This window comes from Amblyomma mixtum, chromosome 3, assembly GCF_055824585.1.
Source record: "Amblyomma mixtum isolate Tamu chromosome 3, ASM5582458v1, whole genome shotgun sequence".
NCBI classification, from domain to species: Eukaryota; Metazoa; Arthropoda; class Arachnida; order Ixodida; family Ixodidae; genus Amblyomma; species Amblyomma mixtum.
This window is the reverse complement of record NC_143014.1, coordinates 374,209,126-374,497,483: the sequence shown is the minus strand read 5'-3', so window position 1 is coordinate 374,497,483 and position 288,358 is coordinate 374,209,126. Positions and strand designations below refer to the sequence as shown.

The 288,358-nt window shown below is 47.4% G+C and overlaps 1 protein-coding gene, 1 long non-coding RNA gene and 1 pseudogene across 2 annotated transcripts; all 3 read right to left on the bottom strand.

The window, feature by feature from the left end:
• Window positions 1-19,764: 19,764 nt before the first annotated feature.
• On the bottom strand, window positions 19,765-21,459 carry LOC149356805 (uncharacterized). The gene is made up of 3 exons (XR_016289840.1): window positions 21,275-21,459; window positions 20,779-20,833; window positions 19,765-19,821 (listed from the first exon to the last, which is right to left on the bottom strand). It is a non-coding gene; the product is annotated as an uncharacterized LOC149356805 (long non-coding RNA).
• A 34,650-nt stretch (window positions 21,460-56,109) lies between these two features.
• LOC149356804 (uncharacterized) lies at window positions 56,110-116,357 on the bottom strand (annotated as a pseudogene).
• Window positions 116,358-136,479: 20,122 nt separating this feature from the next.
• On the bottom strand, window positions 136,480-264,626 carry LOC149356803 (nose resistant to fluoxetine protein 6-like). Its single transcript, XM_089584334.1, has 15 exons — window positions 264,347-264,626; window positions 210,754-211,129; window positions 190,531-190,787; window positions 172,172-172,283; window positions 164,602-164,728; window positions 159,409-159,533; window positions 152,738-152,917; window positions 152,348-152,441; window positions 151,710-151,829; window positions 151,389-151,557; window positions 147,496-147,575; window positions 145,109-145,231; window positions 144,140-144,260; window positions 139,578-139,916; window positions 136,480-136,791 (listed from the first exon to the last, which is right to left on the bottom strand). The coding sequence occupies exons 2-15, from the start codon at window positions 210,989-210,991 to the stop codon at window positions 136,600-136,602; spliced, it is 2,277 nt and encodes a 758-aa protein (XP_089440460.1). The 5' UTR covers window positions 210,992-211,129; window positions 264,347-264,626; the 3' UTR covers window positions 136,480-136,599.
• Between the last annotated feature and the right edge of the window lie 23,732 nt (window positions 264,627-288,358).

Below are 288,358 nucleotides of genomic sequence, written 5' to 3'. Positions count from 1 at the left end.
AAGAAGCTGATAGGCTTGCTGCGTCAGCTGCTGAACTGGGTCTATTAATGTTAACCAACTTCCATACCAGGACCTTAGGCCACATATTAGAAGACTACACTCCGCAATGAGTGACAGCAGGACTGGATTGAACCGAGAACAAACTGCACACAATAAAACCAAGGATTGCAAGGTATGCCACGGAAAAACAAAATAGATTCAAAGCAGTTGCTCTCTGCACACTGAGGATAAGACATACATACATCACGCACTTGCATCTTTTAGAGGACACCGGCACCACAGTGGGCGAGATGTGGAGCCCACATCTCAGTTGTCCGTGCATCAATCATGTGCCCGAGATTAGAAACAAAGACGGCAGCACTTCCCAGAGCTATACACATATAAAATACCATTGCACCCTTCTTTATGTTTAGGTGATGACTGCATGCTTTCATTGGACAGGGTTTCCAAAATTTTAACACATGTAGGCTTTCTACAAGCGATCTCATACTCCAAGCAACCTCAGCCCCTCCTTGTTGCTAAGGAGAAGGCTGAGCTTAGCCGTAGCTGCTAGATGCCTCGCTCTTCTTTCCCAACCAAGGGCTGCGGTTGAGGCTACCTGGCTTCGTCTTTTATATGCAACAATTCTTAACACAATTTTTTGGCACTATACACCTCTTTAGGCCATTCTACCTGGCTTATACACCCTCCTGACACACTATGATCACGAACATACTCACTACTCTTGGGCTCTATACACCCGGTATTGATTTTAACACGTGTAGTACATATTTTAGCCTGAGCCAACCAAAAACCTTGTGTTTGGCACTCTTTGGCCTTAGATGCCCTTGAGTCAAGAAAACCCAGCATCATCATCAGTTTCCAATGTATCTCAACTTCACTGCCCATCACTGAGTGAAAAGCTTATTTGCCCACTTTATTCCATGTCAAGGTTTCATAATGAACGGAGTGAAAAGACACAGAATGAAAAGACACAAGACTAACAGTCTTTCACTTATTCTTCATCTTTTTGCGGTTTTTGTCATGATGAGCTATTTCCACTTGCCCGTTAACTGTCCATTTATCACCAAGTTTTTCACCTGCAGTAACTGGAGAAACTTATTTTCTTGGGAATGTGGCAGTTATATTTCAACTGAATCAGACCACATGTGTTGCTTTGCCACTTCTGTTCCACTGAGGCAATGGATTTTCTACAGCGTAAAAAAAAAGTTTAGCATTGCTCAACAGCAGGTGCTTGTGTGCAGACCCGCAACGAGACTCGTACGCGCACGCTGAAACCAGCGAGTTCAAATGACTCGCCATTGCGAAGGCTTGAGTGACAGCACTACAGATGGCGACACTGACGAAAACTCAACGAACTATTTTTTTTTGTCAAAAAACAAGGCACTTAAAAAAAGTTAAAATTTGGTGCTTGTGATTTTGTGCACTGTTAGTCTTTCTCTAATTAAAAGGCGTAGTTTCGGCATCAACAAAATTTCAGTAATGGCGCTGCGTGCGCTTTTCTCTTTGTCCCTCCCCTCTGTTCTTTTTTGTGTGACGTAGTGCTAGGGTCGTGGCGCGGATATGAAATGTGTTGTAAATGATGTGTGTCGTGTTATTATTGTCCTTTTTGGGCTCTGCTGCACCTGTCGTATGCTTTTGCCAGGTGCTGTAAATGCTAACGAACCATAAAGTGACATATGTTCAGGCAGGCATCCCTGCTGAGTGCAGGCGAACCTTCTCACGCAATGAGCATCATTTCGGTAAGTTCAGCAAGACAACTGGCAGTTCTGTGTAAGGAAAAGGTGGTGTGTGTTAATAATTTCTCGAATGTCAACATACTTGAGTACCATGGTGGCAAGTACCGCGCCTGCCGTTCGCATATCGTCCACAAATCGCTATGTGAAATAAGCGGGAACGATTTGCTTCGGCACGTTGAACTCCACGAAACTTAGTGGCTAAAAAATATTTTTGTGGCAGCATATGAGCTTGCCTACGCGAAACGTATACCAGAAATGTTTTCACTTGAATTGCGCACGAACAGGATGCGCGCGGCTTTCACTGGCAGTTCTAGCTAGATCATCGAAACCATGAAACATTGGGTTTACATTCGCAGCTGACATCGGACGCAACCTTTCGAGCTGATATTGCAAGTGTACTGCTCGGTTTTTATGCATGATCATCGTAAGGTTTTAGCTTGCCGACTAATTGAAAATGTGTGTTTGAAATGTGCTGGCCGCTTCTTTTCTTTGTGGAGTGTAATAGTAGTTGTCTAGGAAGGAAACGTTTGCACAAATGGGAAGCTTTGCTTAAGTGGTGCTCTGCAGAGCAAGAAAGAAAGCGTGATTATTCTTTAGCTGATGGGGTTACATACTCGTTGACCTGATTTCTGTAAGTACAGTGCACTAATGTAGGCGTACGTAAAGCTGTTGATTGGTTCCTTCCTCATGTATTCTTTTAAAACAGATTTACTGAGCATAGCCGCGCAAAAATGTGTAGTGTCTCATATTTTACAAGTTTTTAGGGAAAGCACTGAAACAGGCTAACTGAATGAGACGGCGTAGGATCTTCCTTTGTTCCTGCTCAAATCTGAAGGCAACAGATTTCATCTCATTGTCAGCTTGATTTCTGCTTAACTCACTTGCTTCAGAATATTGTGGATAGCCATTTGGCTTCTCAGTGCGTATCCCTCTGACTGTTAGGATAGCCGTTTTTGTAGACCAAGAAATGGAGGAAGCCTGTTCGTCCATCTTATCCGCTGATAGCTAGCTACCTGCCCCGTGGAAGTGGTGTGTGGTCAGCCATCGTGGGGTCTGTGATGCCATGCACGAGTCATCTCATGTTGTTGCTTTTATGCAGCCCACCTTTGTGCACTTTGATGCTATGCTCTTTCATGCTTCTCAGAAAGGGCAGTATTTATTCTTTTCTGGCATCATTTATGGAGTTCACGCTTGCACTTTTGCATTGTTCGGTTGATCGACATCTGAAAGCTGCAAAGGACCTTGAGGGTTTACCCAGTGCATTCAACTCTGGCTGCAGTATGTGCATGCAGTCAGTAAAAGTGCCATTATTTTTGTGTATACAAAGTAAAGTTCTACCTTTTGCATGTTGATTTTTATTATCCAGAAAATATTAGTTGCTGCTAAAAAAGGCTGCAGTGTAGAAGAAGCTTTTGAATGCCTTTTTGCTGTTTTATGTGCCTGGTTATTACTGTCTAGCACACTAAACTTTGCAGCCTATGTGCAAAATATGAGAACATTTTTACTTTACTTATCACTAGAAAAAAACAAGGGAAAAAATGTTTCAGTCCGCCAAAATGTCTAATTCTGTACACTGGTGTGATGCGTGTTAGTCCTCTGGTTCTTAATATAAAATCACACTAAAACAAGCAAAGGAGTCATTTTTGAATCACACTTTGCCACTGATGCTAACTGATAACCAACAATTTCGGAACATTGTTAACAAAACGAATTACTCTGCAGTTAATCTAAAAGCATCATGTGGCCAGGTAATATCACATATCCTCGTTATCCACCCTGTAATTTCTTTCTTGTGAACCCCATTGTTATGAACCTGTTGGGGTTGAAAAAATCAAGATATCACCGCCATGCGGTATGGACAACATCAACTCTAAACTTCTAAAAAAATATGAAAGTTTATAGGACTATAATTCATTTCTAAACTGTTTGAGCAATTTATGGAGTCTGGTTGGGTCCCCAATGATTGGAAGGTGGTTTTAATGCACAAGTCTGAAGACAAGCATTCTTCTATTAACTATCAACCCATGTCATTTATTAGCATCCTCTGTAAGACCATGGAACATGGCATCTACTCTCTCCTTGCAAGTTTCCTAGAGTCAAATTCCTTTCTCAGTTACTGCCAGCAAGGGTTTCATGAAACATTTTTATGCAAGACACAGCTTTTTTTGTATTACACACGATGTGCATTTCATCCTGGCCAGGGTTCTATGGCAGACTGCATGTTCCTCAATTTGTACCGTAACTACAAGCGCACCTTCTTCACAAAATCAGATGCCTCCCAACTCGCCAAACCATATACCCAGGATGAAAAGAACTGCCTCTGCAACTCGCCAAGTCGTCATTACCCCTTTCTCCATTCCATCGACCCACGGCTCAAATCAAGACTACCACTTGGGCCTCCGCGTCATCTAGAAACAGTTTATCATTGTGTTTGTCTTAGCGTTGCGTTTACGAACAGTCTACGATACTGCTTCAAGCAAGCAGACAGTCCGTATTGTGACAACTGCAGCTCAGTTGAGACTGTGCTTCATATCCTCTTCGAATGTCCAGCGCACGCCAACGGACGTGCTCGCTACGAACAATGCATGCAGTCCGTCACCCGAGTGCCACTCACAGTGGACTCTATTAGGTTATTCACAGACAGCAGCAACGTGCAATGATATTCTTATTTGCCTATTTCGACGCTATTGGTATTTTAGACAAACTCTAAATTGCCAAACACTTGATCACCCTGCTGTCCATGCACAGAACTTGACTTTGGTCTCATCCAAAGAAGCCATCATGCGGTGAGCTACTGCGTTGCAACCCTCTTCAATGACTGCACTGTTTTCTACCACCCTTCTTCCATCTTTACTTCCCTATTCCCTCCCCTACACAGATTAGCATGTCAGCGAATATCCACGCCGGCTAAAATCTGTTTTTCATTAAATAGCTCTTTCTCTCGATTTCTCGAAAGCCTTTGAAAAAGTTCAAATTCAGTAACCTCGTCTTCCCTCACTAACTAGTATTCTCAATGTGTGACTGCAGATCAACTTACCTCCTCTTCTTCTCCAGTGGGCTCAGGCATTCCCCAGGGTTCTTGGGCCCTTACTTTTTCTCGTTTGTATTAATGACTTGCCTAACAATGCTGCCTCTTCTGTCTTTAGGCTCTGAAATTAACAGCGACTCTTACGCTTCTATTCTTCAACCTGATATTAATAGAGTTTTGAAACAAACATGGTACTAGGAACTTAACATTAACAAGTGTGTGCTTCTTAATGTGGCGTTGTAACAGCCACTTTTAAACTTTGCAATACTCCCTTGGAAACTGTCTTTGTACTAATACTTCAGTGTGCATATAACTTCTCACCTCTTAGAAATTGCATTTTGAATTTACCGCTAACAATGCTAACCGTACGTTAGGGTATCTGTATCAGCATATAAATTCTACCTTTCCTCTAGCTCAGTAAAATTACTTCACTCGTTCTGTCTAAATTGGAGTATGTACCATATGTCTGTGGTAGATCACTAGCATCTGAATTTTAATCTGCACAAAACCAACCATTGCGATTCATACTTTCCAGTTATCACCATAGCTCCAGTGTTACCGCTGTGAAGGCTACCTTATCATTGCCGCTGCTCTCATGCCAAAGAAAAATTTCTTGCTTATGTCCTGTTCACAAGATATATGATACCAATCCTCTCCTTAAGAGGTGGCTGCTAACCAGGCCTACATGTTACAGGCTGCATAGATCATCTCCACAAAATAGGTGTTCCTTCATGTCACACTGAACATTTCTTTTATTAGTTTGGCCGCCGCGGTGGCTCAGTGGCTATGGTGCTCGGCTGTTGACCCGAAAGAGGCGGGTTCGATCCCGGCCGCGGCGGCTGAATTTCTTTGGAGAAGAAATTCGAGGCCCGTGTACTGTGCGATGTCAGTGCACATTTAAGAACCCCAGGTGGTCGAAATTTCCGGAGCCCTCCACTACGGCGTCTCTCATAGCCTTAGTCGCTTTGGGACGTTAAACCCCATAAACCTAAACCAAATTCATCCCCAGTACCTGTGCGAGTTGGAACGACCTTCCCAACCATGTAGTTGACATTACTAATACTTTTTTAATACTGCCATATCTAGTCTCTCTCTTCAAATTTTTGTGTTTTGTTTGAATTTGTTTGCACTGGCTTATTTCCCACAATAATTGTCTTTCTGCCGCATTTGTTCTTGCCGTTTTCTTTTCTTGCTGTACTTTATGGTATTTACTGTACGTTGTCCCACTCCCCTCTGTAATGCCTTCAGGCCCTGAGGGTAATTAATAAATAATGGTGGTACACACAGGTTGTTTTTGATGCGCATTCTTCAGCGTCATACTTGATCTCCGGTTTCAGGCGAGGTGCAATCTAATTATCGGGCTGTGCGAGTATTTTTACAAATACACGATGTCCTGTATCCACGTTTTGTAGAACTTGGCTCATGGGCAGTGGTTATGCGGTGTCCACTTTCAGCTAATGTATTCTATTTTAGCATGGCCGTGGTATTGCTGTGAATTCTGTCAAGGGTATTTTTAACAGTGCTGTTAGTGGACAGCCATATCCAGTTTTTTTTCATCATGTTGCACGAGTTGTCTGGCGTATGGCTGTTGAAAAATACCGGATGGTTACCGAAGCTTTTGCAATCACTGTGGTCAATTACGCACCTTCTAGGCCTTCTCATGAAGATGTGTGCCTGTCACCAGAAATGTTCTAAATTGTGCTTAAATAAAGTATGCCTGACAATCTCGACCCTTTATGTCCTCAAAACTGCTTCAGAATACAGCTATATTCAAATCTTTGTGGCCAATCATCCCACCAAAGAATCGCCAGTCTGCATGCTAGTGATCGATGTTGGTCTCTCTGCCTCTTCCTGCGTGATGGCACATTTGCCAGGAACACATGTATGTATTGCCAAGTTTAATTTAAGAAACCATATGCCGTATTTTTCTGGAGAAAAAAAAAGCTGCTGTGAAGCTCTCATCTTCACTGTAATCTTTTTTGCTTAATAAACACCAAAAAGGTCAGGAACCAGACGTCCTAGTGAACTAAAATTGGTTAGTGCACGTTACAGTTACTGGTTTTGAGGCCTAGGCTGCAATGGTAGGTACAGACGAGGTTAACTTGGCTGCCTTACACGATCTTAACCATTCTCGAGATATTTGTCAACACTCTTGAAATGCATTTTTTTTCTGCTACTCATGAAAGATGAGGGACAAGGAGAATGCTACGCAGTGTACGCCAGACCGGTCGCAGACTAGTGCGGTGACATGAGTTAAAGGAGTAGAGGCACCAAATTTTTCGGCGTGTGCTTTTGCCCTGGAATAAAGTACGAAACATTAGTAAACATTGATCATTGCGTGGAGTTCATCAGTACTCAATAAATAATTTGTAATTTAATTTTTTCTTTCCATTGTAGTTTCAGTTGCCATATCACTAGCAAGTACAAGGTCATGTAAGGCATACAGAAGCGACAGTATAACCACTGCTCTGTAGCTTTAAAGCATTGAAACACTAGCACTAAACTGCTCCAGAAGCCAGAATGGCAGCACGTGCACAAAGAGCTATTATAGTTCAGACTGTGTATGCCTCGATTGGATGCTTACTTGTGATGCCACAACCATCTTTCAACTGCTGAAACCAAAACTGCATCGAAGAATTAATCCAATAATAAGGTTAGGCAAAAATAAAGTACACCGAATTCAGTTTTCAAAATTTGGTTATAAGTGAAAAAGGATAGTCAGTATTCTTTAATAGACACGTTACACGCACTAGGGCAAAGAAGAAAATTAAGATTAAGTAGCGCAATCATGCGTTCTAAGGTATTACTCTGCTATTCTGCATACCTCTGCAAACTGGGACGCTTCAAGCAGTAAAATTGATGGGCTATAGTGCAGAGGGTCATAAAACAGCCAACATCCGGATCCACTAGCTCAATGTTTTCTTCAGCTATTTCCTTGGGGCTTATTGTGAGGCCCTCTCTTCCTTCTCCTACCTTGTGCCATATGAGTGGGCTTGTTTGAAAACAAACGCTGTAAACTGCAGGAACGGTGGTCTGCGAAAAGTCAAGGCCTTGGAAGGTCTTCCTTCCTACAAGGCGCAGTCGACACACAGACTCCTCAGGTTTGGAAAGATACATGAAATGTGGCACTTCAGCACCACACCGGGTGATGAGGACCACATGTTCCAGAGACTAACAGTGAAGAAGTGAGCGCAGGCAGAGTCGTGCGCTCAGACCTAGCTGCATGGTGGCTCCCATTCAGTTGCTGCTATCGTTTTGAGTGTGTGGTCTGTGCTGTAACTGTACTTAAATGGCTTCGTGGAATGCACAAGGTGCTCGTGGGCATCAGCGTGCTACAGGTAAGGTGGCTTTCTGGTGCCAAAAGGGGAGACTCGACCCTGCTTTTGGTGGAGTGACGGAGAGAGAAGGCAGGGCCAAGACAGGGTGCTGACGTCAGTCCAAAAGTGAGGAGCCACTGCGCGCTGCACTTGTTAGGTTGGTCATGCTGATGGAGTTGTGTGAGAAGGGAGCTGTGGCCCAACATTCCTGATTGTTAAATTTGCATGATAGCAACCGCCTTGGTTGATTTGTAGACAGGTTGTAAATAAACTGCTGCATGTTGTTAACTGCCATCACCCACTTAGTGCAGTTGCTTAGTTGAGTGGGCTCCTCCACTGTATGTAGGGACACTCATGCGAAGCCATACACAAGTGCCACGAAAAAGTATATTCCGGCTACCTCGATGATTAAGCAGCAGTTCCGTCGCTGTCAACATGCAGACCACGCGAGACCCAACTTCTCTCTCCATTCAGTACAGAAACCCAACATCAGCATGACAACCTAGCTTTTGCAAGTCAAATTGCACTTGTATTTTTGACTTACAGTTCCTTCCATTTCTTTTTTATAGGTGATAGCATTTCTTCCTATAAGTACAGCTGTAAATTTTTTGTGCCATTTTTGTGCTGATTACTGGTAAATCAAATCCTCTGGCTGAAAAAATTCTAGGAGACTTTTTACCGCACAAGAGTACCATATTATGTTGCCGAAAAAAATTCATTCCGAAATAAGCGCAAAAAGAAGTCAGCCAAATTTTAGAAAATAAAAACCGAAAAGCCTGACACCTGTATATAAGTTCACTACTGAGTGCAGGTGAATTTCACATGGTGATTTATGTTTGCTAATGTCTTACACATCATTGAAATGCAAAAATACACTATGAACATTTTGGTGTCCCTAAACCTTGAACAGTTGTCAGCAGTTCCTTGTTTGAAACTAGACAGTGGCACGCACACAGCACCGAAAGTGGCACCCATGTAAAGCTTGTGCAACCAGTGCTTCTGAGGTAGGGACACAGACGCTGCTTCGGATCTGCACAATGGCTTGCCTAAGCTGTCATTATTGGGACCCACAATCAGTTGTCTGTCATGAAGACTTAATGACATAAGCTGCATGCATGGACAATGACTGCCTACGGACTTAAAAGGACTAACTGAACAAAACACCCTACTAGGTTAAGTAGGAAACAAAATGACCTTGCCTCATATTGGCAGATCCAAGCATTATAATACCCGTGGAATAAGAATAATTTTTATTTACCACTGAAAATTGCATAAATCAAGCTGAAGCAACATTCCGCAGAGCAAAACTGTGCCATTATTTGTGTATCTGGCTCAGTGGTTTGGCGCTCGGCTACTGAGCCGGGGTTCCCAGGTTCAAACCCGGCCGTGGCAGTCGCACTTTGATGGAAGTGAAACGCAGACGCCCATGTGCGATGTCAGTGCATGTTAAAGATTCCTAGGTGCTCGAATTTATTCCGGAGGGAGCCCTCCACTACGGCACCTCTTCCACTCTCACCTTGATCCCTTCCCTTGCAGTGCTGTTCGGGTGCCCACCAGGATACGAGACATTTCCGTTCCTCAATGACCAAAAACAGTTCAAAACCATGTGACGACATCTCAGTAAAATGGGATGTAGTGCAGTTGATTTTTTTTAAATTTTGCACAATTTTATTTTGAAAAGCATGAGAGATACATCAATGTGGCCTGTTGAGTTGGATTGTACAGCAAGGCAGACATTATGTGCCTCATTTGAATTTATAGCATGCCATCGCGGTTCGGCCACAGAAGACGACGACAGTCCCAACACACCTGCCAAACACGCGCAGGCTAGATTTCGTGGCTGCTCAACTGGATGCCGGAGGCGCTGTCCCGTTCCCGCCTGAATGAGTGGGTCCTGCCAGATATATTTGTGGAGACCCGACAACGACTTGTGTCTGCGATTCATCTCCACAAATTTGGTGACCCGGACGTGATACATCGATAGGTCACCCTCCACCCTACGTGCCTCCACCATACCGACAAACTGTCTTTGATGCCCCCATTCTTTGGCCCATCCTGGCATCCGCGCAACACAGCGCCTTGTCACTGCTCGTTATGTCTGGCCTTGCATCAACATTGACGTTCACTGGTGCTCGCGCACATGGCTCAGCTGTCAGCAAAGCAAAGTGCATTGACACACTGCGACTTCGCTTGGCACCTTCCCGCCTCCCCGCTTCAACCACCTGCACGTTGATATTGTCGGTCCCCTTCCTCCCTGCGGGAACCACCGCTACCTGTTAACCTGCACTGACAGGTTCACGAAATGGGCTGAAGCGATGCCCCTTCTGGACATAACCGCGGAGTCGATCAGAACAGCACTCATCACACTCTGGGTAAGCAGCTACGGTGTCCCTTCCACCATTACAACTGATCGTGGCTGTCAGTGAAAATCCACATTACTTGCCAACCTAACTCGGCTCCCCGGCGTCAATCACATCAAGACGATCTCTTACCACCTAATTTCGAATGATGTCATTGAGCATTTTCACCGGAAGTTGAAGGCTTCAGTTATGGCATCCGCTTTTCCTTTGCCATGGATCAAGTGCCTACCCCTACTCCTGCTTGGTTCCCGCACCGCACTTCGCAGTGACTCTTCTACCTGTGCAGCAGAGCTAACGTTTGGCACTACTCTCCGTGTTCCTAGAGAATTCTTCTAGACCTCGCCACCCATGCCTGCTGACATCTGAGATTACGCATACCGTCTACGCAGCGCTATGAGCACTCTCGTTCCACCACATCAGTGCCAGTATTCCGTCGTGTCCATGTCCCTCCCAGACCTTCAGCAGTGCACTCACATCTTTGTTCGCCACGACGCTGTACGCCCACCCTTGCGGCCACCATACGATGGTCCGTTCAGGTGCTCCGGTGTGCTTCTAAGCACTTTCTTCAGCTCATCTACGGCCGAGAGGACACAATCTCAGTGACCGCCTTCAACCTGCTCACCTTGACACAGACGTCATCGCCAACTGTGCAGCTGCATCCTCACCCGATCGTGCCAGTCCTCGTCGCGTACGATTTGCGCCAAGAGTATCCGCTTTTCGCCATTCACCCTTTGCTCATGGCTTCATCGCTAGAGGGGGGGGCCCTGTAGCGTGCCATCTTGGTCCGGCCGCAGAAGATGGCGACAGCCCCAGCACGCCTGCCAAGCACGCGCAGACTGGATTTCAGGGCTGCTCAACTGGATGCCGGCGGGACGCTGTCCCGTTTCTGCCAGGCTGAGCGGGTCCTGCCAAATAAATTTGTGGAGACCCAACAATGACTTGTGTCTGTGATTCATCTCCACAGACTAATGATGAATCAACTAAAATCAACTAATTTTTTATAGCAAAAGGCAAGGTTATATGGAAAAATTGATGGCAGTCAGCATCTAAGGTAAGCTGCATTTTTTAAATTTTATTAATTACCAGTGTGGTTCAAAATATCGACCACCAAAAGTATGCGTTCGAAAGATAGCCGAGTTTGCATTCCTGCATAGGGTATTTATAACAAGCCTTCCGCCACACTTCTTACGTGTCAGAAACAGCAGGTGCAATTGGAGCATTTGATGATGTAGAAGTTGATTTCGGCGATGCCAGGTGCAGTGACTGCATTCTATAATTATGTGCGAAAATCAGCTCAACACGCTCTCAAATGCACGTTTTTTACGATATTTCGAATGATATCGCATATTAAGAAAATTTAAAAACAGGACTCACCTTCGGTGTTGAAGGCCAGCAATTTCGCAGTACAACTTTGCCCCCTAAAATGAAAACTTAAATAGTTCATCTACGTTAACTAATCGTCTAATTCTTGATCCATATGAGGTACCTAATATCCGCCTTACTGTACTAATATAGCTCAACAGACCACCAAAAATCTGTTTTTTTAAGAAAAAAAATCTGTAAAGGTTAAACAAAATCACCCTGTATGTGGTTAAATGGCCACAGTTAAAGTGCCACTGTGTTTTGCATCTGTCAGTCAGTGTCATTCTGTCAGTGTGCTAAAACTCATCAGCAAGACATGCATGAGTTTGTCAGTGTGCAATTGCTACGGCACTCACCATTCATTGTTTCCAACATTGGGAGTACTACAAACAACTGTAACCGCTGAACAAACCTTTACCCATAAAATGCTACGCCATTTCTAACAAAACCATTGCCAAATTGCGTGTCTTGCATACTAAAGGTTCATCATCATCAGCCTGACTATGCCCACTGCAGGGCAAAGGCCTCTCCCATGTCTCTTCATCATTAAAATCAAAGGCGCCAAACCATACACACACACACACACACACACAGGAGAAGAAAGAAAGACGAGACAGAGCGCCACTCACAACTGATTTAATGTTCAGAAAGACACGTACATATATGTCACTGTCGGCGCATGCGCAAGGAAGACATTCAGCTTCGTGAAGATAAGCAGCGATCAAAAAACGCTTTTCCAGCCTTATACAGGTTTATCGATGTTTCGCTGACGCACAAGTTGCCCCTCTTTTCGATATGGAATGCTTCTATCAGTTCTCTGGCTTTTGTCACATTACTCTTCGCCAAAATCCGCACATCAGAAAAGCATGGTTCACAAGTGCGCGACGGGCAGGTTCTGATGTGCATGGGAAAATGGGGGCCATCTTTATTTTGTTCTACATTCCTTTGGTGTTCTCTGATCCACTCATTGACACATCGCCCGGTTTGTCCGATGTAGGAACTGCCGCAGGAGAGGGGAACTTCGTACACAACCCCTACCGCACATTTCGTGAACGGTCGCCCATGCCTGGTACCGCAGCCACTTTCTTTTACTTTTTCTTTTCTTTTGGCTATTCGAGAGCAAAGGCTTCCGAGCTTTTGGGGAGCGGTAAAAACGAGTGGCACCCCATGCCTACTCGCAACCTTCTTCAGGTTGTGGGCCAACTTGTGCACATACGGCACGGCCACCGGTCTCACCTCTTCTCGAGGGACCTCCTGCCCTACTCCTACTACCTTCTTCTTCAACTTCCGTAGGAGGCTTTCGGCAACCTGTGTCACGACCGAACCAGGGAACCCGGCTGAAGCCAGCCTAACCAATTGATTATCAAAACTCTGTCGCATCTTGTGAACACATGACTTCCCTAGAGCAGACTTTTAACTAGTTAAAAGAGGAATTGCTTCACTTTGCCTTGAGTCTGCTCTAGGGAAGTCATGTGTTCACAAGATGCGACAAAGTTTTGATAATCAATTGGTTAGGCTGGCTTCAGCCGGGTTCCCTGGTTCGGTCGTGACACAGGTTGCCGAAAGCCTCCTACGGAAGTTGAAGGAGAAGGTAGTAGGAGTAGGGGAGGAGGTCCCTCGAGAAGAGGTGAGACCGGTGGCCGTGCCGTATGTGCACAAGTTGGCCCACAACCTGAAGAAGGTTGCGAGTAGGCATGGGGTGCCACTCGTTTTTACCGCTCCCCAAAAGCTCGGAAGCCTTTGCTCTCGAATAGCCAAAAGAAAAGAAAAAGTAAAAGAAAGTGGCTGCGGTACCAGGCATGGGCGACCGTTCACGAAATGTGCGGTAGGGGTTGTGTACGAAGTTCCCCTCTCCTGCGGCAGTTCCTACATCGGACAAACCGGGCGATGTGTCAATGAGCGGATCAGAGAACACCAAAGGAATGTAGAACAAAATAAAGATGGCCCCCATTTACCTATGCACATCAGAACCTGTCCGTCGCGCACTTGTGAACCATGCTTTTCTGATGTGCGGATTTTGGCAAAGAATAATGCGACAAAAGCGAGAGAACTGATAGAAGCATTCCATATCGAAAAGAGGGGCAACTTGTGCGTCAGCGAAACATCGATAAACCTGTATAAGGCTGAAAAAGCGTTTTTTGATCGCTGCTTATCTTCACGAAGCTGAATGTCTTCCTTGCGCATGCGCCGACAGTGACATATATGTACGTGTCTTTCTGCACATTAAATCAGTTGTGAGTGGCGCTCTGTCTCGTCTTTCTTCTCCTGTGTGTGTGTGTGTGTGTGTGTGTGCGTGTGCGTGTGCGTGTGCGTGTGCGTGTGCGCGTGTGTGTGTGTGTGTGTGTGTGTGTGTGTGTGTGTGTGTGTGTGTGTGTGTGTGTGGTTTGGCGCCTTTGATTTTAATGATGAATAACTACCAACTAGCCCAACAACAAGTTCCATGTCTCTTCAATGGATCCTAACCTTCGCCAGTTGCGGCCACTGTAATTACTTCAAATTACAAAATTACAGGTAATCAATTACCTGTAACACATTATGTACATCTCTGGCACTGGCTTCCTGTGTGTTTGAGGTCGTGATGCACTGTGTCAAGATGTGCAATGGTGCTGTTCAGTCCAACATTCCCGTCGTCTCAACACACCCGTGGCTTTTGCATTTCCCTCTCTCTCGGGATTCCGTGTAAAGGATACCCAATGGATGCCTACCTGTGGCATCCATGTCAATATTCTGGTGTGACCTTTGTCAATTAAAGTATAATTTGAAAAATCTATTTGGCTTACTGTTATAAACTTTTTCTGCTTTTAACTGAGAAGCCAACGTGTAACTATGCGGGACCAAGTTCTTTCTTGGAGTCCTATTCTCAAGTTCATCAACTCTATCGTAAAGCGCTAACTGCATGAGGTGATGATTTGCAGCAATGAGCTGAGGGCTGCTGAACCACTGTCACTCAGGTTCTAGGTTTGTAGGTAACTTCGCCCATCGCCCAGTCATCTTGTTCCACTCCTTAAACCGGGAAAATCACCACTCGACATTTCAGCATACCGCCCAACTGCACTCTCCAGCAGTGTCGGGAGAATCATGGAAAGAATGTTGTTAACACATGCGGAATGGTACCTGGAGCGATACCAAATCTACCCTGGATTTATGTCTGGGTTTCGACGTGGCCGCTCTTACATCGACAATGTGGCTGACCTTGTAACATCCGTCCAGCACCAAAAAAAATTTGAAAAGATTGACCGTGGCGCTGTTCTTGGACATAAAGGGCGCCTACAACAACGTAACACAGGCCATTTTGGATGCATTAGAAACTGCTGAGATTTGAGGCCTCATGTTCAGTTGGATACGCAGCTATTTGGTCGAGAGGTCGTGTTTTGTTCAGACTCAAAACGGACCAATCTCTTTGCATCTAAATTCACGCGGAGTCCCACAGGGTGGAGTGCTGAGCCCAATACTTTTCATCCTTGCTCTCATCAGCCTGGTTGACTCATTGCCACAATCTCTTCAGATCTCTATATATGCCGATGATATCTGTATTTGGGCATCAAGCGTGACCCGTCCCTAAGCTCATGCGAGACTGCAAAAGGCGGCAACGATACTGACGTTATACCTTCGTCAGCAGGGCCTAAATATTTTGACAGAGAAATGTTCCCTCGTGGCATTCACACGAAAAAAAATGACAAGTTACCCCATATATATTAATGGCAACGCCATTCCCTACGAGAGAAGTCACCGCTTTGTTGGCACTATTATCGATAGGAACCTCTCGTGGAAGCCCCATCTCCACCTCATGCGAAAGAGACTGACAGCGATTGTTCATATTCTCTCCTTCCTCGGGGGAAAGCCCTGGGGCACATCTGTGCACTCGATGCTTCTACTATACCGTTCGCTGTCCCTGGGATATATGCGGCATACCTTTCCCATTTTAAGCAATATTAGAAAGACAAACATTCAGACACTTCAAAGTGTTCAAGCGCGAGCTCTACAAATCTGCCTTGGACTACCTAAATGTGCCTCAACAGCAGGCACAATTTTTGTCGCTGGGGGGGCATCCCGTTACTTCATACATTGCTGTTGAAACCATGAGAACACACATTCGGCACGTCACACGAGTTTCGAGTCATCTTGGAGCTCTTCCAATGCTCGGACCACATACTGCATTGGCAAAAGTAATTCAAGCTCATCGTGCCTATCTTCCTTCGCAGTTCACTCATGCTTCAAGACCATGCTCACCCATATGGAGTCTATGAAACTCGGGTACACCTCTATATTCCGGGAATTACTAAGAAATCTGGTGTATCATTGCCTGCTCTCAAACAAATGACACTGCATCATCTGCATTTTAACCATAAACACCGCATACATGTCTACCCAGATGGCTCAGTGACTTCAACAGGCTCTGCTGGGTCTGTGGTGATACCGGCCAGGTCTATTTTAATGAAGGTGAGGACTACCTATCTCACCTCTTCAACTGGTGACAATGCAAGCAACATGGCTGGCAAGTACTCCGGCATGCAGGCGCAATTGAAAAAAATCAACCCTCAAGCTAATTTTATCCCTTGCGCTGCCCACTCACTAAACCTGGTCGGGGCACACGCTGTAGACCCTTGTGTGCAAGCCATTAGTTTTTTTGGGTTTGTACAGCGTGTATACGTTTTCTTTGCTGCATCTACTCATCGCTGGGCTGTGCTCAAGACCCACCTGAAACAAAACGCGACAGCGGTAATCCCAAAGCAAGTCTCAGACACGCGGTGGTCAGCTCTAGCAGATGCAACGAGGGCTCTCGTGGCCGGCTCTAAAGAAATCATAGCCCCCTTGATGCAACTATCCGAAGGTCAAGATGAGAGAGGAGGAACGAAGCAAAGGCAAAGTGCTTGCTGAAGGCAACGACAACGTTGGAAACTGCATGATGGCCGAGTTTTTGGACAGGCAACATTTCGACGCCACCAGCAAGGCACTTCAAAGCCCAACGCTCTCATTGAATGCTGCTGTCAGCCTGATGAAATCATTGTGCGAAGGAAGCATCAAACAATGCTTCATACAAGGCAAGCACCCAGAGAAAACCAAAACAGTCGACACAACACGACAGCGCTGAATGTACAAGCACACCAGAGACGCAAGATCCTTCAGCTAAATTTCACTGTGAGACTTTCTTCGTCATGATCGACAACCTCCTGCATGCGCTCACAGCTCGCTTGAGTGCTTACACCGAAGTCTGCTCGCAATTTGCTGTTATTGCGGATCGAAAGAGCTTTTCCCCAGCACAGCGGCGGCCTAAGGCAATGGGCCTCGTCACAAAGTATCCTTCTGATCTGGCCGGCAAATTTCCCGATGAGCGTGAGCAGTTTAATTCATTTGCGAGCAACGAAGGCTGTCCTTCTGCGACAGACATGCTGAAACTTTTAATTCGAGAAAAGCTCGAAGGTTCCTTTCCGGATGTTCACGTTCCTATTAGACTTTTTTTGTGCTTGATGGTTACGAACTGCACAGGCGAACGATCATTCAGCAAGCTAGAACTCATCAAGAACAGGCTTTGATCAACGATGACTGACAGCCGCCTGAGCAATTTGTCGCTGCTAAGCGTGGAGACGGAGATTCTGAGGCGGGTCAATGTTGAACATCTGATCAACAAACTCTCCCTGCAAAAGGCCCGAAAACGCTTGTAGAACTTGTAGGATGTGGGTTAACATCCGTGCCTTTCCGCCCTCTCTGTATCTATCTATTGCCCATTACCCGAAAATAATGGCTCGTCAAAGTAGCCAACAGAAAAAGGTGTCGCGGGTACAAATGTGACTAGTTTTTATCACATCTGCTTGCGCTAGCGCACGCATGTGCGCCAGTCATGGGCACCAGCAGTCGGGAGCGTGCCCCTGTCGGATGCACGATAACACATTCGCCTTCTTACGTATAGAGTGCACTAAAAATAGCCGCGTTGCATCAAGCGGCACGAGAAAGGTAGAGATGCGGAACAGGCACAGAGGCGGCCATAGCCCTGGTTTTAAAAAGGGAAGGTCCGGGGCTCTTTCGCGGGGAGAGGACTACTGACGGCGGGAGTGCTTGCCCGATTGCGTCATACATAAGTGTATGCTCGGGCGCTTATGCCCAATTTCTTTATGCCTATTCGAACGGGTTACCATTGCCTAGCCTAGGCGCTTCATTTTTCAAACTCGCACAGGCGCGGGCAGGCGTTTATGTTGTGCTTTGTTTTACGTTGCCATAATAAAGCCACCTTTTTTGTTGAACCTGCGTTGTTTGTCGGATCATTCGCCATTCCCGAACCCCTTTGGATCGAAAGGCATGGATTCCAGCATTTAATAAAGACAATAGTTCACTGTTCTCTGTAGCTGCATCCACAATTCACTTCGGCAAGCCCAGCAATGATACGTATTTTGCAAGAAGAGTGTGTTTTCAGCATGGTTTAAGCGAACATGCTGCCAACATGCATACACAATTCACTGAAAGTTTGGTAGGAGCTGTGGAAAATTGAAGGGAGTATAGGCTGCACCTCTCAATTATTACATTTTATAGCACCTCGGAAATGTAATTAGGCAGCACTGTGCAGTGTAGTAGTGCAGGTGTCTGATAACACAAGGTCACTGAAGCAGCCACAACCAAGCAACACTGCTGAACGCGCCGCTCTGCTGCCAAGTTTCGCTTCACACGATGTACTAGTGGCAGTGGCAGTGGCAACGGTAGGCAATCGCCGTTATCATTGTGCAGTACATCGCGACGAATGTCACTTCATGCGGTTACACTTCAGGTAAGATCAAATGCGCTTTTTCTGCCGACATACAACATTTTCTTTTTAATTGTTTACATGTTTTCAATGTGTTATGTGCCATTAGTGAGACTTTAGCCCAGAAATTTGCTCAAACAAGATTTTTTTGTTTTTATATCGCTTTCCCTTGTTTGATGAGAACATTATAAATAGAGGATCTCATGTTACTTAGCCCAGCCACATACCGCATTAACATTTCTTTCTTATTCGGGCCAGTGTTTGACTCGATAACACAGGTCATAAACGCAAGCAGGGCCGCAGGAAAAGAAAAAAAAAGATTGTCACTTCTGAAGGCACCCATCAGTTGTAAAAGTGCTCATACTGAACAAGGGTCATGCCTGTGGAACAAGGGTCCTCAAGTTGCTGCGGAACCCTGTGTCCCGACTTCACACCTTCCTACCTAACATGGACAAAAATACCCAAATGCTATTTGTAACAACTGGATGAACAGTGAAATATCCTGCTATCAGTAGCCATACTATTAATCAGCCCCAAAATAAAGTGGGCAAAGGGAAGAGGGCAGAGAAAGGAGTCTGATCTCGGGATCCAAAAAAGTACTCCAAGGAGCCCATTTTCAAAACCCCCGCTTTGAAAGGAATCCCCAGTCTAGCTTGTTTATATGGCACACTGTATGCTTGGTTTGGTTTATGGGGTTTAACGTCCCAAAGCGAGTACGGCTATGAGAGACGCCGTAGTGAAGAGCTCCGGAAATTTCGACCACCTGGGGTTCTTTAACGTGCACTGACATCGCACAGTACACGGGCCTGTAGAATTTCTCCTCCAAAGAAATTCTAGCCGCCGCGGCCGGGATCGAACCCGCGTCTTTCGGGTCAGCAGCCGAGCACCATAACCGCTGAGCCACCGCGGCGGCACACTGTATGCTTATGAATCCAGTGCAGATTTGCACAGGCCTAAATCTTCCATTCATTGTTAACCTGGCAAGGAACTGCACACGCACATTGGTGTTTCCCCAACTTGTCTCTCTGCAAATCATGTAGCCGAAAGTGCTCAGAATAACTTTTCAAACAACAGCGTACCGTAAAATGCAGAGGTGCCAAAATACACACTCCACAATAAAAGTTAATACATTGCGGGCATGCTTTCAAAAATTCAAACTTTTTAAAACTTAACCAGGAGCACACTCTGAACCTGTGGAAACAGCGAAAGTATGCATTACGCCATACCAGTCTCAGCTCACTGTGGTAATGAGGTCAAGGTAGAATCCAGCTGGTGGAAGGATCTGCAAATAAAATCTGCGCACGTTGCAGATCAGAGTAATGCTACAAACACGGCCAGTTTGCACAGATAAATTCAACAAACTCACTCCCAGAATTGAGTAAAGCAAGTGAGGGCTCCTGCTGCAGGAGAAAAACAATGTAACGACATTGGTAGCTGCTGGTTGATACACACACGAATTAATTGTTTCGTAAATGCACTAGATGTGCATTTCCAGAACGATTAATTACAACAAACGAAACAATGTAGTGGATTCACTGATACAGTAAGTGCTGCACATGCTGCTTGCATGGAACTGCCTGGAAAGTGGTTATAGCAGCTGCTGCCTTGTCCCTTGACAGCCACATGAAGTCCACACAGTGGCCGCTAGCTCTCCTCCAAAAGACATGCTGGCTCAGCGTCATCTTTGGTTTGTCTGAATACCCTCTCAGTGCCCTTGGCAGCGGCTTAAAGGCACGCACTGCCTGTTACTTATGACTGCATTAATTTTTTTCTGGAAATATTTCCCATAGCTTCCAATGCATTCGAGCACACAGAACAAGTGTTGGGAAACTATGGTAGGGACAGGCATCCCAAATGTTTAAACAAACGCAAAGAATTATACCAATGCAGTTATTTCGGTTGTAAAACGATAAATATTTCCATGGGCATCGACCTAGTGCTAGCTGAAGGCTAATGAAGTCACGTATTCCTTGTGGCATCCGTCGCCTTACACATGAGTTACTTGGCAGTGACGGGCCTCAGCGGATAAGCACAATGAATGCATTGCTTCAGTCTCATGCTGTACAGAAGGTTCGTGGCACTCCGAGGTACGCCAGTTTTTTTTTCACACTGACAGCGCATATTTAAACTTAGGCTCCCCGCTGGCCAGCAACCCCTTCTTTCGCTCTTCGGAAGTATCACAACGCGTGAAAAAGGAAGGAAAACATACAACTGGTCCCCACAGGTAAACGCCACCTACCTGTCGGGAATCCCGACGCTTTGATAGCGCAAGTCACGTACCCCATCTGCTGAAGCTGCGAGGAAGGCAGTAAAATCCCACAGTCCAGCGCGTTTACGCTGGCACACACAGAAATAACAGCTGCGGCCAAATTGTACAGAGGCCATGAGCGAAGGAGATGAATCTTAAAAAGACAAACCTTCGTTAGAGGCAACCGACATATCGATAGGTGCACAGTAGCAAACAAGCAACAGTCCTTTCAAGCGCGAAAAATCGACCTCATCGACGCCACTCCGCGGTCTCCTCGCGCGCCTTCACCCGCACGATGTCGCGAAATTTACATCAGAAGACGCTGCATTAATAATCGAGAACGTCGCACACTTGCGCAGTCGTGCGGCAGCTCTTTCAACAAGCCACAAGGCGGTGACAGAGCGACGACGAACACTTTTTATCTAGTTGGCGGGCAAGTACGAAACAACATCGCGCGTGCACAATGAATTATTTTGACAGCACTCACCTCAGTCTGGAAAAGGTTGAAGGTAGGACTGCCTAAACCATGAACTGAGAGCAAAATTCACCGAGCTCGCATATACCAAAACAGCAGCGGGCCGATTCACGAGAGAGAAACGAAAGCGCAGATAGCGCAACGAGGCGCTGGAGCATACACGAGTTCGCCCGTTCTCTGAAACGCGCGCCATCCTTGGCCTCGGCATAATTTTAGGCGTCTGGGTATGAGAGTTACATGCCGCAAAAACAGAAAACCGAAAAACCCTCCAGCGTCGCATCCGCCAACCGTCCTCCTTTCCACCTACTCTCTGGGCGCGCATGCGCAGTTCTGCGGAGTTTGTTCTCTCGATGTTCAGGTGTTTCCGGCTTCACAAAATGTCACGTGACGGCCTCTCCTCTAAATTTTCCTTTTACAAAGTCGGGGGCGTTGGCGTGTTTTTCGCGGATTACATTTTCTTCAAAATCCAGCTTCGTCGTCCGCTTACGGTAAGTCTACATGTTTATATTTTATTCATTTGGTCTCCTAAACCACTCTAAGCAGAGCTGTGTGTGCAGAACAGATTATGTGCGCAGTGACAAACGTCCTATCTTCGTTTCTAAGGCGGAAGCCATCGGGTTCTCGACTAATGCCGCTTATCTCTGTGCCGCTGTCGTTACTAACGCGCGGAAAGGCAGTCTGTGCGATGCCCTTGATGATAAGCCGCTCCTCGCGAGCTGTCTACTAGATTTTTCGTGTTACAAGGTAGATGCGCGGCCAGAAATGTCGTTTAGCCTGTGAATGACGGCTGAAATGGAACTGTGCGTTAGTTAGCGCCGTGTCAGCTTTGCACCTCCTAAAATGTACTTACATCATACACTCTCGTTCTGTGGTGGATTACATTTATTTTCTAATCGTTGTGTTATCGCCTGTCTGAACCATGGAGTGCTGTTCTTTTTTAGGTGTGCATTGCTTGCTATGTATGGTCGCTCGCTCGGTGCGCGTCGTGGACGCCGACGTTTCCCGGCGCGAATGGCCGGCGTGCTCAAACACCGCGAAGAACCCACGAGCTCCATCCCTTTTCCCCTTCGTTGCACACGTACGGATTCGTCCATGTCTGTCATCAGAGCCGTTGGCCGCCGCCTCTGGCCTGCGCGGGCACTTCATTTTGAAAGCTGGGTAAAGGTCGGCTCGACAAGAGGTGGCTTCCATCTCGTTCCGAGTGGTTCGTTCATGAATCGCGCTCCCGCGCGCAAAGATTTCTCGAATACCATTTGTTCGAGAGGCAAATTATGTGTTTCTGATTTCAGACTGCTACGTTACGAAAGCGCCGATGTAACTCGCCGCTTGTTTGCGCCTAAAATTAAATTAAGCTCTCGTGTTACTATAGCTGCGCCTGTTGAAGGCGCTAATTGTTTCATTGAAATACTTCCTACTTTGAGCGCGTTCAATGCTTTCGCTGATTTTTCTAGCAGCGTTGGGTTAGGCTACCTCGATGCAAGAAACACACCTCTTTACTGCGCTGTTGGGGCTGCACTTGAAGGAAAAACTAAGTAAATTTCAGACGGTATTTTATCGTGACTGTAATTTGTTGTCTAAACCTCGCGACTGCTTTTGAAACGGCGCAGCTGCAGCTTCTGTGTCCTGTATGAAATTTCTGAATAATGAGCGCGGCGTGGAAGCGCTGCAACCTGATTGTTTCTAAGAGCGCGCGCAGATGTATGAGTGTGGTCCTGGGTTCGAACCCCGGACCAGGACGAATTTTTCTTTAACTACGAAGTTTCTGAGAAAGCTGTATAGCTTTCCTTTGTAGCCGTATGGCTGCGCTCAGGTGGATGCCAATGAGTGATTACTCCCTTATTACAAATCTACTACACCTTGGGGGAATCCCCTAAACATTTGACCAACACAATTCACTCTCGTCCTACCATAAGCTTGCCGTCCTGGTTAGCTCAATTGGTAGAGCGACTGCTCCGGTGAAGCGGTGGTCCTGGGTTCGAACCCCGGACCAGGACGAATTTCTCTTTAACTACGAAGTTTCTGAGAAAGCTGTATAGCTTTCTAGCGATACAGCTGTAAAGCTGTATAGCTTTCCTTTGTAGCCGTATGGCTGCGCTCGGGTGGATGCCAATGAGTAATTACTCCCTTATTATGTATGCGTATGCTGTTCCGTCTTTGTGCTTCAAGTTATAGGCGCAAATCTGTGGTGAACTGGTTGCTTTTGCCTGCTGGTTTTGTATAGCTTGTGCCCGTTTGTGTATCGGCTTACGTACACCCGGCTAAATATTTATCTGGCTCTCGTGTTGCATCGCTAAAACCACCTTGTAAAAATGTGCCTTTTGGTTACACTGCTGGCATATTCATGTTGTAATTTGACATGTGAGATGGCATTTCATAGTTTCTTTTTGTTAATATAATGTTTGAGCGGAGTACTTGCGTGTTTAGATCAAAGTTCTCAGAAATATTCATCGTCTGCCACTACGAAGAGCCGAAACAAGCGGAATACGAAGCAATGGTTCTGGTGGCGCATTTGCACTTACTCTGGGTAAACGACTTGTCCGCCATGAAAGGGGTGGTAGTTTACCCAGAGGATGAGGCCATATGGACCAGATCCATTGCTGCGTATGCCGCTTGTTTCACCGGTTCGTAGTGGCAGACGAATATTTCTGATGACGTTGATCTAAACACGCAAGTACTGCGCTCAAGCATTATATGAACAAAAAGGAACCACGAAATAACATTTCACTGCTCAAATTACAGCATGAATATGCCAGCAGTGTAGCCGAAAGGCACCTTTTTTGCAAGGTGCATTTAGCGATGCAACACCCGAGCCAGTTAAAAATTTGGCCGCGTGAACCAGGCTTCACGCAGGGTATTTTGAAGCGCTTCTTCTATAGCGGTTATAAGAATAAATGCTGCAATATTCTGCTTTTTGGATCCCTGTGTAAGGTGCACTGAATCTGTATTTTATGGAGGTGGCATTCTTAACAGCTCCTTGCGAGTCAATGCAGATATGTGGCACAATTGTTTGAAGTCTTCTGTTACAAATAATGTAAAAGGACTGCCATAAAGAGATCAGTATTGGCTTATACAGTATTGCCATACAGAAATCAGTATCAGTACTGGATTCAGAGTAGAGTGCTCCAGGGATTATGGGTCTTTGTTACAATATTTTATGAAGACACTTATAATCTGTCGTGTATTTACTGAAATGATTTCGCCGGCATGATAGCTCAGTGGCTATCATGTTCGTCTGGCGACCTGAAAGATGCAGGTTCTATTCCGGCCTAGGCGCTCGCATTTTAATAGAGGCAAAATGCTAAAGGCCTGTGTACTCTGCATAGGTGGCCGAAATCATTCCGCAGCCTTTCACTTCAGCGTCTCGTAGCCTGTGTCGCCTTGGGTCTTTGAACCCCATAAAACCAAACCAAAAGATCAAGATTGTCTTTCTAGAATGGCATAGCCAGGATATGCCTTGCATTGTAAAGCACATGTGTAGAGATGGAATGGGAATTTTTTTTCAGTTCCTCTTATGTTATTTTTTTCCTTTGTGCTGTACAGGTGAACATGCCCGGATGATTGACTGCATACAACAGGCCGCAAAAATGGAGGAAACTATCCGGACTGTTACTTTCAACATTTATGTTACTGTGGTGCATTCTTATGGTGCATGTATTGCATATTCCCTGCCTGGATAGCTTGGAAATAAACTAAATTTGTAAGTATATTGATTGTGTCATTTGTGAACTCTGTCTGGTGACCTTTTTCAACGGTTGTAGACTGTCTATAGGCAGTTTATAGATAATGGTCTACTAATAGTTTAGTAGACAGAGGTCTATAGACTCTCTATAGACAAAGGTCTATATAGCACTCCCAGACCTCACACCTATGGAATGTCTATAGACAGTCTATAGACATATGTCTACTGGACCAGTAGACTTTTGTGTGTAGACTGTCTATAGACAGTAATCTACAGGAAGTATATGTCCGTAAGTCTATAGGTCGTCTATAGTCCGTCTATAGACGTGTCTTTAGACGGTCTATAGACAACTCTATAGGAAATGCATGAACATAAGTCTATAGATCGTCTATAGACTGTCTCTAGACTTGTGTCTGTAGACTTCCTATAGACCTATAGACTTCCAGTAGACATTTGTCTATAGACTGTCTATATACAAGTCTACTAAAAGTGTATGGCCATAGGTCTATAGACTGTATATAGACCAGTCTAAAGGATTTGTCTATATAAAGTCTATAGACTTCATAGACAAGTCTATGAAAGTCTATGGACTGCCTATAGAAATTTTTATAAGGAGGAAGTTAGGTTCGCGGGCCTCACTGCAGCAAAGCTGCACCGGGCGCTAGCCAAGATACGTTAAAAAATAAGAACGACAATTAAATCGGCAAGCGTTCACATCGTTCTCGAATTAAATGTATAACGGGACGCGTGCCCTTACTTCTCTATAACTCCAAGTAATTTGATGACAGCGCCGGCTATTTCTGGCTGCAAGATTGGTAAGTCTCTGGTACGAAATTGCGCCAATTCTGCCAAGTCCGCTGCGGGTTGATAGCACTGTAAAAAGGCGGTATACTAAGAGAGCAATCGCCTGACAATTAAAGTTCCCGTGAGAAGACCCGCGGCAGTGTCCTCCTCGCCGAAACCAGATACGGGGTCAGATAACAAGACATTGGAGGGCCGTTTCACAGTCGCTCTGTGAACACATCGATAAGGGTCGACGTGGCAACTACATGAGGGTCGATTTAAAGTTCAAGCAAAGCATCTCTGCAGGGACGGGACGTGTACCAGATGTCCTTGCTGTATTTTGCCTGAGATTATATACCGAGGCAAGACATGTGGAGGGAACTTCAACCATATGGTTGACAATTGCATCAATTACTCAAGCCATTGTTATATTCTATTTACTGAAAGATTTTTTTTGAAAAATGGCCTTTTAGATATTGCTTTTAGGTAAATATTCTGGTGCCCAAATATAAAACACGCCGAAAACCGTCTAATTCAGAAGTATTTATTTTGATGTGTGCTGTTTGTTGCGCGCGGCATGCGAAGAAATCCCTCGTGACCATTGTCTTGTTGTTTTTTCATTGTTTTTTTCCGCACTGAACGCGGTCAAGTCACAGGTGACATTCAACACTGCCGCCAGCGCTTACTTCATTGCAAATCCGAACTTCTGGTGATCCGGGGGGCTAGCAAACGCGATACCAACGCAGGAGACATTCACGTACTGGTAAATGAGACTCCGGTAGCCAGAGTTGACAAAATCAGGGTCCTATGACTTATAATACAGGACAATAGAAAGAACACAGAGACAATAAACAGGCTTAAGTCCACAATTAACATGACAACCAGGCTCATAAGGCGAATAGCTAACAAAAGACGGGGAGTCAAAGAGAAAGATCTCTGCCGAATGGTTCAGGCTTTCGTGATAAGCAGAATAGTTTACGCCGTTCCCTACCTCAAGCTGGGGCTGGCGGAACAGAACAAAATAGATGGGATCATAAGGCAGGCATATAAAGCAGCATTGGGGCTGCCCCACTGCACTCCTACGGAAAGACTTCTTAAACTGGGGATCTACAACACCACCACGGAACTATGCGAGGCACATATATTTGCGCAATTAAGGAGGCTTGCAACCTTACCCCCGGGGAGAAAGATCCTGAGCAACCTAGGATTACATGATAGAATTCCGGAAAGAAATGCGCAGGCAAAATTACAGACCAAAGTTAGAAAATCACTCACTATTAAACCACTTCCAAAAAACATGCACCCTGCTTTTCACGAAGGCAGGAGGAGAGCCAGAGCAAAGGCCCTTGAAGCCAAGCTCGAAGGCTCGGAATACACAACCTATGTAGACGCGGTCGAATACGAAGGAGGCGACTCCTTTGTGGTCGTGGCCGTGAACGACTCGGGTGAAACATTAACGGCCGGTTCGGTCAAAACAAAAAACTCAGGGACAGCGGAGGAGGCGGCTATCGCCATGGCAATGGCCAGCACAAAAGCAGTCACCATAATTAGCGACTCCAAGGTGGCTATCAAAAATTTTGCGCGGGGTATGATCTCCCAGGAGGCAGAACGAATATTAAGGCATAAAGACTGGGACCAAAGAGAGGTGGAACTAATATGGGTGCCGGCACACTCGGGGAACAGGGGAAACGAGTTGGCTCACAGTATAGCTCGAGGTTATGTCAGCCGAGCAGTGAGCCGGGTTGAGTCCCCAAATTTCACGAGAGATGCATTCATATCATTTCACGAATACACCAATCAGTTTAAACTGGAAAGGAGGATCTATCCGCCACCAGACAAAAAGCTCGACAAAAGCCAGGAGGTAACGTGGCGTCGGCTCCAGACGCGAGCCTTTTTTAGCCCGTCGAGACTAGCACACATGTATCCAACACAATACAACGCTACTTGCAAACAATGCGGCGAGATAGCCGGATATGACCACATTTTATGGAGCTGCAAAAAGGCGCCGCCACCGGCGGACCTACTACCAGTCCCTTCTCTAGAGCGGTGGGAGGCTATACTGGCCAGCTCAGACCCGTTGACGCAAGTCCGGGCCACTGAGTGGGCTCACGAGGTCGCCAAGAGCCATGGGCTCGAAGCCACCTAGTATAATGCCCACTATGGCTCAGTGCTGACAATAAACGTTTTCCAATTCAAATCAATTCATTGTTTTTCCCCCTCACTTCCGCGGCATCATCGAACGCGGCTACGTTCAGGAATTCTGCGTTTGAGAGCTCTGCTGTCGTGACACGCGAACGCATGTTCGCGGGCGTTCTTTTCACATTTCACGTACTTTATTTTAACGCAAGCTAAACTGACCTAGAGCACACAGCAAGAAAAATAAATAAGGCTTTTATTCGTATAACATACACAAAGTGAAGAATTAGACGTGTGTTTTTGGCACGCTCTATGTTTTAGCACCAGCATTCTCGACGGAAACGCTGCAGCTAAAAACTTTTCAATTTTCGATTATTCAGTTGAAGGAACTACAAAAACACTTTAGTAGCAAGATAAAATTGGCTGTAGTTGCCTCCACCTATCTTGCTTCGCGATATTTTTAACCTTTGTCTAAAAATAGGTGGCTCGCTTAGTATAGCGATGTTCACGGACGCCACCGCTCAACGATGGGTTGAACTAAAGCCCCTCAAACTTGGTAAAGTAGCGACATATCGCCTGCCCTCCTCTGCTTCCTCACCTCGTTTTGATGCAGAAACGTCTATTCATGCATCAAAAATGGCGTGCCACGCATGCCTGGGGAGGTGACGTTTAGGCACACGACGGCCGCACGCAGCGTGGGAGAGAATAGAGGACGGAAGGGGGACTGCGGGGCGCAATTATTCAAAAGTTGGCATTACTTTACGAAGTTTGAGGGGCTTCAGGTTGAACGTGTACGCAAAAGATGCACCTGGGGCCGTATTTCACAAGCTGACCATCTTAAGATGACCATTTCACGTCCGTCTGGTCCTCCGTTATTAAGGCGGAAGCCTTTAATGTCTCATCGTTGTAAGCAGCAGTTGTCGACAGAAAATGTCACGCTTTTCAATTGGTGGAAACGGTCGTGACGTCACAGTGCGCGAATTTCAAACGGGGCCAATTGTACTTTGGCTAGTAGCCATGCAACCAATTGAAGGGATCGTATAGTGATGCTCCAAGTAAGTGGGACTGAGCTTAGTTCATTGCTTAATTACCCAATTAGCCTAATTAGCCAGGCCATATAAATAAATAAAACCGATAAAGAAATTGGTCGAGCTCAGGAATCGAACCCCGGTCTTCGGCGTGAGAGACGAGCATGCTATCCACTCCGCCATGCCAGCTCGATGGTTTGGAATGAACAAAGGCGCGTCTAGTGAATACGGTGTCTTCACTCACTCTCATCCTCCTCCATTCCCTTCCGGCGAGGTTTAGGTGTCCACCGACAAATGAGAGACATACATTTCCTTTCCTCAAAAACCAATTTACCGACGAGCGAGGCGTAGAACCGAATGGGCGATGGCGTTCTATGGACTCCTTGGCAGCGTTGCAAGACGCTGTCGCGTTCCACTCTTAGGGGCGAAGCTTAACATCTTAACCACACATCAGTGACCACACTTTAGGTCAAAAAAGTGCCCCCCTGAATTTTGTGACACAGTTACTGCGTAATTTTCTTTCCTCAAATACAATTTTCATTTTCTTCATTACGGCTCCTCTTTATCTATCTTCTGTCACTCCCACTTCGTCCCTTCCTCTACGGTGCGGTTCAGGTGTCCACCGAGATGACAGAGAATCACTGCGCCATTTCCTTTCCTCAAAAAGCGTTGCGTTCAAAGGGCAAGGCATCGCGCCGAACGGGTGGTGGCGTTCCGTGGACTCCCTGGCAGCGCTACAACGCGCTGTCGCGTTCCACTCCTAAAGGCGAAGCTTAAGCGTCATTAATTATCAGTTAATTAGTATTCAGGCATTAATCAGTAATTAACTATTAATTATTGATTTGTCATCACTTAGTAATTAGTACTCAATTACATGTGACGCCACCAGTGCCACAGAAACAGCGAAGGTGGTGCGGAAAACGCTTCCGCCTCTACCCACTTTAGACAGTCAAAGTGCCCCCTAAATTTTTTTCAACTCAGATATACCAGCGGCTTTCAAGCGTCTGTGGAAAGCTACCCGGCCTTTGGGTAGAAGCGACCGGACCTCAGCGTTGACTGCACATCGCAGTCATGCCAGCGGGCAGGTACGCTCGCCTGGACACAGCTCACACAGCTAGCAGCGATGTAGCTCACCAGTGGCTGCATATAGCAGCCAATGCCAGCCAGTGGTGAGTTCCGGTTGTCAACCACCCAATGGCAGGGTCATTTTCTACAGACGCTTCAAATACGCGGGTATATCTGAGTGACCAATGACAGAGGACGAGACAGACGACAAATGGCCATTTTAGAACGTGCGGCTTATGCAATACGACCCAACCAACGCCGCCGGCTACAGCTTCCGTGAGACGACGCTTCCTAAGAAAGGTTGGCCTGCGATGGGACGTTGCAGACGACTATCGCAAGTGGACTCAAGATAATCGCTTTATCGCGAACTTTTGCCGCTTTTTAAGCGAGGCTTGTTTGCACTTCTTTTTATAACTTTCTTTCTGTTTTTCATTATGCCTAATGGCAAACAGCTCGAATAAAAAAAAAAGAAAAACTAACCAACATTGGTGGCGCCACTGTTGTCACCTGGAAAGTGACTTATTGAGTCGTGGTGGAATTTGGTGAACACAACCTAACCAAAAATTAGTTTACGGCTTTTTACCCGTTTTCCGATTGCTTCTTTGGTCTGTTTGTGTATCCGCCACGCTTGTGAAGAGGAAGCCATTAGTTGGAACAAGTCCACTCATTGAAGGAAGAAGAAGATGACCTCGGCGTTTCGAACGTGACTCTGCGAACGTTCACTGCAGGGCAGTCGTCGAGGAGCTCCCGGGCACCAGCGAAGAAGTACGAAGACGCAAGAAGTAGTACGCCTGCGCCTGTTTTGGTGAGTAAACCAACTCTGTATCGCTATTCCGAGTATAAACGTTTGAGAACGATAGCTAGAGAAGCTTCCAGATTCATTCATTTCCGTAATAGCATTGCCTAGGCAACATAGCAAGGGCAACACGTTTGTTGAAGTTCTCTGCGGTAGCATGCCTGCATATGTAGCGTTTTTTAGACGCCTGCTGTGAACAGCCTATTGCAGGTGCCGCACGATCCACTGGCGGCGTGCTGCTCTCTCAGCAGCAGGAACGTGTTCCGCCCTTCGCGGTCATGGAGGCTAAAGCCGTATTAGCTCCATTACGAGAAAAGCCGTCAGCGTGTGTTAGGTTGTGTACTCGCAGATGGTAAAGAAAATCGCAGCGACGGGAACAAAAAGGGTAACGGCATCAAGAGGCCGTAGGACGCGCACAGCAAGCCGACCGCCGCAATTTCGGACGGATGTAAATTTCATTCGCCTTAAATATCCCCCTCCTGGCCAACATCAACGTTCTGCCAGAATTTCCGACTACAAACGTATCAAAAGTTTCAGGAACCGTTCGTCCTACAGCGTTCCGGGTCATGTCATACCATTTCTTTTATGCGAAGCATATTGCTAGAGCTATGCCCCACGCCGTCACCGTGGCTGTACGCGTCCAACCACGTGACACGATGGCGTCACACCACGTGACACGATGACGTCATGACAGATGAGAAACGGGTCCCCCACCTCGCGCCGTCGCTCGGAGCTGTACGCGACCAACCACGTGACACGATGACGTCATGACAGATGAGAAACAGGTCCCCACCTGGCGACGTCGCTCGGAGCTGTACGCGACCAACCACGTGACACGATGACGTCACGACAGATCGCCGTCACGCGCTGGGAGAGGGAGAACGATGCCATCGCACAGACGCCGGAATGCCCTCGAGCGGCATTCCCGCGCATTTCGAACGCGCGTTCACACTCGGTGTAGGTGAAACGCTCGCTCCACCGGGCAGGCGGACGCGGCTTCCGTGGCAATCCAGGCGCTCACCCAACGCGCGTCTCGGGGTTATTCGGCGTTCCGCTGTAGCCATGCCGTTGTCTTGCCCCACGACGAAGGCTTCTAGTGGTTGTATTAAAATGACCAAGTATTCAACCAAGGAAAGCCATGTATTACCAAGCCTAGCCATCAATATGCTTCGCATCTGACAAGGCTTAACCTTAGCTAAGCCTCAGCCATTTTTTGCATATAGCTGACATGTTCTCGCTAAATTGGTGGCTAGCTTGCGAGAAAGATTCGAACTGACGACATATGCACATTCAGCTGTATGACTTCTTCGACTGTACGTTTTCACTGAAGGCGCGGTTGATGTATCCACAAAGATATGCGACAGTTACTGCGCCCTTCCATTTCCTCAAAAACCTATGTGGGTATTAAAAAAAATTGTGACGAGATTGTCCATCGTGCACCAGTGCGGGTAGTTTCATACAGTTTCCCGCTCCATATAGCATACGCTTCTTACTCTGGTTGGAGGCTAGCTCGCGGCAGGTATTCGAACCGTGTGTCCGAGTGTTTCACTCGGACCTTTGTGAATTCAGTGTTTGTGTGATCAATGCTCGGGCGTTCAATTTCTGATTGCGCAACCTTAGTCGACGCCGAACGCTCACGATGACACACTAATGCTTTCGCCATCACAGGGCGTAAGCAGCCTTAACTGCCCTCTGAATTTTATTGCGAAAGCAATACTACTTGCACTTTCACGCCGTTGCGTGCCGGGGCCGGTGACCACCATCGTGCCGCTGCCGGTGGCCACCATCGCACCGCGGCGGTGACCACCATTGACCTTCATTTGACCTTGATTGCATTACATTGGATTACATTGGATTAGATTAAATTGGATTGTATTCGACTGGACTGGATTTCATTGGATTAGATAGGAGTGGATTCGATTGGAATGCATTGGATTGGAGTGGAATGAATTGGATTGGAATGGATTGGATGGGATTGGATTGGAGTGAATTGGAGTGGATTGGATTGGAATGGATTGCATTGGATTGGATGGGATTGGTTTGGATTGCATTGAATTGGATTGGGTTGTATAACCGATGCATCACCACAAGTCTAACAACAAGCACCACCACCAGCTACACTGCGAGCTGTACCATGGCGTGCGTACGGATATTGCTTTCGCAATTACCGGGCTTAACCAAGCTAAGCCACAGATTTTTTTTTTGTTCCGGGGTGGTGGTGGTGAAAAAATTTATTCAGAACGGACAGGAGGTGTTTGCAACTGTAGGGCGTATGCTGCTCGGAGATCCTCAGAGAAGACAAGACGTCTGTTCTGTTCAACCGTTTATTCTCTGAGTAACGGAGCTGCGGCGGGGAGCGCGGCAGGCGCGCCCCACCGCTGCAAGAAGGAAAAGGGAGGAGGAGGAAAGAGCGCGCCAGGTGCGGGGGCGCGCGGGGTGCGGTCTGGTTCCTTTGAAGAGACGCCGCAGACTTCGACCGCAACGGCGTTGTTGTGTTTCTACCCCCCCCCCCCCCCTTAACTCTCTTTGTGTGTTCCCGTCACACCTGTGTCCACTCGGACCACGTGGGCCCGATCAGGCAGCTACCGTGAACAATCGCCAAGGTCGACAACCTCGCGACGACCATGGGAAGTGAGATGCTTGGAATGCCCCTCCGAGCTTCAGCGGATTAGTGTAGCATGAATGTCAAAGGCCATTGTCAGCAGTAAACCCAACGAAATTCCTTGAGGGGAGTGCAGCGGCGACGAAGGCAGGCGAGGCCCAGGAGCTATTGTCCGAGCAACCACTGTGAATGCGGAGGCGACCTGGCGGCGTCGTCACGCTGGCGGATAATTGAAGAATTCTGTGTCCCCGACTCGCGTTCTGGGCAATCGGCGGGGAGGCAAGTTCATTCCCCTGCTGGAGGACTTCGGGAGATTCCTTTCACACAGGGCTGGATGAGTCAGCATTCTCCCCCTCTCATCGACCCAGCGGCGTGAGAGTGGAAAAACCCGCACCTGCCCAGCCGTGGGTGGTAACAAGAACGCCCCCTTCGGTCCATCCGATTGGACAGTGCTCGTCGACCATTATTCCCCAGCCAGGGATCTGGGGAAACCGAACGATATTTAACTCGGCCGTGAGTGTGGCCGAAAGAAGCCTGCTAGCTCCAGTCGACTACGGTTGACGAAGACGTTGCCCTTCCTCTGAGAGCCATTCTCAGCCCCGCTCTATGTAAATAATGTAAATATGTGAATACAGTTTTTCCTTCACTTCCCCTACTCCCCGTCTCCGGCCCACGTTTCCTTCCTCCTTCGGCATTGCGGCGGTGCTCCTGGACCCGATGCCTGGTGGGACACGCTTCTAGCATCGACAAACATATCAACTGGTTGGCAGCGGCGGGATCTTCCACGCTTGGTCCTGGCTTCAGCAGTGGTGAGCGCTTGACTTTCTTTAAGAATCTGCCAGGCTTGATAACTCTGGAAATTTATCACTTCCTGTAGATTGTTTTCTGCACGTGCTCGCTTAAGCATTTCACGTAGCAGCTTATTGTTGAAAGTCCTCGTTCGGAAGTTGCCATGGATTTGAGCAAACTAAAGAAGCCAGATTTGATTTTGCTGTGTGAAGAGCTGGGTATTGAGGCCAGGAAGAGTCACAGAAAGCCGCAGCTGATTGAGGCTATTAAGGAATGTGGTGCTAAGGAGGAGGGTGACAAAATTTTGGAGACCTGGGAGGTCATTCAGGAGGGAATCAGGAACGCTAAGGAGGAGGCCGACAGGGTTGAAAATGAACGCAAGGAGAAGGCCGTCAGGGTTGAAAAAGAACGCCTTTACCGCAAGGAAGCCGCTAAGAAGGAGGCTGACAGGATAGAAAAAGAACGCCTTTACCGCAAGGAAGCCGCTAAGAAGGAGGCTGACAGGATAGAAAAAGAACGCCTTTACCGCAGGGAAGCCGCTAAGGAGGAGGCTGACAGGATAGAAAAAGAGCGCCTTTACCGCAAGGAAGCCGCTAAGGAGGAGGCTGACAGGATAGAAAAAGAACGCCTTCGTCTCAAGGAAGCCGATGAAAGGCAACTTGCTTTAATGCGTTTGGAGTTGCAAACTTTACTGGCGAAGCGCGCCGAGAGGAATTCGACAATAAATCAGGAGGTTTCGGCGCGAAGTGAAATTAAAATCGTGAATGAAAACTGCGTGTCTTTGCCCATTGCCCGCGTCGCAAACGAGAGCCCGCTCGGGGTGCGTCTGACCGAGGCAGCCATCTCCCAAAACCTGCCTAAGCAGCATCACTCGATTTCCTCAAATCGCTCGGATATGCTGCCCAAAGAAAAGGGCCTTTGTTTTGGAGATAACGCTGCGCAGGTCCTTACCACTTCGAAGGCTCGTGAATTCGCAGCGCCAGCAGAGCACGTAGTTGAAGAGGGCAAACCTTACAGCGACTGTGGAGCTCCAAGCCAGAGCGCGGCGTTAGCTGAAAAGCGCGATGCCGCACAGATTGTCCTTGCAACCCAGATAGGCGTAGGCGCAGCGCAAAAAGGTAGTCCTCCAGAAAGCAGTCGCGCGCTGAAAGTGACAACTGCAAGTTCTATTGTAAGCGAGGAATGCGTCTCAGCGCTTCCTCGAAACCATGATCAGTTCAACGATAACGGAACGCCAGCCGCTCGCGACCGAAAACTCGAAATTGAGTTATGCTCCAATGAAACCAGTGTGTCTTTGCCTATTGCCCGCGTCGCGATCGAGAGCCCGCTCGGGGTGCGTCTGACCGAGGCAGCCGTCTCCCAAAACCTGCCTAAGCAGCATCCCTCGATTTTCTCAAATCGCTTGGATATGCTGCCCAAAGAAAAGGGCCTTTGTTTTGGAGATAACGCTGCGCAGGTCCTTACCATTTCGAAGGCTCGTGAGATCGCAGCGCCAGCAGAGCACACAGTTGAAGAGGGCAAACCTCAACCTGTAAGCCCGAAGCCTGTAAATTCTCGCGGTGACGAGGCAGAGCAATCTCTAGTAAAGACTGACGATGAGACGAACGCCGGCGACTTAACCCGTGACCGTTCCGCGCTACCTAATGACGAGCCAACCCAGGACTTACTCACTTCTAGCACAGGGGTAAAGAGCACCGATAGTAGTGCAAGCTATAGTGAGTCTTCCGAATCAGGCACGAGTGATGAGCTGGGGCTAGGTGAGGAATTGAATACCAATCTAGCATTGCCCCACTCAGATGGCTTTCTCGAACTCCTTCGTGTGGACAGAGAAACGTTCACCGCTGAGCAAGAGAAAGACCAGACTCTACGCAACTTGAGTCACCAAAGTGACATAGGTGTGTCACGAAAGAACATACCTTTCCAACTCCGTTCTGGCCTGCTGTACCGCCAGTATAAGGATAGGAAAGGTATCCAACACGACCAACTTACTGCCCGCGTCGCGATCGAGAGCCCGCTCGAGCTGCGTCTGACCGAGGCAGCCGTCTCCCAAGACCTGCCTATGCAGCATCCCTCGATTTTCCCGAATCGCTTGGATAGGCTGCCCAAAGAAAAGGGCCTTAGTCTTGGAGATAACGCTGCACAGGTCCTCACCAGTTCGAAGGCTCCAGAATTCGCAGCGCCAGCAGAGCACGCTGGTGAAGAGGGCACACGTGGCCCTGTAAAGCTTATAAACTCTCACGGTAGTGAGCCAGAGCAGGCTGGATTACAAACTGATGATGAGGCGAACGCCAGCGACTTTACCTGTGACGGTTCAGCGTTTGCTAGTGACGCGCCACGCAAACCAACTGCGAGGGTTTCCACTGAGCGGCAGCGCACAGAGGTGGCCAAACGGGAAGAGTTAATTAAGGGGAAAGTGCGGCTCTTGTTGACTGCTCGACTGCAATCCGAGCCGCGTAGCCGCCCCAATTTGGCACCTCGGTGCTCAAGAGTTCGCACCCGCCCCGTGGGAACACAAGCCAAGAGAACGCAACGCGCGAACCCGATCCGAGAGAGACGGATACGCTGGCACGGCATTCGCACTCGTCCGTTCCCTTCTCGCGTTCTGCTTTCTGAGCGTCAGCCAAACTTCAGAACCACGAGACTTGGACGAGGAACAGTTAAGGGTCCTAAGCTGAAATTCCTAGCCTTGTGTCCTGTTGCACCTGCTAGAGCAGCTATCGGACCTCGGCCGCGCCGGGGGCGGCTGAAGAATAGGAAGCAGTAAATTCCTCTGATCGCAACGCCGTTTGCAGACGGATTCGAGGAATAATCCCGTCTTTTGTTTCTTTTTGTTCATTTAACTCTCCTGTACAGAAATGCAAGCTAGAATTCCTAGCATTATGCAATGTCTCATCTGCGAAAGCAGCTGTCGGACCGCGGCCGCGCAGGGGGCGGATATGACGCATAATCTCATATTGAGTTTAATGCTTGTTTTTTGTCTTTTGTTCTTTACACTCTCCTATGCGAAATGAGAGCGAAATTTCGGAGCTTGGCATTGCGGGACTCAGTTCACATGCGTTGCCGAAAGGTGCGAGTAATGGCAACGCTGATGGCCTCAGCCGAAGCTTTCCCGTGTAATGCCCTCTCCTGACTCCCCAGATGTTATTCCGCTATGCAAATTTGTATTTTCTTTTTTGCTTTAGCGGGAATCATTTTTTTTTCTCTGTTTTGTATGTATGTTCAGCAGCTCCACCTTCCCTTTGTGCTCTCACGGGCGGTGGCTTTCTGTGACATAAACCGTGCTACGGCACCCCCCCAAAATTTTAGAAAATTTTCCTCCCTTTTGGCTAAACAAGCTCTGTGTATTCTGGTTTGGTCAAACATGTCAACTTTCGGAGGAGGACGTAAATTTCACGCTACAGCTCATTTTCTCTAAAGAGATTTTGTTGACCGAAAACAGCTTGGCAGTTCTTGAAGTCAGTTTGGCGCTTTCTGCTTGTTGGGCTTTGGACTTTGCTGGTTGAGCTCGTTACAGCTGTCAACGAAGCAAGAAGAACCTTTGGGCCCAGCTGTGACCAAAGGCCGAACGGACACAACTCCAGGTCTCTGCGCGCAGCAGCGTTGGCTGCAACCACTACGAGACCTCTTCGGGCGGCGGACGTGCTGTTGTGTTTCTACCCCCCCCCCCCCCTTAACTCTCTTTGTGTGTTCCCGTCACACCTGTGTCCACTCGGACCACGTGGGCCCGATCAGGCAGCTACCGTGAACAATCGCCAAGGTCGACAACCTCGCGACGACCATGGGAAGTGAGATGCTTGGAATGCCCCTCCGAGCTTCAGCGGATTAGTGTAGCATGAATGTCAAAGGCCATTGTCAGCAGTAAACCCAACGAAATTCCTTGAGGGGAGTGCAGCGGCGACGAAGGCAGGCGAGGCCCAGGAGCTATTGTCCGAGCAACCACTGTGAATGCGGAGGCGACCTGGCGGCGTCGTCACGCTGGCGGATAATTGAAGAATTCTGTGTCCCCGACTCGCGTTCTGGGCAATCGGCGGGGAGGCAAGTTCATTCCCCTGCTGGAGGACTTCGGGAGATTCCTTTCACACAGGGCTGGATGAGTCAGCATTCTCCCCCTCTCATCGACCCAGCGGCGTGAGAGTGGAAAAACCCGCACCTGCCCAGCCGTGGGTGGTAACAAGAACGCCCCCTTCGGTCCATCCGATTGGACAGTGCTCGTCGACCATTATTCCCCAGCCAGGGATCTGGGGAAACCGAACGATATTTAACTCGGCCGTGAGTGTGGCCGAAAGAAGCCTGCTAGCTCCAGTCGACTACGGTTGACGAAGACGTTGCCCTTCCTCTGAGAGCCATTCTCAGCCCCGCTCTATGTAAATAATGTAAATATGTGAATACAGTTTTTCCTTCACTTCCCCTACTCCCCGTCTCCGGCCCACGTTTCCTTCCTCCTTCGGCATTGCGGCGGTGCTCCTGGACCCGATGCCTGGTGGGACACGCTTCTAGCATCGACAAATATAACAGCGTTCACCTCACGTTGCCGGAGGCGTAGGGAAGAAGCACGCGTAAGTTGTGCCGGCGAGGGCTGGCGCCATGGCTGGCGCACTACACGGCTCCCCCCCGAGAGAGGAAGCCAAGGCGACGAACGATTTACTTCTTTGGGCAGCTGGGATGCCAGTGGACGCGACGAGCCGGAGGAGCTTGCTGTCGGTCGGAAATGAATGGGGCTGTCGCAAGTGCAGGCGCCCTTCGACCGCAACGGCGTTCACCTCACGTTGCCGGAGGCATAGGGAAGAAGCACGCGTAAGTTGTGCCGGCGAGGGCTGGCGCCATGGCTGGCGCACTACAGATCAGCCCGTAAGGGACCGATCCTTACAAACACTAGGTGGATGTCCCTAGTTTGGGACCCCAGTGGCGGCAGCCGCCGCCCGGGCGCGCCCGACTAAGGCTTGTTGGGCCTGTAAGTCGTGGCAGCCGAGCAGGGTCGCCTCCCAGTCCTCCCGGGTTGGGTTGGGGATGGTGGGAATGGCCGGGTTGCAGGGGCAGGCCCACATCATGTGATAGGTGTCCGACAGCAATGACTGTCTTGAGCGCCTGCGGAGTGATTTTTTCTGATAAGCGTAGGTGTGAACACAGGGGTTCTGCATTGAGTGGGCATTTTAGAACGGTAGCTCTACAGAATGCAAAATTCGGTCACCATTCCGTGCCTGATTTGACCTTTTGTTTAACCTCGAAAATCATAGCAACAGACCGACCTTGGCCGATTCGGACCAAATTCGTTGTCCATCCTAATACACCGTGCGCGACATGATGATGACCTCCAAATTTAGCACGGGTCATTTCGAAAAATCGGCCCGGGCCAGCCCCGAAATTTGACCTTGGCCAGTTTGGACCACAAACGGTGTACAACCATAGCTGAGCACGCCCGACACGATGGCGACCTCCAAATTTGGCACGGGTCATTTCGAAAATTGGCCCGGGCCAGCACCGATATTTGACCTTGGCCAGTTTGGACCACAAACGATGTACAACCATACCTGAGCAAGCCGGACACGATGGTGACCTCCAAATTTGGCACGGGTCATTTCGAAAATTGGCCCGGGCCAGCCCCGAAATTGGACCTTGGCCAGTTTGGACCACAAACGATGTACAACCATACCTGAGCAAGCCGGACACGATGGTGACCTCCAAATTTGGCACGGGTCATTTCGAAAATTGGCCCGGGCCAGCCCCGAAATTGGACCTTGGCCAGTTTGGACCACAAACGATGTACAACTGTAGCTGAGCACGCCCGACACGATGGTGACCTCCAAATTTGGCACGGGTCATTTCGAAAAATTTACCCGGGCCAGCCCCGAAATTTGGTCTTGGCCAGTTTGGACCACAAACGATGTACAACCATAGCTGAGCACGCCCGACACGATGGTGACCTCCAAATTTGGCATGGGTCATTTCGAAAAATTGGGCCGGGCCAGCCCCGAAATTTGACCTTGGCCAGTTTGGACCACAAACTATGTACAACCATAGCTGAGCACGCCCGACACGATAGTGACCTCCAAATTTGGCACGGGTGATTTCGGAAAATTGTCCTGGGCCAGCCCCGAAACTTGACCTTGGCCAGTTTGGACCACAAACGATGTACAACCATAGCTGAGCACGCCGGACACGATGGTGACCTCCAAATTTGGCACGGGTCAATTCGAAAATTGGCCCGGGCCAGCCCCTAAATTATACCTTGCCCAGTTTGGACCACAAATGATGTACAACCATAGCTGAGCACGGCCGCCACGATGGTGACCTCCAAATTTGGCACGGGTAAATTCGGCAAATTGGCCCGGGCCAGCCCCGAAATTGAACCTTGGCCAGTTTGGACCAAAAACGATGTACAACCATAGCTGAGCACGCCCGACACGATGGTGACCTCCAAATTTGGCACGGGTCATTTCGAAAATTGGCCCGGGCCAGCCCCTAAATTATACCTTGCCCAGTTTGGACCACAAATGATGTACAACCATAGCTGAGCACGGCCGCCACGATGGTGACCTCCAAATTTGGCACGGGTAAATTCGGCAAATTGGCCCGGGCCAGCCCCGAAATTGAACCTTGGCCAGTTTGGACCACAAACGATGTACAACCATAGCTGAGCACGCCCGACACGATGGTGACCTCCAAATTTGGCATGGGTCATTTCGAAAAATTGGGCCGGGCCAGCCCCGAAATTTGACCTTGGCCAGTTTGGACCACAAACTATGTACAACCATAGCTGAGCACGCCCGACACGATAGTGACCTCCAAATTTGGCACGGGTGATTTCGGAAAATTGTCCTGGGCCAGCCCCGAAACTTGACCTTGGCCAGTTTGGACCACAAACGATGTACAACCATAGCTGAGCACGCCCGACACGATGGTGACCTCCAAATTTGGCACGGGTCATTTCGAAAATTGGCCCGGACCAGCCCCTAAATTATACCTTGCCCAGTTTGGACCACAAACTATGTACAACCATAGCTGAGCACGCCCGACACGATAGTGACCTCCAAATTTGGCACGGGTGATTTCGGAAAATTGTCCTGGGCCAGCCCCGAAACTTGACCTTGGCCAGTTTGGACCACAAACGATGTACAACCATAGCTGAGCACGCCCGACACGATGGTGACCTCCAAATTTGGCACGGGTCATTTCGAAAATTGGCCCGGGCCAGCCCCGAAATTGAACCTTGGCCAGTTTGGACCAAAAACGATGTACAACTATAGCTGAGCACGCCCGACATGATGGTGACCTCCAAATTTGGCATGGGCCATTTCGAAAAATTGTCCCGGGCAAGCCCTGAAACTTGAGCTTGGCCAGTTTGGACCACAAACGATGTGCAACCATAGCTGAGCACGCCCGACACGATGGTGAACTCCAAATTCGGCCTGGGCGATTTCCAAAATGCTATCATTTGTCCTTTGTACACATCTTGCAAAAATCACCCGGTTTCTCCACAATGAAATCCCCTGATAGGTCAATTTTTAGATGACGTCATCAGGGTCACGTGAACCTACAGAGACCAATAAGAGAGCACTGATATATTTGATCTTCTGAAGGACTCCCAAAATTGGACATTTGGCCAACATCTGAAAAACTTACCACTTGGTCCAAAACCTTATCTGGTGGCCACGATGACATTCTGGCACTTGACGCACCTCCACAACTTGCAGGTGCCAGTAGCGAAAATTTGTCTTTTGGACCACCTACAAAATATGGGACTTTGCGCGGCCCAAAATTATGCCTTCTAACCCCCCTATAAAATTTGGCAATTCGATGCGCCCAAAAATTGGCAGTTGGCCAACCCTCAAAGTTTAGCATGTCTTTCCCTCAAGATTTCTGAGTTGACCCACCTCAAAAATATTTTGCAGCTGGCCTGCCCACCAATTCTGGAAGTTTCCCCACCTCCGAATCACCACCAAATTTGGCACTTATCCCAACTACCAAAATTTAGGTATCAGCCTGCCTCTATAAAGTTGTCAGTTTGCGATGCCAAAATTTTCCGCTTGCCCCTCGCCCCCCCCCCCAAAAAAAAAATTGCCATTCAGCCCAACTGACATAGGTTGATTGGGCGAAAGGGGCGGGAGTCTGTCCCGACTCTGTTTAAGGGCTCCCGTCTCCTTTGTTCGTGTCATTCCCTGCTGTGTTCCATCTTGGCACGTAGCGTGCTTTTCGCTGCTCCTTGCAAATATGTAAATAAAATCAGTCTTCTTTCCCCGCCTCTTAACCTCATTGCAAAGCGGCACTCTTGTCCTGGTGGTGGGAACGGGCGTCGTCTTGACTGTGGTTCCGTGGAGCCACGGCCCCCAACCTTCTTCCTCAACAAGGTTATGCTCCCATAGTGGGCGGTGGTGGTGGTGAAAACATTTATTAAGAATGAACAGGAGGTATGTTTGGATCAGCCCGTAAGGGACCGATCCTTACAAACACTAGGTGTAGGTCCCTAGTATGGGACCCCAGTGGCGGTTGTCGCCGCCCGGGCGCGCCCGACTAAGGCTTGTTGGGCCAGTAAGCCGTGGCAGCCGAGCAGGGTCGCCTCCAGTCCTCCCGGGTTGGGTTGGGGATGGGGGGAATAGCGGGGTTGGAGGGGCAGGCCCACACCATGTGATAGGTGTCAGAAGACACTGCATTACAGTGTGGGCAGCTGCCGCTAAAGGAGGGGTCAAAATGTTTTAGCGCTGCCGGGCACAGCAATGTATTGATGAGAAGGTGGAGAAGGAGCCGTTCATCCGCCTCCTTCAGGCCTTTACATGGGCTAGGGTAAGGGCGATGACAATTTTGATAACATGTTGTAATATCTTTGAATGTATAGACCGGATTAAAATCGGGTTCCTGATCGGATGGGGAGGCGAAAACAGCCCGGAGAGAGAGCGCGCGGGCGGCTTCGTCTGCTGCCTGGCTTCCTGCCAACCCCTGATGAGCAGGGGCCCATTAAGGTAACGGTGTGCGGGGTCCGTATCCCGTATGCAATTTTGGTAGATTCGATAGGCTAGGAAAGGAGTGCAGCCTTGTTCGACGTTCCGACAGGCCCCTCGCGAGTCGGTGATTATGTATTTTGAACCGGAATGTGAGGCCGCGAGAGCAATCGCGACCTCTTCTGCTTGTGTTACACTGCTGGCTCGGAAGGTGAGGCCGTTAACTGTGTTGCTGTTGTGAACTACCGCGGCCGTGTACCAACCCCAGTGGTGAGGGCCGGATGCATCCACATAGAATACAACCTTTTTGTTGCCATAATGTCGGGCTAGCGCTTCCGCTCGTGCTAGGCGTCGACCAATATGGTCTTCGCGGGACATGTTTGCTGGAAGAGGCCGCACGTGGAGGGCACGTCTTCACAGTTCTGGGATGCGAAACCTGTCTTCCATTGGACGGGTGTGTTGGATATGGGGTCGAGCAAGAAGGCGGCGACCCGACTCCGTTAGCGACAAGCGCGTGTACTGGCTTGTTAGGTGCGCCTCCCGGAGCTCCCGGAAAGTATTCACCACCCCTACAGCCATAAGCCCGCTGTTTGAAGTAGTGATGGGGAGGTCAAGGGCACGCTTAATAATTTTGCGAAGGATGACCTCAAGCGCATCCTCCTCTTGTGTCCGTAGGTGGAGATAAGGTGTCGAATAGAGAATTCGACTGGTTACAAAGGCGTTTGCCAGCCGCAAGGCATCCTTACTTCGTAACCCCCGCGTTTGTTGGAAACCCGGCGGACCATGCGGCCTACCTGGTCCCCCACCTTACGGAGTTTGGCAAATGTAGTGTCTGGCCGCCTGTGTTTGTGGATGTAGAGTCCTAGCACCTCTATCTCGTCACTTTCGTGTATGGGACCACTCTCAAGAGAAAGAGAGATTTTAGTTGTGCACTTCTGCGAGGGGCGGAGGTGCACAAATTCCGATTTTTGAGGGGAACATTGAAGACCGCAGCGACGGTCGTAGCGGTCTACTATCGCCGCCGCTGTTTGCAGGCTGGTTTCAATGTCCCCTGTGCTGCCCTGCGTGGCCCACAAGGTGATGTCATCGGCGTACAGGGCGTGCTGCACGCCGGCAACACCCTCCAGCTGTGCCGGCAGGTGCATTATAGCCAGATTGAAGAGCAGCGGGGAAAGTACCGCCCCTTGGGGGGTTCCCCGCGTGCCGAGTAGGTAGGGACCGTGCTCTGTATCTTGTATTCGGATGTAGGATAGACGATAGACGGATCCATTAAAAATTGGCTTAAGTATCGGAATGTGTTGAGACCACAGTCGGTCTGGTTTAAGATCCAAGGCGAGTACTACCCGGTCATTATGGGGGCATTCGAGGGGGTCAAGGATTTCCCGATTAAGTTGCAGGAGGACATCCTGTGCGGATCTGTGGGCGGAATCCGAACATGGTGCTCGCAAAAACATGCTTGTGTTCAAGATATGCAGATAGCCTATCCCGCACCATCGTCTCCATTAGTTTGCACACACAAGAGGTGAGAGATATGGGGCGAAGGTTATCTGTGTCAATTGGTTTGCCTGCTTTAAAAATAAATGTGACCAGAGCCGTTTTCCAGTCAATTGGCAGGGGGGTGTCCCCGCGCCAAATTGCATTAAGCTCCCATAGTGGGCGGAAAAACTTTGTCTCAAGCGTATTTGGCAGAGAACGATGGTATATCTTCGGTGATGTGGAGCCGAACGTCTGTCTCCCACGAGCTGACAGCTAGGGCAGCCGCATGTCGGCCGTTCTGTGAAGTGGTTATTTGTGTTTGTATGTAAAATGGTGATGACGAAGGGTACACAATTTATTTGTTGGAACGACCTTTGAGTTACTATGTAGAAGGCAAAACAGAGCACGTAAAAACTTTCGCATTTTCTTCGTTAAACAATCGGCATTCCTATTCGGCATTCTAGATCTGGCGTCGCATGCCACATTCGTGGCTGCCTGCCATTGGGGTGATGGTGGTTACTTTGGGGAATTCTGGGGAGAGTATACTGGACGTGGGTTATGTTACTCTTAGTTGTGGGATCTCCCTTGTCGTCAAAGGGAGGGGGAAGGGAGATGTAGAGGGCGTGTGGAGGGGGAGATGCAGTCAGCATCTACGTCGTTGCTGCTGTCATGGTCCAGGTCCTAGGAGTCACAGGTCCAGGGGGCCGCAGGTCCAGGGGGGGCACAGGTCTAGGGGAGCCGCGGGCCTAGAGCAGTGCGTCCAGGCCGGTCTCCACGAGGTAGGCCAGGAGGACGCGTTGGGCGGGGAGGTGGTTTCGAGCAGAGAACAGGAGCTGGTCCCCCGTGTCGGCTGACAGTCCGACAGCCCGGTAACCTGCAAGAGACGGCGACGGTGCAGACAAAATGTTAGGCACGCACATAGCAAGTGTCCCAAAGTGCCTGCATCGACGCACGATGCGCAGGCAGCGGAGGGTGCCAGGCCGAATACGAACATGTGCTTTGGCGTCCAGGAGCAGCCGCAGCAGGAGGGTTCGTTCCCGGCGAGGGATCTCTTCCGAAAGTCGGTGAAGGGCCGGTATGCAGCGATGCGCCTGTCGGGGTGGAGTGTCCTTACCACCTGCTTGAGTAGCGGACGGGCAGAGTCGTGGGGGCTATTAAGGCGGAAGCCTTTAATGCCTCATCGTTGTAAGCAGCAGTTGTCGACAGAAATGTCACGCTTTTCAATTGGTCGAAACGGTCGTGACGTCACAGTGCGCGAATTCCAAACGGGGCCAATTGGTCTTTGGCTACTAACCATGCAACCAATTAAAGGGATCGTATAGTGATGGTCCAAGTAAGTTTGACCGAGTTTAGTTAATTACTTACTTAACTAATTGGTCTAATTAACCTTTCTAGTCAGACCCGATAAATAAATAAAACTGAGTAAGAAATTGGCCGAGCTTGGGATTCGAACCCCGGTCTCCGGAGTGCGAGTCGAGCACGCCACCACTCCGCCATGCAAGCTCGATAGTTTGGAATGAACAAAGGTGCGTCTAGTGAATACGGTGTCTTCGTTCACTCCCATCTTCCTCCCTTCCCGTTACGTCGAGGTTTAGGTGTCCACCGAGATATGAGAGACAGATACATTTCCTTCCCTCAAAAACCAATTTACCAACGAGCAAGGCGTATTTGACCGCGTTTCAGATTGGTCCAAATTGTCGTGACGTCACCGCGCGCGAATTTTGACGGGTGTCCACCGAAATATGTGAGACAGTTACTGCGCAACTTCCTTTCCTCAAATAAAATTTTCGACTAATGTCTACTGAGATATGTGAGACAGTTAATGCGTAATTTCCTTTCCTCAAATACAATTTTCGTTTTCTTCATTACGGCCCCTCTTTCCTATTTCACTCACACTTCCTCCCTTCCTGTACGGTGCGGCTCAGGTGTCCACCGAGATGACAGAGAATTACAGCCCCATTTCCTTTCCTCAAAAAGCATTGCGTTCAAAGGGCAACGCATCGCGCCGCCGAAAGGGTGGTGGCGTTCCTTGGACTCCGTGGCAGCGCAACATGCTGTCGCGTTCCATTCCTAAAGGCAAAGCTTAAGCGTCATTAATTGGCAGTTAATTAATGCACCAACAAAATGTGCAGTGAACAATCGTGTAGCAGAATGCAGCTCTCAGGCTTTCGCCTTTCACCACTTTAGCCGCTAAAGTTCCTCGTAATTTTTTCGTAGTCACTGGCGGCCCATTGTAGTGGGCTGCACTGCACAAGGGTGTCGGCCTCCTCGTAGCCCTGATAGCCGGCAAGGCCAGGTAGCCAGTGGAGAGACGTCTGGTAGCGGGCGACCTCAAGGGCGTGAAGCTGGGCACGAAGGACACTGGTCGAGGTCTGGTAGATGTGGGGATTGCCCAGGAGCTCGAGAGCTGGCCGAGAATCACACAGCACAATAACGGGGCCAGGAGGGTCGATGGTCTCAATCAAGTCAGCTGATAGGTGTAGACCCGCCAGTTCAGTTTCTGTTGAGCTGCCCTGGAAGGAGAGCCTGGAGGTCCGTGACTGCTCCGACTGGGGCAGCGCCAGAGCCACCGCCGCCTGCCCAGTGGCTGGTCGAACCGAGCCGTCGGTGTAGAGAAGGGCTGGACCTTTGCACTCACCCAGGAAGGTTGCGGTGCTATGGCGGAAGGCGGTAGCAGGGCAGCGACGTTTGGTCACTCTGTCAAGGACCAAGGTATCCTGCAGGGGAGGTCGGCTTGGGAGGGCAGGGAGGATCGGGTGCCCCAGGGAAGGGCCAAATGTCTCCACACAGGCTGTAGACAGCTTCCTAATCCTGGAGTTGGGGTTGCCATGCACACTCATGGAGGGCGCCACCATCTGGAACGTGGGAGAGCGAGTCCATGTGCGTCAGGCCTCTTTGAAGGAGCAGGAGGCTCAGCGGGTAGACGCCCGCATCTGCCAGGGTGGCCGGTGCCTGCGATCACTGTGGGCGACGAAACCATTTATTTCGTGAGAGTTCCAAGCGATTAGGGCGGGTAGGCCGGAGTGACAAGAGTCAAGACGTGCTGGATGGCTGATGTGGCCGGTGCCTGAAAACGTCCGATGGCCCAGGTGGGGGTACAGCCTTTGTCTCGCGCGAGGAGGCGTTAGGCTGCTCTGCCGACTCTTGTCTTCTCGTTCACAAAGACTACACAGCCAACCTAGTGGATCTCGACCTCCAACTAGAGTACTCTTATGTAATGGTGACCCTCCTACCAGTCCGCCGCAGGGACCCACCGTTGCATATACTCAACGTGTACTGCTCTCCCAAACAAAAGCGAGTGACTTTTGCAGACCTCTTTAGCCGCGCGCTAAGAGTAGTGGGCCGCGATCCCCTGCTGATTGTGGGCGACTTTAACGCTCCCAGTCAGCTGTGGGGGTATCGCAAGGAGGAGTCTCGCGGGCGTAAGCTGGCGGAGCTTGCGTCCACGTTGGGCCTCACCCTCCACACGGACCCTGTCCACCAAACCCGGCTACGAAATTCCGTGACACGGGACACGTGTCCGGACTTAACCTTCACTCGCAACATACGACACGCAGACTGGCTCAACACCGAAGAGACCCTCGGTAGCGACCACTGCATCCTTAACACTACAATAAGCACACGCCCCCTCAAGCGTCCCAGAACGCAAGCCGGTACCCCAGATTGAACGAAATTCAGGCACAATTTTCACTCACTTGATAACACACCCATTTCCGAGCAAGGCTACCCAGCATGGTCCCAACAGCTGCTGAAACACCTTTTCTCGCACGAAACTCACATCCAGCTTTCAGAGGCGGTCACGGACGTGGATAACCACCTTCTACACCTCTGGGAAGCCCTTCGCAGCCTCGTCCACCGTTGGCGACGCCAAAAACATAACAGAAAGCTTAAAGTTCGAATTGCCGAGCTTACCCAGAAAGCGGCAGAGTACGCGGCCCAACTCGCCGAATCCAACTGGGTGGATAGATGTAACACGGCCGCGCGACAAATGTCCAGCCGCAACACGTGGCGCCTCTTTAGAGGCCTACTCGACCCAACCCAAACACGAACCGAAACACAAAAACATTTGCAGCGAGCCATTCACGCTTTCCCTGGCAACACAACTCAACTGGCACAGAAACTTCGGGACCAGTATCTGTGTACAGCCCAAGACCACCGTGGATCTGCGTACTCTTATGCAGGCAAGGACAACACGGAGCTGGATCGACCTTTCCAGCCCCATGATCTGCGGGCGGCTCTTGCCAAAATGAAACGGGGCACTGCGCCAGGAAGGGATAAGGTCACCGTCAAGCTTTTGACGAACCTGCCCGACTTGGCATACCAGTCCCTCCTCGACTACATCAATGCAATTTGGAGCAGGGACACCCCCCTGCCAATTGACTGGAAAACGGCTCTGGTCACATTTATTCCTAAAGCAGGCAAACCAATTGACACAGATAACCTTCGCCCCATCTCTCTCACCTCTTGTGTGGGCAAGCTAATGGAGGCGATGGTGCGGGATAGGTTATCTGCATATCTTGAACACAAGCATGTTTTTGCGAGCACCATGTTCGGATTCCGCCCACACAGATCCGCACAGGATGTCCTCCTGCAACTTAATCGGGAAATCCTTGACCCCCTCGAATGCCCGACCGGGTAGTACTCGCCTTGGATCTTAAAGGGGCATTTGACAATGTAACACACGAGATCATACTCACTAACCTAAGCCAGACCGACTGTGGTCTCAACACATTCCGATACATATGCCAATTTTTAATGGATCGTCTATCCTACATCCGAATACAAGATACAGAGCACGGTCCCTACCTACTCGGCACGCGGGGCACCCCCCAAGGGGTGGTACTTTCCCCGCTGCTCTTTAATCTGGCTATGATGCACCTGCCGGCACAGCTGGAGGGTGTTGCCGGCGTGCAGCACGCCCTGTACGCCGATGACATCACCCTGTGGGCCACGCAGGGTAGCACAGGGGAGATTGAAACAAGCCTGCAAACAGCGGCGGCTATAGTAGACCTCTACGCCCGTCGCTGCGGTCTTCAATGTTCCCCTCAAAAATCGGAATTTGTGCACCTCCGCCCCTCGCAGAAGTGCACAACTAAAATCTCTCTTTCTCTTGAGAGTGGTCCCATACACGAAAGTGACGAGATACAGGTACTAGGACTCTACATCCACAAACACAGGCGGCAAGACACTACATTGGCCAAACTCCGTAAGGTGGGGGACCAGGTGGGCCGCATGGTTCGCCGGGTTTCCAACAAACGCGGGGGATTACGAAGTAAGGATGCCTTGCGGCTGGCAAACGCCTTTGTAACCAGTCAAATTCTCTTTTCGACTCCTTATCTCCACCTACGGACACAAGAGGAGGATGCGCTTTAGGTCATCCTTCGCAAAATTATTAAGCGTGCCCTTGACCTCCCCATCACTACTTCAAATAGCCGGCTTATGGCTCTAGGGGTGGTGAATACTTTCCGGGAGCTCCGGAAGGCGCAGCTTCAAACCAGTACACGCGCTTGTCGCTAACGGAGTCGGGTCGCCGCCTTCTTGCTCGACTCCATATCCAACACACCCCTCCAGTGGAAGACAGGTTTCGCATCCCAGAACTGTGGAGACGTGCCCTCCACGTGCGGCCTCTACCAGCAAACATGTCACACGAAGACCATAATGGTCGGCGCCTGGCACGAGCGGAAGCGCTTGCCCGACATTATGGCAACAAAACAGGTGCATACTACGTGGACGCATCCGGCCCTCACCACGAGGGATGGTACACGGCCGCGGTAGTTCACAACAGCAACACAGTTAACGGCCTCACCTTCCGAGCCAACAGTGTAACACAAGCAGAAGAGGTCGCGATTGCTCTCGCGGCCTCACATTCCTATTCAAAATACAAAATCACCGACTCGCGAGGGGCTTGTCGGAACGTCGAACATGGCTGCACTCCCTTCCTAGCCTATCGAATCTACCAAAATTGCATACGGGATACGGACCCCGCACACCGTTATCTTATATGGGCCCTTGCTCATCAGGGGTTGGCAGGAAACGAGGCAGCAGACGCAGCCGCCCGCGCACTCTTTCACCGGGCTGTTTTCTCCTCCCCATCCGATCTGGAACCCGATTTTAATCCGGTGTATACATTCAAAGATATTACAACATGTTATCAAAATTGTCATAGCCTTTACCCTAGCCCATGTAAAGGCCTGTAGAAGGCGGATGAGCGGCTCCTTCTCCGCCTTCTCACCAATACATTGCTGTGCCCGGCAGCACTAAAACATTTTGACCCCTCCTTTAGCGGCAGCTGCCCACACTGTAGTGCAGTGTCTTCTGACACCTATCACATGGTGTGGGCCTGCCCCTCCAACCCTGCTATTCCCCCCATCCCCAACCCAACCCAACCCGGGAGGACTGGGAAGCGACCCTGCTCGGCTGCCACGACTTACAGGCCCAACAAGCCTTAGTCGGGCACGCCCGGGCGGCGGCAAACGCCACTGGGGTCCCATGCTTGGGACCTCCACCTATTGTTTTTAAGGACGGGTCCCTTACGGGCTGATCGAAACATACCTCCTGTACATTCTTAATAAATGTTTTCACCACCACCACCACCACTCGATACATGTGGGGGAAGAGGGCCTTGCCAGCAGGGATCCAGGTGAGCCGCTGGTCGATTGTCAGGCCGAGGGACTTCACCTAGGGTTTTCAAGGGACGTTAGTCCCATTGATGTGAGGGCAGCAATTTGAGCCATGGCTCGTGCTCTCCTCGGATTGACAAACAGAGCCTCGGACTTGGTGGCTGAGATTGACAGGCCCTTGGTCGCCAGGAACGGCTGCACCCCACTGAGGGCGCGCTGGGGAGCCTGCCTGGCTGTGGTGATCTGCCTCCTCGCTGCTCGAACCCAGACAGCCCGATCGTTACCGCGCACAGAGCAGAGAACCAAGTGGCGGCGGCCCTGGTGGATGGAGCTGGGGAGGCCTGCCATGACTAGGTTGAAAAGGAAGGGGCTGTGGACCGATCCCTGGGGTACCCCGGAGGTGATGAGGTGGAGAGTGCTAGGGTGCTGTCTACCTGCACCTGCAAAGAACGATCAGAGAAAAGAGGTAATGAAGTGTCGGAGGTTTCCCGTCACCCCCAGCTCATCCAGTTCCGTCTCGATGGTGCTGTAAAGCAGGCTGTCGAATGGCGACTAGTGTCCAGGAATACTAGAGGGTGATGTCTCCATGATGCTTCGCCTCCTAGCGGGAGAACACCACGTCCGCGATGGAGCTGTGCATCGGTGCCTCCAGATCATTGTCTGGATCTCGGGGAGGAAACTAGTGACCTCTGCCATCCAGGTGAGTCTGTAGAGGGCCACCCACTCTACTGTCTTACAGGCGGCGAAGGGCAGTGAGATGGTCTGTAGCAGGAGAGCTTCCTAGATGCTAGTGGGGCTTGAGGAAGGGGGCAACATGGCTGTGGTACAACACGTCGGTAAGGTGCTACTCGTACAGATGTCGTTGAACACTACCAGGAGGCGAGCCTTTTCCGGGCATCCAGGTTTCGCAGCATCTGCAGCGTGAGTCCGTCTACCGCAGGAGGACTGTTCTTTTCGGACCGGTAGAGGGCCCTGTGGAGCTCGTGGTTGGTGATCGCCTCGTTGCACAGCGTGGCCGCACCTACAGAGTCTGCAGGCATGGTAGGGCAGCACTGTGTTGTCTAGGTATAGGGGGGGGGGGGGGCAGCGGGAGGCTGGGTCCCGGTTGTTCTGCCTTGGAGAAGTTGTCGGCCAGCTGCTCCGCTACTCCCTGATAAGACACTCCCCGGGCGATGTCTGCTACGTGCACAGGATGGTGGTTGGTGGCGACCTGGAGCAGGGACCGCAGGAGGCGCCAGGCTGTTGCCCACTGCCGGGCAGACCGGATGGAAAGGCAGACGGCAGCCCACGTTTCCCGAGCATGGTGGTTGGCTTGGCGATGGAAGACAGCGTCAGTCCGTCAGTAGGCCGTCCAATTTTCAGGCAGCGACGTTCTTTCTGCCGTCTGCTCTGTGCGCCACCTGGCAGCTCGGAGACCCAGCACTCGGAGGTCGAGGGCCGGGGCCTGCACTCGGTTAGAGCAGTATACGGTGGCTCTCTGGGCGCACCTAGTGAGGAGGGCCAGGAAGTCCCCTGCATGCGTTATATCCTTTACGGGATCCTTGAACAAGGGCCACTTTGTGGCTCTGTGCACCTTTTCCTTCCGTCACCTTCGAGAAGAAGAGTGAGAAAGTGGTCCGAGGCCAGGGAGTCCACTGCTCTTTCCCAGGAGAAATGGCAGGCGTCACACAGGAGGGTGACGTCGATGATGGACGAGCGTGCTCGTCGGATGATGGTAGTGGTCGGGGACTGCAGGTCACGCAGGCCGGCATTAGATACGGCACCCAGGAGTTTTCTGCCTCTGGCGGTCGTGGTTAGTGTGCTGCATTCCCTGCGATGAAAATGAAAATAACCACAGATTATGGCATCCGTAATCTGTGGATGCCCTGTACTATGTCAGTGCACGTTAAGGAACCCCAGGTGGACGTAATTTCCGGAGCCCTTCACTACGGCGTCACTCATAGCCTGAGTTGCTTTGGGACGTTAAACCCCAATAAACCAATCCTGATTAAGGCATCATTACCTAGGCGAGCATGGAGGGCAATGAGGCAGGATGGATCCCAAGGCACACTGGGAGGGAGGTATACCGAAGGCACTGAGGTGTCCGTGTTGCACATTCGGACTCGCCCCGTACAAATCTCCAAGTGGCCCAGGTCCGGGTCAGGCACTGCCAGGACGATGTGGCCGATGCTGTTTGTGACATAAATGGTCGTGCATGGTCTCTCCTGAGCGTTGGCATTGTCACAAAAAGGAGGCGTCGTTGTACTCGTGTAGCGAGAAGCAGGAGCGTTCCGAGTACCCCGTGTACCCAGGAAGGCGGGAGGCTTCGGCAGGAATTCGGGTCTCCTGGAGGGCGAGCACGTCGTAGTACAGGGTGCCCTGCTAGACAAGGTCTTTTAGGTCGTCAAGGCGTGCGTGCAGGGGACTTCACCTTCCCCTGCAAGACGCGTGGCCTTCCGGTGTTTTCTTTACTACTGTCCATAATGACGGTCGATAGGGTTCTCGGCATTGAGAGCAGCCTCGTACAGCTTCCGAGCCCCTGAACTGGGCGGAAGCTGGTGCACAAGGTTGTGGACGATTTGCCACAGGGCAGTGGTCACCGAGGGCTGGACAGCCTCGAACGTGGGAGGTGGCGGTTCCAGTGCAGCCAATCGCGGGGGGGGGGGGGCTATTGCTCCGTTACCTGAGAGCCTTGGTGTAGCTGGATAATCCCGTCCAGTCTGCCGAGGAGCTGGCTGCAGAAGCGGGACTCGCACGGTGCCTGGGCTGCTGTGGTGGTCGCAGCTGGGCCATGACTGTGCGTCGCGCCGCGGTGTTGGCTGTCCTGCGAAGGACCTTGGTGACCTGGCTCTGTTCCTTCCACCTGGGACAGGTGGTGTTCGAAGCCCGGTGACGCCCTCCGCAGTGGAAACACCTGGATGCAGAGGCCGAGCACTCCCTATCGTACTGTGTACAGCGCAGGGGCCTGGTGCACGAAGCTGCCACGTGGTTGTGCCACGAAGCTGCCACGCCGGACCATGTGAGGGCGCACCTGGAAACGCATGCCTGCAATAAAGACATGGTCAGGGGGAGGGGTGGTGAAGGGAACCGTGACGGCACGGCCATGGTGCCTTAGACTAATAATTTCTACACGCCTCAATAGTGGCCGCGATGTCGTTGTCGGACACTTCGCGGTCGACCCCGTCGACAGCTCCGATGCTGCCTTCAGGTCGAGAAGCCTCGAAGGCCTGGACCGGAGCGGAGAAGAAGGAGGTGAAGGTCAGCAGCTGGTCCCAGGATACATTGGTGGAGACGTCTGCTGCGATGATGTTGCGCTTCCTGTTCAACCGTACCTCCAGGATCCAGGTTGGCTGTATAGGAAGGCGCTGTAGTCCTCCATGACCATGTCCTCGAGAGGTCGGCCCATTGTAAATGGCGGAAAAGGGTCAGTAAAGATCAGGTTCTTCTTCTTCTTTGCACCAGAGGTGCCCCGCCAGAGACGGTTGGTAACTCGAAGACTGAAGCTTATTTCTTCGCACCAGGGGTGCCCCGTCAGAGACGGAGTTGTGATCAGTTGAGATGCAGGGATAACAAAGGGAATAACTGAAGATTTATATACAAATATTTACAGAATTTACAAGTTAGATACAACGGCCAAAAGACAAACAACCATAAGGCGGAACTGGCTAATACTAGGGGAGGCCCCTACTCGGCGTAGCCGAAGATGCATAGCATCTCACCTTAGCGCAGAACCCCGCTTCCAGCTCCGGGGCCCGGTTTTAAAGCCCTAAAGGCCCGGCCCGCATTTCGTAGCTTCCAATCATGTTGTGCTCTTAACATGATTGGATCTTCAAGGGCATGGCCAGCCCTCCGGCTTCAACAAGGTAAACCACCCTCTCTACCACTAAATAAACATAAAAACAAACACAAATACACATTCGTGCCAGTACGTGCGCGAATCGGTACCGCGGGGCAGGGGCCACCCGTACTTCCTGGCGCGTTCGCGAGCGGCCGCGTTCCGAGAAAGGAGACGCTTCGCTTTGAGCGCTCCCAGCCGCGTTCCGATGACCCCGCGTACACTAACGATCCCTTACAGGGTCGTTGTCAGCCTTGAACATCTGCGGGAAGCTGGACGCCTGGCCTTGCACTAGATCTTTATTCAGCCACCTGGATCGCTGCCGTCCCCTTCACCTGCGCTGGACTGCTCAGGATTAGTGGGCGAGTCGGCATGGGTACTCACTCTTGATGCAGAGTGGACTCCTGCCAATGCCTGTCCAGAGTCATTTTGGAAGGGATCTCCTGGGAGTGTCAGGTGACTGACTGGCGGCGAGTAAGTGCTGAGTAGTGGTGTGGTGGCTTGGAGCTATTGGCTGGCCATGCACAGGAGGTTGTCGAATGTACTTGACCGTGTGTCCGTTGGCTTCTCCCCTGCCATATGGTTCCCGCCTGGGTGGGACTCGGATGAGGGGCTCGGATGAGGGGCTGGCTGAAGCCGTTGGATTGTTCGTGGGCGCCGCCGTTCCCAGGGCCTTTGGGTGGGCTCAGTGACTGCCTCCTCGAGGGCACCTGAGTCGGAAATAGCGGGTGTTACGCAGCTGGCCAAAGAGTTTGTTACCATTGCTGCAGGGGATCCTGCAGATCCATGCAGCTCCATCCTCTGGCTAGGGGGGGATAGGGCAGGGCGTTTTGGATTTGAGCTCCTCTTCTTCTTGGGCTGCCGTCGGGAGCCAGGACGCGGCAAAGAGTTCGACACCAAGAACTTTTCCCTCTGTTTTGTGTGGGCGGCCGAGGGCGAGAGCTGCGGATCACTCTCGCACGAGGACTCCCTTGATACCGAGGGGGTGGCAAAGCGGATTGCCTCCTGGAAGGCGAGCTCCGTGGTACTGCTCGTTGGGAGGGCGGGGGGACCGAGAACCATGGGACATCTTCCGTCTGAAGGCGATGCCGACCCTTGTTCGCCTCCTCCAGGAGAGCGCTCACCATCAGCTCAAGGGGGCGGAGGAAAACCGGGGGTCGCACTCTACGCTACAGGCGCTGTGCCTGGCTGTCCTCTCCAGTGTGATGCGGTAACCCCGGCTGTTAGGGATGGAATCCGTGCCATCCGAGCCATCTTCCATGTTGGTTTCGGCAGGTCCGATCTGTGGAAACAGCTGCGAACAACAAACAACTATAAACGAGGACTGACGCCGCGACAGCCGCCGGTCAGAACTGCTAGCGATTGAAAAGAAAAGGACGGAGAGCGCAGAGCCGGAGTCACTGCAGTCTGAGGCACGCGACAGTTAGTGTTAGGGCGAGAATTTAACTCCCAGAAACACTGCAGCCCACGCATGTCTTCACCGTGAGTGACAATGCAGGTGAAAGGAGTTAGAGGAGGGGAAAAAGAGAGAGAGGCGCTAGCAACAGCACGGAAAAGTTGCGCAGATCACGAGGCTCTCTGAGAGAAAGCAAAAACGGAGGGGCCCGTTTCCAAACGCTAGAGATGTAGCGCGCCGATGGGCTGCCTTAAAAAAACTACAGGGGCACTGAGGACGGCTGCATAAAGACAGTGCTGAACAAAAGTGAGAAGAGAAGCAAAGAAATAACAGCGGCAGAGTAAAGCTGCGGTCAAGCGTTAGCGAAACACAAAACCAAAAAAATGGAGAGGTGCTGCTTTGGAGAGGCGCTGCCCGAAATGGAGAGGCGCTGCCCATGGGCTGGACTCGCTCGGAGAAAGAGAAAGGGTGAAATGAGTGGTGCATAAAAACGCTGCTCTAATGTTTTTTAAGCTCTAAGGAGACGAACGATGTAGGGCTGCACTTACTGTGTGAACAGAGGGTGCTATATCTGCCCTAAGGTCGTGGTAATGCGAGGAAAAAGAAAAGTAGCTCTATAGCGCAGAGAAGGCTGTGCAAGCGCGGAAAAACACGTTAAGACAGCAAACGGTTCTTGTTCTGTAACTTTAACGTGCGCAAAAGGTTAAGAATGTTCTGTACACCTTCTTTGGTTGGGGTGCAGGCTGAGGCTCCGGCAGGCGCTCCAGGGTGCGGGCGTTCTCGGGGTGATCACGCGGGCACATCAGGAAGGACCAAGAAGGTATCGCAAGAATCCCACTGATCGCGTGCGAATTTTTTGCGTGGGCATTGTCGATATTTGCTCCACTCACTCGCCATGGTAATCAATCTCTTGTGGGAAAAGATTTGGCTTAAAACAGCGCTATGATCTTACTAAAGTGATACTATTTAGCTGTGTTTTATATTGAAATTATGATGTCGGGTATACCAGTTTCATCAAGTTGCGGAAGTACGAAAAGCAGGTGGCTAAAGGGAAATTGGCCGACCTAAGCCGCGTGTAGTGTGGCTGCACCTGCATTTTTTTCTAACACCCTCGTTTGCTCAACACATCTCTGCTTTTATTTCACTGTTCTAGCCTGAGTGAGACGGCAAATGTTGTACGGAGGCTAGTTGGCGTTGAATTTCTTTGGTAAAGAAGATTTTGTGCTGCGTGGGAGTGGAGCAGTCAGTTGCTAATTTTACGACGTTGTGTGTACTTGTCCTCTCCTTTATGTAGTCCTGCGCCCCAGCAGGAAAAGTTCGCCCAGATACTGAGTGAGACAGCTACTGTTTTTTTCATTTCCGTCACAATATCGGCCCTCCACCAGAACTTCTCAACAACACCTCGAGAAGCATATTTCAACTATATCACCGTCATATGACAGAAATCACAAATGAGAGAAGGGAAGTCACAGCAACTGGCTCACACACCACTGGACACCTCACCCACAACATGGGAGAAGGAACCATGGGGGGAGTGAAAGAAGGAACAGAGAAAGATGGGCCGTAGTAGAAGGCCCCGCAATAATTTCGACCGCCTGAGATCTTCTGACGTGCGATAGCGTCTCTGAACACGCGGGCTTCTTTTGCACTTCGCCTACATTAAAACGCTACAGGATCCGATCTCGCCTCCTGAGGCCCAGGTCTCCAACGCCGCAACCACAAAAAAAACATTGACATAACGGTTACCACTGCGTGACTCGAGATTCGGTTACAGCTGTTAAGGTATTTATCGATTACGATTTGTTGACCAAGAGAATATGAGAGCGACTGAGTATCTCTATAGTTCTATAGCGCTCTATTTTGTTTTCATCATGCACTCCCTTTCCGCCTAGCTCTGTGCCCTAGTCAGCTGTTCTAGGCGCACTGCTTTACTGGGGACCCTCTCCTCGGGTGGCGCGTTTCTCACCAGCTGCCGCAAAGGAACCACGCTACACTCCGGAAAGGAGCCGTGGTGACCGCCAACCGGTTACGCACTTCTATGCTGGCTCCACACCGTCCTCCTTCCACGGTAAACCCTCCTCCTGCTCCTTCCAGTGTAACTACCCTCCGGGTCCCTCCCGTGCCAACCAGTCAACGTCTGCGACTTACTCTCTCGCCATACCTTTGTCCTACCACGTTAGCCACCCTCCGGTAAAACTTTCCTATTCTCTCCCTAAAGGCTCTTTCTTCTATGGAAACCAACCTCTGGTCGGGGATTGTTCCGCTCCTGCCACACGGTCTTATTTCATGGTTAGCACCTACCGAACGGTTACCTTTGTAACCAACCTCGAGTTAAGTATTCTTGCGGTCTCACCAAACCCTTCTTCTTCCATGTTAGCCGCCTACCGGGGGCTCCCGTGGCAACCACCCTGCGCTTGCACCTTACGCTCTCGCCTTACCTTCCTCCTTCCACAGTAACCACCCTCGAGTTAAGCTTTCCTATGCTCTCGCCATACCTTCTTTCTTCCACGGAAAGCATCCTACAGTCGGGGATTCTTCCCCACTCGCCACACCCTTCTCCATTCACGGAACGAGCTTCCGGACGGTACCACGGTAATCACCCTCTGGTGACGCCTTCTTAGGCTTTCGCCACATCTCCCTCCGCCCACAGTAACCCTCCTTGTTCCAGGGTAGCTACTCTCCTGGTGGTTCTCGTGGCAACCACCACCCGTCGTGCTTTTTTACGCTGTCTCCATATCCTCCTTCCGCGGCAACCATACTCAGATTGGGGATTCCTCCGCTCTTGCCAGAACCTCCTTTTTCCACGGTAACAACCTTCCAGACGGTTCACTTGGTAAACGCCCTCCGGTTCCATCTTCCTACGGTGCCGCATGCCCTACTTTTACGGTAACTACGATCCGGCTGGTTCCCATGGCAACAGCCTGCCGGTTGCCCCTTTTTACGCTCTCGTCCTACGCTCCTCCTTTCACAGTAACCATCGCCCGGTTTGGAATTCCTCCAGTATCGCTTTACCCACCTTCTTCCACAATAGCCACCCTCCGATATTTCCCGGTGAAAACTACCCACCGGTTACGCATTCTTACACTCATATAGTAAAGATCACACAGGTTCTTTGTCTTCCTTGCACCTGAGGTGCCCCGCCAGAGACGGTTGGTAACTCGAAGACTGAAGCTCGATCTTCGCACCAGCGGTGCCCCGTCAGAGACGGTCTCAAGATGTGTTGACACGCAGGGATAAAAAAAGGCAATAACTGAGGTTTATGTACAGATATTTACAGCGTACAGAAGTTTAGACACTCGAGACAAATTAAACGGCAAAAGGACAAACCAAACGGCAAAAGGACAAACCAAACAACAAAAAGGTGGATCTGGCTAATACTAGGGGAGGCCCCTATCTCGGCATGGCCGAAGATGCGTTGCATCTCACCTTAGCGCAGAACCCCGCTTACGGCTCCGGGGCCCAGTTTTAAAGCCCTAAAGGCCCGGCCCACATTCCGTAGCTTCCAATCATGTTGTGCTCTCAACGTGATTGGTTCTTCAAGGGCATGGCCAGCCCTCCAGCTTCCGTTAGGTAGAGCGCTCTCTCCACCACAAAATAAAACAAAAACACAAATATACATTCATGCCAGAACGTGCGCGAATCGGTTCCGCGGGGCGGGTGGACACCCGTACTTCCCGGCGCGTTCGCGAGCGGCCGCGTTCCAAGAAAGGAGACGCTCCGCTTTGAGTGCCCCCAGCCGCGTTCCGATGACCCCCGCGAACACTACCGATACCTTACACGCCCTTCCCAAGATTGTACAAAGGGCCCAAATGGCACTTTTAGAATTACAAACAAAAGGGATCGGTGTCTGACACGAAACCACCCTTCGGGTGACATACCGAAGCTACACAAGCACTGGCATCAAACAAACCAAAAGCAAAAAAATGTACACGGGCACCAACACAAAATTACGCAAATTGCACACTCAAATACATACAGTGGCATGCCTGCCGTGCGCCGTAACACAGCGTCCAAGTTGATGGGCTGTACGCAGTTCACCAGCATGCACACCCGCGTCCTGCTCGGGACACACACACCGACACTCGCAACTAGAGCGTTCAGTAGCACTGATACGGGCCACGTGAGCCTCCTTGGTCGCACCGAGCGTCCCTGTGTGCGTTCGAGCCACCACGCGTCTCAACACTAAGAACGCCTAATGGCCACTATACTCATTAGGTTGGTGGCACAGCGGGGCAAGAACTCGAAAGCCGGTGCCCTCCAGGATCAAAAGCATCCCGGTTCTCGATGGGTCTAAACCCCTGACCACACAACGCACCTAAGGGCACGCTCTCTCCGGCGCGCCAGCACGGGCCGCGCCCTGCGCAAGGAGCATATCCTCTCCTCAATCTAACCGTACCAGTGAGGCCGGTTTTACTACACTTGATCTGGCGTACTGCAGTACGGAACGAACTGTTCCACGCGCCGACTTTCAAGGTGAAAGCCACGCACCTGCCTCCTGCCACTCCACCTCGCCCGGGGCCATCTGCACCTTTACTGCACGAGCAAACTTTGAAACCGCCGCTCCGTGCCTGATCGGCGCTTGCCGGCTTCGTGGCATAGTCTGAGGCTGCATGAGCTCTCTCGCAGTCGCTTGATCCGAATTTGTTTTGTGGCAACTCGCCACGCATCTCCTTGTCCTCCAAGGACCTGGTGGGACACACGTCGAGTGCGTTCAACAAATGCGTGGCGCTCGGTCCCGTCGGCCCATCAGGCCAACCTTCGTTCTTTGCCTCGGATGGAACGCTCCTGCCACTATCAACGCTATGGGGCACTTCATACCCTATGCCCGACACAGTGTGCGGTTGCGGCGACGCCAGACTTCCTCCTTTCACTCGCTCGCCGATCTGACGTCTGTCCTCACCGACCGTTTCCTGCTGCACGAAATGCTCTTTTTCACAGCTTGCTTGGGACTGCGTTTTCGGAATTGTCAGAGTGACTTCCAACAATCCTGAACTCGCGTCCGCGTCCCTGGTCTCATTAGGGGTTGAGCTAACTTGTGCAGCTGGATCGTCGGAGTGCGCGTTCACCGCCTCGACTACCGCGACGCTGCGTTCCGTCACGATACTTTCTTCACGAGAGATTGCACTTTCGTGGAAAGCTGGCTCCCTCTTTTCTTCTGCCTGGCTGTTTTCTTGACCTGTGCTTGACAGGTATATTCCTTTGTCTTCCAGCACAGGCGGCCTCGCCTCTCGGGACTCAGAGCAGCTCTCCCTGGCTAGTTCACTAGCTTTCCTAGCCTCCTTGAGCTCAGTGAGCTCCAGCGCTAGCTGCTGGCGCTTTGCTTCTAATTCCTCCAAGACGCACTTAACATTCTGAGGTTTCTCCTCGCACAGTGGCGCCTTTCTTCCATTTACTTTCGCAAGTTCAGCCTGAAAGTACGCTAAGCGCGCCTTCGCTAATTCCACTTGGTACCTCACATCAAGTGAGGGCAGGCTTGGATAGCTCTCCATACCGCCTTCCGTACCCCTCAGATGTCCTATCGGCTCGAACACAGGGACGTGAACAATGCGACCAAGGAAACTCACGGTTTCGATGCGTCGATCCGCATTGCCAGCTCCTTGGCGTCGGGGTCCACCGCCACTTTCCCCGGACGCTGCGATGAGCTGTCGGACGCCGCTGGTCCTGTGTCCGCTGCTGTCGCCTTGCTTCGCGACGCCGGTGACTGTCGAGTTATCGACGCGCTCCTTTTCTGGACCGTATGCAGTCCCGCGTCGCTGGACTACTGCCGTGGTCCTTGCATCCTTGCCGCCGTCTCTCCGCAGGTCCTTTCTCGAACGCTGCTGTTGCCTGACCGTCGCCTTTCTCCTTGCCTTCAATTTTCTTCCTGCGCCGTCTTACGATGGCCGCAGGATCCTGTCGACTGCGCCAGTAAAGATCACACAGGTTCTTTGTCTTCCTTGCACCTGAGGTGCCCCGCCAGAGACGGTTGGTAACTCGAAGACTGAAGCTCGATCTTCGCACCAGCGGTGCCCCGTCAGAGACGGTCTCAAGATGTGTTGACACGCAGGGATAAAAAAAGGCAATAACTGAGGTTTATGTACAGATATTTACAGCGTACAGAAGTTTAGACACTCGAGACAAATTAAACGGCAAAAGGACAAACCAAACAACAAAAAGGTGGATCTGGCTAATACTAGGGGAGGCCCCTATCTCGGCATGGCCGAAGATGCGTTGCATCTCACCTTAGCGCAGAACCCCGCTTACGGCTCCGGGGCCCAGTTTTAAAGCCCTAAAGGCCCGGCCCACATTCCGTAGCTTCCAATCATGTTGTGCTCTCAACGTGATTGGTTCTTCAAGGGCATGGCCAGCCCTCCAGCTTCCGTAAGGTAGAGCGCTCTCTCCACCACAAAATAAAACAAAAACACAAATATACATTCATGCCAGAACGTGCGCGAATCGGTTCCGCGGGGCGGGTGGACAGCCGTACTTCCCGGCGCGTTCGCGAGCGGCCGCGTTCCAAGAAAGGAGACGCTCCGCTTTGAGTGCCCCCAGCCGCGTTCCGATGACCCCCGCGAACACTACCGATACCTTACACATATCATACCCTCCTTCATGAAAGAAAAACAGAGACGCCGGCCAGGAAAAGAATGATCGTTGGAGTTTCGGCTTCCAGTGCGGGGGCTCCGTCCGTAGTGAAAGCATTAACAGAAGTGAGTCGTTTTTAAATAGCCTTGAGTGCACAGTAAGAAGCGGCCATATATCGAGTTCAGATCTAATACTAATTGTTTTTTTAGATCTCCATCGTTTCAGTCGTTCCCGCCCAGTGAAGCGAGATTCCGTCACCCTATCACCTTCATCACCCTTCTTCAGGCGTATAGTCTGGAATCGATAACCCTGATCCACCGATGTGGTAACCTCGCCTGCAGTTTCATCTTATTCAATAGTTATTGGTTTCAAATGTCCCCACCCGGCCAGACGGGATTCCGTCGCACTCTCAGCTTCATTAAACTCATCCCTTCACTGTAGCCTACCTCCAGTGGTCCCCATGACAACGCACCCAATAATTATACCGACGACTAGTGCGACTTAATACCACTACCGATTCCACTACGTCTACGAGAAAGACGACGAGAAACCCAGGAGCAGCAGCAGCTCCTGGTGTAAAAATGCGGCCCCGTGTGTTCACTACCTTGTGTAGTGTACTATCAGCACCGAATGAAACGCGTACAAGAAAACTGAGGACGCAATACAGATACATTAACATATCAGTTCCTAGAGAGGAAATACAAGCGATGTCGATTAACACTTGAGTAGAAGAGTCTTCGCGCTTTCTATGCGACTTACTCTCCGCTAGTAAAGAGCTTCCCTTCCTAATAATTTGTTACTTTGTAATAAGGAGTAATTACTGGGGGGACCGCGCTGCGACCTGCACTATTCACGGGCTTCTTTTATCGTATATACCCACAGATCGGCGACAGTGAGAGAAACGTAGTACATATGACACTGCTGGGCTGCACGATCACGAGAGTAGTCATGAAATGTTGGGGCCGCACACCATGTAACTATATAGGAGCCAAAAACAATCAAAACACAGCCATGCAAGTGCGCGCATAGGCAGCGAAAGCATACACGCGTGGCGGCGACAGCACTGTTTAGCACCTCAAACTACTTATTTGGTATTTTAAAGCGAAAGCTTTACTACTCGTACTTGCACTTTCAGCCTTTGCCTTAGCGCGGCGGTGCCACCACCACCGGCGCCTAACGACTGCGCTCTCCGCTAGGAGCGCAACGGGTGCTTTGTGACGTCACGCCGAAGAGAAGGGCGACCGACTCGCGCCGTCGCCAGCCGCGGCGGTGCCACCACGGCGTGGCCTCCAGAATCGAAGCGCGCTTTTGAGAGGCTCGATTCTCCGAACGCGCGCTAGGAGAGGAGGAGTGTCGGAAAGTTCAAAGCTTTTCGCTACTTTTGTTTCATTGAGGGGCTTTAGTTACGCTGAAGAGATTTAGGCTCGACTCACGTCGCTAGAAAGCAGTAGCTGTGCCAACCACCAGCGCCTTAACATTGCTTCGCGTCGATGCCGCCTACCACTAGGGAGGCTCGTCGTAATGCGCGTAAAAGAGAGCGGCGAGCTACAGAGACAGAGGAAGAGCGTGAAACAAGACTGGCTAAGCGACGTGCCCAGTGTGCGGCTCGGCGAGAACGTGCGACCTACATACAGCAACAGTGTAACAGTGTAAAGGCAACACTGTAAAGGCAAACATAAGCAGCCTTATACACGAGTGCATAAAGTATGTCATGAGTATAACGGTGCAGTACACTGGTTACGTGAGCAATAGGGGCTGTCCTTTCATATCTCTAATCGTTACGGTGCGGATGCTCGCTGTACGCACTCACACTAAATGTTTACGGTGCAGGCACGTCGAGCGGCCTTCAGCACAAGAGCACAAGGCGAACTGTCCTCGGCTTTGTTGTGCTCAGCCGGCCACCGCACTTGAACTCCTAAGGTGGGCTTGTCACGCTCATTAAAGCCTGATAAGAGAGTTCGGACTTTCGTTTCATAGGTTCAGTCGTCTGATCATTTAGACTGAGAAAAATATAACATTGATGAAGACGCAGATAAAGCTGCCATCTGAACCGTCTGTATTGACACATAATTCATAATGCTAGCTGTGCATGCTAAGTTGGCATATCAGACGTTCGAGGCTTCAGCTTGACACCGTTTTTCTCGGGCTCAAGCACCAGCAACCCGCTGCTCGTAAAGCGAAGGAGACGTTCCACATCCGGCGTTCGGGGCCGGGTGTCGAGCACGGGAGTTTGATTTACTTCTTGTCTTTATTTTCTTTGTTGTTTGACTGCGGACACTGACAACGCTTGCAAGAAAGCTCTTGGAAGCTGGCAAAACTTATAGCCACACATCCCGCAGCAGTCACTGGTTCATTTAAGCAGTGTCGCTCTCAGGTACAGTCCTTGCCAAAAATAATCAGGCTTCATGGTATGCTTCTTACACGTTTAGTGAAGCACCTATGTCACCATTCATGCACTAAATCTGTAAGAGGTCTCTTCTCCTCACCTTACAAGACCATTTGACAAAACCAGGCATGTAATAACCGGCGCCTTTTTCCCTTCCCTTGTCTCCTCAACAGCTAACAAGGGCCTCGGTTCTGGAAGTATTGATATCATAGGCAGAATAAGAGGGCTCTCGCGCAGCAAACTGCGTCCGCCGCTATGGACGAGGGTGGCGCTGGTGAACAGTCTGAAGGCTAGGTTACACTACAGATAAATACACCCGAAAGCAGAGGATTAGGCAGGCGTCGCCGTAGCTCAGCTGGTAGAGCACAGGACGCGAAATTTGAAGGTCGTACTTTCTGATCGCACTAGCGGCATATAGTTGTCATTTTTCTAGCTTTCTAATCAATTATCTTTGACTAATAACCTTATTATACGCCCATTCATGAACCCACAAATTAAAAACAACCCCTACGCTGCGTTTTTTCAACGACTGTTGGCGTCTGTCATGTAAGTCGTAAAGAGTGCCTCTTTTCGCTCGCATGTCTTTTAGGGAAGTTGCAAGGGTTCCGCAGTAAGAGGACAGCACGCAGTTTGGTTACTTTTGCTAAAACAGTACTCCTCTCAATCTAACGCAACTGAATTGTACGTGGCTAGATATCCACATGAGTCGAAAGCCATGTTCAGTATGAGTTGGGTCGTCTTTGAGGTTGCTGTATAAAATCCATTGTAACAATTACTCTTATTAAGAGGTTCGATTAAGACACGACGAAGCATGAAAGCTTCTAACCCCACAGACAGAATAGCACTGGCAGAGCTATAAAAGGTAATCATTAAACGCAAGGTAACCGACATACGGAAGTTAAATGCGGAGACAATTGAGCATGTTCTAAAGAACGGAGACAGAATGAAAGTGGTGAAGAGGAAACTAGGCATAGGCAAAAAATCACATGTATGCTTTAAAGGGAAAAGAGGGCAGTGTCATTAGCAATATATGGATAAGTTACTTAAAGTAGCCGAAGAATCCCACACAAATGTATACAGTATCCATTACGATCAGGACGTTAATGAGAGAGCCAGTAGCGTACAGCAATGGGACAGCTATCCAGTAATGACATAGGAAGTGAATAAAGCCTTAGGAGCAATGCGAAAGGAGAAAGCACCTGCTGAGGATCAGGTAAGAGCACGTCTCTTGAAGGAAGCTGTTGAGATTGTGCTAGAAAACCAAGCCACCCTCCATGCGGAATGTCTTATCACTTCGAGAGTACCGGAAGCTTGGAAGAACGCTAACAAGTCAATCCATGAGAAGGGCGACGTCAAGAACTTGAAAAAATTACAGGCCGATCAACATGCTCTCTGTTGCCTACAAAGTATTTACTAAGGAAATGAATAATAGAGCCGGGACAACATCACACTTCATTCAACCGAACGATCAGGCAGGGTTTCGGGAAAGCTACTCGACTTGAACCATATTCACACTATCAATGAGGTTATTAAGAAATGCCCAGAATACAACCAACCCTTGCATATAGCCTTCACAGGTTATGAGAAAGGATTTGACTCAATCAAAACCTCAGCAGTCATGCAGACATATCGTAACCAAGGGGTAGAAAAGGCATGCGGAAAGGTCCTGACAAATATCGACAACTGCGACCGTAGTCTTCCATTAAGAGAGCAATAAAACTCCAATAAGGAAGGATCATATGCAGGGAGACACGATCTCGCCAGTGCTATCCACCGCCTGTTTACAGGAGGTATTCATAGGCCTAGAAAGTTGTGGATAAGACCTCATAAAGAATATATCAGTAATTTGCGATTCGCTGATCCCAATGCCTTCCGAACTCACTCATGGGATGAAATGCAAAGCACGATCAATATTTTGGATAGGCATAGCTGAACGGGCGGTCTAAAGAATAATATGTTGCAAACCAAAGTAATGCTGAACAAAATCGGAAGGGAACAACAGTTAACGATTGATAGCAAGGCGTTAGAAGTGCTTAGAGAATACGTCTACTTATGGCGGGTAGAACAGATCCGGATCATGAAAATTGATTAAGTACGATAAGAATGGGGCCGAACGGGTTTGGCAGGTTCTCTAAGATCATGAATGGCGCTTTACCAGTATCCCTCAGGGGAAAAGGATATGCCAGCTTCATCCTACCGGCAGACGAAATCCGAGCTATGTGATCACTGGTTGACTTGAATGGGGTGGCAGTATTCCCGAATACATTACCCAAAATTTTGAGCAAGCGTTCGTCATACAGCATTCCGGGTGGTATCCTTGCGTTTCTCTTTGCATATAGCTTCCATGTTTTAATGAAGCTAGAGGCTAGCTTGCGACAGGGGTTCCGAAGAATGACTTAAACACCATCAATTGCACGCTTTTTGAGACTACATCTTTTTAATGTGCGGTTGAGGTCCCCACTTAGATGTCGAGATGTGAAGTTCGATTTTAGCTTGCGACAGAGGTTCGGGCCGATGACATATGCACCTTCAGTTGCATGCTTTAAGGCACGGTTGAGGTGCTCATCGAGATGTCGCGATTTTAGAGCTACCGCGCCCTTTCCTCAAAAACCTTTCCTTTCCTAAAAACACGTGATTTCGCATTCATCCACCCAAGCAGACTTAGTGCCCTCAGAATTTTTGTGCTAACAATAACTTGCTTGTTGTTACTTTCATTTCAACAGGCGGAGATCGAGAGCACTTGAAGACTCCGAACACGCCTAGACCGGAAACCTCAAACATGAGCCATCCTGTACAATACAGGGGAGTGGCGAGTGGAAGTGCTCAGTCTTGCCATAGCCAAGACCCTGAGGCAGCAGCAGAAAGCAACCATGAGTCAATTCTTGCTATCCTAGATGAATTGGCTGAAAGGTCGACGCCCTTGCCTTCTCCTGCACCGACTCCGCAGCAGAATGTAAACAGCCCAGAAGGAGATGCACCCTGTGAGAGTTCCTTTTCTGGCCTTGACTTTGAAGACATCGCACGGCAAGACCTACTGGGGCTCGGAGGGGCCACTGGGGGGGCTCAGTCTAACGAAAGCGAGGCCACTGTGTGGGCTGTCGACAGCGAGGACGAATCACTCCTTGCTATCCTAGATGAATTTTCTGCAAGGAGGACGACTTCGTCCTGTCCAGCGCGGAGTCCAAAGCAGATTATAGACAACCCCGAAGGGGATTCATCCTGTGACCGCACTTCTTTTTATGGCGTTTACCCTGATAACAGCGCTACGCAAGATCTGGAGGGGCCCGGAGCGGCCAGTGGAACTGCTGAGTCTAGCTATAGTGACAAGCCTGAGGCGGCAGTAGAAAGTGGCGAGAAGTCATTTCTTCATACACTTGAATTTTCTGCAAGGAGCACGACTCCGCCCTCGCTTGCGCGGAGTCCGCAGCAGGTTATAAACAACCCCGAAGAGGATTCATCTTGTGACAGCAGTTCTTTTTATGGTCTTTACTTTGAAAGTAGCCCACAGCAAAACCTGCAGGAGCCCGGGTGCGTTGTTTCTCATTCCCGCAACTCGGAGGATCGCAGCGTGTTTTGGCCAGACTGTTTGGAATTCAGGAGTGGTCCAGAGAAGTACAGCCATGTGGTTGCCATTAGGATATCAGATAATTCAGCTGGACCTTCACGCGATGGAAGAAATGTGACCCCTGTAGGCAGCAGCCCGTCTCAGGAGGAGGTAAATCCGCGCCCTCACGAGGACACTGAGTGTGGAGTTCCTGGTCAGCCGAATAACGGCACTTGTGACATACAAGATGCACTCGGCGGTCAAGATTGGAGTGAGGAACCGCGAACGCCCCAGGTTGAAGATGTAGCCCCGATAATAATTGACAGCAGTGACGATGAGGACTGCTTCATTGTTGAAGACAACAGTCTCGCAACAGATGCCCAGTCTACCACTCCAGGCGTGGAGCATGCCAGCCCAGGCACTGTTAGCGGATTTCCCTGGAACGCCCTAACTTTTCCAGGCCAGCCACCGCTCAACCACATTTCCAATCCACCGGGTTTTTTTACATGTGTCTATCCTTGCGGCTGTGTGCGTCCCCTTCCTTGTCCATGTTTGTTTTGTGTGCAACATTTCCGGCCACAATGAGTGACAAACACGGCCAAAACTCAGCGATGCTGGACTACATTTTGTGTGAATCTGGTTCTTTTTCAAGTCCTTATCTTTGCGCCTGTGTGTCTCTCCGTTCATGTCCATGTTTGTTGTGAGCGCGAAATTTTTAGCCGCTATGAGCAACCAACCAGCTCCAAATGCAGCAATGATGATCGGGCTCTTTTTCATGTGTTTATCGTTGCGCCTGAGTGTGTCTTTTTTCTTGTCCCTAATTGTTGTGTGCGCAAAATTTCCAGTCACTATGAGCAACCAACTCGCTCAAAACGCAGCGATGCTGCCATCAAGTGCCACCACTCGGTCTGTTCGTCAAAATACCAAGCATAGCTTGAAGATGTCCGAACTCGGTACTTACGGTAGAGGGGCAAAACTGCGTGTGCCAAAGGAAGGCATTCCCCGCGGCCGCTCGCACGACAGTAACGAAGGTAGCCTTTGACATCAATCGGAATTATGTCACATCACACGCTAACCAGCTGCAATAAAACGTAGTAACCTCGGAGACGAGAAACCGATCACTATTTTCGGCGGATACCAACAGCTATGACAATCAATCTGTTGAAACAGAATATGAGCTTTTCTTAACCACCCTGAAAATAATTGTGGGTTTCACAAGGTTGCTTAACCTCAACTTTCTATGGAAAATGAACTCCAGCATGATGCACTCTTGAGCTCCGCGGTCCAGGATGACATGTATACGAAGACGACAATTCCCTCTGAGTCCAAGTTGTCGCTTAGCAAGAATGCGCGTGCAGTCATTGACGTCTCAGGATTCTCACACGCAAAATACTACACCGGCTGCGGTAGCTCATGACGATGAATACGAGACATTTCTGCGCGAAGGAAGATCTCCCAGACATCTGTCGCCCCCGAGTACAGGTACGAGTGCGCTTACTGAGGTCTCTAAATAGGGAATATTTTTGAAATTGAATGAATGAATAAGCACGATCGCTACCGGTTTAAGTTGCTATTTAGACACGAATGTCAAAGGGATCACGTGGTAAAGGGCTGACCGTGGTGTCTCTCTGCTGTTGGTATCTCCCTGAGTAAAATCTATACACGATTTTATTACGTTCTATGGCACTTGGCTAAAGGGCTACGCGACGCTGTCACACGTACCGAGAGCTTTCCATAAAATAGACGCCACTACGGGCCGCAGAATTCGTGAATCCTGCTTTTTCTGCTAATATTTATTCAAGCTTTGATAAATTAAGCGGAAATACGTTTTTATGCACCAGATAGACTAAAATGCGCACACATATGCGGCAGATAGCAAAGTTAATTTCCTGTTCGCCCTCCGCCTCAGCTGAACTCACAACGATAACTTGCTGATGCAACTGGCACACCACCACGCAGGCGACAACAAAGCCTTTGTAGGGGGGAGGGGGGGAGGGGGTTGTGGCCGGCCGGACGGATTAAGAGTGCATTGCAACTGGAACTGCATGCTAGCCATACACCTAGTGCTTGATACTGACCAAAAACGTTTCCTCTCCGAGGGAGCTAATTACAGTGGCGACAGCACGAGAGCGTGCTAAGCATCGGCATAATTTAACGAGAATGTCGAACTAAATATCAAGACTAACGCATCAATTTTATTCTTTTGATAACGTAAAGGCTTCCTGCAACGCAACCGCACTGTCGAAGAAAGGTAGTTGTTTTTTGAGCGCCCGAAGGTGCCACAGCCCAGCAGTCCACAAACGAGCGCCCGCACCGCGGTGCGCCAGTCGGCGGAAAATGGCCGCGCAGGAGAACGGCTCTGGACTCTAGACTGCACTCTGGACACTGTTCACTGTTAGATTTGGCGCCCGCCAGGAGGCTCCTGCATGGCAACCGAACCCTCCCCCCCCCCCCATCTGCCGTACTGAACACATTTTTCATTCTTTTTAATTTTAGATTTAATCTATGTCCCACCCCCATCCGCCATACTGTTGCGAGCTTCGAAACTAAAAGCTCCAAGAGAGGAGTGCTCGCAGGCCCAAATTGCGCTGCAGAAATGGAGTTGCCGAGGGGGCGCTCGCCAGGCTTCTGTAATGGGCGTGTCGAAAGGCGCTGACAACAGTCGCACACATATCACGCCTTGTGGCGACAGTTAGTATCGAATTTCCCGAACTCGATCGTCTGGCTCCTGTGGCCGCGACGAGAGCGCCATCTTGTTGCGCGCTATGGTTGTCCTGCATACGCGTGAAGTCTAGAACGACCGAGCGTTGTGTTCCGCAGCTCGAAAAGCTGCTCTGACCAGGAAGGCAAAAAATTACGATGAAATCATATCAGTTTAACTGCTCATGCTTGCATCCAGACATTTGTCACCAAATTTTATCGCTAGATATCGCTATAAGTTGGCAGTGGCTTAGCTCTGCTATGCCAGGATATACGCAGCTTGAGGTGTTGTTATGTTTTGGTTAAGCTTGTTGCTATTAGCTTGGTTTCTTCCCTGTTAAACCTTGAAATTCTGGTACGTGTAATTATGACTAAAAAAAGGCAAAAAATGTGCAGTATCAATTGTGAAGCGTTTATTGATATCTTATGGTTTCTCTTCGTGTTCTCCTCGTTGGTGAAGCCATAGGTCGTCGGGGTCGCTGAAGCCATAGGCCGTCGGCGTTCGTTGTGTTCATTGGCTTTGGCGCTGACAACGTTTTAAACTCCGATAAATTTGAGGACAAAACGTGCGCATAATGGCTCCCTGGGTCACTGGACTCCTGAATCGTTCGTGGGTTTATGTACTTACGTGGGTTTATGAGAGAGAGAGATGGGCTGCAGGCATTGACAAGGTTGTGCCAGAAACGCGGCGCTGAAGCCATAGGCCGTCGGCGTTCATTTTATTCATTGCTGTTGTTCATTGCTGCGCCGTGTGACACGGCGCAGTACTCCCTCCACATTTACACACGGGGATCAATCCCGTGGCGCATGCGCAGTAGCCCGCAGCGGCGAGCGCGCGTGGCGAGGTACGCCCGATGATGATGATGTTATCAACTTTATTTTCCACCAGATAAGGAGGCCCCCTACTCCCCGAGACGGGGCCGGAACCTCCGCGATTACAAGCAGGCGAAGAGGTCTTGACTCCTCGCGGCTTCTTCTGCCAGGCGGATGGCTTGTTGCTGTGGAGCAGGGGCCTTGCTCCGCAACAGGGCTGGCCAGGTTTCTCTACAATTTATGTTTTCTTTGGCCCCTGGATAGCTAGCGCATTCCCAGATTATGGTCAATATCTCATTTCAATATGCTCATATTGCATGCGCAATATGGTCGACCAAGAGAGCACGCGAAATGGCGAGACTGTGGCCAATGTAGCCCGCGCTACAATATCGCGTGTTCAGCCCGAACCACGCCCAGAACGTGTTCTAGATAAGCGCTTTGCCCTCTGTACATGGGCGAAACCAACAGGCGGGAAAATGAAGCAGCGCAAAGCGGATGCGACTCAAATGAACAGGGATCGAAGTGCAGTGGTCGAACACTGCGAGGCATGTGACCACAAGATAAGCGACATTTACGTTAGGGTGACGCTGTCGGTATAACATCTCCGCAGCTACCATATTACGTTATAACGTCAGCAATAAAATTCCAATCAGGAAGATGTGATTTGATTTGATTTATGGGGTTTTACGTCCCAAAGGGACTCAGGCTATGAGAGACGCCGTAGTGAGGGGCTCCGGAAATTTCGGCCACCTGGGGTTATTTAAAATGCACTGACATCGCACAGTACACGGGACTCTAGAATTTCGCCTCCATCGAAATTCGACCGCCACGGCCGGGATCAAAGCCGCGTCTTTCGAGTCAGCAGCCGACCGCCGTAACCACTGGGCCACCGCGGCGGCTTCAATAGGGAAGGGTGTCAAGCAGGGAGACACGATCTCGCCATTGCTAATCACCGCCTGTTTACAGGAGGTGTTTCGAGCCCTAGATTGCAAACAGTTGGGGATAAGAGTTAATGGAGAATACCTAAGTAATTAAAGATTCGCTGATGACATTCTCTTGCTAAGTCACTCAGGAGATGAGTTACAAAGCATGATCAATCAGTTATACAGGCAGATTAGTGCTGTAGGTCTTAAAATTGGCAAGCATAAAACCAACGTAATGTTCAGCAATCTCATGAAGAAACAGAGTTCCCAACTGGTAGTGATGTGGTGCAAGTGGTAACGTATTACGTGTATTTGGGGCAGGTAGTATAGCTGCTAATCCGGATCATGAGAGGAAAATAACTAGAAGAATAAGAATGGGGCGGAGTGCCAAGCTCTCTCAGATTATATATGGGAGTTTGCCAATATCCCTCAGGAGAAAGATACATTACAGCTGTAACTTACCGGTACCTACCTAGGGATAGAAATGTAGAGGCTAACGAAAAGGGTTTCAGCTTTAGTTATGGGCAACGCAGTGATTTATTGAAAGAAAAATGATAGGTCCAACGTTAAGAGACCACAAGCGAGCAGAGTGGGTGAGGGAACAAACGCGGATAATTGAGATCCTACTCGAAATCAAGAGGATGAAATGGGCTTGGGAGGCCGTGTGATGCGAAGGCAAGATAACGACTGGTCCTTAAGGGTAATGGAGTGGATTCCAAGAGGAGGCAAGCGCAGCAGGGTGCTCCAGCAAGTTAAGTGAGCGGATGAGATTAAGAAGTGTGCGAGGGTACGGTGGCTGACTGTCAAAGGACAGGGTTAATTGGAGAGAGTGGGCGTAGTCAGGCTGATGATGATGATGACGCTGTCGCTTATGGGCATAGGGGAATGGCGGGGCGCCAGCGCGCAGGTGCAGGACAATAGCCGGAAGGAGGAGCGTTATTGTACTGCGCCTGCGCAGTGGCCCCCTGCTACTCTCCTAGGGCGCTTAACCAATAGCTTCACCCTATTCTAAACGTCTCCCTCTTACATTCGCGGTCTCCGGTCAGTGACCCAGCGGCTGTCTAAACGAGGGCTGAAAAATGCAAGTTGCAACTTGCTCGCAGTCACACCTGATGAAGAAACCGAGTATGTTGTAAAGCGTCATGTTAACATTTTTTATTTGGCGTTCTTGTCTCATATTAAAATGATTCAGGTCGTATGCTTTGCCTCCACATTTTGTAACCGTAGGCACGGATCAAAGGTCGAAAATTTGTGAAGTCAAATGTCGCTCAAATATATCAAAACATTCCATTTGTTTTTTTAGGATCAAGATCCTGAATGGAACGGACTCACGCTGGCGCGGTGCTGCTGAGTTGCTGTTTCAAGCGTTCTAATCTGCCGCTTAATAGGGCGCAGTTAGCCTTTTTTCTTTTTAATGTGCGGTTTTGCAAGTTCATCATCATCCTCTTCCGTTTTTTTTTCTTTCTCTTACCGCATCAGTTATGTTCGCTGGCAGCCTCGCAGAGGAACGGCCGCACCCCACAGCGTTAGCTTTTCTTTTAACTATTTTTCAGAGACCCATCGTCCCACCCTTCTTCCCACCGCGCCCGCACGGTCCTTTCATCTTTTAGTAAGCTAGCGCTCAAGCCCACCCAGGTCACGTGACCCAGGTGGTAGGTGGACCACCTGCTTTTCCGCACACAGCGCTGATGACAGCAACGCTGACGACGTTGGATCTTGTGCAGAATGGGAGCCGTGACTGGTATGTGTGCATATAACGACTGTAATAAACATTGTCTCACATATCTACTCTGCTTAATCGATGTCATGCAAGCACACAGAATGCGCTTGAGTTTAATCGCATAAGAGCATCATGGATAACAAAGCGTTACCGTGATAAAAAATGGAAAACAAAGGCCACACAGGCCTCGCATACCTAATTCGCATTTGAACTAACTACGAAAATCGACCGTCTATTTTTTTATAGGTTTAGGTTTATTGGGGTTTGACGTCCCGAAGCAACTTAGGCTATGAGGGGCGCCGTAGCGAAGGGCTCCGGAAATTTCGACCACCTGAGGTTCTTTAACGTGCACTGACATCGCACAGCACACGGGCCTCTAGAATTTCGCCTTCATCGAAATTCAGCCGCCGCGGCCGGGATCGCGAACCCGCGTTTTTTTTTTATAGCAAATTAAACAGCGAAGTATCTTTGGACGACGGCGAGGAGCCCAGGCTTCATGAAGAGTGAGTACTGTTCTCTGAGATCACAGTTCGTCGGTGCACTGTGCGAGCGAAACCAGAGGCCCCAGCGAAGATCTGCGAGGGGGGGTGGGGGGGTAGACAGTCCACAGTGGGGTGCGACCTCCCTCCCTCCGGGTTGCGCGTTCGTCTCCTTTCAGTTACACGCTGTCATTTCGTATGTATGTGCAGCGACTATACTCGGAATTCACGCGTGGTGGTCGCGGGTAATCAACTTCCATGGTGCCGGCGTCCCAGTGATCAGGTAAATGTTTAAGGAAAACGAGTGATTCGCTCTAAGAAGCGGGTCTGAAATTGGTTGACGAAATGGTACCCAAAATTCTGTTCAGACGTACGGATATTCAAGCGGTATTTTTTTTTTTCCAGGGTGAGGGTTTGGAAGAGGGCGAAACCTTTTTTCAATGTGAGCCAGTGGTCGTGCAAGGGCGAATATTTCACGTTTGCCACTCTGGAGGAGACAGAAGAAGAGCAGAAGGAAAGAAAAGGGGGTTAACAGAAAGAATAAGCCGGTCTGCCACCCAGTTGTTTGGACCCGCGTAATGTGAATAAAGTCGTTGTAATGATCGAAGGCATAATCTATAGCCTATTCTTGGAAGGTGCCGCGGGATCACAGAGGGGTCATCGGAGTAATCCCAGAGCTTCGCCGCCTGGAAGGCAGTGGCGTTAACGGGGAAGGGTTTGACTTCTCCAATCCCAAGAACATCGACATCATCATCTTTCAAAATTGTCTGCAGGTATTTCTGTTTTTACCTTAATTTCTGTCTTTGGCTGAGGAATAATTTACAAGAATTTATAAAATTTTTGCCAACTTTTAAATTTATACCTGCATATCAGGCTTTTTCGGGTACATTAAAATAAGCCCTTATCGTCATAATCTGCATTACATCGATGGCCAGTGGCGAGTGTCGTTGCAGTATGTCATGCATGAGAACTGGTGAGTTTATTGCTAGACAATGAGAATGTCATTCATGAGGACCGGGTGGTACGCTCTCCATGTAATGCGGCATGCGCGCTTGAGCATTAGTGTGAGATCCATGTCGGTCTTCGAATGAGACCTGTGACGACGAGGAGGCTGGAGAGCAGCTGCTATCTTTGCCACTTGACCGCATCGTTGGCGAGGAAGTCTGGGAGTTCTCTTTGCCATGCCGGTGTTTCTTGCTATTGCATTCGTATTCAATGTACTATGAACAACCCGGGCTTGAAAAACAATTTGATCAACATTTGAAAACTATTCAACAACACTCACATGAAAAACTGGCTCGCCGTTCATTCACGGCTTATGCTGGGCTTATGAGAGGTTGTGTCCATATTTCAGAGTCCTACTGCTATAGATCACTTTACACGCGGCTGATCGATGTGCCAACAATGCGGCAATTGAAAAACTGCCAACGGTGTCTTACAGGTTGACCGTTTTCTGTTCAGTTACCCATCGAGTACTCAGAGTTCCGTCACTAGCCATGCGGCCCACCTGGTCCCCCACCTGCCGGAGCCTGGCGAGTGTTGTGTCGCAGCGTCTCTGGTTGTGTATGAAAAGTCCGAGGACTCTGATTTCCTTGGATTCGCGAATGGGACCGCTTTGCAACGAGAGATTGATTAGGGTAGAGCATGTGCGCGAGGGACGCAAATGCACGAATTCTGATTTCTGCGGGGAGCATTGCAGACCACAGTCTCGAGCATAGCGGTCCACTATGCTGGCGGCCGTTTGCAGGCTGGTCTCCATATCCCCCAGGCGCCCTTGCGTAGCCCAGATGGTGATGTCGTCGGCGTACAGCGCGTGCTGGACCCCTTCGACCGCACCCAGTAGGGCGGGTAGGCGCATCATGGCAATGTTGAATAGCAGAGGGGACAGCACCGCGCCTTGTGGAGTCCCCCTCGTGCCGAGCAGGAAAGGTCCGTGCTCTTCGTCCTGTATTCTGATGTAGGATAGTCTGTCCGTGAGAAATTGTTTAACGTAATTGAAGGTATTGGTGCCGCAGTGAGTTTGACTCAAATGTGTGAGTATGATCTCGTGAGTTACGTTATCGAACGCTCCTTTCAGGTCGAGCGCAAGGACTACTTTTTCGTTTTGGGGGTGTGTAATGGGGTTCAAGATTTCGCGGTCGAGTTGGAGCAGGACATCCTGTGCGGATCTATGTGGGCGAAATCCGAACATTGTGTCCGCGAAGGTGTTGTGTTGTTCGAGGTACTCGGACAGCCGATCCCGCACCATCGTCTCCATCAATTTGCCCACACACGAGGTGAGAGAGATGGGGCGGAGGTTGTCCGTGTCGATCGGTTTTCCGGCCTTCGGGATGAAGGTGACAAGGGCCGTTTTCCAGTCAATGGGGAGCGGGGTTTCCCCCGTCCATATCGCATTGATGTATTCTAGAAGGCACTGGTATGCTGAATCAGGAAGGTTCGCCAAAAGTTTGACGGTGACCTTGTCCCGGCCCGGCGTAGTGCCCCTCTTCATTTTGGCCAGACCCGCCCGCAGATCGTGAAGCTGGAAAGGCTTATCCAACTCCGAGTTTTCTCTGCCAGCGTAGGAGTAGGCCGATCTGCGGGCGTCCTGAGTTGTGCACAGGTAGCGATCCCGGAGCGCCTGTGCCAACTGCGTTGTATTTCCTTAGAATGAGTGCATGGCTTTGTGTAGTTGCTTCTGCGTTTCTGTACGGGTATGTGTTGGGTTGATGAGGGCTCGGAAGAGCCGCCACGTGTTGCGGCTCGACATCTGCCTCGCCGCCGTGTTGCAGCGGTCTACCCAGTTTGAGTCAGCGAGTTGGGCCGCGTACTCTGCTGCCTGCCGGGTGAGGTCCGCAATGCGCGCTTTGAGCTTCTTGTTGTGTTTCTGGCGCTTCCAGCGGCGCGTGAGGCCGCGGCGCGCTTCCCAGAGGTGGAGGAGATGGTTGTCCACGTCCGTGACCACCTCGATGAGCTGTATCTGCTTCTCGTGGGAGCGAAGGTGCGACATGACTTACCGGGACCAGTTTGCGTATCCCTGCTCTGTGATGTTCGTGTTGGTGTCGGACGGGGAATTTTGGCGAAAGGTGGTCCAATTGGGGATGCGTGCTAGTGTGGTAGGGCGCTTTGGGGGGCGTGTATAAACAGTGGTGTTGATGATGCAGTGGTCGCTGCCGAGGGTATCCTCGGTGTTGATCCAGTCTGCGTGTCTTATGTTGCGAGTGAAGGTGAAGTCCGGGCATGTGTCTCGGGTCACCGAGTTGCCTACGCGAGTAGGAAATGCCGGGTCGGTGTGGAGGGTGAGGCCCAGTGTGGACGCCAACTCCGCCAGCATGCGTCCGCGCACTTCCTCCTTACGATAGCCCCATAGCTCGCTAGGGGCGTTGAAGTCGCCCACAATCAGCAGGGGGTCGCGACCCGCCTCTTTAAGTGCACGGCTAAAGAGGTCCGCGAAGGTCACTCGCTTCAGTTTCGGGGAGCAGTATACATTAAGTACGTGCAGGGGAGGATCCGATCGGCGAAGGGGAAGGATCCTTACCATGGCGTACGAGTACGGTATGTTGAGATCGAGGTCGATTTCGGTGGCTGTGTACGACTTGTGTACGAGGAGACACGACGAGGGGTCTCGCTGGAACGTCACGTAGTTAAGTCAATTTCGCCGCCGCTCCTGGCTCTTGGAGGGCGACCACGGCGGGTAAAGCCTCGAAAGTTTCTAGGTAGAGGCGCAGGTTCGCGCGTTTCTGGCGAGCCTTGAAGCCTCTGCAATTCCATTGCGTTACGGTTACCAACGTGTGAGTTTTCGGAGGTGTGAGTTTTCGGGTTTCCAACAAGCGCGGTGGGTTGCGATGCAAGGGCGCCTTGCGGCTGGCGAACGCATTCGTGACCAGTCGAATCTTGCATTCGACTCCCTATCTCCACCTGCGGAAACAGGAGGAGGATGCCCTCGAGGTCATCCTCCGCAAAATCATGAAACGAGCGCTGGACCTCCCGGTCTCTACCTCTACCAGCCGCCTTTTGGCACTGGGGATGGTTAACACTTTTAGGGAGCTTCGGGAGGCCCACCTCAACAACCAATACACTCGTCTCACAAAGACAGGGTCGGGTCGCCGCCTTTTAGCCCGACTTCACATCCAGCACACTCAATTCACAGAGGAGAGATGCCGCCTTCCCGTACACTGGAGACGCGCCCTCCACGTGCGGCCTCTCCCCACCAATATGTCCAAAGAGGATCATAATGGCAGGCGCCTGGCGCGGGCGGAAGCCTTGGACCGCCATTTTCGGAGCAAACCAGGAGTCTTCTACGTGGACGCGTCCGGCCCGGACCCCAGGGGATGGTACAGGGCCGCGGTTGTCCACGAGGGTAAAACAGTAGACGCCCTTACTTTCAAGGCCCAGTCAGCAATTCACGCAGAAGAGGTTGCCATCGCTTTGGCAGCCTCTCACACCTCCTCCAAATACATAATCACCGACTCGCGAGGGGCTTGCCGTAACGTCACGCAAGGGTGGGTTACTCCCCTAGCTTATCGCATTTACCAAAATTGTAGCCGAGACTCGGATCCCGCGCACCGATCTCTCGTTTGGGCTCCAGGTCACCAAGGCGTCCACGGAAATGAGGCAGCCGACGCCGCCGCCCGCGCGCTCTCTCTCCGGGCATTTCCCACGGGACCCGACGCCGACCAGGACACTGATTCCAATCCGATTTATACTTTTAAAGAAACATGCGAGTATTACAAATCCACGCACCAAACTCTTCCCACCCCGTGCAAAGGGCTGCGGAAGGTCAACGAGCGGGTACTCCTGCGCCTGCTCACCAACACGATGTTGTGCCCGGCAACTCTGCAACATTTCGATCCTCAATTCGACGGGCGGTGCTCACACTGTGGGGAGGTGTCTGACACTTACCACATGGTGTGGGCCTGCCAGCAGAACCCATCCCTACCCCCTATCCCTAACCCCACCCGAGAGGACTGGGAGGCGACCCTGTCCGGTTGCTGCACCCTCGAGGCCCAAAGGGCCTTAACGCAGCGCGCCCGGGCTGCGGCAAACGCCAATGGGGTACCCGTCTAGGCATCCCACCTAGTGGTTGTAAGGGCGTGACCCTTCAGGTCACGACCCCCAACACCTCTCCCTATGATTTAATAAATGTTTTCACCACCACCACCACCGTCACTAGCCGTGCTTTTACCCTTTCGCAAAGCTCGCGATAGCAACCGAAACTTACTCGCCGGTGACTCGAATTTTGAGGTCCCCCGACACATACACTTGGTGTCTAGGATGTGGGGATACACATGAATCCCCTGCCCCATTGTAACGGCCGCGCGTAATTATCACGCGATGCTATGCGCGCGCCGTTCGGGAGGTTTTGCGAGGGAGGGCACTCACGCCACCTCCGCTTCCTTTCGCTCCCCGCCGCGACGCCGCCGCGGAGACTTTCCCTCTTTCCCCTCTTACAACGGAGAGACCTCCTCTCCACAGCCCGGGAGGAGACGCGTTTCTCCCGAGGCTCGCTTGTCTTCTGGCGGGAGCCGTGCACACGCATGGATCAGAGATCTGCCACGGAGACCGCTGCCCTTATCGCCCGGCCACCGTGTGTGACTTGACCGCCGCGGGCCGTGAGCGAGGAGCCACGCGAGGTGAGCGGAACCTTCTTCCCCACATTTTGCGTGCGTTCTTTCCTTTGTGCTTTTCACCCCCGTACGCGAGCGGAACACTCTCCCTCGTTACGGCGGTTGTATTGTTGCTGCTGCACTACATTGCTCGGGAGCTATAAACGCTCCTCCGAGTAGCATACTCGTGTTTGTCCCCTCTGGCCCGAACCCGCCGTGGTTGCGACTCACCGCACCGCGGGTTGGGGGTCACAGCTCTGACTGCTAGGGCTGGCACGCTGGTGCTAGAGAGCGACAACTGCTTCTAGCCCTTTGAGCGTTACTGCAAGAATAACCCCCATAAGTTCGACCGCCAGAACATCTCACCTGTGTCCGGTTGTCCATCAACATCCCGAGGTAGGAATCACAGAACGGTTAGGTACTTAATAATTTTCTAAGACGCGCGTCAGTTAAATGACACAGTAAAAAAAAGGTGCTCACTTAGACATAAAAACAACGCGCCACAGCCGGTGTACGCCAGCCGCAGCTTATGAGTTTTTGAAGGGAAAATACAGAGGACTGGAAATCGCGTTTGCAGGGTGGCAGAGTTTTCATCTGCTCTGGGCCCTCGTGCTATGCCGCGTCGAGCTAGGCATTCAAGGTATGGAGTTTATTTGCGTATGCCAAGCCGTCAGATTGGAACGTACATCGCTGACCAATTTCATTATATTCGCGAACTATTCTCAACTCTAAGAAGAATATCATGCATAGCTCCTCGCCCCAAATTTCCAGTCGATGGTGTAGAATCAGATTTTGTCAATTGCAGGTTCGCGCGTAGATGAGAGAGAGTGGAGTCCAATACGAACAGGTATACGCGAAGCAGGTGGCCGTTTATTAAAACCAGGGCGCCGACCCGGAACCGAACCTGAACCCGAAACCGGCACCGAACCCGAATTTTCACCCGGAACCAGAACAGGAACGCCCCATATTTTTTGCGTCATCTTGAACCGAACCCGAACGGGGACGATTCGAAGGAACCGTTACGAACCGGTTGGAAATTTGGTTCAGCCCCACTTTTTTCCAACGCCACAGACTTTTTCTTTTTTTTCAGACTAAATCACATAGTCTAGAACGTAGGTTTACCCACCCGGGGCTGTTTGCGCTGCAAAGTGCGGCGAAAATGGCACCCAGTATATGCGACAACGAAACTGAATGAAGTCTGGTGTCTGGGAAGAAACCTAAGTGGCCCTTCTGCAACGTACTAGCGCCAGTTCTGAAGCATTGTACGCCAGGTTTGTGTGAAATCTTGAAGTATTACCCCTCGCCTTTTACATGTTTGCGTATGGCTTTAATCAAATTGTTAGCACTGCTCTAGCTCAAAAATGACTATAGACACCAAATACTTGCTTGGGTGTTTACTTCTTTTAAACGATGCTTTCGACATTGGTATACATGCAGCGCCCCGTGGTATTCGCCTACCACCAATAAATAATTTATATCTGAATTTCTTCTTGATGCTGTTTCGTTTTAATCAACAGAACGATAGCTGTGACGTGTAGTGGAAATCAGGTTACATGAGGCACGAAAAAAACGGCAATATGACTGCTAACATGTAATTAGCTGTAATTCTCGCTTATCGAGCAGGCTGGTTTATGTGCAGTAGTTAGTGAAAACAACGCATCAGTGTTTATATCACGTTTTTTTCCGCTCCCCAAGGCACCTAAAGTTCAACTACACGTTACAGCATCGTTCGGTTGATGAAACCGAAACAGCATGAGAGAACAAATTCTTTTCTAAATTATTCAGTGGCCGTAGGCGAATACCACTCGGTGATCCAGGTATTATATTATCTAGGGAATCATTTGAAAGAAGAAAACGCACAATGAAATTAGTTGAGAATTGTACAGTAAACACCGATTGAGAATACCTTCCCTTTCTCTTGCATCATTTACCACAAAAATATGAAACATTAGCACAACGACCCAACAACACTCTTGCAGTGGTTTTTGAGGAAAGGAAATGACGCAGTAACAGTCTCACTTCTCGATGGACTCCTCAACCGTGCCGTAAGGGAAGGGAGGAAGGTGGGAGTCAAAGAAGAAAGAGAGTATGGGGTGCCGTTAGAGAGGGCTCCGGAATAATTTGGACCAACCAACTAGAGATCTTTATCGTGCACTGACACCGCACAGCACACGGGTCCCTTTTGCGTTTCACCTCCATCAAAACGCCGCCGGGTTCGAACCGGGGTACACCGAATAAGTAGCAGAGCGCCCTAAATGCCTCAGTGGGTATGTAGCTCGGCCGCTGATCCAAGGTTGCGGGTTCGATCCTGGCCTCGAGGGACGCATTTCGATGGAAGCGAAATGCAAAAACGCGCGTGCGCTGCCGCACGTTGAAAAAATCCCGACGATTACTTTAATTCCTAATGCGAAATCTGAGCGCAGCTCATCAGCTGTTTAAGCTTTTCGATAGACTGAAGCAAAGAGCGTCTCTGGTTCACGAGACGCTTGCAGAACTCTGGTGCGCCATAGTCTGGACGACTGCATCGTGCCACAGTTTTTAAGGTGGAAGCCTTTAATGCCTCATCGTTGTAAGCAGGAGTTGTCGACAGAAATGTCATTCTTTTTAATTGGCCGAAATGGTCGTGATGTCACAGTGCGCGAATATCAAACGGTGCCAATTGTACTTCACCTAGTAACCATGGAATCAATTAAGGGATGGTATAGTATACTCCAAGTGGGACTGAGTTTAGTTAATTATTTAATTAACTAATTAGCCTAATTAACCTTTCTAGTAGACCAAGTAAATAAATAAAACCGAGTAGGAAATTGGGCGAATTGGGGCATCGAACCAGGGTCTCCGGAGTGCGAGACGAGCACGCTATCACTCCGCCATGCCAGCTCGATGGTTTGGAATGCACACAGGCGCGTCTAGTGAATACGGTGTCTTCGCTCACTCACATCTTCCTCCCTTCCCTTACGGCGAGGTTGAGGTGTCCACCGAGGTATGCCAGACAGATACATTTCCTTTTCTCAAAAACCAATTTACCGACGAGCAAGGCGTAGAACCGAACGGGCGATGGCGTTCTGTGGACTCCCTGGCAGCGTTGCAAGACGCTGTCCCGTTCCACTCTTAGAGGCGAAGCTTAACATCTTAACCACACATCAATGACACAAGCAGCAACACTGCGCTTAAGGCTTTCGCCTCGCCGCACTTAGGTCAACAAAGTGCCCCCCTGAATTTTTTTCATATAATTTGAAAAAGTGTTGCGAAGGAATGCACTTTGAAAGGACAAAGCAATGCTCAACGACTCTGAAGTGTTTCTTCCATATTCTCAAATATAGGGAACAAAAATATCACATCGACTGTCATCACTGCCTAGGTGCAAATGAACTCTGCTAGGTGTTGTTTACCCCTGGGGTTAAGCAGCAAAAGAAGTTTCAAGGAAGAGGAACTCATTCAGTCAGTAAGCTAGCAGCGCAAGAAATTACTTGTACTTCATTTGCATCCACTGGTAGATATTAATAATTTCCTTTAATATTAGCTTAGTATTAAAACTAGAACAACTGGACCTCTGGATGCGCAATCATGTATATAAAAAAGGTCACTTGGATAAGAGGATAAAAGGCAGACAGCGTTAGAGACTTATGCCTTGTCACAAGTGGCACTTTATGAAAAGTTCATTTCACATAGCCTCTAAAGGACCTCAGAGAACTAATTTTAGTCGCACGTTTTTGTTTTTCAGAATAACGCCTTATACATTACGGCGTGTGGTTGACATCGTAGTATTTCCTTATGACCGCTTACTAATATATAATTGAATTTCTTCCTGATGATGTCTGGGTTTCAGTTTCACCGGCCGAATGATGGCGTTTGTGAGTCACAACTTTGAACAGCGATTGAGCGGGGATCGCCCATGCTGCTAAGACCACTGGTGGGCTCGACTGTACAATTCTACGGGAATGCTAAGATTCCACTCAGTAAACAGAGAACATGCTTTCGAATGGCCGAATGCTCCAGGTGATGCTGCAGTATACTCACTACGTGGTTACGGTGAAGCTTGCTGACAGCCTAAATGTGCCAGTAATAGTTTGGTTTATTGGTTTATTGGGGTTTAACGTCACAAAGCAACTCAGGCTATGAGAGACGCCGCAGTGAAGGGCTCCGGAAATTTCAACCATCTGGGGTTCTCGCACAGTACATCGCACAGTACACGGGCCTCTAGAATTTCGCCACCATCGAAATTCAACCGCCGCGGCCGGGATCGAACCCGCGTCTTTCGAGTCAGCAGCCGAGCGCCGTAACCCCTGAGCCACTGCGGCGGGTCAGTGCCAGTAATAGTAGGACCTGAAAAGGTTACTAGTAAAAGATCGAATTCTGTTTACTCATTCACGAGAGGCGCTTACGACGCCTTGGGAAACTTTGACGCGTTCCGCATCTTCCGATCATCCAGGCTTTAGACCGTGTCTTGACGACTGGTAGCTTTTCGAGGTCGAGAAAACACTGTGCCGCGTTTCATGGGGTAAAGGCACAAAGCGTCGAACGCATACAGATGACCGTGATGTCAAGGTTTTCTCCTGAGCTGGCGCCGGCTGATACCGGGACTGCCGCTAAAAAATCGTTTGTAATTAATTATTCACGCTGCGCACTGCTCTTATTAGTTCGTTTTAATGATTGCTAGTCCTGTAGGCCTCTTCCAATGCAGAAAAACGGACACTCAAAAAGTTTGAGATCGTACCGTTTTAAAAGGAAGGTGCACGTTTGGCAGCTTCGGAAATACGCGCTGTTTTTCGGGCACTTCGTCGTCCCACTTGTTCTTTCGAGCTGTGGGTGTGGAGGTGATACCTGTATTTCAGTTAATGTTCTTTTGCACCTTACAAGAGCTTTGTTTCCAGTACGAATGGTCTTTTTTGGTTAGTAGCTGGTGTACTACCGATACAACCTAACTTCAGTTTCTTCTCAATATTCCATTAACAGCTTGTTGCGCGTACCGAGGCATTGTGAAAAGTTGCTTTTTCACCAAAGTGTTGCTACTGCGCAGACTTCACGTCAGTCATCCTGCATTGACGATTTGGGCATTCCGCTGCAGGAGAGACGGAAGCCAGCCATAAGAACCTGGTGTACCCTACTGAAAAATCCGGTATGAATTTTAAACCGGAACCGCATACCGGGTTATTGTACAGGATTTGCGATACCGGATTACCGGAATATCCTGTATAAAACAGGACAGTCCTGTATAATAAAGGACTCTCCTGTTTTGTACAGGATACTCAGGTAATCCGGTATCGCAAATCCTGTACAATAACCCGGTATGCGGTTCCGGTTTAAAATTCATACCGGCATACAGGACAGTCCTGTATTCTACAGGCTAGGCCCGCATTATACAGGAGGGCCCTGTATCACAGGACCAAGGCAGGAATAAAATGTTTCAAATATATCCCACTTGGACTAAATCTGCCCAAAAACTGGGGCCATAAGTGTACATGCCAAATGCTGCAATATACAGAGCCTCAGAAACTGGTAATCTGCGATTATCAGCGACTCGTATTGCAGTCGATGTGCAATTGTGTTATTTGCTCCCAGCTTTTACCAAGTATTGGTAGGTTGATGAGTATTATAATGCATCAAAAACTCCAAAAGATGTTTATTTTTTTCGCATGTCTTGAACCAGCTCACTGAGGTAATAATTTAACTCTTTGCGACGATCTACTGGCGCTGGGGTCTCTACAGGGTGCTGGCCAATGAAGTAGTCAAAAGCACCTGCTGAAAAGTAAATATGATTGGTAGTACATAATGCCCCCAGCTTATCATTTAATTGGGCACTGACACACAACATAATGCATTGAGCACTGTGACATGCAACTTACGGCCATTATTACTTTATTCATTGCGCAAATGCATAGAATCGCTTCAATTACCTAAATATACTGACCATTCTTTAGCCAAAACACTACGCACACTAAATATAGTCGAAACGTTGAAGCAAGATGCAAGAATATATCTCGTTAGTGTATGTATGCTCTCTGCAAAATTCGATGATATTCATTGGCATATTTATTTAACCATGACATGAACGCCCGCCCTGAACTTGAAAATTTGTATCTTTCAATCACATAAGAACACTGCCTGGTACATAAGAGAAAAAGATATATTTACTGATACCAGCAGTCTAGGGCAAACATCGCGTCCCATGAATTTTAGAGCCGCACCTTGTCCATATTTTAGCACCGTGATAAATTATTAGACTTCAACGATTGCTTCGATGCGCAGACACAACGTACAGTACCTTAGAATCTCGCACAGTCCGTATGTCGACGTCGTTGCGGCGAACAGCACGCTCCCACGTAATCCTACGTGAGTCTTTTGGGAACGAAAACACAAGCACTTTTGGCCCGTTGTCATAGTTTCCTCTACAGTTGGGCACGCAGCAGCGACCCATTGCTTCAACAGCAGGTCACGACACGCAAAGATTTAGGTATCACGATGTAGAGCAATTTAATAGCCAGCACTCACAAACGCAACAGCAATAAAACGCAGCAGCGCACGCTGACATGTCCGGCTACACGACTACGGAAGGGTGCAGAACTGGTTGAGGGAAGAAAGGAGACGTCTCAGTGTCGGAGGAATGCGGAGGGGTCAGCGGTCAAAGTGGCTGACGTCAGAGCGGGGGGAAAGGAAAGCGGGCAGGCCTTGAGAATTCTCAGACCCAGGAAAAGCAGAGAAGGCAGTGATGAGAGAAAAAAAAAAAGCTTTAAAAAAAATTGCGAAGAGACGGGTTACTCGTGTAAGGTTTCTACAGGTGGTTTTTGTTTTTATTTTGTTCTCTCGAGCGCTGTATCTTTTAGCTAGCACGAAGCGTCGCCCTTAAGGGAACACCCAAGCTGCCGGCTCCGTTGAATTAACCTTTTCTTCGTCGATAGAAATGTTCTGGGCGATTTGTGATTTGTATGTCTTCCTGATGGAGTGAAGGGTGGGGCCGCTCGCGATGGCGCTTGGACAAGTTGCGTTATCAATGGACTATCACTTGATGAAGAAGAAGTGCAAAGAATTCCTGCACGAAAACCAAGAATTTTATTTCTTCACCGATGCGTCGCTACAGACTGCCGCTAGCGAACATTAAGAAAGCTGCTGCAATGAACGCGACAGTAACAAACCTTTTGGAGCCTCTGGCGCAGTCACCGGAGGCTCGCCATGTTTATCAGCCAGTCGTGAAGTTCTGCACTGTGAAACCCAGAGTAATCTGCGCAGGACTTACGAAGACTGCTGGCGGATGTATACTAGCCGTTTGCCCGCACACAGCAGCCCTGGCTTTGTCAGGGTGCTGCACGGGAAGCCAATATGGCGGTTGCGCGCCATTCACCTTCATGCAGCCCCCGACTTTCATACACAAACTGCATGTTTTGCCACGCTTAGCCCTTTTCTTTTCCTAACCCTTTCAACAAAACCGTGTATGTGTTGATTATCGCACTTATGCGCACGCTTACCCCCCCCCCCCCTTCCCCTTAAAAATATCTGCTGGCGTACAACAGTCAATCTGCAGACCAAGCACCAAAACCGCAGCACATATCGCTCTGAATACAGGCTGGTATGTCCGGTTTGAGCTCCGTACCGGACTGGTCTGTCCGGTTTGAGCTTCGAACCGGGAATGGACTGTCCGGTATGAGCTCCGTACCGGAGCGGTCTGTCCGGTTTGGGATCGATACCGGACCGGTATGAACCGGTATAGCGATCAAACCGGACGGGTCTCGCCGGTATGAGAGTGATACCGGACCGGTATGAAACCGATATGTTCCGGTAAAATCCGGTTTGCCGCGATACCGGATTTTTCAATAGGGTACCGTTCCAGAGTGGTCTCATGCCGGCCTGTGCCGGCCTGTGCAAGACCGGGCAACCGGGAACAGCAATTTATTTGCAGTTCGAGGTCCAGACTGGGAACAAACTCGCGCGGGTGGACCTGCGAGGTGCGGGCTCAAAGAGCCATATGAGCAAACTACAGATCTTGTTTGAACATGCACATATTTACTGTATTTTATATTTAGTACATGGTTATACGGTCTATAACCGTATAACCATGTACTGTGGTCCCAAAAGTCGAAATTGCAAATAGTTGCGGGCATACCACTTAGCTCGGTGCGCCAGTCGAATTTCTCTTTCCCTATCAAACCTCATTCTCTCTCTCTCACTGGTCGCAAAGGCTTCTCTTCAAAGTGTGCCCATTCCCCCTTCTCCGCAGCCTCTACCCCAGTGAATAACGTTTAGCACCAAGAAGAAGCAAAAATTATGAACTAGACGCACTCCCTGCGAGGCAGTAGCAGGGAACTGCGAGACGCTCCAAAGAACATTTCTTGTTTTCGAATACGAAAGTAAACCAACTGTTGAAGTTCATAAGAACGGTAAACTTGGCTAGTTGGTAGGAATTAAAGTTCAGCCAGATTTCTAATTAGCTCAATACGAATAAAACACCTTCGCGTTACGAGCAGCATTTTACTATAATGAACAGCGACGTTTCCGGAAGGTGTCTAGAAGCCGCTGCACTCTGCTCGGTAACCTACACGACGCATAGAGCATTCCGTAGTAAGCGCCAAATGAACGCGAGATTCTTGTGGCCTACTGACAACGCTTTTGAACACTGGTGGCCTCACGACTTGTTTGCGCTGGTGCACCGGGCGGCGCGCGCTAGAGACAGCACCCATCTTTGTAGATAAAAGTAAAATAAGGCTCTGGCACGACAAATCACTTAATGCAGAAAAGTAAAATTACGCTTACCTCACTTAGCGGCCTTCCGTACGTCAAAACTTAATTTGTGCCTCCGCTTTGCCGGAGATGACAAAATGGCGTTCGAAAGAAATGCGCTCTGGAGCCATCGCCACAGCCGCGCACGCAGTGGCATGGGAGTGTGGCGACACACTCTGCGCATATTTCCACGCAGCCTCCGCCTTGTTATCATCCGGCCCAGCGTAACACGACCACACGCTGGACTGCGTTACCGATAAAACAGAGCGCCACCCACTAACGCCCCTAAATAAACTACCACCCACTGTGTCACCGCGCCCTCCATGGAGGAAGGAACACTAAGGAGAGGCCCTTCGTATTCCCAATGCATTGGCAAGAATGTGGCGGAAGTGACGTCAAAATTTAGGCTTAAAAAGTCGGGCCACTAGCAACGTTGTCGTTGTTGCTAAGAAAACTCGGGCTACTAGCAACGGCGTACGACGTCGTTAGCGTCGTTGTTGCTGGGGGCCCGAGTGTTTCTCGGTGGCGGTGGACGGGCTTTCGGCACGGTGTGTTCGGCCTTGCGTGTTAAAGTCTACATGCCTGGCGTCGTGACGTTACGCACGCATCTAAGATTGCTTTTAAGGCGGAAGCCTTTAATGTCTCATCGTTGTAAGCAGCAGTTGTCGACAGAAAATGTCACGCTTTTCAATAGGTGGAAACGGTCGTGACATCACAGTGCGCGAATTTCAAACGGGGCCAATTGTACTTTGGCTAGTAACCATGCAACCAATTGAAGGGATCGTATAGTAATGCTCCAAGTGGGACTGAGCTTAGTTAATTACTTAATTACCCAATTAGCCTAATTAGCTTTACTAGGCAGGCCATATAAATAAATAAAACCGATTAAGAAATTGGTCGAGCTCAGGAATCGAACCCCGGTCTTCGGCGTGAGAGACGAGTACGCTATCCACTCCGCCATGCAAGCTCGATGGTTTGGAATGAACAAAGGCGCGTCTAGTGAATACGGTGTCTTCACTCACTCTCATCCTCCTCCATTCCCTTCCGGCGAGGTTTAGGTGTCCACCGACAAATGAGAGACAGATACATTTCATTTCCTCAAAAACCAATTTACCGACGAGCGAGGCGTAGAACCGAATGGGCGATGGCGTTCTATGGACTCCTTGGCAGCGTTGCAAGACGCTGTCGCGTTCCACTCTTAGGGGCGAAGCTTAACATCTTAACCTCACATCAGTGACCCCACTTTAGGTCAAAAAAGTGCCCCCTAAATTTTGTGAGACAGTTACTGCGTAATTTCCTTTCCTCAAATACAATTTTCATTTCCTTCATTACGGCTCCTCTTTATCTATCTTCTTTCACTCCCACTTCCTCCCTTCCTCTATGGGGCGGTTCAGGTGTCCACCGAGATGACAGAGAATTACTGCGCCATTTCCTTTCCTCAAAAAGCGTTGCGTTCAAAGGGCAAGGCATCACGCCGAACGGGTGCTGGCGTTCCGTGGACTCCCTGGCAGCGCTACAACGCGCTGTCGCGTTCCACTCCTAAAGGCGAAGCTTAAGCGTTTATTAATTAGCAGTTAATTAGTATTCAGCCATTAATCAGTAATTAACCATTAATTAGTGATTTGTCATCACTTAGTAATTAGTACTCAATTATATGTGACGCCACCAGTGCCACAGAAACAGCGAAGGTGGTGCGGAAAACGCTTCCGCCTCTACCCACTTTAGACAGTCAAAGTGCCCCCTGAATTTTTAAATGCAGCAAATAACCGCTCATTTGATATTTTGTTCGTCAAACTTGGTGTCGTTACGCGGAGCGATCGATGGATTGAAATGAATCTCGCGAAAAGGTGGCACTCCGGAACCGCGCTTCGACACGTGAAGAAGCGTTGATTGTTTTGATCAGCGAACTTTCGCACCTCACCAAGCAGCACAGAAACATGAAGCCGCTCTCGGCGATGCTGAGCTCGCGTTTCGAAGGCCACACGGCGGGTGTACGGTAGCCCGATGAGGATGGTGAGCTTCGCCTGGCGTCGGAAAAGGTTCACCGCACCTGTGCGCCGGTCTGTGTCTAGGTGCGTGTTTGCGGGGAGGGAGGTGTAGGAGTGTAGCGGCAAGCGGCGCGTTTTTTTTTTATATCTTTCTTTTACGAAGCGCTTGCGAGCCGCGCGCGTTCCCCGCCCCGTAGCTCGGTGGAGAAAGAAGATAGTGAGGAGAGCCGAACCAACTTCCGGTTGCGGGGCGGCTTCACAAAAAGTGACGTCAGGGCCTCTCCTAAGTTCTTTCCTTCCTCCATGGCGCCCTCCATTTCCGCGCCGCTCTCAGATAAAGTCCCCTAGTTTCCAGAAGTGCCACGAGATGGCTTTGGCTCGGCGCCCCGGGCCGCTGTGAGAGGCAATGCTTTTCTACGGGGAATGCGCGTTTTGTGAACTCCATTTTCTCCAAACCTTTTGCCGATGAAAAGAAGAAAACGCTTTCGCCGCTTTGTTTCTGTACCGCTTCATTGCCAACTGCAGTTTTATGAAGCAGCGGCTTCGCGCTGGTTTAGCTGAAGGCGAAGAAGGCAATGAGTTCTGGCGGGCATTTTGAACCTGCTACAAGGATAACTGCCGGCGCCTTGCTAACCCAGCATGTAACCATCGCTCGTCTTTTTACTGCGAAAGCACTTTGCGAAAGCACTTTGCGAAGCACTTGCGTCTTTTTACTGCGAAAGCAAAGTGCAAGCAATACTGCTTGCACTTTTCTGCCATCGATGGTCGTGGCGCCTCCTTACACAGCGGCGCGTCACGTGACCGAGTGACGTCACGACAGACCTAGAGACGGGGCCCCAGCTCGCGCCATCGATGGCGGAGGTACAGCATTACACGCCGGATGCGCCGCTGCCGAGAGAGGGCACTCGCTAGAGCGGGATAAAAGGGGGGGGGGGGGGGGGGGGGGCTGCAGCTGCGCTCCTCTCAGTGCGCTATGTCGGATGATGTGTAAAAGGTGAGGCTGGAACGATCTGCTGCGGCCAAACGACGGCACCGCCCGAAGAAACAGACCAAGAACGGGAAGAACGGCTAGCTAAACAACGTGCGTATGCATCAGCCTGGCGAGCACGCCGGTCAACATCGCTTGATGCGGGTGCATCTACAAGTGCAGGGCCAAGTTTAATGAGTTGTGTTTATCTTTCCTCATCTTTACACTCTCTTCTATCTGCACGTGGCAGCGGTGGTGGCTCGGCTGGAGCCAGTAGGCAGGCCCGTGCACTTTCCTTTCCATCCTTCTCTCAGTCGCAACCAACCAACCGTCGGCGCAGAGCGCCGGTAGACACGGCGGATGCGGGCTGAAGAAACGGATGAAGTTGCTTTCGCAATTTCCGGGCTTAACCAAGCTGAGCCTCTGCCAATTTTTTTGTTCTCTTGACTTTTGGCTCGTTGGTTCGTGCGTTAGATGGCCCGTTCATTCGTTCGCCTGCTGCGCGCCCTGCTCGTTCCTTCGCTAGTCAGCTCGTTGGTTTGTTCTTTTAATCATTGCAGCATTTTCTATAGCTTTCGTGCGCGCCGCTCGTTCGTGCTTCCATGCACTTCCTTATTATACCGTTCGTTCACTCAGTCGTTTGCTTGATCATGATTTGTCCGCTCATCTGGGTGTGTTTTTTTCGACTTCCTGCCGATAGCGCACTCAAGCACGCACATGTTTTACGGTATGTTTTTGGCAGTCCCCATGCCTTAATTTACACTAACTAAAAGTGCAACAACTCTGTTTCCAGAGCACCTACTGTAAAATAACTATGGCTGAATTGTCGGGTGATATTGTTACGAGGCTTGCCACCAAGATGAACGAGATGATCCGATGAATGGTTGTCCCTGGAGCTTCAGGTCCAGCTGTCGGTCGCCCACAGCCGAAGGTCAGGGGTTAAGGACTCGCCGGACAACTTGGGCGGGGGTGCCGTCTTGATTCGGGTCGTCGTCGGGTCATGCTGCGTCTGGTCCTGGTCGTCGTGTCTTGTGGTCGGGGCTGGGGACGGGGCTGGGGAAAGCGGCTGGTCGGTTCTATTCTGGTCGGGCTCGGGTTGAGCTGGCGGCGTAGTCCAGGTCCCCTCGGCCAACGACGAAGGCGAGCAGAAGGTGGCGATGCTCCAGGGACCAGGATGACGAGGAGGAACCCGCACCTACACCAAATGTTACGAGGTGCAAGCCTAGGAAAAGCACGACATGATGACAGATGATAATATGGTTTAATGGCTGTGGGCCTAGCACGAGCGCTCCGTCCCGCGCCACTGCCCTCTTCTTCTTCGTAACAATATGCTCCTCACTCCACCACATTGCACCATCAAGCGCAACATTAAACTTCTACTCACTGCGCTGTAAGGTGTAAGGAATGATTAATCTTAACAGTATTAACACGCCAATAACACATTATTCTGGTCTTCGCTTCTTTCACTGATGATAGGGTGCTCTCAAACTTTGACTGTGCCACAGTTTGCACTCAAACGAGATGAATGTAATAATTTTTATTTACTTTTTGCTGCACATGTCATTCGTACCACACTTTATTGCGCGCCACGTTTTCTTTACTGAATTTCGCTGGTCTTGCCTTTCCGACCCATGCCACTAACTCGTCGCACTGCATATAAGTACTTTTTCTTATACTGACAAAAGCAATAAAATCGCTCACATCTTACTGGATGATACTTGGGAACGGCAACACCGCAATAATTTTTTTTCGTAAACAGGAGCTATTGATAACAACGTATGCGATCAGAATAGTTACATTGTACAGTTTACCAAACGCCCCGCCGCGGTGGCTTAGTGGTTACGGCGCTCGGCTGCTGGCCCAAAAGACGCGGGTTCGATCCCGGCTGCGGCGGCTGAATTTCGATGGAGGCGAAATTCTTGAGGCCCGTGTACTGTGCGATGTCAGTGCACGTTAAAGAACCCCAGGTGGTCGAAATTTCCGGAGCCCTCCACTACTGCATCCCTCATAGCCTCAGTTGCTTTGGGACGTTAAACCCCAATAAACCAAACCAAACCAAACAGTTTACCAAACGTTTGCTCATTGTTGCTCGCTAGGTAGCGGTTTCAGTAAGTTGAAGCAAAACATGGAATTAAAACACCGTGATTGCACTGAAAGATGTTGATGCGCTGAAAGCCACTGTTGCAGTTTTCAACAAAGCACTTGCGGCCCCATTGCTGCAGTTTACCGACCACCACCGTGCCGCTGGTGATGCACTGGCGTAAAACCGCACCGCCGTGGACCGCACTCGGATTGCTTAAAGTGTCACGACGATGCTGCTGGTGACAGCGCAAGGAACAGTTCATGTCATGCGAACGGCTTTTGTGACGTAAACGAGCCATGTGATATCTGCATGGTTGCTATCGCTACAAGATGTTTCATTTATGTTTTCTTTCTTCGGGCGAAGTTTGCCCGCTTCATCGACACTGGCGCTGCGATCCGGCCACTGGCCCGGTTCGGATGACGCGGCCAGTACTTTATGTGGTCGCTTGCGGCCAGTGCGCCGCCCGCGCAGTGTCCTCACCTATACTTATCTTACATCGTGCCCGAGGCATGCGTCGCCGAGGGTGGCCACAAAAACATGCTGCCCGACTGGAAAGGGCGGCTTTTTCCTTCCGCTACCGAGACGAGCGTAGCGTTGGTATGCTCGTCCGCCGCCGCCGCTAATCGAATAAACAGTTGTGTTTTTATGTTGGGATCCATCCTTCAGCAGAAACGACAACCCACAGGCATATAAAGGCGACCCCAGGCAGCTGCTGGGTTTAAAGTGGCCATGACAGTCTATTTTCACGCAAACCCTGCTTATTTCATATAATTTCCAACACGTAAACTACAGTTTGACGAAGTTTTAGTTGATCCCGTACGGTAGATGTTTTTAAAGCAATTTTTTTTTAGTTTCTCTTGCGAGCTGCTTGCTGGTCTGGCAACCTCTCATCGCTGACATCTCAATAGTCTCAAGGGCATACCCGCCTCGCATCGTCTGCGCGCTGTTCGCTGCGTTGAGGTGCTGAATAACCATAAATAACGTTTGCTCTTGCTGCATGAAGGACAGGGAAACGACATAGCATACTCTTATCCAGTGTAAGACCCTCCAACCCTCAGTGCACGGTGGCACTGCACGAATCCACGAAGTATTATGGTTTGGGAACAGCCAATACATGCTCAATTTTGAAAAACTAAAAACAAGAGACGACTGGAGGATTCGTGTTGAAGGTCAAGAGAGTAGTTTAGAAATGGGAATTGGTAGTTAATGCGAAGGTGTTCGAGCACGCTAGGAATTAATGGCCAGGTGACACTTACCACACCGATTAAAAGGGGTGGCCGATTCATACGATGTCCAAATTGGACCTTGTCACGGGCCACCTTGAAAAAAGTTTAAGATTTGCGTCATCTCGTTGCTATGATGTTGCTTGTGGCGCCACCATTTATGCCACCGCACTTTCGCACGTCACACATTGGTTTAAACGGAGTTAAACCCACGCTAATTTTTGTTTTGCGGAAGTTTTATTCTAGGGAAAAAAAGAGGTTTTAGCTGCGAGATATTCCCATTTAAAGAAAATACGTTTCAATTGTGCGCTGGACTCAGACCATCTACTAGGGAAAACTCAAATGAACCCTCAGTCAAGTGGTGAAAGAAAATTGACAGAGCTCAATTATACAGGGTCTTATACAGGATTCACAAGATAATTATACAGGATTCACAAGATAAAGCGAGCGGTGTGACTGTGGTGTTCACTGCAGGCGCGTTAAGTTCACAAAATTGTTTTGTTGTTTAAAATTGCAACGCTTCCTCGACATAAGAAGGCGCGCTATGCGCTATGCTGTGCATAGCGGGGAGATAGCCCTGCGATATTCCTCGTCCTCAATAGCTTTGACTGGCACCATTAGAAATAAAAGCAGCGTTAAAAGAAAAGCGGTATTTCAAAGGGAACATGAGCAGGAAAAAAATGGTAGGCTTTTTAACGTAGTAAAGCCGAGTACAGACGGGCGTGCTGTCGGGCTAGTTTGCGCTGTATATTGTAAAGAAATTAGCACAAAAATAGGCACAGAGGACAAGGAAGGAGACACATATGACGATTAAGAAGCGCTACTTCTCGCTTGTTTTATTTTTTTTTTTTTTTATTACAATACCCTCAGGGCCCTAGGGCGTAAATCCTGGGATACATGCGACGTTTTTTTCGATGACATTCGCGCGGCAGAAAACATCGCTGCAGCGCGACACCCGGCTGGAGATACACGGAGCGTAGAAGAGGCGACGCGCCGCCGCGTATCCCACGACGCGAAAGCAAATGCGATCAACAAGTGGCAAACACCACTGATCAAGGAGGTCTGTGAGAGAAGTGACGACGCTGACCCTTCTGTTAAAATCACGAAAGTGCTCACTCCGACACCACTGTACGAATTTTAGCACGCGTGCATAAGTATATTTAAGAATTTGCGTGCTAGGATGCATACCGTCCCGTACCTTTCGCCGCCCGCTAAGCCACGTGCACCATCGGCTGTGGTTTTCTTCGACACATTCGCTTCAGGAAGGAAACGCAGACATTCTGATCCAAGATTCGGCCATGTACTCCAAAATAAAGCGACATTTCGTGTCTGATGATGCGTTTATTTTCACGACAATAACATTTCCATGCCAAAACCACTGCGTATCTCGTGGGCCATGGCGGCCATGTTGGCGGCGGCAGGCAGAGGCGACCAAACCGGAAGAGCGGAATTTCTGCGCTGCTATTGGCTCGCTTCAGCCGCCGCTTCCGGTCTCACCGCACACCGCGCGTCAAAATCTAGCCGGTCCAGATCGGCAGCGGCGGGCGTTTTTCTCGACGCCGGGCGTCGAGTGCGTGCCGTCCGGCGAAAATCGCCTACTTGCCGCCGTAAAAACGCTTCATGCATTCCGGCCTTTATAGAGGGGTGGGGGGAAACACGTAGTAAAAAGTACAGGCAAAAGGCAAAAATCATGATGCAGAGGCTTGTTCGATGACATACTTGGGGATAAGTGACTTGAAGGATGACGCATCTTCAATGTAGGCGATATGGGGTGCAAGGTGCTTCCACTCAGTGCTAGTCTTCGGTAAGAAACAATTAAAAAGCACATTCGTTTCCCAAGTAGGGATGACAACTTTATGCGGATGATCAACACGGCATGATACGTATGACAGGCGCTGGTATGACTGATGGTATAGAAGAAGAAAATTCCTGTTTTAGTTTCTCATTTTGAAAGAAAATGCTGTGGAAAACAGTGAGGCGTGAAATATCTCTATGAGATGCGAGATTTGTCAGACCAAGTTTAGATTTCATTAAAGATACATTCGCCGTGCGAGAATAATTGGAAAGGATGAAGCGAGCTGACCGATTCCGAATAGAATCTATAGCATTGATTATAGTGAGTTGTGCGGGGTCCCATATAGATGGTGCGTATTCTAGTTTTGGCCATTATAGTGTTGGACATAAAAGTAACTTCAAATGGGATGGAGCCTGAGAGAAGTTTCTGCGTACGTAATCAAGGGCACGGTTTGCATTGTTAATGACATATTCTATGTGCATGCGCCAGGATAAGTTGTAAGCGATGTGAAAACCCAGCTATAAGACAAAAACCTTCTCTATGAAACTCCATTAATCTTGTAATCGAACACTTTAAATAGATTAGATTGGCGTTAGATGGACATTATTTTGTATTTTGATGAATTGAGAACCACAGACCATCTCTGACCCCAAATTAAGACTTTATCAAGATCGGACTGAAGGAGGGAACTATCGTTAACGTCATGTATTGCACGAAAAAGAACACAGTCATCAGCAAAAAGCTTAAAGGAAGAATTAATGGCAATCGGAAGGTCATTAATATATATCAAAAAGAGTAAAGGACCCAGAATATTAGTAGCGCTTGTTAATCATCATATGTGTCTTCTTCCTTGTTCTGTCTTTTTGAGCTACTTTACAATATTAAATTGAGTAGATGTGCGAAAGCATGTGTTTACTCTTATTCGCTTGTGGTGTTGTTTTGCTGGGTCCTCGGCACGCCTGGCGACGATGTCATACTAATGTTAAAAGGAGCGGCCACTGACCAAAATGTGTCAGGAGTTTGTGGTGGGAATGAGAAGATCGCGCCTTATATTGTGAGAATTGAGTACTGGAGTACCGTACAAACGAAAATTTACAATTTTGATTTGGCATTGAAAATCGGCTAAAGTGTTGTCTTGGGGTGAAACATAGCCATTATTAGTGTAGTACCCACGTGACCGCATATCGGTAAAATGTCACCGATTTCTTTTAAATACAGTTTCTTCCAACAGGAGCGTTTCTCGCGTTTTATTAAAGATTATTCTGTCTCCAATGCGCTATTTCGATGAAAAGCAACGCACCGTTCACATCGCCGAATTTGTGCTTTTAGCTTTTCTCACTAGATGGCGTCACTCTTCTGCGTGGATGTCGATGCAGGCGCAGTCACTCTTTCTGAGGCCCTAGGGTTTAAAGATAACAATGGTCATGTAAATAAATCTGCAGTGAAGTTAGCAAAAAGCGATTGGAGGATTGGTGGCTGAAAAGGAGAGATGTGGCATAAGGTTACAATTTTAGGAAACCGTAGGTAAAGATAATGGCGATTCTTAATGAGAACTGCCAACACAGTAAACAAAAAAAAATAATAAAGAAAGAAAAGCTGAGCATGGTGGAAATTGCCACCACCCCATTTCAAAGGGGGCGCTCCCATCCATCCATCCATCCATCCATCCATACACCCACCCACCCACCCACCCACCCACCCATCTACCTATCCAACCATCCACCCATCCACCCATCCATCCATCCATCCATCTATCCATCCATCCATCCATCCATCCATCCATCCATCCATCCATCCATCCATCCATCCATCCATCCATCCATCCATCCATCCATCCATCCATCCATCCATCCATCCATCCATCCATCCATCCATCCATCCATCCATCCATCCATCCATCCATCCATCCATCCATCCATCCATCCATCCATCCATCCATCCATCCATCCATCCATTCTTGAATGAAGTAGAAAAGAAAGTCCACTAAAACTTTCGTCGGGAGAGGTGTACGTCCCTGTACCGTAATAGCTTTGGGTGTGAAAACTGACGCGGATGATGCTCTGTGAAACACGACTGTGTAATTACTGTCGGGGGGGGGGGGGGGGGGGGGGGGGGGGGGGGGGGGCTGAGATTTCATTCTTCTTTGGTATATCATTTCTGTTAACGAGGAATCGCCATCGCTTTCGCTGACCATAGTTTCCAGTATCTGCCTGCATAAAAACGGGTGCACACAATGATTGAAAAAATATACGTAAAAATCGTCTACACCGTTTCTAACTGAACAGGTGCGGAATCGAGCACCTGACACAACAAGCTTTCTGATGCGCCCAAAAAATAAAATCGCCGCTTAAAACTACACTCTGTCCCTTTAAGCTCGGATCGAGGTTAAGCTGATATGTTCGCGCAGCAGATAGAAGATGACGACGATGGTGTGCAATGCACGGCGCGAGAGTGTGTTGCAGTTTAGCCACGAGGCGTGATGGGCTGCGCCAATAGCATAGTGCTCTAGCGAAGTGGCTGACGAAGGTGGTGCGTTCGCCCCACATCGGATTCGAAGCCCAGTAGCGGCAACGTTTATTTTATTTTTCCACCCTCAAGGCGAGGGGCGCCACCGCAAGATTCTTGATTGGGTTTGACCGTTTGGCCCCGTGAAGTAGCGCTTTCGTACTAAAGCGATTCAGCTACAGTTGTGCGAAGTCTTTAGGCTGGCCGAGATTGCAAAAATCAGAGCGAGCACTGCGCGTATGAACATCTGCGGGATCGGAGACAGAGCAGCCGCTTGGGTGACATGTGGTGATGTCATTGGAAAGCAGCATATCCAGTTAGGAATGGATAATAAAAAGTTATAAATATCCTTCTAAATGATTCGTTGAACGAATAAAATGTTTATGTTCAAAATTGTTCGAAATGAGCCGAACACCTTTTAAAGATTGCTGCTAATTTTCGAAAAACTGGCACAAAGTTCGAATCGACTCCGCCGTATTTTGCTTCGACGAATGTATCAAAAATAGCGCCCACACTGACGCCACGAATCACAATGCCGCGATCGGTGTGCGCGGGATGGAGGGCTCAACGCCGCGACGTGGTCCAGTCGAATGGCGACAATTATGCTCATACATGGCCTACGAAGTTGGATTACGGGGCAATACTCAGGCAGTTTCAGCAAACCCTGCCTTAATGCCCGATCTCGGAGGTCATGCCTCACACGTAGCTTTCGCCCCTGTCACGTACTGAGACGCGACGCTATTTCATTAACTTTGATCATCTGTAACGAACCGCTATTTTCCTATACGCATAACTTGATGGTAAAAGAGTTGATATTAGAGTTGATTTATGCAGATTAGAGCTGTCTTTGAGCAGCTGTAGCTGTAATTGCTGAGGGCAGCCACGCCGTCAGTGGGTATGAGGAGGTTTGGAGTATACGGTGAAGGGATGAGCATGTCCTGTTCCATCCACTTAGAAGCTGGTCACATGAAGTGAGGTGTTAGAATTAACGTAGTTCATGAAAAACTGAAGGTTTATGCCGCGTGTAGCGAAATTTAAAGAAAGAATTAGGAGAAGAGCTTTTGAAATCTTCCTGGCATAAGTACTCGACCTGATTTGGTCATGTTCAGTTTGGGACGCATAGTAAATTGTTATTATGAAAGCAGCTCATTGTGGGAAGCTAGCACTTTTTTTAATGAATATTCAATACGCTATCCCATGTAACTATGATAAAAAATTTTGGCTGTAAGCTTACCGACTTAACACATTAATTAGCGAAGGCTGACTGGCATTAGCGGCCGAGAGGTCTTGAGTGGCAAGGCCATTTTGACATTTGAAACACGACTGGGCGGTTGGGCGTCTCACAGGCCTGTTTTGGCGTCTATATGCTCACGTGAATACTCGGCTTTATTCCGCTTGCGGTTTTCATCTCGATCGCGTTCCCGGCACAATTGACGGATTTGAAGGCCCATTTGCACGACGTAAACAGTCTAGCCGCCAGTGTTGTATTATTCAGTCTAAACCGTCCGCTGGTTTTGAAGAAAGGAAAGGCATAAAACTGGCTCACTGGGTGAGTGGACACCTCAATCGCGCATTGAGTAGGCGGGGGTGTCGCCTACAATTTGAGGCAGTTATGAGCCTTTCCTTTTCTCAAAATCAACGGAGAGTTTACACTTATATGCGTCTGAGATTCGATTTTCTCTGAGCGATGCAACACTCTTCGAAACTAAACCAGGTGTAGAAAAGTCCGGTTAATTTCGGCTTAAACTACTTAAGCATACCTGGCGACTAAAGGTGAACTTATGTTTAAAATTAAACGATTCCGGCCCAAGCACGTAGCCTGCTGCGGCCGTGGCCGAATTGTCTGAGTGACCGGCATACGAAGCTGCTCTTTTAACGCGGTAGTGTAAAGGGCCCCGTTACGCAGAAAATCCGGCGTCAGCGTTGTGAGCGAAAATAGGGTGGCGTAGGGAGGCCCAGGTGGTAACCCGCCAGAGAAGCAACTTAGGTGGGCCGCTTAGGTCACGCGACCTTGTGGGGTCACCACAACCTGCCCAACGAATTGTGATCCAACTCACCAGTGGCAGGTCGCAGTTGAATCAAAGACTAATCGCGAGAGGTTGCTCGGGAAGAGCAACTTGGGTCGCACAAGCCTTAACGGTTGCAGCGCTTGCAATCTCAGGGCAGTGGCGCACCGCTTAACCGCTGCGCCATTGCGGAAGGAGTGTGGTGTCACTGGGGTGATGACTTTTAGGGACCTTTGACTGTAAAGTTGAGAATTAGCAATTCCCCATATATGAGGGCCGCCGCGGTGGCTCAGTGGTTAAGGTGGTAGGCTGCTGACCTGAAAGAAGCGGGTTCGATCTAGTCCTCAGTGAACCTAGCAATGTGTTCGGGGTTAATCGAACACTTCAAGCGTCTAAGCCTGCGAACAGAGAGCGAAAGATGTAATATGTCTGTATTCATCGAAAGGAAGTTAGTATTTTTCTCTTTGTTTTCATGGGAATGGAACGTTTGATGGCCGCCCCAGTGGCTCAGTGATTGTGGCGCTTGGCTCCTCACCCCAATGACGCGGGTTCGATCCCAGCCTCGGCGGTCCAATTTCGATGGAGGTGAAATTCTAGAGATATAACTTGCGAGTATGTTTTTGCAGGCTAGTTGGTGCCTAAGCATTGTGGGTTTTTTGCGCAAAAGACACGACACAAAGAAACGAGGTAGACAGGACAAGCGCTTACTAACAACTCAGGTGTTTATTGACATAACATTTGCTTAAATACAGCAGCTGCTCTTATCAAACACGAAAAGGGAAAGAAGAGACTTAGCATACATATATCAGATCAGCACAGATCCCACCTTCGCACGAGTGAATGCATGTTTCGAGCTCTAATTCTGCGCAAGATAACTGATTTCTTTTTTTGAGAGCAAAATTGAAGGATTGCTGACACACGAGTTACCCGATTTTCCTATCTCATTGGCCTCAATTATCTCTCTTCCAAGTTGTGTCTTGCACCGGCGCAGTACTGAAGTTTTTTCGAGCGCGGGAGTGCAGTTGCGGCAATTCCGAATATGGTCAATCATTTTGCTACCTGACTTGTTCTTTACATCTCTTGCGTGCTCCCTCAGCCTTTCATTAAGGCACCTGCCAGTTTGGCCAATGTACTGCTTACCACAGGCAAGTGGTATCGAGTGGTATCCAGCAGGTACTCAGCCTCGGACCAAAGTTCGCCACCGAACCTCGAAAGTCTCCAGCTGAACTACTGGAAATGGTCAGGCAAGTCTCGCGACGTTCAGGGGCTGAAGCCGAGAGGTGTGTCTCCGAAGGCGTTGACTTCCTCCAACGTCACAGGTCGTCAACTAGGACCCTACCTGTTGAAAAGACCATTCGGTACCTGAAGGATAATGCCTTGAATATCGTACCGGCCGATAAGGAGGGAGGCTTCTGTGTCCTGGAAAAAACTATGTATCTTCAGAAGGCTTCAGAAGCGATCGCTACAAATTTCAAAGAGTGTAAAAAGCTTTCACTCGCGAAAGTTAAGACAAAGGCAATGAAGTTTATCGAGACGTTAAAGCTGGATGGGCTAGTGCACTCTGTAGAGAAAGCTGAGAAGTTATCCCTAAACATGTTCTTCAGTGGCAAGACACACAAGGATGCATGCCCTTTCCGAGTGATTGTTTCCGAAAAGGGGTCCTGGCAGCAAGCCGTAGCCAGGTTCTTGCAAGAGAAGTTGAGTGTTTTAGAAATTAACGATCCATTTAGGGTAAAAAATTCGGACGAAATAATTGAATTCTTAAAATCAAATAACAACAAACGCATGTCAGCCCTGTCAGTAGATATAAAGGACTTGTATTATTCCATACCTCACGATTGTCTCTTAAAAAATGTCCGCGATTGTATTGACAGCCATGGTGCAACAGCCTTCCAAAATAATGCAGGTTTATCGGTTGATAACTTCATCGAACTGTTAACAATGTACCTGACTTCTACGTATGCGCAGTGGAAAGATATGACATTCATTCAGAAACAAGGAGTATGCATTGGATCGTGCCTAGCACCATGTCTTAGTGACATCTTTTTAGCGATACGTGACAAGATGCTGCATGACTGCCTTCGCGACACTAACGTTTTAAAGGTTTTTAGATTTGTTGATGATTTCATTGTGTTCGTGGATTGTGACAAAGATTCTTTTTCGGCTAGTGCACATAAGCATCTAACGACGTTTTCAGAGTGCCTAGCACCATTAGAATTGACGCACGAGTTACCGGAAGATAATTGCATCAGGTTTTTAGATATAGGGCTTCATTTTTCAAGTGAACACGTATGTTGGGCCTTTCAGCCCAGAGGCAACAAGCCCCTGCTTCCCTTCAGCTCGGCACACTCCAAAGCCGTGAAACGAGGCATTGTGAAATCGTGCCTTTCCAACGCTCTGAGCAAGTCCTGCCTGCATTTGGTAGGACGCAGCTTTGACATCCAGTTGCAGCGCCTTTCGAGCGCAGGCTGCCAGACGGCCTTGCTGGCTTCAACTGCCGAGAACCTGCTGAAGCAACCAGCCAGCAAACCCGACCAAGTTGACCGGAAGAAAGTGGCGGTTATTCCGTACATTCACGGAATCTCGCATAGTATTAAGAAGATCGGTGCTAGGGCTGGTGTTAGAGTGGTTTTTAACGCTCCTGAAAAACTCTCCAGGATTTGCAAGAGAGTGAATGCGGAGGATACGGCCGTCGCTTGTTCGAAGCGGCACCAGCAGCGATTCGTGGCCTGTAGAAAGAGCGTTGTGTACTCGATACCACTTGCCTGTGGTAAGCAGTACATTGGCCAAACTGGCAGGTGCCTTAATGAAAGGCTGAGGGAGCACGCAAGAGATGTAAAGAACAAGTCAGGTAGCAAAATGATTGACCATATTCGGAATTGCCGCAACTGCACTCCCGCGCTCGAAAAAACTTCAGTACTGCGCCGGTGCAAGACACAACTTGGAAGAGAGATAATTGAGGCCAATGAGATAGGAAAATCGGGTAACTCGTGTGTCAGCAATCCTTCAATTTTGCTCTCAAAAAAAGAAATCAGTTATCTTGCGCAGAATTAGAGCTCGAAACATGCATTCACTCGTGCGAAGGTGGGATCTGTGCTGATCTGATATATGTATGCTAAGTCTCTTCTTTCCCTTTTCGTGTTTGATAAGAGCAGCTGCTGTATTTAAGCAAATGTTATGTCAATAAACACCTGAGTTGTTAGTAAGCGCTTGTCCTGTCTACCTCGTTTCTTTGTGTCGTGTCTTTTGCGCAAAAAACCCACAAATTCTAGAGCCCCGTGTACTGTGCGAGGTCAGTGCATGTTAAAGAACCCAAAGTGGTCGAAATTTCTGGAGCCCTTCACTACGGAGTCCCTCATAGCCTGAGTCGCTTTGGGACTTTAAACCCTCAAAACCAAACCCAACCCAATTTCGCATATATCGGCATTAAATCAATAACGCCATCGCTCCATGCCCTTAAGGCGGAGCTTAAGAGTCCCCTCCAATTTTTTTCCCTCCCCTCCAATGTTTTTTTCTGCTCGATACCGTTGTTATGACGACGAAACGACGTTCTAGTTGAATTTACTCCGGCCTTTACGGGAGGGATTAGCGCTGATGTCTGTATTTGCTAGACGATGCGATGTATGGAAGTTTCCTACCCCGCACAAAACGCGCACACCATTGTTCATCGAAAGTGCGTCATGGTCACAAGCTGTCTGGTGAAGCCTCCATCAAAATGCCGTGATCGAGCAAGCGCTTGAAAATTACACAACACGAGCCGAGGAGTGAGCCGTGTGAGCGACGAGCACAGGCATAACGACGACATACTTTCAGCGGCTAGTTTCTCATACCTATCAAACGGCGGCGCTTCCAGAGATCCTTGGACTCGCCGCTGAATGCTGAAAGCGTGTAGAGTATTCAGTATCCATTAGCGCGGCTTGCAAAGGGCCCTCGGAATCACTTGATTACAGCGTCGTGCAAAAAGCGCGTCCGCACGCGTACAGAGGCCGTTTTGCCATTGTTGGGGACGGCGAGACCTTTGGGCTGTCTGACTCGTTCAGCCCCGCTGGTCCCCGCTCCGAAGGAGGGTGTCCGACTCTACTGTGAAAGAAACTGTACAATAGGTTTATTTTCATATATTTACAGTCGAGATAGGAGGGTCTCGGTAAGAGACCAACAGCCCGTTAAATAGACTTTGTATTCCCTAGATCCCTGGATGGGGAATAAAGTTCGGTGAACGATGTCCAATCATGTGGGCACTTCTGGACACTGGTGGCACCGCCCCAGACAAGAGGCGGTGCTGATGCTCTCTCGCAGCTCAGCCATGGAAAGGGTTAAAGACTGAGTCACCGAACGCTGTGGTGTCGATTTCACCACTGCGGAAAGTCTCCTGTTCGGTGCCTCCCTGGGAAAGGAATTTCACGCCTTTTCCCAGCCGGTGAATGAATGACCTCGTACTCCCCCGCCGGATGCTGGAAACGCGAGACCTCTGCCGAGGTTTCAGCCGTCTTTCATTTAGATCGCCAGCTTGACCTTCCAACATCACTCTGCCTGATGACCCGAGGGTAGTCTGAGACACTTCACGCCGCCGCTGTCGCCGCTGCTTCCACCGCTGCTGCCGCGACCGCCAGTCATCGCCATATCGATGCTTCTTGATGGCTCATCCGCCTTCACCTTGGTCTGCTAAGAATTTTTCCTAGGTCCGAGCTTGCCGACCTCAGCACCACGTACTAGTCCTTCGATTGCCGCTACAAACTGCCGGAGGAAGTGACGTCATGTCACGGGATCGCACTTGGCGTCATCTGCTCAAAGTTGCGCGTACGTAAACCGTATCGCTCTCCTAAGCATCCTAGTTATTAGGGAAAGCCACAACTCTTGCATGCAGGAGGTGGGCTTGGTGCAGTGGTTAGAGAAGTGCAGGCTCAATCTCCTTGTTTCTGGCTGTCAAACTTGTTTTATTTTAGGCAAATTACTGTTGTATTGAATGTCACAGTTGCTAGTGATGCGTCGGCTGCAGCGAGGCTATGTAATGAGTTACGAAAAGAATAGTCGCTATATGGATGGGTGACGCCGTTTGTCGTAAACGCCACAAATCACAAACATTTTCTTTGTAAGAATCAGCGACCACTTGCGCTAAAATTGCAACTTATTGATAAGAGAACATCGCTTTCAGTGAACATGAACTCGGACGAAATAAAATGCCGCAAAGCACGAGAACAGTAGGTGTACGAATGGACTGTCAGTTACGGTCTAGACCAGGGGTTCTCAAACTTTTTTGCTTGGAGGGACCCCAAAAGCCTTCAATAAGTTCCAGGGAACCCCCCCCCCCCCTGCTTTCATTTACCAGCAATATTGTCGAGTGCATTTTTGCAAAGAGATAGTTGCAAAAGTTAAATGTTTATTGCACAGATTAATACAAATGCTAATGTAATGGGTGGTACTGCTTCCCTTTTGAGAGCAAGTCAAAGCGTGGCTCAGTAGCACTCAGAGCCAGTCTCATATCAGCTGCCGGGTCAGGGCCGGTGAGGGTTCTCGCGGAACACAAGAAGACAGCCCGCGGAACCCCTGTGTTCCGCGGAACTCAGTTTGAGAACCCCTGGTCTAGACTTAAACGGTGCAAAGCAGTTGGCTTCTCCGCAATTAATGGACGCTTTTCATTCATCTGATTGCGTTTAGCCAATAGGGGGGCGAGCAGCGCAGGGCAGGGATCGAGGGACCCTGGGACATGATTTCGCAATACGTCACCCGTTGTGCGCTTCCCGCATCACAGGGGGAGATCATGGATATAGAAAGTGTGTCGGAGGTGCGGGGTAGTGGACAGCTTCTTTGAGAGGGGAGCCATACTTATACTCCACGTCAACATTTCTTGGCACCGCTAGCGAAGCTACGGGGGAGAAGCATCTGTAAATGTGTCCCTCCGCCATGTAGTTCGGTGCGTCAGCCTCCACGGAGCCTTTCATTGCAGTTTCAGTTTCGTTTTCGCGGCCAGTTAGAAGCGCTTTCGGCAGCATACTTATCGGAGTCCGATGTCTTCTTTAGAGCGTAGCTCTTAGGCGCCCGTTTCTGCGTTCGCGGCGTCGTCGTTGTCCGTTGTAACTTGCAGTGGACACCCTTAAGCTGCGAAAGCAATGGAGCGGGAGCTTGGAAAAGAGAAGGTAAAAGCGCAACCTCCTCCCCTCCTTAGCAACCGGCGCGCCAGTGGGGGGCGCAGCTGTGCCTAGCAACCGTGACGTCACACAGTAGCGGTAAGCCGAGCGCGCGCGCATCGGCGGTGGCAGCTACACCGCCGCTCCTTCGCCAGACGTCTCGCTGCAGTCGAGTGAGTGAGACGCATGGCTCCGAAGCGGCCCAGGGATTTCGCGCCAAGCGGTTCGGGGAAGCGGCAGAGGAATGGCCAGAAGGCTTTTGCCAAGTACATTTTAGAATTTCCAAAGTGTCTTCGGTATTTTTTATTTATTTTTATTTTTTATTTACACATACTGCAGTCATAGAGACCAAGCAGGGGGGCAACATTCAAAAAGCAAAAATAATATCAACACTACGCAAATCCAGCGTTCCGGCAACAATAAAAGAAGAAAACCAAACAGAGGGCAATGATATTGTTAAGTTTACACATACAATAAGACACTCTTTTCAAAAGCAGCGGCATCCTGAGCCGAAAAGACATTTGCTGGCAGTGAGTTCCATGTTGTGATTGTTCGGGGAAAAAATGAGTTTTTGAACGTATTTGTGCGTGCAAAGTACGGGGTAAGGTTATGGTTGTGGCTATTGCGTGTCTGCCGTGTAGAACGGGGGGATATATAGGGAGCAGGATTAATATTAAATTGACTAGAGTAAAATGAGTACAGAAATTTAAGCCTTGCGAGTGCTCTCCTTCTTTCTAGAGTGCATATGTTCTTCGTAGACATCAGAACGGATGGCGAGATAGAGCTATGGTAAGCGTTAAAAATGAAACGGACGGCTTTTCTTTGGATCATTTCAAGTTTCTTTATATCCTTTTTTAAGTGCGGATCCCATACGACGGAAGCATACTCAAGTTTCGGACGAATTAGTGTGTTGAAGGCAAGTTGTTTAAGTTCAGAGGGAGCGTGTTTTAACTTGTGTCTTAGAAGGCCGAGGTTCCTTGAAGCAGACGAGCAAATGCTATTAATGTGGCTGGACCATGAAAGGCGATTTGTAATGGTGACTCCAAGATATTTGTATTCGCTCACCTGTAGCAGTGGAAGATTGTTTATTGCGTAATTAAAACTGTATGGTGCTTTCTTGTTAGTAACCTGAAGAAGAACCGATTTGTCGCTATTTATTTTCATGGACCAAAGGGTGCACCACTCTAGGACATTATTAAGATTTGACTGCAAGCATTCTTGGTCGGTAGTGCTGCTAATTTTCTTAAACAGAATGCAGTCATCTGCGAATAGTCTAATACTGACTTCGGACGTATTTACGGAGTTAACCAAATCATTGATATAAATAAGGAATAAAAGAGGCCCAAGTACGCTGCCTTGAGGCACACCAGAGGTAACGGGTAAAATACCTGAATGAGATTTTTTAACATCGACGAACTGTTTTCTGTTGGAAAGATAGGTTTTAATCCATTTGACAAGTGCTGTTGGAAGACCAAGATGCTGAAGTTTAAAGATGAGCTTATTGTGCATGACGCGATCAAACGCCTTGCTGAAATCTAAAAAAATGACGTCAACCTGTCCAGCATTGTCAATCGATGAAGCGAATTCATGAACTGTAGTGACGAGCTGAGTAACCGTAGATAAGCCTCTTCTAAAACCATGTTGAAAGGGAGACAGGATGTTATTTTTTTCCAGAAATGACATAAGATATTTAGATATAACATGCTCCATAAGCTTGCAGGTACCTGAAGTTAGCGATATGGGACGGTAATTGTTAACGTTCAAACGATCACCTTTCTTAAAAATTGGAACAACGCGAGCTAAGCGCCAGTCATCAGGGACAACAGAATCTTTTAATGAAAGTTCGAAGAGGCGAGTTAAAATGTGGGCTAATGGTTCGGAATAACGGCGCAGAAACTCATTAGGGATATCATCAGGCCCCACTGCCGATTTCGTTTTTAAGTTTAGCAGCATGTTTAGTACGCCTTCATAGCTTATAAAGTCACCTGATATATCAGATCCAGATACCTGCAGTTCCAAATCTGGATCACTCGAGGCAAAGACAGAATGAAAGAAACTATTGAAGTGATTTGCAATATCCAAAGGAATCTCCGAGACCATGCCGTCAATAGATAGCTGATTTACCTCATCTTTAGAATCACGTAGGTAACGCCAAAACTTCTCAGGGCTCTCTCTTAAGAAGTTGGGCAGTGCCTGCGAAAAGTAGTTTTTTTTTGCTTCGGAAAGCTTAGAAGCTAGCTGAGTTTTCAGCGTGCAAAAACAGGTAGTTTTATGACCGCTTCGTTTAGCGCGTTTAATTTTGCGATGCAAATGAATGATTTCTCTAGTAATCCACGGATTAGGCTTATTTGTACGTACACGCTGGTTGGGAACAAAATTTTCAATGCAAAAGTGAATAGTGTCCTTAAGTGTAGTCCATATTGCTGTGACGTCGCTAGGCAGGTTATCACATAAATCCCAGAGTTTGTCTAGGATCGCAAGATCATCGGCACGTGAAAAAATTTTTACAGTGTTATTGTTCGCTATCTTATGGTTTTTCTGGGCATCAAGCAGCAAAGACAAATGAACGCTTTTGTGATCAGAGATAGCCGTGTCAACATGCACACTGTATTCAGATAAACTAGCGCTGACAAATACCAAATCAAGAATTGAACGAGCGTTACCCACTTCTCTAGTGAAATCAGAGACAGTCTGCACCAAATCACACATCAGCATAATATTCAAAAGAGGGTTGGTTGAATCATTAAAAACACAATCAGGGTTAGCCCAATCAAGTAAAGGAAGGTTGAAATCACCAGCGAGAATAAGGCGGTCATCTTTGAACAAAGACATATGATCATACAGCTCAACCAAGAAATCGGGGGAGGCAGATGGTGGTCTGTACACTGCGCAGACTGTGAACAAACTACCCCAGCAGTTTACCCTAACAAATAAACTCTCATGATCATCTATCTGGTTAAGAACAGTGCCATTCAAACAGTTTTTTATTATGACGGCTACGCCCCCACCACGGGTAGGTCGGTCTCTTCGGAACATTTTATGTGACGCGGGGACAATAACACTGTCAGTAATGCCGTCATGCAACCAAGTTTCGGTAATTATCATTATGTGGGGATCATGGGCCAAAATGAGAAACTCAAGCTGGTCAACTTTATTGGCAATACTCTGTGCATTCAAGTTCACTACCCGTAACTCTTTGGGCGCAGTGGATGCATTCCGTCATGTCTCTACGGCGTTCCTAGAAGGAAGCGCGACGCGTGTGTTGTTAACTTCGTCCCAAACGAACAGGTTACCGTCAATTTTCAACTTATCATAAACAAGATACACCTTTTGTTTATTATCTCTTTCTGCCTTCGAGCTTTCCCAAAGCAGTTTGCGTTTGCGCAGCGTGTGCTGGCTGTAATCGTTTTGCAGGTATATATTGCTACCTTTGAGCTTGCTTACGTTCCGCCAGACGGCTTGTTTTTCATTAAAATCTTGGAAGTACGCAATGACTGGTCTGCGAGTTCCGCTGAGCCCAAGACGGTGAATGCGAGCGACGGACGTGCACTGGACGCCCAGTTTTACACCAAATACATCCGAAATCACCTTAGTTCTCAGTGTTTCTTCACTTTCATCCGGGGATTCATCAATGCCATACACAACAACGTTAGAGCGACGACTGCGGTCCTCAAGATCCGTTAATTTGTCCTTTTGCCAAGTAATAATGCTCTGAAGGGAAGCGGTAGAATTTTCTAAAGTGGCAATCTCAGGGGACTTTACATGCATTTGTTTCAGCTGTCCATCTAAAGAACGCAACCGAGAATCGACATCACGCAACAGTTGCTCGTTTTCTGACACACAGGTTTTAATGGATTCAAGCTCTTTAAAGATTCGAGTCTGACCTTCCAAAATACACTGAAACATATCTTCGACTGAAGGTCCAGGGTTTTGCTCAACATCGCCGCAGAGTAGCATTTTGCACATGAAGTAAAATTCATACACCAGGTTCATATAAGTGCGTGGGCACGGCACAACAACAAGAAAAATTTCGTTGCCAGAACGAACTTTTGAAAAGGAACAACTAACCTGTGTTGTGAAAAAGAATTTCGTGGTAAGCGACATGATGCCAATCGCTTCGCCGCGCCCACTGCCGAAGAACTGCTGTGGAGGCTCTTTTATAGCTGGGTTCAGTGTCGACGTAACGGATGTGCGAATGTCGGGTAGAACAGTATCCGGTTTGCTGGCCAGGAACGGAGGATGCGCAGAAAAGGCAGTGTCCACAGCGCAGCTTGAAACCTTTGGCCATGTACACATGCCGTTGACAGTTGATGAATCGGCGATCACACACAGGAGAACCTGTGTTGTGAAAAAGAATTTCGTGGTAAGCGACATGATGCCAATCGCTTCGCCGCGCCCACTGCCGAAGAACTGCTGTGGAGGCTCTTTTATAGCTGGGTTCAGTGTCGACGTAACGGATGTGCGAATGTCGGGTAGAACAGTATCCGGTTTGCTGGCCAGGAACGGAGGATGCGCAGAAAAGGCAGTGTCCACAGCGCAGCTTGAAACCTTTGGCCATGTACACATGCCGTTGACAGTTGATGAATCGGCGATCACACACAGGAGAACCTGTGTTGTGAAAAAGAATTTCGTGGTAAGCGACATGATGCCAATCGCTTCGCCGCGCCCACTCAACTTTGAGGAAAGGAAATGTGCAGTATCTGTCTCCCACAGCTGCGAAACCAATATAGCGGGGGCTTGGAAAGCAGGGGGTAAAATTTGTAAATTGGTTTTTGAGGAAAATAAATGCGCAGTATCTGTCTCACACATCTCGGTGGACACCTGAACCAGAGGGAAGGCACCTAACTGCCCTCTTCGAACAGTGGACACTTCAATCGTGTGCTTTAAGCTACGTGGCGGTAGTGACAGATGTGCGCTGCATAGTTTAGCATTGACAGCGTTGTGCCAGAAACGCTGCCACCTGCCAGGGTGGCAGGGTGGGTGGGGCTTTAATGTAGATGTAAAGACAAGCGGGAATTTCCTATGCGGGAGAACATCCCGTTCCTCTCGCTCATAACGCCTGCCACAGCTGTGACAACCTCGTGAAATACTTGCGCAGACCTCGTCTTTGAGAACCACGCGTAGGTGCAGCAAGTCGAGCATATATCCATCTATTTCTCCGTCCACAAAGCTTCCTTCATGAAAAACAACAACTGTTAGTCGAGTGTTTCTTGAAGAAGGAATATTTGTGAAAAATAACAAGTTGTCTGTAATTATGCATACATGTCTTGCTCGAATTCCTTGCCTCAATCTATCGAAAAGCTGAAACAGCTGATGAGCTGCGCTCGAATTTCGCATTAGGAAGTAAAGGAATCGACGGTAATTTTTTTTTGGCGCTAAGGTTCACGCGGGCTTTGTAGACATCGTTACTGAAACCGAAAACTTACAGACATTGCTGTTTTCTTTTATATGTGCGCAGCAGCATACAGTGAGATAATCCATTTATAGCTCTTAGCTCAAACATAATTTTCAATAACGAAGTGTCGTACTTTGTAGGTAGCTTAATTACCTGTTTTTACCACTAGAATCCAATCAATAACGTGCGGTAATGCGCAATATTTTGTTAGGTTTCCGTGAAAAATAAAAAGTAAATTGTAAAGAAGAGACAGCGCCTCAACTGATCTTTGCTAATGCTCGTAGAGACTATCTGTATGCGTGTCTAAGTAAGCATTCAATAAACGCTTGGACCAGTAGATACCACCACGTATTTTTATATAGCACAGAAAGCTACATCACATAAGTTTTTCTGTGTAAACACAGCACTGTAGTCGAAAAAATTAGTAATAAAAATATATGGACGCTCCACAACGCTGTCACTACACAACGTGACAATAGTTTTCAGTGAAAATATTAAGAAATTCACCTTACTCAGCAAACTTGCTGTCCTCCTTCCAATTCCTCCACGCCAAGTTATTTCGCTGCTTTAGCCGGGAGAGCTAGATTCCGAGTCCATAGAAATTATAATGGTATCCAGCTGCGTGTCAATTGCTCCATCACGTTCCCTTGCTTCTTCAAGGCGTGCAACATGAACACAGTTCCACGACCAATTTTCTTGTGTAACGATACCCCTTCGTGCACGATTTTCTCCACTACTGACTGAGTTAACGTGGAGTTGTTGGCAGCGACGTAGCCTTTCTCCACACCTGTTAAATTGCGTTAAATTCACAGTGATAAGGAGGCAGAAGGACTACGTCGTGGCCAGCACTCTTTGCCAGAGCATCAATGCGGTACCCATAATATCGATGTTTGTGTTGGTTTACAACCTGCAGCAGCTCCGCCTTTAGCTGGTCGCCCGAAAACGGAATGCTTTTTTCTGTCAACCATGACTCAATGTCACCTTTTCGAGTACGCGAACTTGGTACTTTTTCGAGGTGCACACTATGGTAAGGAGCGTTATCCATCACTATAACACTGTTTTGATAAATGTTCTTCACTAATTGTTCCATGAACCGCTTTTCGAATCGAGCACCTTCCATTCCGGTGTGGTAATCGGCAGTTCCTTTGGTAGCACGAAAGATCAGGCGCGCGTTTTCGACGAATTCATTCTCACTACCGGCGTGCATCACGATCATTTTCCCGCCTTTTGACTCTTGGTGCACGAAGTCCAGTTGTTATGCCTTGGCGAAAGGCTCTTACCTTGACGCCACTGTGGTGTCTGTCCAAACCCTCCCTTTAACGTGGCCTGCATTAACCCAGGCCTCATAAAGGTAATAAATGGTCCTGCAAAAAAGGAAGGTAAATTTATGTGCCGCGCTGTTTTGTGCTCTCATTTCAAGTTGAAAGCAAAATAAAGGAAGCAATGAGCCCAAAGTGATTTTGACGCGCTCTTCGATTTATAAGGGGCAGAGGTTTAAAAAAAGCATATAGACGCAACCGCGAAGTGGTCTCGTCGCTCTAAATCAAAAGTGATCGCAGGGAACGTGAGACGATGCACCTGGACGGTTTTCATCGCGATCACATGGCACAACGAAGCCGCTAGCGCAAGACATTCAACTTACGTATGACCGTACCACTTCGTCTCTTACGCGCCTGCCTATACAGGTTCATCTGAACTGCTTCTGAAATTTCAATGCGCGCTTTTCCATTGTAGTTGTCTTACAATTCTGCAATTACACAACAATACATCTTGTTCCATCCTTGTCTTATTACATAAAGCACGCAGTTATATGTCCAACAATACGCAACAAAAAGCGTACTTGCCTGTGCTTATTTCTTATTTCCCGGATCGTCCGGAGGTACTTTCGTCGCCACACGACCGCCACACGACGATGTCGTCTGTTTACAGGAGGGAAGGGTTCCGCTTGCGCTTCCGGAACGCAAACGCGATACCGTTTAGTATCCTCTGCAACGCACAGACACTTCTGTTCGGGCATATCCATATCGGGGTCATTTACTACGTCCTCCCGTCGCTTGGTCGGCACTTCGTTGCGCATAAAATACTAATGCACTTTGCGCCTCAGAGCAGCGAGAGTGAAAGAGACGTACCGTTCAAGCCGCGTCTTCCCGTTTTTGTTTTTAAACAAGCCCAGGTGATGGCTTCAGCCTTCTTCGCTTTGGAGATTTAAGAGCACCAGAGAGGGCCTCCGCTTTAATACGGGAGACGGCACGCTCACTCACACCGGTGAGCTCGCTGACGTTGCCGCGCACGGATGATACAGAAAGCTGAGGCTGACTGTTCCTTACGCCAGCGTACACGTTGCACAGCATCTCCTTTGTCTGCTTGGACAACCATCGGTTATTCAGTCCCACTTGGATTTTCTTTGGCGAAAGAAGAGAAATAGTTTCGGAAGAACCCGACGGGGAGCGAAGAGCAGACGCCATCCTCTTTCAGCGCGCTGGGTGTTTGAAGACCCGCGATGGCCGCGAACCCAGAAAATGCGGAAGGAAAAAAAATACTTTGTAGTTACCCTTAAACGCTAACGAATCATAGTTATGTTAGAAATGTGCTTAAAATCACAAGTTTTATTATTTCTATTTGTTTCAAGGTTAAATACTAATATTAACCTGGGGATTATATTCATCTGTGCAGGGAGATAATGCGCTTCGCCCCGTAACCTTCCCAGCCATGCCAAAAAAAGTTGACGCGGAGTATAGTGTCAGGTGGCTCTATCCATGTGAAAGAAGGCGTACTTACTCTTAGCTTTTTCCTGTCTCTAGCAGGTGGCCCCAGACGCCTTTTTATTCTAAACAGGGGGGTAAAGCCATGGAGGAAAAAAAATTGAGGAGGGAGCGGCCGGCGACAACCTTCAAGCCTAGTCTTAACAAGTAAAGATATAGTAAAAAAAAGAGAGTGTGTCCCCCGTGATCACGCCACGTGATAGCGTGCGGTAAAATCTAGCCCCGCTGCGCGCGCGCATGCGCAGATTAGCGCGGCAGACTGACTGTAGATCAACCTCCTTGCTGTAGACGCCCGCGCCGCGGGTCGCCCATACGCGCGCACTAAAACATACCAGAATCAAAACATAAAGGACAGACTCGGAGAGCGAAAAACTGAGGGAGAAAACGGCTTCGTAAACACTCGGCTTGCGAACGCTGGCCGCGTGACGTCACGCTCCCTCCTTAGTTTTTTTGCCTCCATGGGTAAAGCTGAGCTCGCAAAGCGGTCCACGCATGTAAGTCGCCATCTTGAACGCCATCTTACAACACACTATTGTGGCCAGCATAGTTTTAAGGCGAAAGCTTGTAATGTCTCATCGTTGTAAGCAGCAGTTGTCGACAGAAATGTCACGCTTTTCAATTGGTCGAAACGGCCGAGATGTCACAGTGCGCGAATTTCAAACGGGGCCAATTGTACTTTGGCTAGTAACCATGCAACCAATTGAAGGGATCATAGAGTGATGCTTTAAGTCAGTGGGACTGAGCTTAGTTAATTGCTTAATTACCCAATTAGCTTAATTAGCTTGATAGTCAGGCCATATAAATAAATAAAATCGAGTAGGAAATTGGTCGAGCTCGGGAATCGAACCCCGGTCTTCGGCGTGCGAGACGAGCATGCTATCCACTCCGCCATGCCAGCTCGATGGTTTGGAATGAACAAAGGCACGTCTAATGAATGCGGTGTCTCCGCTCACTCCCATCCTCCTCCCTTCCCTTCCGGCGAGGTTTAGGTGTCCACCGAGATATTAGAGACAGATACATTTCCTTTCCTCAAAAAACTGACGAGCGAGGCGTAGAACCGAATGGGCAATGGCGTTCTCTGGACTCCCTGGCAGCGTTGCAAGATGATGTCGCGTTCCACTCTTAGAGGCGAAGCTTAACATCTTAACCACACATCAGTGACCACACTTTAAGTCAAAAAATTGCCCCCCTGAATTTTGACAGGTGTTCACCGAGATATGTGAGACAGTTACTGCGTAATTTCCTTTCCTCAAATACAATTTTCATTTTCTTCATTACGGGCCCTCTTTGCCTCCTTTCACTCCCACTTCCTCCCTTCCTCTACGGTGCGGTTCATGTGTCCACCGAGATGGCAGAGAATTACTGCTCCATTTCCTTTCCTCAAAAAGCGTTGCGTTCAAAGGGCAAGGCATCGCGCCCAACGGGTGGTGGCGTTCCGTGGACTCCCTGGCAGCGCTACAACAAGCTGTCGCGTTCCACTGCTAAAGGCGAAGCTTAAGCGTCATTAATCCGCAGTTAATTAGCGTTCAGGCATTAATCAGTAATTAACCATTAATTAGTGATTTGTCATATAACTTAGTAATTAGTACTCAATTATATGTGACGCCAACACTGCCACAGAAGCAGCGAAAGTGGTTCGGAAAACGCTTTCGCCTCTACGCACTTTAGACAATCAAAGTGCCCCCTGAATTTTTTCTCGCAGAGTCAAGGATGGGTGAAGCTTGAGTTTGAATTCGGAAAACTGCGGCAGAGATAATGTATTTTCAATGTTTTAAACTCATTTTGTAATCTTTAGCATACTGATTGTGGTCATTTCTTTTAACATCGGACGATTGCAAACATGTTCACAAGTGAACTGAATAAACGATCTCGGAGTTTAGGATTTAAACTTCTGCTTTCGAACCTGATTTCAAGGCACTTAATTCAAGGAGCTGCATACGACAAGGAGTCAATCGCGCTCTCGTTCAGCGCGATGCCACCTTGGTGCGTTGATGCATGGCAAAAGCTCCAAAAGGATCGGGCACTTTGCATCATTTGTGAGTAAACGTGGGAAGAGATACATATGCACATTTCACGACAACTGTGTACTGTAAAGCGTGTGAATGAAAATATCCCGCTCTTGGAACTCTCTTTAAAGGCGGATGACACCAAGCGAATGAACCTTGCAGCGGTTTACTTTTTCACGGCATTCGACTTTCTTAACGCCATTGCCTCAATCTGCTTGACAGAGAACACATTGGCGATACTTATAAATGATGCAGGTGTTCTTGCTTAAATGCCTTTTATTACGATTTTCATCACTAATCCATGCGGTAATTAAGGTAACACTGTTGAAATGAACGGCCGCGCAACGACAACGGCACAAGAAAGCCATGCTCAGTCTACCAATTTTTTATTTTACGGAAAAGAGGCACACTTATGATCCTCAGCTCAAGCATCTGACAGCGCATTATTGCTCCGAACACAGCCAGTGGCAGGAAATGGGCATGTAAACAAGACAGCATACATGTAATCGCAGGAGCCTTCTTATCCCGTGCGTATAAAGTACTTGCGGCACTAGCTTCTCATAAATAGGTTTTGAAACCAAACAGAGGAATAAAAAATATCTCAGCAAAAAAGCAGTGTCACACATTAGAAGCAAAAGCAGTCATAAACAACAAAATAATAACAAAAACCCACCACAACAACCAAGCAAGCACCCAAAATTTAATGCGCACAATGCTGGACATGAAACGAAGGTTTCTCGAGCGGTACATGGCGTTTCATGCATTTCTGCCTCCACCTTGTTTCACTCGTTCGTGATGAAGCTCTGAGCGTTGCTGCGTACGAAAAATCCCATTATGAGCTCGTCTCGCGCCAGAAAAGACACGGCACCGTCTTCCTCGGCGAAGGAGAAAGATAAAAAAATAAACGCGAGAGGCCCGCGGTACTCTAACAAACCTTCGACATATAATATAACAAAACGCTGAACATTCAAAACAAACCAGGCAGAGCAGTTGCTCCATTTACCTTGGGCATTCATTTCCTTTGCGAATTGCGTTCGCCCTTTTGGGGCCAAAGCAAATTTCTGACGTGCATTTGCACTCGACAACAGACGACATGCAAAATCCCGTGCGCTCTACAGACGAAATACACTCCAGCGCGTCACAATCGCGGTACTAGCCTTCAAATAACAATTCAGAAGTCACAAGCCACCTATATGAAATTACAGTCGGTATGCGACACTGCATACCATTGAAAACGATCCAAACGCGACGATTTTGCCGTTGTTTACAGCAGTTTAGAGCAGTCGAGAGCTACTCTGCATACCGCCATCTTCCCACGGACTACGTTGCCAGGTTCCAACTCCGTTCTTTGCCCAGATTTAGAAAGTGACAAAACAGCTCGCAACACACGCAAACCGTTGTGTGATGGCTGCGTTCATGCGTTGCCCACTGGAATGCATGGGCTCAATGGGCAGCTTTCCCTCTAGAGTTGGTTGTATTAACTCTATGGCGGTATGCGGAGTAGCTCCCGACTTCTGTAAACAACTGGAAAATCGTTGCGTTTGGATCATTTTCAATGGTACACAGTGTCGCATATCGACTGTAATTTCATATAGGTGGCTTGTGTCTTCTGATTTGTTATTTGAAGGCAAGTATCGCGATTGTGACGCGCTTAGAGTATATTTCGTCTGTAGCCGTAGAGCGCGCGGGATTTTGCATGTCCTCTGCCGAGTGCAAATACACGTCGGAAATTTGCGTTGGCCCGAAAAGGACGAACACAGTTCGCAAAGGAAACGAATGCTAAGGTAAATGGAGCAAATGCTCTGTTTAGTTTGTTTTGAATGTTCAGCGTTTTGTTATATTAAATGTCGAAGGTTTGTTAAACTACCGCGGGCCTCTCGAATTTTTTTTATCTTTCTCCTTCGCCGAGGGAGACGGTGCCGTGTCTTTTCTGGCGCGGGACGAGCTCATGATGGGTTTTTTCGTACGCAACAACTCTCAGAGCTACATTACGAACGACTGAAACAAGGTGGAGGCAGAAATGTATGAAACGGCATGTACCGCTCGAGAAACTTTCGTTCCATGTCTAGCATTGTGCGCACTAAATTGTGGGTGCTTGGTTAGTTGTTCTGGTGCTTTTGTGTTGTGTGTTTTTGCTTCTAATGTATGACACTACGTTTTTGCTGAGATTTTTTTTTATTCCTGTGTTTGATTTCAAAACCTGTTTTTGAGAAGCTAGTGCCGCTAGTACTTTATACGCTCGGGATAAGAACGGTCCTGAAATTACATGTATGCTGTCTTGTTTTCATGCCGATTTCCTGTCACTGGCTCTGTTCGGAGCGATAATGCGCTGTGTCACATGCTTGAGCTGAGGATCATAAGTGTGCCTCTTTTCCGTCTAATAAACAGTTGTTAGAGTGCGCATGTGTTGTCCTTCTTCTTACGCCTTTGTCGTTGCGTGGCCGTTCATTTCAACAGCGTTACCTTTAATTAACGCATGCATTAGTGCTGAAAAACGTAATAAAAACGCATTTAAGCAAGAACACCTACATCCTTCATAAGTAGCACCAATGTGTACTCTGTCAATCAGATTGTGGCAATGGCGTTAAGAAAGCCGAATACCGTGAAAAAGTAAACGGCAGCAAGGTTCATTCGCCTGGTGTCATTCGCCTTTAAAGAGAGTTCCGAAAGCGGGAGATTTTCGTTCACACGCATTGAACTACACAGTTGTCGCGAAATGTGCATTTGTATCACTTCCCACATTTTCTAACAAATGATGCGAAATGCCCGATCCTTTTGGAGCTTTTGCCATGCATCAACGCACGAAGGTGGCATCGCGGTGCACGAGAGCGCGAGTCACCCCTTGTCGTATGCAAATCCTTGCATTAAGTGCCTTCATCCCACAGCTCAAGCAATTTGAAATCGGATTCGAAGGCAGAAGTTTAAAACCGAAACTCAGAGAGCGTTTCAGTTTATTCTTGAACATGTTCACAATTGTCCGATATTAAAAGAAATGACCACAATTAGTGTGCTAAAATTACAAAATTTGTTTAAAACATAGAAAATACGCGTAAGAGTGACATATAATTGTTTTCTATCCCGCAGTATTCCGAATTGAAGTTCAAACTTCACCCATTCTTGACTTTTGGAGAAAAAACTGTGCTGGCCACACTAATGTGTTGTAAGATGGCGTCCAAGATGGCGACTTACATGCGTGGACCGCTTTGCTAGCTCAGCTTTACCCCCCTGCTATACAGCTCCCGAACTGCGCCTGGCGTAGCATCGCCGATCTGACGTATCCGACCAGAACCGGCTCTCGCCCGCGCGTCGAGAACGTCAGAGTATAAACGCGCCTTTATATTATTACGGGGGGTTAGCCCAGCGGCAGACGGTACAGGCCACAGTCAGAAGGCACACCGAGCTAAATCACTCCAGCACAAACTGCCGCGTCCTCGTCGTCGTTCACTGCCGAACGTCCCAAAACAACGTCGTCTTCTCCTAGCAACTATGCACCGTAACACTACCCCTCCCCCCTCCTCCGCCGGGCGGAAGGAAGCACAGTCCCTGGGTGTCCTAAGATGGTGGGTTTGGATGGTAGGGCTTAAGACGGGCGACGTGTACGAGCTGTGTGGAGGAGGCCGCACGAGGAGTGTGGGGTTGCAGGGGCGCGATCTCGTAGGTGACATCGCTCAGTTGCCGCAAGACGCGGTAAGGACCCACGTAACGAGGCAGCAACTTCTCACACAGGCCCACACGACGCGCAGGGAGCCAGAGGAGTACGAGGGAGTCGGGAGGGTAATGGGCGTCACGGTGATGAAGGTCGTACCGTCGTTTTTGAGCGACTTGTGAAGCGTCGAGGCGATCTCGAGCGATTTGGCGGGCGGCGTCAGCTCGGGCAATGGCGTCACCAGCGTAACTGCTGGTACAAGGGTCGTGAGGCAGGAGGCTGTCGAAGGGTAGCAACGGGTCGCGGCCAAAGAGCAGGTAGAAGGGAGAGTAGCCGGCGGTATCGTGGCGTGTGGAATTGTAGGCGAACGTCACGAAAGGTAAGCTGACGTCCCAGTCTCGATGGTGGTCTGAGACATACATAGACAGCATGTCCGTCAGGGTGCGATTAAGACGCTCAGTAAGGCCGTTGGTCTGAGGATGGTAGGCCGTCGTGAACTTGTGGCGGGTAGAGCAGGAGCGCAGAAGGTCGTGGACCACTTTAGAAAGAAAGCAGGGGCCGCGATCCGTAAGCAGTTGACGAGGAGCGCCATGAAGTAGGACGACGTCATGGAGAAGAAAGTCGGCGACATCGGAGGCACAGCTGGTAGGGATAGCGCGCGTGATAGCGTACCGGGTAGTGTAATCGGTCGCAACGGCAATCCACTTGTTCCCGGATGTTGATGGGGGGAAAGGACCAAGCAGGTCGAGACCAACACGGAAAAATGGGTCAGTCGGGATGTCGATGGGCTGAAGCTGGCCACTGGGTGGAAGTGGGGGCGTTTTCCGGCGCTGGCATTGATCACAAGCAGCAACATAACCGCGGACAGAGCGGTAAAGGCCAGGCCAGAAGAACCGCCTGCGCACGCTGTCGTACGTGCGTGAGACGCCTAGGTGCCCGGCAGTAGGAGCGTCATGAAGTTGGGCAAGTACTGCGGAGCGGAGATGGGTCGGGACGACGAGCAGGAGGTCGGCGCCATCTGGGTGCATATTGCGCCGGTACTAAATATCGTGATGCAGCACGAACATTCGTAGAGCAGGATCGGAAGGGTCGCTGCGGAGGCGGTCGACTATGAGGCGCAGAGTTGGATCACGGCGCTGCTCGTCACCAATGTTCAGAAAGTCTGATACGGACAGTACACAGTCGTCGGTATCACGTGCGTGGGAGTCAGGGGGATCGACAGGATGGCGGGACAGACAGTCAGCGTCTTGGTGCAGCTGGCCGGACTTGTAGACAACATTAAATGCGTATTCTTGCAAACGCAAGGCCCAGCGACCCAGACGTCCTGTAGGGTCTTTAAGAGAGGACAGCCAACACAAAGCATGGTGATCCGTAACTACGCAGAAGGGCCTTCCAAACAAATAAGGGCGGAATTTTGTTAACGCCCAAACAAGAGCAAGGCACTCCCGCTCCGTAATAGAGTAGTTACGTTCGGAAGGAGAGAGCAGGCGGCTGGCGTAAGCAATCACACGAAAGTGCTCGTGTTGCCGCTGCGCAAGAATGGCGCCAATACCATGGCCACTGGCGTCTGTGCGAAGTTCCGTAGGCGCAGATGGGTCGAAATGGGCCAACACAGGTGGAGCCGTGAGGGCCGCAACAAGTGCCGTGAAGGAGCGAGCTTGGTCAAGGCCCCAGGAGAAAGGGACATCCTTCTTCAGGAGGGTGGTAAGGGGACGGGCCGTGTCGGCGAAGTTCGGGATAAACCGGCGAAAATACGAGCAGAGCCCGAGGAAACTGCGCACATCGCTCAAGGAACGGGGAGTGGGGAACTCACGAACGGCACGAACTTTGTCAGGGTCGGGCTTTACACCAGACGCATCAACCAAGTGGCCGAGGACCTTAATTTGGCGCTGGCCAAAGGTGCACTTCTTGGAGTTCAGTTCGAGACCAGCGCGACGGAAGACCTCAAGGATAGTAGCAAGACGGCGTATGTGGCTTTCGAACGTTGAGGAGAAAACGACAACGTCATCTAGGTAGCACAAGCACGTTGTCCATTTGAAGCCACGCAGAAGCGAGTCCATCATGCGCTCGAAGGTGGCAGGAGCGTTGCAGAGGCCGAAAGGCATAACTTTGAATTGGTACAGCCCATCGGGGGTGATAAAGGCAGTCTTCTCACGATCCCGTTCGTCAACAGCGATTTGCCAGTAGCCCGAACGGAGATCAATAGAAGAAAAGTAGCTGGCACCATGTAGACATGGCGCCGTGTAGACATCGTCTGTGGCGTTCTTCTCGTTCGCGCGATCGGGACGATCGCTTCGTGGCCCCGAGTCATGTGACGGACTAGAAGACGACGAAGCGGGCAGTGGCATGGGCAGGAGCGCTCGTGCTAGGCTCGCAGACATTAAATCATATCATCGCCATCGGTCATGCAGTCCTTTCTTCATCGCTTGCCGTCACGTAACAATATGGCCGCCGCTGCCGCTCAGGCGTTCTCGCAACGCCTGCGAAAGAACCTTCTCCTCTTGGGACGGCGGCGGCCACCGCGCGGCAGCGGCGAGGGGTAAACCGGTGGCGAGGAGGAGAAGTGGCGACGCAGCACGCCGCGTCGGCGCCGAGGGGTGGCTCACGCGAAGCGCGGTGTTGACGAGCCTAGCGAAGCTTTGAGCTTCAAAATTGAGTTAATTCCACATGCCGATGCATGTTGTGGAATATACAGATATCCTTCACCGGCCCCGCGCCGAGTCACGCGACGAGAGCGCGCGCCGCCGGGCGTGGGGAGAGGGGGCACCCGGCCACTCTCTTCATTCCCAGCTGGGGCTTGACGTGACGACTACGCAGTGGCACTGTGGGGGAGGGGTCAATGTCTTACCTTGAGCGCGACCGGTCGCCTCAAGAAAGGGATGTCGGAGGGAATAAAAGAGGAGCAGCGGGCGGCGAGAAGGGCTCTCTCCTGCCGCTGCGATCCTGCGAGTTGTTCCCCCGACGTACCCCTTGCCTGCCCGCGCCTCCTGGACGACCACACGCCGGTCGACGAGGACTTGGTGAGCTGCTGAACCTATTTTTATCCGATATAACATTCTTCTGCAGTGTGCTTGCCTTGCCTTAGGTTAATAAACTGTTTCCTAGCGTACTCTTTCGTTGCCTATTTCATCCGAACCTGCCGTGGCTGCGACTTTTGCTACGGGTTGGGGACACGAGCCGCGTACGAGAACGCGCGCGCTTAGCCGGCACGGAAGCTCGCCTTCCCGGCCGGCTGGACACGGAGCGACCCCATAATATTTACTAATATCTTGCGTACAATGAAAAATAAAGACATATACGATATAGAGCCTTTAATATGTACGAGTAATTTCCAAAGAGCGCTACGGTTTATCTTGTAGCTTCATTTAGAAGTTCTTCATTTTACATCCTTCATTTCAAACTTACAGCTAATTTGTTGCCAACGTCTGGTAATAGGGTAGCTGTATGATAAAACTTGGTACTGAACTACGCATAAATCTACAATTTTACAATATACAACAACTGCACACTATTTTTCGTATCTATTGAAATCTAGGTAATTTTTTGTTGCAAATGGGGGAGAAGCGGCTCTAGAGGTTGGCAGCACTGCAGTCAGCAGTCCGGATCGATGCGCTTGGAGGGCAGATTGGATGGTCTAGTCAGTCCACACTCGACTTCGCGTGTGGCCGGCGTTGACACACGTTTTGTCGGTGAAGAAAATAGGCCTACTCTGGCGTTGCAGCTCCGCTATCTGGCGCAGGTGCCGGCGGCGACACTGCACAATGTGCGTCGCTTTGGTTAGCATCGCATTCTGAGAGCGCTTCTTGTATCGGAAGCCAAGTTTCTTCAGCATAGCCGTTGTGGACACAGTCAGTAGCGTGTCGTCCTTTTCGAAATGCGCCACCACCTTCGCGATAGTTGGAACCTCCCATCTCTGGAAAAATCTGTGTGGAACCCTTCGCAACACCCTCAGGTCAAAACCGTCCAGCTTCTTCGTCCGCTCGCGACCTCACGACCTCTTCCGCCAGAACGCTTCTTCGGTGACAACACTCGGCCCGCCTTCAACGTCTGCGTTGCCCACTGGTAAAGCGTTCACTCGCTCACTTGCGTGAGTTTTGCCGTCTTCTTGATGGGCGCATTTGTACTCGAAGTGCCCCCGCACTCGACGCGAAACGCTTCAGGAACATTTAAAGTCACCTGCTTCGCCTGCTTGGGAAAACAGCGCACTGTCGGTGTACAGCGCACAGGAGACACAACCGACTCGACGTACTCCATGTTGGAAAATGGCGACGCATCACTACCTAGCAGCAGGCCACCGCATAGCTGTGTCCTTACGGTCTTTGTCTATTAATATCATTAGTGATTGCAACACTCTCTACCATTTAAATATACCTGTCCAAACTATGTTTTAAGTTGCTATGCTTTTTGTTTTTATTATTAGTCATACACCGCTCAAATATTCGAGGGACTATTTTTTGTGTTCCTGCAGCCCTGATTGGACGAGAGAGCTCCGTAGTGCTGCAAACATCTTGTGAGACGAAGTATAGTAGCCCACTCGGGAGGCCAGTAAACCCCGAAACTTGAGAAAATCCGGTAGTCAGTACGGAGTAAAGGTTAAAATTATAGTGCTCGCCCTCTACGGAGGCCAGGAAAGGAGCTGAAAGGGATCAGATATACGGAAAAAATTCCGCTATGCCTATTTCCTCCTAATTCCATAACCCCATCTCTATATCCCATCCCTACCAGCTACTTCTCAAGGGAGTCTCCCCGGGCCCGCTCCTTCGGCTGTGGGTCGCTTTAGTAGCTCCTCCCCCTATTATTTTATTTCTTCCACCTTCTATTTAATTACATTGAAGTGAGTTACAATTGAGTTAACCCTGTGTACGGAAGTGGTGCAGGGAGGGACTATTATTTTTAACTAATTTATTTCGCCCCAATTTATTTTTTGCCCCCTCACCAGTGACGGATATACCACCTTCGCTCATTTTTCTTGTAGTTTATAATTTGTAGGGGTTTAACGTCCCACAGCAACAAAGTCTATGAGGGACAAATTATCTCGGCTACAGTTAGTGCCAGGTGATGGGTTCGACTCGCCGCCTGAAGCGTGGCAGCGCAAGTTGATCTCTTCGTTCAGTGCAAGCTAAGGAAACAAAATCAGTTTTTCTTGTAGTAGGGGACATCTTAACATTACAGCTATTTATGCACGTACAAACACCTTCAAATACAATTTTTCTCCACAAACAATTTTGAAATGCAATACCAGGTATGAACCGTTTGCTCTAATTAAACCAATTTTTTCCTGTGCTTTATCTTCGTCCCAAACCTTCGTCCCTAATTTCCATTCCTAATCGTCCGTAACTTTCGTCCCTAATTCTTTGTATATTTTTGCAGTATATTGTATATCCTCTGCTACAGGCACACCGTAGCAGCAGTGTGTGTAAATAGCAAAATAAATAAATCAAATCCATTTTACTCTCTCGTCAGCTCTCCGAAGTTTACTTATTCTTTATAGCTGTTTCCATTGCTTTCAACAACGTTTCCTTGTTTATTGGACCGAGTTCATTAACCAGCTCGATTAGATATGGATTTAGAAATGTTTGCTTATGCCTTTTCTAGTTAACATTTGTCAGTTCTAGGCTGCTGTCTATTAAGCTGTCCTATGTTGTTCCCTCATTTGGGGAGATTACCCTATTGTCACTCCTAAATTACTCCCCTATGACTTATCTAATGTAGATCACAGCTTCGTGTCGCTCTAAATATTTTCCCTAGGCATCTTGAATCCATTCCTGTTTTCTTTGATTCTTTTTACCCGGCCAACTTATATGGCTCCAGAATTTTCTTGGGCGCCCCTTCAGCTCAAACGTCAACTTCTGCCATACAGCGATCAGTGCACTGCTTTATTTCACCCTTGACAAGGAGATGTACTTCCGGTTTCTTCTGTCGATAAGATATCCATTGGCGGTCGAATTTCGATGCAGGCGAAATTCTAGAGACCCGTGTACTGTTAAAGAACCCCAAGTGGTAGAAATTTCTGGAGCCCTTCACTACAGCGTCCCTCATAGCCTTAGTCGGTTTGGGACGTTAAACATTAAACCGTTAACCCCATAAACCGTTAAACCATCAACCATTGTTGGTCTATTTCCTCTTGAGATATGTTTTCCTTATTTGCCTCTCTGTTCTCCCTTCACGCCACTCGTCGCTATAACAAGACTAAAACAGCGCACCTCCCCAAGGACGACGGAAGACACAGCCTTCCTTGTTTGAAGGCCTCCTTAATTTCCTTATTCAACCAACTTCGTGGCTTCATCTTTCCTTTCCGTCGGTTTTCACTTTTATTTGCTTCATTTGTAGTTATGAGTAGTTCTGATTATATCCCACCTTTCCATGGAGCGTTTCACTAGTGCTTGGTGAACGCCTCCCGCTATGGGCGCTTTTTATTCGTCGTTCAATCTTGAGTTCCCTTTGTCTCTTTAGGGCATTTCTCTTTTGACCAGGGCTCCCATCTGCAGACTAACACTTTCATGAACACTTTCCAGGCTCCGCTCATACTCTTTGTCTATGTCTGTTTTTGCGAGATTGCTGTAGATTCCTTGCAACATTAGGCAGTAGTCAGTGGCCGTTTCCCGGTTCCAGAATCCCGACGGGATTTTTAGTTTCCCAATTTACACTACTCCCTACACACCCATCTCTTTCCCAGACCCAGCACAGTCTCCGATCTATCCCCCTAACCTCCGCATCGCACCCATTTCACGCAACATGTCCGCACACACACACGCAGGCCGCCGCCAGGCATACGCATACAGCCACAAGCCACCTTTGGACGCTGCGGCGGTGGCCTACACAGACGCCTGTCTCACGGAAACCGCGGGCTCCACAGCAGCCTTCTTCCTCCACCCTTCCCTCTCTACAACCAGCACTCACACAACCGGTCCATACACATCCCCACCCTCCACGTTCGCCCTAGAAATACACGGGATCGCCGATGCCATCACACACTTTGCCACCCTAACCCCCGCCCCCCAATACGTTGTATATACAGACTCGCAGGAAGCTCTGCGTGCCTTCCATGAAAGAGCCCTCCCTTTCCCTACTCGATCGGCCTTAGATGCCGCCCTCTTAGCATTAAGCCCACGACCGGTGACCCTTCGGTGGATCCCTGGTCACATGGGCATCCCCGGCAATGAGCTGGCTCACCAGCTTGCCTGCGAAACTATACACCGGGCGCCGGGGATCCCATGGACGAGCCCACCGACGGAGCAGGCGGTGAGGGCTTACAAACGTACTGTCGACGAATACTACGCGCAGCAAAAATTGGATTTAGCTGATTTACCACCACCGCACCCATCCTTATCGATCCGTGAAGCTCGCATTCTTCGCCGAATACAGTTTAATCTCCTACATACACCAGCCAAACTTTACCTATACCGGTACACTTCCACATCTCAGTGCCCAAACTGTCCACACACATATGCAGACATAGAACACTGCCTTACACAGTGCCACGCAGCCTTCCATTCCCCTGCTATCATTTCCCCCCACCCCCACCGTGGCCCATCTGGCTCGCCTCCCTGGATCTGAGACTGCAACGTGCCCTCGTCGCCTTGGCCCAGGATGTACTGAACGCCTAACAGAAAGGATGTTCGAATAAAAATGTCACACCACCACCACCACCAATTTACACTATTTAGGTTGCACTGCTCGCAGACATGGAGCATTAATTTCCTGTTACAATCTGTGTATCCATCTAGGTACTCGATTTGGCCATTCACGTCCCCGAATAGAATAATATTGGCAACGTCTCCAAAGTGTTTTATCTCCGCAGTGAGACACTTCAATACATCATTGTTTCCTTGCCTACATTTGCAAATAAACTACCCTAGCCATGCCCTCCTACCGGCAGTAGTTCCTGGTATCTAGACATGTTCTTCGCCGGTTAAATTTCATCATAATAATCAGCCTAACTACGCCCACTGCTGGACAAAGGCCTCTCCCGTGTCTCTCCAACTAACCCTGTCCTTTGGCAGTGGCGGCTACCGTATCCGTGCAAACTTCTTAATCACATCCGCCCATCTAACTTTCTGTCGCCCCCTGCTACTCTTGCCTTCTCTTGGAATCCACTCCGTTGCCCTTAAGGACCAGCGGTTATCTTCCCTTTGTATAACATGCCCTGCCCAAGCCCATTTCTTCCTCTTGATTTCGACTACGATGTCCTTACCGCGCGTTTGTTTCCTCACCAACTCTGCCCGCTTCCAAACCCTTAACGTTATATCTATCATTTTTCTTTCCATAACACGCTGCGTTGTCCATAACTCAAGATGAACCATCTTAGTTAGCCTCCACGTTTCTGCCCCGTAGGTGTGTACCGGTAAGACACAGCTGTTGTATACGGTTCTCTTGAGTGATATTGGTAGACTGCCATTCATGATCTGAGATAACCTGCCATATGCACTCCACCCCATTCTTAACCTTCTAGTTATTTCCCTCTCATGATCCGGATCAGCGGCCACTACCTGCCTTGCCCAAGCCCATTTCTTCCTCTTGATTTCGACTAGGATGTCATTAAAGGGACTATGCAATAAATTAATTGAGATTACGTAAAGCAGACGGGAGATAGGCATTCCATCACTCATCACCCCAGCGCAAGAATTTTTGAGCTAGCATCAATAAGAACGAAGTTATAGACGATTAAAAATTACGCTCCTCCATTCCCCCTCAACTCGTACACGCGGGGCACCAGAAAACAAAAAGAAAACAGCTCTGGGACTGGGCCCCGCCCATGAATACGTCATTCGCTGACGTTCGGTTTGCGACTTCCGTTTGTCGTACCCGGCACCCCAACAGCAGTGTCGGCAGCGTTTCTCCGGTCTCTCTTTGCCTTCCTGGATTGCGGCGCGCGTCGGATTTCTTTGCTTGTAACTGTGACAAAGGCACTCCGAGTGGCTCCCGAACTCCCTACAGAAAGAGGCGGCAGAGGTACGAGGGGGTACCCAAAAGAAACCGGACTTATTTTTGTTTTAACTTATTTGGTCACATTTTCAGCACAGACCTTTAATATCCTTCAAAGTACTCTCCACTTACAATAATACGTTTGATCGAATCTTTCATTCCATTTTCAAAACATTTTTTAAATTCATCTTTTGTGATGCTTGACAGTCCCTCCGTCGTTTTTTTATTCACCTCAGCAACATCAGCGAAACGCTTTCCATTCACCTGTCCTTTCATTTTACGAAACAAAGAAAGCAGCACGTGGCAAGGTCGGGTGAGTATGAGGGTTGAGGAACAGAGGTCATGCCATTTTTGGTCCGAATGTGTCGTAGAGACAGGGCTGTGTGAGCAGGGGCATTGCCATGGTGAAAAAACCAGTCACCCGTCTGCCACAAATCAGGCCGCTTCCACCGAACGCTGTTGCCCAATCTTTTCAAAACATCCAAGCAGAAAACCTGGTTAACTGTCTGACCCTGCGGAACAAATTCTGAATGGACGACTCCTCTCACTTCGAAAAACAAACCAGCATTGTTTCGAGGTTTGGTTTCACCTGACGAGCTTTCTTGAGGCGAGATGAATTTGAAGTTTTCCATTGGCATGATTGTTGCTTTGTTCATGATTTAATTCAGGAACACTTTAGTTGTCCCCATAGCATCGTCCTTGAACGTCTTTCTGAATATTTCAAGAGTTTCCGTTCCACTGTTTCCGAGAAAAAATCACAATTTCACCGGCGCATGCTGTTCACGAACATCAGCCATTGCAAAAACGACACTCACACAAAACAGTCGTCACTGTAAAACTCTGCCTAAACTAGTCTGACCTCCTTCAGCGACGGCACTCGGCTTACTGACTCTGAAATGTTCGGTCTATGCGCTCTTAGCGGAAAAACGCGCTACCACAGTAGCTGTGTCGATTCAAAAAGTTAGTCCGGTTTCTTTTGGGTACCCCCTCGTAAATTGAAACCATATGCGCGAAGGCAATGCCCTGGTTCGCGTTTACCCGAGGGGGTCACGTGGCGGCACGAACAGACGATTTTTACGGCTACCGTACGCGTACCCGCCGTGACGTCGTGGCTGCCGTGGCTCCAGCGAATGACAGCGTGTGGTGGCCTGCCGACGTCACGGGACTAGTGACGTCTATTTTCGCGATTTTAGTTTCTAAATTAGTCACTACGAACACACCAATCAGCCCGCAAATTTTGAAAAGCATGGCTTTTAAAACTTCATAATAAATTGCTGGCTCATCTCCGAAGACTCATACTTGGTGTGAATGCTTCTTAGTATAATTTGTAAGCACTGAATCCATTTTCAAGCGAGTTTTAATTCGTTGCATAGTCCCTTTAACCCGCGTTTGTTTCCTCAGCCACTCTGCCCGCTTTTCAGCTTTTCTTTAGCCTCCACGTTTCTGCCCCGTAGGTGAGTACCGGCAAGACATAGCTGTTGTATGCTTTTCTCTTGAGGAATATAGGTAAACTGCCATTCATGATCTGAGAGAAACTGCTATATGCGCTCCACTCCATTCTTAGCCTTCTCGTTATTTCCTTCTCATGATCCGGATCAGCGGCCACTACCTGCTCTAAGTGGACGTATTCCCTTACCACTTCCAGCACCTCGCTACGAATTGTGAACTGCTGTTTCCTTCCGAGGCTGTTGGACATTACTTTGGTTTTCTGCATGTTAATTTTGAGACCTATTGTTCTTCTGTGCCTGTCAAATTCATTGATCTTGCTTTGCACCTCATCTCCTGAGTGGCATACCAAGGTAATGTCACCAATGAATCAGAGATTATTTATTTACTTATTATCAATACATCAAATGCCCCAGAAATGGAGTATTACATGAGGGATAAGAAATTCTTTTACTAAGGTATTCTTGATTAACACTTTTCCTCAACAGTACCGATTCCAGGCCTCTCAATGCCTCCTGTAAATTGATCGTGTCTTCCTGTTTGACAGCCTTCCCTATTGGAATTTCATTGCTAATTTTCCACAGCGTGTTCCGCAGTTAAGTGCCCGCCGTAAAATGCACTTTCAGGTACGCGCTTTGAGGTACGTGGGGTGTTGAGAGAGAGATGTGGGCTACATACGTTAGCGCTGACAACGTTGTGGCAGACACGCGGCACTGCAGCAATAGGCCGCCGCGTTCCCTGGGTGAGAAAACTCTCGCGATCAACCATTAACTTCCACCTGCCTGGGTAGCAGGGTGGGCGCGCTGCCTATCCAGTGTCCGGAACGCACTGAACCTTACAGACACCAACCCGCGTATAGTTATCCAATAGGCCATAACTTTCGCCCTCTAACCAGGTTCAAGAGTAGTTGAACCGTCGCTAATATTTATTCAAGAGAGTACCCCAAAGAAATATGACACAACAATTCTGCCGACCAAATGCCATTTCTGTGCGAAATTTCAGCTCGAACAATCCACCGGGTGAGCTGTCAGAAGCGTTCTACGCCACGCGTTTAATTGCGGACCAGTCTGCACAAGACTATAGTAGTTGAGCAGCCGTTAAGATGTCGTCCGGTATTTTTATATCAGGCTCTTCAATACCGTGATACCGCAAGGCCTTCATAATTGCTGATATTTCGACTGAGTCGAGCACGTTCTGGTAATCTATGAAGGCTGTTTACAAGGGTTGATTTTGCTTGATTGATAGCGTCAGTATGGTTTGTTGTCATGCATCATTTACAAAAGCATGCCTGATCCTTTCGTTGACTCAAGTCAGGTTTTCCTGACTCTATTAGTTATTACCTTTGTAAGTACCTTACAGCTAATGGACAGTAAGCTGACTGGTCTGTAATTTTTCAAGTCCTAGAAGTCTCCTTTTTTAGGGATTAAGATGATATTAGCCTTCTTCCAAGCTTCTCGCACGCTGGGCGCCATAAGACATTGCGTATATAGGGTGGTTAGATTCTCTAGCGCAATTTCGCCTCCATCCTCCAACAGATCTGCTGTTACCTGGCACTCAGCAACTGTTTTTCCCCTTTGCATTGATCCTAGGGCTTTCTTGCTGTTCCGTTACTGGCGGGATGTCCCAATGCTGTACGTTTCTGCCCCTCACATTTACGTCCCGATTACACTGCCTACTGTAAAGACTTGTGTAAAGCTCTTCGGCTTATTTAAGTAGATTATTAATGTAGCTAATGACTTTGCGCTCTTTGTCTCTTAAAGCATAGAAATGATTTTTGCCTATGCTTAATTTGCTTTTCGCCGATTTTGGGCTATCCGTTCTTTAGAGCATGTTCGATTCTCTCCATATGAAATTTGCTTACGTTAGTTACCTCGCATTTATTGATTAAGTTTGATATATCTGGTAGTTATATTCAGTCTGGGGGGTAAGAGGCTTTCATACTTCAGCGTTTCTGTCAGGTTATCATTCATTGCTTGAATACTAAGGTCGTCTTCCTCAGTTAAAGCCGAATGTCTGTTCTGCAGCGATATCCTGAATTCCTCTACTTTCGCTCTTAGCGCTAACTCAGTTCCAGGCTTCCGCCTAACTGGTTTCTTCTGTTCCCTCTTCATTTTTAGATAATTCTAGGCCTTACCATCCTATGGACGTTACATCGCACCTTTCCGTGGGCGTCTACATCATGCACGATACCAGGGTGATGTCTTGAATACGTACACGAGAAAGGCTATGTACTGATTCATACTTTAAACTGCGCGAAAAAAACAAGTTGGGTGGGGTGGGAAAGTCTTTGTCCAGAGGGGGAGTGTGCATAGGCTCTAGAGTTGCGCCCATTTTGAGTGACATTTTCTTAAGTAGAATGGATCAAGAACTGGCGGAAGATCTTGTTGATCTTGCAGGAAAGGTATTCCGTTATGTGGATGATTTTTTGGTTTTCCCGCTATCGAGGTCTCCCAGGGTGGTTCCGGACGTCGTCAGAATTTTCAGGGAAAGGGCGAGGGCTTGAAGTTCACCTTTGAACTACCAAGCCTGAGTACTCTTCAGTTCCTAGAGCTGAGTATCGAGTGCCTTGAAAAAGGAGTATGTTGGGAGTACCACCCCAGGACGACAAAACCACTCCTTAACTAGGGTACTCCTTAACTCAGGGTACTCAAAACGGATTAATGCTGGCATAGCGACCTCCTGTATGAAAGCTTCCCTGGAAAAATCCTGTCAGCGTAAGGTTCAGGCCAGCTTCCAAGGACAAATAAAGAGGTTGAAGGAAGCCGGCTATCCTGAGCTTGTTCTCGGCCAGATCACTGAAAGGATCTTAGCCGAGACAGGCAGGGTGGGTGGTGTTCAAAAAGAGAGCAAGAAAGGACGAATTGTAGGGATTCCATACGTTCACGGAATTTCGCACCGGATAAAAAAAGGGGGGGCTAGATACGGAGCAACCGTCATTTTCACCGCAAGGAATAAGCTGGCGGGGATCTGTAGCGCTGTACGCAACAAGCTTGAGCCAGAGGCCAACAGAAGGAAGGGTGGATGAACGATAGCGCATAGGAAAGAAAACAGGTTCACGGATTGTGACACGGGGGTGGTTTATGAAGTCCCCCTCAAGTGTGGTAGGTGATTGGCCAGACGGGTCGGTGTATTAATGAGCGGATGGCGGAGCACCGCAGGTCTTTGAAGGGCGCTGTCTCGTCTAACCTTGCTTTGCACTCCAGGAATTGCCATGGATGCTTTCCACATGTGAATAAGACCAGAAATCTTATTCAGACACCGCGACCAAATATGCAGGGAGATATAGAAGCATATCTCATCAAGAAAAAAGGAGACGCATGCGTCGCTTCGCCTTCCGTCGGCCTGCTAGATGAGGAGATACCTTTCCTACGCAATTTTCTTAGCACAAGTAGGCAGTAAGCAACGTTGGCCTGACCGGATGCTACCTGTTGGTTTTATTCCTTGTTTTGTGTTTTGTTTTGTATGAATGAATTGACAGTGCACGCGCCAAAGTTTGTGATTGTGTTGCGTTTGTTTCTATGCGTCTATGCCCTGGGTTATTTTTAGAGCTTTTATAAGCACCTGTTCCTGAAATAAAAATTTAGTTGGTAGTCTGCGCTCGTGTCGTGCCTTCTACCTTTGTGTCCGTGTTTTCTTCGCGCAGTTTAAAGTATGAATCCCCACCAACTCGCCCAGTTTTCCGTCCTTATTAACTATGTACTGAGCACGGTAATTGTCAGATAAAGCTCGCTGATTCAACTCTTGATATTCGCAGCTAAACAACAGACAGCTTTTTTTTTATTAGTAATCAGAACTGCTACAATGAGCCGCCCTCGGTGCTTGTTTATTTCAGAAAGGAACTGAAGCACACGGCAACGGTAACAATTGAGTATTTCACTGCAACTGAAAGCTTCAGAGCACACGTCTTTGCCAGGTGCGGACGTCAACTGAACTTGGAGGCGGCACCCTTGTCCTGTAGAGCCATGTCCATGGAGTCCATCGACTCGCAAACGGAGTCCACCTCGTCCCTCTGAGAACACTGTTCACCGAGCCGAACGAACGGCGCTTCGAGAAGGAGGTGCACTGGCACGCTGACTATGATGCACGCCATTATGTTCCAAAGGAGCTCTTCCATCTGCAAGAAATAAGAAGAACGTAGGTCGGCGTCAAGGAAAATGATGCAAGGAACAGGCGCCACCTGCCCCAGAGATTCGGTTAATGATCTGTGGCTCCGACTCAGCTTGGAGGGAGCGGCCCTTTCACTGACTGTAGCCGCCTGTCAGCACTTGTTACCTCCCTGCGGCACTGCGTGCAAAGTTTGCTGCAACTTGAGGAGGTAGGAGAGCTGAGCGCAAGGTTGTGCAGTCTTCGGCGTACTTAACAACGACACGGAATGGAACGATGCTGCTCCGTCTGCTTGCTCTGTATGTATGCACAGCCCCAATGGCGGATCTAATGCTCTTCCAGTCACGCAGCCCATTTAATGTATAATAATTTAATTATATATTCAATCTTCATATGGTTAAGGATGGAAAATTGTATGTAGCAATGATAATAATCACAAGCTTAACCAAAGCCAACGCTCGGCACTTGCTAGTGTCACGTGGCACAGCATTGGCGTTTCGTTGAAAGAACTCGTTTTTTACATACCCAGCTTTACTGCTGCTATATTTTCGGGTCGTGTATGTGCGACATGTAATTTCCCGGTGAGTCCTCTTCCGAACCACACTGTGGCTTTTAAGAGACGCTATAGTGGAGGGGACCGCATTAATTTCCATATTACTTTGAGGAGCGCCACATGACAGCAATGTGCCGTTGGTTTCACCTAGATGCGGTTTCCCACTTTTTTATTAAATTCTTGGTTCAGGTCACGCGAAACACTCTGTGTAGAGCATACACCGATTCTCTCAGCGCACTCACAGCACTATAGAACCCAGGTACGCAGTGACACCATTACTTCGGGATATAATACATATTATAACAAGGCTCACAGCACATAAACGTAAAATTGTGCTGGGTCCCATGCCGTGATGGAAGTGATTGCGACGAGATTTTGCAGCACAGGCTCGCAACAAGGATGCTGAAAAACAAATGTGTCCCGTAAATATTGCATGAAACACTGCAACCATAGCGATAAATGGCAGTCTACATAAAACAATGGATAAAATAGACTACGCCTGGTGAAGCTCTTGTTAGTGAATGGAAATCGTGTGCACATCTGAAATGTGATCCTATGCAGTGTCCGCATGGGACCCAACGCACCTTACGCATAACTTATTGTTGTTGCCACCGTTAGCACCACGCAGGGTGAAGAAGGCAAGCGCAGCAGGTGCTTTAAAACAAAAAGTTAGGAGTGCTGTATGGGCTTTTTTGCAAGGTATGGTGAGCGTTCTTTTCTTTTGTTCCGTACTTTCTCCCAAGTCCCCGAACGGGTGAGATGCGTTTCCAGATTCAGCGCAGAGGCTCATGGGAAAGTCGTCTGCTACAGCTACTTCCGGTTCCAAATTTCTCCCCCTGATCGCTTGCTTCACGGCAGTCGCTGTATTAATTCGCTTCTTACAATAATTTATTTCCACTGCAACACCGCTGATTGTATTGCATCATCGCAAGACCAACTAGACGTCGACTCTGTTCTGCTTCGTAGCATGTTTTCGCATGAAGTACAACCAAAATAATGTGAACGGTCCGATGCTTTCTATGCGTATGCAGTGCGATGTGTTGAGACGCGCGGTGCGCACGGTTGCATGTATGGATAGTCTGCTAGCCCACTGGCAGCTTTTACACGCTTTGAGCCAGCTAGATCTATTATTTGCTAAACTATGCAAGCTCAGCCTTCGTTGCCTTCGTGGTGCAGCAAAAAAAAACGCGCTAAACTAGTTCAATCGAACACATAGGCCGCAGCACTATAATAGATTGGAATAACTTGCCATTACACATTGCTACTGAGGTTAACCTACAATCATTTCAGCAATCGTTAAAGCAAACCATGTACTAACAGATTTGGTATTTTTGTTGTATTATGTGCATTTGCTAAGTATCTTATTCTGCATTGTTTGTTGTGTTATTTGTGTGCATTACTAGTTTTAATTCATTATTACGTGTATTTTGTTCAAATGCCTGTGCCATATTTTTATGCTTGTATTGCCCCCCCCCCCCCCCTATGTAATACCCTCGCGCGAGGGCCCTTAGGGGTATTGTAAATAAATAAGTAAATAAATAAAATAAATAGGCGACTGCCGTGCATACACAGAGCAGCTAGTCTACGCTCGCAATACTATAACCACGCGAAAACACTCGTACCTTTTGTAATTGTCATTTTCTGCGCTCAGGACGCGTTCATACACAGCATGCGCTGATCTTACGGTGATGCTATGCAATACGCAATTTCGCAGCACAAATAGATTAGTGAATAAAAGATGCACGAATGCAGGGAAATAGCTATACAGAAGGCAGTGCGTGGAAGAATTTGGAACCGGAAGTAGCTGGCAGACGATTTTTTCATGGTTGTTTGCATTAACTTCGGAAACGCCCCTCACCTATAGTGAAATTCGGTTGGAAGCCGAACACAATACGCATCATTCGATTTGAAGGATAAAGTAAAGTTTGATTCGATATCACAAAACTTGCATATTTCCACAACCGTCCAAGTTAACGAAGAACTACCTCGGCCGTGCTAAATAATGCGCCAGAAAAGTAACGTAAGTGCTCAGGAAATTGTGTAAAATGGCGTTGCATTCTTTTTCTCAGTGGTGAGGGTTCAGGTTAAGGCTGCGAAATTTTATGTAGCAATAATAATAATCACAAGCTTCACCAAAGCCAACGTCCCGCACCTGCTAGTGTCACGTGGCATCATTCGAGGGGCAGCCGCCAAAATTTACTGGGCAATTGTACTGCCAGCGGAGGGACATGCATGGAGCTTACCGCCAACTTGACTGTGTAGAAGATGACGCCACGCGTCGTTCCGTTGAAGTAGAAGATGAGGAACGGATGCAGAATGTAGATGGCGAAGCACAGCCTGCTGATGGGTAGCCAGCCAGGCCAGGTGAGAAATACCCTGATCACTCCTCCGCTTCCCCAGGCGCAGGCCAGCGCCATGTAGGCAACGGCCGCCGAGAACAAGACCCGGTGGAAGGCATCGTAGATGGCGTACTCGGCGCCGCCGGGCCTCATGTGGCGACCCTCCTTGTTCCAGAACCAGGGAATGTGGGTGATGGCCACTATGGTCACCAGGGACAACATCCACCCAGCTAATGCGGCCCACTGAAAGGACAGGCACTTGTGACCACTAGTGGCGGGACTCATCACCTAATTGGTTCATCGGCTGGCTTTCGCCTGCACTCTTGTCGCAATGAATTAGTCAACAAATCGCTTCATTTCACGTCATTTTTTACATAGGCTAAATGGTAATACAGCCTGACCGGGCCTTTGACCCCATTCACTTTTTGCTGCACTTTCCATTACAAATACAATACAAGCGTGCGCATTTTGAGCAGAAATTGCCGTTGTCATTGGCACACCAGCCAGATAAAAACAGCATGCTACATCAGCTTACAGAATGAAAAGAAATAGGTCCAATGTTTAGGCGAATCCCCCGAGGTATAGTAGAAAAATAAATTAAGCAGCATTGCACAAATACACGCTTCATTAATAATTTAATGGCACAGCACTGCAGCACCTATCCTAAACGTGTCGCATGTGTCGAATAAAATATATACAGCACAATACAGTGCATGCAAAAACAAAGCTGCAAAATAGAAAGGTGACCAAAATGCCATGAAAACCCCCTGGAACAGGCAATATATTACATGCAATTGTTACAGGAAAAGCGGTGAAGATTTATTTATTTTATATACTGCAGGGCGGTGTTTTTACCCAAGCCGGAGGGCCTTATGTAAGCACACAAAAAATAATAAGGCCACAACGCGAGAAGTGAACACACAGAAAGCAACACAGTTCAGAAAAAATATTCAGCATTATGACAATGAAATTCAGTTAATAAAAGGCAACCTCAATTGCGTGACAAGATAGACCTTTTTGCAAGATAACACAATGAAGTAAGCACGCAAAATATGGCATTGTAAGTCTTTAACAGTGTCATCAATTTTAAAAATGCTAGGGGGCAGAGAATTCCTTTCTGTTACTGTATGTCGGAAAAGAACTATATCAAACTGTTCGAGCGAAAATTGGGGCTGAAGAATGTTGATGTTTATGTCGCGCTGTCCTCTCACTAAGGTTTTTACAGAATTTGGAAGCGTTAATTTAATAATTACGGAAAGACAGTTATGAATAAATGTAAGAGTCTAACTTTTCTCTCAAATTCCTACGTCGGTATGTTACTGAGCTCCAATCATTCTGAAAGAGAATTGAGGCGTTCGTATTTTCCAAAGCTAAATTTAACTGCATTTTTTTTAACCATTTTTATTTGCAGAATATTTTTTTAGAATATAATAACATAATATTATAGTATAACATTGTAATCTAGTAGCATAGCGTTACCGCAGACACTTGTTCGTTTTAATCTTTTCAGTGCTCGGTTTAATTAATTTCACGCGTAATCGAAGTTTATATTTCGTCGGTTTTCTTTACATTGTTGCGAATACATTTTTCTGAGCAGCAAGTGCATATTGCTATAAATTTATGCCATAGTAGAGACACATCATTTCCTTCAAAATCACTCAGGCAAAGGTCAAGATAACTAACTACACTTTCATCCCTGACACGCGAAAAAACCGCAAACAGACCATGCAGGTGGAGAGTTGTTGGGTTCTTGAACACTACATGAAAAATACATAATATTTTAATCGGAGAGGTCACTTTCCACCGAGACGGAATAAGTATCAGTGCATCGGCTAAAGAATACCAGGTCAGGTTAGAGGCACTAGTGCCCTAGAGCCGCCTGGGATTTGTGGCCATCTGTCGAAGGTTGTCACGCAACGTGGCATAAAATAAGTAATGCGTGTCATGGGCAGAACCAGAAAGAGGACAGTTATAATCTATAACTGGAGGTTGAAATTGAATCGCTAATAAGAATAACTTTATCATGACTCAATTTATTCAGCCCAGCCAGGAACAAACCAAACCAGGTGACCGGTAAGCCACAAACAACAATACAAGAATGGCACCAGCAGGAGAATTAAAAAGAAAACACTCGTCATCATCAAGTTGCGGTACATAGACAATGTGCTTCACCAAAAGAGCAACACCTCTTGATTGCCTCACGCAGCGGAACACGCTATACGAAGGAGAAAAAACACATGCATCATCTATTTCTTCTTTGAGCCAAGTTTAACAGGTTGCTAAGCGAATATATACCTCATATTAGAGCTTCAAGTTAGTTGCTTTCCATGTAGCATGAAGTTAGCTTTTAGATGGGAGCCCCTAGGGTCACGTGTGGATAGCCCATGTGGGAAGCATATGGGTTCTGCAGCTGGTGAACAGGCGGGCCCCTTGTTGGCTGCCCGCAGATCACCCCAATGGGATCCCATTACGAACCCACGAGGGAAGCCATGAGGCTGCCCTCACTCGGCCCACAATGCCGAATGGGACAGATGCGTGTCTGCAGGGGCTACCCCAATCTGAGCTTGGCTATATATTCCCCACAGCGGGCCGATGTTGGTTTGTTTGGGACTATCCGCATTGTCAAATGGAAACTCGATGCGCGTTCTGCAGGGGCCAGCATAATTTGAGTTTGTCCATTATTCTGAGCATCCCACCTAACGTTTAGTTCACACATTGCCACAACAATCAATGTTGGCAAAAGTTTATTTTACGATGACACGAAGGAGGCGGAGCACACAGACCGCACGTGGACTTGGAACCATAATGAAGCGCGGAAAGTCGGGGATAGTATAGAACGCATGGGTAAGGTGGGAGAGTTACCCGCGCGTATCGTCTGTTATTTTGCACAATTTACGTTAATGTGTGAGCGAAACACGGAATCGTTAATAGCTTAATTATTATGTGGATAACCTAGATATGAGAAACATGTGGGGCGGTATATTACAAAATAGATAATTAAAATAAGAGGGTACGCTATAGGATGGACGCACGACGGTGTGTTCAGTATTCAGCCCCAATACGGCTCATTTAGGACCCAATCGGGCATTGCATGAGCGGCCCCATTTAGGATGGCCGCGTTTCATTCCTCAGAGAACCCACATGTATGTTGCGTATGTCCCTCAAGTACATGCGTGCATGCGGGCACGCCAGCATTCCAGCCCTGCCGCACTGTAGAACTACAATGTAGAACTACTCAAATTTTCTTCCGGCAGCCACATCTGGGCAAGGCCACGTTTTTCTGCTTAAAGACCACGCTTGCGCGGCACTGCCACTAAGTAGTCAACAAGGAACCGGTGTCGGCAGCATGCGAACACGGCCGCTTTTCAGCCCCCTCCAGGTCCACGCGGGATCGAGAGCGCTTTTGAGCGGGCAGCCTCATTTGGGCTAGCCCAGGTTCTTCCGACATAAAGCCCACATCTGCGCTCCATATACCGCGAAGTACCCCGCAAGGACACATGTAGGCACCATGCGAGCATGCCTGCTTCCTTTTAGGGGTGGGAGCCGGCTAGCTCCGATTTTTTCTTCGTAAAGCCCACATTTGGGTTGAGCCTGCCCTCAAGTGCCCTCAAGTGCCCCCTAGAGGACCCATGTGGGCCGCATGCCGGAATTTTGGCTCAGTTAGCCCTTGAAAAAGTTAGAAAGTGTTAACCACGGTTTTACCCAAAGAACAAGTGATAGGGTTGTGGCAATGGCCCGGGCCAAATTTGGAAGCCGCCTTCGTGTCGGACACGGTCAGTTGTGGCTGGACATCGAGTTTGGTACAAATCGGCCACTACTAAACTTCAGGGGTGGGGGGGGCTAAACATTCCCCCCGCCAAATTTGAAGGTTCCCTCATGTGGGAACACTAAATTATGGTTGAACATCGATTTTGGTCCAAATCAGGCAAGGTGAAATTTCGGGCATGGATCTAATTTTTAGATGGGAAATCAATGCGAAGACACGGAATAGTGCTACTTAGAAGACGACAACAAGCAGGCAGTAGCGCCGGGCGGAGCAGGTGGCAGTTGATGAAGACGACGATCTGCAATGCGCAGCGCGAGGGTGTGGTACAGTTTAACACGAGGCGTTTTGGTCTGAGAAGGAGCGGCCGCCTGAATGGTTGTCGGTTCTTGACCCATGTATGTCTCCTGAAGGTTTGATGTGTTGGTGGAGTGCAGTGTGCGAAGACATGAGAATGTGTGTGCATTTCGTACGTGCCTACGTACGTAAAAAATTTGGTAGCTCAGCGGTATTGATTTCCGTGCAATAAAAGAAACTATTGCGACATCCTAGTTGTCTCCCGTTGCGTCCTGTGAAGCTGACTGCGCAAGCAATGCGCAAACAATTTCAGGGGCCCAACCTGTGTCTAACCGAAATCTCCAACTAAAGTGAGACACATGCTAGTAAACAACTCACTATATGTGCGTTGCTGCCCTTCACTCACCTTGTTAAGGCCCAGCCTTGGCTTGATAGCGAGCAGGTATCCAGTGATAAGGCCAATGCAGAACGGTCCTCCCCTCGTATAGAAATTGATTTCGATTGAGTCATGGTAGGCATGGCGAGAACTTAACAGGGCCAACAAAAGGAGAAAAAAAGGTCAGTCAGATGGCCTTACATATAAGAGTGATGGGCGTTAAACATCGCAGAAAGTCACTTTACCTTATGCGAGCTTAACTACAGAAGAGGGTTAAAAGACCTCTACGGAGTTGCATTTCAGCCGCGGCTATTTTAGGGCAAAACCACGCTTTAAGGTTTTGCTGTGCCTTTGGGCCGCTCGAATTGGAAATTATACAGTATACGCCACGTCCCTCGTGGCCAGAACAAAAAAAAACGAAACAAACATGTAGACTGATCCTACTCAGACGCATAGAAATCAATGCGATGCACTTGTTAGGGTGCCCGTATACTATGCCATAGAAAGGTGTTTTATTCAAGTTCCACAAAAATTTTGGCCATTTAATATCTGTCACCATAGGCAAGATGGAACTGGCGGCTTGTTGCAATGGTTGACTGCTCTTTTGACACGGGCTCCTCACCAAAAAGCAATGACGTCAGATATCAAGTATGGCTTCTCTACAGCTTCCAAATATACTTAAATATGTCATTTGTTACCTCTAAGTGATGCACACAACTGCGGAGTGCAATTTTTGTTGATAATACCAAATTTGCATGCATTTAACGCGGATCTACGTGTTACTGAATTTAATCACAGTGGATGACATCGTGAGAAGCTTGGAAAAGTTGGCGTGGAAGAGCCTCCTCTGGAGACTATATTAAGTGCCACTAGTGGCCTGGCGTACAGGTTGTGTATACTCAGGCGCTGAACCTGCATTAGTAGTGCCTCAACTAAAATGTACCAGAGCGTCAGAAACACTGGATTTCGTGGAACAGTAAGTTGAATGGCAGTAATTACCCTGTTCTGTATTCTCGGAGCAGCGCCGTGGGTCCAAGATCGTTGGCCTTGTTTATTATAAAAGTGGTTAGCGAGCAAGCAAAAATGCACACTCCAAGTCCCGCCATCGCAAACTTGGGCAACCTGCAACAAAAACCCATTTTTCATTGAATCTGGGACCTAAGCAAACGAAGGTACCACAGCACTTCTCTGTCGTGAAAGATAATCAGACGCCATACCTGCTGCCACAAGGCATTAATATCAATAGTTCAAATCATATTAGATTAGGCGCAATGCGATCCACTCACTCGAGCCGGTTCCTCAAAAAATCGCTGTAGGGGACGAACGTCTTTACGGAATATACCGTTCAGAAGGTGAAGTTTTCTTGCACCTCCGATGTTTCTGACGGACGTATGCATGTTGGCACGGTATTTATCTATTACTACAGGTAACGACCGTGGTGACTTCGCAATTATTTAGTGGACAATAATTTTTGGAATAAATTTGTTGATCAATTCTTCAAGTTTTCTTTTGAATAAAGACCAGTTGTCGTGAATCGCTGTTTGATGAATATTAGATTGAAAAAAGGATGGAAAGGCGCGAAGCTCATTGTTAACGTTAACATAATTTCGTTTATAGAGGAAAAGACTTTAATGGCGAAACATGCATGCATTACTTTGTGATCACTGACACCTGTAGATTACATGTGATGGAAGGAACGCATTCTGGACTATCAGTTCATAATAAATCCAGGGTGTCAGCGCAGTCTTAAGTTAAACAAAGACCTGCATCGCAAGGAATTCACCCTAAAGAAGCTGAGCACCAGCCAGGGGAAAGTTCGTATCCGGCGGCACTTAGGATTGAACCCCACACCTGCCTCATGCGAGGTGGATGCTCAAACGACTACGCCACCGTTGCAGTCGAGTTGCGGTTGCCGTGTCTGCTGGTCGCCGCTTCTTCGGGGCTCACACGAGACAAATACGGGGTACATGCTTGAAGTGCATAAATTAGCAGTTCGGTGAGCGATCGCACGTGTGGCCCTTATCGCACTAACGCGCGTGGTCCAGGATTGAACCCGGTGCCGCTGGCTCGTTAAGAAAATATGCGGCAAAAAAAGGGCAACAGTCATAGATTTCTTCTGCACACGCATTCGACGATGCCTTTACCTTGTAGCACGAGCTTGAAATGCGCCCTTAGCACAGCTGTCCCACTTGTTCACGCGTGCCCACGTGGCGATAGCAAAGGCAAGTACGAGCACAGGAGCTACAGAGGAATTGTGTGCCTTACAGGAGAGATATTAGATACCAAGAAGGAAGAAACAGTACCACCAGAACTGCGAAACTAGTACTGTCGGCGTAACTTTCATCCCAATATGCGGAGCTTCGCAATGTATCAAACTTTCGGCGCCAATCGTTACGGCGCGCATGAAATTTATGAAATAATGTGTCCCTGCGGAACTTCGCATAATTGGTTTCCCGTTCTTCTTTTTTGTTTTTCGCGGCTCCACGAGCGTTATGCTAACCGGCTTCCATTAGATGGCGAGACGCATCTGCTACACGGATCACTCAACTTCGTCTCTTGCCTTCGGCGCCAGGTGCCGCACGGAATAAAGAAAAGGCAGACCAGGAAGGAGTCGTTCTATGACAACTCAAGAGGCAGTGCCCTACTCCTTGAAGCTAATCAGTGTGTTGTAGAACTCGATTGTACAAAGCGACCTTTAACCAAGAAAATGACACATGTGCAGTGTGTGGCGGTACTAGAATGTGGCGGTATCCATCCGGAGTCGATGCACGTGCAGCCAATCTCCCCGAGGCCCTTCGGCTCATAGAGCGCGAAGGTCATGTGACTGACTCCGCGGTAGAAGTTAGCAAAAATCGATTGCAAGATTGGTGGCTCGAAAGCTCGGCTCGGCGACATGAGGTTACAAGTTCAGGATTAAAATTTGTATTTAAAGAAAATGGCGCCGTCTAACTTAACACCGTTATGTGCGACGGATTCCTTCGGAACTCTCCTGTTTTCCGTCCGTCCGTCTGTCTGTCCATTCACAGCGAATTGCCGGATACAAGTAGAAGAATGAAGCGGTACATGCCACTCAGAGGAGGTCCTCCAGCCAATTACGTCCACCGATTTTCATGACATTGTGGTTAAACCGTAGTTAACCCCCTGTCAAGCTAAATTTATCCCCTTTTAAGCTATAGTGACAGCGGATTAACCACAAATTAACCGCAACGTCAAAAAAATTTGTTGATGCCATTAGCTGGAGGGTGTCTTTTCGGGGCATTTGGAGGTTTGTTCTTGAGACGACTATAGTAGTGCTCGTTTCCTACGTTGCTCTGAAGGCTACAGTAGCCCGAACACACCAGAACTTGTTCATATCACTGCACAATCGCTCAACTAGGGCCACTTACCGTATTAATAGAAAGCCGATTGCAATACTGAAGACTAAGGCTTGAAAGACGAAGGCCAGGAGCCATGTGTGCGGCATGCACTGAAATAGGAAAGAAAAGAAATATCATACGAGGTAATCCGGACGATAAGCGCTAACTAGTGCACCTCATGCATTTTCGAAGTGTTGCACTTCTTTTCAATGCTGCTGCCATGCATGAGCGGGTGACGATTGTGGTTCGATTTTGTCAGGGTTGCTGCATGCTCAAACTTCCCATACCAACAAACCAAAAATTGTTGAAGAGCACAAGAGTATATGTCTAGTGTTACTTAAACTGGGATGCCGCACTGACCCTCTCCGCAAAAAACTGTTTTCCATCAGTCACGACACCATGCAACTCTACATTTTAAATATAAATTACAAATTTATTGCTGATTATTTTTCTCACCTTACCTACTGAACTTTAGTACGGGCCAGATTGACTAAAACAAACATAAATAACATAAATAAGCGCCGTGTGTTGTCTGTCTTTCTGTGTCCTCGTCTCTTTGCGCTACGTTTTTTACCTTTCAAATATGAACCAACAAGCCCAAGCATACACCCTTCTGATAAATAAGTCGATCAGCGGCTCTTCACTTTGAAAAACAAAACCCTCGGTGTAAAGTTTGTTCACAAATGACATCCCAAGAAGAGAGCAGCACCTCTTTGAATTACACAGTGAAGACGAAAGGCAGCTACAAAAGCGGCACTGATAATGTCGTCTGTGTGCGTGAATGTTCCCTCTGCCGCCTTCAGTATATTAAGCAAACTGCGATACCTTTTTCGCTGCGTTTTAATAACCACAAAGCTCATAGCCCCATCCTTCCCAACTTGCCCTTGTCCAAGCAGATAGGCATTCCCGGTCACTCATTCGATAAACTAAAAGCTATAGTTTATAAACCAGATTTCGATCACACCATGACCGGGAAGTCAGGTAATCGTGTGTGATCCATGAATTCAAAGCTGCTTTCATCAGGCATATACAAAAACATTGGGAAAAACCTGCCTATTATAATATCGTCCCTTTCGGCGAGATTGAAAAAATCAGTGGGGGCGTGATCGTGATTGGTGTCTTTCATTGAAGCGTGTGAAGACGGAGTCTTACAACAAGTGCATTATATGGTTCTGTAACACGCAATTTCATTTGTATTTGTTTACTTCTTTGTAATCGCTGCGCATTTCCCACCACTGTATGTCATTCTCTTCTTACATGCATTGTTTATTGCTTTTATACAGGGTGTCCAAGATAACATTAGCCAAGGGTTATAAAATACGAAATTTGAGGTAGGCCAGGGAAACCACTTACATACGTCTACCAACCGGCTTCCGCATCACAGATAATTTTTTGTTTTGCAATTAATTAATTAGCAATTAAGATTATTTTCCTAAATGCGTAAATATTGACTTTAGACAAAAAATGTGAATAGCAAAGTTGGAGAGCACTTTCTTAAAACCCCATTCCATTTATTTGCAATAAAGAAAGCCTGACGTGTATCTTTTTTTTGAGCTCCAAAGGAAGCCCGCGAAATGCAAAAAATCACGTGACTAGCGCATTCGTGCGCCACGATTGTGCTGCTCTCAATCCTGGCTTGAGTTAACGAAATCAGCTGCTGGTATGGCGCGACGACCATTCTCCGGCAGGCCGAAATGTCGCCGGTGGTTGCACCGTCACGCTTGCATTGCATATATATATATATATATATAAGATGGAGTCACCAGAAATTGAAAAACATAAGATTTAATTCACGACGTTTCGGCTGGAATTAAATCTTGTAATGTTTTTCAATTTCTGGTGACTTTATCTTATATTAATCAATCAGCTGCCCAGAAATAATTTTTGATATATATATATATATATATATATATATATATATATATATATATATATATATATATATATATATATATAGCAAAGTATACGCTTCGTTAAAGGAAACATATTTATTCGACTCGACGTTTCGATCGGAAGACCGACGTTACAAATAGTCACCTTTCTCACCGTGCGTCAATCTATATATATATATATATATATATATATATATAGATTGACGCACGGTCAAACCCTGACTATTTGTAACGTTTCGACTAGAGTCAGTCACAGACAACTAGACTAGAGTCACAAAGACAACAGCGGTTATATATATAGATGGTTTTTTCAACTTTGCGGCGTTTACCAATAGTAAGTTAGCAGCCAAACCAGTTTCTACATCAAAAATAATTGATTAGAAAGAAAAAAAATGGATCCCAAACCACGATCTCAGCATGTGGCGTGCGGTGCGCTAACAACCAAATCATCGTCATCAGCTCAACTATGCCCACTGTAGGACAAAGGACTCTCATATATCTCTCCAATTTTCCCTGTCATGTGCCAGTTGCGGCCACCCTACCCACGCATACTTCTGATCTCATCCGCCCCCTGCTATGCTTACCTTCCCCCAGAAACCAGTATCTTATCCTCAAGGACCATCCGTTATCTTGCCTTCGCATTGCATGGCCTGCCCAAGGTTAGTTCTTCCTCTTGATTTCTACTCGGATGTCATTAAGCCGTGCTTAATCCCTTACCCACTCCGCCCCTTCCCTCCCTCTTAAAGGGAAACTGCATAGGTTCTAGAAATCAACGAGCTTAATAGGGTCGAATGTGTGAAACTTGCAGGTAAAGCATGCGCAGGTAAAGCATGCGAAGTCTTTTTCGGCTAGCTCTCCAAATAGAGAAGTAATCGCCGATTAAAATCCGGAGGCCCTTCAAGCTTCTCCGCAGCGCACAACGCCAAGTGGGGAGCGCATGATGACGTCACCGAAGGTATCGCTACATTTCCAAAGCACAAACGACTGCTTCGAAGAAAAAAAACCAAAGTCACCGAAGGCGAACCCTGCCGAGAGTTGTTTGGCAGCGTCTAACGAGTCAGAGCAGGGTGTGGCTGACGACAGCGGTAATTTGAAATCATACCTTCCGTGACGTCACGCTGAATTTCTCTGCACTCCTTCGGTGCACTGAGGAGAAGCGCAAAATTCAATCGTCGATTACGTCACTATTTTAAATGCTAGTGCAAAAACACTTGGCATGCTTTACCTACAGCCTATAAAGATCTGAATCCTTGAACACCGCAAAATTCTAAAAAAGGGCTGCAGTTGCCCTTCAACGTTACACCCAACAATTTACTTTCCATAGCTCGCTGCGCTGTCCTTAAAGGCCAACTGCAGCACTTTTTTGAGCATTAGGCGATATTCAAGGATTCAAATCTATATAGGCTGTAGATAAAGCATGCCAAGTATTTTTGCACTAGCATTTAAAATAGTGACGTAATCGACGATTGAATTTTGGGCTTCTCCTCGATGCCACGGATTAGTGCAGAGAAACTCAGCGTGAGGTCACGAAAGGTATGATTTCAATTTACCGCTGTTGTCAGCCACACCCTGCCCTGACTCGTTAGACGCTGCCAAACAACTCTCGGGGGAGTACGCCTTCTGTGGCGTTAGTTTTTTTTCCTCAAAGCAGGTGTTTGTGCGTTGGAAATGTACCGATACATTCAATGACGTCATCATGCGCCCCCCTCATTTGGCGTTGTGCGCTGCGGAAAAGTTTGAAGGCGTCCGGATTTTAATCGGCGATTACTTCTCTATTTGGAGAGCTAGCCCAAAAAGACTTCGCATGCTTTACCTGTAAGTTTCACACATTGGACCCTCTTCAGCTCGTTGATTTCTAAAACCTATGTAGTTTCCTTTTAAGTTGAACCTTTTTTGTTAGCCTCCTCGCTTCTGCCCTATACGTGAGTACGAATAAAATACAGCTGCTATAAACATTCCTCTTGTTGCTGAGAGCACAACATCCAAATATATGATGCTGTATGTCTCTCTCCCGGTACCTTGCTGCCTTACCTGATCTTTTGTGGGTATGAAGTTATTGACGAAGAGCACATTCCACTGCCAGCTCCGATCGCACTGCGACAGGTACTTCTGGCTTTCGATGGCCCACGTGGGGCCACTTCCCAGGGTGGGGAACTTGGCATTGATCACTAGAATTAGTAGCATATACAACGGCAGCAACCTGAAATCGTAAAAGAAGATAAAAATTTCCCTCTCAGTTCTAAAATAAAGTTACAAGGCCTAGCGCATCTCACTGCGGTTCTACGCACACATGTTGCGTTACGCCAGCAGGTGACTACAAAGGGGAACGAATGGGAGAAAAAGGACGCATACCCGACGTAGAAGTACTTCGTGGCTGTGAAAGCGCATCGGAAGTATCTCCCTGCAGTACAGTCTTCCTGGCTTCCACAACGACGTACAACTCGCACAATGTTGTATGCTATGGACATGGCACTGCAAGATAAAAAGAATAAAGCGAGGCATGTTCACCGCTGCGAAGCTGTAACACACTGGGTGATGGAAAGTACCAGTAAAATTAGAAGCAGGGCAGCGTGAGTACTTTACCTTAACACGTGAACTTAAAGGACAGCATGTATTCGCGAAAAGCGCGCATAATCAGATTTACAAGCAGCCTCAGAAAGTTAACTACTGATTATCGAGGAGTGAAACATGATCAAACATGTACCATTCTTAACTTGATGTGGTTACTTTGATAAAACATCGCGTTTTGTCGGTACTACTGAGCAAACAGCATGCGCTTATCTGGAAAAGACGCGCTTACAGATGTTCTTTTATACAAATGGAGCCCCCTCAAAGATTTGGTTTGGTTTGGCTTGGGTTTAATGTCTCAAAGCGACCCTGGCTATGAGGGACGTCGTGGTGGAGGGCTTCAGATAATTTCGACCACCGGGGGTTCTTTAACGTGTACTGACATCGCACAGTACAGAGGCGATATTCAAAAGGATACTCACATGACTGTAGTGATGGCGTCGACTGCCAAGGAGTTATTTATGGCAAACTGAATCATGGGATCATTCAAAACCTCTCTCAGCGACTTTAGATTGCCTGCAAAGTATGCGACAAACAGGACGTTTGTGAAAAACCTCGTCGAACACAAGTGCGATAAACGCTGATATACTGCACGGTGAAAAAGTAATAAGAGGAATGGTAAGCATTTTGTATCAGCAGCAGGGCGCAACAAAAAGATGTGCGTAATGCTGGAGCAAATTAATTTCTGAATTGTCGCAGCGACGGAGTAACACTAGCGTCGGCTGCCGCATAGACAACAGGTGCGAAAGCGCCGCAGAAGCCGCATTGCATCTCGTAGGAAAGCATAAATAGTTGGCGTGAAGGAGCCGCACCCGACAGGTTGAAGGGCCGTAGGATGAGCGTGCTGCCGATGATGATCCAGACGAAGCTCATGGAGGTGATGCCCGCCATGGGCGCCAGTGTCGTGCTGCTCCTGCGGCCGCTCATCAGCATTCGGAAGTTGCGGTAGGCCGAGAACGCGCGCAGAACTTGTACGTAGTGGTTCTCCGCCCCTGCGAACGCGCACCGGAGGTCAGGCGACGTGTAGTGCCGTTGGCATCTGACACATACGGCGATCTCCCCAGACGAATCGTTTGCGGACCCGCTGGGTGACTGCATACATTTATTCCCGCTATGAGCTGCTGTATATTTGGCTCGAATGTCCCAGAGAGAATGTTCATCGCGAGGACAAAAAGTCTGGCGAGTTGGTGCAATTCCATAATTCTTAATGATGTTAATGAGTCGGAAATTTTTCTCAGGTGGCCACCTGACCGCGCAGCTCAAGACAGCCTACATATACAGTCTTTGCCAAAAGTAACCAGGCTGCACAGTTTGCTTCTCAGTCGTACATTAAAGCTGTCATGACAGCTCTCAAGCTCTAAATCTCTGTATGGTAAGGAGCACCCCTGTCCTCACCTTCGAAGAACCTTTTGATCTTTAGGGGAGCCGTCAGGGCTCTACTAAACGAATGAGAAGCAAACGATGCAGCCTGGTTACTTTTGGCAAAGACTGTACTATGAGAAAAAGAATTGTCCACGAAAGATGAAGACACTACGCAGCTTTTTCCATGCCTGATTCAGCTTTAAGCCTCTGCCAGCATGGTTCCAAAAAAGGGTTTTCTGCTATAGCATAACCAATCACGGCTATTGATAATTTCTCTACCACTCTAGATATATCGATCTGGAGAAGTAGATAGTTTTATTTAGTAAGGCGTTTGACAAATTGGATAGAAAAACATAGTTTGACAGGGTACGAAGTTTCGCATGGTAAATTGCTTATCAAGGTTATGATAAATGGAGTTCCTTCAGCCCTCACTCAAAAAGCCACTGTGAGTTTGTGGAGGTTGATGGCACTTGTTCCTCACCTCTTCTTGACTCCTCATGAGTTCCTTAAGGAGGCTACTTGGCCCCTTACTGAATGGTATAGTTTCTGACATGGATCCCAGTGTTATGATTACTCTCTTTGCTGACGACTGCATGCTACATAAACCGATCCGCTCACCTTGTGATCAAGCCTTCTTATATAATGCACTGAACGATGTTATGAACCGGAGCGACGACAGGGAATGGTGAATAAAGTCTATGAAACAGTAGATATGCGCACAGCGAGAGAGAAACGCAGGTTTACGTACTCTATTTCTGACGCTACATGCTACAAATTCTAACAATTCAATTCCATCACGCTGTATGTGAAAAGAAAATCAGGCCTCCTGAGGCGTAAACTAAAATGAACATACTTTCCGTCTGCCCAAATAGTAGCCAACGGAGCCCGTCCGCATCAGACGCCAAATTTCTCGATTGTTTTTTTTTCCTTCACTGGTAAATAGAAAATCTGTACTCTCACCTGCACCTTACGCCATATACTCTAACTCGGAAGACCCGACACAAAGCATAATTACACCTCGGCCTCATAGTTTGCAAGGATTAACCAATATATATATTCATATTTCCCGCGCACACTAATGGACTAGAACTGACTGCCTGAAGAGATTTTTGAAAATAAAAATTTTGAAAATTCCTTTAAAACAATCTGTAACAATGTGTTTATATGACCTGTCTGGCATTTTTTTCTATCTGGAATTCTGTATTTTGACCACTGACTGTGTGGTATTGAATTTTATGACTATTTTCTGGTTTCACCAAATTTTGATTCTGTCTAGCTTTTGCTCATCCTGCCTGGAGCGTGAGATGTGCAGTACTGTGTAATTAAAAAAAAACTAAATAAAAAAATCATTTTACCACACGTCTGATTTTATGCATTAGCAGAACGAGCTCAACGTTGCCCACTGTTTAAATGTGAAGAAGCGCGCAGAACAAGCAGTGTAGCTTGTTGGGCCAGTTGGTGTATGGTTACGGGAAAAAAAAACAGCAGGAAAGAGCGCGCTGACACGAAAATATTTTACTCGATGAAAAAGTTAAGTACAGTTGTGTTTCCAGCATCGTCCCGTCAACTCCCTGTGAACGCGTCCTTTTTTTGGTGTTTTTTTTTTTCAGGACAAGAAGGAGTTTTTGTACAGTGCACCTTGCTTAACCGCGCCATCACCTTCACCACTCTTATTTGAAAGCAAAGCCAAACACTGTATTTTACTTCGTTAGACGGAAGGAAATGCAATAATGAACGACAAGCACGTTTTTCGCTCACAACAGCACTGGCAAATCAGTAATTTTCCAATGGTAAGCTTTCAGGTTGTGCAGATTAGGATCAGATTAATCTAAAGCGAGAGCTTGCACCTTAAGCGATAGCACCTTAAGCCATGCTCCTTAAGCCAAGTCCATGCACCTTAAACGGTCAGTCTACTCACGGAGATGAGTGTATAAACAATAGCATATTCTGGTAGCCGGCCCCCCATAACGTCAATAACGAGGGAACTGTTCCTGGTTTAGGTAGGAATTTATGTTTTAATTTGGCGTTAAAAGTCGCGTAGACATGCATGGTGGCGACCCCAAACGTTGTTTTTGTTGGAGCAGGTGGTAGACTTTTTTTGTAGAAGCATAAGCGAATATTGTACGTACCGTTATTATGACCCAATATCAAAGAAACGTACAGTCGGGGACAAAAGTCTTCGGACCACGTGCTCCTCTAACGAAGCGTTAGCTCTGCTATTAGTCGGCGGCTGGAGACTTCACTTGTGGACGTAAAAGTTAAATTTTTGTTCTTTCATCTCCACAAGTGCGGTCTCCAGCCGCTGTCTGATAGTAGAGTTATAAGCTTCGCTTGAGGAACACATGGTCCGGAGACTTTTGTCCCCGACTGTACGTTTTGTTTACAGAGTTCTAGTTTTGTTCTAGTGAACTGTAGAAGGCGTACCGCTCGCTTTTTCTGTAAATCACATGAATATTTATAGTTTAACTTTGCTTAATCATATTTATAAAAGTGTTTTTGAAATAAGGAGGGCGTCACCGACGCCCCCGCTACGCATGCATTGGCGCTTCCGTGTCCATGTCTGCTATAAGGGCACGTTCACACTAGTCCAAAAATCTGGTGAGCGAAGCGGATTCCCTCGCCGCAAGAACTAGGACCTGTTGTCATCTATTGACGCCTAGGTGAGGTGGAACCGCCGCGCCGCTGCTGTTTCTCGCTTTTGCACACCATGTCGCCGCTCCCGGCGTACGCAGATACAGTGAGAAAAGAGCCTAAATTTGCGCTGTCTACGTACCATAAGCGTATGCGTGCTTACATATGCTAAGCCCAGGCGCATTCCCGCTTTTAGTTCAGCCTATGCCAGCAGAGACGCAAAAATAAACTCAGCTTATAGTGGCGCCCTCTGGTTGTCAGTAGAGTTACTGTGTATGCTACCAAAGGTAGCATAGTTGCGCGTAGGTCAGGCATCTTTCTTGTCAAGCAATTGAAGTTACCTCCGTTTCTGTACGCGACATGCCTAGCGCATCACCGATTGACCGTGGGCGCTTTTCCGAGGTTTTTAAACCAGTTTTTCGCTTGATCACAAACAAAGGACATCGAAACAGCTGACTGCGTAACCCAGTCAAAAAATATAGTCAAGGAAAAGCGCTGCTATTTCTATCGCGCGCCGTGAGCTGCGGACGCAGGCGATTCCCGCAGTCGCCTTCCCCGAACTATTTACCTAATAACTTAAGGGCAGACTCAGTATTCTAAATACGCCGTGCAAATGCAGCATTCATTCATCTTTGCGGCAACATTTAATCACCGGATCCACCTGCGTTAAAAAACCTGTTTATAGTCCCCTTTACTAAATCCGAAACTCCTGCAAAGAGTTATGAGTCGGAATTATAAAAAGGACAGTATAAAATTCAGAATACAGTTTACTTGAAATGGGATGAACGTTAGCATCTGAAGTAAATAATCAGATGCCTAAACATGTTTTCTATCGCTTGAAAGTTGTTTGCCATTCAGGTTTTATGCCAAAAGGGTAAATACGCAACGCAGAGCTCTATTTCAGCGTTTCAACAGCGTACACTAAAAAGCGCAGAGCCGCAAGTCCAGCCTTTTTTCGGTAAAGAAACCTCAATGCAAATTATAGGAAATAAACAAGAATAAACCTGAGAGCTACGCACGCTATAGTAGGATACAACTTAAAAAAAACAGCAGTTGCTAACACTGGGCCGCGCTCCGCGGCATCTTGTATTACTTCGCTGGTCATTCGCAACAGTAAACGAAATAAGCTTTTTAATGTTTGACTTCATCAAACAATCCACGTATCAAAATTCTAGAGCTCATAATTTTTTCATGTGATAAGCTTCTTGTTTAGGTAACAAAAAACGTTTAAGCAGCGGGCTACTTTTTCGTCGTGGAGGAATTCTGTGCGCGGAGGCTGAATGTGGGTGGAGCTTCACTGCAGACTTAGTTGTATCCGACTATAGACACCCTACAGCAGCGAATTTAAACAGCGGATGGATAGTGGATACGCTTCGAACTTGGCCGGCTGTCAATCCAGTTCGCTGCAGCGGCGGCGTCGGGAATTACAAAGAAGTGTCCCGAGCGTAGCCTTCTCCGCAGTACACGGTTTCTTGGACACCACGTGATGGCGCTCTACCAATGGAGTCGCGAGCGGCGTTTTGAAAACGGACGCGCAACTCTGCTACCTTTGGTAGCATATACAGTAACTCTAGTTGCCAGGACAGGAGCCATTACTGTAAACAAACTGACTCTCCTCTTAAGCCTAGAAGCGGCAGAATCGTCCCTCTAATAAAAAAAAATAAAGCAAATTTATCACTTATACGTTTTCAAATAGGCGAGGTGATACGAAGCGAAAGACCGATGCCCCATTTATGGCCAGTGAACGCACTGAAAAAGCCAGCAGCAACGAGAATTCAGTCCTCAGCGAGAGGTCCGGCTTCGAAGGGCGCCGCCATGTTTGTCGCCGCGAGGCGGAAATCGTCAGGATCGTCGCTACTCTCATCATCCCTTTGGCTGTCGCGACCGCGTTTATCCGGTGTTGACTCATATGGGTCAATGTTTTGTTAGTTCATCCTTGAAAATATTTCTTTCAACTTCGCCCAGATTCTGCAAGCTTCACATACTGCCTCTCAAACAAGATACCATGAGCACCGCGATGCCACTTCGTCTTGGATTGGATTGACTGCCGCACCCTCAAAGGGTCATGGTGCTTACGTTCCTGTATTTTTTTAATGAAAAAATACGGCTTCGCGTAATTGCCACATATATGACCAATGTCCTTTCAGTGGCGATTTCTTTTAGTCAACTCAGCACTTGAAAATTTCACTTTATAAATTGCTACGACGTTAGTATTTTTATGGTTGCCAGATGAGTCTACCATCTCATACAGGTGTCTTAATTGCCACATCAAAAAATTCTATTTTAAAATGTTCTACCGCACTTCTTGGCACCACGCATGGCTAAACGGTAATTTGGGTAAAGAGCCATCAATGGCCGCAAACAAAATATGGCCGATAAAATTCAGTAGACAGACTCTTTAAGCGATAGCTTAAGGTACTGAGCTTCCGCTGATGCGCGCCGTAAGGCTTGGTCTCGTAACGCGTAGTACAGCTGCTTCAGAGTAACATCGCTTAGTTTAGCGGGCGCGATGCACCCCTCTAGCGATAGCCTAAAGGGCAAATCCGGTGGTTTTTCAAACATTTTGAGGCATTCATCGCATCCCATTCCTTGGAGCCCTGTGTCTCCGGCATAACAAACCGTCTTTTTAGTACCAAGTGAATGTTTTAAAAGCGCAAACACAACATATCGAAACCTAAACTCTATTCGTGGCCAGAGACGATTCTGAGGTTAACGTAGCTATGACGTCACATACACCATTCGAAAAACACTCGTAAGGGCGTTGAATGGCTGAAGTAGCGAATGGAAATCACGACTCAGTTCATAAAATGAGTAATACGATCTCATTCAAACAGTACAGTTTGTTGTTCACGTGAGGATAGGGTGATTACGTGCGATTATTTAGTGTGACGTCGCAAGCGCACTGTTGCCTGCAGAATTCGCCTGACCTGAGTCCACAGGTACAGCAATCTTTAAAATCGATTTGCGCTAGAATTGACTGCGGCACAGCTCCTTAACTTGGAGGAAAGAATCAGGAAGAAGAAGACATACATTAAATGTTTCATTCGAATATGTGAATCTCGAGAAACCGCCGGAGTTGCCGTGTAAGGAGCTCGTAGGCTTGCCACGATGATGTGTGCCGTAAACAACCGGAATGCTTAGGTCGGTGCCACTGGTCTGGCAACACGTACAGCTGCACCACAGTTCCGTCTTAATTTTAGCGGGCGCGATTGCGCCCTGGGAGGCCTCGTGGGCACTCCGCGCACTAGCGGCACGCGCCAAATTTAAAAGTCGAGACGCGAAACACCACGACAAATTAATCAATTTCACTTCATGTGCGGAGCATGTGTAGTCATACTAGATGGTGTTTGGCGCGCCCGACAAGCTCTTTGTGCAAGAACCAAAGCAGGCTGCGCACTGCCTAGCCGTGCGTTATTCTTTTTTTTCTCTTTTCGGGGATATTTCGACACGTATGCTCATAACACGTGGCTTCAGTTTGTTGGGTACTTACTGATTTCGTAAGAATGAGACTTGACTATTTCCTTTGAGGCAAACTCCCTGTTGACCAGCATGAGGAACATGGCGTCCACTAGTGTTCCTAAAACGACTAGGACCAGCAGTATGCCAACGATGATGCTGCAAAAGAAAACAACACCATGCAACGGAAAAACCAGTTGGCTCTCTTTCTTTATTGTTTAAAGCGTCACATTTCGACAGTGCTAGCAACATCTTAGTGTACAAAAATTGTCTATTCACTGTCAAGACGAACGAATACTTCAGGGATGCTTAAAAAGTGTAGGCAAGCGTATAGGCAGCGCCGATGCTGAATTTTACACGCACCAGACATGTCGGCTAGTTTCTAACAATCTAATCCCCACATGATATGCTCGCATTTTGAAGCAAAGGGTATGACTAAAGCGCCAGCAGAGCCTCATTCAGGAAGAAGTGTTGGAAACAGCGCGGGTCTTGACTGCACGCTTTGCTGCACACTGCTCGAACCACATAGCCGCTCATGGCAGCAAACAAATGCTAGGCGGCGAAGAGACTGCGCAGCGTCAGCGCGCTGGAGCAACCACCCTGTATTGACCTTCTCTTGGCATAGAAGTTTCTTTGTGCTCCGTATTCAGGCGCCGTACACGCGTGCGAAACCGCGCGTGAGGTGTAGAGAAGCTTTAGGCTGTGGTTACTCGCGTTACTCGATCCCTGCCGCATTTCGATGGGGGCGAAACTCAAAAGGCGCTTGTGCGATGTAAGGACATGAAAGATCCCCGACGTGAAAGATCGAAATTGGTCCCGAGCCCGGCGTTCCTCATAGCCCACGTATCGCTTTGGGACGTTAATTAAACACCACAGTTTCAATGCATGTGGTGGCTATATGGGCGTCATCTTCCACCCAACTCCGTGGATGTGGGGCGTGCACACGACAACATGTGTACACTCAAATGCTGCTTATTAGACTTGCAAATAATACACAGAGTGGGCCAGCTAGCTAGACATTCTAAGGCTGCGTAAGAAGGGTTTCCGGTTTACCAGCCCGAGGCAGGGGCGCAGCTTCGGCGGAAAACGTTTGCACGCGTTGAGAAAGACAGCTCTGAGCGTACCGTGTTTGTTCCTCTCGCTTCTTTGCCTGCCGCGGAAGGCAAGGAGAGCCTGCGGCCACAACCGCTTGTCAGGCTGGCCGTATGCCGACGATTAGAGGAGACCTCGAGTCACTCCGCGGGTATCAGCGTAGCCTTCTACATTCCATAGTTTTATTGAAAAAGCAATCCAGCACTTTACAGGACGGCCGCTGACTCCAACTATTTCTATTGAAGTAGACACATGTTACGTTCATAAAGAATGAAGGTACTGAGAGCATGGACATTCATGAATGTAGGAAAAAACAAAAACCGAAGTGATTAAGGAGAGCAGACTGCATATTATCGCCTATTTAATAACCTGAATTCACTGGCTTGCAGGGAGACTGGTGTGGTGCTGATGCACGTGTCGCCTCTTTCCTTGACGAAACATGCTTCTGACAGTTCGCGAACTAATCTGTCCTTATTCTACATAGAATTTTAATGCTCACAGTTATGATCGTTTTTATCTTTGCAAGTGAGGCAGTGGGCGAATAGACTCTGGTACGAGTCCGAAACGTTATCTAGTGATCGTTCAGGTTCGCCGACACAGCGACCAGTTTGTCCGACATATATGTTGCCACATGAAAGGGCGATCTCATACACCACACCCGTGACTCATCTTGCAGGCGGCTTCCTGTGTTTCATTCCTAAGCCAGAACTCGCAGGGCCTCCACTGCTGACCTTGGGACACATCTTGGCCAATTTACCTGGCGTAGAAAAGCCATCAGCGCGCCGTACTTGTCGCCAACCCTTTTCAGATTGTGGCACGCCCTGTGGATGTGCAGGATCGCTATTAATATGGCGCTGATACGTCCTTGTTTCCGTGTTTTCTTTGGCCTGCCCTTGATTTTGTGTTAAGAGTGCCTCGATCACTGCTGCCAATACATCGTCAGAGAACCCTGTTTTCCGCCCACTGCCACCCTTGCAACGATGAAGCAACCATAACAGTGAGCCACTACTTCAGGAAGTCAAAGTCCTAAGTAGAAGTAAGGAGAGATTAGCTCGCGAATTGTCAGAAGTGTTTTTTACGAAGGGTGAAAGGCGACACATGAGTCAGCACCACATCAGCCTCCCTGCGAGTCAGTGAATTCGGGTTATTAATTAGGGAATAATATGCAGTCTGGCCTTTTTAATCTGCTAGGTTTTGTTCTTTTCCTGCAATCATGAATGCGCATGCGGACAGTACCTTCATTCCTTATAAACGTAACATGTGTCTCCTCAATAGCAGCAGCTGAAGCCAGCCGCCGTCCTGTCAAATTCTTTCTCTGTCCTCGTCTTTAAATGTAGCGCTGGGTTACTTTTTCCAGAAAACAATGCATCACCAACTAGCTCCACAGCCTGTTTTGTTAATCGTCTATACTCTATCTCAGTAGTTCGCTGCAGCACTACCAAAGCAATGATGAGTGGAGAAGCGACGTTGTGCCGCTGAAAAATGTAGTGCCAGTATAAAGTGCGAATACGGGATAATGTGCACTAGAAACAGCGTGCTCCGCAGTGCTCATGCGCCAAATGCTATTTGAATTCTAGCCTTAACGTACGCTCGCACTACAACGCCATTTTCTGAGTTTAGCTTGCGTGGCGCTTGCGTATACTAAAATACCGGTTCCAACATGACGGCTCGTTTGGAAGCATGCCCCTCGCTTCAGACTGAATTCGTCGTTGTTAATATTTTTTCAGTACATTAACCGGCCCTAAACTAGACACCGATATTTTACTTCGTCTCATTTCGCCTATAACAAAAAGTATGAGCAATAAATATTCCATATTCTAAACAGTTACTTTGCATGTGTCGCATTTTTGTGGATCACTGTGTATGTGCTCTTACGAGTGATCGGAAATTCCTCTGTATCGTCTCTTTACTATATAAAGTTTTTTATTAGTGAACTTTTGCCTCCAACCAGTTCTGTGGCTTGCGACCGGCGAAGGCTGGGCGCCAAACGACCACCGCCCTTGTCACTTGATAGCTTGTTTCTGGCTGGCCTTTGCACGCTGAGTCGAGGTCATCTTTGAGGCCGAGACCGCTACCCGGACACGATTTAAGTGCGTCTGGGAGCGCATGCAACAAGTTCGCGAAGGTGACAGCGGGCCTTACCCGCATATATGCAGTGATCGCTTCAAAGAAATGCGCCTAAACAAAAAGAAAATAAAAACTGTGAAAGACTACTGTTTAAAGTGCCGTACTTTACAGTGCCGAGTTTGGTGCATAGGTCAACGCCGAAGGAGTTTTTGAGGCACTTGCGAACTATCGATTTCGTGCTGATATCAGTAACCAATTATTACGAGCCTGCGGTGCAGAAAAATTCAAGCACTGATTCTTACTAATGTCTGCAAATGACTTTCTGCTGCATATCTAGACGCTAAATCTATTATGAAAGATAACACGACGTCCAGAAGTGGCTCTGCTTCTAGCGACGCACGTTATGCAGCGGCGCCACTATCGCCTCGCCCACCATCTGAACACTCTTTTCTAACCATATGCGCGTACGCCGCGAGCAGGCGACAAGCAGAGGACGAGGCACAGAGGAACAGGTTTAACGCGCTGTATCATCGGCTGAGAAGTAGTGCTGCAACTAAGTTATGAGATGGAGAATAGACCCTGCTCACTATCAGATTTGGAGGCCGACACGGGGTACCTTACATTAACATTTGCCGGGCTAGTTGGTTCATACTGATGACGGGTGTAACTGCGCGAAGGGCTAGGACAACCTGAAGGAACACGCACGACACTTAGAAGCGCACACGGCCAACTTTTCGTGTCGTGTGTGTCACTTCATGCTGTCCTAACCCTTTCGCGTAGTTACACCCTTCATCACAAGGTACGTGCGTGGCAGCCCTGTTGCAAGGTTCGGAACTAAAAGCTCCAACTGAGGGTCGTGGGCTGCTAGAGGGCTAAGAGACGCTGGACAAAGAGAAGTAGGGAGGGGGCACAAAAGTCTCTTTCACCATGCCTTTAGGTTGAGGTCATTATCGAATTTAACTTAAAACTAGCAGCATAGAAGACACAAACACAAGAAAGAAACAAAGATGAGGACGAGGCAGCCTCGACCTCGTCTGTGTGTCTCTTTCTTGTGTCTGTTTATTCTATGCTACTACATTTAAGTAATCACGCACCAACTAGCTCAACAATCCACCGTATTATCAAATTTGCCAGACAACAGGATTGTATCGCCATGTTGCTGCGCGCCTTGGTCGCCTGCATGAATGCGCCGCAAACTGCCGTCGCTACTACGGGTTCCCCCATGAGGAAGCTAATTGTCCTCATCGAGCGCCGGCCCTGTCCCGACGAGAGATATTTGGTTGCGTAAAGACGGAGGAGCAAACACGTTTTCCACAATCTCTCATTTAAAATTTTGTTTACTCGTGCCGGCCAGGGAAAGGAAGAACCCAAGAAACATTTTCGCATCCCCGCCGGTTAAAAATTGTTGAAAAAGGCAAAAGGAAAGTAGAGCAAATTAAGAATGCAAAAGTAGAGAAATTGGTACAGTTCTCGTAGGTCATACGCCATTTAGTCATCGCTATTTGCACTGAATGGTGCAACGCAGAGATCAGCAAAGAAGGACCGCACACTTTATGCCGCACTTTCGAGGCCACTTATTGTTTTCCCAACCACCCCAATAGTGAACTAGCGGAAGATCAGAGGACTATATGGCAACTGAGCGTTGTGTCGCATAGCTGTCCCTATTAACCTATACGGACGCAGTAAATCCTTAATGCGACAAATACTGCAAACTTTGTAAGCCGTATCGTCATCCGAAATACACCTTATTCTGGTCCGTGTACACACGAAGCGTGATTATCACCATAGGGCTGGTCATTTTCTAGTAACCTCGTGTTACACAAACTGCGTGTCTCCAAAGTAACGGTGACACGCAGAGCGGCGGGACCTCGAATGGGCTTTATGTAACCGCGGAGAATAAGTTGTGGGTGGTTTTAAGTGTTCTCAAATTTTTCACGCATTTGTCGAACATCTTTTTCATCTCAAAACACGTACTTCCACACCTGCTGCTGGGAAATAACTAGGGATGTATAATAAACAGCGGGGAAAAAATGCCAAGAAGGCAATGAAAAAGTCACGCTTTACTTACGATGCTGCTAGTAGAGTGGCAGACTGCTCATGCGTGCCGAGCGACTCCTTCGTCACGCACTCCACTAAATTAATGCCCATCTTCACGTCCGGCGCTTTCATTCCCAGTTGAGAAACGTAAAACAAGACTGCAAAAGAGAAACACTTCGTTGTGAACAAATGAAATTGGCTCCTTGGCTGATCACAGATGCCGAAAAGCAGCTGCAGACAGATAAACGTGTAACAGAGCAAGTCGGCAAACCGCAGCGCGCTTAGAGCGCACGTTTTTGTTCAACCTCGAAAAGCAACAGCGTTTTAATGTATGCCCTGGCACTCTTTTTGCCTGCCCTTCATTGTTGTTATTTTTAGGGGCGACAGCGTGAAAGACGGAGACGAAATGGAGAGGGAACACAGGATTCCAAACTTACCCATAACTGAGGTTTATTCACTGGACATATACCCAGGTGATGCCATCGTATTGGTCTCAATAAAATAGCAAAAAAATCTTAAAACCGAAGCTTTGATGCACGATCAGACAAAGGACCGCAACAGAAAAAGGTTACAGTCCTTCCTTACATCCACAGCCTTTCGTGCGGTCTGAAAAATGTGGCCAAGAGGTATGGTGTAGTTGTTTTCTCAGTACCAAAGAAACTCAAGAAGATTTGAAAGCGGTAGCTGTGGCTCAGTGATTATGGCGCTCGGCTGCTGAACCAAAAGACTCGGGTTCGATCCTGGCCGCGGCGGTCGAAATTCGATGGAGGCGAAATGCTATGGGCCCGTGTACTGTGCGATGTCAGTGCACGTTAATGAACCCCAGGTGGTCGAAATTTCCGGAGCCCTTCACTACGGCGTCCCTCATAGCCTGGGTCGCTTTGGGACGTTAAACCCCCATAAACCATCAAGAAGGTTTGCGTGACTGTAGAAAAAAAGGCCAAAAAACAAATATAATCTCGAGAAGCCTACTGGATTAACCACGAAACAAAGTTTGTGCCATGCTTCGAGGGTGTTTACAAAGTTCCTCTTTCTTGCGTTCAAGTATATGGTTTGATTTATTGGGGTTTAACGTCTCAAACGTCTTAACGTTTAGCGTCTTAAGGACCGCTGGTCCTTAAGGGTAACGGAGTGGATTCCAAGAGAAAGCAAACGGAGCAGGGGACGGCAGAAAGTTAGGTGGGCGGATGAGATTAAGAAGTTTGCGGGGATACAGTGGCGGCAACTGACAAAGGACAGGGTTAATTGGAGAGACATGGGAGAGGCCTTTGCCCTGCAGTGGGAGTAGTCAGGCTGATGATGATGATGATGAACGTCTCAAAGCGACTCAGGCTATGAGGGACGCCGTAGTGACGGACTCCGGAAATTTCGACCACCTGGGGTTCTTTAGCGTGCACTGACATCGCACAGCACAAGGGCGCCTCTATAATTTCGCCTCCATCGAAATTCGACCGCCGCGGCCGGGATCGAACCCGCGTCTTTCGGGCCAGCAGCCGAGCGCCGTAACCACTAAGCCGCCGCGGCGGGGCACGCGTTCAAGTATATATTGGCGAGACGCGGTGGTGTGTTAATACACTCCTGAAAGAAAAATTGTTTAGATTTAACTCGTTGCACTAATCTAACCGACCATTACCGAGAGTACAAATCCTTGTTTTCGTCGTTTCAGCATTGTGATATATTGTTCAAGCACACGACCCGACTAACTAACTAGAGGGATTAATGAGGCATACCACAAGAAGAAAAAATCACGACTGCGCATCAGCAAGCCCTCCATTGTCCTACATGACAGTGAAGTCGTGTACCTTGACTCTGCATGGCAACAAGGGCGTTTTTTTGATAGCTTGCCCGCGCTTGCATTATATTGTTCATGTTTCCTGTGAATAAACTTCAGTCGTGGCTCAGCGCTGGTGCGATGTTTCCTCCCCACTTCGTTCCCGTCTTTCGAGCTGTTTCCCCTAAAAATGCATAACCAATTCGCATGTTTAGCTACATTGCTGTCATCATTAACACTGCTCGCACGACACTTCCTTCATTTACATTACGTCACTTCAGCAATGACTAAATAAAAAAAAACGAGGCATGGATGGGTGGACGCAGCGCAGTATTGATTTTTATTTTATTTTATTATTCATGCAATACTGCAAACCTCGTACAGATTAAATCAGGGTAGGTGGAAAGGTACACGATACAAATAGAAATAAAGTTAATAGAATATAGAAGAATGAAGCCCATGGTGTAGGAAAAAAAATTAAAGAAAGACTGACTTTAAAAGTGAATCCTATTCTACGTTCTATTCTAAAATTAAACATCTGCTTGCGTTGCTTTCACACGATAACGCCGTTCAGTATGAGAATGCCACTGAGAAATTTTCCCGTATTTTCATATTCTAGAATTAATCCAGTAATATGAGAGCAGAAAACGGTTACAAAAGCTGACTGACCTGCTAGCGTAATTTTCATGTAAATATGTGTGGTTGTCTTGAGCCATGTTATTGCATTTTTTGATATGCTGAATTTCATTCAACTTACGCCAAATATCAAGATCATAGGTTTTTTGACGTAAAACATGTCATTTTAAGCATAGTATTACCAGTGTTTGCAGACAAAAAAACTGGTGAATGGTTTTTAGTAGTAAGCTGGCTAGCTAACTTCTGATAACTGACTTTAACTAGTAGAGTTGGGCGCCTAGTTGGAATAAGAGGCTTGTATCTGGTCGTTAGTAATAGTCATATCAGTTTTTAGAATTTCGAAAACGCATTTACCCTTCGCGCCCAGGTTAGACAAAACTGGCTGTTTTCACTAGTTGCGTGCACTGGAAAGGTTGCTATTCCTGCTTGCTTTTCGAAAGCACATGTATATGGCATGATGTAGCCAGATTTTGTCGAGCCACAGCGCCGAGGATAATAGCGTTTTCGAAATTCTAAACTGATATGGCTATTACCAACGACCTGCTACAGATCACTAATTGCAACCAGTTGCCTAACTGTGATAGTTAGTCAGTTATCAGAAATTACCAGCTTACTGCTTAAGACAATTCACCGGCTTTCCGGTGTCCACCAACACAGGCAATACAATGCCGCAGAAGCCATAATTTAAGGAAACCGATTGAACAGCGCTCACAGGAAGCTGTAGAAGAACACAGACTGATGCGCTGTCTGTTAGCGCTGTTCAATCGGTTTCCATCAGCATGCACCAACCGGGACGTCTAAGTCCTCTTCTTAAATACATATTTTTACCCCAAAAAGACTGTTTTGGAAATTACTTTAAGCCTTCCCTGAAACACCTGGTAGGAGGACACAAATAAACGCATGTTCTTGGCTGCTCGCATAAGGAACTCTGAGTATTTTTATAGTGAGCGTAAATAACAATTTAAATAATTACCCTCCTTCGTTTTTAATTTGTCTCCGAACTAAAGTAGTAAGGTGGAAAGTTGGGCGAGTTGAATCTTACAACAAAGCGCTCGTGTTGTGTCTTCTCTCCTACTTAGTCCTCGTTTTTGGCGCTAAACTTCATCATGAATGTCCGAACTAAAAATTTGCAATTTGTAGAGCGTTCTTCACAATGTCTAATTAACATGTGGCGATCTCACAATCTGCTATGTGGTTTTCCTCCCCTGAGCGCAAATCTCCTGAGATATGAACGAAACCTACGTGACATCTCGCTGGCGCTTGGCGATGTGAGTGTGCTCAGACAAAGATACCTATGAACGCATTCCGCACCCTTCCAAGCCCGGTCGGGCTGAAAAGGTGAGCCTTATCAGAGGGCAGACAAAGAGCGACATGCGTTGAATCTTTTGAGAGCCCTGATAAATGCGGGGTTCGAGTGGGTGGTCGGGCGAGGTTCCTTCACAGGCCCTCTTCAGAACGGAAAAAATATGTTGCTCGACAAAGACAGGGCCAGACAGGATATACGCACACGGCGCTAACTTCCAACAATGGCTTATTGCGCTTAGGAGAGGTGGCTTTTATTGCAAAGCATAGCAGTCTTACCGTCAGCGCAAAAACGAGGCAAACTAGCAACAAATATCACCAAGGTAAGCGACTTCCCTTGCAGTAAGGTATTTGTCTGCGCTAGTCGGTGCATGGTTCAAACTGAAAGCACAGCGCACGAAGGACGGGACTAAGGCAGAGACAAACACAGCGCTGACTTGCGACTAAAAGGCTTTATTGCTCGCACGCAATAAATAGGCGAAAAGGAGGACAATCAACAGATACAACAGCATCAGTGATGATTGTCAAAAAAACGCACACAAACAAACGCACACAATCGCACAATACTATGTAAACATAAGGACCAACGTAAGGGGGAAATCGTTGGAGCTCTTTTCATTCACCGGGGACTTGACCATTGCGTCAGCAAACCTTCCGTCGCGCTAACACAAAAAAAAATTGACTATCTTAACAGTTAAGTACGCTAATACACTTAGCGTACTTAACTGTTAAGATAGTCAATTTTTTTTTGTGTTAGCGCGACGGAAGGTTTGCTGACGCAATGGTCAAGTCCCCGGTGAATGAAAAGAGCTTAACTTAGCGTACTTAACTGTTAAGATAGTCAATTTTTTTGTGTTAGCGCGACGGAAGGTTTGCTGACGCAATGGTCAAATCCCCGGTGAATGAAAAGAGCTCCAACGATTTCCCCCTTACGTTGGTCCTATGTTTACATAGTATTGTAGTACGGCTGAAAAAAGGAGTGCATTTACGAGAAAGCCAATGTAGAGCCAAATTGCTTTTGGGGGTAGTTTAAGGGAGCGTTTTTCGCACTAAGGCGATCATTGAGGCAACGCCCTGTTTGACCAATATAACACCGCCCACAGGCTAGCTCTATCTTATAGACAACAATTTTACGGCACTGCACGTAGGGTGATTCGTGATTTTTTCCACATTCGGCAGGTGGAGGTCCTTCCCGGTTGACGGTTTTACACAAGCGCTGCAGTTTGTTAGGGGCAGAGAAGAGGACTCTGGCACCGGCTTTTCCCGCAATTCTTTTCAGGCTATGCGATACCTTGTGCACATAAGGTATCACCGCGGAGTTTCGGTTTTCTGCAACAAGGGAATTCGTTGTTTTCGTCCTGAATTCGGCAAGAATCTTCTCCACTATAGCCCGCAGGATGTGGTCTGGAAAGCCGGCCTTTTTCAGCCTCATGATCTGGCATCTGAAGCTAGATTACATTTGATGAGAACATGAACTGGAAATGGCATTTTTTAGGGCTGCTGTTACGACGCCTCGTTTGGCTTTCTTGTAAATGCACTCCTTTTTTCAGACGTACTACAATACTGTATAAACATAAGGACGAACGTGCACGGGAAATAGTTGCAGCTCTTTTAATTTACCGCGGACTTCACAATTGCGTCAGCAAACCTTCCGTCGCGCTAACACAAAAAGAAATTGACTATCTTAACAGTTGAGTACGCTAAGTGTAGGGTGCGATTGTGGGCTTTTGTTTGTTGTGTGTTTTTTGAAAATCATCATTGATGCTGTTGTTTCTGTTGATTGTGCTCTTTTTCGCCTATTTATTGCGTGCGAGCAGTAAAGCCTTTTAGTCGCAAGTCAGCGCTATGGTACTCTCTGCCAAAGCGATGGCCTTGTGGTAGAGCACGCGCACCCTATTCGGGAGGTGCTGTGCTCAATCCCCTCTTCCGTCGATTAGCCACCAGCTTTCTAAGGGGAACAGTCTTTCTCCCGGCCTGGTGCTCGTCTTTTTCTGGGGGATTAAATTCTTGGGAAAAGAGTCTTAGACCAATACATTGTGCTCACGGCTCAGTGATCCGTTCCGCCGTCAAACAACTCAAATGCGCCTCGTGCGGTAAAACTCAATTGTCGCTCTTTTTGAGCGCCTATTCAAGCCCTCAGTGGCGGGATTTGAGGGCGTAGTCTGCCCCCTAAGGCGTACCCCCTAAGAAGTTGAGCAGACGGCTCAGCGATGGCTTCTCTCGGTTTGAGAAAACTGGTGGGTAACCGGCCGGCAGCAGGAGTCGAAACCGCCTCATCCCGAGGTGGAGGCAGGGGCGAAAAACGGGGCACAAAATTTGGGGATTATGTCGAACACGTGATATACCAGCTACACCTTTCGTGTCGAATGCGATATATGTAGGATAAACAGGCTGGTGTCTGCATTACAGGCTTCGACTTCAAGAATACGGACTTGATGTGCAGAGTATGTGCGGTAAACGTTTTTCGGCCCGGTGCCGCGATTGTCTGTGTGCCACTGCTACAATTAGTGTCGTGTTTTAAAAATTCACAAAAACCGGTTGGCATGTCAAATCATTGAGCCCGAATGTATCGCAACTTCGGGGGGATATTGCGTGAGCAACCCTTCTGTGGTAATCTTATGAAAAGAAGTCGCGTATATAGGTGTTGTTAGTTGCTAGTTTCTCTTGTCTCTCCGCTTATGGTCACACTCTGATGCCTTGGGCATGAGAACCACCTCTCCTATGCGCAATAAACAATTGTTTCAAGTTAGCGCCCTGTATGTATCCTTTCTATGTCTTTCTTGGTCACGCTACATATTTCGTTGTATCATGTAAAAACAAGCCCGAAAGGCTACCCTGTTAGGAATGCTCGTGCGTGTACGGAGCCTCCAAAAGTGGTACATGGAAGCTCCCGACGGACGTGACGTCACGGACGCCATATTTCAGCGCACAGGCTAGCTGCGTTCAACAGCTTCAGCAGGTAGGAATTACAGAAAGGCCAAGGTTTTCGCTGCGCGTTCTAGTCCCAAAGAAGGTGGCCGCTTTGACCTCGGAGCAAACACGACAAATGATGACTGCGTAGTCGGCGGCTATTGAAGTGATCTATCAACGTGCATTTATTGAGCGCAATTTTGCAACGAAGGTCTTCGTTTTACTTCAAAGCCAATCATCCCAAAGCACCAATTTTTTTTTTGCAAGAATTGACTCGTTTTCTCAGGAACCAGAAGCACTAGAAATATTACTTTTGCCTGGCATCCCAAGGGAGAATCAACGCGTAACTAGAACTATGGAAATTAAGGAAGTTTTGTGGCACAGCATTTTCAGAGCCCATTTCCTCTTATAAATTTGGAGGATCCAGCAAAGATATAAACAAAAAGAACAAACGTCTACTAAACCATAATTCTAGTTCATTAAAGAAAGCGCACTTCGCTGATTGCAATGCTACGACTTTACACCTAGCAGATCCTGAGAAAAAGGCTCACCCGTATCAGCTATAATACATCAGAGATACACTGATACGCTGTGCCCTGAGTTCGAGCTCCAAGACATTGCACGCATGGGGTCAAAACGGTCAAGTCGCCAGGTGCTAAGCTCTCAGACTGCGAATACAAGTTCTGTCGCTTCGTCGCCGGAAAAGTCTTCAGCAGGAGAAGCGACCTGTTCTTTAGTAGCGCCTGAAGCCTCTGACAAACACGCTGAGGCTACACGTCTTCATAGAGCTTAAGGCTGGCCTAGCAGTGCAGACGTTTCCTTCAACGAGTTACAACAACAAGCACCCGGAAAATGAATGATGTCTGTTCCAAAACAGCCTTCCTCTCGGAACGCTCCGCTCAGCGTGTACTACATCCACTGGCCGCGGGAGCACTTGCATTCAGGCATCCGGAGCAGCCAAATTGCAGCGACGCTCACCCACCTCCTGCTCCGATGGCCCGGAGTGCTTTCTCGGTGCATGCCGACGGAAGGCAGAGCCCCAGGAAGCCGGGGAACTCGTCCATCAGCTCCGACACGTCCTTGAGATCTCCCTTCTGCATGCAGAGGGTAACAAATGGGTGAGCAAGCAAAAAATGAGTCACTTCGTCAGGAAAGGATGGAGTCTTCTAAAAGGGCTCTCAAACACCTTCTGAGGAGAGTACATAAATTCGCTCAATCACTGCGTTGTATTGTCATGAACACTACATGGCCGCTGCCAGTCAGCCGCGTTGCACCGGCGGGTCAAGAAGCTCCACCCTCGGGGAATTCCCGCGCGCGTTAGCGGTGGGGCCGGTTGGGGGAAGGTCGACCTTTCATTGTGCAAAAAGTGACGAAAGGAGAGAGGAAAGGCGCGAAGGCGCTGAAATTAAAATTTTAACTAGAGGTAACCCATATTCTACAACATTTATCCTCCCAAGCACACCGCAACTTAATTCAGAGCCCCTTTAAGGTGCCGGGTTATTATTAGGAAAACAACATTTTTATGCAGGCACGAATTACAATGGCCAATGAACGATCATACAGCTTTTTTCGGGGAATTCCTTGGATCATGGTCTTCCCCTCTCACCGCGGCTGCGGTGTGCATAATCAACCTTCAGCCACCGTGTATGCAGCACTATTCTGTACTACTTAAATATGTGCGTACTGTGAGCTGCATGCACACGTTAGACGTAATACGAGCTTCAGCAGCGACTGAAGCGCCTCCAGTTCTCATTCTAGTCGTTGCCTCAAAGGCAGTCTTGTACACGTTACAAAAATAAGAAACAGATAACAATTACCTCATCTGAGGTGCAACTGAATTCAGAGGTCATTTACAGCCCATGCAAAATAGCTGAACAATACAAGTCCAGGATTCTTGGACATCAATTCTGAATATTGGAACAATGGAAATATTAAAGGTAGTGGTCCATTCTTCCTATGCTTAGTAAAAATTTTTATTTTAAAGTTGATTGATCGTTCCCATTGAGTACTTAAGACTGCCAAGGAAAACAAATGGGGAACGTTTCTGTGCATAGCAAAAGGGTTAATTGCAAAAAAAATGCAAGCCTCCCGAGGGGAGATCTTAATTTCCATCAACAGTCAGCCCTTCCGGGCTGCCACAGGGCGGAGAGGGTACATTCAGTCCATCCAACACAGTTAGAACTCTTTTTCAAAAGCGTCTCTCATGGCCTTAGTCGCTTTGGGACGTTAAACCCCATAAACCAACCAATCTTTTTCAAAAGTTTCTACTGAACGACTTTTAAGAAATACGTGTCAATCAAGCTTATTCCTGTGTATGATTGCTGCGGGCATATACGAAAACTTACTTTATTTATTTATTTATTTATTTACTTATTTATTTATTTATTTATTTATTTATTTATTTATTTATTTATTTATTTATTTATTTATTTAAATACCCTAAGGGCCCACTGGGGGCATTACATAGGGGGGGACAAATCAGAGCACAATTTTCACGGGCAAAAAAGCACACAACGTAAAAACTGTTACAAAAGAACACAACGTAAAAACTGGTACAAAAAATGCACAAATAACAAAGAAAGAGAACATACTAGTTTGCAAGTAAGTGACATAAAAGCAAGTCTGGTTACTGAACGCGCTGGGATTCCAGATATGTTAGCAATTCCGATTGAAATAAGGAAAACTGGGTTATGGTAGCGATACTGGAGGGCAACTCATTCCATTCTTTATTGACAAGGTTAAAGGCGAATTCTTGTACTTTTCCTTACGAGCGAAGATGGGGTTAACTTTGTAGATATGATCGGTGCGGCGTGAAGTATGAGGTGGCGGTAAGATGTGCGACCGGGCAAATGATGTACTGCTGTGAAAGAGAGTGTGAAAAAAAGATAATCTGGCCAATTTTCTGCGCATTGCGAGGGGCGGCATGTTGAGCTCTTGCTTCAAAGATGAAACGCTTTGAAATCTCGAGTACGATGATAAGATAAATCGCGCGGCTTTATTCTGGACGGCTTCAAGTACATTGGTGAGGGTGGTTTGGTAGGGATGCCAAATGATTGACGCATATTCCAGTGAAGGGCGAACAAGAGAATTGAATGCTTGAAGCCTGGTGTCCCGGTTGGCTAAATATAGGCGCCGCTTCAAAAAGCCAAGTTTTCTTTGTGCTTTAGATGTAACATTTTCGATGTGGTCTGTCCATGTTAAGCTAGAATTTAGCAGAATGCCGAGGTATTTAACCGATGAAACCGAGTCTACTATGCTGTCATTTATTAGGTAAGTGTTTGGTTGCGATTTTGAAACAGATGTGAATTTCAAATGTTTAGTCTTTTCTCTATTTATTTGCATCTGCCATTTGCCGCACCACTCTGTTAGATTGTTCAGGTCAGATTGCAAAGCTATGACGTCGTTAGGACTAGATATGTCTCGGTAAATTATACAGTCGTCGGCAAAAAGGCGAACTGTCGAATTGATATTTAGTGCTATATCATTAATATATATTAAAAATAAAAGCGGTCCTATTACTGAGCCTTGAGGGACGCCAGACTTGACAACGGTTAGGCTGGAAATATTGTCATTTAATTTAACCGCTTGAGAACAATTTGTTAAAAATTGTTCAAGCCATCGAGTTGTATTGCCGTCGAGTTCGATGCTGCGTATTTTCAGTGTTAGTCGTTTATGAGGTACACGGTCGAAGGCTTTTGAAAAATCAATAAAAATACCATCTACATAATGAGAAAGGTGCAATGAATTATGAAGGTCAGTTACCAACTCATAAAGCTGTGTTTGGCATGAAAACTTTGGGCGAAAACCATGCTGGTTCTTTGCAAGCAAATTATTTCGATTGAGATGGGCCATAATGTGAGTGTATAGAATATGTTCAAGAAGTTTGCAACTAACTGATGTTAGCGAGATAGGTCGGTAGTTACTGAAGACAGTGTTATCACCAGATTTATGTATTGGCAGAACATGAGCTGTTTTCCAGTCTTCGGGTATGCATCCAGAATCGAGTGATTGTTGGAATATTAGTGAAAGTATCTCTGCTGAGAAATGACTGCTTAGTATTAAAAGTTTAGCACTGATGCCATCGGGTCCTGGACTGGTCTTGAACGGCAAACGGTCAATGGCGCATTTTACGCCGTGTGCGGTGATGATAATAGAAGGAAAGTGATACGGAATACTCTGCGGCGGCGGCGTTACGGAATTAATAGGATGCTCATCTGTGAACACCCCAGAGAAGTATGCATTAAATTGCTCGGCACACTCGACTGGTGTTAGCACGTTGCCATCTGTACCTAACATGGATGTACCGACTGATTTTGCTTGGGATTAACTACATTCCAGAACTTTTTCGGGTCTGTTTTTAAGAGATTGGGCAGAGTGCAATTGAAATATTTGTGTTTAGCGTCAATAACTGTTCTTTCGGTTTGTTTCGAGATTTCCTTGTAATTTTGCCAGTCTTCGGGAACATTTGACCGACTCGCTTTCCTGTACGCTCTTTTCTTCCTGTTTATAGATTTCTTGACATCATGGGTGAACCATGGGTCGCTTATACGTGATGTTAAAGTGTATTTTGGCACACATGAGTCTTCAATATATTTCAGATGATCGCGAAATAAGCACCAGTTCTCGTTTGTCGTACGGCTCTCGAAGCTTGGTTGGAACTGAGCTAAAAAACCTTCTAGCATGCGATTCATTTTTTCAGTATCTGCGCGCGCATAGTTCAATATTTGCTTTGTTAGTTTTCTCCTGTCAGCGCGAGGTAGGGTGAATGAACAATGCACAGCCTTGTGATCACTTATTTCTTCCAGAACTTGAGTATGTGCAAGATCCGGATTATTTGTCAGGATGAGGTCTAATGTGTGATTACCGCGAGTGGGTTCGTGCACTACCTGGGTGAGATGATGATAATGAAGACACTGCAGAAAACGTAGATGTTCAGCGCGGTTACTATGGGTGTTAATTGAAGCAGTGTTCCAATCAACGGCTGGATAGTTAAAATCCCCACAGATAATTAAAAAACACCGAGGGAACCTCTTCATGATTTGATCAGTTGCATAACTGAAAAGGTCAGTGAAATCGGTACGGCTATCTGGAGGCCGGTAGCATGCACCAATGACGCAATGAACGTGGCGAAAATGAACTGAAACCCAGATTATTTCGAGAGGTGATTCAATAGCTAATAGCGATGGCTGGAATTGCTGATTTACCGCGATGAGTACTCCTCCTCCTCTAGACCCGATTCTATCTCGACGGAAGAGTACGAAAGTCGGGGGGAACATCAGCTCACTATTGGCAATGTCGTCGGAGAGCCAGGTTTCGGTGCCAACAAGGATATCGGTGGAACACGTGTGCATTATTGTTTTTAAGGCGTCAAGTTTATGAAATAAGCTGCGGAAGTTCGCCAAGAGCAAGCAAATCGGAGCGGGCGAGGCAGTTTTCTTTCGTTGTTTTTCATGCCGTCATTCCATGATCTGCTCTGGTGGAGCAGAAATCCGGATAACCCGATCAGAGGCCGAATCGTAGCGATAAACCCCGCTCTTCATATGCAACTTGTTGTATCACACCGTATAGCGCTCTTTTTCCTCACTGTGCTCCTTGGCGAAATCACGCAGCTTTTTTTCTTTCGTGTAGCACTTTAGGAGAGAAATCCTCGTCCAACCAGACTTTAGGCGACTCGAGGTCCTTTAATTTGGATGCATTGCTGAGAACTTCCGTTTTGTATTTGAAGTTAAGAAATTTGACGATAATCGGTCGATGGCTATCAGGTCGGCGTTGTCCTAAGCGATGGGCTCTTTCAATATCGCCAGCGTGAATACCAAGATGAGTGTCTAAAAATTCCCTAACAATGCGCTCGGATTCCGATATCCCTCGTTGTCAGTTTCAGGAAGGCCTTTGATAATCAGATTATTTCTTCGCATGTGGTTGCTCATGTCTTCTACCACATCTATTAGCTCACTGTTTGTTTTTCGGATGTTCACCTTACATTCCTGTACGGTGTCGGTAACGGCGTCAAAGCCGTTCTTGAGCCCCAATACACTGGTTAGGCTTTCTTCAATAGAGGACACTCGGGCATTGATGTCGTTGATTTTCCGACTGATTTTTGTTAAAGTCTCTGTGGTTTCAGCATGGCACTCTTTTAGTAGCGTCAATACGTCATCCACCTTAGGACCGCACGTCAACTCTTGGCACATAGGACACAACTGCTAAGAGATGATTAATACGAGATGAAAGTCTTCCGGGTGCCCACATTGCAATCAAAATTGAAATTATTGCGATAGAGCTGGTAAATATACTTAAGCCTAGTCTTTTTTCTGCGCAAAGCCAATGTTGGTGGCGCTGCTCATGAAAGAAGTTTTGATACGGACTGCGTTCTTTGGTAAGAAGAAACTATAAACCTCACAGCCAATTTCTGAATAAGTTCAAGTTTGTTTCCGAGATATTTCTGATTTTGATCCAATGTTATGCGTGCGTATTCCAGAGTTGGCATTACTACTGATTTATATAGGGTTATCTTGGCATCCGACGATTCATCTATTAGCTTTCGCCTTAGAAAACCGAGTTCTCGTTGGGTTGCTACACAAATATTTTGAACGTGATCACTCCATCTCAAGTCATGAGAAATTCTAACACCTAAATATTTTAAATTTCCAGTACGTTTTATTCCAATGTAATTAATTTTCTAAGAGAACACTACTAGTGTCTTCTTCACTGACACAACCACAAAAATAGACTTTTCATCATTTATTTGCATGTCCCACTTTACACACAAATCATGTAAAACTCTCAAAGAATCATTCAAGAGGACCTGGTCTTGCAGGTTTTTTATGCGACGAAATAATACAGCATCATTAGCAAATAATCGCGCTTCGACGAAAGGGTGTATATCCTTAGCAAATCATCAATATATGGTAAGAAAATCATAGAACCCTGAACGAACCCTTGCCGAACCCCGGATGATACGGTGAAGTAGATCAGTGTTCTTTAGGTGTTACAACAAACTGCTCTCTGTTAATCAGATAATCCTGAATCCAACTGACAGTTGCACATCGATACCAAACTCCTGCAGTTTATCGAAAAGTTCGACATGAGATACGCTATCGAATGCCTCAGAGAAATCAGTCGCAATTACATCAATACGTTCTCTTGATATGCGGATATATTGATTGCTATAGTGAAATCTTGTGATATATGAAAATTAATTGCTCTCATACTATTTTACGTTCAAAAATTTGCTTGTGCAGGATTCCTGAGTAGGGGAGGAGTAATCGATTGCTGGCATAGTAAGGAATGCTCGGACGAGAATGAGCTGGTGCGGCTTGCTTTGTCCACAGGCTGTTGCAGTACATACGCGGACAATTTCACCTGCATTTGTTTTTTTAAATTTCTTCCACGTTGATTTACGAATGTATCTCTAGGCACACTGAAGAGAATCTCGATGTACGCGCAGCAGAGAAATGCGCTGTTTTAACGCACCACACCACCAAGTTATGTAAAGAACAGCTCTCTGAGCGGAGAAAGCCGAAGCTCACTAAACACGGCATGCCATTTTGCCGTCGCGATGAAATTCACAGCGCATTTCACCGCGGCCTCTCCGCAAGCGGACCACTGCCGCTCTAACGCGAGGGAATTTCGTGCTACACCAATGTTTGTCACCGAGTTCAGGCTAAGCAAAACCGATAGTTCGGTGAGTTGGTGAACGTGCACCGACTTTCGGCGTTCCTTAATGTGATTAGTTCAGTGGTCAGCGTCCTCTTCTGCGTTCTTCGTGCTCCTTTTGCGCTATTTTTCATCATGAACGAGTTCAGGTTCTCCAAGTTATTGCACTCGTTACGATTTCATTTTGGAAAAAAAATGTAACATATTACTAGTAATTGATTACTCAAGAAATTACTTCAATTATGGGAACGTTCCGCCCCCCAAAAAAGTTTTCAATCCATTTGAAAATTGAAATAAAATGTAATTTACTGCAAACAATAAATTACTTGCACAGCGTTGTGTACAAGTCTGCAGTCAAAGGCCCCTGAATATTCTCATTATTAAAAAAAGGGAGAGCATAAACTTTACGCCCCCGACGCGTAAGCGATCTACATGAATCCAACCGCATGCATTAATTACCGATTTGCACCGTTAGTACAAAGAAAAACACTGCTTCCGGCGAAAATCATCCGACGAACTGTAGCTTAAGACACGAACGCGAGGATTTTTTGCTGCAAATCACTATCACTTTCATCACACTGATTACATCCACGGCACAAATACAGAAAACTACATCCTGTGATGCAACGCCTGTGTGTGTCATATGCCCACTGAGCACTACGGGGCACCAGAAAGTTAGTCGAACGGATTTAATTAAGAAGTTTTCGAGGAGAAGCTGGGCGCGTCTGGCACAGGACAGGTTAAACGAAAATGCCCTTTTCCTGCAGAGGGCGCTGTGAGGCTGATAATGATGCTTAGTGCCCCTTTTACTGGTGTTCACAACCAGATAAAGCACGACAAAGGACAGAAGACCTTGGAGTATGAGAACATTGCTGATAAAGCACAACGCATACTATCGCGATAGAAAGAGACGCGGATGGACAATGCAACCCGTACGCGCACCACTGTTCGAATTTCTTGTGATCATGCTGTGACCTGGGTGGTAAGAAAAAGACGTTAGTGTCGTCCTAACATGCATCACGGACGACTCTAGCGTCTTTTTTTCTACCACCGAAGTAAAAGTGCGATGAAAAGAAATGCAAACAGCTGAGCGCCCAGGTTCCGCTTTGGTCGCGTCTCTTTCCATTGCCCCCGTACGTGCAGCCGTAAACAAAGGGATTGGTACTCGTGACGTGTGCCCGAAGCGGCAGATTGCGACGCTCGGCGCTTCAGTTACGAACAAGCAGATAAGAATGTCAGGGCTGTTCGCAAACCGCGGCGCCGCGCCATCCGCGCGGTGCGATTTCGCCGCTCCGCTGGGGTCAATTGTGCGAAATGTTTTTGCTCAAGGCCTGTACACTATCGGGGACAAAGGACATGCAAACAGCAAGACAAGAAAATCTCTATGGCTTTCGTTCTCTTTCATCCCTGGGGAGGACAGATGAGCGGTCTTGGCAAGCAGACGAACCAAGGCCATACTGCAGCCCTCATGCAGTGGTGCCTTTTACATCAAAAGCTGAAATAGCTTAGCTCAAGCTAAACACAAGTTAGAGGGTACAACGGCAGCAGTATAACGTTTCAGCGTCACACGTGTAACACGCGCTAGCCCGCAGTATTTTTTTCTCACACGGGTTGAAAAGGGCAGTTCGTGATGAAGAACAATGCCATGAATCAGGCGCGCGTGTGCTTCACACAGCGCTTCCTTGTCGGAAAGCGCTGTGCAACAAAACTGCTCTAAACATGGCATCAAAACTGCTCTAAGAGAGCAATAGTGGCTGAACTGTTGTGGAGAAATACTGCCTCATTTATCAGCCGTGACTCTCACGAAGGCTTGCATTACGGACACAGGACGAGGAAGGAAACGTGCACAGTGTCCGTTTAGTGCGCCTTGTTTTCATCGAGTCATGAACCAACTCGCAAACCAGTCGATTCTTCTGAACTTTCCTTATCGTCCCATTAACCGTCACTCCGTTTCATTAAATTTGTTGTTTGATTGCCATTTCGCTGACATTTCCTGTTCGACGTATCCTCGCTGCAACCTATAGAGCCGCAAATAGATTTCCAGCGCAACCGTGCATGGCGCAGATCACTTTACATAAGCACCCGAATGTTCTGCTAGCGCTTTCTTCGTTTTTTCCTGCGTTCGAACACATGGGCTGTCTTCCGCGGCAGCCTTTCAAAGCTAGAGTACGGCTGCGCACGTGTTATTCTTTTTCTTTTGCCGCGAGCCAACTCTCCCAACAGTCTGCTACTCTCAATTACTTTTCGAAGCCAACGCTTTTGACGCGGCCGCTTGGAAGCAATGCCTGCAGCAAAGTCTCCCCTTTCTAAAAAGAAGCCCACTTTTCAGCGGAGTGAGAGAAGTCAACTAATTCTGCGAAAACTGTAGATTGCTTCTGCTAACGACGCAGACGCACTCCGCCGGCGCAGCTCGACGATTTTACCAGAAAGCCTTTGAAGCAGATGTGTACTAGACGAGCACGGCTCCTGAACAAAAAGCCAATAACATATTTTGGCATAAACCTGAACTCCGCCTTTCAATGTATGGCACGATAGCGGTAATGGGTTCCGCCAGCACTGCCCTTGATCTCATTAGCATATTACCAGATCACGTGACACAAGCAAAAATTCGTTCCCGCACACTCACCCATCACAGGTCGACATGTACTTTGCTACTTGGTTAATCACTACTGCCTTAATTAGCGCTTCTCTAGTCACTCACAAATACACATTAGCATGCAGTAATAAGATATAAACTCCCCCTTCATCCAAGTCCTCCGAAGGTGCCTGGATGGCCCAGGTGTACATGTGTGACACGCAATCCGAAATTGAGAGGTGCGATTCCGTAGTAATTACTGCCAATTTTCTTTTCGGCGCAATTATTTTACTTTATATTCTAATATCTTGCAGGGACGCTTCAGTGATGTTGCGACCTTGTAATCATAATTTATGTTATGCGCTTAATCACTTTCAGTTCCGCCGCTCCACGTGTATCTTCAACTGCCTGCTTTGTGAAACTTCTGATAAGCTGTTTTCCATAGAGAAAATATTGCGTGAAATGCCGGCGGCTGTCACTCACTATAAAGGCAAAGTTGATGGACTGCAAAAAAAAAAATCTAATGCTAGAGTAGAGCACTTAGAGAATATAATGGAAGGAAAAACTTAGTGCTATATGGTGTGAAGGAAATTCCAGGAGGGGAGGAGCAGTCCCTGGAAATGACAGTTTGCAAGAAAGTCTTCAAGGATCTTTTAAAGAAAGTTAGCGAAGACACTTTGGAAATTCTAAAGTGTGCTTGGCGAAAGCCTTGTGGTTAACCCACTGCCGCTTCCCCAAACCGCTTGGCGCGGAATCACTGGGCCGCTTCGGAGCCATGCATCTCGCTCAATCGACTGCAACGAGACGTCTGGCGGAGGAGCGGCGGTGCAGCTGCCACCGCCGACGCGCGCGCTCGTTCTACCGCTACTGTGTGACGTCACGGTTGCTATACAAAGCTGCGCCCCCCACTGGCACACCGGTTGATAAAGAGGGGAGGAGGTTGCGCCGCATGCGGAGGAGAGGCCACAGTTGGTGCACTGCACGGGCTCGGGCCGGCCCGAAAGCCCGGGCCCGGGCCGGGCTCGGGCTTAAAGCTTCGGACCCGAGTCTGGCTTGGGTCCGTACAGAAACGGCTGGTGTCCGACTATTCATTCACTACTGCAGACTAAAGTACGCAACTGCGGCATTGGAGCAGCGACACAGATGAGCTATGGGTTATAATACGCTCCGAGAAGAAAACTAAGCTTTACTCATTGAGTTATTTATTTGCTTGTTTCCACGCCGCAGTGGCTTAGTGGTCAAGGCGCTTGATTACTGAGCCGGGGAACCAAGGTTTGCTCCTAGCCTCGGCGGGCCGCCGCGGTGGCTAAGCGGTTATGGTGCTCGGCTGCTAACCCGAATGACGTGGGTTCGATCCCGGCCGCGGCGGCTAGAATTTCTTTGGAGGAGAAATTCTAGAGGCCCGTGTACTGTGCGTTGTCAGTGCACGTTAAAGAACCCCAGGTGGTCGAAATTTCCGGAGCCCTCCACTACGGCGTCTCTCATAGCCTTAGTTGCTTTGGGACGTTAAACCCCATCAACCAAACCAAACCTAGCCTCGGCGGCCGCATTTCTGTTCGGGCGGCGAGCATGACAGCCGTGTACTTTGTAGTACCATTGCTCGTTGAAGAAACCCAGGTAGTCGAAATGATCCGGAGCCCTCTGCTTCGGTGTCTCTCCCAGCCTGACTCCCCTTGGGCCCATCAGGTCCAAAAACATAGCTTTTTATAGCTATATTTTTCTCACGTGGAAAAATTCACAAAGTAAAGCGCGTTTGATTTTCTTTTTGATCAGCGGCCCGGAACATCTCGCAAATTAAATAGCCACAAAAGCTCGCGAGAGTTGTAAATCTCATCTCATAATCACATCTATCCCTCCTCACTTCTTCAGCGTGGTTGTGATGACAAGTGTTTTGCCCTGTAAGTTATCACGTGGTCCGCGCGTTATCTTCTGCTTCATCAGTGAGAGCAAAATTCAACCGGTCTTAATTGGCTATTGATCTTTCGTCATCCCAAAACGTACCTATGCACTAATAGGAATGCATTCGGGAAGAGCATATTGGTTTAGGACGCTTATAGTTTTCAAGCACACACCTCGAAATACTCAAGCCTTTTAGCTTTTCGTTTCTGCTGAAAAGCGACCAGGTCGGCGACGGGTTCAACCTGTGAGATCGCGTTCACTAAAAAAATGTCATTCCACTGCTTGCTAGGCAGCTTTAATGTTTATACTTCCGGGCGGCAAAATATAACTGATTAAAATCATGGGGGAATGCAAAGTAGGCTATTACGCGCGTATGCGGCCCTTTTATTTGGCTCTCGGAACTTCCGAGTTTTTCTTTGCGCACCTACACGAGATCGCTGTCCAAAAGACGGGCATGGCGCCTACTTTGTTAAAAAGAACCAACCTTCTGCAAGCCAAACTGTGGTTTCAGAACCTTTGTCGTCCAGTTTCTTATCGGTCTAGTAGCAGTCTACTTGCTCAGAGTGAGCAGTATACCTCAAGCGTTACTGTGGAACGCGCCGGGCCCGGGCTGGGCTTCACTCCGGGATTCACGGGCCGGGCCGGGCTCGCTAGAGCGATAATTTAGCGGGCCTGGGCCGGGCCCGGGATTGAAGCCACGGGCCTGGGCCGGGCTCGGGCTTCAGGTCTCGGGCCCGGGCCGGGCTTGGGCCTCAGATTGAGGCCCGTGCAGTGCTCTAGCCACAGTTGGCACGATTCCAGCGCACGGACGACACCGCGAGCGTGAGCCATTAACGGCTTTTGCCTTAAAACATCAGCCGTACCACTTGGACACATCCATAGAATCGTGAGCCGCCGCAGAGGCTGAGTGGTTATGGTGCTCGGCTGCTGACCCGAAGGACGCGGGATGGATCCCGGCCACGGCGGTCGGATTTCGGTGAAGGCGAAACTCTAGAGGCCCGTGTACTGTGCGATGTCAGTGCATGTTAAAGAAACCCAGGTGATTGAAACTATGCGGAACTCCACTAAGGCTTCCCTCATAGCTGAGTCGCTTCGGGATGTTAAACAACATAAACCAAATCATATATTATTCGAATTATTCAATACTAAGTTGTTCTTCGTGTACCCACTTTCGCAGTGTCGTTATTATAAGTGAAATGGAACCTAGGCGCAACCGGAAAAGATAAGTGCGTAGATAACTTGAACGGGCTTTAAGAATGAACGAGAAACAATACTTTTTGAAACTCTTTTAAGCAACATCTCGTCTATACAGCGGGTCTCACAGGAAAGCCCCGAGGCTTTGGAAGCCCGCTCCTCTATGGAAGTGGCCTGCATTGATGGTGTTTGCTAGTTTGGCAACGCAGTACCACTGTGCTCCGCCTGCCGCGCTGGCTCAGTGATCAGGGCACTCGATTGTTGAGCTGGAGTACCCCTGGTTCGAACCTGACCGCGACGGCCGCGTATCGATGGAGGCGAACGGCGCTAGTGTGCTTTCACTCTTTTCCGTCGACAGGATAGAGTGAACGGCAAGAGTGAGAGCCGCCGTTTGTTTTGAGGAAAAGAACGATGCTAGCTGTGTCGCTTCACGCTGGAACCTCAACCTAAAAGGCGTTACGCGTTACAGCTGCAGTCGTGCCTCCTAAATGGCTTATATAAAGGTAATGCAGCTTTCGCTGTAAACCTTCGACGACGCTTGAGCTACCCTTAACTTAAGAGCCTAATATGAAGCATTGCCGCTTTGTCGTACATACATGGCCTTTAAACTATCGCACGGAACTAACGCTCCTTAGTGATGTAGAGTGGGTTGAGTGATTTAATGTTTGAAACCTTTATTGAAAATCACAAATGTATTCTTCGGAGAGCAAGGCTGGGTGGTTAGTCCAGGACTGCACTCTCTCTTGCAGTCTTCTAAAGCGCTTCGACCGGCTTAAGCTGTTCGTTGAGGCCAAGGATCGCCAGCACGGACGCCTCCCCTCGATAAGTGCATATGCGTTTTCCTGGATCCAGCTTGCCCTTACATTCCCACCTAATGTGGTCTAGGAAGGGATGCGAGTCTGCGTACCAGGAACCGTGGTCCCTATACCTAGCCAGATACATGCTGTTATTTAGAGTAGGTTAGGATCAACCTCCATTTGAATTTTTCGCCAGTCCTGAGATTGTTTTTAGAGAGCAGCTCATAGGCGTCCCGTTCCTGGCTTGTGTGTCGTCGTCGTCGTCAGCGTAACCCCCAGAACTATTGTAAAGTGAAGACTAAGGCGAAGGATGAAAGTAGGACCATAACGGATGGAGGGCGAGAAAGAAAATGCGAAGGAGGGGGTAGCGGTGGAAGACAGAAAGGCGGCAAAACAAAGTTGGGCTAGTTGTTACATCTCTGAAATACAAAAACAGCGCTGCGACAGGGGATCGAGGTGGAAGGACAAGCGCTTCGAACAACTGAAAGTTTGCTGTAAAACGCATGGATAATGTGCACTGTCAAACAACAACCAGGAGCGCATGCGCTTCTCCCAAAAGATACAGAATCCACTACTGATGAGAATCCAGATACATAATTTCTAGTCATAAATAGGAACAGATGGAATGCTGAGGCACGCGTCACAGTTCTTGTGCATAAGATATGCCTCACATATTTCCCTTGTCAAATGATCTTTATGCCTACACAGAACCTTAGTTTTATTAAAAAGAGCAGTGGACGCATTTATATTCCAGAAACTGGAATTGTTAAGACAACAGTTTCTAAATACGAGACTACGCCAGCACAACGCGTCTTAAAAGGTGCTGTTTCTTCTAACCTGGCATTGCATTGCCCGACAGATTGTCATTGTGTGACAGATTGCCCGCGCCAGCCAAGCCACACAGTCTTCTCTACCTGGTATCTTTGCCTCAATATATCGCAAAATACCAGAAGAGTTCAGCTCAAGTTTCGCATTTGAGAGTATCGTAATCGTCGGCGAGTTTTTTTTAGCATTCAGAGAAGGAAGGAAGCGTAAGGTGAAAACTGAAGGAGGAGGCTACAGCGGTGGCGGGTGAGAGGGGTCGCACTCAGTTTGCACCGGCGGTTCCTTAGAGGTGCACTGAAGAGGATTCTGAACTTGTATTTTTGCCGCGGGAACTCGATCTACACGTTCCTAGTATTCTTAGAAACTGCAACTTATTGCCCTGTATGGCCGATTTCCTTAATTAAATCGAATTAACGTCCGGCTCCCGCCTTTTTTTTTAATTCTCCCTCGTACGATGGGCGGAGTCGACCAACGCGTGAAGTTCCTTTCAGTCAGCTCTGTGGAGGCTTTGCTTTCGCTTTATTTTGTTTTTTAGGTTTCCATGAATAAATAGTTTCATTCGCAGATAATATAGCCGCAAAATAAGCCCGCAGAAATAAAAATACGCGCGGACTATTTGCTACTACAGACTACTACGTATTACTCCGCCGATGGCAGAGCGGCAAGCCGCCACGGGACTGGGTGAAAGGCACTCCACGCGTTTGTCGACTCCGCCCACCGTACGAGGGAGCATTAAAAAAAAAGGGCGGGAGCCGGACGTTAACTCGATTTAATTTGGGAAATCGGCCATACAGGGCAATAAGTCGCAGTTTCTAAGAATGCTAGGAACGTGTAGATCGAGTTCCCGCGGCTAAAAGACAAGTTCAGATTCCTCTTCAGTGCACCTTTAATGACTTCATAAATGCGTTTGCAGACAACTGTAAGGCTTAAAACGTGCACCGCCACCATCAGCTAAAAGCGACTGTGGTGAACCAAAGAAAATTTATTGTAAACACCAGAAACCCTGACACACAGTTCACAAGGATCAAAATGCAGCTGCAGAAAACAGTATGGCCGTGGTGACGGGTAATGTAACCCCGACATGACGGCCAGTGTTGAGGACAGTCAGATATGGGATCTGATTGCGAGGTGCGCACCTGTAATTAACAACGTTAAAGAACTACAGAAGCCCACATAGACATGAAAAGTTCAAAAGGTCATTGGCCGCACAATAACTACGCAGTAGGTCATTCGAGAATGTCCTTCAGGAGCTCTGGCCGTCCAGTATCCTTGATACTGGACAGCCAGTAGTCCGTCGGGCTCACAAATTTAGAAGGAGCCGCCATCCTGAGGCTTTACAGTTTCTTTGGATGAAAAAGAAAAGACAAACAAAAAGGCCGAGAACATAAAAAGGTAAGTGGAAGGGTTAACAATACTGCTCAAAAAGTGGGAGGGTTGAGGGGTAAGGGGGTGCGTGTGCAAACGTGGCTAAACATGCGGTACCTCCAGCGTGCTTGCGCGACGGCGAGTCGGCCGCGGGATACACCTGAGCCGTGTAGGGCGCTTTCGAAGGAAAGGTTCCTCACCTAGGACAAACAGCTGGCTATCCACGTGGCTCCACACCGTTTCTATCAAGCAATTTAACATGGCGAACTGAACCGCAACGTTTTGATTCTGCCACGATTAGGTGCACTGCGAGACGCTCGAATGGTTTCTGTGACTGTCGTGCACGCGGAGCCTGGACGGAGAAAGCTTGCAAAGGTAATCTACGGAAGGTGTGCGCCGCTAAACATTCTTGCTCAGCTGCCTGACTACGCTGAGTGGGGACAAGGACGAAACGAGAAAACGACTGTGCGTTGTCTCGTTTCGTCCTTGTCACCTATCAGCGCAGCGAACTAGACTCTTTTGTCTCCCTGCACATTCTTCGAACAGGTGATTCCGGGTTTGCAGTTTTCTACAGCTAAAGGACGACTGCATAGGTTTTAGAAATCAACGAGCTTAAAGGGGTCGAATGTGTGAAACTTGTAGGTGAAGCACGCGAAGCCCTTTTGGGTTAGCATTTGAAATGGTGGTCTTATAGCTGACTGAAATCGCGACAGCCTTCAAGCTTCTCCGCAGCGCAGAGCAACCAGGGGGGAGGGGGGGGGGCATAATGACGTCATCGATGGTATCGGTACATTGCTAATGCATAAAGGCTGCATTTGAATGAAAATAAACAACGCCACCGAAGGCAAAACCCTCCGAGCGCTGTTTGGCAACTCCAACGAGGCACCGCAGGCAGCTTCAGTGCTGTGAGAAGAAGCCTAAAATTTAATAGCAGGTTACGTCGCTGTTATGTTAGCGCAAAAACGCTTGCAATACAGCTTGGAATTTGAGTCCTTGAATATCGCGGTATTCTCAAAAAGTGTTGCAGTTGCCCTTTAATGCAGTGGTCAACTACCCAACAGCGGAGACGGTCCTTAATGGGCAGGACCCCCCCCCCCCCCACTTTCAGCCCGTCAATGGAGGTCCCTGATCGCGTCTGAAAAATCGGTGTTATGGTTGTATCCGTCTATAGCGACCGCACATCGGGCGCCCAAAAGTGAAGCCGCCTGGAAAAAGCGGCCTCGACACGGAAGTCAGCCGTTGGCAGTGCACGAAATTAGACCTCCGCAAGGCTTTTCAGTTTCAGTTTTTGTTTTTGTTTTTCCCCTTGGCATTTCGTCTTTTCCCTGTTCTCGTCCTTTTCCGCGACAATGCCCACCTGTTGCGCCGTCAACTACATGAGGAGACTAGCAAAGTATTCGGGAAAGACGTTCCAAAAATAAGAGACTCTTGCATTGCAATGCGGTGACACTAGCAGACGACAGGACGTCGCTGCACACAGCACGTACGGAGCCTTTTCTGTTCAGCACTGTGTCGTCCCGTTGGGCTGGCGACGAAAACTCTGGTCTTTATTGCGATGCACGTTCCCGCGCTCTAAGACCATGTTATGTCACAAATGGGAGATAAATTTAGGAAAGAATAGGTGGAAACGTTCAACAGGCAGCCGACTTTGCATGGACCACTTTACCAATTTATGCCTCTTCCAACCTGAGCGAGGGCGCGGGTACTATCTGGTGAACCTATGGTATCCTGGTTCACATCAGCGCCTCCATAAGTCATAGCACTGCCTTTCTAACGGAGCGTGTTAGGTACTGTTTCGTATTCTATCAGATTTTGCCTGAATAGGCTTTTATTCGTGTTGCTTTATGCAGTTGTTGTTGGTTCAGTTGACTTCTAAAAGCGCTTGTCCTCCTTTCGTCTTTCTCGTCCACAATTTCTCTCGCGGTGTGCACATCGCAAAAGGCACGCGCTGCTGCGTTAGTACTTCTCATTATTCCTTCTCTCGCGCTGTACAGCAGTCAAACATGGCTGTGCTATGGAGTTAGGTTAAAAGCATGTCTGGGAGGTAAACGACACCCTAAAAGCGATTAACGTCACCCGCCACCGATGAGAGAGACATCGGCCGCCTGCAACTCGAAACTGAAACTGCAGCAGCCGTATAACTACAGGCTAGCTCTTCGAGGGACGACTGTCATGATTTCCGCCATCGTTCGCCTTTTCTTTGCTAAACAAAAAAAAAATTGGTTTTAAGATTATCTTAGCCTCATCGTCCTTCCCCTAGCGCTTCTTTATGCTTAGAAGACAAGAACCAGATAAGAAGGTAGTGTTTTTTGCGCGTACACCTTTGCTGGGGCAGGGTGAGACCTCCATGCAACTTTTCTTCGATTTGTTTGAAATTACAGGGTCCTTCAAACAATACCAACCTTTCTAGCCTACAGCTTGCTTATTCCTTTCATGCAACAGCATACATCACACGAGAACAACGGAAAAAACTGATGACGAAAGGGCGAAAGACTCGACTTTTTGCATTGAAATATGCAGTAGACACCGGTCTTCTCGGACATGTGCAATTTGCGGTGGCTTCACTAGCGTCCGCTTCGGAAAGCGGGAATGCGGCATCCAGCCACATAGTGGAACACAGTGGCTCTGCGGTTGTGCCGACAAGGACGACAACGCGCATGCCAGGAACAAGCGCTTAAGAGCTGCGCTCTAAAAAAAAAGCCTCCAGAATATACGCCGATAACTCGGCCGCGGCGGCAGCGTTTCGATGGAGGCGCCCGTGTGCCCGTGTGCCCGTGTGCTCTGCGTTGTCAGTGCTAGTTAAAATAGTCGAAATTATTCAGGAGCCCTCCACTAAGGAAGCTATTTCTCTCTTCCTTCTTTCATTCCCGTCTTCCTCCCTTTCCTCACGGCGCGGTTGAGGCGACCACCAAGAAGTGAGAGAGTTGCTCCTGCGCCATCTCTTTTCCCCCGAAACCACTATTTTTTATTAAACTTAACTGGCTCCACTACGGTTGTCATGTGAGGCCCGCGACGTGAGCCGGGGTACGTCACCTGTTTGTCCATCATGCCGAGCAGCCCCGTCTTGGGCACCTCGTCGGCGTGGTGCTGCTCGGTGTGGTTGTCGGGCAGGCCGACGCTGATCTTGAAGGAGCAGTAGCTGGGGTACAGCGTGCTGATGTTCAGCGCCCGAAGCACCACGCTGTCCGAGGCCTTGGTCGACGGCACGTTCAGGCAGTCGTCGAACGACGCCAGGAAGCTGAAGGTGCCGCCCATCACCGACACCGGCAGCTTCGCCTGCGCGTCGGTCACTGCGTGGTGACGCGGAACACGTATTAGGTCACTTTACAGTTAACAGCAAAAATATCGGCTGCACAAAATAGGATCGCTGCTGCTCTGACTGATCTTAGTAGAATGCCGATAATCCAAACAGGATCACAGCCTTGGTCGAACTTGGAGCACATATAGTAGGGACACTATTGCAAAACGCGGTGCCACTCGCGTTCGGCGTCCGAGTGCGCTACCTGATTATGGCCCAGTATGGCGTTGTAGATAGGGAGGCGACGTACTGGGATATATACCGGCACGGAGCACCGGTTTCCGTGATTAAAAAAAGAAAAAGAATGGGCCTGGATAAAACCTAAAAAGCATAAAATTGCTTGCATAGAATAAAATAAAAAGTGTAAAAAGTAAAAAAACACGACAAAAAGTAGACAACTGCAGGATTCAAAGCAAGCACCTTCTGACTGCCTGCCTGACCGACATACTACACCACAGTGACAACTGACGCCAGTTTATTTTTTTTCCGTGTCAAGTATGACTGAATATTTCAACGCCGCCGGCTTAAGTCATGAATGTGTGTGAGTGTGTGTGTGTTGGGTGTTTAGTGGCGCATAAGCATCTTAGGCTATCATGCGCCAACCTCACGGTAGGGAGAAATTGAGAAATTGCTTTGTGCAGAGTTTGAAAGCAAAGTGTATAAAACGGTGGTGTAAAGGGCTTGAAAGTTATTTTTACTACCTAGTTGATGAGGGACAAGTTTTTAGAAATGTCTGTTTGCAGAAGTTTTTAAAGGTTGGGTAACCTCCGGGGACATCTTTGGCTCGGCAACGGTCTCGAGGCTCCCAACCACTCAGATAAAGACCTCAGCCCCCTTCTCAGGATTGAGAAAGTGACCGAGACGTATCATTCTAAGTAGAGAAGCACAGCGTCAGAACATTGGAGTTTTTGAAGAATACCGGCTTCCCTTAAAAAACTAAAAACATAACGCATACCAACAATTGCATCATCACCTAAAATCAATGCTGGATGAAAAGGGATATGCTCTTTGTAAAATGTACTGAAACGTTTTTTTCCTTCGTGATTCAAGTTTTCTGCATGAGAATAATATGTGGTTTACTGTAAGTTAATCTCCGCATTTTTCGCAAACAGGTTTGTCTTCTTTTGTAAGCAGGAGGTTGTGTGTGAGATATGTGTGTCCAATAAGGAGACAGCATAAAATAACTTCCATGAAACATTCTTGGTGGAAGCATGACTTCCATTCTTCCCTGAAGGGTTTTATTAAGCGCAGCTTATTTTTACCTTCAATATTCCATTCAGACTGTCATTTATCTCTGAGCTTATACTGTACTAAGTTCATACCATCTTTGTAGGGAATGTTCACTTTCTTTATTTCTTTGTTCCGAGTATTCGCACCACAAGCATGCGCTTTCTCATGGCCAGTGATTCCGATCGGCCTAGTAACCCTGAAAAATGTTACGTCTTGTCCCGGTATTGCGGCTCTAGTTATGTTGTGTATGATATCACCGATTTGTGGTGTGACTGCATTTCTATGGCGAAGTGAGGTTAGCATGCTCATAGAATCAGTGTAAATGATACTGTTCTGAATGTTCTCATTTATTATTTTTTCTACAGCCACAGAGACTGCGTAACACTCGGCGATGAAAATGGATGCACGCTTAGGCAGCTGTACTGTTTTTGCCAATTATTCTGAACCACAGCACTTCCGACATATTGTGCTGACTTTGATCCATCGATATAAAACGTTGTGTATTCTGCGTATTTTTCGTGTAGTGATGAATATTCTTGTAATATCTGCTCATGCGGTGTTTGCTTTTTTCCGAAATTGTATTAATGTGCGGTCACACACAGACGGCAGGCCGTACCAAGGCGGGAGGGGATCAAGTTTGTGGGCAATATTCGGCAATGTGTCCATTACATCTAGTTCTTGTCATTTCTCATAAAAGCGAAGTAGAACTGCTCTGATTGTAAGAGGTTTGTTGGTAAATAGTGTTCGAGATGGGTACTTTGTAATGATTAGGTAACAGATGTGTTTAGGTAGGGAACGCATCTTTAGAATGTATCAGCATGTGAGCACAGTTCTTCTTTCTGCAAGTGGTGGCTCACTGGTTTCTACATACAGCCTCTTTATGGGCGACGTCCTGTAACCACCACTTGAAAGACGCAAGCCCAAATTGTTGGTTTAGTTTATTGATTTATTGGAGTTTAACATCCCAAAGCAACTCAGCCTATGAGGGACGCCGTAGTGAAGGGCTTCGGAAATTTCGACCACCTAAGGTTCTTTAACGTACACAGACATCGTATAGAACACGGGCCTCTAGAATTTCGCCTTCATCTAAATTCGGCTGCCGCAGCCCGGATCGAACCCGCGTCTTTCGGGTCAGCAGCCGAGCGCCGTAACTACTGAGCCACTGCGGCGGGGCCCCAGATTGCGCACTGGGTCCAGTCGTTTCAAGTACGACGGCCTTGCTGATCCATACACTATGCAACCATAATCTAAAACGGATCGTACTACCGAGCGATAAATCTATAAAAGGCATACCCGCTCAGAACCCACGTGTTCACGGGAAAGGACTTTCAGTACGTTCAGCGATTGTGACGCTTTCTTTTTCAGCGCGTTTATGTGAAGCAGGAAAGTAAGTTTTTTGTCGAAAGTGATGCAGAGAAATTTGTGTTCATTTTTTAAGGTAGTTCGGTTTCATTTTGGTGTTATGTGGGATTTGCATGTAAGCCTCGTTCGAATGAAAAAAGTAAGGCCACTGTTTCCTGTGGAGCGAATAGGAAACCATTCTTCTCTGCCCATGCTACCGGTTTGTTTATTGTTAGCTGTACTTGTCTTTCGCGTGTAGATATGTTGGAAGATGTGCACGCTATCTTAAAATCATCAACATAGACAGAGTACATAATGGTTCGTGAAGTTATTTTCCTTATAAAATTAATTTTTAGGGCGAAGAGTGTTGTGCTTAAATTACATCCTCGAGGTACTCCATTCTCCAGAATAAAATTCTTCGAAAGGGTTGAGCCTAGGCGTACATGGAACGAACGGTTAGATAGGAAGTCTTTTAGGTAGTTTAACATCCTGCAGCGGATGCCAAGCTCAGCAAAGTCTTGAAGAATTTCGAACCTCCAGGCTGTGTCATACGCCTTTTCTAAATCGAAAAAGACTGCAAAACAGTGTTGCTTGTGTACGAAAGCTTCTCTGACAGTATTTTCAAGATGAACAAGGTGATCTGTAGTGGAGCATCCTTTTTCAAAACTGCTTTGGTAGACATTGATAGTTCACAGGATTGAACGACAAAAGTTGATCTTATATTCAGGACACTTTAAAAGGATTTGTCGAGGCAACTGGTAAGGGCTATGGGTCTATAGCTGCTAGGTGAGGTAGTTGGCTTTCCGGGTTTAAGAAATGGTACAATAATGGCTTCTTCCAGGCTTCTGGCATTTTGCATTTTGCCGGACATCCAAAATTTGTTAAAAAATCCTAAAAGTGCGTCTATGGTAGGTTCAAAGAGATGAGCTAGCATTTGGTAATGTATTTGATCTGGGCCGGCGGCAGTGTGCTTACCGGCGAAAAGTACTGTATGGATTTCTTGAACTGTAATTAAATTATTGTAGGGTTAATTTGTACCGCAACTTTTTGGAAGTCTTTACTTCTCCACTGTGTTTTCGTGGTTTAGAAAAGCTGCTATGTATTGAGATGAGCTGAAAATTATTCCCCTAAAGTATCTGCCTGGTCTTCTATACTTGTCTCTATACCGGGAGATGTCAGAAGGAGAACTGTGAACGGGGAGTAGCTGCCATTTAACTTTCGTCCCACATTAGTTTTGATGAGGTTGGGCTGTTTATCGACACTTAATTTTTTGACGAAGTTTTTTCTGCACTACGACGGATATATCGAGCTTTCGCTCTTGCCTTTCTAAAATGTATGAAATTCTCTTGTGTTGGATATCTACGAAAAATGCCCCAGGCTCTGTTTTGTTTTTTTTTTGTTTTTTGCTTGTTTACAGTCTTTGGTGCACCAATATTTGTTATTTTGTTTAGTACACCTGAGGACTGAGGAATCGTTTGACGCGCAGCGGTAATAATACAATTTGTTTAAAGCTCGTTAAGCTCGTCTACACTAAGGCTGTCCGAAACTATCTTATCTGGGCTGGCCTTTTCTCGGAAGAGCGCCCATTCGGCAAAGGGCAATTTCCAAGGCCGTGGTTAAGTTGGGATTATTTCGGGTGAAGGTGATTAATACGGGCAGGTCATCGCTTCCATATGGGTTATCTCAGATATCCCAATTAAAATCTGTAAAGATAGAAGACGAACTAAAAAATAAATCTATACAACTCAATTTTTCCTAACATAGGAGAACAATAGATCGGTTTTCTAGTGTTTAGTAGGCAAAGACTATTACAGAGTGTAAAATCTTGAATCAGTTGACCTCTAGTGTCGGTTTTTCACTACCCCAAAATCAGGAGTGGGCGCTAAAATCTCCGATCATCAGAAACGGTTCTGGTAGTTGATCTAAAAGATCTTCTAAGTCATAGATTGTTATTTTAAGATGAGGGTCTACATATACGCAGCAGAGTGTAATTGTTTTATATGTGTGCAGGATGGCTGCCACAGTTTTTAATCTAGTTTTAAGCTTGTGCTCGCGAGCTAGTACTTCATTTCTATTATGGCAACACCACCCGAAAGCCGGCTCGCCTGCTCTCGATCGCGGCGGAAGACCTTATGTCTGCCGCGTTTATAACTTAGGTTTGTCTCTTGTAAACACAAGGCTACAGGTGAATGTATTTTATGTCATTTATGTTATGTAAGAGTCCCGTGCAGTCCTAGTGTATGAAAGCCATCTTGTATTATGTGGGTACTGAGAGAACTAGGTTGTGCTTTCGGAAGCCCTGATTCGGGGCTTCTCTCTTTTGTGCCGATTCAAGGATCTCTGCCGTCCTTCTGACGTTGCCGGCACAGGACTACTTTGACTTGTGTACATCGCCTCCTCGGATGCGCTGGACGAACGTGCAAAGTGCACATTTGTTTTCATGTTGAGGCCTCTCCGTGGATAAAGGGGCCTTAGGGCCCGCTGACCTGGAGGTCTGCGCGGCCTGTTTTGTGGGTAATGGCGCAGAGCTAGCTGCTGCCACCAGCGGCACGGGTGGCCCTGCTACAGGATCAGTGTGTGTGACCCAGCTTGCTAGGTGTCGAAGGCCGTTGAGATGCTGTGCCCTGTTGCACCAAAACGTAAAACGTAGGTTTGTGCACCGATGTAACTCTTTTCCGAGCTTTCCTGAAGGTTATGTTTTCTTTTACTTTCACTGCCACAATTTCCTTTTCTTGTTTCCAAACTGAGCATGCGTGTGAGTACGCAGGATGGCTGCCCTCACAATTTACACACAGGTGTGGTACAATTTCACATTTCTCCGAGTCGTGTTCATGGGAAGCACATTTGGCGCATGTTAGTTGGCCCCGGCAGCTCTGAGAGCTGTGGCCGTACCTTTGGCACTTGAAGCAGCGTCGCTGATTTGGTATATATTGCCTGAGTTGGTGTTTCATACAGCCTATTTCTACGGAGACTGGGAGGATGCTCGATGCAAAAATAAAGGACAATGTGCCTTGCAGGTATTTCCTTATTGCCGCGTCTGATTTTTACCCTATATAAATTGGTGACGTTTTGTTCCTTTAAGCCTTCCAGAAGTTATTCGTTGGTTACATATTTGAGGTCATCATCCAAGATAACTCCCCGAACAGTTTTCAAAGATCGCTGTGGACTGATTGTGATTGAGATTTCTCCAAAGGTTTTCACTTCAGCAGTTTTTCTTGTTGATTATTGTACAATATTTTTAAAAGAAGGTCGCCGTTTGCTAGCTTTTTGATTTTATATCCTTCCCTAAAGGCATTTGTCAAGGTTGTGGTAAGAGTGAATGGAGATAGGAGTCGAGCAGTCCTCATCTTCGCTATGAAGAACATGGAAATGTGGGAATGTGGTTGCATTTTTTGTAAAAAATTTTGATCCCTAGGTGCGCCCTCTTTTCCGAGCAAGATCAGTGTTAAAAAAATGCAAAGCCATAAATAAATGTTTGGTGTTCGGCAACAGTGCCAGCCGCCCACCACGGAGCCCAACATGGGGACGGGACAGGGACTATAAAAAGCCCCGCCCACGCCAGCTGTACACCACTACTATAACCAAATATGGCTAGACACAGGTTTTTCAGCCACAAAAGGATAACCCTCGATGCCAGGAAAAAAGAAAAAATCTAAGAACACAGGAGGAGACAGGAACGTTGTGAGAAAGGAATAGGAGCGGAGGACAGGAAAAGGCGACTGCCAATTTCCCCCGGTCGACTCACGCCGGAGGTGCCGTCTACAGAAAGCTGGGGCTAAAGTGGTATGTTGCCAGAAAGTTTCGGCCGCCAGTATGCGATTACCGCTGAAGGAGCGCGGAACCTGTCTGCCGGCTCTTGGTATTTGCTACTAATGTTCGTAATCTCTGCGCGCACAGTAGTATGCATAGAAACATTTTACCATGACAATTTTCAAAGGTCTCGCTGTTTGGCCGTGCTCCTGTACCGCACACGGAGGGGTCGCTCACACGGCGCTCCGAAGCGGAACTTCCTGGTATGTTGCACGACGTAGCTGGAAAACCGGCCTACGGAGGAGCGAGTGCTACGTATGACTTGCAACTAGGTTTCATATTGATGTGAACACATCACGAAGCGCTGGGTGAACGATGGCTCGGTAGTTGATACTCAACGCAAGAAAGTATGCAAAAGGGAAGAAACAGGCACGAAGTCGTACACACAGGCGCTGTGTGCTTGTTCTCTTTTTACACACTGATTCATTGCTTGGCAGGGTATTTTGCTTCTTGTTTCATTCTTTTTGCATTGCAGATTCCATTCGGCAGGTAGAGAACGATACTGCGCATGTGCTCGCTATTTCGTAGGCCTCGTTTGAAGCCTACCATGAAGCTAGCTGTGCGTATTTTGGCGGAAATCATTGTATTGCAGTGTCTTGAAGCATAGGTGTTTCAGGCTTGTGACAATAGCCTACATCTTTCATTTTACTTTTCCTTTGCAAGTTGTTCTTCAATGGCTGATATGAATGTCAGCTCTACGTCGACTACGCTGGCTTTAGAACACCGACTCCCCCCTCGAAACGCTGAAAATAACAAGAAATTGCATTCATTTCTATTCAGAAGCAAAATTAGACCCAAAAAACAGCGCTTACGAGCTCAATATTTTCATTTTTCTAATGTCTCAGCTCCCAGTTTGAGGACTGTCGACTATTTCCAAAATGACACTGGGGCCACTGCGGTCTTAGCGCGTACAGCGCTGGCTCCAGTGCTATGAGGGACACACCCCTGACAGATCAGCCGTAGCAAAGCAGATTCAAGCGTTTACCATCGTCCTACTAGCGCAAACAGTGTCTTCCTGTACCAGCTTAGCGAATTTCGCCGACCGCCATGACTTCTCAGCCAAAACCAGAGCGAAGAAATAACCGGTTTCCTGCTGGAAGACGTTGAGGACGCTGGTTTTTCAAAAAGGGACCGTTTCCATCATCGTCATCAACCTGAATACGACCACTGCAGGACAAAGGCCTCTCCCATATCTCTAACTCTGTTCTGTGCCAGCTGCGGCCACCCTATCCCCGCAAACTTCTTAATCTCATCCGCCTATCTAACTTTCTTCCGCCACCTGCTACGTGCCCCTTGCCATGGAATCCAATCATTTCAATTTACGGAAAATCAGTTATATTGTCTTCGCGTGACATGCCCTGCACAAGCCCATTTCTTCCTCTTGATTATGACTAGGGTGTCATTAACCCATGTTTGATCCCTTACCCACTCTACCCGCTTCCGGTCTCTTAACGTTACACCTATCATTTTTCTTTCCATAGCTCGCTGCGTTTTCCTTAAGTTAAGATGAACCCTTTTCGTTATCCTCCACGTTTCTGCCACATAGGTAAGTACCGGTAACATACAGCTGTTATATACTTTTCTCTATCTCCATCTCTATTCTCTACACGATCTCAGAGAACTTGCCAATGGGCTTGACCCCATTCTTATTCTTCTAATTATCTCACTTTCCTGATCCGGATCTGCCCTAAATAGATTTATTTCCTTACCACTTGCAGCACCTAGATATTAATTGTAAACTGTTGTTCGCTTGCTAGACTGTTGAACATTACTTTTGTTTTCTGTGTGAATTTTTAAACACACAATATTGCTTTACCTGTCTACTTCATTGATCATACTTTGTATTTCATCTCCTGAGTGACTTAGCAAGGAAATGTGATCAGGCAATCGCAAGATTACTAAGGTATTCGCCATTAAATCTTATCCTCCACTGTTCCCAGTCCAAGCCTCTGAATGCCTCCTGTAAACAGGCGGTGAATAGCTTAGGCGAAATCTTGTCTCCATGCCGGACACCCTCCCTTACTGGAATTTTAATGCTGACTTTAGGGAGGACTATGGTAGCTATGCAGTCGTTATAGATATTTTACGATATTTTCACAAAAGGCTCTTCTACACCCTGATTCCGCAATACCTGCATGACTGCTGACGTTTGCACTCAGTCAATTGCTTTCGCCTAATCAATTTAGACTATATATAGGAGTTAGTAATATTCTGCGTATTTCTCCATATTGTCTATTGTCGAGTATCCTTTTCCGAAGCATGCCTGATCATTTGGTTGATAGAAGTCTAAGGTTGTCCTGACTATGTTAGCGATTACCTTCGTAAATACCTTGTAGGCGACGGACAGTATGCTGGTCGGTCTGTAATTTTTCAAGTCTTTGACGTCTCCTTTCTTAAGAATTAAGATAGTGTTAGCGTTCTTCCAAGCTTCTGGTACGCTCGAGGTCACGAGTCTTTGCTTATACAGAGCGGCTAGTTTTCTAGCACAATCTCCCCTCCGTCCTTCAACAGTCCTGCTGTTACCTGATCCTCATCAGCTGCTTTCCACCATCGTATTGCTCCTAAAGGTTTCTTTACTGCTTCTTTCGTTACTGGCTGGATGTCCCATTGCTGTGCTCTACTGCCTCTCTCATTAACTTTCTGATTACGCTGGTTACTGTATAGATTTGTTTAGAACTCTTCGGCTACTTTAACCATCTTATACATAGTGCTAATGACATTGCAGTTTCACCTTGTTGCTTTGTCACCGATTATCTCTGCATTACAGACTGTTCAAGCCCTGTGGCACTAAGCCAAGGCAACAGCTGGACAAAGTGCAGGAAGCAGTGTGCACATATATGCAGTGTTTACTGTGTAAATAGTTTCGAGCTGACTAAAATGCGTCTTGCCATTCATCACACAACTATTGTTCCATTTCTATGAATAGCGTGTGTTCCTATTCGCTATATACTCTCAAACTGCTATATTGTTGTGGGCCAGTAAAATGTTCCTTCCAAACTGACATGCTCTTTGAAAAGCATTCCTGGGATAGCGAACCTCTCATTCTTCGTGACATGTACTTGCACTTTGCTCTCTTTAAGAATGCATGCGATAAAATCTCTTGTATAATGCCGAAGGGCTCATCCTTCCATCCTACTGCATCCTACTGGCATCCTACTGTTCTGAACTGGATCCCAGTGATCCTAACCGGCTGTCAGCAGCTTGCCCATGCCAAACCTTACTCATCCAGCCTTCCTTTTTTAGGAATCTCAGGCAATACCATTGGTATTCTCCTTCGACTTTACCCTTCTGATACATTCATTAATGATCTTCCTTTCAGTTAACTAATCTGCATTGATTACTCGGTGGTCTGCCACCCTACCATGAATACCAGCGTTCCGACCCAACAGAACAACCGTCTGCGTGGTCAAGAATGGCCTATTTACCAATGTTAATATGACTTCACTAATAGTTTTTACTGCCTGCATAACTACATTTTGCCCACCTATAAACCTTGCCAAAAGAGGGAGACCTGCATACTTGTTAAAATACTCAGCCATTTCTGTTACCATCTAACATGGTCTGAGGATATAATCCTTGTACAACTACCTAAAATCCAATTAGTACACAAAAATGGGGAATTCTGGGGCCCGTGTCAACAACATATGAAGAAACCAACAGTGAAGCCAAGAAGAGCAGAGGGGAGTATTTCTGTTAAAAAAAAAAAGAAGCATTCCCCTGGTTTCCTTGGCTTCAATGACTGCTGGCTTTTTTCATACTCACAGTCTAGGACATTTACGTTGTCACATATCTCGAGCATCACCTGCTAAGTTACCCGATTTCAAAACTTCCGCACAAACTAAGCTGGGGCATTCTGTCATATTTGACTGAAATTTATTTTTGATCAAGTCCTGGGATCAGTTCCACACGAAGCTGCTTGTGTTATTGGCTGACTATTCTTGCAACTGCAGTTTCACAGCACTGAAGTAAAATTTTAAAATATTGTGACGAAGACGAAGCTGGCAGTGGCGCGGGACGGAGCGCCCGCGCTAGGCCAGCGGTCATTAAATCATCTCATAGCCATCGTTCACCACGCCTCATTCTTCGGCTGGCCGCCGCGTTACATTTGGTGTGAGGTGCTGGGGTCCCTTCATCGCCATCCTGGTCACGGAGTTTCGGCGTCCTGGGCCTGCCGAGAACGTCGGCCGTGAGTACCTGGTCAGCGCCGCACGGCCGTGCCCCAGCCCGCCCGACCTGAACCGACCTCGACGCTCACCCCAGCCCCGTCCCCCGCCCGGACCACACTACACGACGACCCAAGACCCGACGGACCCAAGACCCGACGGACCCAAGACCCCACCGACCCAAGACCCCACTGACCCAAACGTGAAGACACCGTCCCCCTGCCTCTGCCGTTCGGTGCGTCCAGAGACCTCGGCCGTCAGCTCCTGGCACCCTACGGCCCGGACGCTTCGTGGACCAGGACTCATTCTCTCATCTTTCTCATCGTGGCGGCCAGCACTGCACCATCTTCTACATATTGTTCGATCCTTCACTCAAGATCATCGCCATTTCGCCGTCTGTTCGTCACCGATCGGGACGATCGCTCGGAGGCCCCGGGTAGTGTGACGAAGACGAAGCTGGCAGTGGCGCGGGACGGAGCGCCCGCGCTAGGCCAGCGGTCATTAAATCATCTCATAGCCATCGTTCACCACGCCTCATTCTTCGGCTGGCCGCCGCGTTACAATATCTTTAATTCGTGTAGAAGCTGCAGGTTTTTCTGCTCTGTAAAACCGCATAACCAAATCACTTGTTATGATTCATGGTTCTTCCAACACCGAGCGCACTAACATTGTTATGTCTCGGCTCATGGCACTTCCTTTCAACATCACTTTTTTTCTCACACCACATAAGGCAGGAATAGTCTTAGAGTTGTTCTTTCATCCAGCTTTGACTACTGACATCTTGTTCTTCAAACTCAAACCAGTCCCTGTGGAAACCCATGCAGTAATTGATGAGCTGCCAAGCTCCTACTTGGTGCACCATTTTGAGAGTTTGCCCTTGAAGCATTGTCATTTAGGGCAGTTGAGGTTGAATCAATATTAAAAAAAAACGTTAGAAGTCACTGCGGAAGCCGCATTGGAGTAAGGTGAAAGCACTGACGACTCCTCGCCGCCTCTAATTGGTCCTCTTTGCTTCTAGTTGCTTCTTTTCGCCTCTAAGTCGATTGTGACGTCGCGTCCGACAATCGAATCACATAATTCACCTTAAACGACAGTTAATGCACCTTACTCTATAATTAGTTTGCATTTCATTCGCAATCAATTCATTTACTTCACTTAACTCCCAATTTTGACGCAATTAATCCACAAATAATCAATTTCAATCGCACGTAATGCATTTAATTCGGAATTGATTCATTTATTTCACACTTACTTCACATTTAATTCACTATTCATTTACTCTAATTAAACTATAATTCCTTTCAATGTATCGTTAAGTCATATTGTACCAACTTTAATCCACCTTATATCATCTTCATTTACTACTGCCGTTTCTCTAATTTATTTTCACTGATTAGATTTCGATTAACTCCAAAGCCCCATCATTTCATGGATTGTAAAACACCTCGGTATTCATTTCGGACATTCAAATTTCGCGCCACGCGTTGGTTCCAGCCACCTTTCCGGTCACGTGGGCCAATCACATGGTACATCACATGGTGTGTCACGTGGCACCGCACTTTAAATTTCGCGCCACTCCCAACCCGAGCACGCCCACTTTTGGTCACTTTTTTGGCTCTAAATAATTAACTAATGATCTGATCGGCACCAAAATTTTTGCGCCGCATCCTCACATTATCCTCCTTCGATTAGAGCCACTATTGAGACGATATCTCTTTATAGTTTCCCACAATCGCTGCGGACACGGTTTTGATGACAGAAATCCACCGGCATAGCATAGTAATGCTTTCGCATTCAAAAATGGCCTGATAAAATGCTTCTTTTTTCACTCACCACGTAAGACCAACACAATCCTATCTGCATAAGGTGTCTATTGAGAATTTTCCTGGTAGTCCATTTCAAGCAATATCAAAACAGATTTACAAAGCAGTTGTATTTTGGTTAACTTGCACGTTAATTAAGCACATGCTATCTCTGTATCGCTAAACTCATGCTCTGTATATACAACTAGACATTCATTACGAGTCCGTATGTGCCAGTATTGCCCTAGTGCTTGTTGCCTACCCTGTATCAAGTAAAGCAATGAAGATACTACGATTATGGGATGTGGTTAAAAGGCTAGAAGCGTATGTTGAGGCACGTAACTTTTGAGTGCGTGTGTCACTTGATTCTTATCCTCGTCTGAAATGGCCTGCCAGATATGTTACGGGGCTAGCATTTACAGCGTTTATAAAAGGGTACCTCCTTCTCCTCTACAACGACACTGAATTAAGCATACAATTCTGTCGACCTGAATGCAGTCATATTACAGCTGCAGTGATTTTCGTACGCAGACAGCAGTGAAACACGTAGAAAAGCCAAAGCCTGTACTAAATACTAATTCAGTCATACAGTTGCTGTTTTGCTCACATTAGTAGCACGACTTGTTTTCATGTTTCAGAAAAACACTTGCTGGGATATAACTAAAAGAGTAAAACGACGCAAGGAAACAAGGACGAGAACTGGCAATAGAGAGGACGGGCGCCAGCTACCAACTGACTAATTTTCTCGAAAATCCACTGATAACCGCATGAGAGCCCACATAAAAACTCGACCACCAGAGCAAACTGATTAAACGCGGGAATTTAAACCAGACGGAGCAAACATATTAAAACGCGCGCACTGAACCATTCGAAAAGGCAATCTCTTCATCTCTTAGTGACACATTTCTCCTTCCAGCTTACCATTCGACCGACCAATGAATCTAGCTTTTTCAAAAGCAGGACCGCAATGACACCTTTTACAATGCGTCGCCATGTGGTTACTACAGCCGTTCGTCACCTGCGTTTTATGCAGTCTCGCCTTATCATTAAAGCACTGGGCAGTCTGCAGTATGTATTCAAGGCAACAGCTAAGAGGAATGGCATAAAGCACATCAGCCGTGCACTCAGTGAACACAGTTTCGTGTTTTTGCACCATTCTCTGACATGTTCTTCTTTTAAGTTGCAAATCTCTGGCAACTTGCAAGGAGCACGGAGAACTACATCTACCTTGCAGCGGTTGGCCACCTTGATATGAATATATGGAGTTACCTCGACCGGCCTCTTTTATTTGTTCATTTCTTTCCTAATATTATTTGATGTAGCTTTCAGTTTTTTTTCAGAAGTATTTCACAGAGACTCGTGGCCAGGTGACGTGGGTAACCCGCTTTTAGAATTCTTTTCACCTCCGCGTCAAAGCTGAGTGCTAGACTATGCTCACATAAGTTTTATTCAAAGCCGCAGTTAGGCAACTCACAATTATTCTACATTTGACAAGCTTGTAATGAACACTGGAGTGGTAGTGCCCATCACCCGCAAACACGGCTACGTCCTCACGGGGGCAAAATAAGTTTCTAACACCATCAGCCTGCAAAGTTCGTAGTTGACAGGTTGAACAGAGTTTCGATAGTTCGATGAAGTTTAAATGAGTTCGCTCAACGAGAGACCATCAGATCAGAATGTGTTTCAGTCTTGGATGAGAGTTCGGCACTGTGCTAACAGACCATCGCTACCACAAGAGCGGCCTGGGCCGCACAATTAAGGCCCACCACTGGGAGCACCTTCCATCACAGGGCAGGGGCGCATCGCTTAACCGCTGCGCCAGGAGGGATATATATATATATATATATATATATATATATATATATATATATATATATATATATATATAAAATGCAGGGGACTCAGCCTCCGCCTGAAGGTTATGACGGGATAGCGTAATAAGTTGATTCATATATATATATATGAATCAACTTATTACGCTATCCCGTCATAACCTTCAGGCGGAGGCTGAGTCCCCTGCATTTTTTTTTGTGGCGGGAATTAACAAGAGTCGATCAATTGTTACACACAAACAAGAACAAAAAGAGACGTTTCGGCTCCGCTACGGGAGCCTGGTTCACAATGAAAGAGAGAATGAAGTGAGGGTTCATTTTAAATGCTTCATGGTGTGACCTAAGCAGCGCGTGTAGATCGGGGTTAGATTTCCTTCGTTACGGTTTAGCGTCTGTAACGTGGTTTGGACATGAATGGATTCCAGGTAAAGCCTTATCGTCTTGTTCTTTTCTTAGGATGATAATTTTCTTACGAGGATAATTCGAAAAGAAAACCACAAGACGACAAGGCTTTACCTGGAATCCATTCATATTCAAACCACGTCACAGACGTAGTTCTCCCTTTCATTGTGAACAAGGCTCCCGTAGCGGAGCCGAAACGTCTCTTTTTGTTTATGTTTAACGATTGGTCAGCGCTTATTTCCCGCCAAAAACTTTCCCGACCAGACGGGTTTCCGTCGAATCCTGGATTTCAATTTTTTTTTTGTCCAGGGGGCATGGCAGAAGGTCAACACGAGAGAAAACAGAAAGATCATTCGACATTTATGCAACACGCGCTCCCCCATCCACAGTGTCACAAGCAAAAATCCGAACAGCGGCTTGGGTATGTTGGTTGCTTTTTTTTTGTGATGGAACAGCGCAAAACACCAGAGCAAGAGACAAGCGCTGTTCTCAACAGGGACAGAGACAAGCGCTGTACAGCGCTTGTCTCTTGTCTTGGTGTTTTGCGCTGTTCCATCACAAAAAAAAAAGCTAACACCGTAGGCGTTTTCCAGTGAAACCCTTTTTTACGAAAGCGCTTGTTCGTATTAGCTAATGCAACTAATTCCTGGGAGGCTATGAGGCTACGGACTTCGCTAAACCTCTTAACAGTGATATTAAGATAATTTTGCGGACTGTGAAGTTCTGATTAATTTGCGCATTCTTGGAAACAAAGTGTAATACATTCTCGATCAACATCCAAACAGGTAAAACGAAATTAGTGCTGCGCGTGCAAAACTGGCTTCTGGCTGCTATGCTTTATTACGGAACGGGTGATTGTTTTGACAGATACATACTGCGTACCCTTTATTTTGCTCTTATTAAAGTCATTTAGTATACTGAGCAGAATCATGGAGTCTGACATATAACTTTTATCTTGACCTTATCTGACGGTGACAAAAACGCGCTATACGAATAATGACACAAAATTCGCCTAATGAATACAGTAAGCCATTCTTGTAGTTATTAAATATGTTTACTTCTGATCTTTTAGGCACATTAAAAATAGCGGTCTGTGTACATAAAATCCTAAATTATAATCATTCGTTTAATGCTTGTATGTTTCGTTCATCTTCTCGACTCATCAGATACCTCACCTACGGGGACTTTAATCTCACATCAAATAACATCTGTAGTGAACGGTTGGTACACAATTGCAGGAACCAAGGTTTGGAACAGTCAACCGCTAGCGATAAAACAATCACATGTTCGTGTCTGCTGCGCTATGTTGCTTTGGTTGGATTTTGTTGAGTGTAAAATAAAATGCACAATAATGTATTTCATCCTTGCACAGCGGTTTCAGAGATTCACCTATATTACTGTCCTTCCCTTTTTCACACAAACTGTGTCTTTTCCCACATATATTTTGATTTTATCCTCCCACTAGCCTTTGGTTATGGATTCAAACAGTGCTTGGTAATTTATATGATAAAAGTATAAATAAATAAAATCAATCAAATCAACCCACTTATAACAAACCTGGCTGTCGCGCGGATTGTGTTCGCTGTATCCGAGGTTCGTAGTACAAGACTTTCCATGTCACAGCCAAAAATGTAAAGCCTGAAAGTATAAGTACCTTATACCCTTTTATAGAGACGCTAACGCGAAGCTTTCCGCACTTTCCACCAGCGCAAGGCGTCGCTTTTCAATGCATGCATTTTTGACTGCCGCATATGGTAAAAAGTTTTGAAAGCATTTAATATTTGTAGTTTATTTATATTGTTTTTTTTTTCTTTTTTGAGGTTTCCACGTTATTTCCATATGAAGAGAGTAGGAGGTGACAAAGAGATTAGGATACTCTCGTCGCTATCCGCTCCTGAAAGAAGCGATGGTTTTCGACTGCAGGGCCGAGTTTGCAGCCCCTCCTCGTTCGCTGTAACCGATTTGTGTAGCCACAGGTGTTCCATTGTATCTGAGACAAAGTGCATTGCCCTAATAGATATTTGGACGATATCACCGCCTTGGTTAGTAATAAGCGAGAGTTCATTATAACTGCGGCCGTTATTAGTGGGCTCCACCGTGACTAAAGCGCGAGGTACAGATAAATATTTCATTTGGAAAATATCAGGAAAATGTCAGAATGGGTGTTTCGATAAATATTTTACCGTCACCATGTCAAGAGAGTTCGTACCAGTCAGACAGGAGTATAACTTCGCAGCTAACTTAATTACTGTCTTACGCAGCTCACAAAATAACTTGCAATAGATTTGCTCAGAGATGTTAAATAAAAATTCTACCTGAACACGCCTTCGATGGAAATAATTCCAAAGTTTTTGAAAGCTCGTACTACCTCTAATCAACTGAGTCTGAGACATACAAGCTTCGTAAGGCTAGTTAATGTAGTTTTGCGATGTGAGGCAAAAAGAGTATATGTACGTGAGGCAAAAAAAAGTATATGTACTTCGCCAATCTCTAGAAACCAAAAGGGCAGAAACCCATTTTTAAGCAATAACATTACGATTGACATGAAGGCGAAACAGCCCGGCGTCGACAGCGATCCCGGTGTGAAGCCCTCACCTTCCAACAATGGCATTTGGTGTTAAAAGGGATTTTCCTCTCCCAACTGGCCAACCGTCAGCTTCCCCTTCGCCACTTCTAGAGGAAAGGAGGAAGATGCCGGGCTAACAATGACGCAGCAAAAATGAATAACAAGAAGCGATTACGAATAGAAATGGAATAAGAAAGGGAACATACTTGGAACAGATTCATAACTGATTTGTGAGTAAAAGGCGATGTAATCAGCATTGGAACAGAACCGAAATTGGAATAGATTGGTTAACGAAAGAAAATTGCTGTCGCATTTCCGCTGCGGCAATCCAATTAACTGCCCTTAAACTTTTTTGCTCTCGCCACTCAACAATAGGTCTTTGAATGCGGGTGTTTTTGTCAGATAACATCGGGGCACCGCACGGACGAACTGTTTTGTGAAGTGCACTAAACCTCACGCTCGCAAAAGCTGGATGGAATTCCAGCTGCAATCAGTGTTCACTGCTTTCGTGAGCTCTCGTTGTGGGAAGGTCATTTTGCTGTCATTTTGCTACCGGTGCACGTTACCTCGAATCTACGTGTTCTTACGTGTCAAGCCCAAGAGAAAGCCCCCCACCTGGCAATGAGGCTAACAATGTCCAAAACGTACTTCACTGTCAGTACGGCACTGTCACTTTAGGGCACTTTACTGCACCGTATAGTTGCAATGACCACAGTGTTATGATGACACGTAGTTGACCGGAAAAAGTGGCAGCAGGCATTCTCCCCCTAATTTTCGGTGTTCTTGAAAAGCTGGTGTTTTTCGCGAGAAATTTAGCGCACCCTTTCATGCTTTCCGGAAGTCACGTCCTCGTACTCATGGCAAACAAGACGAAGACCGGCGACCTCTACCTGCGGCTGCCGCCTAGACCACTGCACGGGCCGGATTCAGAAGCCGAGCTCAGGCCGAGCCTGTGACTTAAAACACGAGCACCGTCAAGGCCCGCGGCTGCAAGCCCGGGCCCGGCCCGGGCCCGTCACATTTTCACTTTACAGAGCCTGGGCGCAGCCCGCCAAGCTCACTGTGAGGCCAGGCACGGGCCCGGGGCCTGTTTCCGCAGCAGCTCAAGTGGTAAATTGTTCACTGAGTGCAAATAGTCTCATGCTACACAAGTGAAGTGGCCGGCAATGGCGCTCAAATCGCAATGGGAAAAATTCGCTTGATATATACAATGAATAGGTTGGGACGACCTAAAAAGAAATAAAAATAATAAGCCCCTTGCCTGCAGCTTGATATATACAAAAGGAAGAGTACACAAGGCGGGTTCGCCTCCCCCTTGGCAAGGCGGGCAGTGATCTTTCCCTGAATAGCCCCGAAATTCCGAGTGTCAAATAAAAATGGTTGCGTGAATGCGCTATAAACTTTGCGTTACGTCTAGATTTTTAATCAGCCATTTTTTTACTGCGCGCGATGTCGAAATATTAAAACGTACTCGAAGCCGTAGCAATGACATTTACTTTTTTAATGAGCGCGATTTCGCGGTTGAATTATCGTCTCACGGGGCGCGTATCTATGGAGACGAAAAGTAACCGAAGCGCCTCTTTATTGCGCAGTATGTCTTTGAGGATTCGATGTGCCCGAAACAAATATGCCCTCCTCCAATGCCTTTCTCATAGCATCGAGATGCGTTTTCGGGAGACGAAGACAGACAATAAAATACTACATTATAACACTGCCCGTCAACAGTCGAACGAAGGCCCTTCTCTAGTGCTTATTATGAGGCTTGAAATGTCCAGTTGCGAGCGATAACAGAAAAATGAGCAGATGGGGAGCACCGTCAGGCAGATGTGATGGCCTGTGCTTCTCATAGCTGAATCAGCCAAGTCAGCGGTGCTCAGTACTTAGTAGACGAGCGCACTAGTGAAAATTAGCCGGGTCAGATGTTTCAAAGCTTCTTTAAGAAAGCCGCTGTAGTGTAGCCCGCTGGCTGGATTTTGCGCAATCTCTTTTTAGTGTTTCTTGTGCCGCTCAACACGGCGAGGCGTTCAAGAAAACCAGGATAAAGTGACGCTGAATAAAGCCAGTCTACAAATAAGCTTCTCTTGTTCCGCATTAGTAAAATAAAGGAATAGCACTGGGAACCCCTGGAAAGATTTTAGCTCTGGGATTCGTTCCGTCCCAAGAGGTTTCAGGAAACAGTCGAAAAGAAAAATCAGCATTACATGTGTTTTTCTCTAGTGATGAACATGCTTCTATAGTAGACGCCAGAAATAAGTAAATAAGCGCCAATGAACATCACGAACACCACGGCCCTATTCCATCTGTGTCGCTGCTAAAACACCCCAAGTGTACAGAGGGCAAAACGCATGTCTTGAACACGCTCTTAGCGTGTTTCGGGCGTAACACGCGAGAACTAGCGATAAGTTTTGGTTAAAAATGGTCTGGATGTAAATATGGGCTGTTAAACTTATAGAATTTCATCGTCATTTTTTGCTTTCTTGGTCGCAGCGGCTTTGGGAGCTCTGGATCACACAGTTTGGTTGTTCTAGACATGCGTTTTGCCCTCTGTACTTCACCCTATAATAATGAATCAAAAGCCGCACACAGCCCCTCTACGTACGGGACCGAGCCCGGGCCGGGCCCGCGACTTCAAGCCCGGGCCCGGCCCAGGCCCGGCCAGAGAGCACAATTTAGAACCCGGGCCGCGGGCCGGCCCGAGCCCGCGAAGTGCTCTAATCAGCATGCAAACAAACACTTGGCGCTCCGGTAGCTCGTACGCCAGCATGCTGCAATCATTCGCGGCTTCATGGCCAGCTCCGAAGGACATACTTACTGAGTATAGCCCACTCCTCGCCGTTGGAGACTGCCCTGATGTATTGCAGGATGGCGTCCATACAGCCAGCGCAGTCCACGTTCTGCTTCTGCTCCTTGTTAGCATTGCAGAGCACCGGCAGCATGGGCAGCAGCAGCGATGACGCGCGCTCCAGGTCGATGCCCATGGACTTGAGGTCTAAGGCGTGCGTCCCCGCCACGAAGGCGCACACGGCAAGCAGGCAGAGACTCCGCGCCATGACGCCCCACGCCGAGAGTGAAGATGTGCTCAGGTCGCACCAGTGCCGCCGCTCTTATCGCCGGTGGCGAGTACCTCATCGCTCGCTCCAGATAAGAGAGCCCAGTGGGATCGTCCGGTAGGCGCGCCGGTGCAAAGTCTGCGCAGACAGAGACGCCCCGCGTGAGTTCCACACACGCCGGAACGGGAGCTCGCTCGAGAAACCGCCTACCGGAGGTCGCCTCAACGCGGCCATTTCTTCTAGCTGCTTTAACTACTCAAGGCTGCTCTGTGCGGAGACGCCACGGACAAGGATGATTATGTGGGCATTGGTTACGGGAGACCGCAGAGCAAGAGCACTAAGAGTTCTATGGGAGCAATTTTTTTGTTGTTGTCCCCGGATATTCGGCCTGTAGCATTCAACTGGCTGTCAGTAAACAGTTTTGCATCGTCAACGTAGACTTATGACAGGAGCCGTCTTAGAGTACAGAAGCCACTGACAGCGGTGAGAATAGACCCTTCTGTCGGCCAAAAATCGCCCGAACGGAACGTGGAGACGGTGTCGCCGCAGAGGTTTTTGAAGCAGCACTTTCTGTGCCTTTTCTCCCATTTACTTTGCTGGCGCACCACCTAACTTCACTGTGGTGCTGAAGAAATGTTAGCAAAGGCTCAGTGTGGCATTGGAGATAGGGGGAAGCAGCGAGCAGCGATAGGCAGTGCACACAATGGGAGAAATACCACTCAGCCGCGTGCGAGCCTTTTTTTTATCTTGAGGCAGCGTATTTACACCTTTCAATCTTTTGTTGGCTCGTTGCGCCCTGCGCTTCTGTTGGTCGAAAAGCCCCAACGCCGTCACTGCGTGTACCCTTTCTGTTCTCCGTGGCTGCTCGCTGCGTTTTACCGACGAACTGCCAGCAGGTTGGCGGTCAGGCCGCCATTCAGGCGGTGTGCAGTTGTGTCAGGAAGCACAATTGCCTGATTATTGAACCTATCAAATCCACGAAGGCCAAATAATGTCACACCGGCTGAGGTACTGCGCTTCGTGCTTTGAAAATAGGAAAAGTTCAAGCACGTAAGTTTTCGGCGTAAAATTAAGTGTAAGTATTCGAAGTTACGCTTATTTCGGAGTTAGGTATTTGTCTGGGCTAGTCAGTACGTAGTTCAAACTGAAGGCACAGCGCACGAAGGACAGGACTAAGAAAGAGACAGAGTGTTTGTCTCTTTCTTAGTCCCATTCTTCGTGCGCTGTGTTTTCAGTTTGAGCTTATTTTGGTCCCGCGAGAAAGCGGGTGCCTGCGCGTCTTGATCGCGTCAGCCCGAAGGCCTCTGATGCTTGAACGTTCAAGCAAGTGTGACGGCCCTTTTTGAAGCCCGTTAAAGCGAGGGCTGCGGAGAAGATGAGCCACCAAGAAAAGAACTTAGAAGCACGGGGCGGTTTACCTTTATTGTCGCCCTCGTGCTCGTTTTCGCGGGAAATCAAACCAAAGCGTCCGCTGCTGAAGTGTTATTCTGACAAGCTCAGCATGGGCAGGGCTCTGTTGGACTTTTCGTTTTTTAGTTTTGCAAATTCAGTCATCCAGTTGGCCTTTTTTGACGTATTTGACAATACAATTTTCGATAATTTTTGGCGAATATTATTTTCTACGAAGGAATTTTTTTTTCTCGTGACATGTAATTTTCCTGAGCGCCTGACAGTGGCCTACTCTGTAGAAATACCTCATAGGAGTACGCTGCCGTGTCTACAATTTGCACCCTTGCATCCCCCAATATTGGTGCAAAATACGAGGAAAGGAAAGCTCTTACAAAAGCTATAAAAAGTTCCTACAAAAAGCAGCCGCCAACCTGTCCCAATATGGACTAGAAATGCGGCATTCACGACTATAATTGTGAAGCCCAAATGCTTTCCACTGTGCGTATAGGCACCTGCTTCATGTGGCGTCGCGTTTCTGGCGTCCGCATGACTTTCAAGGCATATTATCTAAGGTGTATTCGAAAAAGAAAAATCTAAGACGGCCAACCTTCATCAAACTCGTGCGCACGGAAACACGATAGCGTGTGCCACACAATGCAAATGAACAGAACGAGGATTACACGCCACTGGAATCAGTCGCACACCGCTACTGCGGTGACAATCTCAGCACAGAAGCAAACAACGACCACCAGCCCCATGCATGTTTACAGAAGGTGTTTCAGTGAAGTCCACCTGCGTAATCTTTAAAAAGAAGGGATCTTTTTTTCTTTTCAGACAAACAGACGCTTGTTGCGGCATAGTATTGACGTGTTGTGGGCGTTAAAAAACATGCAAATCATGTTAAGTCGTAAACTTATTGACTAAATTCTAATAGCCAACTTTTAAAGTATTACCAATAGTCGCCTACATGGTTTAAATTTATTTGAAGCCGGTCGTTGCTAATAGTCATATAAGCTTTAAGTAGAAATTAGTAGCGCGACCAAGACACGAACAGATGGGACATACAAGCACAGCGCTAACTTTCAATAATGGTTTATCACGCTAAGGAAAGGTGGCATTTATACTAAAGAATCATTGTCCGACATTTAGCGCAGCACAAGACAAACTATTCTGAAATATCACCCAGATACGCAAGCCCCTTTGATGACAGTGCCTCAGAAAGGTTGCTTACAGATTCTTTTTCCAATATTGCGATCTACTCGGCCTCACTGATTTCGCGTGTCAACCGGTTTTTATGCACAAACAACGTATTTTTCTAGCAGCGCTAGAAAGTGAAACTCGCGAGAAAGGGCTGACCAACCTTTACCGCAGATATCCGTCACGTCCCGAGAATGTTCTCGAAACCTATCATTCAGACGTCTGCCTAGAAGGCTTTTAGTGGGCTAGTTGGTGCGTGAAGTTAAAGACCCAGCAAAATAGACAGGCCCCTGACACTACTACCCATACGCCGGACAGACAACTGATGTTCACTGTCAGATAAAGAGGGCATTCATAGATCACAGAAGACAGAAACACCGCCGCGGGGGCTCAGCGATTATGGTGAACGGCTGCTGACCCGAAAGACGCGGCTTAGACTCCGGCCGCAGCGGTCGCATTTCGATAGAGGCGAAATGCTAGCGGCCCGTGTAGTGTGCGATGTCAGTGCAGGTTAAAGAACCCCAGGTGGTCGAAATTTCCGGATCCCTCCACTACGGCGTCCCTCATAGCCTGAGTCGCTTTGGGACTTCAAACCCCATAAACCATATCAAACCAAACAAAACAAAAAATGCACCAGTTGGGGACACTTTCAGCTGATGAAAGGCGCACAGGGCATCTTTAACGCCGCAGACGGCGTGTAAAAGCGAAGTTATAAACAGAAACCCTTCCCGCTTACACGTACGTAATGCTTATTCATGCGGAAACTACCTGGTGTGTGTAATCCTGGCAAACCGACGACTGTGCTTTATACTGCGCCAGCAGTATATACCACGTTTTCTCAAAAGCGCACTGCATTGTTATGGGTGGGGCAGATAGAAGGAATGCGAGAACAAAGGGGAGTGGAGGAGGCCCGCTGCAATGGCGTCCTTACCGTTACAAAGCAGGACAGCAGCTTGCGCATGTTGGTTATTCATTTGTGATTGAATTGCGCAGAACGACGGGACAGGACAGGAGACAGGCACTGAATTACAACTCAGTTTATTTTAAAGAAACACGGCTTCTTATACAATCTGCACAACCACATGCGTCACACACACATCGCTCATACACTCTAAAATGGCAAAATAAGTTTTGTAATCATAGAGGTGAATAAACCTTGAATATGTCGAGATCCTTCTTTGTTAACGCGACGGACGGCGTACTGATACAATGGTCGCGCAGCCTCGTACACTCCAGTAGTTGCCTCGACGAACTAGCATGATGAGCGTGCAAGCAGGAAGGGTCAAACGGTAACGAAGTACCAGAACAGCTGATCAACAAAGAACAGAAAGACAATAGAAGTAACAATGACACATAGGCACCGCCGATACAATGTGCGTCATGTGTTTTTATGCACAGCAGTTCCAAACTCTCTGCAGGTTTTGTGCTATAGCCCCTTTTACCAAGTACGTTTCCTTGGCATTCTGTCAGGTAGACCGAGCCTTTTTGTTGAACAAAGAGCCGTGAGTATTGCAGTCTATGCGTCCGTCCATGTAGAGGCTTGAGCAAAAGTGAAGAGACCACGAAAACGGTGGCAGCACTGCTTGCTAGCGCTATCTGTCGGCGCATTCCTGTATTCGAGGTACGCCCTGCGCACGTGCCCATAACTTTAAAGCTTGACGACGCTTAACTTAGCCTTAAGTGTGTAATGCAATAGCATGACATGTCACTTCAGCTTGTTCAATGCGCACAGGCTGAGTTTAATTGGTGACTTCAGCTGGTGACGCTGACTGGTGACTCAAATAAGCAAGTGCTTGTTGCCTACTCGGCGATTTGAGGCCTCTGAACTATAACGCAGAAAGAAAGCTCCTCAGGGCTGCAGAGGCCGTGCGCCCGAGTCGAGGCCCAAAGTCTATTCCTGCTCGACTACTTTTTTTTTTTTTCGGCGATACCATTACGTCACGGCCCCCGCAGCCAATGAGAATTTCGGGACGACGTGGGCTTTTTTCTCAGGAACGGGTCCTCTAATGCTATCGCATTAATATGCTCGCCTCTTGGCACACGTATTTGCGTCGGGCACGGCTTTTTCGTCAGAAAAGCCGCTGTTCGCTTCCGCGGTGGCAGGCTATCCGGCGAGCAAGTTAGAGTTCGCGAGCGTTTTATCAATCCCTCTGTAGCGCCGGTCCTGGATGTGCTTCTGCGCGAATGATCTGACTCACCTCATTTCATGAACGGCCAGTGTACACTGCGCGCTCTGCGGCGTTTTTCGAACTGAGCTCAGCGATCCGTCGGCTTTCGTTGACTGGCACAGACTTTTGCAGAAGACACAGCTCGGCACGAGAAACTGGCTAACCTAGCTTTCGAGTTGAGTTGAGATGCGGTAAGCTACAGTTGGGGTTAACCTTGCGGTTTCCGCTGGCAATTTCAGCGGCATGGTCACGCGGGAACATGTGGAAGCCGTGACAAAAAGCTGTCAGGCGATAGCTCCTAGACATTGGCGTGGGTGCGATGATCGCAATTTTTGTATCGTGCCCGGCGGAAGTGCGTGCACAGCATATTAGGGAGGGCGCACTGCCAGTGTGCCATGGGATAGCGCTTGCAAAGTCATGCCTCTGTTCGCGTGGTCTCTCAACTTTTGCTGACGCCTGTACATTCTTTCCTCGCGCTAGCATCCCCGATAGCTTCAAAGAACAGACTTGTCTAAAGACAAGTGCTTTAATTTTAAACTCACCCAGGCCACCTCCAGCGCGTAAAAGCCTTGTCCATGTTGTAAAAGGGAGAGTAATGAATAGGACGCTGACGTTCATCTAATTTTGTGTCCGACAACCTGCGGGTAAGTTCTCCAAGAAAAACACGCGGATGACAAAAGACGTTGGTCAGCCGAGGCTTCGTATGCTTGCGCAATAATGCACAGTTATCGATGGAGACAAAGGAGGAAAATCCAAGGGACAAAACTTGGTTCCTCGCATTCAGTGCACAATCCCAGCATGCAGTCCCCAAGAGGAGGCGCAAAGGTCAAGAGAAAATTGCCCGCGGCACACGCGACAGCCTGCATCAAAGGCAGCGTGCGCTGGCCTGAGAAGAATTATGGATACTTGCGGGTTCAGTTATTGTTTACATTCCGCACCTCGCTCTAAGAACATTTTTTATAGGCCTTAAGAGCCACTGCGACAGCGGAGCTTAACGTGAAACCAGTCGAATCGCATCCCAACCGAGCTGCCGCGGCGTTTAGGCCCACTCGGAAACACACAGAGCAAAAATACCGTAATATAGGCCGGGAGCCCCACGTACACCCTCGTCCGCTTTATGTAGTGTTTCGCGCTACGTCGCCAATAAATAAGTGTGCTTAGGTAATGTACCAGGTTGCGCAATATTTGTTCGGTCAACAACGCGACACCCGCAAGTATGTGCACCCTGTCGCTCGTCTCGAAAGGCTGTATCAGCAAACAGGCGTTCATATACCACAGGTAGAGCAAACTAGGTACAGCGCTTTAGGCTGTTCAGCACTAAATTCTCATACATGTATGCCTGGTTCCTGTAAGAAAGCAGCCTATCATTTGCACCTCATTACACCTCGCTTCCATGGCAGTTTCCGGCCGCGGACGACTTGCCTCTAGAGTACAAAATTTGTTGCAGACTTTAGCGACGGTGTTGGTAAGGATGCGTGTGTGCGTGGTTGTATCGATGAATGGGTTCCCCCCTTGTATCGGGACTGGGGCCGGAGCCATCTTGTCCAGCAAATTTAATCATCGAATTACAGCGTTAATACTGAGGTCCACGTGGCACAGCGGACGGACGGCAAGAGAAACCCTCATCTCACCTGTAATCACCGTCTCGAGTAAAGTCGACATTCGCTGGTCGCAGCGCCGTGATGTGGCAACTACAGCAGTTACCGGAGGATCAGAGGCATATGTGTACGGGCTCCGACAGATTACACATGTGTGCGTTCATTTTACGCAACGCTTGCCAATGGTCACCATGCACGCGGACATGTGCTCGCGAAGCGGCAAGGGGTGCGGGTATTAAACCAGCCGTATACTGGAGCTCGTTGCGCGCCCTGACATCAGTGCGGTAAGAGATCAACCCTGACGGGAAACTGACCTGTCAGAAGAAATACGGCAGATACGAGCGCCCGGCCCCCACGCGAGACATGTGGAAGCGGGGTGAGAGGATGACGCGTTCACAATATGTCCACGCTATCTCGGGCCGCTTTCCGGTGGTTGCGACGGAAATCAAAGCACGTCATAGCTTTGGGGACGCTTTATCGGTCCTCAGTGGAGAGGTCTGATAGCTACCACGGGTGCACGTCCACATGATCAACCAGTTATGCGTGCGGTCATGATGACTCGTGCACGGCTAAATGTTAACATTATAGCCTTTTTTCTGAACCAAGTTTGATGCGAAAGAACAGCACTCCAATGGCATTTTGCTATTTCTTTACACATGATGTAAGGCGGCAAACGTGCCTGCTGCTGTTTCTCTTACCTCTGCGGACAAGTTCTTCTATGAAGTGCGTAAAACAATGGTATTTCTTACTTTGTTAACAGCTTTTAACAGCAATGTGATTTTTTTTCGTTCCCTTCTCGTCTTTAGAGCTTACATGTAGACATGCATCCGGTGTTTGGCTTCCTGTTTCTTTGCGCTAACTTGCAGAGGTGCAGCTTATTCACTGTGCGTGATATCCTGGGGAGTTCACGGCAGCCGCTTGTCTCGAAACCGTCGTTTACTCGTTAACTGCTTTGATCGCACAGGCCTGGCGTGACAGCAGCATTTGAACAGGGCTCAGCTGGACATTTCCGATCTCGAGCCGCCGCGATGGCTCAGTACTTATGGCGTTCGGTTGCTCAAAAGACGCGGGTGCGGTCCCGGCGGTCGCGTTTCGAAGGAGACCAAATGCTATAGACGCGTGTACTGTGCGAGGTCGTTATACGTTAAAGGACTCTAGGAGGTCAAAATTAATTTGGTACCCTCCACAACACCATTGCTATAGAGTACGAGCACCGACACGAAGCCCAGCACACTTTCATGTAATTCGGTTGCAGAGCGACCGGGTGAGGGCGTACAAAACGGCCGCATTAATATTTGCCACTGTTGCGAAACAGACCGCACGCGGCCGTCGCGGAGACGCAGTTTTCTTTTTTTTTTTTGTCAACCCGATTCCGCTTCAGCGGGTCCATGCATACATACGCGGCAGCAACAGTGTGCGCAAACTTGAACGGGGTAAGTAGGATGCGGGCGAGTGGCCAACTATCCGGTCTTTCATTTCACCCTTTTCATACTAACACGGCGACGCCTCTGCAAGGGAGTGCTTCCGTTTTGGTTGAGCAAACGGATTTCGACCGCATTTGCAAATTTTATCGCGGCGAAAAGGAAACCGCTGAGAGCTGTCGCAGCTCCGGCTGCTCGTGGGACTGCGGAGACAGCTTTTTTTTTTATTTACTCATTTTTGCTAGACGACTTCCTGTCGGGCAAGGCAATCATTTTTGAGCTTCCGCCTTGAATCTCCACATGCTCGCTCACCAACGTCGACTTGAGTCTCGTGGCTCGCTCGCTCTTCGAGATACCGCCGGTGCCCCGTGAGTTGGGTTGACCTCCACCGGATAACCGGCCCGAACGACAGTGAAGGACAAAAGCATTCGACTCCTCCGAAACGAGCAAAAATGGCCACCGGCCAATATCCCTCCCACTTACCTCTTCTGCAGTCAGTTATAAAGAAAGTCGTGCAGGAATTCAAAGACTTGAAATTTCTACCTTGCTCTGCGGCATCTCCGTGAAAAGGTAGGCAAACGACAATAAAGGACCAGTGACATGGCGCTATCAGCTGTGTTCTTGCTGCATGGGGTCGAGGGATGGAATTTTGCATTTCGATTGCAGCTGTGTTGAGTGTAGCTCAGTACAAAGTGTAGATGCGCTTGTGCTGTGTCTCCTCGTTCGCTTTGGTCCTCGTTTATTGCGCTGCTAAGTATGAAACTAAAGGCCCTTGCGTGCTGTGCGATGTCGTTGCACGTTAAAGACGCCCAGGTGGTCCAAATTGCCGACTGCATCCCTTCCCTGACGGCATAGATACGTCCACCGAAATGGCGGCAATAACTACGCCTTTCCTTTCCTCGCAAAACACATTTTCACGGAGCTCGGACTCAGCGAGTATAATTGAAACTGCTTATTTCGCTGACTTGCGCCCACAAAGAATAGAGCGACTCGTCGACGTGTTCTCTTGTGTTCTGTGTTCTGTTCTGTTGTGTTCTGTTTAAATCCACAGTATAACAGCGCGGAAGACGAGGAAAGATTAAAAATCAGACATGAGCGCTGACTTTCTACTAAACTTTATTAGACACATGCATACATTTATACCTTTCCTGCCTAGATAAATTTAAAAGACCGAGCTATCAACACTGATTAAGACCTACAACTCCGCAAAAGAACGCCCCCCCCCCCCCCCCCCCTTCCCAAATTTCCGTTTCAACCAACCTGCCCAGCTTTCTGTTCTTCAGTTTAAAGCAGACGAAGAACTTCCGTGATAAGGCGCAAAAAGAACCCACAAAAGCAGGAACAACGTGGAATTGTTATGGCCTCCTTGATCATGTGACAAATTAAAGGCAATATCGTCTATAGCCTCAAGGATAGAGCTGAAAAGAAGACGCATTTTGACCTTCAAGATAAATCTGGTGAACCTCTCGCCACAAACAAAGCGATAAAGCCGCGTGCTTGCGGTTTGAGCAAGAACAGATATCACGAAGCTTTGCGGCTATATGCAATTTTCATGTAAGCTTGGGAGAGCTCAAACGCAGTAACCGACATTTGTCAAAATGGTTTAGCATCGCTCATGTGAACATCATGCTTGTCTCAACAATCTGCGTTGAAATGATATCTCAGACAGTAAAACGAATCATTACACGTTTATTAAAGGGAGAGAATTTTTTTGTGGTTGCATTAATCTAAATACTCGGCTGAAAAAAAAAAAAAGCAAAAAGCTCAGACGTGAACTGTGCATATGTGGATCTAATGTTCATGAACCAATTCGACCTCAGTGAGAGAGCAAAATTTATTTCCCAGTAGTGTTCTTCTACTGTTACTTTATATAATGGCAACAATAGTGTCGCGTAGAATTTTTTGGTTGTTTTGACTCGATACATTTTCATAATAACAATATAGAAACGTTTAGAACTTCATAGCCACTTTAAATGTTTTCCGATTTAGGTTCTTGCTACAGTATCGATTAAAGAATTTGTGATCTTAAAACAAAACAAATATTCGAGCAAATTATCCCGTAGCAACAAGCATGCTCACCGGTCATCGAACAGAAAGCCCGCAGCTCTTGGCCGTGCTCAATTTAAAACTGGCAAGGGCAATTCGAGGGAAGGAACCAAAAGCAACTAAAATAATGTGGAAAAATGCGGAAGCAGTTGCACGTTGCCGCAATCAATCGATATAAATAAGGTCGCATCACACACCCCAATCAAAATGATAAAGCCGCGGGCCGGCGGCTCTGAGTGTGAACGAACCAACAGTACAAAGATTTGCGTTCGATGCCATTGCGTGACATCTGGTGGAGGTGCTAACTGATGTCCTAGCCGCCCTCACCCCCTGGGAGCCGCCAAAGCAGCCCGAGCCGTCCCGAAGAAGTAGATCACGAGAAAGCTTTAGAAGCCGTCACAGCCTTAGACGAACTGCATAGCCGTCGTCTCCACAGGCGTTCACCTGAATACGGACTACTACCGGACTGCACGGAACTAAAGAAGGGCTCCTCAGCACCTCGTCAGCCATGGCTACTACACGAGCCTCCATTATTTTGCCCCAGTCCCAACTGCCAACCATATTCAAATGGTCACCGCGCGAAGATTCTGAAGAATGGCTGAACCAGTTTGAGCGTATCGCCATATTTAGCATAAAGTTACAATGACGATACCAAAGCGAGGCACTTGGCAACAACAGGCCAAGTTGTTGAACGTTTAGCATATTCGAACAGCGCGAGGATACGAGGACTGAGCAAGCAACACGTACACAAACAAAGCACTGGCTATGAACTGAATTTTTTATTAGGAAAGACTCATGGTTATAGCCTTCAAACTCAGTGCGCGCAGGCGCACAAGGCACAAAAAAACAAAAAAGCAAAACAATCCAAAGGACACGAGCTCAATAACGTCATGAAGTTGCAATTGTTACGGCAAGATAATCCAGCTCGATCGGGTATAACGCCACCGAAGGTTTGGCGACACACCGGTTTGCGATGTGGCTATGAGATATGCCTCTTCTATCTCCCGATATAGATGATTTTTGCGCCTGTGGGCAACGTCGATAGCCCCAACTCCAGTGAACATATTGCATTATTTCCTTTATCACAGTTGCGGCAATGGATGATAAGATTGAAAGAAACGGACAAGGCCCCCAGCGACCGCTCGTGTTCTCTGAGACGAAGCTTGAGGCACCTTGCCGTCTGCCCATATACACTTTTCCACATGTGAGCGGTACTTTGCACACATCCCCTATGTTGCACGGCACGTATCTGTTGCATGTTTGACAGCGCATCTTCCACACTGGGCCTCGACTCTTCGAGTTTCTTTCTGACCAAAGCACTTATTTTGCCGACCTTGTGCTTAACGGTAAAAACCACCTGTATGCTAAACCTGGACGTTTTCTGCGCTCTGGAAGCCTATTGGTACCAAACCACGAACCTTCCCTGGCGACGTAGAAATCGTTCAAACGGGAGTTCAAGGTTTTCGCAAGCATAATCTGAAAAGAAAGAGCGCAGCTGCTGCTGCACTCCCGTATCACAGAGCCAATTGAGACAGTGACTGCTCATTTAAAAGAAATGAGTCTTTTCCCACGTACCGATCATGACATGGGAGAGATGAAGAAGGAGGAGCTTTGCATGCGAGGTGTTAAAGAGGTACTTTACGCTGGTATTATCCGCAATGCACCTAAGACCATCGCCGAAAGAAAGCGACCATGACTGAGAAAGCCCTGGGTGCACAAGCACGCCATTATCCACGAACGCTCGAAGTCCCATCGGCACGACTATTGGACAGCACAGAAGTCGAGGACAGCCTGCCTGATGTGATCCGCAGCATTCTCCAAGAAGAGCTGTGTCGGCTGCTACCATCTTCCAACCAGCCTCAAGTAGCGACCCTCGCGGAAATAGTCCGTGAAGAAGTCCAATACGCGCTCGGCTCCCCGTCATCGGCGCCTCCAATGGAAGCTCAAGCCATGACTTATGCCGCTGCAAAACGCAATGCTCGGCCCCGACGAGACCTCCAACGGCTCTTGGGCGTGAACCAGTCGTTCTAGAACGCCGCCCCGTAGCCTGCGCCCTCCCAACCTACGAGCGACGCTCAAACACCAGGAAATGCGACGCCAGGAGGACTTCCGACAATCCCTCACTGTGGTTCCATTGCGGTGAAGCCGACCACATTCTTCGTTACTGCCCGTACGGACGTACTGGTCTTCGTGGTTTTGCCAACGACGCACCACTACCAAGCTTCGGCCAACGCCAGCAAGAAATCGACGACTACCTCTGTCGAGACGAATATGTGCCAAACAGCCTTTCCCGCATCCCACCTCCGTCAGCCTCGCGCTTCGCGTCACCAAGCAGGAGCTAAGCAGCAGTACTATGAGGAATGTTCCTCAGCCACCGCAGGGGAAGCTATAGACAGCAACCTTTGGAGCTCAGGATGCTTGCCGACTATCCGACGGAGATAGTCCACCGACCACAACACAGTAACCCGCCGCATCCACGACGATGACGCCGCACACGAGGCCCACCTCGACAAAAACACGACCCCACTTCAGAATGACCCCGTCGCATCCAAGAATGAGAACATTCTACGTCATCCGCAATCACTTTACCCGACAAAGACGAGACCGAATTCCAAAGGCAACTTGCAGTACGAGAACACAGACCACCGACCTTGAAGTCAAAATCGACGGCCAAGAAGATACGTCCCTATTTGACACGGGAGCGGTCTACTGTGCGCTGAGTGGAACATTCGCCACGCAGCTCAAGTAACACACGACCACTTGGAACACGAATCCGCACTGCTGGAGGGCACCTAGTTTCATCGTCAGGACAATGCACCGCACGGGTAACAGTCAGCGAACATACCTGCCCTGTGACCTCCATAGTCCTGCATCAATGTTCTCGAGACGTTATCTTTGGCATGGACTGTTTGACTGAGCACAGAGGAATCATCGACCTTCAATCCAAGGTCATCACGTTTACGACGAAGAAGCTCTACGTTCGAAGACTACACCGGAGCATCACGTCGCCTTGTGTGTGCTCAATGAAGAAGTGAGCGTTCCACCCCAGTCAAGCGTCATTGTCTCGGTGGGTGCCAGGATTAGTAAAAAATATCGAGGATGCCATAGAGGGAAACACGCAGTTGCTCTTAGATCGAGATCTGGACATCGCTAGAGGCATCGCTCTTTTGCGAAATTGACAAGGTGAGGTTCTGGAGAAAAAATTAAGCGAAGGATACCGACACCTCAGAAGAAGAACGACAATTGCTTTCTTAGACGAACTGTTAGACGTAGTACGAGACGCCTTCGCCCTCTCGAACCAACCCGTAGAAGATTCGCGTAACCAGGAGAACTCCCCCACCTTCGACATCAACCCAGCCCTGCTCCGGAACAGAAAGGATCAAATACGCAGGCTTTTCAAAGTTGCAGCGAGTGCTTCTCGTATTCGTCAAAAGTCCGACAAACGCCGATTGTCAAACAATGCATTATAACCGGCGAACGCACCCGAGCCCTTCGCCATATTCCCTACCGTGCGTCGCCGCGTCCGGGACCAAGCAGGAGAAATGCGTCGCGAAGACGTCATCCAGCCATCGAAGAGCCCCTGGGTGGCACCGCTTGTTCTTGTGAGAAAAAAAGACGGCACACTTCGCTTCTACGTCGATTACCACCGCATGAACAACATAACGTAGAAGGCTGTCTACCCCCTGCCCCGTATCGACGACACACTGGACTGGCTCTGCAACGCCAAGCAAGTCTGTTCGATGGAGCTCAAGAACGGCTACTGGCAAATAAAAGTAGATAAAAGAGACCGAGAGAAAACCGCATTCATCACACCGGACGACCTCTTTGAGCTCACGTTGACCTCATTTGGACTCTGTCCCGCGCCTGCAACTTTCCAACGAGTAATGGACACAATATTGGCTGGTCTAGAGTGGCATATCTGTCTAGTATACTTAGATGACGTCGTTGTCTGCGGCTCTTTGATGACCGCATAAAAAGAATTCGAACGGTGCTGGAAGTTATCAAGACATCTGGGCTAACCTTGAAAGCAGAGAAGTGCCACTTCGCCTATGAGGAGCTGCTGTTTCTGGGCCACATCGTAAGAAAGGATGGAGTACGCCCAGACCTGCAAAAAGAAACGCTGCTATCGCACAGCCTCCCCCGCCGACACAAGAAAGCTGTGCGCAGATTCTTCGGACTGTGCGCGTATTACCGACGATTCGTCAAGAATTTTTCGCGCAACGCCGAACATCGGACCCAGATGACAAAGGCAGGCGTGACACTTAAAATGTGGAAGCAGTTGTGCATGGCCGGGATCAATCGAGATAAATCAGGTCGCATCTCACGGCACAAGCAAAATGATAAAGCCTCATGCCAGCGGCTTTGAGTGTGAGCGAACAAGCAGTGCAAAGATTCGCATCATTACTCTTGTGTCAAAGAAGCATCGGCTCGATTCTTTACAACAAAATGAAAGGAACGAAAAAAAAAAGGAGCACAGGGATTCGCGTCAACATATAAAAAAAGACGAGAATGTGTTCTTGCGCTGGCGTATTGTTGTCCTCCCAAACAAGTTTTCAACAAACGAAGCGTGCGCGCTGACCGAGTCAAAGCGAGGAGGCTATGCCATAATAAAAATGTAGAAGAGAGCTGCCTTGAACTATGTGAGATGGCTGCTCTGCTTTCCGTTCTTGTTTGCCACTCTGATGACCGACAAAAGCTTCGTCTCAAATGGTGTACGGCGGAGAAGGCGGCACGCGCTTTCCGCGTTCCGGCCGAATGTGTCCACGCATGCCTCTGAAACACCTCCTGTGGAGCACATAAACTTTCATTGCGTTGTCATGAACTCCTCCGAAGAAGTAGGTTGGTTTGGTTTGGTTTATTCGGGTTTAACGTCCCAAAGTGACCCAGGCTATAAGGGATGAAATAGTGAAGGGCTCCGGAAATTTCGACCACCTGGGGTTCTTTAACGTGCACTGACATCGCACAGCACACGGGACCTGCTACACGCAGTAGCGAGCTACAATCGCGGGTGAAAGTGGGCGAGCCCTTTCCGATGACCTTTTCATACTCGCGCTCGCCTTTTTTCATGCTCCTGCGCATCTGCATTAATAGATAACTATTGGTTAGACTCAGACGTCAAACGGCTGCCGTGACCGCGGCCAGTTAGCCGCGTCGCTCTGGTGAATAAGGAATCCGCGCCCCCCACAGGCTTTGGAGCATCGCCCGGAGCAAGATGTGTAACTTTGTGCTTTGATTTGTACATGTTTTGATGGAACTGCTTGGAAACACTGCCGGTTTTCCCTCATCAATCGACTGTAAAGCCTGCAAAGTGACTACGGGGATAGGATGGCTCTCATCTTTGATAAACTGAAAATAAGTAACGATTTGTACTGTACAAATTGTATATGTACAGTAAAAGCGATAATGAGCGAGTGCTTCTTAACATGCCGAGCGCCGGTCTGCAAAAAGTGCCGCGGGTAGCACCAGCTGAAAGCACACCTCAGCACCACACAGCATACACAGCTACGTTTCAGTGCTAAAAGTATGGTTAACAGAGCCGAAAAATTGCTGTTGCTGCTGTACTCAACGGAGGTAGTTGTAATAACAGAAACCTGGCTGCATTCGGATATACACGACTCATAAATAGTGGTTCCCAGTTCTTAGTCCTGATACGCTTAGATCGTGATGGGCGGGGAGGCGGTGTAGCCATCGCAATACATCACCTTCCTTTCAAGAAAGAATGCGGTGGACAAAGCCATGAAAGTGTCTGAAGCACTGTTAACGTTCAGGGCAACTTTGTGTTAGTGAGCGGTATTAGAGGGTCTTTCACGTCAGACTTTCCCCAGTTTTTAAAAAGAGGCTTTTTGAATTCAAAGAGAGCTTTTATCGGCATAGCATTGTGAACGGTGTAGCACATCATAATGCAGCTAAGACGTGCTAGCTAGCACGCTGGTTAATTAATACTGCATAGTTAACTTTTAACTATTATTGTCAGTCTCCTTAATTTTTTAGGCCGTGTAGCAGATCATGAGTAACATACAAATCGGTTCTTAGAATTTCGAAAACGCTGTTACCCTCGGTGCTCTGGCCCGACAATTTTTCCCTATTTCGACAAGTTACGTGCACTGAAGAGGTCGCTTTGCCTGCAAGCTTCTCGAAATCGCGTGTATTTTGGCGCAATGTGGCCAAAATGTGTTGGGCCGCAGCGCCGAGGCTAACTGCGCTTTCAAAATTATCAAAATTGATGTACATATCACTTAAGGTGGGCTACACGACTACTTAATTAAGGAGCCTAACAGTAACAGTTAAAAAGTTAACTATTCAATATTAGTTAACCAGCCTGCTAGTTAGCACGTCTTAGCTGTATTCCGATGTACCACATCGTTGAAAGTGCTGTGCAGGGAAAGGCGCCCTTCTTACTCAAAAACCCTGTTTATAAAATTTGTTTAGTCTTAGACGACACACCCTGTATAGACAACCGAATGCACCAGTTGCTAATCTTCTTCAGATACACAACTTCCTTCATAGCAAAGTCAATGCTGGCATAAAACTGGTTCTTTTAAACAGGTTCTTTTAAACAAAACATTATTTTAAACGTTTTTTTCTTTTTAAACGTTATTTTAAACGAAACGCGCTAGCAGGCGATTTCAATTTTCCAGGTATCGATTAGACAAAATTAACAATTGGAAGGATCGAAATAACATTGAAAAGCTTTTAGATATAATGTTTAGTGTTTTGCTATGCCAAGTAGTAAGTGAGTCAACGGGTGTCCAAGGACTGTCATTTGTACCTAGTTTTCTGCGTCCTGAAAAGAGTGTGGAAAATGGAATTACACACAAGGAATGCCTTTCCTGACTTTCCCTCACCTGCGCCACAATGCTGGTCGAAATGACAACTCTTCCGTCTCTTTTAAACACTACAACAGGGCAAATGATGTAAGCATTATAGATTACCTAGAAGAAATTTTAGGTAGTTTTTATTGTGCATATTGCCCACATTGTAAATAATCTATGGCTACAAGTAAAAGACGCGACAGCATAGTGCGAGGCGAAATTTGTCCCGACAAGGATTAAAAGAACGAAAAGGGAGACCCCGTGGATTACACGCAGAGCCATTCATCTCAAACGGAGATTTTAGCGAATGAGTGGGAGGAAGGGAAATCGTTCAAAGATACGCGAACTTGCGAGGAAGCAAACTGTAAATTCAAACCACGCGGAGCACGTTCTTCTCGGGCAACCTTATCTAATTTTATTGCTCACAATCCAGGAGAGTTCTGGTGATATTTATTGAACCCTGAACCCCGTCTATCACAAATAGAAACTGATGGTACAGTAGTTACAGACGCACACAATATAAAAAATTCTATCATTATTTTTAGTCTGTCTTCAACGCAAACCTGCCACAAACGCTATTATAAGTGAGCCATATTCACTCACGCCGGATATTGGGATTACAGATCCTGGTATTGTTAATTTGCTTTAGAAAATCTTTGTCAAAAGGTACCCTGGCCCAAGCACTTATCTCAAATATATTGCTGAAGTTATACGTGGGGTACTTAGCCCCATTGTTGCATAAAACTTTCACAGTTTCCCTTGCAACAGGTGCTCTCCCATCCGTTTGGCTATGTGCAAAGATTATTCCCGATCACAAAACTGGCAGCAGACTGTCCGTAGATATACAGACTCATTTCAATAACTAGCTGCTGCTGCAAACTCTTGGATCATATCAGCCATAAATCTGTCACAGCATATTCGAAAGAAAACGACGTTTTATAGCAAACAGCCTTCTGAAAAGGTCTGTCAACAATTACCCAACTACTGCAGATAACGAATGATTTTGCACAGGTAGTCAATTCCCAGCTTCAAGCAGATGCCATGCTGGTTGATTTTAGTGCGAAAGCAGTACTCCGATCGGTAAACCACGATCAGTAGCTTGGGATGTTTTTATGCTTATGGTCTGTGTGAGTTTGTGCCCAGTGAAACAAATAAAAACAAAGCACATAAATATCCGTGACTGGGATTCGAACCCGGGGCGGCGCGACATCATCTTCTTTAACAACAAATAGGTACTACTATCAAACTAACAGGCGAGCTTTGAGATATGTGGCAGTAGTGACACAGAAATGTGCTCTGCATGCGTTGGCGTGAACAGCGTTGTGATAGGAACACGGCACTAGAGCAATACGCGTTGTCGTTGGCAACATTGCCGCAGATACGTGGCATGGGATCATAGGCCGCAAGCATATATTGGGTAAATTGGCATTGACGATGAATAAGTTGAAGACGCGCATAACTGGCACCCTGGGTCAGTGGACCCCTCAGTCGCGCTTTCAGGTACTTGGAGGCGGTGTCCACCTACAAAAAGCTATGCTTTCGCTCAATATTTCGCACTCATCAATGCTAATCACCAGCCGTTTTTTGTAAGAGCATTTTATCGTGTCGTACATTCCAAATTAATTGAAAAGCTGCGTACTTTCACATCAATTCTAAAGAAGTTACACGGATAGCTTCTTACCCTAAAGGTCACGCGAAATATGTTGAAATGAAGAATGCAAATTAATAGCGGCTAAATCCTTCTTCTGGGGTCCCGCAGGGATCTGCACTACGACCAAGTTTTTTTTTTCCTAATGTACACCAAAGATATTCATGCCGGCACTGAACCAGGAGTAACAAAAGGCGCTTCGCGGACGACTGTGTTCTACTGTACGTTCACGGTACCACCTACTAGAATTGAACGATTCCTTAAAGAACATTCCCAGATGGTGCAAATCATGGGGAATGGAAATAAGTATCAACAAAACTTCTTGCATTAGAATTACTCGTAAAAAATTGCCCATTGATTATTCTTATAATTTATCAGGATCCAACATATTTAGGGTAGATAACGTAAAATATTTAGGGGTCACATTTACCCATAAATTAGGATGGGACATTCATATAACTGACACGCGTGCAAAAGTATTCAGACAACTTGGATGCCTCCGCATAAAACTGTCAGCAGCTCCTTTCCAGATAAAACTAACAGCCCATATAGCCCTCATAAGGCCCATCATTGAGTGCGGCAGCATCATTTAAGATCCCCATCAATCGTACCTCACCACGAAATCTAGAAAGAACTCTAAGCTAAGGCACTTTCTTTTAATTTTCCTGCAACTCGCGCCATACAAGCGCAACTCCCCTGCGAGCTCAAACGCGTATCCCTACGCTCGCTTGTCGGCGACGCTTCGCTTCGATGGAATTTCTTTTCCTTCTTCACGACGGCGGAATCAAAATATATAATATGAGTGAATCAAGACATCTTGTCATCATTCAAGACGACGGAATTATAAAAAAGTCCATCAGATCATTTCTAGAGCGTTGCGGCACATATAAAAGCTGATTTTTCCCTTTAGTCACTGAAGTGTAAAATAGTGTGTGAGTTCAATGCTGCAAACTTTCAGAGTGTGCCCAGTGTACCATGTTAGTTACGGACTACAGACACACGAAAAAGTCACCTGCCTTCCACTCTTCCCTTTCTGTCTTTCCCTTCGTTCCCCTTTCCCACGTGTAGAGTAGCATACCGGGCGCCGCCTAGTTGACCTCCCTGCCTTTTCGCTCATCATTCTCGCTCTCTTTGCCTCATGAATTCATGGAAGACATGCCGCTTGATCTCTTCCTTAAAACGTAGAGTCATTTTTTGAAAAACAAATCGTGCAATAAAAAACATCTCTGGTGGTTTAGCATTGCTAAGCACGAAGTTGTTTTGGGGGTTTAACATCCCAAAGTGACTCAGCCTGAGGGAAACCATAGTGAAGGGCACGTGAAAGTTCGACCCCCAGGGGTTCTTCAATGTGCACTGACACCCCACAGTACACGGACCTCTAGAACTCGACCACCGCGACCGGGATAAAACCCGTGTCTTTCCGCTCAGCAGCCAAGCGCCATAACCACTGAGCCACCGCAGTGGCTTAAGCACATAATATTGTGTGAAAGCAGTCTTTTGCAGGTGGACACCACCCACATGTACCTGAAAGTGCGATTAAGGTCTCTACTGATCCAGGGAGCTAGTCATGCACGTCTTCAACTTTTTCACCTTCACTGCCAATTTTTCCAACGTTCGCCGGCGGCCTATGCTCCAGTGCCGCGTTTCTGCAGCAATGTTTTTCACGCCAAGGCGGATTGCTCTAGTGCCGTGTTTCTGCCAAAGCGGTGTCCACGCCAGCGCGTGCAGCGCACATGTCGGTCACTACAGCTACATAGCTCACAGTGCGAATATTAGTTTGATAGTAGTATTAGTTGATGAAGAATACGATGTGCAATGCACAGCGCAAGTTTGTGTTGCAGTTTAATACGAGGCGTGCTCGGCTGCGACGACAGCCTACTGCTCTCGTGCGGCATCACCGTCGCGGCAATATTTACTTTATTTATCGCTTGCCCAAAGTCACCCTCAAGGTCAAGATTCACACAAGCCGAAAAGCTGGTTTACGTCATGAGGCAGCGCTTTCGCAGTAAAAGTTACTACCATGAGTTGAGTTTTCGCCGGGCGTGTTCAGTTCTTATATACCCTGCGACAACCGACTTCATTGTGCCATTTCATGATTCTTTCCCAGCGTTTTTGCTGGGACGAATCAAATGTGTACAGCTGTGCGCATATCCGTTGACAATCGACGTTTTCTTTTTTCTTTTGAACGAATTTTAATGTGTTTTCGGTTTGGTTTAAGGGGGCTTAACGCCGCAAAGCGACTCAGGCTTTGAATTTCAGCAAAACTTGTTGCTAGGCCAGTTGGTAAGCCATGCTTTCAGAGGAACCAGAGCAAAAAAGGACAAAGGACAAGAAAGAGGAAGGACGACACGAAGGGCCTCTAGAATTTCTCCAAAGAAATTCAACCGCCGCGGCCGGGATTGAACCCGCGTCTTTCGGGTCAGCAGCCGAGCGCCATAACCACTGAGCCATCGCGGCGGGGTGTAGTGTGTTTTCATTGTACTTGCCTGATCCATCGAATATAGCCGTACTCACACCAGAGGTACTATTCCTCGTATAATTGTCCCATTAGTTGACCCACTCCTCTAAAAGACTAATTAGGGCTTACAGTACGATTAAATAAATCAATAAAATAATTCCCGCACGCGTGGGCAGCCAGCGATGACGCCCAGTGGTGGCCCCGGAGGAGCGCTGACCTGAGAATGACGAGAGGTGAGGGAAAGGCGCGAAGGCCCGGAAATTGACATTTTTACTGCAGATAATTCAGCTTCGACGAAACACATTTAAAAAATTCTTGCTGGATATAAGTGAAGCAACGTCCTTTAACGGCGCTTCACGGATATTTTCCAGCAAAAAGTTTCCAGAGACATACCACAACTTTATTGAGAGTCTCGTTCAGAGCCACTTGAAGTGGCAGAACGGGGCATGAGCTTTTCAGTTCGACACAGAGAGCGTATGCGCTATTGTATCTTGTACAAATGGTCGGCCTATTCCGTTTGTTCAACTTGTGCATGTATGTATTCCTCCTAGAATTATGCCTTCATGGCGCTGCAGGAAATGTCAATAAATAATAGGCAAATAAAAATGTTTGCCACGACTGGTGAGGCTGGTGGCCTGCCAGCATTATGCCGTGCGATGAAGCTTGCCAGAACTGTGCAGACTGAGCCTGTCGTGCCATTGTTAGAAAGAACCAACATTTCTAGCAAAGCAGTTACAAGATGGGCAGCGAAGTGCGAGCCTTGATAAATTGTGCAGATGTCTGCACACTTGTCATGAGCGCTCTAATGCCACATTCTACAGTTCTTTCTGACATTTATATCTGCCTGGCAGGCTTGATACAGCTTTTTGAGACAGGCGATAATAATCCACGCGATTGTGTAAGCCGGAAATGTGTCACGACGTGTGCCTGCTGAAATTTGATCCTGACAGTGCTTATCTCAATCTTTTAACCTGTGATCTCTGTGCTTGTATTGCTGTTACAGCCAAAAATAGGGGGGGGGGGGGGGGTAATCTGCGTTTCAATAATGTCGACTGATAATGTACGAGACAATCATAAAGTGCTCTTGCGCAGCACTACCCACCGCTCGTAAGGCTGGACTTAGGTAGGATGCGGGTCCTGAAAGCTGACGGCGGTTACGCAAGTAATAAAATTTGCATCACGTTGCGAATGCTTCTTCATTCTGGCTCGGCTGGCCGGCGGCAGCGCCCGACAAGCGAGGCGCAGCGAATGCTGCCGTCGCCGCCTTCGTCCGCTCGCGCGCATTCTTCCATGCATGCTTCCTTGCGTTCTGCAGGCCTCAGCTTGCTGATTGGTGTCGCCCCGCTCTACGGCGAATTAGTGTACAGTCTATGTCAGCTTGGTTTTAACCGCTTCAAGCGGCAATAAATATTGATATAAGCTGTAAGTACTTAATTCCATATAAAAGTAGAATGTGCAGTTTGGTGACTGTTTTTATAGTGTTGCTTTGTTTACCTTTAATTTTAAAAATATAATATCTCATTTGGCGATTTGGCGTTGCAGTCGCTAGCGGTTGCATGCTATGCGCTGAACGTTTCTTTGTGCTCCTTGTTTCGCGATCGTTGCCGCTTCTCGCTGCTGTTTGCAGTTTTACCAAGATATCTTTCACTACCAGCGCTGCGCTGAATTGTGAACGTCGTTTTGAGCAAAATTAAGTCGTCGTTCATTTCACTTGTGTGGTGAAAGCAGCAACCTTACCACGGATAAGCCACTATGCGCCTGACTGAAGCGTCGGCAAGTGTGTCACTCTTTTAATTTGCAAATCACGAAACAGTATCAGCCAGTGTTTTATATGCCAAAGTATAATGTTGCATCTATTAAAAGAGTGCGTTCGCATATGTTTGAGCTTTAGTTAAATGGATACCGGTCGATCTCACTTATTTAGCGCCCTCTATGACCTGCTTTATTTGCGAAGGCTGTCAAGAAATTTGAAGCCTAGTAAAATCAAATGTAATCATCGGTGCTATCAAGGCGAGATAGCTTCAAAGCAATTAAACAAGAAAGTTGGGCTAGTTGGTGCCGGGACACTAGCTGCGACAAGTAAGCAAGCGCGAATAGAACAGGGCGCAGAGAGAAAAATATGCCCTGTCTAACGTGTGTCCCGTCTGTTCCCCTGTCTCTGTCCGCTATTTTATTCGCGCTAGCTAACATGTTGCAGCATCAAAGCGACCAGCTTTGTTTAAACACAGGCACGAAAGACGCGATTTTTTTTCTGCACATTGTTTGAAGTCTGCTCGATTTCATTCTGGCAAGATTTTATTCTTGCCAACAACTTTCTTCTGTACAACATGAACTGGTGGGCGCTGTGTTCGTCCCTTTCTTCCCTTGGCCCTGTGCCGTTGCGCAGCTTCACTAGATAAACTTTCTTCTGGCCTCTCGAGTGTTCCAATTAAACTTGCTGTGATTGCCATCAGTGATACTCGTGTTGAGAAAGTTTTGGTTATGCTTATAATTGCGGACTGGAATGTGCCATATTCATTAACATGGAGTAATGACGAAACCCGTTGTGACGGTTGTGTGACTGCGTTCGGCTGCCAATCCCAATGTCGCGGGTTATTCGATGCCCTGCCGCGGCCGCCGTATGTCGGCGTAGTCGAAATACGAAAACACTCGCGTGCTGTGCGAAGTCAGCGCCCATTAAAGAACCCCTAGTCATCCAAATTAATCCGAAGCCCTCCACTACGGCGTCCCTTGCTGCCCATGTGTCGTTTCGGGACATTAAATTACGCAATTTACAATTTACAAGTAATCATGAAGCGGATGTTGTACTGGTTTCATGAAACTCTGCGACTGCATATATAAACAAAGCAAGCCAAGAGCTCAAACAATGTACTGTTGCTTGCCAGTTTGTAGCAGGCCATGATGAAAATATAGAAAATGCCTTGTCGATTAACGATCATGACTGCCTGATTTTGGTTTATTTGTGCAGGGCTGCCCTGAGCTATTTCATCTGCTGTTTGCCCTTTTATAAGTTGCTAAATCTTATGTAAGCTTTGTGTTTTTCCTTAGGTCTGGAGTTGGTTGTGAACCCAGTGGAAAAAGTACAGGAGCTGAGGGAATTGTGTACATCCGGGTGGGTTACTGCATGGACTTGTCAAGCTTTTGTTTCAATACCTTTCAGACCTCCAGCACTGACGTAGTCTACTCACTGATGCTCCTCTCTATATGTGCTGCCTGTTTGACGATGTAAGGAAGTGGCCGCTTGGCAGGCAGAGCTCCTTGTATTTTTCGGTAAAACATTGTACCGTGCACAGGTAGCATTGTCCTCGCTTCAGTTTGTACATTTTTTTTTTGCACAGGCTGTTCAACAGTGGCTTTCAGGGGACCTCCTGGTCTGCTCAACTTCTAAAGTTTTCTTAACTTCTAACTTCATGCTTCCTTGTATAGGTACAGGCTGTTTGCTAAATTGTTTGTCCAAATCCTCTTGTTTGCTTCACCTGCCATATTAGTATTCTTAGACGTGCTACAGTTGACCAGAAGAGCAAGGTCTTGGGCCCTTTTCATTCACATTCATTGCGGTAGCTTCTGCATGGCTGTTAAATGACACCGCATGCATAAATCAGATGCAAGATCAAACTAAGAACCTAAGTAATTTAATGCTGTTGGCTTATATGTAGAAGGTGAGAGGAAAACAAGGTAGCAACAATGATGTCATAGTGTAGTTAAGAAGCTCATTTTTATTTGACTGCTCTGAGCTAATTTATCTCTTTGTTCATTTCCATGCCTACTTCCTCGAGTTTATGTCAATATTTTGTATTCTTTGTGAGGTCTGCTGCTATTGACCAGAGGATAAATAAAGTAGCTGAAGGAATTATATGCCCATAGAGCTGCATTGCTGCATGGGCCGTTTGTGTTTTGCTTTCATTGGTGTTGAAAGTTCTAGCAGCAAAGCGATCTGATTCAGTGTCAGCTTTCAGTATTTGGTATGTTGGTTATTATCCTGGCCTCCGTGGTGCTGCTGTGTGTGTGTGCAGACTGTCAGAAGTTTTCCAGGACTCGCCTGACTGGCTGGGCTCCTGAAATTTGGCACGTCAGGTGAGCAGCTGGGACAGACCTTTTAGCTTTAAGTTTTATTGCCTCCTTAGCCAAGTTGCCAACCACTTCATGAGGGAATGACTCCTTCATTGTTCGTATGTTCTACTTAAAAACAATAGCTCATCACTAGCTCATCAACAGCTCATCACTGCTTTTTAACGACTGGCTTCTTACATCTAGACCGCCGCCGCTGTGGCTCAGTGGTTATGTTGCTCGGCTGCTGACCCGAAAGGCGCGGGTTCGATCCCGGCCGCGGCGGTCGAATTTCGATGAAGGCGAAATTCTAGAGGCCCGTGTACTGCACGTGCTATGTCAGTGCACGTTAAAGAACCCCAGGTGGTCGAAATTTCCGGAGCCGTCCACTACGGCGCCACTCATAGCCTGAGTGACTTTGGGACGTTAAACCCCATAAACCAAACCACACATCTAGTATTCATGCTTCACATTGATTACGACAATAGTGTACAAAAATTAAAAGCCTGACTTATCTGGAAGCTCGTCTTCTGGTACTAGGCAAAATTAACATTCCCTCAAATATACAGACGATTATTTGCTGCACAAAATACATACATGTAATGGTGAGTGGCAGAGCGGCAATGACAGCGCCCTGATTGAATGGAAGTTTCATATCCTTGATTTGCTTTTACATTTGAGTTTCAAGTTTCTGCTTTACTCAAGCTTGCGTTTTCTTCACATGACTACCTTGATCAGTGAACAGCACGTATACCAAGCTGTATATACCAAGCGAGGGACGAGAAAGGAGTAATGTGTGAGTGACGTGAGTAAACTAACAAAAAGTGCAGCCGAGCCAGCCTATTAAGAAGTTTTGTTCCTGTAACGTGTCTCATGGCATGGTTGCGAATGTGATGAAACTTAAAATTTGCGGTTAACAGAACAAACAGTTGCTGGAATCAAAACAAAACCGTAACAGGAGCTCAGAGCACGTGGCACACCAGCAATAAAAAACAAAAAGAAGCATCAAGAATAGTTAAGCTCTATAATCGCGATTTGCTGCGTTGGCTTAAATAGACAGACGCCGATTACGACGTGCAGTGGCTTTCTGGCTCTACTGGTGTAAAGAGCTGGCAAGATGGTTAATGCAATTCAGATAACAGAGAGTATAGTTGTGGCATAACACATGACCAAGATATTAAACAGTGTGCAAAGATTCCTATAAATATTTTCTGCCAAAATTTACACTGTGTAAGTAGGGACCTCCCTGAATGAATTGTTGCACAAACAGAGGTAATAAGGAAGTAATTACTCATTGGCATCCACCCAAGCGCAGCCATACGGCTACAAAGGAAAGCTATACAGCTTTCTCAGAAACTTCGTAGTTAAAGAAAAATTCATCCTGGTCAGGGGTTCGAACCTGGGACCACCGCTTCACCGGAGCAGTCGCTCTACCAAGCGCAGCCGTTGGGTGGATGTCAATAAGTAATTACTCCCTTATTACAAATCTACTCCACCTTGGGGGATTCCCCTAAACATTTGACCAACAAGCAGAGGTGTGCATGCCAGCAGATTATAAGCACTCCAAACCTATCACACATTGTTCAAGGGGGCAATGAATGCCTAGTTTTCAAGACAGTAATAAGTGGAAAAACAAAGGGGAGATTGCAAAGCCTTTATATCAAAGAAAAGAGAAATATATTGTGGGGATGCGCTTTACTCGTCTCCTGTGGTTTGCTTCCCCGCAATGCACCCTCCTTAGTTGTGTTACTTTTTTTTCAATTCTAAGTAGCAGGTATGTTTTTTAGATACAGTAATATGTTTGTTTCTTCAAATGAAGCCACTTCCCGCATTTCTTTAACACTAAGAACAGTGCCTGAATTGGGAACGCACGACATTGGTACTTTTGATTTCTTCAGTGTGAATTTTGCTTGAACTTCTACTATGATTGCACTTAATTTACACAGTTCACCCTCCCAAGGCTTCTATATCAAAGAAGGCATTGCAGATATATCACTTTAGCGCAATTCACTTATATTGACGCCGCACTAAACGTGAAAGGCACTTTACGAAAAGCCTATCTTGATGTCTCATGAGCAATAAGAAGCACGTACGCTAGCACGCGTCTAGCACGCTTGGGAGAGAAAAATTGTGTATTGAGGGTGTGTTGGAAAACTTGCTGCTGTGCTGTCTTGTCCCACTTGCCTTACATTTGGCCTTCCTTTGCCTTATTTTATTTTTATCTGCTGCCCATTGAAACAACCGAAGGAAAATGGCTTTATAGACAGAACTTTGATTGGTGCCAGTGGTTTTGTTTAATTAAATCTGCTCAGCTTATTCAAAGACAAGAATTGTGCTACTTTTTGGCCACATATTTTTACCACACCGTACAGCAAACAATGGAAGAGATGTGCGCCGCTTATCATCACACCAACAAGTCAACAATCCCGATGGTGACGAAGGATGCAATAACAAATCAGCATGACAACCTAGATGAGAAAACAATTATACACACGTTGTAAACTAAAGTGATGACATATTTACAAAGCGCACCAACGCAATTTCACGAGCCAAGGAAATACAAGGAAATTTTTCCTTCTGAGCCCATGACCCATGATGGGAAGTAAAAAAGGTAGCAGTTGACAAAGTACGAAAATATGCAACAATGCGCATACTATTAACGCACGAGTCCTACGTTAGCCAGCGACCGTGAGCTGGCAGCCAACAATATGACAGCAAAGGCTCTAGTCAGACACACATGTTTTACAATGGCCTTCTGTATATGGCTGACGACCAACACATGCCTATGCAACCTTCTAAGACTGCATGGTTTCTGTGAAACGCACTACAGGAAAGGTCATCAAAGGAACTTTTGAAAAGCCTTTTTAAACAAAAAGCTTAACGCAGTATCACCAATACGCAAAATTTGGCATCCCGCCAGTGAATCGTGTTGAACGGCGCATAGGCAGCAACAGCCATCTGTATGCCTTTATAGAAACGGTTCAGAGCGACCGCCCCGCCAAAACATTGTTTCCATTCAATATTTTCTAATTCAGAATGTGATTAATAGCTCCCCGTGTTTTAAATCCTAACGCAGTGAAAATGAAGTACACTGTTAGAAAAAAAACACCCAAAAGGGAGTAAATGGCTTGTCCTCTAACGCACACCCTAAAGGAGGTTTTTTTTTTACTCCATATGCATGGTTCTTTATTTACTCCCTTATATAAGGTACATCCCTGCCTTTTCCCCCTCTCTCTCTATCTCTCTCTCTTATATAAGGGAGTTATTTTGCAGTATAAGGGAGTAAATCGTTTACTACCCACAGAAATGGAGCCCAAGAATGGCGTCATGTTTATTTATCCTCGTTCAGGCTCATTCTTACAGCAGTGACAGTGGCAGAAACGGGCAGTAGCTTTGCGGGCCGCCGGCAACCCAACTTGGGAAACTGCGCGGCCCTAATGTGACATCTTGAGAAAAACAGCGCTTGCATACAAAGGACCAGAACGAGTGCTTTCGCAGTTATAAAAACTGATATGGCTATTACTGACGACCGGCTACAAATCTCTATTTTCAACTGGGCGCCTAACTCTACTAGTTAAAACGTTCATTATTAAAAATCAGTTAACCAGCTTACTACTTAAGACGTACGATTCACCTGTTATCTGGTGTCCGCAACACTGGTAATACTATGCCCAAAAGCCCATTTCGGAACATATTTGAAAGTGCTCGCTGGAACACCCGGTATAATGTTTGATCTGTTAGCTAGCTTCTCATCGCTTCAGCTCAGTCCGTATACGAAGCGTTTCACGTAAAACTTCAAGCAGTTTTTAAAAATAGGCTTTTTGAGTAAAAAAAAATGCTTTTTTCGGCATAGCATTTTCAGCGGTGTAGTTCATAAGAATACAGCTAAGACGTGCGAACTTGCAGGCTGGTTAACTGATATTGAATAGTTAACTTTTTAACTATTACTTTTAGGCTCTTTAATTATTGAGAGACGTGTAGCTCTCCGTAAGTGATATTCATATCACCTTTTAGAATTTTGAATACGCGGTTAGCCTCGGCGCTGTGGCCCAACAAATTTTGGTTATTTCGACAAGTTACGTGCACTGGAGAGGTTGCTTTGCCTGCAAGCTTCTCGAAAGCGCATTTATTTTGGTGCGATCATCGCGCCAAAATGGCAGCCAGAATTTCCTGGGCCACAGGGCTTAGGGTAACCGCGTTTACAAAAATCTAAAAAATGATATGGATATTACTAATTCTGGCCTAGACGCATCTCAATAATTAAGGAGCGTAACAGTAAAGGCTAAAAAGTTAAGTATTTACTGTTACTTAACCAGCATGCTAATTACCACGTCTTAGCTGTATTCTGATGTGCTACAGCACTGACAGTGTTATTCCGAAAAAAAGCGCCCTTCTAACTCGAAAGCTTGTTTTTAAAAGTTTTGTAAAATCTTAAGTGAAACACCCTGCATATCACAACTATAGCACAAAAACTGATACATTTTTCAAGCATAGGTGATCAAGTATGTGGATATGCGACCCAGCTTGTGATCTACGCAATAACAAATATTTCATGCATGCGCGCTGGCTGAGGCACGGGGTGTGTATTATGTGGCGAGGTATAGAAACCTGGATATCATTTTCTGCGACAGGACTGAATGCTGTCGTGGAGTGCTTAACTCAAGCTAGAAGGGGCTGCACGGAAATCGGATTGAAGTTATGTACCCCTATTCGATGCGTACCATACTTTAGTTACCGCACGACAGCCATAATTGGTGCATCTGTTACGGAAAAAAAATTATGGCGCCAAAGGTATGTCATTAAATGCAAATGCATTTCGGAGCCGGAGCAAATCAGATCAAGAATGAAACACTGAAGCAGGATTGTTCATACTTGCTGTATCAGAAGGCAATTTTGGGTCATCCAGCTATACAGGCACGCGTTATTTAGCTATACTGCCAAATTGGCAGCTTTTTCAGTAGTTTCAGCAAATGCCGCTGTCCTTTAGTGTCATATGCATAGCATCCGGAGATGAATTTCAATTCCATACCCTTCAGATTCCATTCAGCTCTAAGCGAGTATGAAGATTTCCCTCCAGTCGGCTTGGGTACACCTGACACTGTACAAGTGAGCAATGCGCCTCCCTGTGAGGCAAAAAATCCCGTGCAGTGCCATAAGTGCGGCCAGCTAGGAACAGTGCCAGGGTTGTCGAGCCCGAGCAAATATGTGCTTGCCGTCAGTGTACAGACCTGCCGCGCAGCGTGCTGTAAGGGCAACACTTAATCCGCTTAGTTTGCAGACTGCATAAAGCAGATGAGCTGCCTCTCCTTCTGTTTGGGCAGGTCACTGTAAGGACTTTGCTCATCAGTGTGGGCTCTGAAGATGTTAACACTGTACCTAATATGTCACCCTCAGTGTGTGATGTAATTGCCCAAAGAAACGAGTGATGTGGACGTATAGTTGCAGCAGCTTCGTCTCATGGAAATGGAGGACGAGAAGATTGTGTGCGTGCGCAGAATGCAGCAAGAAACTCATACATTCTGAATGACACTTTTCTTCCCCATATACCATCACACCGTCCGCATGGCACTTCACGAGGCGAAGTACACAAGTTGGGAATGACGCTGAATTTTCCCGTATTGTCCCCGTAATAATAACAGCAAGTGACATCAGGATGAAACGCTGAGGCAGCTTGTCTCGCGCTAAATGATAAATCCCAGGGCGACTTTCACCAAACCAGCTACACAGCACACACATTGAGTTAATCACAGAAAATGAGATCAGGAATGAAATACTGGAACAGCTCTCCTCGTGTTCACTCCTATGTGTTAAAGTGATCTCCACTGAGTAAGCTAATGATACGCACACCGAGTTTTTCACAGCAAACGAGATCAGGATTGAAACCCTGGGACACCTTTTCTCGTGGTCACTGCTGTATCTAAATGGTATCTTTACTAGGCCATCTACACGGCGCACACATTGAGTTAATCAGAAAAAATGAGATCAGGAATTAAAACACGGAAAAAGCTTTTCTTATGTGCAATGGAAGCGATCTTTGCCGAGCCGGCTAGGTTGCACACAAATCATTGAATTAATCAAAGAAAATGACATCAGGCATGAAACACTGAAACAGCGTTTCTCCAGCAGGAGCAGAGTCAGCTTCTTGCTGCTACAATACTTATTTCAGGGCACTGGTGAATAGCAGCAGCTTTACACGTCTTCAAGGGGCTCAACACCAGAAACGTCGCTTTCAGAGTGCATGTCGTCTTCATCCAGTTGGACGATGATGGGCACTTCCGCTGCTGTGTCGGATCAGTTTTTCTTCAATGCTTACGACATGCTCTCCAGTGTTAGCCCAGTGCTCTCCAGTTACTCAGGCCGCTTCTTCCTTCAAGAGAACCTCTACATCTGCTACCTTAAACGTGTCGTTTCTGGCTGCCACATCATACTTCATCTCGGCACATATGAGCTCATTTGTATTGAACTCGCAGTGGTAGCGTGGAAACCTCAGCACAATGCACCCCCCACTTTCCGCTGCGCTGTCAGCACGATACCTAATGTGCCGTGCCTTCAAAGACGCCACAAGGTTTAGGAGATCATTTTCCAACATTTTCGTTAAACAACCAAACCCCTTTGGCGTCAGCCAGTCCTGCACGACTTCCTTGCGGGAATCAGTCGTAGGCACTGCTCTTCCAACCGCGAGTGGTACGAGGCATTAACCAAGACAATAACACTACCTTGGAATAATTTATCCAGAACACCTTCAAACGACCTCTCAAAGCGGATGCCATCCATTTCTTCGTGGTAGTCTCTGTTCTTTTTACCCCGAAAGACGTCCAAGCAACCTTCGATGAAGCTGTCCTCGCTGCCGACGTGCGTCACGATCAGGTGCTTTCCCTTCCCTGACCGCTGCTTCAGACCCTTCATCAGACCACGCATGAAGGAGTCGCGGTGGGAAACAACAGCCGTGTCCACGCAGACAAAAGAAAGAATGTGTCCTGCAGGAACCCACGTTTCTTCGAGGTAGAAGATTTTCCAGCCCTCCTTCCTGTACCTTACGATGTCATGCTGTACCTTTAAATTCCGGGGCTGGGCTTGGGCATCAGCCCAAGCCCAGCCCCGCACCCGAATGCCTAGATTGCCAACGGAGCAATAGGATGACAAGCCATCGCAACTGCAGCACGTGTGGACGTACGCAGGATGATCGCCTGAGGGAGCGGGCTGAGTTGTTACGATCTTCGGCCCCCAAGAGCAACCTCACGCTGCATTGCCGTGATTGCCAATAAAGCGTGTGTGAGCCAGAACTGCGTCATTGCAAGATCTTGAAGAATAATAGGATACAATCCACGCGAGAAGTTATAGAAGCCTTCGGAATCAGCAAGTAGGCACACATTGCGTTAGAGCTCCCTCTGTCAGTTTGCTGGCTAAAGAGAGAGCTTTCTTAGACAGCTGTTAACTTTTGACTGCTGCGATTGCGGTTCTTTGTTTCCCGTTTGTTTATGTGTATGCAACCTTCTTATTTATTGATTTGTTGCAATAAAGCCTTGTTTTTAGCAGCGCTCGTAGTGTGTCCTCTTTCTGTCGTCCTGTTTCTTGCGCTAGCTGTTTTGAAGGATTACCAACAGGCCCAAACTCATGCCTTAACGAACTACAGCTGACATGTGCTTCTCAAGTTGGACGCTAGCTTGCGACAGAGATTCGAACCGACAACATATGCGTAAGGCGCGGTTGAGCTGTCCACGGAGATGTGAAACAGTCACTGCGCAATTTCCTTTCCTCAAAAACCAATTTTGCTATCAAAATTATGATGTAACCGTTCGTCGTGCTGCGATCCGGGTGGTGTCATACGCGCGCGTGTGTATATGGATGGGTGTTAGAATACGCAGACACAGCAATGCTCACACATAAGCTGTCTTAAGCATCTTTGCCCAATATCTTTTGCCTTTTTCACGAGAACTGTCATCTCTGCGAATTCCAGGCTTTTAACGGTGAACTGCAACAAAGTCAATGGAAAGTTCGTCTTGTGTGTCCCTTGCGCTGCTTTTATTCTTACAAAGTCCGTTTATTGTTTTATTCCTCAGCGTGTTTTTGGAGGGAAATCGAGGGGTCTCCCACCTTGACACCATCACCTGTTGTGAGACAATGTTTAATATTCGCTACGTCCGAGGTCGCAGAACTGAAGTGCCCATAGCCGACACGAGAAGTTCGCGGTTCCCTAGGCGACGGCGTAAGTTTGTTCATTGGCCACCTTTTCAAGCTTCTCCAATTACGATGTCCTTGTGTTAATTCGGTGCCCCGAGTGTTGCAGAGAAGACAGGCAACCTAACAAGGGAACAGCAGCTGCTGTGAGTGGTGCAGCTCGCACTCGGGCAGAGCGCTTCAACGGCAGTCGGAAGAGGTGTAGGTGGAGGTATACACTGATGAACCATCGAAGTGGGCCCATAATAGTGCATCGCGAATGCGCGTTGAAGTTTTTCTAACATTTACAAGCTTTTATTTCAGTGCAGCAACAACACTACCCACATTCTCGCAAAAATCGGGTGTCTAAAGCTGATTTGACCTTTGACCTTTGCGAGCGCTGTTGGGGGAGAGAAGGAGGAGAAACACATGTTCAACAAGTGCGAAATCGGCACAAAAGCCAAGCAAAGGGGAATCTCGCCTCGCTTTGCATTCGCAGCTAGGCGGGCTTCACCACTTTCTGCCGTGGCTCTGCGTCTCGGGTTAGCAGGAGGACAACCATCCAGGTTGTCAGACGAAGAGTAGACACCTTTAGCATACCGTGTGTCGCGTTACCGTTACCGGTACAGGAGTACCGGAAGCCCGCGCGCTGCCAATGCGCATGGGCAAATCGCCTTGACGGCGCCAGATGGCGCCAGGTACCCGGCAGATGCGCCCGAGCCAGCAGCATCGGTTGGGACAATCAGCGCGTGCTCAACGACAGTGGGCGGGCTCCCGGCACTCCGATAACGGTAACGGTAGCACGGTACACGGTATGCTAAAGGTGTCTAGTATCGCCCTGCGCGACGGCGGCAAGAACAACGAGCAAGACGACCGCGGCCACGGGAATCAGCGGAGGCCGATGTCGAGGCTAAGCGACAGAAACAATGGACAACTTGCAGAATTGCACAAAAGCTGATTTACAGGAAGGTTTCTTCAAAACAAAAACCCTCATTCGCAGACCGCGTTTTCACTTACTGCTGACCTGACAGAAGGGCTTAGCACGAGGGGAGATGAGTCAGTCGCCCTACACTGTAATCTTTTTCGGAAAGGCGAGGGGGGCTGCCCCGTAATCGGCGTGAAACAGAAGCCCCGACGGTCCCCACCTGCTTTCGAGATAGAGTGGAAAGGGCAGTTGTCGAAAGTTTGCAATCATGCATTTCCTTCACGAGTACCTGTCTCGATCAGCTCCTCGCGTTCGCGCCCCTGCTCTACTGTGTCCTTTCAACAACTTTCCTCTCATAGAGATAAAGTCGCATCTCTCCCCTTTCCTTTCCGAACAAAAATGCGAGACTGCCGTCTGCGAACGATGGTTTTTGGTTAGAAAATTGTATTAGAGGGCGCTTTAATATTGTGCAAATTGTCAATTGGAAGCACCATTGCAGAAGGCGTCCGCTAGAAAGCGATGCAGAACGGCAGCTGTGATTGGATGCGAAGGCGGCTTAGTGAAAGGAAGAATCGCAAGAACGTCTGGCTAATAATGCTGCAGCGACGAAAATATTCACCCGTGAGTTTATGAAAAACCCGCTTCCATTTTCGTCAAGAAGCATAACCACCAGATTAACTCAGCAGAACAAAGTCTCACCAATGAGACACAACAAGGATAACGTAATTTTGTCTTATTTTAAACAGACCTACGTAAGCAAAAACAGACATCACTCAGCAAAATGCGTGCTAAAATCAATTACGTTTTAATGCGCAAATAGCTTAAACAAACCGCTTTTACTTCTGCCTATGACAAGGATGTTAATATTGAATACGCACAATTCCTAGCTCTTCTGAAAACCGCTATTACCCGGAGCTCTACAGTGGCCACTAAAAAATACAGCCAGCCAACATGTCCTTGGATGACAACTGAGATCTTAAACATACTGAAGGAAAACGACCAATGGTACCCTAAAAGGAAGCAACTAATACCAAACGACTATTATCTAAGCCAGGTTAAACGCTACCGCAACCTATCTGTGTCTTTTATGAGGAAGAGGAAAAAAGAATATTTTTCATCACTTGTAGAGGAGAGTCGAGGTAATACGAAAAAAATGTGGAATATAGTTAATGATGCAACTGGCCTTCGTTCAAGAGTAGATGTTTTGCCTGAATCAGCCAACGAATATTTAATGCCCATTTTGCCTCCATAGGACCTTCACTGGCTTCACGGATTGATACTGCTGTAGCCTCGTTAAGAATGCCTGAGCGGGTTAACAATACTTTCGCATTGCCTGATTTATCAATAGAAGAACTGACAGCAGCAGTCAACAGTCTCTCAATAGGCAGAGCAGCAGGCCTAGACGCGATACCTGCGAGACTTATAAAAACAATATTGATATCCTAGGTACCCATTTGTTGCGTCTTTTTAATCATTCCCTGTGAAGTGGAGTGTATCCTCTTGAGCCCAAAGCCGCTAAGGTCACGCCTATCTTTAAAGCTGGTGAGCGGTCCATTCTATCAAACTATAGGCCAATTTCGGCATTAAGTGCAATTAATACGGTATTCGAAAAGGTGCTCTGCAAGCGAATACAGAGCTTTTTAACTAAGCACAATGTTTTCTGTCCGAATCAGCACGGTTTCCGACCCCAAAGATCCACTTCCTCGGCAGTTCTGGTCCTTACACAGCTGATAAACACCGCATTACACAGCAACAAACTGCCCGTAGTTGTTTACTTAGACATATCAAAAGCCTTTGACACGGTTTACCATTCGATATTACTATAGAAAATATAAACTTATGGTTTAAGGGGGAAAATTTATGATCTAATCAAGAGTTACTTTTCTGGTCGAGAGCAATGCGTTGTTATCAGAAACTGTATCTCCGCTCCTCAAAAAATCACGCTTGGCGTGCCGCACGGCTCTGTCCTCGGGCCCCTCGTTTTTTCTATGTACATCAATGACTTTCTATTGTTTGTGAACTATTCTGAAGCTCTTATATACGCTGATGACACTGCGCTATTTTTTACAGGAGATACATTAGAGGATCTGGAGGGCAAAATTAACGAGGAACTTAGTAAAATTTCGCAGTGGTTCGTAAACAACCGGCTCACACTTAACACCCAGAAAACAATGTACACTTTATTTCACTCAAGGAAAAAGAATATTAGCTTCGTTAATTTATTTATAACCTTAAACGGTACGTGTTTGCTTAATGTCTCCCACACCAAGTACTTGGGTGCAGTCTTTGAATCGGACATACATTGGAAGCAACAAATTAAAATTGTTTGCTCTAAATTAGCCTATGGCTGTCATATTTTATTAAGCGCGAGGGAATGTTTTCGTACACCGATTTGACGCATGTTGTACTTCGCGTTTGTCCACAGTCACTTATGTTACTGCCTAGAGACATGGGGCGGTACCTATAAAACGTGCTAAGAATCAATTTTACGCTTGCAAAAACGTGCTGTTTGTACCATAGCCTTCGCAAAGGCAACCGACCCTAGCCGACCACTCTTTCAAGAACTGCGAATATTACCGGTATCATTTGCATATAAACTAAAGATAGCTGAAATAATAAACACAGTAATAAGAAATAATGACCCATTTCCTCTTACACTGTTTAGATCGCCGCTGAGACAAACAAGAGTCACCACTAATAATAGAGTTAACCTACCGCCTTGTCACAACACTTACGGTCAAAGGCTATTAGAGTACAATGGTGCTCAGATATGGAATGAGATTCCCGATGACATCGAACTCAAACATAATTTTACGGCCTTATTGAAAGACATTTTTCTTGTCTGTTCAGAGCTGTGGGACTAAATGCGTTTGTGTTTGGTTTTGTACATTTCACAATATGTTTCTTTTTCAGAATATGTATGCGCTTTACATACTTACAATGCCTCGATTGTAGTATCTCACGTCATTTTGTACGTGTAGTTTGAATGTCTGCCAGTTCTTTTGTGAATATTTTGTATTTGGACATTTCACTAGCCGAGCTGGATATGGGTCCAATCAAGTTCTGGTGTATTGGTTTCGCGGAATAAAATGATGATGATGAAAAAAAAAACAAGTATAACCGCCAGGCTAACTCTGCAAACAATGTTTATTCATTGAGACACAATAAGCATAACCATGCAAAAACGTACTGCTGCTGCCCGATATCCCGTGACTAAGAGAGTTAAAACTGTCTGTATTTTTTATAGACTATTTTCATTTTTCTTTCGCCAAGAAAAGTGGATGCGGCCAGCGAGACGAGACTAGCTTAAGAGCCATGAAGGGCGAAGCTCAACGTCGAGGCTGCGTGGCAGCACGGAGGCCGCTTTATTTTCGCCCACGCGGGCCGGACGGTGAGGAAAGCGGGCAATAGAGCAGCCCCGCAATCATCATCAATATACACTCTGTGTTTACGATGTCGCAACGAGGGTGGGTGAAGGCTTCAACGGCAAGCACGATGACGAAACCGGTGTGGCCTTGTGAACACCGACCACGGCACACGCTCTGAAGGAAAACGAGCAGAAATCTGCCTCGTGGCTTTTTTCTTCTTTTTCATTAGCCATCCGGAGTCGAACTGTCGCGACAGCATCGTTTTCCTTCAGAGCGTGGCGATGGGCTATCTGGTTCGTTAGTGCGTCGAATAGTAGCGCATGATCTCGGGTGTAATAAAAAAACCTCGTACTAACCTCCTTCTTTGCGCCCCGTTCGCTTTGGTTCATATTTTTAGTAACTGTGCTTCTTTCCTCATTTCCGCGCCAGCATTTTACAGTGTTCTTTGCCTATGAACACATGCTTAATAAGCACAGATTGAGCGCAAACCGGGCCCAAAAAATAAAAGGTTGTTTGCGTTAAAAAGAGGAGCCCAGACTCGGGTTTCATCGAAGCACAGCTTTCTGTCCTCCTGTACGCCTCCCTGCAGCTCTCCAGATTCAGCACAGTCGCAGCAAGCGACAAACACAGTGTCTGAAATCTTGGCCACCCTGATAAAAAGCCGAGCGGAAAGCTAGCAATTGTCGCTTGCTTAGTCACAAACATTGTCATTGGGGCAATGTAAATCTGTAGCATGAGAAAGCCACTAGACATTCCCCGCAAATCTCTAAAATGAATAGGCCATACTTACGCGTCATTCATTCGAGGCTGGTAATACGATGGCAAAGCGTTCTAACGTCTTTTGCGGTTTTCGCTAAAGCCCACATTCCGTGCAATCCTACACTGCACTCAGACAGCTGGGCAACAAATACCTGGACCAGTTCAACGTAACGGCACCGCTTTCCACTTTGCCTTCTTTCGCTGTGAAATCAGTGACAGTGTCTGCGTAGTAATATGGAAAGAGGACCACTGCACGAAGCCGCCTTCATTCTCTTTTCGTCAGCCTGACTGCGCCCACTGAAGGGCAGAGGCCTCTTCCATAGCTTTCCAGTTAACCCTGTAATGTGCAATTTGCAGCCACCCTGTCCCCGCTAACTTCTTAATCTCATCCATCCACGTAAATTTCTGCCATCCCCTGGTGCGCTCGCCTTTTCTTGGAATCCGGTTCGTTACACTAATGATCCTCGATTATCGTGCCTTCGCATTACATGCCCTGCCCAAGAAAATTTCTTCCTCTTGATTTCAACAAGGATATCATTAACCCACCTGTGTTCCCTCATCCACTCCACCTAGCTCTTCCCGTCTCTTATCGGTACACCTATCATTTTTCTTTCCATAGATGGCTGCGTTGTCTTTAAGTTGAACCCTTTTGATTATCCTTGAACTTTTGTGCCTCATAGGTGAGTACAGCTCAGAGACAGCTGTTGTATACTTTTCTCTGCAGGAGTATTGGTAAACTAAAATTCATGATCTGAGAGAACCTGCAAGATGCGATCCACCCCATTCTTGTTCTTCTAGTTATTTCCCTCTCATGATTTGAATCGATCTGAGAGAACCTGCCAGATGCGATCTACCCCATTCTTATTCTTCTAGTTATTTCCCTCTCATGATTCGAATCTGCGTTCACTACCAGCCTAAGAAGACATATTCCCTTACCACTTCGAGCTCATCGGTGCCAATTATAAACTGCTGTTTCCTTCCGAGACTATTGAATATCACATTGGTTTTCTGCATATTAATGTTTAGGCTCACCGTTCTGCTCTGCCTGTCTAACTCATTGATTATGCTTTGGAGTTCATCTCCTAAGTGACATAGCAAGGTATTTCCATAAACGAATAGCTAATTACTAAAGCATTCTCTATTAAATGGAATCCCCAACTATTCCCAATCCAGGCGTCGGAATACTTCTTGTAAACAAAAGGTGAATAGCATTAGCGAAATTTTGTCACCCTGCCTGATACCCTTCCGTATTCGAATTTGCTGACTTCATGGGGGACTATGGTAGCTGCGCAACTGTTATAAATACCTTTAAGTATTTTTATACGCTTTTCTATACCCTGACTGCGCAATCCCTGCATGACGGCCGAGGTTTGGACTGAGTCAAATACTTTCTCGTAATCAATGAAGGCTATATACTATAGGGGCTGGTTATATTCTGCGCATTCCTCTATCACCTGATCGGTAGTCTGAATATGGTCTATTGGCGAGTATCCTTTACGAAAGCCTGCCTGATCGTTGTAAGGTTGCCCTGAGTCTATTAGCGGTTACCTTAGTAAATAACTTGTAGGCAACGGACAGTAAGCTGATCAGTCTGTAATTTTTCAAGGCCCAATTGACGTCTACTTTCTTATGGATCAAGATTATGTTAGCGTTCTTTTAAGCTTCTCACGTTCGAGGTTCAAAGGCATTGCGTGTGCAAGGTGGCTAATTTTTTAGCCCAATCTCCTTTCCGTCTGTCAAGAGATCTGCTGAAACGTGGTCCTCACCAGCTGCTTCCCCCCTTTTGCCCTGTTCCTTTCTTTACCTCCTCTTTCGTTACTGGCGGGATATCCCATTGCTGGACGATACTGTCTATCTCAGTGACGTCCTGATTACATTGGCTACTCTATAGATTTGTGCAGGACTCTTCGGGTACGTTAACTATCTTAACAACTTTGCTAATGGCATATTCTTTTCCCCTCAAAACGCATGCATCTGATTCTTGCCTACACATAGGCATAGTAGCCTAGGCGTAGTTTTGAATATGCCAAGGCTACCTCCGTTCTTTAGAGCATACTCGATTCTCTCTACATTAGATTTCCTTATGTTAACTACCTTGTGCTTACTGATCAACTTTTATCGCTCTAGCAGTACTATTCTGTCTGTGGGGTTCCATACTTTCATGTTTTGGCGTTCCTTGATCAGATCTATCATCTCGTGAGAGGGCTTGTCGATATCCTGTCGAAAGATCCTACCGCCGACTTCTGTTGCGCACTCCTTAATGAAAGCTGTGACACTATTGTTCGTTACTTTAACATACCATTTAGGCACGGACCTGAAGTCTCCCCTAAAATTTTTACGAGGGCGTCAGGTAACATTACACCAAAGGTGGTTGCGAACAGTTAACCAAACAGCTTCCCCGAAGCAAAAGCCGTAGAGTTCCCAACGTGCGCTCAGCAGTTGAAAATGACGTGAGCCCTTCTTTTTCCCGCTTGCACAAACGTGAACGGCCACGCAGTTGCTCTGAGGCAGATTGCAAGCGCAGTGACGGCATGCGACGCGGTGGCGAACTGCCAGGTCGCGGAACGAAGAGAAACTGGAAGCAATACCGGCCGGCCTTCCCGTCTGGGCCTCAGGTGACGTCAGCTGTGTGACGCTAAGCGCAGAGCGGGTCATCAGACGCGCTCGCTGCCTACGGTGTCAAGCCGCCTCCTAGGATGACTTCTTTTTTATGCGAAGCATGCTAGCCGCACAACCGAGCTCTTCCTTGCTGCGCCGCGAGCGGCCGCGTAGCTACCACTTGACTTACATCGGCGCACCACGTGATATGACGTCACAACAGCTGTGAAAGCTGGGGCTCAACTCGTGCGCTCGCTTGCGGACGCGCAGCCTCCGCCGGCGGCCTTATGCTTCGCATCCTAGGCTTAACCATAAGCTAAGTCAGGCCATTTTTTCGCCTCGTAACTCGCGCTATAAATTAGTTTATTGATGACAAATGCAGCACTCGAAACGCAGAACCATTTACGGTCTTCCTTTGGTCCTGCTTCGAGCCCTGCATTTGTCGTCATGTCTCAACTAGCCTAAGCAGCTACCCTCTGTTAATATTTCTGGGATAGACTGATTAAAGCACGAGGTCCAATTCTGCAAATACAACGTGCAGCCAAGACCTAATTAACGCATTCAGTTAATTAGCGAAATTAACGTTAAGAGACCGGAAGGGGGCACAGTGGGTGAGGGAACAAACTTGGGTCAATGATAGCAATCAAGAGGAACAAATGAGCTTGGGCAGGGCATGTAATGCGAAGGCAAGATAACCGCTGATCCTTAAAGGGAGACTGAAGCACTTTTTCTGAAAATGGGGCTGGCAGCGGCATCCTATAGTTTTTCATGCTGTATACTAGAATATTGCATCCAAATAAGGCAAAAACAAGCGCGAATTGCCTTTTTTAGCCGAAATATGCGGCCTGTGCCGCGGGGCACGCCGCGCGGCGCGCCGCCGCCCGTGATTGGTCAAGAGAGGTCGTGACGTCACTTTGAGGACTGGAGCAGCTGCCGATGCGGATCCGGCGCTGCGTTGAGGGCAGATCGCAGCTTTCCGTGTCGTTGTAAAAGCGAATACGGCGACTATTTTTTTTTTACTGACCACCGAAGTAAAGGATACTACAGTTTGCTCATTCCACGTATCGCCTGGAACCAAAAAAGACACAAGCAAAAAATTCTATGCCTAGCACAAGCATACGCCAGCGTCAAAGACGCGATACAGACCATGCGTAAAAGGTGCCAGCACAACATCGGCTCGTATTCTCGGAAAGGAAGGGGTGCGAACAATACTCAAGTCAATTACCACCACCGGACGCCTCCTGGCTCGCCCGGAAGAGCGTCATCCTAAAGAAAAGGCCCAAAGCACTGTGTAAATCCTGCTCTCAGTACCCGGCGTTGCAGGTTGGGGCAAGAAAGTATTTCAAGTTAACGATGAAGGAGCACAAAGTTGGTGTCAAAATTAGCGAAGCGCAGTGGCCAAGCACTGCGAGGCATGTGACCACAAGATAGTGACGCAATCATGGTGCGCTGGAAACCAAGCCAAATACGCGCACAAATACGCTTCACTCCTGGCGCGTTCATCAGATGCCAGAAAATATTAATCGCTGCCTCGGAAACGTTCGCCCTTCCTATATTTGCAGTTTAGGTTCAGCGAAGTAGTTGCCAACTATATGTGCGTTTAAAAGCCAAGCTAGCTGCAACTCGCCCGCTGCCACAACTTGATGAAGAAACCGAGTAAGGTTGCGGTGTTTTTTTGCAAAAACTCGGTTGGCATTCATTTCTCTCATAAATTTTCATCCGAAATCAACGTCGAACGCTTTCATTTTAATTGCTTAGCTAGGATTAAACGAGATGCCGCATATGAAGAGCTTCGATGCTTGCTTGCTTTGCTTTATTGTGCTTTGCTCTGCTTGCTTGCTTGCTTGCTTGCTTGCTTGCTTGCTTGCTTGCTTGCTTGGACACGTCGAACCGAGTATAAAATCACTAACCGAGCCTTGCTGAGCACGTCTAATGTGGTCTGGCCGCACCTAAGCTGAGGAGAGCGACACATGCTTAAGCCTCTATAAGGTTTCTTCAGGGGCTAAGTGAGCATGTTTCTACTTTTAAAATTGGCGCTTCTTCGGAATGGTGACACGCCTCTTATGCGCGAGGAAATCGATGGAACTGTGTCATGGTTCAGCCGCGCCTTTTCGACAGAAATCTCCAGAGATCACACTAGGACAAGCTCTGCCTGTAGCCGCTCTTACGAAAGTGTTTCGAGCAGAGTAAGCTTGCTTTAGTCGGCTTGAATTCTTCGTCACAGCAGCGAGCGGTTGCGCTGCGAGCTTGTGGTCTTGCGGAAAACAGTGGAAGACGACACAGTCGCGGCCGTAGTTGTTCGTGGACACGAACGCAGAGTAATACCTGTTGAATCTGATTCTCAAGGTCGGCTGACACGCTTTGTACGTCGCAACGCACGCAGTACGAGGAACAACGCATGCAGCACGAGAAACAACGCGCGCTGAAAGCGCGCTCGGGTGCGCCGAAGCAAACCCGGCTCCTCAACATGACGTCACGCTGGCCGACATGGACGAGTTTCCCTCTCCGCTGTTCCCCTCTCCTGCGCTCGCGCGGGGCGCGGCAAATTTAAACATCGCGTTTTTAATGGGTGATTGCGCCACTGTTTTAGCCAAAATCAAAAAAATAATTTCACAGACGTGATCAGCAATGACACTACTTCAAAACCCTAGAAGGTTAGCTGATTCGAAAACCGCCTCAGTATCCCTTTAAGGGTAACGGAGTGGATTCCAAGAGAAGGCAGGCGCCGCAGAGGGCAGCAGAAAGTCAGGTGCGCGGATGAGATTAATAAGTTTGCGGGCATACGGAGGCCGCAACTGGCAAAGCACAGGGTTAATTGGAGAGACATGGGAGAGGCCTTTGCATGATGATCATGACGCCTCCTCACTTGTGCCCGCCGTAGCTCCCAATATAGAAGAAGGGCAGAAGCAAACTTCCAATATTCGAACCCTCTAAAAAAACCACGACGTACTGGACACGGCGCCGTCGCTTCGTGCAACAGCTGCTGCTGGCTGTGCCAAGCAAAAGAAAAGCCTCGTTTGATAAGCGGTGAGAAGCGCCTTAGCAATTCCGATGAGCGGCTACCGCAGCGAGGGTTTCCTGCTCAGACGCTGCTGCCGAGAAAGAGGGGGCGCGGCTGCTGGCACGCGTGTCGCTCGGTCGCGTGGCTCGCTCTCCGTCCACTGAAAGGCGACACCACCGAGCTGCTTCGGAGGCATTTCGAAGCGCATCTGTCTTTCGCGGTGCTTATGAAAAGAAAAACGCGCATGTTGTGCAGCCTCGGCCGTCGGGGAGTAGGCCTATAGAATTATTTATCATCAGCAGCAGCAACCTGAGTACGCCCACTGCAGGACAAAGAACTCTCCCATCTCTCTCCGTTCTCTCCCTCGGCATCGCGTTTTTCCACCGGCTGTAGAAGCAATCGCTTAAAGAAATAGCTCTCCCTTCTCGCCTACCAAACAGTGATTCATCGGTTTCGACCGCCAAGAAGGAAAACGCTGGCCCAGGACGAAAAGTCATCCGCGTCGCCGCTCGCTGCGCACTCTTGTAAGGCGGAGTGCCATACGCAACAGCTGCGTCACGCGAAGGAGGTGCTTCACGCCGAAAGCCACTCTCTCGCATACGTAATTAGATGAACTCCGACGAAATTTTTGACGCGAATATCTCAGGACACAGTCCCTTTATTGACACTGCATAAAATGCAATATCCCTCAAAAGCAACTACCTCCAAGTTGTCAATATGAATATGCACGCTAGCTTCAGCCAATAAAAGGTTAATCAATGAATTTTAGTTAATTACTAATTTTACGGGGACAATTACTACCCCAATTGGTGTCCGCCTGGCCTCATTACCAGCTTGCAAAAGCGGCACTGGGTACGGCGGTTCACGTTTTTTTTTTTTTAAATCACTAAAGTCTAATTTTGAACACGCTGTATGAGTAAAAAATTCACCCAGGTAGAATAATGCCACCGCATTCCCGCACGTAAGCAGTCTTAAGTGTCTCTGCCGATTTGTTTTTCTTTTCTGCATTCACCGCGATACCCAGACGTGATAAAGATATTTCAACTGCGACGAGCCGAAATTTACCTCACAACTGAGGAGGGCTTTTTACAGTCTTCATAATCACGAAAGCGCTAATACCTAAGCAGTGAACGCCACGCGGGTGCCTCCCGTGGTTCCGCTCTTCGCATCGCTTGCTCGGAATTCGACTACCAGAGCGGCGAGGAGCGGGAACTCCCCGAGCCGCTGCAAACAGGTGCGGGCCACGTAACGCGCGCTTCTCGTCGCGCATGTCTTTCGCATTATCTGGACAGGCGTGGCTTCCGGCCGTGAACTCGGGCGCTTCAAACTGCCGCGCACTCGCTCGGAGACCGCGCGCGGCGATAAATGCTTCTCAATACGCTGCTCAAGTCGGCAGCAAACGTGGAGTGCACCACGCGAGCTTCGACTGCGGCTGTACCGCAGTGCCACGTTTCCGCCGATTTCGGTGAGCAGGTGCGGATCTGATTGAAGCGAGAAAAACTGGCATTTCTTCACATGGAAGCTGTCGCCCCTGAGGCTCTCTCGACATGGCCGTGGGGTGATAAGAAGGAGTTTAATCGATGCTCGCGTGGTATATTCTGCTTCCGACGGCCTCCGGCAAGTCGACATACTACCGCACCCATTACACCCCTCTAAAATCCATGCCCGCCTCCGCAACTCTTCCTTGATGTCGGGCTGCGTCAAAAATGAGCGCCGTCCACCAAAACAGCTGCGAAAAACGCCGCAGGAAAAAAAATAACTAAAGAAAAGCGCCTCGTTCCAGACGCATCAAAAAGTTTCCAAGCAAATCACCAATGCAAATCCCCAACGCGAATGGAATACCCTTGACCCAACCATCACAAGCTGCTCACGTACCTTTGTAGCCCTCGTCGGACACCAACTGGGTACGGAATAAATGCTTTACGTACTTTTGCATATGTACCCGCCTTCCAGTCAGGCACAGATCGTGTTCATTGTTTGCCCATTTCTACATGTTCTTCCGTTGCATTACCTTCCATTTTTGCCTATTATTTTTAAAATATTGATTCATTGGCTTCCAGTGTCTGTTCTCTGTTCCTTGATTACTGTTCTCTGTTCTGTCCATTTGAAAGTTTATACACCTTTACTTCTATTCTTGAGTTCTTGTTAAACATCTTACCCTCACAACGCTGAGTGTTTACCTTTTTGTTATGCTTGCTTGCCTTATTGTGCTTATTTATTAGATTGTTCAACTTATGCCCTTCCTGTTATAATTCCATATGGGATTGACAGTATGTACCAATTATGAATGCAGTCAGGAAGCTCCAAGGCGACGAAAACCAGAAATGTCAACTTGTGTTCACAATTAGCTTCTACAGAACTCGGAACACTGGAAATCCTCGAATGCTGCGAATGCAAATATACAGTGCCTTGTGGCGCCCTATCACAAGTGTCAGCGCACTGCAGCCCCCAAGGGCACGAACTTCACTCCAGACCAATGAACGGGGACGACTGAAACTGCTTGTTTAGAAAAATAACAATATAGAACGTGTTCTTCCATCCTCTCTGTTCGCGCTGCTCGGTCCTTTTCATCAGCATCCACCAAATAGTGCGACTAAGCACTCTTCTTGAAGCAACTTGGAACTGTTCCTTTCGATGCCACTTAGTATTTATTTATTTTTTTCAGTCTCCAGCTATTTCAGGTTTATTACTGCAGTTTCATACTCTCATGAGTCAGTACCGTACGAAGAGAAATATATTGCTTGCGAAACACAATTAGCCCTTCTTATTAACGACCTCAGCTCTATCATTGACCATAACAATGCTATTGACGCCCTCTTTCTCGAGTTTTTTTTCATCATTATCATCATCATTTTATTTCGCGAAACCAATACATCAGAACTTGATTGGACCCATAGCCAGCTCGGCTAGTGAAAGGTCCAAATACAAAATATTCACGAAAGAAATGGCAGACATTCAAACTACATGTACAAAAGGACGTGAGATACTACAATCGCGGCATTGCAAATATGTAAAGCGGATACATATTCTGAAAAACAAACATACTCTGAAATGTACAAAACCAAAACACAAACGCATTTAGTCCCACAGCTCTGGACAGACAAGAAAAATGTTTTTCAGTAAGGCCAAAAAATTGTTTGAGTTCGATGTCATCGGGAATCTCATTCCATATTTGAGCACCATTGTACTCTAATAGCCTTTGACCGTAAGTGTTGTGACAAGGCGGTAGGTTAACTCTATTATTAGTGGCGGCTCTTGTTTGTCTCAGCGGCGACAGTGTAAGAGGAAATGGATCATTAGTTCTTATTACTGTGGTTATTATCTCAGCTATCTTTAGTTTGTATGCAAATGATGCCGGTAATATTCGCAGTTCTTGAAAGAGTGGTCGGCTAGGGTCGGTTGCCTTTGCGAAGGCTATGGTACAAACAGCATGTTTCTGCAAGCGTAAAATTGATTCTAAGTACGTTTCATAGGTACCACCCCATGTCCCTAGGCAGTAACATGCGGACAAACGGACTGCGGACAAACGCGAAGTACAACATGCGTAATATCAACATTCCCTCACCCTTAATAAAATATGACAGCCATAAGCTAATTTAGAGCAAACAATTTTAATTTGTTGCTTCCAATGCATGTTCCATTCAAAGACTACACCCAAGTACGGTGCGGGAGATATTAAGCAAATACGTACCGTTAAGGTTAGAAATAAATTATCACAGCTAATATTCTTTTTCCTTGAGTGAAATAAAGTGTGCATTGTTTTCTGGGTGTTAAGTGTGAGCCGGTTGTTTACGAACCAGTGCGAAATTTTACTAAGTTCCTCGTTAATTTTGCCCTCCGGATCCTCTATGTATCTCCTGTAAAAAATAGTGCAGTGTCATCAGCGTATATAACAGCTTCAGAATAGTTCAGAAACAATGGAAAGTCATTGATGTATATAGAAATAAGGAGGAGCCTGAGGACAGAGCCCTGAGTGATTTTTTGAGGAGCGGAGATACAGTTTCCGATAACAACGCATTGCTCTCGACCAGAAAAGTAACTCTTGATTAGATCGTAATTTTTCCCCTTAAACCGTAAGTTTATATTTTCTATAGCAATATCGAATGGTCAACCGTGTCAGAGGCTTTTGATATGTCTAAGTAAACAGTTGCGGCCAGTTTGTTGCTATGCAATGCGGTGTTTATCACCGTGTAAGGACCAGAACTGCCGAGGAAGTGGATCTTTGGGGTCGGAAGCCGTGCTGATTCGGACAGAGGACATTATGCTTAGTTAAAAAGCTCTGTATTCGCTTGCAGAGCACCTTTTCGAATACTGTATTAATTACACTTAATGCCGAAATTGGCCTATGGTTTGATAGAACGGACCGCTCACCAGCTTTAAAGATAGGCGGGACGTTAGCGGCTTTGAGCTCATGAAGATACACTCCACTTCTCAGGGAATCATTAAAAAGATGCAGCAAACGGGTGCCTAGGATATCAATATTGTTTTTTTATAAGTCTGGCAGGTATCGCGTCTAGGCCTGCTGCTCTGCCTATTGAGAGATTGATGACTACTGCTATCACTTCTTCTACTGATAAATCAGGCAATGCGAAAGTATTGCTAACCCGCTCAGGCATTCTTAACGAGGCTACAGCAGTATCAATACGTGCAGCCAGCGAAGGTCCTATGGAGGCAAAATGGGCATTAAATAATTCAGGCGTGTCTTCGTTGGCTGATTCAGGCAACACATCTACTCTTGAACAAAGGCCAATTGCATCATTAACTATGTTCCACATTTTTTTCGTATAACCCCGACTCTCCTCTACAAGTGACGAAAAATATTCTTTTTTCCTCTTCCTCATAAGAGACACAGATAGGTTGCGGTAGCGTTTAAACTGGCGTAGAGAATAGTTGTTTGTTCTTAGTTGCGCTCCATTTATGATACCATTTGTTCTTTTCCTTCAGTATGTTTAAGATCTCAGTTGTCATCCAAGGACATGTTGGCTGGCTGTATTTTTTAGTGGCCACTGTAGAGCTCCGGGTAATAGCGGTTTTCAGAAGAGCTAGGAATTGTGCGTATTCAATATTAACATCCTTGTGATAGGCAGAAGTAAAAGCGGTTTGTTTAAGCATTTTGCGCAGTAAAACGTAATTGATTTTAGTGCGCATTTTGCTGAGTGATGTCTATTTTTGCTTGCGTAGCTCTGTTTCAAATAAGGCAAAAATCGGCAGGTGGTCAGCAATCATATCAGCACAAGTACCAGCTCTCACACCTGTGTCAATGTTGCATGGGGCATGATCTATTAAAGTGCATGAGGTACTCGTTATATGGGTTGGTTCTGAGATGATATTACCGAATCATTCGAGGAGAAGAGTATAGTTATTCTGTGTGGCAGATGACAGATCAATATTAACATCTCCCACAATGATTACATTGCATTTCCCACCGAACATTTCTACAAGGATCGTTTCAAATTTTTTCAAGGAAGTCTGCTATCGATGAGTTAGGTTGCCAGTTTAATACCCCAACTATAAGTCCACTGGAAAGTTTTATAGAAAGTGTTTCAATACAATTATCTCAAAGAGATGCCACGGTCAACACTTGGTAGACAAGGTAACTTTGTCAAAAGCTTTTGACAAAGTTCCTCACAAACGACTATTCCTAAAACTTTCACGTCTTAATCTTAACAAGCCTGTCTTTAATTGGATATGTAGCTTTCTCACGAATCGGCTGCAATTTGTTTTCCCTAATAAATGTTAATCTTCTTATCCCTCTTTTACATCTGGAGTACCTCAAGGCACCATCTTGGGCCCCCTTCTTTTTCTCATATATATTAATGATTTGCCTGCTAACATATGTTCTAACATTCGCATGTTCGCTGATGATTGCGTTATCTACCGGCCTATAACTAACAGCGTTGACATTTTGCTTCTTCAGTCTGACATTCAGCGCGTACTAACCTGGTGTAATACATGGCTGATGTTCTGAAATGTGAAAAAAAAAACATCTCTGCTATCATTCCACCCACGTAATTCACAACTATCTTCAAGATATCTAATCGGGAATGCAGAAATCTATTCGTTTTCAACTTATAAGTATTTAGGCATTCATTTCACACCTGATCTAAATTGGTCTTTTCATATATCTCAGGTTACTAACGAGGCAAATCGCGTCCTTGGTTATTTTCGACGAACCCTGCGACTAGCACCCCCATCAGTGAAATGCCTTGCTTATTTAACACTTATTCGTCCCAAATTAGAATATGCATGCGCGATCTGGGACCCTCATCAAAATAACCTTTCCACTACTCTCGAATCTGTACAAAATCGCTCAACTCGTTTCATTTTCTCAGCCTATCTTATCATGTAAGTGTAACTGAACTAAAACGCAATGCTCGTCTCACAACCTTAGCGAACCGCCGAAAAATTCCCAGACTGTGTCTGTTTCATAAGTTCTATTATCATCTATTGCTTAACTCTATTATCAGCCCCGCACATCGCATCTCCAAACGCAGACACCACGGGTAGGCCGTCTATCCTCCCCCTGCCCGCACTTCTGCGCATCTGTTATCATTTTTCGTTCATACAGCAAGGGACTGGAATGACCTGCCAAACGCCATCGTGGATCAGACCGACTCATCTTCATTCAAATCGTCCAGCGAAGAAATGTACTGCTGAGTATTCCACCCCCTCATGTAATACCCCTTCAATGGAGCCTTTGAGGTAAAAATAAATAAATAAATAAATAAATAAATAAATAAATAAATAAATAAATATTCGTTTTGCATACGAGTAATATGAAATAGTCCGCTCCGTTACCGTTTCGTACAGGGCCATCGTTGCATTGTGCGTGCAAATAGGCCACCAGGTAACACCACAAACTAGCGAACTCAACGCTCATCGCCGCAATATTTCCTTAAAAGTTGAATTTTTAGTTTTTGCTTGTTTTGTTGTGCTGAAGCCTTCCTCTTTCACGCCTGACAATCCTAGCGTCGATTAGAGACACGAAATTAATAAAAACAGCCATGTAAACACAAGTGACCGAAAAATGAGCAGAACTGAGATAATTTCCCGACGGTAACAAATTTGAATACATACGCTTCCTACCATTGCCGCGGTTCAGGTAGGTCGACGATGGCGTTCCTGTATGCATATGCCCCCCGTAGAGAACTGCGGGAAAGCCGCTCCTAGTTCGGCACGAGCCATGATTGCGATGTCGCCGAAGGTGCGAGGTACTTCGTTCGGATTTTCTTAGCCCGCAAGTTACAGATTCGCAGCCACTGATGCATTTAATATGCGTTCAGATAAGATCTGCGAATTTCTACTCCAGCCAACACGAAGGGCGTCGGTTGTTGCTGTGCGTCTCGGTCCTATAGTCGCGCCCGGTAAATCCCGCATATGCACTCATCTCTCTGGAGCTCAGCAGACGACATGCTGAATATAGACCATTAGCATACCGCGTACCGCTCCAGTACCACAGCGCACGGGTAGATGAAGTGAAGTGCCTGCACGGGGCGCCTCAGGGAAATCTCCGCATACTAAGAGGCAGCGCGGCGCGCCAACATTTGGCGCCAGAGATGCCGCTCGCATTGCGTCGCGGCTGGGGGTGCCCGGATGCCCGCTCGCCTCCAACCACTCGAGCGAGGTTACCCAATGTCCGGCAATAATGACCCCCCCCTCCCCCCCCCCCCCCCCCCCCCCCGAACAGGACTTCTGCCAGCGCCCATGACACACCATGTCCGCTGCCAACTGCCCACCTCCTATTATCAGCGTATTCTGGGCCCGCGAGCACCCCTCAGCTGGAAGTTTTCGCTTAGAACCTCCGAACAGTATGCCTGCCGGGGGTTTGCCACGCAGGAGCTTCCTGCCCCCCGCCAAATATGATAGTGTGATACTGTGGTAGTTTAGAAAGTCTTCGTCTTTCAGGCGTGTCCTCCGGCTCTTTCGTAGCTCCAAAAAGTGGTAAGGTTTTAAAGTAATTAAACACAGTACACGTGCGAAAGCATGTGTTTAGCTTGTTTGGCTCATGGTTTCGCTTTGCTGGGTCGTCGACATGCCTGGCGACGATATTAGACTCAGGTTAAGGTTCCGATCGAGGTTAAGCTGATGTGATCTGTTCGCGCCGCAGAGGGAAGTTGATGAAGACGACGACGTGCAATGAATAGCGCGAGAGGGTGCTGCAGTGTAACACGAGGCGTTGCTGGCTGCGATGATAGCACAGTGCTCTGATGCAGGGGTCCGCGAAGCTGTTCGGTTCGCGCCGCCGCGGGTTGCAAACCCAGTCGCGGCAATATTGATTTCTGCCCTCTCAAGGTCATGCAAGCACAAGATTCTAGGTTGGGTTGGACCCCGTGAAGTAGGTGTCATTATTATCATCCTCATCAGCCTGACAACGCCCACTGCAGGGCAAACGCCTCCCCTATGTCTCTCCAATTAACCCTGTCCGTTGCCAGCTGTGTCGTAGTGCTTTCATACCGAAAGAAATTGGAAACTACCACTTTCGTATCTCCGGTGGCTGAAACACCAGTCTCTTTGAGTAACTTGCAATGAATTTTCGAGCAGACCCAATGGCTGTGCATAATATTCTTGCACTTACGCTTGTCACACCTCGATGAAATCTGGTACGGATATGCTTTACTCTAGTCGGATACGACTCAAAAAACGATGCGGCAAATGTTCCACAAAGGAGCCGCTCCAGCCAATGGTGCCAACCGATCCCGTTATACCTGCTAGCGTGAAATTGCATTGGGTGACAGATGAATGGAGGATAACCACTGGTCAGTCGGATTAACCATGCTGTCATGAAAATCGGTCGACGCCATTGGCTCCAGGGCCTCCTTTGAAGGGCATCTGCCGCTATACTATCTTAATTGCAATTTATAGTTGCTAATGGGATTCAATTTTATTTTTCAGCGACTGTAGTGTTATTAAGAACAGTCATTGTAGAGAGTAATAATTTTTAAATTTTGGAATTTTATATTCGACAGACTTTTTTCTCTGTGCATAAAAGGAGTCATAGTGAGTAACATGGGATATTTTTCAGTGCTGTCGCATGTCTATAATGGCGACAAATAGGTGCACAAAAGCATTCGTCTATTTCAAATCCTTGACTTCAAAAAATGGACAAGGAAAGATCGGCGAAAATGGACCACACATTAAAAAAAAAGTGAATGATCTCTCAACTGAAACTTTCAGCCACCTGGTACAAATATTAACAAAAATGAGCACACCCCATGAGGGGGAAATCCAAACGCGACCTTGCGCAATGCGCGTAGTTACACAAGCAATTGAGACTGCGCATGCACAGACACTTGCGTCATCCCACTTGCTCGTGTACCTCCCGACAAGCTTCCTGACAAGGCTCTCAAAAAAAATCAAAGAATAAAAAAAAATGCATGATGAGGTACCACTGCCTGTCTTGAGAGGCGCTTTTCCGGCAGTGGCCGATTGAGACCTGTCTTGCGTAAGCTATGCTCGGGATATGGTCCGTGCTCTGAATTCTGGGCGCGCATGTTTTGAAAGTCAGTTGATGTGCGAATATCGAAAGCCCATCTCAACTGAAAGCAACGCCAGATGAGCGAATTCGTCAGCTGGCTGCGATGCTTCACAGCTATTTGCTCCCCACTCAAGGATCTTGGAACGGATTTCTCGATCAAAGCTTGGCACCGGCATGCACGCAGGGTTGTCGCAATCGTTGAGGAAATTTCAAATGTAGCAGCGGCAGCGGCGATGGAAAAGAACGGTGCTGCACTTTCGCGAGCAGGCGAAGGAAAGGTGCACTTACCATTCGTCCGGTCGTCGTCAAGAGAGCAGTCATCGGCAGTGTGGCTGGCGGCCACGAAATCGCAGGGAGCGGGGATGCTCGAAGGCTCGCGGATAATAGCCGGGTGTATTGGACAGGCCGCTCTCTCGGAAGGGGGGCCCAGAGCACGCCGCGCGGCCCGCTTGTCATACAGGTTCGGCGAGAAGGGCCGCGAGAGCTGCCAGAGCGCCCGGGGAGAGGCGCAGACCAATCCTCGCGGCCCGTACGACTCGCGCGGGGCTTTCACGTGATCGGAGACTTTGATCGCTAGCACGCACGTGGAGGAGGAGACCCTCCGCTCCTCTATCCGCCGCGCACCTGCGACGGGATGCCGCCTACATTCCAGGCCCCGTCTGCTGCCGCCGCGACGTGTTATTTTACAGCAACTGAGGGGGCCGCTGAAGGCCAAGTCTCTCGTTCTTTTCCCTCTGATAGCGTCGCTCGAACCTCGGGCCGCAGGGTGTCCGCGTGAGTACAGCCCCGACTCGATGGACGCTTGCGCCGCGCGCAGGGGCGTACGCGCCCGAGAAACGACATCCATCTCCATGCTGGTGGTGCTCAATGCGCGGTGCCCTCATCAGGGGGTAGCGGGTGCGGAGATGACGTCGTTGCGCACAGTCAAGTGCCGCGTGATGACGGCAGGGTAAATGCACAGAACTGCATCCTGCCGTTCTTTTTCGGCTCAGAGATGCGTTTCGTAGTGTGCTGCATCCCGCAAGGGCAAGAGAGCAATGTGCAGAGAGTATGGAAGAACAAGTTCTGTCTTGCACATCAAATACTACGATCTAAAAGGAAAGTATCCGATAATGCAAATGCTGTACGACTTGCACTGCAGCATGAATGGAGCTACCAGTGACTCCTGCTCACGTCATCTTCTACATCATCATCATCAGCCTGACTGCGCCCCCTGCGGGGCAAAGGACTCTCCCATGTCTCTCCAATTAACCCTGTCCTTTTCCAACTGCGGCCACTGTATCCCCGCCAACTCTTAATATCATCTCCAATCTAACTTTCTGCCTCCCCCTCCTACGCTTGCGTTCTCTTGGAATCCACTCCGTTACGCTTAAGAACCAGCGATTATCTTGGCTTCGCATTACATGCCTTCGCCAAGCCTGTTTCTTCCTCTTTATTTCGACTAGGATCTCAGTAACCCTCGTTTGTTCTCGCGCCTACTCTGCCCGCTCCCGCTTCCGGTCCCTTAACGTTACTCCGTGCATTTTTCTTCATGTTTTGGTTGGTTTGTTTATGGGGTTTAACGTCCCAAAGCGACCAAGGCTATGAGAGACGCCGTAGTGAAGGGCTCCGGAAATTTCGACCACCTGGGGTTCTTTAACGTGCACTGACATCGCACAGCACACGGGCCTCTAGAATTTCTCCTCCAAAGAAATTCTAGCCGCCGCGGCCGGGATCGAACCCGCGTCTTTTGGGTCAGCAGCCGAGCACCATAACCACTGAGCCACCGCGGCGGCTTTCTTCATGTTTTGTTGAAATTTAGATTAAGCATACTTATATATATATATATATATATATATATATATATATATATATATACCCCGCCGCGGTGGCTCAGTGGTTACGGCGCTCGGCTGCTGTCCCTAAAGACGCGAGTTCCATCCCAGCCGCGGCGGATGAATTTCGATGAAGGCGAAATTCTAGAGGCCCGTGTGCTGTGCGATGTCAGTGCACGTTAAAGAACCTCAGGTGGTGTACATTTCCGGAGCCCTTCACTACGGCGTCCCTCATGCCTGAGTTGCTTTGGGATGTTAAACTCCAATAAACCAACCAACCAACACCTATATATATATATATATATATATATATATATATATATATATATATATATATATATATATATATATATATATATATATATATATATATATATACCAGGTGTCCCAGCTAAATGTAACCAAGCTTTTAAAAAACACGGGGTGTCCTAGCCGTCTCAAACCAAATGAGGGTTGTTTTTAGTCGCGTGACCTAGTCTGCAGTATTTTTTCGTTCTTCAAGATTGACTAATCAGTTAAGCTTAATTAACAAACTTTTTAATTATTGACTTGAGGAACAAAGTGTCAATGGAAAAGTTGTAGATCGCTTTGAGAAACAGCTTACTGAGACATTTGCAGCAAAGTAATATTTACGTAAAGTAATTTTTTTACCGGCCTTTAACCATAACCCGCACAATAAGAAAAAGCTTTCACATGACAACTGTGCCACTTCAACGTCCCAAGACGCGCCTTAAACAATAAAATCCATTTTTTGTGAAGTCCTCTCCTCGATGAGACTTTGGGTGCACATTGGGACAGAGAAGTGAGCGAGCAGCTGGTCACGTGACAACTTTCTTTTAAGGCCAATAAATGAAGCTACGTAAATCGTAACTTGACGGAAACCGCACTACCAGCGGTTTTTCGAGGTGGTCTAAAACTTTTGGATTGACACTTTCTTCCTCTAGTTAATAATTAAAAAGTTAGCTAATTAAACTTAACTAATTAATTAACTTTGAAGAGCAAAAAAAATACTCAAGACTAGGCCACGCGACTATGAACAACCCTGAGGTGGTTTCACTGGACTAGGACACTTCGCCTTTTTTAAAAGTTTGGTTACATTTAGCTGGGACACCCGGTATATATATATATATATATATATATATAGAGAGAGAGAGAGAGAGAGAGAGAGAGAATGCAGCAAAAAAAAAAAAGGGAAAAATCTTGGCACGGTATGTAGTAGTAAGAACGTAGACCAACGTTTGAAACGCTTGAAACAATTTATTGACGTTTCGACCGTGGAACGGCCTTCGTCAGAGTGCCGTTCCACGGTCGAAACGTCAATAAATTGTTTCAAGCGTTTCAAACGTTGGTCTACGTTCTTACTATATATATATATATATATATATATATATATATCGAGAGAGAGAGAGAGAGAGCATAAAGTACTTGACTGCTTAAAGGAGTATATAGCGAAGTGTACGCTTCGTTACAGGAAACACTTATTTTACTCGACGTTTCTATGGGAAGACCGATCTTCTTCAAGATACAGCGGTATATCTCGTATGTCACTCCTTCCACGCAGCAGACGTATAGGATGTCTGCTCCTTTATCTTGAGGCCGGGGGTCACAGCGTCAGAAATCCGGGGTATAGTTCTGACAGCTTGTTAGAGGCTTATTAGGCGCTGAAAAAAACAGCGGTACCTCGTGTACGCGAAAGCGCTGGTTTTTTCAGCCCCTATCAAGCTGTACCCATGTCCACCAGAATGTTGTATATGGGGCAGACGGGACGACACATCAACGACCACTTTAGGGAGCACGGCAATTAGTTAGGATTTAATGGAGATAAATATGCGAAATTGGTCATGCATGTTAGCACATGTAAGTGCGAGCCTAGACTGGAAAGGGCGATGATTCTGGGCTGAAGCAAGAGCAAAAAGGTGAGGGTTTTGTTAGAAACCTCTCACATAAAGAAAAAAGCAGCCCAGTGCGTAAGCGATGCATCGACCAACTTGTACGCGGCCGAATAAGTACCAGCAGCAATAAGGCACAGAAAGTGTAAAAGTGGGCGTAGCTCGATATGCATGTGCTTCACTTTCAGAATAAACAGTTATAGGTTGGCGCCTACCCTTCGCCTCCTAGTCTTTTTGTGCGTGCACGTGTAGCCCAATGTCTTTTTCAAAAAAGGCTAGTTTAGTTACTAGCCTTTTTTGCTGTGGCTGTGGTTTAGTTCTGGTTTGGAGGATTGCGAAAGTGACATCTGCGCGTAGCCATATATTGTTCCGGGAGCTACATTGCCCACAGTCTCGCCGCTTCGCGTGCTCTTGCATGACCATACTGCGCATGCGCGAGGAGCAAGTGACGTCACTACGCACAGCTGGCGTGCCGGCGGCCTCTGAGTCAACCGCGCAGCGACGGCAGCGGTGCGCCAGCTATGTGACGTCACTGCTCCTCGCGCATGCGCAGTATGGCTTTTCCTCGGATACGCGAAATGGCTTGGCGACTAGCGTAGTGTTGCTTTCGCAACAGAAGAAAGTTGACTGATTAACTTTTTATTGTTTGTTTTGTGGCACAAGGTTATTTGCGAAATTGAAGGAAGTCAAAATCGAAGGTGGACACAATTTCATAAATTTCAGAATTGGCATCGTGCTTCGAGATAACGAACGTGGATAAAACGCTCTTGAGGCCCCTTCCAGCTGGCTTTCTCATATTGCATATTAATAAAATGGGCGTTCCTTGAATCAAATGCAGAAGCAGTTTGCGTCTTTTGTACATTTATGACGTGGCTTGATTCTCGTGACCATACCACGGGAAGCAAGGCCATTTATTTAACATGTAAGGGGGAAAGCCGGCTTAACGAGCTGCCAAATTCGTATTTTCTACGCTCAATATCTTGAAACAAGATACTGATTTAAAAAATTTGTAAGATGTGTTACCCTTCAATTTCTCAAAATAATCTTGTATCCTGAAACAAGAAATTGAGAAGTTGATCATTTCATTTTAGTTATTACTGGTCTTTTCGTTGCAATCAGTTAGGTATATAATGTCCGCAATTCTTTATAATCATTCTACACCGACTATACAAACGTATCTTTCAAAGATTTTCAAACAAAAATCTGAGAAAAATATGGGAGGAGTTCAAACCTGAGCCGTTAATCCGTTTTTTTTTTCCTCTCAGACTACCGCTGAAGCTCCAGTGTCACAGCACTGCGAATCCTCCAATTTTTTCATCTTATGCAGGGAGCGAAGTTTTTTTTTTGCTATTTAACGCCACATAACCAAGTAATCTGTTGTGACTCATATGTAAGAGTTGAGAAGACCGCACTATGAAGCAGAGCAGAAGTCGTATACTTTGTGGGGTTTTAATTGGGGAAGATAAATACGTTCTCCCCACTTAACCGCGGCTGACCCAGTTCAACCGCCGTACCCCACCCCGTGGTCGTGTACGCTACCGAGCGCACGCCGACAACGGCGGGCCTTGCTCTGAGGGAACAAAGGAACGACACACTGGCTGACACAAACAAGGCATTTATTGCTACAACAACAATAACGCCAGTGTCGATAAGTTCGTCTAAGGCGCCGTCTAGTGCTTTTCTCTAAGCCGAGCTAATTGGTCTAGGATTGCACTTCCAAGGCAGTGCGTCACCCGTGTCTATTCTGTGCCTTACTAGTGTAGTGAGGCCAGAACGGTCCGTGAATATCGCGTTGAATTCGCAGAACAGAGATGACAAACGTGCCTTCTCCCTTTCGGATACGCTGTTCACCTCCGACAACAAAGGATGCATTGCTTTCCCCGGCACGGCAGAACAGCTTTCTACCGTATGGGGGTTATTCTTGTGATAACGCTCAAAGGGCTAAAAGCAGTTGTCGCTCTCTAGCACCAGCGTGCCAGCCCTAGCAGTCAGAGCTGTGACCCCCAACCCGCGGTGCGGTGAGTCGCAACCACGGCGGGTTCGGGCCAGAGGGGACAAACACGAGTATGCTACTCGGAAGAGCGTTTATTGCTCCCGAGCAATACAATGCAGCAGCAACAATACAACCGCCGTAACGAGGGCGAGTGTTCCGCTCGCTTATGGGGGTGGAAAACACAAAGGGCAGAACGCACGCAAAAATGTGGGGGAAGAAGGTTCCGCTCACCTCGCGTGGCTCCTCGCTAACGGCCCGCGGCGGTAAGTCACACACGGTGGCCGGGCGATAAGGGCAGCGGTCTCCGTGGCAGATCTCTGATCCATGCGTGTGCACGGCTCCCGCCAGAAGACAAGCGAGCCTCGGGAGAAACGCGTCTCCTCCCGGGCTGTGGAGAGGAGGTCTCTCCGTTGTAAGAGATGAAAGAGGGAAAGTCTCCGCCGCGGCGTCGCGGCGGGGAGCGAAAGGAAGCGTGGGTGGCGAGAGTGCCCTCCCTCGCAAAACCTCCCGAAAGGCGCGCGCATAGCATCGCGTGATAATTACGCGCGGCCGTTACTATGGGGCAGGGGATTCATGTGTATCCCCACAACCGCGACAGCATTCTTTGTGGGCCCTCTCTCAGCGGCGACGCCAGCGGCAACTCAGGATGTACCACGTCCGCCGCTTATGAACGCGGGTGGCGCTGATGAACACTGTCAAGGTTAGGTAACTTGTAAACATAAATACCCCCGAAAGCAGAAGATTCGATAGCCGCCGCCGTAGCTCAGTTGGTAGAGCACCGGACGCTTAATTCGGAGGTCGTCGGTTCGGTGCCCACCGGCGACATCTGGTTGTTTTTTCTTCCGCTTTTCTAATCAATTAGCTTTAAGCAATAGCATATTAGGTAATATTATAAATTGATGAGCAGCACAAAATAAATAAATAAATAAAACAAATCTCCCGTGTCCCATGCTTTCTGTGGCTGTTGGCTTCTCTCATACTTGTAACGAGCCCCTTATTATCCTTCCCTTTTTTGCTTAATTGCTTAGCGAGGGCCTCGGTTCTGGCAGCGTTGACGCCATAGGAAGCATAAGAGGGTTATCACACATCTTCCACCCTCGCCGTTCGATGGCGTTCTACGTCACACCAGCGGCAACTCAGGACGTACTACGTCCGCCGCTTACGAACATGGGTGGCGCTGATGAACACTCTCAAGGTTAGGTTACTTATAAATATAAATACCCCCGGAAGCAGAAGATTTGACAACCTCTGCCGTAGCTCAGTTTGTAGAGCAGTGGACGCGTCATTCGGAGGTCGTGGGTTCGGTTCCCACCGGCGGCATGTGGTTGTTTTTTCTTCTGCTTTTCTAATCAATTATCATTAAACGATAACATATTCAGTAATATTCTCCATTGATCAACACCACAAAATAGATAAATATAAATAAAATCCCCTGTGTTCCTTGGTTTCTGTGGCTGTTGGCTTCTCTTAATATATATATATATATATATATATATATATATATATATATATATATATATATATATATATATATATATATATATATATATATATATATATATATATATATATATTTGGTACATGTTGATAGCGCACTCTCCCCGGTCACGGCTAGCTCTGTTAATCCCGGTGCAAGCGCCTCCCCGCTGTCACCATAACTAGATAATATCGAAAGTCGATCCGTTGCACGCAGCTTTTCTTTTCTTTTTTGCAACATAAGGAGCGTTAGCAATAAACGCGACGCCCTTTCCAGTCTGATCGACACTTGCACAGCGGACCTGGTGATCCTGACAGAAACTTGGCTCTCTGCTAAAATCAATGATAAAGAAATTTTGAATTGCGCACGTAAATACAAATTCTACAGGTGTGACCGTGGAACTCGACCTGGAGGTGCCGTTTTGATAGCAGTCGCGGACGGCTTGGTTTCCTTTAATGTTCCTATTCTGTGTTCGCTTAAATTTATTTGTGTGAACATCCGCCTCACCTACAAAGATATTATTTTTGTCGCGTGTTATCGTCCTCCCAATTCATGTAGTAGCTTTTCATCTGACTTGCATGATGTTCTAAGTAAATTGCACACCAGGTTTCCCTCATCACCCACTTTCGTTTTAGGCGACTTCAACTTTCCTAACATCACTTGGAACGTACCTTCGCCGTTTGCAAATGACAACTCCGCTGAATGCATTTCCTTTCTTGAAGTATGCTCCGACTTTAATTTGTGTCATCTAGTTACTAGTCCAACACGTATTACTCAGTCTAGCGCTAGTATCCTTGATCTAGTACTTGCCACACATCCGGACCTCGTTCAGTCACTTTCTCAGCTTCCTGGCTTGAGTGATCACTCCGTCATACACTTTAATATGCGGAATGATTCCCCTCGCAAGCAAGTAAGCACAGAATTTATTAGGGACTACGGAAGAGCGGACTATGCGTCTATTAACGCAGGACTGGCAGAATTTACAAGTGATTACTTTTCTAGATTTTCTGACAGATCAGTAGAAGAAAACTGGCTTGCTTTAAAATCGAAAATACTGGAGCTTACTAACCGATTTATTCCCCTACGTAGAATAAAAAACAGCTCCAATGCACCTTGGTTTACAGCGTCACTGAAGCGATTACTGAACAAAAAAAAGCGTATCTTTCGGAAGGCCAAGTTATCCACGTGCGTAGAAAGATGGGAGGCTTATCATCGCGTGGCAGCAGCGTACACAAACGCACTTTCAATCGCCAAACGCACATTTTTCGAACGCACATTGCCATCGATGCTTGCCTCAAATCCGCGCAAATTTTGGAATGTTGTCCGCGGTGATGACACTACGCAGATTGAATTACTCGCTGCTGATCAATCTGTCGTTCCTCCGGAAAGCTGTTGTACTGTTTTGAATGAAGTGTTTTCAGCGTCCTTTTTGAAAAACGTTCCCTCTACCCTTCCTATTGTGTCTCATATTGATCACCCATGTATGGATCCTGTCATTTTAGATTGGACCGGTATATGCAAATTAATATCTGTAATTAAGCTTTCTTCCTCACCAGGCATCGATGATATTAGTCCGAAATTCCTGAAAAACACTGAAGCGTATTCTGCAGTATTGTTAGCAAAACTTTTTTCGCAGTCCTTGCAATGTGGTGAACTTCCGGAGGACTGGACAGTGGGGAAGGTGGTTGCTTTGCACAAGTCAGGTGACGTTCATTCTCCTACCAATTACAGACCGATCTCACTAACAAGCATTCCCTGCAAGCTACTGGAACATGTAATTTATAGCCATATAGTAACTTTTCTTGAGAGTAACTCTTTTTTCAGTATTCATCAACACGGTTTTCGAAAGAACTATTCATGTGAAACTCAACTTTTAGCGTTTACAAATGACTTGTTTTCAGCTCTTGATTCTAACTTAGTTATTGACTGCATTTTCATTAATTTCGCCAAGGCTTTCGATACTGTTTCCCATAGTTTACTACTTCTGAAACTAAGCAGACTTAACATTGATCCGAACGTCTTAAAATGGATTGAATGCTTCTTGTCTAACCGCACACAATTTCTAAAAGCTAACGGCCATAGCTCTGATCCTTGCGGTGTAGCCTCTGGTGTTCCACAGGGATCAGTGCTGGGGCCGTTGCTCTATCTAATTTATATTAACGACTTACCTACTAACATTTCTTCTTCCATAAAACTCTTTGCTGATGATTGTGTTATTTACCGTCAAATTAAAAGCTGTGCTTACCGCCTTACCCTCCAGTCGGACCTTAATCAGATTTCCTCTTGCTGTAACACTTGGCTAATGAAGCTGAATGTAAGTAAATGCAAGTTTATGAGAATTTCCCGCCACTCACCTACTCAAGTTTCCTGTGATTATTCACTATGTAATACTCCTTTAACCCATATTTCCACATACAAGTACCTTGGTGTGCATATTTGCAGTAACCTTTCCTGGCAAGCTCACGTGGACTATGTCACAAGTAACGCTAACCGTACTCTCGGTTACTTACGTCGCAACTTTTCTATGGCGCCCACTAACTTGAAACTTATACTGTACAAAACATTAGTCAGGCCAAAACTTGAATATGCGTCGTCTGTATGGGACCCTCCTCTTAACTCACTAATTCTGAAAATCGAAGCCATTCAAAATCGGGCTGTCCGTTTCATTTTCTCTATCATAGAACTGCAAGTGTAACTCAAATGAAAGCAAATTTAAACTTACCGGATCTTTCAATTCGTCGAAAAATTTCCCGTCTATGCCTATTTCACAAACTCTACCATTCAAACCATCATCTCAGAGATACGTTGCTTGTACCACCGTCTTACATTTCATCCCGCAGCGGCCGCCAGTTCAAAGTTGGCGTACCCAGCACTCGCACCAACTTACACTTCGCCTCTTTTATCCCCAAGACTGCTAAGGAATGGAACCACCTTCCCGCTTCCATCGCCTCCATTACAAACGCCGACTTGTTTAAAAACGCTGTAATTGATTTTACATTGTAGTGCTGCGTTACCTGTTCTGTTTTTGTTGTGTACCACCCACTCCTCTCTGTAAGGCTTCGGCCCTGAGAGTAAATAAATAAATAAATATATTGCTTCACGTTTCGGCCAAGGACCTGCCTTCGTCTGAAGAAACTGAGCTGGGGGCAGTCTCTTAAGTTTATATGACGAAGCTATCACTGTCTGCACCAAGGACGATGAATATAAAAAAAGCTAAAATCAAGGGAAATCATTTATGCATTCGCAAAAGCGCTAAAGTTATGTATCAGGGGTGATCTAGAACACCAAGAAAACATGTTTTCTTAAAAATTGAAAATGCAGTAATGCAATAAACGAAATCGTTCTCGCTTCGGATGTTCGAACAGACAGGCTTTGGTGCGGGGCAGCCAAAAGAAGAAAAACGAGGGTAATCAGAGCGCAGTCTCGCATGGGCCAAGGGTAGGGAACGACCGGCCGGCACGGCAGACGCATCGCAAGCGTTTTTTTTTTTTTTTGTATCCGAATAGGATCGCGGAGAGCGCTACGTGACGGTGCGAAGTGCGCACCGCTGCGGCGAGTAACGCGAGACGTGCAGCAGCGGTGAGCGCGGCCCGGTGGCGCGTAGGTGCGTAGCTCGCACGAAGGTGCTTCGCCAGCACAGAGGCCCGTCTTCAGTTGCCGCTGCAGTATTAATGCAGAAATTGTGCAGATTAAGTTAAATACAACCAAGAAATCACATCGGGAACAAACGGGCATGTGCCTCTGACGACCACGAGGGTCTGGCACCACGTAGTACTGCTGCGTCGCGGATTTCTTTCGTTCTGGTCATTTCCAGTTGGGCGTATCACAACCTCTTATGCCTGTGCTTACACCTGTCATGGCGCTGACAAAAATGACTGTGACAGGACCACTCTGAACAACTTGCTCATTGGTTCGTGCGCCGCCCCGGCAGCATGAAGAAAATCTTTTCCCACGAATACCTGTTCGACTACTCAACGCTCCTGCGCTTGCCTGCAGTGCAAACTTCACTGAAGAACAAGAACTCTACATTTCGTCTGACCCAATGTCGACAGTGTAGTGCTCTGCGGTTAACTTGCGGCGCGAGAGCTCAATTTCCATTTCTTTTCTGGATTTAAACAAAAGATACCTCAATGAGAATCTCAGAAATGAAAGGTAATAAACTGTTCTACGTAAAACGCTATTGTTGGTGTTTTTAGTTGGACCACATCAAGTTATCAATCTGAAGGCACAGCGCACGAAGGAGGGGACAAGGCAGAGACAAACACACACTGTGTTTGTCTCTGCCTTGTCCCCTCCTTCGTGCGCTGCGCCTTCAGTTTGAACCACGTACTGACTAGCCCAGACGAACACCTTAGCACATCAAGTGAGATTAACGAGTGTTCGTTGCTCAAAGCGAAAATTTTTACAAATTTGGTATTATTTTTTTACTTCGATGTACGCATTTTATCATGTGCAACATTGGTTATAGGCCAGTAGACATCTAGTGAAACAAAACGGTGATTTCAGAATTTCTGAGAGCAAGTTGATATCTTAAAAAAGCGACAAAAAGAGTGCATTTTAATAATTTCTCTGTATTTCCTGAAAATATTTATGCCGCATAAAACGGTATGCTCCGAACTACATCGAAAACCAGAATCTGTGCAAATGTCATTTAAAATTCTAGTTTTTCTAAAATTTTCAATCTTTATTAATTATTGAGTGGTGCGTGGTTTCTCGCCTTTTCTAAATGTCCAAACTGCGCTCACCTCACGAATAGTTTTTTTTTTCTGCAAAAATATTTCAGCAAAATATTTCAAAATATTTCAAAATATTTTTTTACCCCGCCGCGGTGGCTCAGTGGTTACGGCGCTCGGCTGCTGACCCGAAAGACGCGGGTTCGATCCCGGCCGTGGCGGCTGAATTTCTTGAAGGCGAAATTCTAGAGGCCCGTGTGCTGTGCGATGTCAGTGCACGTTAAAGAACCCCAGGTGGTCGAAATTTCCGGAGCCCTTCACTACGGCGTCTCTAATAGCCTCAGTCGCTTTGGGACGTTAAACCCCAATAAACCAAATTAAACCAAACCAAAAATATTTCATGCTTTGATTGCGCACATTGGGATAAGTTTAGTTGAATTTTTTTTAACAAATAGGCTGGTGGTCGAGCGCAACGTCTTATTTTATTTTATTTATTAATACTGCAATCCCAGGAAGGGATTTTCGCAGGGTGAGCATACAGAAAATAGGTAAGTACAAATATTAAGAAAAAAAAGTACAAAGGCCACAAATTAATAATAAGCAACAAAAACACAACAGCAAAAATGAAAGGCTCAATGACGTAACACAGCAAAAAAGTACAATAAGGTTTGGGGCATATAAATACACTACTATCAAGTCATCAGTGAACATGGTCAACAGGGAATTAATTAAATGAAGAAAGAGCACCAAAACGATCACAATATTAAAGTCAGGTCATAAAAAATTGGAAACGGGAATGCATGACAGAGGACATTATTGTGTACTGAGGTTGCCGATAAATGATGTTACAGATAGCTGTAGGACTTCGTCGTTAGTAAGTTGATTCCACTCCGTTACTGTTCGCGGAAAAAAAGAATATTTAAAGCAGTTATTACGCTGGGTGAAAGGGGTGATTGTAAGATTGTGACGTTGTCTTGTAGAATAACCTGAAGAGAAGGATATTAGTCCATCAATGTTAATTTTAAAATGACCTTTGACCAATTGGTATAAGAACTTTAGTCGAGCAACGCGATTCCTTTCGGTTATAGATATTAAAGCAGCCCTGTTTAAGAGGTCACTTACTGATGTGCGTCCATAGCTATTGTAAACAAAACGTACTGCTTTCTTTTGTATTTTTTCAATTTTATTTACGTTTGTTTTGGTGAATGGATCCCAGATTATTGCCGCATAATCTAGTATTGGAAGGACAATCGATTTATACGCTAAAAGCCGAACTCGGGGTGTGGAAAGTCTCAATGCACGCCTAAGAAAGAAAAGTTTACGGTTTGCATTATTTACAGTTTGATCAATGTGTTTAGTCCAGTCAAGGTTGTTAGTAATCCATAGCCCTAGATATTTGTAGTGTGAGACTTCGGAAAGAATGTTGTTATCAAATGAATATTGGAACATCAGTGGACTTTTCTTGTGAGTGATTGATTCTCATATACACGGTTTTTTGAAAGTTGATAGGCATCTGCCATGCATCACACCAGGCATTAATTTTCTGAAAAGCCTCTTTAAGTTTTACCTGATCTGACATGTTTTTAATTTCGGAGTATAGCACACAATCATCCGCATATAGTTTAATATTAACAGGAATGTCTTTCACGATGTCGTTAATGTAAATGATAAACAAGAGTGGCCCAAGCACTGAGCCCTGAGGGACGCCAGAGTCAACAAAAACAGTTTGAGAGGAATGTTCCCCAAAAGAGACATATTGCTGACGGTTATTCAAATATGCTGAAATCCAATTAATGATTTTGTTATTTCTGAGTGTGCTATTAATTCTGGAAAGCAGTTTTTTGTGAGAGACCTTATCAAATGCTTTGGCGAAATCCATAAAAATGGCATCTGTTTGGCTACTATTGTTAATAGCATTCGCAAAATCGTGTATAGTCTGAACTAATTGGGTACAAGTAGAATAACCTTTCCGGAATCCGTGTTGGAAATTTGTAATAAAATTGTGTTGTTCAAGAAAATGGGAAATGTGGGTGTGTATTATGTGTTCCATAATTTTGCAAACTGTCGATGTTAATGAAATCGGTCGGTAATTATTAATGTATTGTTTGTTTCCATTTTTATGAATTGGTTGGACTCTGGCTGTCCTCCAGTCGCCCGGAACCTGTCCTTCGTTTAGAGACCTAGAAAAAATTATGAACAAATACTTGGACACCCATTCTGCATACCTCGTTAGGAATGCATTGGGTATTTTATCAGGCCCAAGGGATTTTTTTACGTTAAGATTCAAAAGCATTTTAGTTATACCCTGTTCACTGATGACAAGATCAGGCATCGGAGGTAAGCATGTTTCGAACACAGGTTGTATGCCATTATCCTTAGTAAAAACGGATTTGAAGTATTCGTTAAAGGCGGTTGATATTACCTTTCCGTCAGTGTTAATGTGCCATTGATTTCAAATGCATGAGAATCGCTAGATACTGGTGAGATTGTAGGCCAAAATTTTTCAGGCGAGCTAGTTATAAAATTAGGCAACAAATCGCCAAAATAATTTTCTTTATCAAGTGCTACTTGTCCTCGTAGTTGACTTGACAGAGCGGAAATTTTATCCAGCAGGCCTTCAGGTTGGACAACTGCTTGCCTTTTCTTTTTCAACTTTTTTAATTTTCTACGCATTTGTATTGAAGTGCGGGAAATCCAGGGATTGTCACGTTTTGCCTTTTTAACAATGCTTGGCACAAAACGGTTAATACACATCATAACCAGATCCTTGAATGAAATCCACAGATCGTCTACATTTGCGGTAGACTTCGAAAAACTATCAAAATAAAAGGATAAGGTATCGATTATTGATGTGTCATCAGCGCGTGAGAAGTTAGAAAAACATGACTGCTTTGGATGCCTGTCAATAGCGGCAACAGATAAGGTAAGGAACACGGCCTGGTGATCGGAGATTCCTGGGATTATTTCGCATTTTGTTTTAGTACTAATAGATCCGCTTACGAAGAAAAGGTCCAGTATAGATTTAGCGCCATCGTGTACCCTGGTGTACTCGTCAACAAGTTGGGATAAATCAAATGCAAATGCTATGTCCAACATGGCATCACCTGTTTTGTCGTTATGGTTTTTGAGGGACATCGTGCGCCAGTCAATATTAGGCAGATTAAAGTCGCCAGCTAGAATTATCCGATCGCCAGGTTTTAAATATGTGTTCATGTAAGTTTTCAAATCATTTAAAACCGATATGGAAGAAGAAGGGGGCCTGTACAACACACCTATAATGTACCTGATTGTACCACAATATGTTTTACTGAAAATGCACTCTACATTAGGCACATCAGGCATCCTTAAAACTCGTAATGATTTCTTGTATATCATACAGACGCCGCCACCTCTTCCAGTACGGTCTTTCCGGAGTACATTGTAACCAGTAGGCACGAATTCACTGTCGAAAATTGCATCATGTAACCATGTTTCGGTTAGCACAGCAATGTCTGAATCGTTAGTAAAAAGGAGCCCTTCAAGCTCGGTTACTTTATTGATTACACTTCTGCAGTTAATGTTTAAGATTTTCAAGGATGTAGGATCATGCTTTTTCTGTCAGTTTTTTTTCTTATTGACCAATCTGACGCGCTCTCCTTTCTGGGCATCCCAAGCAAACATAACACTATCAATGCTAATTTTATCAAAGACCAGCTTTACCTTAGCGCCATTTGCTTTTTCTTCCGCTGCGCTGTCCCATAAAAGTTTACGTAAGTCACGCACGCGCTTTGAGAAGTCTTCCGAGATAGAGTACGACGATCCTTTTAGTTTGTAGGCTGCTTGTAAAATGGATGCCTTTTCCCGATAGTCAAGAAATTTTATGATAACCGGTCTAGATTTGTCACTGGATTTACGTCCAAGCCTATGAAGTCTTTCTATACCTGTAGGTGTTATACCTATCTTCTCTTTTATTATGTCGTCTTTCACTGTGTTCTCAAGTTCTTCAAGCGTCTCGTTTTCTGACTCTTCTAAACCGTAAATTATAAGATTATTGCGACGGCTTCTGTTTTCTAAGTCGTCCACCTTATTCATCAGAAAGGACAACTGGCTGTCAAAATCTGCTATTGTTTTTTCTATTTCGCTTACTTGTTTTGTCAGCGTGCCTAGTTTGGACAACTGTTGTTCAATGCTATCTATTCTGTTGTTTAGTGTAACCATTTGCTCTTTTATTTCGTTCTGACCGTCGATAATTCCTTCAATAGTTCCTTGCACTTTCTTTTGGCCGTCTAGCAGTTCCGACAGCAATTGCTTCTCAGTTGGTCCCGGGTTTGTCTCAATATCGCCCGAAAGAAGTAGGTTAGTAGGCAATAAAGCAATGTGCGCCAGAATACATTTGAAACACTGTGGGCAGGGCAGCAGCAACAGAAACCGGTTGTCTGGGGTGTTTGGCGTGGAATGACCCGAAAGTAATCCCTGTACACAAATCAGGCGATAAATATTCCCTGAATAATTATACGCCCATCTCTCTGACATGTAGGTACATGTTGGAAACTTCTGAGCACATTATCGTCAAATTTCTGACGGAATACGTACAGGCTAATTAATCTTATCCACCCTTGCCAGCACGGGTTCAGAAACGGACTATGCATTATAACAGAACTTGTTGCATTCGGGCACAATCTTGTGCAATATATTCGCAACCAGTCGCAGTTTCACAGTTTTCCCTGAGTTTTTACAAAGCATTCGAAATAAAGCACCTAAAGATGCCAAGCCCCATATAGTTGCCCGATAACGCCGTAGCTTTCGCACTCTAACCAGGTTCAGCAGTAGTTGAATCGCAGCTCATTTTTTTTGTTGTTGTAATAACAGTTCTTACTTTTCCCGCAAGCAGTGCGCGAATGGAATGCAGTTGACACTTCACTTGTAAGGCAGCCGACAGCCCTGAAATGTTTGGAGCTTGCCGAGCAGAGTATGTTGCCACGAAACTGACGACATTGTGAAATAGAGTACAGTCGGGGACAAAAGTCTCCGGACCACGTGTTCCTCAAACGAAGCCTATAGCTCTACTATCAGACAGCGGCTGGAGGCCGCACTTGTGGAGATGAAAGAACAAAAATTTAACTTTTGCCTCCACAAGTGTGGTCTCCAGCCGCCGACTAATAGCAGAGTTATCGGCTTCGTAAGGGGAACACGTGGTCCGGAGACTTTTGTCCCTGACTGTACATGTTTCGTATCATGTAACTGGTATGCTCGAATTAGGTCTTGTTTTTTCACTCTAACTATAGACCCACATCCTTCGCATTGTATAACTGCTTGCCATTCTATAACTATTATATCTTGAATTGGTGTTTGTTTCTTAAATGCACCCGCCCCTGTGAAAAATCCCAAGTTGGCGTTGATAGTATGCCGAAATAAAAAAAATATGATAGGTGTTTCAGGGAATCCCGCCACTGGTTTTTAAAAATAGGATTTTTGAGGTTAAGAGCTGCTCTTCGCGGAAAACTAATACCAGTGTTGGCAGACGCCAGTAAACAGGAGAATCATGGTAACTAGTAAAGTGATTAAATAAATTCTATTGTAAACTCTAACTAATGCCGATGGGCGGCCGATTGCAATTAGCGATTTGTAGCCGGCCGTAAAGAACGGCAGAAACTTACGTGGGCGGATGAGATTAAGAAGTTTGTGAGGATACGGCTGGCGCAGCTAGTTAGTTAGTTATATTGATTTTAATGGCGCAAAAGCAACTGAGGCTATGATGCGCCAAACACAAGGTTAGAGTTTTTGTTAAAGGTGAAGCTTTTTATAGTTAGAGTTTGTTTAAAATGCTGGCTTCCTTGACAAACTCGGCGGGCGCAGCTGTCAAAGGACAGGATTAATTGGACAGACTTGGTAGAGGCCTTTGCCCTACAGTGTGCGTAGTCAGGCTGATGATGACGATATTAGTAACAGCCATATCAGTTTTTAGGATATTGAAAATGCCACCAAACTGGCAACTGCGGCTCAACTAATTCGGGCCATTTCTAGCGTCATTCGAAAACTAAACGCCTGCGACTCAAAGCACAAAGCGACGCCAATCAAATCGCGTCACTTGCCACGCGACGTTTAATCCATGCCCCGTCCGCCGTGGAGCAGCCAAGTTGCGAGGAGCGGGGGAGAGATTGCCGCGCCTAACATGCGTCACGGATGACGTGATTTGATTGACGTCGCCTTGTGCTTTGTGTCTGAGGCGTTTAGTCTGCGAATCGCCCAAAAAATTGCCCAAGTTAGTTGAGCCGCAGCGGCGAGGGTAATGGCTTTTCCGAAATTTTAGAAACTGATACGGCAATTGCAAACGGCCGGCTGCGCTTCTCTAATTGCAATCGGACGCCTATATGTAATAGTTGAAAAGCTAACCACTAAAATTTAGTTACTCACTTTTTTTTAATTTTTTTCTTTATTTATTCTCAGAAACAGTACACAAACTGTAGGTTGGACTCATAGCCTTTACGGCTAGTTAACTCCATTCGCCTGTTTTTTTACGCCGGCCAAGACTGGTAGTACTATGCCGCAAAAAGCTTCTCTATCTCGAAAACCCTTGTTCAGATATTAGTGGCGGTCTTCCCTGAAACACCTGGTATATGTATACCAGATGCTTTTTTTCTAGAAGATCCAAAATATTTTTAAAAAAAACGGTAATTGCTTCAGATTTATTTTGGCCTTGATGCTATATTGAGGGGGCACCAGTGCGGGGGGCACCAGTTAAGAGGCAGAACGATTTAATTAGTTCACTGAAAACTAGATGCGTTAACGAAATTTTGTAATTTTTATTTTAGGGGGTATGCTGTATTATCAAAATTAGTGATCGTCCTCCAAACGGTCTAGCCAAGAAAAGAAGGCTTTGAGTAACAAATTTTTAGCGCTCGTAACGAGCCGAGAAAAAAGTCACCCTTGCTGTCGGCCTCACACCGTAAATCAGCGACAATGAGCGCCTCTGCCGTCGATCGCTCCGCTCTGCGCTTTGCATCCCACTGCTGACGTCGCCTGAGGGACGGGCGGCCCAGCGGTAGCTTGCACTTTCGCTTGGCTCCACGGCTTCGCGGGCTGCCGCACCGTTTGAAGCTAATGCGAGCTGTCATTTCGCTTGCAGTATGACCTCAGAGCGACTGCGAGGCCGTTGTCGTTTGCGGACGCATAAAGAAACGCTTACGCCATTCCCGCTTGTGGCGCGTGACAGCATCGACCTCGGAATGGCATCGCGGTGTAAAGGAAGGTTATCCACACAAGAAAAACTAGACATGGCTTTCGCATGCGCAACGATGTACAAGCGTCTGGCGGTGCAGTCCTACGCTTCCAAGTACCCAAGGCGCCGGCTTCCAGCGGAGACGTCATTTGTGATAATTTTCAATAATTTTGCCTCTGCGGGTTCTGTAGCGTCAACAAGGATGTCTAAAGCGTATGTTCTGGACGGAGAGCTCGAAATCGGCGCGCTTGCGTTCGTGAGAGCAAAGCCAGAAGCCAGCATTCGACAAATAGCCCAGTGCGCCGGTGCATGCATAATATCTGCATGGGCAGTCGTCGTCAAGCACTGCACGTATACCCTTTTCATGCGAGTCTGCACCAGCAGCTGAGTGTGAAAGACTTAGAACCAAGCCGGGAGTAAATTTAAGACGGTCAGTTTTCCGTCTGCAAACGTGATGGTTTGACAGGGGATGAAGGACGAGACTATCGAAGATGCAGATTATGAAACCAAGAAATATATTTACAGAATTTGCAAGAGTGAAAACTTGAAGTTACATAAGCTAAGTCACACAGACGAATAGAGCAAACTGAAAATTAAAGAAAAACAATCTCACACAGCGAAACAACTATCCAGTACCTTATCAACTAAACGTATTAGTTAAAGCCTACGTGACGTGAAAGTTACAAGCTTTGAACGGAACCTTTATTTAAACTGATGTACAATGTTGTTTTCTTTCGCTCCATTTTAAGGGTTACACAAATAAAGAAGTTAGGACGGTCATATTCCGAGGCCTGCTCTATACTTCGTTTAAACAATGAAACTTTAATACGAAGTAGCGACAGCCCTTGAAGATTGGGCACAATCTCCAACCCAGGGCTTGGTTAAAAAAAAAAAGACACACACCAAGAAAGCATCCAGGATGCCCCCTCCACGCGGGAGTCCTCGCTCTCTCCGCGTGATGTCTCCATTTTCACTTTGCGCGTGCATCCGTGCCACTTCTCGAATGATGCTGTGCCCTTTTCGCTAACTGACAGGGAGCAGGTAAACGAAAGTTTCCCCTTTCGCTTGCAGGTATTCATGCTTATTCTACTGTAGGTATTCTACTGTAGCGTATGCAGATCAGCTGACCTAGGAAGGCGAGGCCTAATCGAACGGTATCGCCTGTCGACTGCGTCACGAGTACTGTCTTGGTGCCGGAGAGCTACCCGCGTCACCGGAGGGTCACAATGCTAGGAGTCGGTCGTAGCGGTGTTGTTAAGCCGACTTTCCGTACTTTTGTGTATGTTTGCGGAGGACGCGTGGGCGAGGAACTCCGAGAGCTCTCTGCATAGGCCGGAGGAGTACAGGGATCTCAGACTAATGCAATTAAAATGAAGCTAAACTAGGCCGTAAGCGAGGTGCGGCCATACAACAGGATTTCTGCAACTGGGCCCTCAATCACGTCTGCAGTGATCCTGCATTTTTACAGAAAGAGATCTGGACAGATAAGCACAGTTCTGTCGCATTTCGTCAGCGAACCTGCACAATGCCTGTTACTTGGCTGATGGCTTCGAGCGCACAAACATCAACAAAGTTGGGCAGTGAACGTTTGGTGCGGCATTTTCAACGACCCCAACTACTAGGAAGGGTTACCGTCTGAGAGAAAGCACTGCGAAGAAATCTGGAAATGGAAGTGGAGGATTTCATTGCCTCTCCAAGTGCTCTGGAAAGCGCAGTAACACCACGATGGAGAGCCAATGCAATCTTCCGTGGCGCATGTCGACGCAAGGTTTTCACTGCAATCGATAGCATGTACGGGTCAGACCCATGGCTACCAAGGCTGTGGGGGTACTAAAAATCGAGGTTTTCATTGATGAGCCTGCCATTATAAAAGACCTGAAGGTGATGATAATCACAGCGTGCGCTGCAGTTGAGACTCCAACTCCGTGCGCGAGCGATACATTTTGTGCGTTTCTGTGGAAGGAGAGCATTTCGAGCATTTCTTGCAAAAATTCTGAGCTTGTCTGCGTGTGAGTCTTCTAATTATAATTTTGCCACTAAACCAACAGCAGCCGCCGCGGTGGTTCAGTGGCTATGGCACTCGGCTGCTGACCCGAAAGACACGGGTTCGATCCCGGCCACAGTGGTCGCATTTCGATGGAGGTGAAATTCTAGAGGTGCGTGCACTGTTCGATGTCAGTGCACGTTAAGGAGCCACAGGTGGTCGAAATTTCCGGAGCCCTTCACTGCGGCGTCCCTCATAACATGAGTCGCTTTGTGAAGTTACACCCCCATAGACCATAGCCAATTGAAGCAACACTTCAATAAACTGTTCCCATGAAATCTGGAAACGTTGCTTAACTGCTGGCAGGTAAACAATCAATACTTTCTTCTGCTCAGAATTCCGAATTATAAGCTTTAAGTTGCTCTCGAAGATACTCAGTCGAAGAAGATTACTGCCAGTCAACCATGATAGCGACCTTCGCTTCAAAACAAAACTTGTACTAAATAGGTTTTCAAAGAGGCAGGTGTACTGGGGCAAGCGATTAAGATAAATTAATTCAGTAGTGAAATGTGTCAGGCGCTGACCTTTACATGTGCTGTCATCAAGCTCGTCGTGAGCCCCTAAAGGGCAGTGGCGGTCCCAGAGTTTGGTCTTAGGTGGGGGAGGAAAGAGGGGGGGGGGGGGTTGCGGACGGACATCCGTATACCAAAAAAAGAAAGAACAAGGAAACAACAATTTTTTATTTACAGTTTCTTTTTACAACTATTTTTGTGCGCTTCGTTGTTGAAAAATAAATCGCTACCGATATAGATGTTATAACAGATGTTTTTAATGTTAACGGTTACGTGTGCAATATTTATTTAGATACCAAGGGAAAACAGGTCGGCGGCTGAGATATCCCGCCATGACGTGTCCAGGGAGGTCAAACCACCAGCCCGGGCATTTCACGTCCGGGGTTAGAGGCTTTCATCACTCAGTTCGGGGAAGAGGCTTTCCGCCCTTGGTCCCCTCCGACAAGGCGGTTGGTCGGCGCTCCTTGTAGAGCCAGCGAAAGGGATTATCCCCTAGCTGGCGTCTCTCTGTCCCATGGGGGGGGGGGGGGATAAAGACATGAATGTGTAGCTCCTTGCACCCCTACCACCAGCACAACCCCCTTTCCTCTTGCTGCCCTTTCCACCAGCACAGACGTCGCCTTTCAAGGCATGCGTATTTGACTGCCGCATTTCGTGAAAGGGTGAACGGCGTCCGTACGTCTTGATTTTTTTTTTTGCTTTCTTTGGTCGCCGCGTTTTCTGTAGAAACAGGGGTGCGGGGGACGGGGGGGGGGGGGGGGGGGTCGTGTCACGAAGACTTGGAGACGCTTGTCGCCCTCCGGTCCGGCACGATTCAGCGCCTTCTCGTACGTTGAGTGCGCTGAGGAGTGTTAGCTAACGTCATTTTCATTTTGTATATATATGTTTGTGTATACAGGTGGGGGTCTTTCTCCCTGTGCGAGAGTCGGTGGACGTACTGGTCCCCGAACGAATGGAACGCAGCTCAAGTTTAGGGGCGCGACGCCAGCGCTGCAGTGGCGAACCGTGGGAGATCAGGGCACCGCAGGCGCTCTGTGCGCTTTGTGCCGCTTTCTGCGCCGCTTTGTTCGCACGCGTGACGGGTAAGTTGGGTGAGGCGCAATCTTCGCGATGACAGAAGCGGTCCCGCGAAAGCAAAACGAAGGTAGTACGAAGTATTGTTGAGTTGTGGTGCTTTGATTGTTGTGTCGCGCCTCTGGTTCGGCACCACCGACACGGAGGACCACATTCGCGCCCCAGATCTTACGAGTTCAACGCTAATATTCTCACAGAAATCGAGTACAAGCGTGGCTTAAGAACTGACATAAATTAGAGGAGCAGTACGCCTGCTTTCACAGAGTTTAAAGTTGATATGCTTTAAAACAGTTAGCTGCTGGACCAGCTGGCTGTCAAATGTAATAAAAGGATTCTAGCGCCGAGACGTGCAGCACACAAAAAAAGAAGAAGAGAACACGGGCGCTCAACTGTTATTGAGGTGGAAGCAATCTTTTTAGAAATCTTGGAAAAGCGCTTACTTTTGAACTAGAGAATAATGGTGTGCTTCAGTTTTTAGATTTACGTTTAAAGCTTTTAGATGGGTGCATTTCATGGGCCTACTACCCTAGTGTTCAGAAGAGGCTCTTGCCGTATAAGGCTGTCACAATCAGATTGTTAAATGAGGCTTCACAACCCTCTGCTTGGAGTCCTCGCTCCGGAAGTCGTGTGTACATGAGATGCAAGCTAGCTTCCATCAGTGGCGGTCCCAGCTATTGGTTCTAAGGGGAGGGGGGGGGGGGGGGGGGCAGACGGACTTCCGTATATCAAAAATAAAAAAAAAATACAAACAACGATATTTTTATTTACACTCTATTTGTACAACAATTTTTGTGCACTTTGTTGTTGAAAAATCAATGGCGAACGATAAGATGTTATACCATTGCTTCAGATTGCAGATCATGCATTGAATGCTAACGGTTACGTGAACAATATTCATATGTAATTCATATCTATTTATGATTTATATATGAATACTGCTCATGTAACCATTAACTTATATAATTCTTATATATTTACGCGGCGGTTGAATTTCGATTGAGAAAAAATTCTAGTGGCCCGTGTACTGTGCGATGTCAGTGCACGTCAAAGAACCCCAGGCGGTCGAAATTGCCGGAGCCCTTCGTTGCGGAGTCCCTCATAGATTGAGTCGCTTTGCGACGTTAAACCCCCGTAAAACACACAAACAAAACAGATATATCTATCTCACAATATTTGAAATTGGAGGATAGTTTAGAAGAACATTTTGTTGGGCTAGATGGTGCATGTTGTAAGAAAAGAACAGTAGCGCAACCAAGACGAACACAAGAGAGGACCACACAGGACTAACGCTAAGTCATAGTGATAGTGCCAGTCATGAAGCACAAAAGTAACTGTGAGGGCACGGCGGGACCACGATACCCCGACAGTCAATAACTACCAACCTGTTGTATAACTAATACTGTTGCAAGACAGTATTAGCTCACAACGTGACTTACTATAGCAGTAGGAAACTGGTGTGAAAAATGGCAAATGTCTTTAAATATTGCTAAGTGTAAGGTAATGCATTTTCATACACGCTCCAACTCAATACCATATGGCTAATCTGCGGTTCTCGTTTACAAGCTATTAAAGCATGCAAATATCTTAGGTTATACCTGTCTGACGATCTTACGTGGTCAATGCACA

What these genes read in the sequence shown, in the direction of transcription:
- LOC149356803 (XM_089584334.1), bottom strand. Translation starts at nt 210,991, where the DNA reads ATGGCGCGGAGTCTCTGCCTGCTTGCCGTGTGCGCCTTCGTGGCGGGG. An exon ending in GACGCCATCACTACAGTCAT is followed by an intron (nt 151,830 to 152,347) that starts GTGAGTATCCTT and finishes TTTATCTTGCAG; the next exon opens with TGCCATGTCCATAGCATACA. An exon ending in ATCGGCTTTCTATTAATACG is followed by an intron (nt 145,232 to 147,495) that starts GTAAGTGGCCCT and finishes TTTTTGTTGCAG; the next exon opens with GTTGCCCAAGTTTGCGATGG.